This window comes from Desmodus rotundus, chromosome 10 (genome assembly GCF_022682495.2).
Source record: "Desmodus rotundus isolate HL8 chromosome 10, HLdesRot8A.1, whole genome shotgun sequence".
In the NCBI taxonomy this organism is placed as follows: domain Eukaryota; kingdom Metazoa; phylum Chordata; class Mammalia; order Chiroptera; family Phyllostomidae; genus Desmodus; species Desmodus rotundus.
The window spans coordinates 76,651,417-76,907,315 of record NC_071396.1 but is presented as its reverse complement, the minus strand read 5'-3'; the positions used below and the strand labels follow the sequence as shown (position 1 = coordinate 76,907,315).

Sequence of the window (255,899 nt, the reverse complement as noted above, 5' to 3'; positions counted from 1 at the left end):
AATGGATCGATTCCCCATTAACCTTTGGTAATAAAAGACACGATGCTAGTGAGGGCGAGGTCTGCAAATCTTTCCATTTTAGTGCATCTTCCACTTGTGCCATTTCTTTCCTTCCTCAGTGAATATTCATTATGCCTGAGGCACAGGGAGGAAGCAATTTACATAAAAGAATTTAATGGAAGGGAGCAGAACAAATGAAGCCCTGGGAGCCTCACGTTTTTTTTGTGTTGCGACCAGTGTTTGCTCTTATTTTAGATTTCTCTCCACTTTTGTGAGTGTGCAAATGAAAATGCCAAAAGAAGAAAATGACGCCTGAGGCCAGAGGGAGGCTGCCCTGAAGAGTAATTAGTTGCCTATTTTGCCATATTTTTCCGACTATAAGACACACCTAGGTTTTAGAGGGGGAAAATAGGAAAAAAAAATTTGAAGCAAAAAGTGTGGTAAAATATTTAATAACACCCTTTACAGCAGAAATCCTATAGCAAGCCAGGTAAGCTACATTCGGACTATAAGACGCACCCCATTTTCCTCCCAAATTTGGGGAAAATAAATGTATCTTATAGTCCAAAAAATACAGTAAATTTCCCTTTCCTTTGACCTGAGGGCTCTGTGCAGCTCATAATTATTCTGCAGTGTTTTCAGACCAAAGGGATGTTATATCTCGGGTTTGTGGAACAATTCACAGCACAACAATAGTGTGGATAATTAGGACTTAAAATATTCCCCTATCAGCTGACCCTATCTCTCAGCTGTCATCTCTCTCTGCAGTCCCAGCCTCTCCTGGTTCAAGGTCAGAAACAGGTCAGTTTCAGGGGCAGAGAGTTGTTCTTTTAAAATGGCCATGACTGTCCCAAACCTAGTCCCTACTACCCCCCTTCACATACCCTCCAGCTTGTTCTTTCCAGTTCCAGTTCCATAACCCAATGGCCAGCATGGTGCAGGGGAAACACACGTGCTGTGAAGTCAGAGGACCTGGCTTTGAACTTGGGCAGACTGCTTAAGCTTTCTGAGCCTGAGCTTCTTGGTCTGTGGGATGGGGTCAGTGGCACCCAGTCAGGTGTGTTTCGGAAAGAGATGAGGTCACACTGCCACCCCTGACTCTCCCAAGCCTCCCCTGGGGCTGTGGTGGCCTCTCTTGGTGTATGGAGCACAGAGGCCATTTCAGGGAAATGCACCCTCTCCTATACCAGGCACAGCTGGGACTGAAATCCTTGAACAACTTCTACCCAGGTAAAGTGGGCTGGATCCATTTTATTTATTTATATGTATATATATCTTGCCAGGTTGGAAAACCTGCCTGAGATTATAGCACCAATCTGCAATAGGGCCAGGCTTCCAGTTTGCTGGCTGAACCCAAAACTTACGTTCTTTCCTCTATAGCAGGGGCATGGAACCCAAAGGAACCCACTTTAGTAACTGAGAGATGAGTGAGAACTCAACAACAAACAAGCATAAACAGCAACAACAATGAAATGAAAACGTTCCAGCTGACACTGGAGAAGATTCGTGAAGGGCTTTCGGCCTCCAGGCCCTTCAGTGTAGATGGATCTTCATGGTGAGTGGTCCACCCGACCCATCTGCTCCTGGGACTTGTTGGATCCTGTTATTGTGGCACCCACTGCAACTGTGATCTGTGGTCCCTCAGAAAAGACCAACCTCTTGTCGCAAAAACGAGTGATCAGGACATCAGACAGGGCAGCATCCAGCGTGCACCTTGTCTGCTGTGCATCGTACTCCTGATGCACTCAGGATGCAGCCAGCCAAGTTGTGGCTTAATGAGGCCGGCAGAGTGCCTCCCATCACCACGTGTGGGAAGGCAGTTTCAGTGATGAGAAGCCTGTCGGCTTGCTCAGCCTCCTTGCTGCTCAGCTGCTGCCACCTCCTCCTCCTCCACTGCCTCCATCCCATATTCAACCTCAGTTGCTCCAGCTCTCAGGGTCACACCATAGGGACAGCTCCCATAAGCTATCTGGTCATAGGCTCTCAATGTCCCTGAGGTAAAAGCAGAGCTTTTGATGTGCAACAGCTTTTAGCAGTTGGGCAAATGCTTTGCAGAAAATGCCTGCAGCAGGCAGCAAGGCATAGTTAAGACCAGAGGAAGATAGTCTGAGCTTGCTTCCTCATCCCTGAACCAGAGTAAGGGTCAGCCTGTGGCAGGACGAGAGGAGACACAAAATGGTGCTGTAAATGGTAACACACTAGACAATGAGACCCTAGGAGTTGTTTTTGCAAAAGGTTCAACCACATCCTGTGTGAGACAACCAGTAGCAGAGGTGATTGAACAAGGTCAAAAGCAGCTGATGTTATTCAGAGGGCTGCAGGTTCCTGGACTGCTTCCCTCATCTGAGGCAAGGAGACAATTTAGTGGCCCTCGGCCTCCCATGATTGAAACATAACTGGGAAGGGCACATTTGGCACATGCACTCTCCTTGTCACGTACCTCCTCTTTCTGTTTTCCCACCACCCTTATCGGGAACACTCACTCTGCATGGCCAGTCGGTAACTCTGTATGGTGTGTGGGTGTGTAGCTTTTAGGGCCCACTACCAACTACATGGAAGCAAGCAAATGCTGCCTTGTTCCTGGTGCCCTTTCCTGCTCTCGTTCCCTGCGAGTGCCATGAGCAGCACCCACATTTCAATCAGGCTGAAGTACCTTCCACCCCACAGGTAAGAGAGACTCAGGACCATGCTGGTCAGATGTGATCGTCTGAGTCCAGGGATCAATGTGTCTACCTACGGCCTGTGGCCCATCCACTCCTCCCTGTCTACCTAAAACAATGTTAGAGTTCTTCAACCTCAAGACTTCACAGACATTCCAAAGGTTTTGTTGAAAAGGACACTTTAAAATGGAAGCTATGCATGTGTACTGTAATTGAAGAAACATGTATAAAACAAAGTCAAAAGAGTTTCAGTGGCCATCTCTTATACATTTCCAGCAGCTCCTCACCAAGGGACTGGAGAGGGCTTGTCCCTGACCAGGGCTAAGATCAGGGCTTCTCCATCCCAGCTGCACATTTGAATTACCTGGGCTGCTTCAAACAGGACCAGTGCCTGACTCTGCGCAAGGTCAGAGCTCTGGGGGTGAGGGATGGATATCTGAACTGCAAAGAACTGCCCAGATGCTTCCAGATGACACAGGCTGAGAACCACTGGCTGAGACAAACCAACCAGGCTTTAAATTAAAAAGGGTAAATGACTTAAGTCTTGGCACCTGCAACATGAAAAATGAAAATAGAAGGAAAAAAAAAAGAATCCACAAGCTTTAGTCTTTATCTCTTCACCCATCTAAGTGTTAATCATGTGATTCATTGCTACTGGAAACCGACCTGGTTGTGAAATGATGACCACAGTAGTTAACATCCACCACCTCCTATAAACACACACATACACAAAGAAAAAACATTTTTTCCTTGTGATGAGAACATAGGATCTACTCTCAGCAACTCTAAAAAATCATTTCATAACATATATAAGTCAAATCATTAGGCTGTATACCTTAAACTTATAAAGTGCTGTATATCAATTATAACCCAATAAATTGGGGGAAAAGGTCATTAAAAAACCTACCAAAAATATATCCGCTTGCAGGGTAAATGGAATCAGTCAGGCTCCCTCACCCAGATGTCTGGGCAACTAGGATAAGCAGTATTCCCATAACCTTGAGTGGGCCCGAATGCGCAGAAGCACTCTGTGCTATACAATATCTTGGCACTTGGCACTCGGCACTTGGCTTTGTCTGCATTTAGTATATAAGGGATTTAGGGGATTCCTGCTGGGGGCACATGGCTTGCAGTGTGCATGGATCGCCCACCTGAGAATAAAGGCATGTCAGGCATCCCAATGACTCCATGTATATTCTTTCATCTGCCTGAATCCAGAGTGGACCTGCCAGGCCTCGACAGGCTGCAACACACCCATAATTCACCCCAAGCTCTCCTCAGTAACCATTGTACATGTACTCGGCAAGCTGACCCTCACCCTGACCACAATGCTCACTGACAAATTCCTTGCTCTCCTCAAGCCTCCTCCTCTGGACAACCTGGTCTTAATTCACTGGGGAAATGGAGGCTCTCTTAAGTTTCCCACCCAACAGTGTTCTCTCTCTTCCCCTATCCTCACCTCTCTCTTCCAGGCTTAGGGGAAGAGGGCTCCTTCTCTTTTCAAGGCAAATCCCTTCAAGAGTCTCTGAGTTCATTCCCTGCCCCAGTACCTCTTCAGTGACATTGATTACCCTCCCTCTGCCCTTCATCTTTAACCTTTCCCTGTAAACCAACTCTTTCCCAGTATACAAAACACTCCATTTTACCTCTTAAATCAAAACAAAACAAAGCAATCCACCTCAACTGCATAGCCTCCAAGTTCTTTTTCCTTTTCATCATAATCAAGTTTTTGAAAGAGCAATTTCCATAAACTGCTGACACTTTCTCACTCCCATTCAACCCTCTTCAGTCTACTGTGAACCAACTTCTGGCCCTATCAAGCCCCTGACATTTCCCTCACCTGAGATACCAACTCCCTCTTGCTTGCTGACTCCAATGCCTCACAGCAGCGAGCAGGGATTACCATGCCCCCAGCACCATCTCTTCACTAGCACCTGCCTGCTTGTGGCCTTGCTCTCTGCACGTGCTGCCTGAGATTCTCACCAGTTCTCCTAAGCCATTCTTGCCCCCTTCTCTGTGCCTTTGCACGTTTACTGTAGTTAAGGAAACATGTACAAAATGAAGTCTGCCTGTAATGCTTGTTCCCACATTCTTCATTTCTGAATTACATACAACTTAGCTCGGGTGCCTCCCCAATCTTTTGTGATGGGTAGAGTTATTTCCTAATTGAGATACAAGCCAAAAACTGGCTTCCACCATTGGACATCACTATGGTGACACTTCCTGTGTAACACTACATGTCCCCAGCCACAGCAGCTCAGGGGCTTTGTCCTGCTCAGCATTCTACTGTAAGGCTGCATTAGACCCTTACTTAAATGTAGATTCTCTAGCCCTGGCTGGTGTGGCTCAGTTGGTTGCAGCATTGTCCCATAGACCAAAAGGTCATGGATTCGATTCCCAGTCAGGGCACATACCTAAGTCTAAAGATTCCATCCCAGGTCAGGGAGAGTGTGGGAGGCAACTGATCAATGTTGCTCTCTCACAATGATGTTTCTCTCTTGCTCTCGCTCTCTCCCTACCACCTCCTCCTCTCTGCCTCCTCTTCCTCTCCACTCCTACTCCTGCCTCCATTCCTTTCTCTAAAAGCAATGAAAAAAATTCCTCAGCAAGGATATAAATAAATAAATAAATGCAGATTATAAGAAAGAACTGGTTTGGATGCTAGTAATAGGATCATTTTCTAAGCAAACCTACCTAAAATGAAATGAAATGTGAAGTCCTATTTAATGCAAGTACTTATTCTATCATATTATATTCCCCACATTTGCCTAATTTTGAGAATCATCTGGTATATTAATTAAAAATACAGATTTCATGCCCTGGCTGGTGTGGCTTGGTGGATCGAGTGCTGGTCTGCAACCAAAGGATCACTGATTCAATTCTCACTCAGGGCATATGCCTGGGTTGCAGGCCAGGTCCCCAGTAGAGGGCATGTGAGAGGCAACCACACATTGATGTTTCTCTTCTTCTCTTTCTCCCTTCCTTCTCTTCCCTCTCTAAAGTTAAATACATAAAATCTTAAAACAAAACAAAACAGATCCCTGGATTCCTCTGCTACCTACGAAATCAGAATCTCTAGGGCAGAGGCTCATCCTGACTCATGTGTTTTAGAATCTCATTATCTCCTGGAAGGGAGGAAGCCAATTACTTGCCAATTACCCATTGAAAGCACAACACTGTACTGGCTGAACTGGAGAAACTAGGATGTTTGAGCAACTTCTGAGATCAAGGCAAAACTAAAGGCTTGTTAAACCTTCTTCTCATGAGTGAGGTCTTGGCTGGTCCCCTTCATTTCGCCCTGGATTGGATTGCTTCAAATGCACTATCATTTTGCACAAGGCATGTGGGGGAGGAGGGAGGTGGGTTTTGTGGGTCCAGGTAACATTTTTCCATTTTAGTGCTGCACAGAGTTGCAACTGTGACCCATGTTTCAGGGCATCTGCTTGAGTGGGTCATTAGTCCTCAAAAAGAGGTTAAGTACAGTTGGAAAACTGTCTCTAGTTTATTGGATGTTTATGATGTGACCTTGAATATACCCCTCATTGCTTCATTATCAGGCGGGGCCCTATCTTGATGAAAAGCAGGATTTTAAATAGGTAGTTTCTCTCGTCCTTACCCAGTCATGTGGGCCTCCGGCAGCAGGGGTGGAATATGTATTGCAGGTTGTTATGTACTAAATATTTGTGTGTCCCCCAAAATCCATATATGGAAGCTCCAACCTCCGACATGACCTACTTGGAAAGGGAGACTTTATGAAAGAAATAAAGATTAAACGAGGTCACAAGAGTCGAATTCTAATCTGATAGGATCAATATTCTTGTAAGACGAGACACCAAACAGCTCTCTCTCTCTCTCTTCCTCCTGCTCCCCTGCCCCCCCACACACTGAGACCATGGGAGGACACAGCCACATGGCAGTTGTCTGCCAGACAGAAAGATCTCTCACCACAAACTGAATTGGTCAGAACCTTGGTCTTGGACTTGTAGCTTCCAGCATTGTGAGAAAATACACATCAGCCACCTTATCTGCGGTGTCTGTTATGAAAACTCTGACTAAGACAGAGATTGAAGCAGGAAACACTTGTCCGAGTTGGGGGACAAGAAATGGAGCTGGCGTCAAGCTGGCAGCCTGTTTGTAGGGAGGTCTGGACACAATGAGGTCCCATTAGAGCACCGCCCTTATCCTGGTCAGTGTTTTCTTGGAGGCACCCAAGCCCCAAGCTGTCTCTATTCCGGATATGCAGCCAGGTTTCCAACTCAGTGCATTTCATTTCCAATTTATAAGAACACTATGTGTTTATTCATGATACATAAATAATACACAATACACATAGCAAAACATGGCTATGTGAACACCCTTATGGTTAAATTGTTGAGCATATCTTATTAACTAATTAGGACAGATTCCTAGAAGAATGTGCATTTAAAAATGTTATCTGTTGCCAAGTTGCTACATTCTTCCCCCCGGAAAGATAGCAATATGCAACCCTATTACCTATTTATGTATTTAATTATTTAAACCTTTGTCAGTACTGTTGACAAAACCAATATATTTCATATGTTACATTTAATTTTAACTAGATTGAGGATAGTTATATGCTTGGGGGGAAGATTATTTTGCAAATTATTCTGTTCTTTGGCCAATTTACTCTTGGGATATTTATATTTTTTATTACTCTGTAAGAACTTTTAATTTGTATGAATATTAAAGTTTTCTCAGTTATATGTTACAAATATTTCCCCAGTGTTTTTATTTTAATTAAGTTCAGTGCATTTCTTGCCATACAGAAGAAATGTAATATTCTTATGTGATCACATCTGTCAATATTTTCTTTATAGTTTTTTTATTTGGTGTCCTATTTAGAAAACTACTCCTCAACCTAAGAGTAGTAAATACTTCTAACATTTTCTTGGAGCACTTTTATAGTTTTATTTCATTTGAATCTTTAATGAATCTGGAATTAATTTCTGTGGAAGATGTAAAGATCTATTTTATCTAATTTTTCCAATGGTTAGCCCGTTACCCACCTTCAAGGGGATGTATTATTACCTTGGATAAAACTGGGGATGGTTTCAGTCTGCCCCCTCCCAGATAACAAGGCAAAAGAGGAGCATCACTGGAGAAGCAAGGAAAGGAGAAAGCTAATTCCAAAACATGGAAGATAAAGTTCTTAGAAGTGAGCCACTGCTTGTTCCCAAGGGCTTCAACTCCTCTGTCCCCCAGTATGGCTAGGAAGGGATGTAGCTGTCTTCATAGGGCAACTTGGTAAGAGTTCCTACCAAGCAGTGAAAACACTGGACTGAAGAGACTAGATTTCCAGTAATGACTTTGACACTCAGGAGCTGCATGATGCTTAGAATTTAGATAATTTTTCTTTTCTTTTTCACTCATTGATTGAGAATATATGTTTACTTTATATCTGTAAAGTGCTATTCAGATATAAGGTATCATGAGTGAACATTTTTATCCAGAAGATAGTCCCATTAGTAAACAGGTCAAAATTTACATCGCAACCTGATTATTTAATTCTAGTAAAAAAATGCACCCCATGGACCAGAGAATTTCTTGACATGGGTGGGCACACTGGGCATGAAGATAACATTTATTGTGTTTGTGACAAGCAAGACTAGTTGTATCACAAATATGGTACTGTCAAACCTAGGACAAAATTTCTCTTGATTCCTCAGAGGGTACCTAAGTTTGGGGTCACCTGGAGCAGACCCTGATCAAGGACTTGAGTGCAGGTAGTGTATTTGGGAGGTGAAGAAAAAGGGGGAGGAATGGGTAGAGTGAGACACGAAAGAAAAGGCAGCCAAAGAACCGAGCTTTTGGAGCCAGCGCCCACTGTGGGTGACCAGAAAGTCATCCTGCTGGAGAAACTCAGGGGACCAGTGCAGAATGTGTGCTTTCCACGGGCCTGAGAGCAAAGTGCCAATTCCCGAGAGTCTGGCTGCTGCACAAGGGAGCACAGCTGACTTCAGCAGTGTGAGGCCTCAAAGAAATGCCAGGGCTGGCCCTTTGGAAGTCAGGACCGTGAGCCCTGAAGTGCTGAGGGGTGAAGGGAGAGGAGCAGGCACCTTGCTGTGTCTACTGCAAAGATTTTTTTCTTCATTTGAAATATATATATTACTTGTGTACATAGCAACGGTGTGCCACCTAAGGACAAATTTACTTTCTCCACTGTTTCCTTAGAATGGCAGATCAGGAAAAGTGATAAACACAGTCACAAAGTAGAATAGAAAATTGTAGTAGATCCTTAGCTTTCATACATTTGGACATTTGAATTCCTGTCCTACAAGTAACTAAAATCATAAGGATATCCAACTTCTTACACTTCTCCATGCTTTATAGTGTTGTTAATAGTAATAGCAACAATGATACCAACAATGACATAACATCTATATATCCATCACCTCACTTAACGTTGAGAGAAGGCTTGAGAAGTAAGGGACACAGTTTTTTGTTCCTCAAACTTCTAGAATATTCTAAACCACAAGAAAGAAAGCTTGTATGCTTGAAACTCACCTGAAATTATGGGCCCACAGGAGCAAGCAGTGTCTCAGATTCAAGTGACTTCAAAGAGCAAAGGTTTTTCTGGAAGGGGAGAGGCTTTCCTGAGGATCTTTCCTCTTTGTCTTGGAAATGGGAATAGATGGATTATGGGAAACAGTGGAGCAGGAGACAAACCCCTCTGGGATCTGGGTTTGTCAGGAGCTGTCACAGCAGCAGCTGGATTTTGGATTTAGGCAGTGATCCAGGAAGAGAAGTCCCATGAGGCACGTCAGCCCCTGGCAGAGGCCTCCCCCTAACCAAGGACATTGCAAAAGCATGACATTGACAATCTTATTCTCTGTTGACAGCACTACAGTTGAATGATAGACATGCTCAGGTCACCTATTTTCCAGAACACAGACTTCTTACAGAAAGAGTATTTCCTGTAGGAATAGTAATTACCCCCTGAGAGATGCCTTTTGAACAGACAACATGCCAACCTACATCACTGGACACCCAGCTCCATTATAACTTTCCAGGAATGCACGCTGCTTAGTATGAAATGACTGGTTGCTGATTAATTTGCAAAAGCTTTTTGAGCTAGGAATGGTTTAAGCAGTAAGTGTGTGTGCTGTTCTCCGTGTGCATTCGTGAAGACTGAAGTGCTGCAGAAAGTTCCCGTTCTTTACCCTCTGAAACTCCTAATTCTCATTTATTCTCCTTTGACAATGACTCTATGTAGAGTAGAGTAAACCACACATTCAAAATTTATGGGGATTAAAACCTTTGACAATTTGGAAAGTACATTTCACATTCTGGGGTCACAGAAGTCTTTATGAGCAATGGAGAAGATACCATTTTCAGTAAAGAGTATTCATCATCTCAGGACCCTGCCCCCTATTCTGGGAGAATAATTACCCCCCCCCAGCATAATTAGCAGGGATATTCCAATCTTATCTCTGCTTTCCACATTCAGGCATGCAGACCTCATGCTAGAATTTCTACACTGAGGAATTAAGTTATATTGTTTTGCGAATTAAAAAAAACTGGAAATATGACACATCAATCACCTACTACCAATACTATTACCACTATCACTGATGTTAAAAAAAAGAGTTCTTTTCTATTTCTCTATTGGGGAGGCAGCATGCTGCGAGGGACGGAGGATACAGCTTTTACCCATTTAAACCACAAAAGACCCCAAACAGCCAAAGAAATCTTTAAAAAGAACAAACTATGAGTTATCATACTCCCTGGCATCAAACTATACTACAAAGCTACAATAATAAAAACAGTATGTCACTGGCATTAAAAACAGATATATAGATCAATGGAATAGAATAGAAAGCCCAGAAACAAGTCTCATGTATATGGCCTATTAATATATGACAAAGGAGGCAAGGGAATACAATGGGGTAAAGACAGTCTCTTCAATAATCAGTATTACAAAAAGAATGAAACTGGACCACTTTATTACATCATATACAGAAATAAACTCAAAATGAACTAAAGAGTTAAATGTTACACCTGAAACCATAAAACTCCTAGAGAAAACATAGGCAGCAAACTCTTTACTATAGCTCTTGGTAGTATCTTTTTTGATATATCTCTTTGACCAAGAGAAACAAGATAAAATAAACAAATGGGACTACCTTAAACTAAAGAGATTTTGCACAATGAAGCAAACTATCAACAAAATAAAAAGACGACCTACCAAATAGAGAAGATATTTGCTAGTGATACATACAATAAGGGGTTAATATCCAAAGTTGACAAGGAACTCAAACAACTTAACACCAAAACCCAAGTAATCTAATTTAAAAGTGGGCAGAGGACCTGAACAGACACTTCTCCAAAGAGGACATACAGATGACCAATAGACACATGCAAAGATGCAAATTAAAACCCCAGTTGAAATCTCACCTCACACCTGTCAGAATGCCTATCTTGAATAAATCAACAAGTAACAAGCGCTGGTGAAAACATGGAGAAAAGGGAATCCTCTTGCGCTATTGATGGGAATGCAGATTGGTGCAGCCACTGTGGAAAGCAGTATGAAGATTCCTCCAAACATTAAAAACATACCCGCGATATGAGTCAGCAACTCCACTTCCAAGTATTTATCCAAAGAAAACAAAAACACTAATTTGAAAAGTTACATTCACCCCTATGTTCATTGAAGCATTTCTAGTAATAGCCAAGATCTGGAAGCAATCTAAGTGCCTATCAGTAGGAAATGGATAGAGAAGATGTGGTAAAAACACACACAAGATGAATAAAAGAGAAAGAAATCTTGATTTGTGACAAAATAGATGGACCTAGAGGGTTATTATGCTAAGTGCATAAAGCAGAGGAAGACCAACACTAATTTCACTTACATGTACGATCTAAAAAAGTGAAAAAACAAAACAAAACAAAACCATAGAGAACAAGCGAATGGTTGCCAAACAGCAGGGGGTGGGGAAGATGGGAATTTAAAATAAATCGAGAGATAAATAGATAAATAAATAAATAATCAAACTGCACTATAGTGCACACACACACAAAATAAACCCTGGAAATTTGACCTGAGCGAATCCTTATGAAAGCTTCAATCACAAAGAAGGCAAACCTACAGCGGGGAGAAGGTTGAGGCCGCTGGCCGGGGCTATGGCTGAGGTTCGGCGCCTGCTCCGGGAGCACAGTACACCCTGAGAGGGGGGCCTTGCTCCCTTCTGAAAGCACGTCCCAGGCCTAGCATTGGTTTGGAGCTCTCAAAGGGTGACATGTTTTGCAAACCTAGCTGTGTCTGTGGCTCAGCGCTGGTCCTTAAGACGAACGATAAAACTGCCCACTCTCTAGAGGCGGTTTTGGGAAGCGCCCATCAGAGCCCATCAGCTGACCGCGCACTTCCAGGTGACGTGATTCTGGCCGAGGCGAGCCTGGAGCAATGTGGAGCGCTGTGAGCTGGCCTGCTCCAACAGGTGCAACCTGTCTTGAAGACCACAGGCAGACTTTGGTGAGTTTACCTGTAGGGCATCGGTGGCTACAGCCAGTTTAAAAAGACATAAATGTAAGTGAATATAACCTACTAGGGAACAATTTGGTAATGGCTAACTACAAATATAAAAATGTTATATCCTTTGGCCTAGTAGTTTTACTTCTAAGAATCTTTCCTAAGAAAACAAAAAAGTTTACATTCTATGACATTCATTTTAGGAGGTTGGTTAAACACATTATGGTAAATTCATTTGATGTATTACTCACACTCAAAGACCTAAGAAATAGGCACCATATGGTTTTTAAAAAACATAAAATATATACAGTATAATTGTGCTTTTGTAAGAAAACACAAAGAATAATAGACATATAATTAAATACAAACAGATTTCTGAGTGATGAGATTTGGGGTGATTTTATGCTTTTTTACATATTCCAATTTTTCTATAATTTACACGTACACCATTTATATTCAATAAGATAATGTTATTTTAAAATTGTTCCACTCATACCCTGGCTCTAAATCACCATTCCTAAGAAATCTAGCCTTTCTGGAGCTAGCATGGGAGACTAGAAGAGAGGAGTAAAGGTGGCTGAGGTGGGCGGGGGGAGTTGGGTTGGGGGTTTTGCAGGCAGCACTGTGTGGAGAATGGGAGCAGAAAGGAGCTGAGTCAAAGTTCTTGGTGGGGAGGTGAGGCTACTTCCTGTCTGGGAGAAAGGGAATGCCAGCACGTACTGCCCAGGGCCACTGCCCTCTGCCATGGGGTTATTGGTGAGTGTGGCAAAAACTCAACAACCCTGAAAATTGAGGAATGAGGTCAGGAGGTGCCCAGAGAGAGGCTAAAGTAGCCTAGGAAGGCACACAATTGCCTCCTGTCACTTGGCACCCCTGGAGAGACCACTGCCCAGGGAGAGGGGCTGAAAGTTTTCTCACAACCCAGGCCCCACTCCTCTGGACCAAAATGAAGCCAACTGTGGACATGTCGTGGCCTGGTCAGTCAGCCACCGGTGAGCTCGAAGCCTCTCCTTAGACCGTTACCCCAAGGTCAGCATGGAAGATAACAGTGATGATATTTGTATGGCACTTGACAGTCTACAAATCATTTCCATGACAGTTCAGTAGAGAAGCTGTGAACATTCCTTTCAGAGAACACACACTTGCAATCGAGAAGAACCATGGCGAGGGCTTTCCCTTTCCCCAAATAATTCCATCTGTGACACCCTCTTCTGCCTTCTGGTGGCTGGGATTATGTTTAGAAGAGGCAGACAGACAGCTGTTTCTCAAGCTACTACAAAATGATGGAAAACCATGGATTAGTGAAGAATTATTTGCCCCTTTACAGTGAATCTAGAAAGTGCTGATGAATAATCAGCACTAACAAATAACTTTGTAGATTCAGTTAAGTCAACACCAGGAAGCCAGAAGAGAGAATCACCTGTTTAGCGTAGACCTGCCAGAGACAGGTGAAATGGATGCTCCTCATGTAGACTTAGTGTCTGAGCGGTAATCATCTGGTCAAGTTTTCACTTGAAAATCAATGTTTTCTGAAAATTCGTGACTCAAGGTCATACATGGCCCAGCATAGCATCTCTGAGGTCCACCGGCCAGCCTCTGTTGAATAGCCCCTGTGATGGGGACCTGCTACCTCTCCAGGAGGACACTCGTGTTTGCACAGACATGTGAGTTAGAAAGCACGCCCACAAGACTGCGGTGTGAGCATCATAAAAGAGCATTGAGTTGAAGGAAAGGTGGCTCAGTTTCAGAGATGGTGGGCGTAGAGCTGTAAGAACACCACATAGGATGACGATATCCAAATTTCAGAATTATTTGTCATTTTCCTCCTGATGAACAAACACTGTGTAGAAGATACAGACTGTGAAGTACTTGCATAGTCTTCTTTATTAGGGAGAGTAGTGGTGGGTAATAATATTAGCCTACAACATGGTTCATTATTTTCTAGATAAAACTGGAAGTGATTCATCCTTTCCAGTGACTATTGTTAGCTTGCCATACAAAGCTTTAATTACAGTACGTGTATCCATCTCAGCTTCCCTATTAGATAGTTTTTGCTCTTAGGGGATGGGTCATCATAAGCTGGAGTTGACTGAGAGCAGATTGTACCTGGGAAGTCAAGTGGATTATAGGTTTATTAAATCGGTTTGTCATTTACTATTTTGTGAATATTACATGTCTCCCAAATTGGACTGCATATCCCTTCAGGGCAGGAATTACTTCTTATACCCGACTATAGACTCAACACTAGGACCCACAGTACCTACCGATATATGCTCAATAGCTATTTGTAGAAAACTGTGTTGCAGGTGGCACATGCACATTGAATAGGTGCTGAAGAATTGTTATGATTATCGATGACCATGAAGTCACTGACTTTATGTTAATAAAACATCATAAATTAAAGAGTACACTGCATTAATTTAACCTCATACATTATAACCCCAGAATAGATATAAAATTATTGTATTTTTAAAGTGCTTTAAAAGATATTTATTTTTAACAAGTGGAAAATAATGTTCTTTAAAAGACATTTCATTTTTAGTGAAAAATGATATAACCAAAAGCATATAACAATTTGTTCATTGTCAAGAAATGGGATTTTTATATAAAACACATATGTTGCTCTGAATACCAAAATGATGGTTATGTGTGGTCGAAGTTCAAAATTGGATTTGCTATTAAACCCACCCGCACCATGTCTTAAGTCAAGAATGACCTTGAGCAGGGAGAGGGAGGTGCGTCGGCAATCTGTGCTTTTAAAGGTGAAAGCAATTTCCTCACTGTGTTACTGGTTTGAGTCAGTGGTCGGGACAGCCATTCAGACTCACAGTCCCCTGGACTTCCACAGTTTCAGTGACAGGGATGGGAATGTGGTTGACTTGAATATTCTTCAGGCAGCCAAAAAATGACTCCCAGACAGGGAGCTTAAGGGTCTTCAAATCGGCTGAAAGAGGAAAATGAGAGGCATTCAATGAATAATTCATGCTATCAAATGAATGCACCCAATTTCAAAAATAGTCAGGTTAGAGCTAAAGGGACCCAGGGTCTCAGCCGACCCAGTCATTTCTTCCATTTAAGCAGGTACCCAACACCCCACCCACTGTGATAAATCAGCACAAGGCAACTGTTCAAATTCTTCAAAGAAGGAGATTCCACAGCCCAAATCAATAGATAATAACTCTGAATGCAAGTGCTTTTTATGGGTCATGGAAGACCTGTAAAATTAATGACCAAACTATTTGGAGGGACATAAAACAATGAAGAATGACAAGACTCTTTTCAGGCAAAATTCCAGTCTTAAACCTGTCTCCATCTCAACCTGCCTGACTTCCCCATCCTGGCCCCACAAAGCTTAATAATTCACCAGGAAAACTTAATGCCTGGAGAGGAGAGGCCAGTTCCTCTGCCCCCTTCCTGATTCTTTGCTGATACCGGGCTTCTTGGTTAAGGCAGCCTCTTACGAGAGGCTTGTAAATTACAGGCGTGGGACAGGAGGAAGCAGCAGCAATGTGGCCTGGGCTGCCATGAAATGTGCCCATTGCTGCAGCTGGGTGTCCCCAGCTGCTGCAGCAAAGACCCTCACCATTTCCCCCTGCACAGTCAACAGCTGCTCTCCCGATGACCCGCGGGCTGGAGTATCGCATTTGTCGGGTTAAAAGGGAAATGTTAAGAGCCGACATGGGACAACATGGTGTGGAAGTCATGACGAGATTACCTGGGACACCTCCGATGTATAGTGGCTCCTGAGTGTCGGCAGGTGGGAAGGGGAGCTGTCCGGCTGTGTAGCTATTGTCTGCATCCAGCTCCAGGTGCAGGATGTGTTGCTTTATGGTGACTGCAGGGGAAGCAAGCTGGTCAGGTGGTACCTGAGGAGAGCCCTGCCCACTGTGCAATGCCTACACTAGCGTGCACCCGCTGGCTTCTTTGAACTCATTCCTGTCGGATCTGTGGGAGCACTGTTCTTAGAAAGTCAGTCAACCCAGACATACATTCAGTTAATTTCTCCACACCAGGTGGTGTTTAGGGGCTTCCACATTTATTACAGAATTTAATCCTTAAACTTTGTGAGAGAGGTATTATCACTCCTATTTCCCACATAAGAGACTGACTCTCAGGTATTGAGGAGCTTGACAAGACAGCTTGGTCATAAGTTGCATGGTCTCCTGGTCTCCTGTCCAGGGTCTCCTGTCGCCAGAGGCCATGCTTATGTCACGTGATCTCAGCTTCTTCACAAGAGGACACTGACTTCCAGAAACTAACTCCAAAGACAGTCACTTTTGTGCCTCTAAGTAATTCCATCCATGTTAATAATCTTCACTAATAGCAATGCTGTTAGCTTTCAAATTGGGCAAGAAAAGGCTAGTTTTTTACAAAGATATTTTAGCCAGCATAAGTTAATATATCGCCAAACTTGTGTCCACAAATTATTTGTAAAATAGCAGATTCATAAAACAGCAGAGAGCAGGCCCAGACAAAGGCTGTGCCTGCTCTCTGTCCACTGGTTTGTCTAAATTGTTTGCATTCATATTAAATGGGTATTTAAAAGGAAAACCCAACATTGAACTTTAACAACAGTAACAGCAAATACTTACTGAGCACTCACTACATATTGGACACTGCTAAGCACTTTACTTGCATTATCCCATTCCGTTTTCACAACCCTGGGAAGTATATGTTCTTTTTATCTCCATTGTACGATGAGGAAAGGGACTATGAAGAGCGATTAAGTAATAGCTTGCCCAAGGTCACACAGGAAGGGGCTGGGATTGAGATTTGACCTCTGTTCTTTTTGACTTCAGAGCCAAAACCTAAATCACAGTGTAATACTACCTTAAAAACAAACACAGCTTATCAGTTTTGTGCGCTCAAAAACCAAAAATGTCAGTATGTCATGGAGAACTGGAGGCAGCACCCGGGAATTACATAAACATGGTGGGGGTGAGAAGGGACAGACATGTCCTCTTGCAGTGAAAAAGGAGGCCTTTTTTCACTACGCTATCTCAGTCTCTCTATGCAGTTACTTCCTTACCTTGCTTTACTATTTTTTCAAAGCACTTGCCATGCTATGGACCCTGAGAAGAAAGAGTCATTTGATGTGAAGCCTAAGAAGGAATTTATTTGCTGACATGGACTCTTCACGGTCAACCAAGGGCCCAAAGTCTATGACTAATAAGAGTCTAGAGGCCATTTGCTGACAGGGGCTCCTCACATACTCCACATACTGAGAAGACCCTCAGACTGAATTCTCAGCTTCCTGCGCAAGCAGAGGGGTCCAACCTCTTGGCTTCTCTGGGCCACACTGGAAGAAGAGCTGTCTTGGGCCACACATTAAGTACATTGTGACACGTAATCACACATAAAAAATCTCATAATGTTTTAAGTAAATTTACGATTTTGTGTAGGGCCACATTCATAGCCATCCTGGGCCACAGGTTGGCCACCCTATTATGTCCTGATTGTTTACGTTGTTTGAGTCAACAATGGCAGGCTTCATCTTTTGACTGATGGACTAAGATCTGCCCCATCCAATCAGATCTATACAAATTGTATCCTCATTTGCATCTTGACCAATCAGAACCGCACAATTTAGAAACATCATTTGAAAAAAACTGGGGACTTTCATTATAGAAGATCACTTCCCCTTTGTCTCAATGAAACACAGTTTAGGTTGCTACCTGAATTTGTGTCTCCTGGGCTGCAGGTCCTTTTGCTCAATAAATGCTTTTTTACTCTTTATGATACTCTAAAATTACTTTTGGTTTATAGTTTTAATTTGGCGAGCTGACCTCGGTCAGACACTAATGGATTCATGAACGCAGGCTGCATTTGGGACATTCAAGTCAGATGAAAAGGGAGATTGTGTCAGTGTGTGAACAAGAGGCTACTGGACATCATACCTGCCACCGAGTGCCACTGTCCATCGCACAGAGACTGCTTTGGTGTGACCGATGTCAAGATGCCGCCTGCCTCACTGTCCACGGAGGCAATGACCTGCAACACACATGCATTTTCCAATTTCCTTCAGAAAGACAGGTGGAGCCAAGTTCCTCTGACCTCTTGCCTCCCCACCCCTTCCACCCTGACAGCCCAAGAGCACTTCAGATACAAGTTCCCCTCGCCCACCCCAACTGATTACATGGGGTCCAAGACTTTGCAAGAATCTCTCTGCTGCATCCCTCAAAGCAAGCGAGCATCAAATTTAGAATTCTGCCTGAAGTTGCTGCCAAAGGCAATAAGCTACTCAGACGTTGCTGATTAGTGTGGAAGATCTCCTGAGCCATTATATGTGACAGTGGCTTGGTTTAGAAGGACATTTAAAATTTGGAAGGCAAAAACGCTGGCTGAGGCCCACATACTGCTGTTAGGGCCAGTCCATTAAAATAATGCCATGAATGCATAACTTATAGAAGGGTTCAAATCCAAGGAATCCCACAAACTAACTGATTGGATTTGTACTGGTCACGTGTCAGGCACTCAGCGTGTTACTGTGTAAAATCCCATTCTTGGGGCCAGGATTCTCCAAGCACCAAATTAGGGTGAAAGAAATGAGAGGACTAACATAAGTGTTGACAAGTAATTTATATTTAATGTGCATGTAGCTAGACAGTGCAGCCTATTCTCAGGGAATTTTCTAGCTAAACAATGTGACTTCTGTTATAGAGGTCATCAGGTCCTGATTTCAACTTCTGTGATTATTTCCCATCCAGAAGTTCTCATTGGAGACTGTCCCCAAACCCTCCCCTGAAAAGGCAGCCTTCTCTCAACCGCTGCCAAGCAGATAGCTGCTTACTTCGCCGGCCTCCCAGAGGCCTGCTCAGACTTAAAGGCTGCAACTTAAGAAAAAAAAAAGTGTTCTTCTAGGAGTATGGATGATTTTATTTTCTTCTGGGTGTTTTCCCCTCACATTTAATAAAATGTGGAAGGATGCAGGTGGAAGAAAATGGCACATTATCGACCTTTGCCTTGAGGCTTTAATTAAGAGAGGCTTCCTAGAAAAATTTGATTTTAAAGAGATTTTTGTGAAGAGAAGAGCAATATAACTGGGTTATGAAAATAAGATATTGACGAAGCCTGTGAGCAATGGGAAGGATGGAGCCACAGAAACAGACACTGGAGAAGGAACCATGAACAGCAAAGGAAGCTGGTGGAGACCTGGCAGCCAGCGTGGCTGCAGGACCAGGGAGCCTGGTAAGCTGTGCAGAGGACAGGGGGAATATGAAACTGATTCAGTGGACAGGGTGGGGGCACACATGTGACATGGTGTAGACAGCTGGTGGGAAAAGGTGTGCCATGAATTCTGGCACTGCTCTTAGGAATAGAAGTAGAGATGGGACAAGGGCGAGGGGCAGAAGAGAAAAATGACCATTTATGGAGTATATGACAGCTTCTACTCTCTTGACAGAAGCCCTAAGATACAAGCATTATTATCTACACTCTAAAGATAAAGAAATTGAGTCTGAAAGAGGTAAAGTAACTTCCCTAAGGTCATACAGCTAAGTGGTGCTGCTGGAATTCAGCCCAGCTTGTTTGAGTGTTCCTACTTTTAAAGATGAAGAACAGAAAATATGACATGGTCACATTACTTGCTAAAGGGAAGGGGAGAGTCAGCCCTAAAGTCGGGTCTCTTAAAGACAAGATTGGATTCACTCTCTATCATTGCTTCACCTAGTATGGTCTCCAGAAGTGGAAGCTGCTTCTAATGTAAATTCACATGCCCTTCCACGTCATCAGACAGCTACTCACCTTTCCTGCCTCCATGTAAACACACAGGTGCCTCCCGGGTTGACTGCCGATGTGTATTAGGATTCCAGTGAGACTTCTTGGACAAATGCTGAAAAGGAGCTTAAATTCTGGCCCCAACAACACAGAGTTAGCTTCAAAAGAAAAAAAATAATAATGAACAGTTAAAACATCGTATGTCAAGAAAAAGGATGGAGTTTTTCAGACTCAAAGACATGACCTCTTCCAAACTGCTCCTTACCTAGCTTGATGTGACCCTCTTCTTGGGAGAAATAAATGCCTTTCTCCAAAGAGCCAATCAAACAGGGAGACACCCCAAAGCTTTCAGAAGGGGTGTCTAGTGGTTTTGAATCCAACTGAAAGTTCCTCAGGCATCCCACAAAGCTCTTTTGGGGAAGGCTCTGCAACCAAGCAGAAGAGAGAGCAAAGTTCATTTCCACAACTTTCAGATGCCAAGGTTAAGGGCAAGGGCAGTTGTCTGCTAAAGGCAGAAGGCTGGGGATTCATTCTCTCTGTTGCAAAGGGTCATATAGGCTTGACTTCCATTTGGCTCCTTGCCCACAGTACCAGGAACAACCTGGATACCGGACGTTTCAGTGGGTTGGCAAAGTTTGAAGGTGGTGTGTGTGCAGAGAGCAGGCCTGGTGGAGGTTGTTTGCGAGTGCCGGAGCAAGAACGGGAGGGTGACCAGACTCTGGTCCACACAGACAGAGCTGCAACAGGGGGAGTTCCACCTTGCACTTCACAGATCTCACCATCTCTTTGCAGGTACAAACCACTTCTTAGGGTTTCATGAGCTCATGTGATTGCTTAATGCAGGGCAGCTGACTGAAGAAAGAGGTGAAAACATTCCTAAGACAGTAAAGTGTAAAAAGGTTCCCTAAACCATTGGGCTCCTTGAATGCATTAGAGTTAAAATGAGACAAGTGTGCAGCATCGGTAGGCTTGTGTGAAGCCCCATGCCTGCCTAACAGGCAGGTGGGCCTGAAACAGCAACTCTCCCTGGGGCCTAGGGATGCACTTCTGGGTCCTGGGTCCCCTGAAATCATACACCAGATATCCTCTGCATGTGTGTTTGCCTGGGGAGAGGGGCTGTAGCTTTCATGAAATTCTAAAAAATGTTGAAGCATCACTGAATTAAATCCCTGCACTCCCTTCTAGAATCAACACCTTTAGAACCCTGGAATCCTACATGATAGATGCAAGACATGATCATTTTAAGAGAATAAGGTGACATTAGAGAGGCATGTGGTGTCAGTGTCAACAATAAAGTACTGATTGGGCTTCCCGTGAAATTTTTAGTCTCTTCAGATTTTCCATCGTATACAATACTAACGAGCCTGTAGCTGAGACCCGGCTCCGACTCTCCAGGACAGGCCACAGCCTCACACTGAACTCGCAGGGGTGTCCAACCTTTTGGCATCTCTGGGCCACACTGGAAGAAGAAGAGTTGTCTTGGGCTATACATTAAATACATTGTGACATGTAATCACACAAAATCTCAATGTTTTAAGTAAATTTAGGATTTGTGTTGGGCCACAGGTCAGACACCCCTGCATGTCGGAAGGCTGGCTGCAGGTTTGGTGTTCGGCAGCACACACGGTCGGGTTGGATGTGGCCTGCCCTTTCGCAGGATTTGGAGGAGGGTGACCCAATGATGATCTTTCAGGTTGAAGGAAGGCTGCAGAAAGAACCTAGGCTTGTAAGAATGTTGTAAACAGGGTTCTACAGATTGTCCCAGATATTAGGATGCCAAGTGTGAGGTATCCAGGTCAAAAGAATACCCAAATTGTGCCCCTGAATAGCCACCCTATCCTGTGATTTCTGAGAGGGAAATGGGTACAGAGGTTTCAGAAAAACAAATAGTAACACTGAATATCCTCCTTAGCAATTAATATGTTGTACATATATATTATATAATCTATTATGTTATATATTATTTATGATATAAATATTATTATATATAATAAATAAAACCAATACTTTATGAGTTGCTGGGGCTTTGACCCAAACCCTAGTACAAAACTCAAGGGGGCCAGGCTGAGCCCTTGTGGGAACTTCCTGGCTAGGCAAGGGCATCCTGAACGCACAGAATCCACACTGGCGGAAAGGACCTTCTTTAATTATGCCCATTCCCAGGCCCAGATTTGCATCTTGGCCCTTCCTCCACCACTGCAAGCAAACATCACACCAGAATGGGCCACCACCCATGAGGAGAGGGGCAAGAGAGGCTGAGCGTCTGGCTGTGCATTTAGGTGGAGGGCAGTTCCTAGGCCTGAGCTGCAGACAGAACCATCTTAGTTAACTCTGTGAGAGAAAAAAGCAAATCTGAGACAGTGGAGAGTGGGTACAGCTGCCCCAAGCAAACTAGGTGCAATCTGTGCTCTGGCAGCGTGGGAAGGGAGAGAGCACTGCAGAGCTCAACCCTAGATCCGTGGCCCCATCAGCGCCATTGAACTTGACAGATTCAGGGACATACCCCTCCTTCTTGGGAAATAGATGGGCTTGTGACTTTCCCTTAGCCCAAAGTTCCCCCAAGTTTTGTTCTTGATATAATTTTATTTTAGGCACCAAATAACATTAAAGCACATATTCAGGGCAGGGAACAAATTTCTGTTTGTGCTAATGCATTTTAAACACCTCCTGATCGCTTGTCTAGCTCCTTCTTCTGTACATTAAGGGAGTGGAGGCAAGACTGTCTAGCCAGACTTTTTAAATACTTTTATTTTCACATGTTCATTTCGGTGGTTACCTACTATTTACGGTTAAGAATATTGGGTTTCCATTTAGGAGAGATAAAAGAAGATCCTTTAAAAGCAAATTTAAATTAAGCAGTGAGTTGACTGAGAGCAAACTATTAAATGAGTGTCTCACTGGATACAGCAAAGATGGTGAAGGTGGCACAGCCTGCTAAAGTTGGAAAAATATCATCTTAACCAAAAATCCCCATCTACAACCTAAAACGTACGTTTTTGTATTCCCTAGAGGAGAAGCTAAGAGAGTCACATTTCTAACGCCACAGAGAAGCCCTGGGCTCACTCCTTCAGGGCCTGCCCGTGCCTTAAGCTGCACCATGAAAATGAAAGGCTGGAAATGGGGAAGGTGTACCTCTCTGTGGGCTTATGGACATTAATTAGATTATTTAAAAATCACTTAGAGTATTTTGATACTCTTGAATACCTTGTATAATTATAATGATTTATCTATGGCTCCGAAGCATAACTCCTTACCTTTGGCTTCCCTGACGGAGACGATCCCAGGGAAACCGGTGTCTGGAGGCTGAAGGTGGGAATTCCAGGCCAACTTGCCTCCCAGGCCCTCAGACCATCTACAACCAAGCGCCACTTCTCTCCATCTTGCCCAAAGGCCACCTGCAGAGTGAAGAAAGTAAGTTAATCACATTTTTGCCTTTGACAATTGCTGCTGGCATGGGAAATTTTTTAAAAATATTTTTCTGTCCCTCCAAGTAGCCTTTAAAAATCAGAGATTTTTCTCCCTGGAGTTGTTGTCATCATCATCATCGTAATTTTGTAATATTGTATTAGATATTAAACAAGGAAGCTAAACACATGAGAAAAAAAAAAAAACAAAAAAACCCAAGGTTGCTCAAAAGTGAACTAATAAAGATATAGTTAATCCAAAAACTTACAGAAAATATAAACAATTGAAGAACTGAAGGAACATAAATATACATACACCCATGCAACAAAGGGGAGTAGCTTGTGCGGACCTAGGAGCAGGGAAGGGAGTCACGTGCTTCCTTGAGCAGGGCTCCTGGAGGAAGGGGCCAGTGGCTACTTCTCTGTCAACAAGAGGAGCAAGTGTTGTCAACTCTTTGTTAAAAGTCAGGATATCTGGGCTCCACGGTGGACCTCATGGCTATGAGACCCTTCACTAATGGCTCCCCAGTTTATACAGTCAGCTGTGACCTCTGGCCTATACTTTCTCCTGACATGTGGGCTCACATGTCTGACAGGCAGCTCAGCTCTAGGATGTTCACACTGGAACTCCTCCTTTTCCGTAGCTCTACACTGCTCCTTCCCCGGCCATGTTCACATCCTCCCCATATTTTTCATCTCAGCAAAAGTTCCATTATTGACCCGATTGCTGTTTCTAATCAATCTCAGGACTCAATATTGCCTCTTCTTTCTCTCACACTCTACATGCAATCTACATGGATGGTCCATTTCTCTCGACCTCCACCTCAGTCTCTCGAAACAAAGGCACTAGCATCCATCTGGTCTACCTATTTCTACTTTTACCCTCTTTTAGTCTCTTCAGCTAAAGAGAGTTTTGAAAATATAAATCTGTTCATGCAATGCTCCATGTTTTTGGTTTTAGACTCTTCAAAAGCTTCAGAGACACTCAGAATAAAATTCAAAATCCTTACCTTGGTCTTCAAAGCTTAAATTATCTGGGCCCTGCCTTGCTTTTGAATCCCATTTCTTACCCTTTCTTGTCCATTTGCTCAGCTAACTCCAGCCTCAGGGCTTTTGCACCTACTGTTCCCTCTGCCTGAAACACCCTTCCATAACTTCATGTGATTGTCATCTCCTGGAGGAGGCCTTTTTTCACTACGCTATCTCAGTCTCTCCATTCAGTCACTTCCTTACCTTGCTTTACTATTTTCTCAAAGCACTTGCCCATACCTGACATTATAGGGGGCAGCAGGATTGTTTATTATGCTCCAGGTGGCAGCTCATTAAATACTTGTTAACTAAGTGAGCACAACCTGTAAAATGACTTAAGTTTTCTGAGTTCTAGTTTCCTTATGAGAAAAAAAATACAGGTCCCTTCTTGCCTTAAACTGTATTTCTTTAAATCTGGGATGTCTGAAGGCAAGATCTAGGATGCTAGAGATGTGGCTTGTTTTTTCTTTAATCCTTGTCCAAGGATACATTTATTGACTTAAGGGTTTGAGAGAGGAGGAGAGAGGTGGGGTAGAGACAGAGAGAGAGAGAGAGAACGCTGTCTGTCGTTCAAAACCTGACCGGCGGCCACACCTGCAACCTAGGTATGTGCCCTGACCAGGAATCGCCCTGATCACAGGGTCAGAAAGGCCCTGACCACAGCCTTTTTGCACATGGGACAATGCTCCAACCAACGGAGACACCCGACCAGTGTGAGATGTGGGTCTTTTTACTTGTGCTATGGGGAAGGCTCACAGAGAAGACTGGAGACCTGGAAATTGTTCTGAAGGAGAGAAATGGTCCAGGAAGCTGGGGTGGGAGTCGGCAAGGGGAGTGAGACACTCCAGGGAGGCACGGAGGGGACTGAAGAAGCAGTGAGGACAGCCACTTGGCGTTCACGATGGCTTCCCGGCACCGCGTGTGCAGCAGTCTCCAGTGCTGAGGTTCCGGCGCAGCCCCGGGCTTACCGTGTGCCACTTCCCGTCGTTGCACTTCATTTTGCTTTTGAGCCTCAGCTTTTTCCCGTCTGTCCCCAAAGCAAGGACCAGACGTCCCTTTGAGAGATAAAGAGCCAGAAAGGAGTTCTTGGTGCCTGTGTAAAACACAAGCCCTCTGGAGGATGTTGTCTGCACGTCCACAGCAAACTGTGGCCTGTGGGGAAAAAGACAGCAACAGGCAAAGAAGGAAAAGAGAGGTTTTTAGTGCTTTTTTCCAAATCTTCGAAACTGGGAGAGAGGATGAGGAGCAAACGTCCCAACCTCCATTATTTAAATAAATAAACGGAGGCATGTGCTGATTAAATGACCCATCCCTCTGGAGCCTTTTTAAATGCTAACCTGAGGAGATGTTTATTGATTTTACAGAGGGGACAAGAGAGAAAGGAAGGGAGAGAGGGAGACACTGATGTGAGAGCCACGTTGATCGGTTGCCTCCCATTCGTGCCTCCACTGGGGGTGGAACCCGAAACCTATGTGTATGTGCCCCGACTGGCAACTGAACCCACAACCTTCTGGTGTAGGGGATGATGCCCCAGCTGAGCCACCTGGCTAGGGCTCTGGGAACTTTTAAAAATCATTTATTGGCTGTTAAAAGTGGTGTTGTATAAGTTCCTCACTGAGTTGGGGAATATTGTGGAAGTTCTACACCAAACTTAGCTAGTGGGGTAAGCCCCAGCACATGGCAAGGAGGAAGATGGCTTACTTAAAAAAAAAAAATCAACATTAAAAAAATGACAGTAGCGCTGGACAGGTGGCTCAGGTGGTTGGAGTGGCATCCTGTGCACCAAAAGGCTGTGGGTTTATTCCTGGTCAGCCACATCCCAGGCTGCAGGTTTGATCCCTGGTCAAGGCATGCGTGGGAGGCAACGGACTGATGTTTCCTTTTCTCTTTCCTTCCCCCCCCCTCTAAGATCAATAAACATATCCTCTGGTGAGGTTTAACAATGTTATGCTAAAGTAGGCATAACATAAAACATACCATCTTAACCATTTTAAAGCTTTCAGTTCAAAGTGCTAAGTCGCTCATACTGTTGTACAGCCTGTCTCCAGAACTCCTTTCATCTTGCAAAACTGAAATGCTGTACCCATCAGACAACAGCTCTGAATTTCCTCCTCCCCTGGCGACCACCATTCCATATTCTGTCCCTGGACTTCACCACTCTGGGTACCCTGTGCAGGTGAAACCATGCAGTTTGTCTTTTTGTGACCAGCTTATTTCACGGAGCAGCTCCCCCTCACATACCCTTCAAACCCTGTGAGCATGCATGCTGCTTTGCATGCACACAAGGAGAAGGTGTAAGGAGGAGTTGGGGGATAATTTGATAACAAGGATTCAATTTAAGCATCAGGTAAGCACTTTCTTTCTGTAAGACACACTTAACACTGAGGCACAGGAGTGCAGATCCGCCTTCACCCACCCACCTTTGTCTCTCAGGCCTTAATACTCCACCTCTGATAAAACAGGAATTAAGCAAGCATCATGCAGTAAAAGCAGAGAATCAAAGTTAATATCTGTTTGCATGATGGTTACATATCATATATACATCTGGCTAAATAAGCTTTACTTTCTATGAAAACTCACATTCATTCATCTATCCATCCATCCATTCATTTAACAAATATTTAATGAGTGCGTAGTATGTATAAGGCGCTGTGATGGAGACTGAGAATGCAGTAATGGACATCTCACTCCTTGAGTTGTTTATGGCACACAGGGGCACTGCAACAGGTACCCAAAGTGCAGTAGGAAGGCGTGGTGGGAGACACAGGTGTTAACAGGCTGCCATCACCCATCCCTTGTGGTTCATGTCTAAGGGCATACCTGTCAGAGGGCAGGACCTGGGTCTACCCCACTGACAGCTGCATCCCCAGTGCCTAGTAGTCAGTTGCTTAAGAATTCGTTACTGAATTGAATTAAATAGTATGTGGAAAATTTGGAAGCGGAATAAGGAAGTGGAAGAAAGAAAATCACACTAACTTCTCTTTGCTTTTTAATCCTGTGAGGCTGAGCAAACAATGAGATGCACTTTAATTCTTCAATTAGCAAGTTTCCTTAAGGGTAATGTTCTTCAACGTTTTTTTAAAAACCTGTATTTGTTAAATTAAACCAACCAGATGGCGATGCTGCTCAGTATTTCTTGTGGTGTATCTGCATTAGCGTGGAGGTTTGGGAAACGAGGGTTAGCCAGTTTAAGGGAGGACAGAACTTGCTACAGAACTTCAGTACTTTACATGTGTGGGCGTGGTTAGTAGACTTGACATTTGCTCTCCAGGATTATTTCTTAAGGCAACTTTCTTTCAGAGAAGACTGAGTAACATCCCAAAAAAGTGGCGGTAGGAAGCCTGACTTTCTCAGAGCCACACTGCAGTCTGAGACCCTTCCCACCCACCCCTTCCCTCCCCTCTCCTCTCGCAGGTGGCAGGCCCCTATCTCAGCTAAAGCCTTCCCTTGCCAGCTCCTGCCTCCTGCCCCCTCCCCCTTTATCTCCCGCAGGAACAGTAACTCTCCTGCACATCTAACCCCATCCTGACATCTCCAGCCTGGAGGAACTGGCATATGGCCTGAGCTCACACAGCCAGCAAGGGGCTGAGCAGGGACTGAAAGACAGGTCTTTTGGACCCCTGAGAAATTCCTCTCCTATAGATAAGTCATAAAGGAATCTTTGGCACAATTTTATTTAGGCCTCCTTCAGATCACATGAAAATGACAAACCTTGTTTTTCTACTTTTCTTCTGACATAATTAATGTCTCTGCTCATTCCTTCTTCCCCCAAAGAGATGCAACTTGTTAGCACAAAAAGTCCAAATGTATCCTATAAAAATGATCTAGCTGGCACAGAGTCTACCGAAAAGAATGATTTTCCTCTGATTATGGAATGCAGGGGAAGAAAGGTGATTTGTCATGGAAATAAATAGCAGCTTTGGAAAGAATTATCAGCCTTATTTTTAGAACACTGTCAATTCTAAACTGAGCTGAGCTGACTGTTCCAGCCTCTGAGCCTCGCATGTCACGTGTGCCTTCCCGCTGCGGGGCAGGACCCCCCTCGGGCAGTCTCTCTTCGTGTCCCGTGCAGGCCAGCACCTCTTTTCATGGAAGTGGCAGTGCAACTATCATCAATGACAGGTGCATGGTTTCATGCCAGCTAGCCTGACCTGGAGTAAAATTACAGAGTCAGATTCTGAGTTGGTGTAGGGGCAGGAAAATTAAATATTACCTTGGTTTTAGCAACTCTGGGGGAAGCATGAATATCAAGTGGCTGGTGGGGCTGTCCCCAAACCTGAGGGCTCCATGACTGGCGTGGGTCCTGGGAGGTGATGGGCAAGACTGAGCATTCTGCCACATCTGCACGCTCCTTGGGGAGGCCACTGGTGTGTCCTGCATTGGCTGTGTGGGAAAGAAGTGCAAAATTAGAGCCTCTAATCGTCAAGGGGAAGAATAACAAATGGTTATCTTGCTAAGTGCTTAGCAGTTTTTACCTTGGATCCTAAGAGAGGAATTCAATACAGATGAACTCATCCTTGGGAAGGATGGGCATCATTCCCATCCTACAGAAGTCTGCTCTCTTTCCTGACAGTGCTGCACCTGGAACCAGCCATATCCAGAGCCCCTCTCCACCTTGGGGTTTCATTGGAACCACAGTGTCCCCTGAGAGCCAGCACTTGGTTGGCAGCACCAAGGCCTAAACAGCCAGCCGGTGGGATGTGGAGCTGCCAACCTGCCACCTCCCCTGGGCCATTCACTCAGGCTTTAGCAGGGGGGTAGTGAGAGGATCAGGAGAGCAGGGGTGGGGCCTGCATCAAACTTGACCCATGCACAGAAGTCTGAGCTCAACAATGCTTTGGACTTATGAATGGGATTGAGTTTTAATGCAGAAAACAACCATAATAAGTATCAGATGTGACTAGAAAAACTGTCAGAAGAAACCAAGACTTGCCAGCCCTCCCCTGCTTTTCTCCACTGCAAAGCCCAGATTTCAATGATCTGTCCATGCCTTTCCCAGGCAGATCAGTGCTGCTGGTGCTGGGCATTGCCACGTAAGGATATGTCACCCTCAGCAGCGCAGGACAGAGCCCAGTCCTGACATACCACGCCTCAAGCCCCTCCTGTGTCCATTAATGTGACATGGTGGCCCCCTTACTGGTTAAACTGTTTTGCAGTGGGTTTTCTGGAGCTAGCAGCTGAAGGCTTCCCAACAGATTCAGATTCCTTCAAGACCAGGTTTTCCTCCCCAACCCAATTCCTAGATAAGATGCTCAGAATGCAAATGAGTTACTTAAAACATTCTATGCTTGCACATTGCTGAGTGGAAACGTTCGATCACTAGAAAGTTAAGTGAATTGCTTGAAACCAGAGCCAGTTCTGGACCCGACTGCAGCTGAGGATCTGAAGCTCTGTATCAGAAGCACTCCTTTTAATGGCTTCATGTTAATTACAGAAAAATGTCAAAATTAGATCAGGCCACCCAAGATTCGTCTGATTTGGTTCAAGTGTGATTCTAAGCTTACCGCCCCCCCCTCCCCCCGCAGTCTCTTTTCTCCACCAAATTCGCCCTGTTCACCAAGCTTCCCAAGCCTGCAGACGCCACATGGGAAGAGTATGTGAAGGTGAAAAGCACATGCTTTGAGATTCCACAGCCCTAAGCTTCAATTCTGAATCTACTACTCACTGACGGGACAAGTCTTTTTTAACCTCTCTGAGACTCAACTTCCTGACCTGGAAAGTTGGCATTGTATTCTGCTCCCAGAGGGGTATGCTGAGGACTGGAAGAGCTGGTATGAAGATTTGTGACGATCAGAGAGAACGCACACAAAACGTCTTTTACCTGCGAGCTCCACCCACACCCCACCTCCCCACTTTGGACTTCTGCTCCTGTAGCAACAACACGCACTTGTCTGAATTAAACCCATACTCCAGACCCAGTTCATGCATCACCTCCTCCGAAAAGACCTCCCTAATCTCTGCAGCAGGAAAATTTCTGCTGTACCACGTTGCATGTTTTGTCCCTTTCACTTAGGTTATTAGTGTGAATAATAATAATAATAATAATAATAATAATAAACAATAGCTAATATTTATTTCATGCTTATCACATGCCAGGCACTTTTTTACATGTTCTATGTTTCTTACCTCATTTAATCCTCACAGCACCATGAGATAGTACTATTATATGTCCTCATTTATGTTGCAGGAAATAGACCCAGAGGGAGGTTAAATCATTCAAGGTCATATACCTAGTATGTGATAACACCTGACACAAACCCAGGGCAACTGACCCAAAGTCATAGGACACAAAGCTCTGTTGCCTTCTCTCTGTTGCCGTGCCCGGCAAGGCAGAATTAATGTCTTATTCCAGCTAATCTGGGGGCTTGCACAAAACGGGGAAATTTAAGTGTAGTGTATTTACTGGACTCTCCCCCATCAAGAAGGAGACACCATGCAAGGCCCACTCGGAGACACCTGACAGTCTCCTGCCAGCTTTCTCTACCCGAATGTCCTGCAGGCACCTGCCACTAAATATGCCACAAACTCTGCTCATTCTCTTTCCCTCCAAATACTTGTCCTGTCCTCTTTCCACGATGGCATCTCCATCCACCCAGTACCCACACCAGACTAGATGCCTCAGAATTGCATTAACTCCTGCCTCTCCCTTGCCACCCACATTCAATTATCCTGTCATGTATATTTTATCTTTTAAATAGCTTTGAATCCATTTCCATCTCTCTGTCTCCATCACCACTGTACTAATTTAGTCTCTCAGTAATTTTCAGCCTCACAGTAAAAAAAAAGGAATATATGACTTCATTCCCGACGGGGCAGGTCTAAAGATATTCTTTCCATAACTGTGAAATGATAACCCTTTGGGATTTATGAAGTATATTCCTTCTTAATAGCATAAAACATTTCTTATTATGTACTATCTATTAAACTCCCCCAAATCATTGTACAGCAGGGAAATATTGGCAGACAAGCAGTGTGCGGTTGACGTTAAGTGAAAAGCATGCTGAACAGAAGCAGATTGCTTTTACGAGCACGCGGGTTCTGGAGTCAGGCTGCCTGGGTTGGAATTCCAGCTCCACCCTCCATCTGCGGGAGCTCAGGCACATTGCTTGCCCTTCTAAACCACAACATCCTTTTCTGTGAGATGTGGCTGGTAATAGTACTTCTCTCACAAGGTTACTTGTGGATTTAGTGAGAAAATCCTCTTAAAGAGCTTAGGGCAATGCCTGGCACTTCGAGGTGCTCAATGTTATCCATTAATCATGTTAATTGTAACCTCAGACACAGGGAGGTCACACAATTGACCTCAGGCAGAACAAGGAAGTCTTTAAGTCCTAACCCTGTGTTCAATTCCTTATGATGCTTCTGCTGCTCCAAACAAGGAATTTTGTTTCCTTTCAGCCCAGTTTAGCACTGCACATTAGTATCACCGGGGGGAACTTGACTAACTTCAGCCATCTGGACCCACTTCAAGGGCACTTGACTTAATTGAGTGGGATGCAACCTGAGTGTTGGGATTTTAAAAGCTCTTCACATGTTCTCATGTGCAGTTAAGGCCAAGCCACACTGGTCTAAGCAAGGCCTGGGTGCACTGCACATCTGTCACAGAGGCAGGACAGAGAGGTATCTGTGGGGAGCAAGAAGGGGCATGGGCCCTGAATTCTAGAGACAATTACTGTACCTGCTGGAAGTGTCAAAAGAGCAAGACATCAGCTATAGAAATTTGGGAGCCGAAGTCAAGGCTCAGTCGGTTCTGTATCTGCAAAAATTGCCAAATTGTCATCGATACAAAATACAAGCTAAAAAGAAAACTGCCTTGACCTTTTGGCATAATCTGACTCTGGATAACTCATTGATCCCACTTCCTGGAAGCACTGAGCACCTTGGGGTCAGGTCATCCACACTCCTCCTGCCCCTCCCCCAAGCTCTCCCATGAGATGGTGAGAAGCAAAACCCATGGCACTTACCTGGTTGATATTGAAAATCTTGGCTCTGTTAAACCTTGTAGAACCTTGAAGCAACATTAGAAAAGGTGGTTTGTTTAAGCTGCAGCCTCCCAGAGACACATCTTTCTGGAAAGATTTAGTGGCCAAATCTAGGACTTCGGGACTCTGTGATAACCTGGAATGAGGGCAGAAAAAAAAGCCACTGCCAAACTTGGTCACATCAAGGAAGACATGCTGGCAGGGAGAGATTGCTCCGAAAACCCACGTTCTTACTGCCAGGGTTTCCGGGTAGCCTTTCATTTGACTGTCCCTTATACCTAGGGGCGCCACCAGGCTCCCCACAGAGGATGAGGATACGCTCTGCCCACCTCTGTACTCCCTAAAACACCCAGCACTGCGCCCTGCCAGCAGGAGGGCCGGAGAAACCTCTCTTTTCCCTTTTCCTTTGCCTTTCTTTCTGAATGGCCAGGACAGCGGCAAAGCCGGAATACTGCAGTTCTTTCTTTGGAACAGGTGTCATGTAGAAACATGACAACGAAATATGCCAAGAGGAGAAATGCAGGCACCGGATGATCTACAGGAGCTATTTTCAACCTTTTTCCTCTCGCGGCACACATACACTAGTCACTGAAATTCTGTGGCACACCAAAAAATGTCCAACAAAAAATAGGTATCATTTTAATTCATTCACACTGTACGGCTATTGTAGTGTTGGCTGTTGTCACTTTCTGTTTGTTTGTTTGACAGTCTGAAGGAAAAGAGGCCAGTGGCCCTGACTAAGTAGTCAGGTATTGCGTGTTTTACATATTCTTGCGGCCCACCAGTGTGCCGCACAGGTTGAAAGTTGCTGATCTAGAGTGATGGTGAACATAAGGGAACCTCCGAAGTGAGTTTATTAAAGGGTCTTTCTTGCTGCATTTGAATAGGGAAGTATTACAGATAAGTCTGTTTTTCTCATGATTGCTGTCTGAGCCTTGATGGACAATACAAGCTCCCAAGCTCCCAAGCTGCCTGAGGTTCATGACCAGTCCTGGGCTCTCCCTCTGTTCTGGAGAGGGTTTTGCCTCTTATCTAAAAATAACCATTTTGCATCACGAGGGCAGAACATTAAAATGTTTGCATGCCAGCCTCCGGCTCTACTCTCTCTGGAATGTCAACGCAGCAGTTTGCTTGCCTAGCATTGCACTAATCAGAACTGGGAGAAGTGATTAAATCTAACTGTGAATCTTGATTAAAACCAAGTAATATTTCAGTGTGGATCTTTTTCAGAAACAATCTGAAACTTAATTTTATTTAGACCTTTTCCAAGGTTATGAGCCAAAGCTGCTCCTACAAAGGAAGGCTGCGCCCACGTGTTCTTTTTTTCTTTTTCTTTTTTGGTTGTTGTTGGTTTGTGTTGAATGTGTGTGTTATGCCAGCGAAGTCATTCTTTGGGTGTGGTAATCCGACCCCACAACAACCAATGACGCCATCTACGTCAGCAGGCTGTTCTTATCCTAGGAGAGACAGGCTCGCACCTCAGGAAAAAAACGTTGCTGATACAGCCCTCAAAATTACTCCCGCCCAGACGCAGGGACTTCTGGGAACTTGAAGAGCCTTGTAGCCTCTGGTTACTTTTCAGAAGCTGGTCGTCAATGAGAAGCCGGAGTCTGAAAGAGGAGGAAAGCAAAACAAGGGTGAGCAGTGCTGGGGAAAACAAAGGTTGTCTCCTGCGACCGGTCAGCTTACTGTCTTCAGTGCAGACTCAGTGTTTTTACAAATAATAACTGAGTAAAGAGCATTTACAGTCTTTCATGTATTTCTCTTTGCACACATTTTTATGAAAATGTCCTACACATTCAGAAAGTGCATACATTGTAAGTGTCCAGCTCAGTGAGTTTTGCAATGTGAACACAGCAACATCACCAGCACCCAGATGGAGGACTAACCAGCACCCCGGGGACCATGTTATCACAGGGAGCTGTGAGCTTCCAGTCTCATTATTCCCTCTTATTCTCCCATTTGGAATTTACCACAATTTATTTATCCATCCAATGTTGATTAATTTTTAATGAGGAAACTGATATAGAACCAGGAAGAAGGCCCAGACTTACTCATAAAATAGTGTCAGTCTCAAGGGCAAATATTTCACAAAAAAAGATACTAGAAAATGCCATTAAACTAATCAGAGTAAAATTCTTAGAGCTCTGGCAGACTTGCCGTTCCACTCACCCAGAGTTGTCGCTGATGACGGACACGTAGTGCAGTAAGCCGTCCCTGTAGGTCTGCGGAGATTTAAAAATCGGGCCGCTGCTGTCCCTGGTGCTGAGTTCAATGTGCCCGTCTTCCAGGGTGACGTGGAGGCTGCTTGTCTGAAATTGTTACAGGGTATACCCATCAGTGCAATTCATTTGCATTTAAGGATTATGAATGTATCAATACTGAATTGACAATCAAACCTATGTATAAAACAGAGTGTTTTGACCCAAATATTTTGACTTTGGTATTTTGATCTAAAGGTTGTTTTTAAATATTTTAATTCCATAGTCATGAATATAAAAATCTTATGCAAATTATTTCAACACTGATGAATTTGTCAAAAGCATTTTATGGACCTACATTCATAAAGCAATTTAATTTCTCTATTAATTAGATAAAACAGTTAAACCATTTCTAAATTTTTCTATTTTCACCCTCATTTTGCTTAAGTTATTTTCATTAGATCAATTCTTTCCTGAACCAACTTTAGAATGAAGACTTCACCCATCATTTTTTTCATATGTGATTGTAACAATGATCTCTTATATTCAGGAATTATGAATTTTTAATTTTTTGGTCATAATTTCTAGGAAGCTCAATTTTCCTATGTCAAACTTTGCAAATCTAAATTCTGGCAAGATAATTTGATTCTTTCTGTCAATTCTTAATTTAAAAAATAATCATGGGTGCTTTTAGCAATTGTCACTTTAATTTCGTTGATGTTTCCTCTACTGAGTACAATTTTTGCAGTTTTCAGCAAGATGTAATTCCTCAGTGAGGTTTTCATCTAAAACAGTTTTTACAGTGATGGCTGTAGCCACGTCAGTCTCATTTTATGTTGATTTTTTTTCAGTTGGCAATGTTCACCATGAATGCTGACTGACACGTATCTCTTAGCTAGCCCACTATGAAGTTGGGGGCCATGTTCCTAGGATATTTTCAGGATTCCTGCATAGCCCAGGATTCATCTCATCTTTTAGTAAGTCAATTAAATCTGCCATCTGCTTATGATCATTTTGTATATTATGTACCCAGTGTCCCTACCCTTGGCAGAAGAAACAAGTGTTCCATGTCAAAAGAGTAGATCAGAACATCCTGTCCCGACGGAAGAGCCATTCCCACAATCTAACTGTGTGCATGTGCTTTCCGAGCGCTGGTTTGTGAAGAAAGATCTCTGAAGGCTAATGAGCAAAGATGTCAAGAGAGGAAAGGCTTTCTTTTCTTATCGTGTTTGTGTACATTAAATCCTCACCTGAGAACATGTTTATTGATTTGAGAGAGACAGACAGACAGACAGACATAGATGTGGGAGAGAAACATTGATCAGTTGCCTCCCACATGCTTCCTGACCTGGAATCAAACCTGCAGCCTAGGTGTGTGCCCTGACAAGAGATCGAACCCGAAACCTTTTGGTGTGTGGGTCGATGCTCCAACTAACTGAATCACCTGGCCAGGGCAGGAAAGGCTTTCTAATATGACATATCCACAGAGTCAGCTACCGTCCCTCCCTTTCCACAAATACTAGATGTCTGTTGTGCTGGAAATCCTGAAGAAACTAATCCAAGAATGGCACACATATGCTATTTCTACTCTCTTTTTAAACCCCACTTGTCCCACAAGGGGATTTCTAAGTATCAGTTGACTTCTACACCTACGTAACTGCACTAGTTAAATCCTCTTAAATTGTACAGGCTACTTCTTTGCTGAAGGGAATTTCTGTGGCTCTGCTGTACATGAGCAAAGAACAAGGTACCTTCTTTTCTCCCATTTCTCAGTTGTAAATATTGTCCAACTAGCTGCTGCTGCAAAAAAAAAATGAGAGCTATCTTCTGTGATATCAAAAAAGAATAACGGGGATACGTTCTGATTTTTTTCATTGGACCTAAAACTTTAAGCTACATTATTATTTATAACAGTTATAATTTACCTCGACTCAAAAAATAAATCTAAAAAGAATGAAAATATGCCCAAGAATACACACAAATTCAATTCTGTGAACTATAATGTACTTTCTAAGCCTGATTTCCTTTAGGACCTAACCTGGGATGTGTATTTCAACTTCCAATTTAATGTTCAAAATCTCTCTATTGTAAAGGTGGCGAACCCAAGGCCTATGGGCTGAATCTGGCTCTCCACCTTATTTTATCCTGCCCAGCACCTTGTTTCTACCCGGTGGCAGCTCTGAGCTCTCACTTAACTGTTAAGGAGTAGTTACAGGTATACAGTCCTAAAATTACATTCGGCCCTTTGAAGGCAACATGAGGCTGACGTGGCCCCCGGTGAAAATGAGTTCGACACCCCTGCTCTGTCGTTTCTGACATCCAACTTTGAGTCCAGTTTAAATCTTGTACAGTATTCATGCCACGTTTCATACCCCTGCCAGATGACTTAATAATGTGCCGCTGGGTTGAAAGGTCTGAAACCCAAAGGAGGCCTGGAACTGGCTGGGCAATGGAGAGTCCAAATCGGTGAAACTCAATTGTCCTCCCCTGGAGAACGAGGCAGACCGCACGAGCTGAAACGCAAACACAGTAAATCACTAGCACTGCAATCATTTCGTGGCCGAAACCCCAACCTTATCCTATGTCTTTTCACCACAACTGATTAATGTGGTTTATGATGTCTCCGGAAGAAACTGATTTTGCTTTTCTGAATGATAATTATCAATCATCCGTAGGTTTTTATGTGTATAGTTGATATTCCTTCTTTCTTACAAATTTCACATGCAGACCTAGAGAGGTTTTGCAAGCGTGTGGGGAGTGTATAAGAGCCAGCTGTCAGTAACACTTCTGTGCCGCCAGAAAAGAGTCCAAAGTCGGTGTGTTGAACGAATACCAAAAATGGGTTGGTTGGGGAGCACTCCCTTGTAAAGCTTTGAACTCTTCACATACCTTCCAGTCTTCTGAGCACTTCTTTGTTACTCCCACAGTATCGTTCAACCTGACCACGCCGGTGGTTTTCTTCAGATTTTTCATGCAGCCTCGGAAAGCAGGTGTAGAAATGTTAAACCTGATTTGGGGCACACAAAAAGGAACGGGATGTACCCGACCAGGCTCACCTGAGAACTGGAGCTGACACACTGCACTTTGCTACTTCTCACCCGTAAACAAGTGTGTGTGTTAGGGTCACCTGTTATCGTGGGATTTCTATAATGTTGCTTATTTTGTGATGCTGGGAAAATCTACTGCCTTTCTGTATGATTCCGCATTCTCAGCTTTAAAACAAACACTATAGTGTTAACAGAAGAATGGCCAGTGTCCGCAAAAGGTATAGAGACAGAGAAGATACACAATATCTTGAATTGCTCCCTACCCCACCCACCCATGCCAGCAGTCATGGTAATACATGGTGAATAGAAAGCATAGTAATAAATCAACATACTATAAATATTAATAAGTATATATTAATAACTTAATAACTAAGTAATTTATCAGAGTCAGGAATGCTCTAGAAAATTTTTGCTCTTTTTTTCTGTCCTCCTTTGAGTTAGCCACTTTTGAATTAGTCTTTTTTTCTGTCCATTTCTAAGCTAAATGTAGAAGAAACAAACTGTTACTTTTTGGTTCTAGACAATTAGGAAAAATGTGGCTTGATATTTAACCAATGCCAGGCCGGGACAGAGGGAGCACTGTCTGGCCTCCTGTGCTGTTTCCGCCACCTCCTAAGGGTTATTGTGAGGGTTAAACACGCCAGTGCTCAGGAAGTGCCCGCAACCGTGTGTGGACGTGGTCACGGATACTCAGGAGGTGCTTCTCAGAGGCAACATAGGCCTGCTCTGGAGCTGTGGGCTCTGGAGCCAGACTGCCTAGGTTCAAGTCCTGTCTCTGCTGCTGGAGGAGGCGACCTAATGTCTCTGTGCCTCTATTTTCTCATGTATGCAATGGGACAGTTAATCTGTTTCCTGGGGCTGTCAGGAGTTTAAATGAGTTAATATGGGTAACAACACACTCAAATGGCACTCGGTATGGAGCAGGGACTCAAACTATGATGGCAGACTCAGTAACGATTCCTATAGCACAACGATTATAAGGAAAACCAGCTCTAAAGCAGCTCTTCCCGTGTGGCCGCCTTGGCACTGCCCTTTTGTTTTGACTTCTGCCTCTCTGTGAAGGTGAAGTCCCTTAAAACATTGACACGCATGAACCAACTGGAGTCCAGGCAAATATTTGCGTTTCTTAAACAAATGATGTACTCAGAAGAACACAAAGCTGATTTCATTATAAATCCCTAAGGCAGCTCACTTTTCTAAATGGAAAGGTGTCTGCATTCATTTTTATTCAATTCATTATAAGCAGTTTAGCTACATGCAACGTGCATAAAATTAAACTTTATTAAAGGAAAAGGAAGAAATGAATCCTCACTGGAATTGCAGCATGAGCTTAATTATTGTATAAAGATGGCTTTTCCCTCAGAAGAGGAGGAAAGTTCATATGGGTTGCTGGAGCTTGTCTATTTATACAAACATTTAGATCCACCCTCTCTTCCATCTCAGCATGCTTTAGGCACATCAGCATCTCCTGAGGCCCTTCTTTCCAGACAGTACAGGCTGAAGGAAGAAGACGGTGGCAGGAAAGAAGAGGGGGAGAAAGGGCACTGACAGACATGAACGCCTGTTTTATGCACAGGAGTGTCATGCCGTCCTCACAACAACCTTCTGAGGGAGCCACTGTCTGATCTCACACTTCCTGAGCACTTACCATGTGCCCGGCAGTGTGCTCACCACTCTGAACCCCACAACCGCCCCAAGGAGAGGCAGCTACTGTGTCCACGCTACACGCGCAGCAGGAGGCTAAGGGAGGCTGAGTAACCTGCCTGAACTCAGGAGTGGGAAAGTGGCAGCACTGGGACCTGACTGGTCAGCGGGACACACAGGGAGTGTCACCTGAAGCCCTAGAGCCTTACACACACACAGCCTGTGCACCCACAGCACTCGGAATGATCATGGCTCTTTCCTGCAGAAAATTTATCTACATCAGAGATGATGAGATGATAAGACTTATTTCCACTATTCTTTGGGACGACCTTGCTACTCGGGGTCTTTGAGGGTGTGGAGCTCCACATTTACTCCAGGATGCAGGGACTGCACACACTCGCTACAGGAATGGGGCTGTAGAGGGGTATAGGCTGTGGTATTCACGGGCTGGTACTTGGGGCTGTGTATGCATACCATGGACCACTCAATTCATAAAGGCTTAGCCAGGTGCCAGCCTGCTGGAGGCACATTTCAGAGGGCAGTAAGAGCAAAATGTAACCCTAAACCCAGTGCTCGGTACTTAGTAAAATGTCCAAGACATCCTTGACTGATTTTACTTTTCAAGTTATTTTCATTTTAATGTTTTATTATTATATTCAATAATGTTTTATTATTATACTCAATGTGTCTCCTCAGGAAAAGTTCCTTATTGGTTTGAGACTCTCTGGCACGATCAGAGATGGTTTTCCCTTCTCGTGGGAAACAAGTGGGATTAACAGATTCTAGGTCCTGACTAGAATCCTATACGTGGCATTGCAAGAGCTGGGTGCTAGTCCCGGAAGGCACTCTACAGTGGGAGGAGAAAACAGAGCACCCACAAATCTCTTGGTCAAAGCTGCTGCTTTATTTAGAGATTTCTCTAGCTTGCTTTTCTCCATATTAGATGTAAGCACTTGCTGCTGTCTGTAAGAGCCTTCCGTGTATGCCAGGGGTCGGACAAACTCCTCTATGCCCACCCTGGCCCCAGAGGCCTGTGCCACAGGGGCCTCGGGACTCTCTGGACCATCAGGCGGGACCAGAAAGTGTCGAATATTGCCTAGCATTTTATTTGTGAGGGAGTCAAAGGCCAGTGAGATCTTCTGACTGGTCTCTATGTCCTGCACTTTCCATGTTCTTATGATGTGAATTTAAAAACTCGAAGTATAAACTTGCCCAGAAAAAGGAAGCTGTCCCTTGCTGGAAGACTCTGAGGTTGCTACGAAAAGTGTGTATGTACATCTGATGCATATGCATGCCTGTATCCATTTATGTGTTGCTTTAATGGGTAGAGATGACAAGGGAAAGAAGGGCTGAGTGCTGACTTAACCCAAGGTCAGGCAGCTCTTTGATGGCTGAGCCCAAACTAGAACCATTTCTTTGGATTTTCACCCAATACCCTTTCCTGGTCAACTTTGCTTGCCTGGCCCCTACATCGCTGTCTGGGGGCCTTCTGCCCACAGACTAGTGCAAACCACTGACCAGTGTATGCCCTCGGAGAATTCCTCACTGCCCTGGGTGAGCCCACCTGCCCCACGACCTCAGTACCCGAGCTTGATTCATGCCCTCGTCTTCCTGGACTTCTCTTCAGAGGCCTAGACTTATGTCCAACCCCGTCTTGGCTTCTCCACCTGCTAGCTCAGGACAAACTCCTCACCCTGCTCCTCCATTCCTGCTCTCCATCTGCCCAGGTGCTAGGTCACAAACCACATGCAGTTCTTGAGCACTTTTCTCCTTTACTCCCCAAAGTGAAGCAACCATTCAGTACTTCCCACTCACTGTCCTAAATATATTGGAAATCCACTCCTATTTCCTTACCTGCACTGCCATTTCCCTGGCCAGGCCACCCTCTTCTCTCACCACTGTTAATGCACCATCTTCCAACCGCTCCACCTGCCTCTGCCCTTGCCCCTCTTCATCCAATCTCTGCCTCAAACCAGACTGAGCTACTGAGAACCCAGATTTGATCATGTCCTTTCTCTGCTGAAATCCCCCCGATGGCTTCTTACTATGACTTTAAAGATCCTCAGTGGTCTGACCCCTGCTTCCCACACCAGCCCCGTGAGGCAGCCCTGGCCTGCTTCACAGTGTCCTCCAGCTCTCTGAAAGCTCACACTTTCTCTAGTGTGTGGCTCTTTGCATATGCTGACTGCTAGCGTCTTTCAGGTCTACCCAGAAGCCAATTTCCTGGGGCCCCCAGCTGGATTAGATTCCCTTCCGGGGTCCCCCAGCACCCCGAACTTCCCCTCCTGTGGCATTGGTCACATCCTACTATCTCCTTTCACCACGGTTGTGGCTCTGCCCTGGTCATCACTGTCTTTCCAGCACCCACCACACTGCCTGACATTACTAGATATTCAATGAGTGATGAACAAATAAATTAGAACCCAGACATACAAATAGTGCTACCTTAAGTTTCTCTATCTTATTACATTTAATTGAATAAAATCAAGATTATTGACCATTCCTAACTAGCTATTCACAGTTCAATTGCTATTTAATATTGATGATATTAAATATTAACATCACCTTTTGGCTTTTAATTTCTTCATCTGTAAAATTGAGAGGTTACATACCATGATCTACAAGGCTTCTTACAGTTCAAACAATCTAAGCAGTGAGAATCTCACTCCAAACTCTACTAAAGTGCTAACATTTCTCACCGCATTTTTGTCTTTGGGGATGACCCTGACAACTGAAACAAAGATGAGTGCCTCCTTGCTAAGGACAGACAGACGCTCAAATGCATAAGGACTGTAGAAGAAAAAATACCTTTGGGTAACACCTTATAATTCATATCTAGTACTCCTTCCAACTGATTGACAAATTAGAAGAAAAAGTTAACTAGCCTCAGATCTCATTTAAGTAATTACAATCGAACATTGTGGGACTCCCTTAGCTTAGTTCTAACCCGCCCAGGGTATCTTCCTTCCATGCACTATCATCAACCCTCTCAAATCCTTTTGGAAAGATATAAACAAAATGTAAAAATTTTTTAAGTACATTCTCAAAGTGTTTTTTTCTCACTCAGATTAAGGTTTACTTCTTTTCAAATGGATTTAATTCATTCATGTGCTCATTAATCTGAGAAACAGGTTTGCACGTACTCTACGCTTGATAACATACAAAGGGGCAGGTGGTGTAGGTGAGTCTTACATTCTAGAAATACTTCCCAAAGGCAGCAACCCCAGCTTCCGGTGCCCAGTACTGCTTCTCAGGCATGGGATTGCCCATGCTCTTTTACACTACCTTTTAAAAAAAAAAAATCCTCACCTGAGGATATGTTTTTTATTGATCAGAGAGAGACAGAGAGACACTGATGTGAGAGAGAAACATTGATTGGTTGCCTCCTATATGTGCCCCGACCAGGGAGCAAACCTGCAACCTAGGTAAGTGCCCTGACTGGGAATCAAACCTGTAACCTTTTGGTTGGTGCACACAATGATGCTCCAACCAACCGAGCCGCCCGGTCAGGGCATCTCTCACACTACCTGTAAGGACCCAGGGCCACAGCCTCCATGCTAACTGGCAACATTATCAACACCATCTATATTCCTGTGGCTTCTCTCCTCCCAAGAATGACAGTGGGGGTGGCACCCTCACCCCCCATCTAGTATTTGTAAACTGCTTTACTCTGTTGCCTAACACTGTTAACACTGAAACTTTCTGTGTTTATTATCACTGGAATTTTCAAAAGGCAAACTAATCAGTAGTGATCCGAACCACTAAGAGAGGCAATCTGCTTCCTTAAAAATATATATACAACATCTTACCTTTCCCTGATGGAAAGTGGAATTCCTCCTAGATAATATGTGTTGAAATCAAATATTTCCCCTTCAATTTTAATGTTTTTAGAATTCACATTTATCCGCATACTTCTCTGGGTTTTTCCAATTCTGATCTGAATCTGAAATACACAAGAGGCGAGTCAGCGAGCAATGGGAAATAAAGGGATCCTGTTCACAGGGCTTCCGAGTGGTTGCGTTTTCATATTCCTTCCTTCCTTTGTATGCATGTCATAGCACTTCTGCATTATAAACATGTAATATTAAAATATTTTAATAGAAAAATTTGCATTTGAAATTGTGTTTTATATATGCCATATACATATTTCATGACTAAATGTTTCAAATTTTAAAAGGACGTGTCCCTCAGTTAAGAACTGTAAGTTCATCTGGTAATAGAAAAGTGTTTTGGGCACTGACTTGATTTTAAAGGACTAAGGATATGCACCAATTTAAGTAAACAGACTTAGAGGGTGTACCGAATGATCATTCCCATCGTTTATGATGTCTCCAACTCCTTTTTCTTCTGGTGGCTCTGAATTCAGTTTGTATTGCACCACGAGACGGCCTTCTTCTATGTTTAGAGAGATGAAGCGATCCTAGAGCGTGGGAAACAATGTAGATTACCAGGAGACTCAACAGAGGAAGAGCTGATGCTGGCGCTCGGCTACTCTCAGGTTACAGACTGCTGTCAGCTCCAGCTGCCTCCTTAACGAAAAGGGACAACAGTGTGCAATGTCCGACTGCCGGGATGGGTACGATGGTTAGGCATTATGAGTCGTGGCAAGCATCATATACAGTGATTGGCACACAGGAAGGATGCAATAAATGTTAGCTACTATGGTTTTGTTTCATAGGGATCTAGAACCAGCATGTGCAAATGGAAACCAAAAAGATACAGATCATTAATATCATGTGAAAACGTGACTACCTCTTGGGAAAATGTATGTTTTACTCCAACGCCAGGAATTTTCCATCTGTTTCCTGACTTATTATTATGTCTCAGTTTCATTTGCTGGCTCACTCCCTTCTGACCTTCAATTTAAGTGTTGGGGGTTCTTTGGGGATCCCACACAGGACCTCTTCCCTTCCACCACTATCTCTGTCTCACAATCACGGACACTCCTTTGTCCAATCATTTGGACAATCAGGAAGTCCAAATGTTTTTCCCTAGCTTAGCCCGGTCTTTGCAGCGCCAGGTCTTACATCTGATTACCTTACTGTTATTGCTGGCATGACTCACAGATGCTCAAAGTCAGAAATACTCTAACACAACTTATGATCTACATGCCTCCCACCTGCCGCCAAGCCTGTGTCTCTCTGCCCTTCATGCTGTTCTCTCTCCTTTCTCTCACTACTAATCACTTGTTGAACCGGGCACAAACCCACTAGAAGTCATTCTTGATTCTTTCCTCTCTCTCTCCCATCCAATCAAATCTTGTCAATTCCACCATTTCTTAACTTTCTCTCCATCTTGTGCCACCTAGTCCCACAGCAATAACACACTGCCCCCCACATTCACTCTGTCCCCTCTCCCATCCATTTTCCGCTCTGCCACCAGAGAGGTCTTTGAAAATGCCTGTGTGAGCATGTTACTCTCCTTTGCTCTCAGGATAAACCCCTAACTCCCCATCAGATGCTCTGAGGCTGTGACCACCCCTTCAGTTCCATTTCTCTGTGGTCCCTCTGGCTCTTTGTGTCCCAGCCACACAGGCCACCGTTCCATCCCTGATGCTCCCTGCCCTTCCCATGCCTGAGTTTCCTTCTTGCCCCTCCCCCCACATGGATCACCCTTCTGCCCTCTCCCATTTACATACTGTCTTATACTTGTACTCCAGCTCTCAGATAAAGCATCCTTTGTTCAAGAAGTCTTTTCTGTTACACATCCTCATTTCATCTCAAACTTTCCCTCTATATGGCTCATCACTATTATGATGATGTTAGTTAACCAATTAACGAGCATAAATTTGTTTAATATTTGTCTTCCCATCTAGCACACAAGGTCCTTGGGGGCAGGAATCATGTCTGTCTCGGCCGTTTTGCATCCTCATCATGGTGTAAAACACGCGCTTGAACCACCGTCTCCCGTAGGGCTTGAAGGTTTGCTTTTATACCACTCCTTGTTGGTCAGAATGCCTCTCTGTGAAGTCTACTGCCAGAGTCCTCATCTAAAAGAGAAACCAGTCCTTCGCTGGGTCCTACACCTTGCCCTTGGAAGCCAGTTAGGGTTCATCACCCTCATAAATAACAGAATAACGTGAACTCACTGGAATGGGCCAGCCTACGTGACAGCTGCACTCTAGATCATCTTCTCTTATTTGGCTGCCGATGACATTTTATAAGTTTTTTTCTCATCTAAGTAGTAGTTCTGGCTCTTAGTCTCAAATAGCTTCAAAATGTAGTACAAAGACCTTGTTTTGGAAAACAGCTGCCTTGTCCGGAAGATGCTGTGCGACTTGTTAGCTCTGCATTCAGGCAGGTCAGGACCTCCCCAAACCATCAGAACTGGTTTAGCCTCAGAATCTCCTGGAAGGTCCAGACCAACCCCAGAGAGAAGTGTTGACCAGGTCTATGCCCCTACCCTTCGGGTAGAAGGGTCTGGTAAAATCCCAAGTGCCTTGGGAATTCCACATTCTTAGACAGGAGATCCCCATTTCTCCAGAAATGCTACCTGATGAAGCACCTACAGAAGGGCTATTTACAGGAGCAGACAATGCCCAGCCCATCACTTGCCATTACCAGCAGATGGCGCTAATGATCATTAGAGAGCATCACTTTGGACTTTTCTAAACTAGGAGATTAAAGAATGGCCTCTAAGAATCTCAGCCGCTTTATAATAGAGAAGCTTTCATGTCTTGGATAGTCAAGGGTCAGGTTGATAAAGACAATTCCGCATAGCCTGAGAAGAGTTGGACCAAGGTGCAAACAGCCGCAGGTCACACAGTCTAGCTCCCAGAGACTCCAGGAAGTCTTCGCGCGTTTTTATGCAGGGTAAGTACATTATTAATCAAGTAGTATTTTTCAAAGAATGAAATGGACATTGAGAGTTGAACAGTAAAGGGGGTGATTTCTGCTGTATTTTGGGGGCATGTTCTCAAATTCCTTATTATACATTCCCACAGCCAAAGAAAGTAGAATTGGGCCAAGGGGAAGGATGTGGGTAACATTTGCACATTGTCTTTCAGATCTAGTCGGTTGTTTGTAATAACCAGTTAACCCCAAATTCACCAACTGAATGGACATAATTGCTAATATTTAGATGTTTGTATAGATTACCTGGTTTTCTGCAAAGAACAGCAAACCTCTATCCACAGTGGTCTGAATCGTCTGTACAAAGGTTGGGAAGGGGGCATTTGGTACAGTTGGAACTCGAGCATAGCCTGTTCCTTCAAAGTAATTTTTGTCTGATTCTTCCTTTCTCCTGTCAACACCAATCACTGTAAGTTAGAACACAGCAGCAAAGGACTACCACACAACTGTGTTTACTAATGCAAGATGCTGCTATCTGAAAGGTGGAGCAAAGCACATGCGATCTACTTGTCATTTCTTAAAGAGACAACAGTAACTTTTGAGTCCCTTTTGAAAATATCAACTTAGGAAGATGCAGCCCAGCATCTGAAGAGCTTAAAATATAAAAAAATTATTAACTTGACATATAATTTTATTCTGAGTAATAAATACACAGTCTGTTTCATAATAGAATATTCTAAATCTTTTAACTACAAGGAAATTGAGGAGCTCAAGTCAGCAATTTTCATTAGATCCAGGTGTCAGAGTACCCAGAAAGTCCTGGTGTACTTTGTGGACCACTATTTTTTAAATTTACAGTAGATATATACTTTTGTGCCTAAATCAGGTACCATCCTACACTGAGCATTTTGTAGTGGGAGGCACCAAAACTTTAAGAAAGATTAGCTTTTTCTTTAAATTGAGGAAACTATCAATCTAACACACAAATTAAGAAAATGTTACCATTATTAGATTTTAAGGCTGGACTAGCACTGGTGCAGGTAAGCGGAATTTAAGAACTACTAGCTCAAATCAACCAGTGATATCAACAGCATGTCAATGGCCATCCTTTATTATATATTATAACTGCAAGTTATAAAAATCACTTTATAGAGACACAGTTTCTAGGTTTTATTTACCTTCTACAAGGCTCCACTTCAGTTGTATTGAGATTGAAAGTCTTTCTGAAGTTGTACAAGCTCAGAACATTTTCATTGAGGTCATCTAATTCAATACAACCTCTGTACAGAGGGAATCTAATTCTTGCAGGAGGCTGAAAAAAATGAAACAAAAAATCTACTAGATGAACAAAGGATAATGATCAGGTTGACCAAGAAATTGTATGAATCTGTCACTTTAACCAGAAAAGATAGCAATAGATGGTTAAGAATGTGGACCCTGGAACCAAATACCCGGGCTTTACTGTTGGCTAGCTGTAAGATCTTGGGCAAGTTATTCAACCTCTTCGTCACAGTTTCCTCATCTGTGAAGTGGGGATGATAATTAATGATGCTTTTTAAGTTAATATACTTAGCATATATCACTGAGCAAGGTAGTACTCAAGGTTTAGGTATTATCTCCAAATAAGTTTTGAGAATACATAGTCAGACTTCCAGTCAAGATGGCGGTGTAGGCAGACATAACCCACCTCTTTGCACAATCACACCAAAATTACAACTAAAATATAGAACAACCATCATTAAGAACCATTGGATATCAAGTTAAATGGAAGTGTGAAAACTACAGATTATAGAACCATATCCATCCAGAGTTGTAGGAGGGCACACACACAGCACAGGCTGGTCCCACATCCATGTGTGGTAAATAAAAATTTGGGAGGGATATCTCAGGAGTGAAGAGTCCTAGTTCCCCACCAGGCCCCCCAGCACAGGGTTCCAGTGCCAGGAAGATAAGTCCCCACAACTTCTGGATGTAAAAAAAAAAGTGGGGATTGAGTTGGTGGAAGGAACTGCTGGAGCCCCAAGCAGTTCCTCTTAAAGAACCCACCCACATGGACTCACCTACTCAGACTCCCTTCCTCTGAGCTCCAGCACCAGGGTAGCAGCTTGAAAGGCACAAGTGGCATATTGGGAGAAACTGAAGTGTCTGCATCAAGGCCAGCAGAGGCCATTGTCTCTTTTCTAAACACTCCCCCAACAGATCCGGCAAGCTGGTGCCATATCTGGGACTCCATCAATCTGGCTAATACTATTTGACCCGAATTGGAGATCCCCAGAGACTGTCCCACCCAATTTATAGGCCCACCCAAGCTGCTTTTCCATATGAATGGTTGGTCTTGGCTCAAGCTTCATAACTTCCTAAATCCTATCAAACAAGCAAAGCTGGCCTCAGTGAGCCCCAGGCATGGAGCTAGCAGCAGCCAGCCTAGATTCACAGCTTCATTTTGCCTGGAAGTCTCCCAGCCCAGCAGCCATCCTGATTGCTTTATAGCTCAGACAGGGTGACCCTGGCAAAACACAGGTAGGAGCTGACCTGGTCCAGTGCCTCCCAGGAAACCCCAGGGCCAGTATACCCAGTGGATAGCTACAGACCATGTAAGAGAACCACCAACCTGCCCCTGTACAGCTGATCCTCCAAGGAGTGTGGAGGTTGGTGATAAGTGGTCACAGCCAATACGTGCAGCTGACTGACCTGGGTAAATCCCTCCCATGATCTGCAAACAGCAACAAAGCTCAACTACAAGAGGAGGGTGTTCTCAGTCCACATGAAGGGTGCATCTCAAGTACCCAGCTTGGGTGAAATGGAAGGCTGTGCCACTGGACCCTACAGGACACCTACAACATTAAGCCACACTACTAAGACATGGAGTCAAAGCAACTCTACCTAATACATAGAAACAAACACAGGGAGGCTGCCAAAATGAGAGACAAAGAAACATGACCTAAATGAAAGAACAGATCAAAACTCCAGAAAAAGAGCTAAACAAAATGGAGATGAGCAATCTATCAGATGCAGAGCTCAAAACACTGTTTATAAGGATGCTCAAGGAACTTAGTGAGAACCTTAGCATAAAAAAGATCCAGTCAGAAATAAAGGTTACACTAATTGAAATAAAGAACAATTTACAGGGAAACAAGAGTATAATTGATGAAGCTGAGAATGAAATCAATGATATATGGAACATAAAGGAGCAAAAAACAAAACAAAAAAGGAACAACCAATCAGAACAACAAGAAGAAAAAAGAATCCCAAAAAATGAGGATAGTATAAGCAGCCTCTGGGACAACCTCAAGAGGTCCAACATTCACATCATAGGGAGCCAGAAGGAGAAGAGAAAGAGCAAGAAATTGGAACTCTATTTGAAAAAATAATGAAAGAAAGCTTCCCTAATTTGGTGAAGGAACTAGATGTGCAATATGTGTACCAAAGGTTAAAGATAAAGAGAGAATCTTAAAAGCAGCAAGAGAAATGAAGTTAGTTACCTACAGGGGAGCTCCCATAAGACTGTCAGATGATTTCTCAAAAGAAACTTTGCAGGCTAGAAGGGATTGACAAGAAATATTCAAAGTCATGAAAAGCAGTGACCTACAGACAAGGTTACTCTAACCAGCAAAAGTATCAGTTAGAATTGAAGGGCAGATAAAGACAAGAAAAAACTAAAGGAATTCATCATCACCAAACCATTATTACATGAAATGTTAAAGGGACTTAAGAAAAAGAAGATTAAAACAACAATAAAATGGCAAAAAATACAATTCTATCAACAATTGAATCTAAAAAACAAACTAAGCAAACAAGAAGAACAGAGACAGAATCACGGATACAGAGAGCATTTTGATGGTTGCTAGATGGGAGAGGGATGTGGGGGAATGGGTGGAGAGGTGAGGGAATTAAGAAGTGCAAATAGGTAGTTACAGAATAGCCATGAAGATGTAAAGTACAGTATAGGAAATGGAGTAGCTTAAGAACTTATACACATGAACCATAGACATGAACAATGGTGGAGGGATTGCCTGAGGGAGTGGGGAGGCGCTGGGTAGAGGAAGACCAAAGGGGGAAAAATTAGGACAACTGTAATAGCCTAATCAATAAAATATAATTTAAAATACATAAAATAAAATTACATGTAAAAGTGAAAAAGAAAGAATATATAGTCAAATCCATCTTTTATATGTGATAAGTAGACAACAGAGGTCATCACACCATGTTAAAATTCAGACACTTTCACTCAGTGAAATAACACTTGCACTTACGGTAAAGTCAGGTGGGTAACCTCCAACATAAAATACAACGTCTTCGGGATCCAGATTGAGGAGTGTGTTGCTACTTCCACTGTCCATGTCATGGAGTCGAGGTGTTTCCGGTTTATTGGACGTGGCTTGTGTGGTGTAATTAAGTATTGCAAACTGATAAATTCTGTTTAAAAACAGGTAACAAAGTTATATAAAAATGTATGCAAAAATGAAAAAATCAAAGCCAACGTTCTAAAAATGGGGTCCAGCAACGTGTCCAACTGAAGTTCAGTGAGTGTAAGTCAGATTAACAAAGAGGGGTAATCTATCAGGCTTGTACCTCTGAAATTTCACCCGGTCCATAACCGCCTCCTGAGTTTCACTCTTGGTCAAGATCTGGTCCACTTGCAGTTCAGCCTCCCGTTCCCCCAGGTTGTAGACACACTTGAGCTGGCCGTCTTCAACTGCCATGCCGACGTAGTCCCTAGAGGCCTGCAGGCAAAAGTCTACCTCAGAACGCTGATACACATGCTCTCTCAACTCCCCATCGAGGGGAGCACGTTTCAAATAACTAGTGGGTTTTATACAACAAGCCTTGGGCAGGAAGGATAAATGAGGTATATCCTTGTATAGAATAATACAGACAGAACACTTCACATTAAATAAAGTTTGAGATGTCATTGCTCATGGTGTAGTGAGCTCATTTATTCTGCAAATGTTTGCCAAGTGCTTGCTGCAAAGATGAACCAGATATGGACTCGGGCCTCCATTGGGTTTTAGGCTGATAAGAGAGAGAAGCCATGTTTGCTTTCCCCGCATGATACCACAGTCCCTGAACACGGAATGCTTGCCTCTCTTCTAACACCTACCCCCCAAGTCATCACAGCTACATATGTATCTTTCTCCCCTTAGAACAAGAGCACTTTAAGGTGGATACAAATTTTTAAAAATTATAGTAAAATATACCATTTTAACTAGTTTTAAGTGTACACTAAGTACACTCAAGAAACACATTTTTGTTAATAATAAAGACAGGGTGTGGCACCTAGTAGGTATATGGTATAAATTTGTTGAAGGAATAAGTAATGTGCATTTTGTCATAGTACAAAGCAAAAGGTCATACCATAAGAAGGCTACAAATAAAGCCCCAACACTTGGAAGCAGAAAGAATGATTAATAATTGCATTGATTTTAGGAATCTTTAAATATGGCATCCACCAGGGACAGCCAAGCATTTCCTAATTGAGAGAATTTTCAAGAAGTGTGTTTCAGATACTTCTCCAAAAATTGTATCCTAACCCAATCTGTAATTAGCTTATCCTCGGAAAATTAGGATGAAGATGTATGTGTATTTTGAGTGGAGGGATTAAATGCTAAAACAAACTCTTTCAAAATTCCTGTACGAGTAGTGGTTTGTAGAATTTAGAATTGTCGAGATTGGGCAACTGGATTTCTGAATAATTGGGTAGGAGAGGCTCCCTCTGCTCTGGTGCTCATCCACAGATGGCCGCCACCCCACACTTGAGGAAGAGCTGGGGCTGGACCTTCTAAGCAAGAGAAGAGGGTCACAATTCTGTGAGGAAGAACTACCAGTTTCCATGAAGCCTTGATATGGCTGCCCCCGCGTGTGGGGAGAGAGGCTGATCTTTAACCCCAGGCGCGGGTGTGCTCATGGGTACACACATGTTGCCCAGGTGTTGGGCCCATCTGGTGAGGCCTCTCGACCTGCCAGCAGATAACCATCTGTGATTGCTGGAAGTCTCCTTGTGGCTCCATCAGGGGTGGTGACATTTGTTGACATGTTGGCGGGATCACCTCCTGCTAGGCCAATGGCAGCGACACAGTGGTCTCACGCATCTCAAAAACTATATTCTGTTTTAAAACAAGAGAAATGTCCAAGCAATACTCACATCTTTATTTCCAAGGTACATCACAAACATATTTTCAGTCCTTCCATTTTCTCCCGACTCAGGTCTTTGGAGAAACAAAGAAAGAGATGTGTAGCCTTTCAAATCTTCCAAGTCACTGGGCAGCCGGACTTCGACGCCAGATTTACCATTGAATCGCATGGGGATAGCGACCTGTGAGTGACAAGAGCTATGGTGTTAACTATTCTACCTCGAGGAGAGTGGGTGTGTTCACAGTGGTAGCTGGCGACTTTGCAGCTACTCCTCCGAAGTGCCCACCAGCCTTTCCCAAGCTGTCACGATCAGAAACAGAGGCATGTGGGTGTCTCCTGGGCCTGGACTAAAAACTCACGGAACTGTTTCAGGAGCTGGTAAGCAAGCACTCATTTCCTTCCTGTTTGTCAGCCAGGGGTCTTTGAGAAGTTATTTAATTCTCTGTGCCAGAAATATAATCATTGTTATACTCATAATTCCAGCCCTGGAAGGTTTTTGTGCAGATGAGTTAACACATATGGAAGCACTTAGTGTGAAGTCTGGCATATAGTAAATATATAATACATCAAGGAAAACATTTTTAATCTTCCCCTGAGAATATGTTTATTAATTCTAGGGAGAGAGGGAAAGAGGAAGAGAGAGAGACATCAGTGTGAGAGAGAAATATTGACTGGTTGCCTCCCATACACAGTCCAACCAGGGATCAAACCCTCAACCTTTTGGTGCACGACACAGCACTCCAACCAACTGAGACACCTGGCCAGACAAGAAAAAATGTAAAGGAACTTGTAAAGGCACTGTTTTCTATGAACATATTACATGTGATGGTGGCGGTTATTACAGGCACTCAGCCCTGCAAATGAGTGTATCAAGGCCCTCTAAAATAGTGCTTCCTAAACTCTTTGGGGAGGACCCTTATTTTTGTCTAATCCACCTGGACCAAGTCTTTTAAAAAGATATATTAAAAATTAAATTAATATAAGAATGAAATAAAGAAGGCATTTATTCCACTGATCCCATGTTTGGATGTTGAAGCAATTCAAAATTATTAAAAGTTTTGACACATCTCATTGTATACTTGTGTGTAACAGCCTGGTAACAAAAGCTCTCTGACTAGAGCTGGTGTGTGGACCAGCCTTGGTAGCTCTGCATCAAAACACAGAAAAAAAAAATATTCTCAAACAACCTGAAGAATGACACTCCTGGAATAATACCTACAACGACTCTACGTTTGACCTATGAAGCAATGAAACATTCATGGAGGACCTTGTGTGTGCAAGGCACTCTGCGGTGCTGGTGGGGGTGCTTACCGATGGGTGCGCTAGACTCTCTACAGTGTTCGTGACTGAGCTCCCCTCACCCACGTGTCAGGCTCATTTTCAGCTTGTCTCTTCTTCCCACTCCCGAGCATACCCAGCCACATCCTGGGTACCACCTGGCACGCCCTTGTGTTTTTTTGTCACCTGGAAAACTCCTACTCATTAAAAATTAGTTTTAATTAAGCAAATATTTCAAGAATACAAGAAAGAATAGAGAGGACACCTGTATATGCATTACCACCCTAAGAAACTGAACATTACTGATATAATTGAAGCCCCTTGGTATCCCACCTTGTCCCTGTTCCCCTCTCCCTTCTCAGAGGTCACCACTACCTTCAATTTGGATCCCCAGCCAGAGTCCCATGCATGTTTGAATATTGTTACTAAATGTGCATTTATCTATACACTGTAACGAGTTTTATTTTTCATGTTTTAAATATTGTTATAAAAATGGTATGATCCAGCTGTACATGTCATTCTACAACGTGCTTTCTTTGCCTCACTCTGTTTTCAGATTTGTCTGTGTTGATACACCCATCTCTAGAGCACTCACAGTATTGTATGGTCTTTCATTGTGTAAATTTATCATAATTTTATCCATCTCCTGTTAATGGACATTTGGATTTTTCCAATTATGTTTTTGTTATTTAAGTTGTGTTGCATTGAATATTCTTATGTGTGTCCTTTTGTACTATTCTGAGCCTCTCCAGGTAGAAATGGTTATTTCTAAAACCTGCACAACACACCTGTATCCATCCTCTTAGAGTAGTCTGTCACCAGCTGTAGCTTGAGGCAGCTGGGGAGCAACCTGAGTCCAGGACTACAGCTTAATAATAATCTCTGTGTCCTCGGCACCCAGGAGAGTGCCATGCAAGCCAGGTGTTCAAAAACAATTGCTTATTATTTTTTTTCTCCACTTACATGGTACTTTTAGCCAGGAACTGTTTTATATTAACTTACTTAATCCTAACACTCTCATGAGGTCTGTACTATCATTTACTCTGCTTACAGATTAAGCAACTGAGGCACAGTGAGAGGAAGTGGCTCGCACCAGGTCTCGCAGCTCATACGTGACAGAACTAAGATCAGACCGAAGGGGTCCTGGCTTGGCCTGACCAAAGCACGTAACAGCAGAGAAGATGCACGATCCTTCCTGGCTGGGCTCACCAGATCCTGACCACTCTGCTACTACGCACTTCAGATTTTGTTGGATAGATTAGTGAATGAGCATAGGAGAGCAAAAGCTAGAAACACATTATTTTTCACTTGGTTTTCATAAAGCATGCACGGGTATGAAGAGGGCAGTGTCTTCCTAACTGTGCCTTGTACTCCTTGTTTTCCTGCTAAAGGTTTTATACTGACAGCACTTCTCTTTCCTACAGAAAATGGGCAGGATTTCAGGCTCCCAAGAAGTAACACGGAGCCTACAATCAACGACAGTGCCTCCCGGGCAGAGATATTCTGACTTGGTTCTCTAACCCTCTATCTCCAAATGTCTCACAGCAGGGGTGGCTAAAAATGCAGGAGATCTCATTAATATCATGTTAGGACAAAACAAATTGTGGGAGAGATGTATCAGAAATTCAAGTAAATTATGTCAGGTTAAAATGAGAAAGACTGATGGATCAGTGCTAGAATGATGGAAAATTGCCGTACACTGCCCTTCCTGGTAGGAACTATTCCTCCCTCCTCGATAAAGGTGGATTCTACAACTGCCAAGTTACAGTGAGAGAGTAGGTCCTGTGCAGTATCACATCAGCACACTCTGATCACAGAACCCTTACTTATACTTGTTTTCCAGCTGGAGCCCGGAGGAAAACCCTTCTTCCTGCCTGCACAGACTCGGTGGGAAGGAAACTGCCTCAGGCCCCCGACACACCAGATCATTTCGGGGATGAAGAGGATGTGTACTTTTGAAGGATGACAGGAGGAAGTCAACTTTCACACTTTGAGCAACCAAAGAATTAGGGCAAGAAAGACAGTGGATTCTTGAGAAAATAAATGCCTTTCTTTTCTCGATGAATGTGGTAAGTTATCAAAGAAGGAGCGGGCAGCCTGGCAATGCGGGCACACCTACCTTATTCGCAGCGTCTCTGGCCTGCTGAATCAGCTCTCGGATGCGGTCCACGTTGTCGGAGATGTTGCCCAGGGGCAACAGCTGTTGGTTGATACTTTCAATCTTGCTCAAAAGATCAGGCAGCTTGTTGGTTAATTTCTTTACTATTGGTGAGATTCCAAAACAGAAATTTATCATTACAAGCTGAGAAAGGTTACATACAGATGCTCTCATTGACAATACTTGTCAAGTAGTATGTTTGGGTCCCAAATGTTGAGCAGGATGACTTGGAATCAGGTAACAGCTTTTCCAAACATGTCAGGGATTTTATTCTGCAATCTAGAAATCAAATCATCTTTCTTGACCACTACAGCAAAAATATGTCTTTGTTTTCTAATCCTTAATTATCGATCATAATTTAATGCCTCATGATTCAAGGACCTATACCTCCACTTTATAAAATGGAAAATCAGCAGCAATGTTAATGGATCCTAGCTGGTCCTTCTAACTAATAGAATATCCATACTCCTTGAATGTTATATGACGCTGTTTTCTGATGGTTTAATTTCTAAGGTCATACTTTATCAGGGAAGAATTTAAACTGGCCAAAGCGCATAACAATGGAAAAAACAGATCATCTTTCCTGGCCAAGAATGCCTGCTACCTGAGTTGTCCGCATCAGTGAGAGCCTTGTTGAAGTCTTCACTCTGTGTCCTCCCATAGGTCTCCTTAATTCTTTCCACATCCGTCTGAATGGGGTTGAGCCCATCCAGAATCTCATCTGTGATGTCGTTGGCATTTCTGACCATGCTCTTTGCACTATCGATCATACCATTGATATCATCTAATGCACACACAAATAGGGAGGTGTTAAGTACCTAAACTGTTCAACAAAAGAAGCCAAGTACAGGTGTAGGAGATGCTGACCTCTCTCTATCCCACGAAGATCATCGCGGATGGTAGTGATATTGGTGTCTATCACCCCTTTCTGAACTGTCATAATTTTCAGAGTTTGTTGTAGCTTGTTCAGAGCCGGACTGATTTCTAAAACAAAAGTAAAGCATTAGGAGGCAATTACTCTACGAATTTTGACCCTGCATTGGTATTAGTGGCCCTCAAGTAGCTAGTGACTGCACAGCATTGAGCAGACCTGCATTTAAGGGAACCTCCCACAGATGCCCACTGCTTGTGTCTACACCCACAGCTCCAGGGACCTCTGGTTACAGAGGTCAGGAGCACAGCTTCCTTGGAATACACATGCCGAAAGGGAAAAGGTTAATAACAAAGGAGAGGGCTTAACTTCCACTCTGTTCAGGACAGAAGTCTCCACTTAGTAAAGGAAAGGGATGTGTTTGTTTTGTTCAATGCTGTGTCCTCATCGAAGTGCCGTGTCTGGCACCAGTCAGGGCTTGATATAAGTACCTATTTATTGAATGAATGAATGACTGTACGAATGAATGAACCACTGTGAATGAGTGAACTAATGAATGAATAATACAGAAAGGATGCTTCTTCAGTCTCAGAGTGTAAGAAAGGAGGGTTGTTGCCAGAGCCTTATCCAAGCAAACACACACACAAGTAGGCACTGTTCATTTGCGTTCATTTCCAAACATTTCGGGAAATTCAGTGAAAGGAGCAGAGCGCACAGACACTCCTAGTTGGTAATATGGGCACTATGGGATCATGGAATATGGCCAGTGAACACTTTAAGACCAAACTGATAACAGAAGGCTTAAATTATGACTCCAGGCCTGGTTTAAATAACAGTATAGACAAAACCCATATGATCTCTCTTGTACATAAAATCTAAAAACAACAAAACTCATAGATACAGAGAATGGATCGATGGTTGTCAGAGGTGGGGGTAGAATAAATGGATGAAGGAGGTCAAAAGGCAAAAAAAAAAAAAAAAAAAATAGAGCCGGTAGAAAACAAAAGAAAAAAGTAACAAAGTAGTTAGCATCCTAAGCCTATTTAAAACACTGATTCTCGCTTATTAGCTCAAATTTTATAGACAGCAGATACAAGAAAATTTTAATTGTTGATGTTTGTTAGGCAAATGATACATGCTAATATGTATTTTCTGTATTTTACTTAAATTTTATAGATAAAAGGAAGGGAGCGAGAGAGAGAGAGAGAGAGAGAGAGAGAGGGAGGGAGGGAAGAAGGGAGGGAGGAAGGAAGGAAGGAAGGAAGGAAGGAAGGAAGGAAGGAAGTCATTTAGTTACTAGTAGAAGGCATCTAATCACTCTGAAAGGACTATGAAGCTGAGTGAAGACTGCTCTGCTGTGAACAACCATGAGGGACCAGAGAAAATTAAGAGACAACATTTTCCGAACACAGGAATTTGGTGAGAATGAGACAGCTTCTTTAAAAAAAAATTAAATATGTGGAAAATTTTCAATGATAAAATTTATGATTAAAAAAATTCTCATGCTTCTCGGTGGTAATGGTTTTTGGCACTTTTAGTTGCTAAGATTTCAGGGCTTCAGAAATAGTGAATCAGTTATATTAATGGCCTGAAAAGAATGATCTTGACTTTAAATAAGAAGTCAGAACTTCACAGACCTCTATGCTATGTGGTTTCCCAATGCCACGGTCACAAGTAGATTAAATTAAACAGCCCCTTGAAAACCAGGCCAAAACAGACTTATTGCCCTCAAGATTTATTTGTATTCATGTGGTTCCAGTTAACTCAGTATATGTTAGAATATTGGGTAGAAACATCAAATCTATGAAATAAACCATGGATTTACAAATCTGCATCAATGCTGAGATTCGGGAAGAGGTTTTGTTTTTTTTAGGGCTGCCTCTCCTGGTCCTACAGGTTGTTTTCAAGCCCCTGGGTATATAATCTGATTACCAGCCCCTCCCCACCTCCCCCCATACCTTGTTGTAGCTTCTTCTGTGTTATCTTGGCTTCCTTTAACAGTTTGTCACTGTCAGAACTCAGGGTTTTAGCTTTTCTTGGAAGATCTTCCTTTATCACTGTCTGGAAGCAAGGCATTTATCAGTCTTAAACATGTGGTATATCTTAGGAAACATGGAGTAAGATTTTATATCCTACCCCAAAGCCCCTTATCTATAATCTTTAAAGAATGAGGTTTGAAGGTGAGGAAGAGGTTTAAAGAGACTGTTCCTTAAGAAACAGACTTGGGGAAGTGGAGCCATCTCTAGTGACAAACTGATGAATCATATGACATTTGTCTCATTTCCTCACTGTCCCATGTGCCACACCCTTTGCAATAACTGAAGACAGTTGCTTTTAGGTTTTTAGTCTTTGGAAGATAAAAGTCTTCAACCTTCCAATAAGGCCTTTCCCCTAGTTCTTTGATATTTGATATTTTGTTCTTTGTTTTTAAATACAGGAATATTATATGGTACATATAACACCCCATAGGACTCCACCAACATGCCTAAGTGTGGGACAAAGAACAGGAAAGAACTGGTTATCAAATTGTGCACAGACGTCTTGCTCTCCTTTAGTAAATGTTAATACTTAATCACAGCCTGAAAGTATCCCTGATAAGAAATAGGTTGTAATATTTGTCTTGGTTCAAAATTGATAATTAGTGTAATTTCTATCTGGTTGTACAGAGTTTTAAAAATTATGCTTTATATCAGTCATGTAAATAGAGAAATGAGCCAAATTTGGAGCAAGTTCAAGTCTATTCCATATAACAAGTTCTGATTTAAAGTAATGCTTTTTGTTTTATTATTAATTTTGGCCCCTCAACACGCAAAGAAAGTAAAAAAGCGAGTCGTCTCCAGAGCACATCTTGAGAAGGCTCAGGTGCGGGTGCCCACCTGGAGGGCAGATTCAGATGCACTGGTGGCCTTGTCAGCAGCATCCTCTGCCGCTTTGATGGCGTTCAGGATGTTGTCATAGGCGGTGGCCGCATCCACAGCACGGCGCACCAGGTCATCCCCACTGGTGTTCCTCTTGATCCTGGAAGACATAGGGGTTAAGCGGTCCAGCAGCCCACCCCTGCCTGTCGCTGAGGCCCCAGATTCATTTGTCAAGAGAGACCTGAGGCTGTAGGGCCTGCAGCTTTGCCCCAAGGATGCAACTGGAAATCAGTCCCCTGTTGCAGGTGGGGTTTCAGACCTGGGACCTGGGCTTGCCCTCCACCCTATTCTGGCCTGCCCATGCGACAGGCTTTCACACGAGGCCCCAGCAAGGCGCAGTTAAGCCTCCAGGGCCCACACTCACTCCTCCAGCTGCTTTGCCAGCTCCTGTAAGGATTGCGCATGCTCCTCTGCCGCCGCCACCAGCGGTGCTTTCTCGGCGGATTCGGAGAGTTCTGTCACTTTGTCACTTAGTTCACGTCTTACTTCATGTACAGTGGCAGCTAATATTTTATATTCCTATTTTTCCAAGTAAACAGAGACGGTGTCAGTTTAAGCAAAGTACGTGTGTGCCATTTTCTTCAACTGTCATAAATGACATGTTTCCAGGAAGCAGCAAGAAGAAATTTGTTTTCTAAGCTCCTTTACTGCAGCAATTAATCTTTGATTACTTCAGACAGTGGTGCCAATAGCATTCTCCCAAGTTTAAGCAGCATTTGAACATTTTCCTCATGGTGGGCGCCCCCTTTGGTACATTTTGTAAGAGCAGGCTGTTATCATTAGTGTAAAGTGGTACTAAATCAAAGCACTAGTTTCTTATTTAGAAATAGCGGCCATAGAAGATATTTTCAAAATGCCCATTGGGTTAAGAAACATTGTCAATCTTTTATCAGTCCTAAGTGTTTTCTGCTAATAAAGGTATGCTTGATATTTTAAAAACAGCATTTCAATTTTTTAAATTATGAAAGTACCATTTTCTCATTGCAAGCAAACCAGGTAATACAAACTGGCACAAAGAAGACAAATCATTCAAACCCTCATCCACGGGACCCACTATGGGCATTTTGGTATTTTTCTTCCAACTAAAAGACATACATTGGAACACAAAAATAGGTCAGCCCGTCTCAGTTTCCTCGCAATATAACATAAGTGTTTTTTGATTTTCTAGAGAACAAGTTTTGTCTCTACCTCCTGGCTTTTCTCCATCAGCTGCAGCAAAACATTGGTTTGCAGTAAGGAAGAGTCTGCAGTGGCTAGAGACTTGGTGAAACCACTCTGCAGGGAATTCATTTCTTTAACTTGTCTCTGGAGAGAAGAAAAAGAACATCTGCTTGAGCTACGGAATGTGTTATCAGCAGGCACAGGCATATTTATTGGACAACAGCATATCAGTAATTTCAGAGTCAGAATGTTTTCTTGAACGTAAAGATCCCGCAGGCAACTACAAAGTGAGGGGAAATCAGTTCCCTTTGCAGTGCAGGGGGCGGGGGGGCTGTCATAGTCTCTGCAGACTACGTGCCAGTGAAATGATAGTTACCGTGGTTGAAAAAGGTTTCTACACTGGGGTCATCCTGGACATCGAGGAGGCTATATAATTGAGCTCTGATTTGTGGAGAAGAATGATGGATTTTTAACTACATAAACCAGCACCAACCAGCAGCACATCCATATGCCAGTCCCCTTGAGGACGTACGTAGGTGAATTTCAACAACAGAGCACATAGGACCTGGGAATGCCAGGCCAGGAGGCTGTCAAAGTTCAGAGACCCAGAAAATTGGATCCTGCTCCCTCAGCTTGACATAATCAGGACTTCAACTGAGGTGTTACTATCGAAAGAGACTTTGGGAATAAAGCATATTGCCATCTGCTAAGACATTATTTATTCTCTTTTACCAAGTTTGTTTTGGGAGTCAGTCCTATGTTATTCCTCTTAGATCTTACTGTCATTTCATAACCTCTCACACTTTTGTTATTGGTTTACCATACAATGTTCCTCACTGAAAAACATGTACCATAGAATCTTGAGCTCTAAATTCTGTCACTGCAGCTTTTGCATGAGGCCTATATTTAATTTGCTTCCTAAAAAGCAGGCAATGGCTTAAAATGTCCTTTGCTTGTGATTATGATAATGATATTTATACATCTGACACAAAAGGTTATTTAAAATATTATATACTTTGGATTAATAACAATATTAGTTTAATTTCTCATCTACTTGGTAATATTATTCCATTAGTATTCTATCAGCCAGGGGAGGGTAGCAATTTGCTTTGCTTTCTCTGTGGTTTAAGCTCAGAATCTTTTCTGGCAACTGAAGAGTAGGAATGACTTTGGTTTTGCATTTAATGTCTCATTCTTATTTGATTAGAGGGTTCACCATACAGAGGGGTGCATACAGACTAGATGTACAGACAGGTCCTTGACTCTGCCACTTAATCAACAAGAGAGGTCCATCTCTTTCATCCTCGTCATCAATGAAAGTGTGCAAACGCCAAATATGAATTCACCTTGAGGGATTCCAAAGTCCTTTCATTGTTTTGGTTGAGGCCAGTGGCCTTCTTTGCCTGGGCAGTTGCGTCCTGTAGTGTAGTGCGAAGGCCAGTGAGTTTGGCTTCGTAGTCATTTAAAGCATCCTGTATGCTCTTAGCAAGTCCATTGTTCTCCATCTGGTGGGTCTCCAGCCAGCTCCTGATCCGATTCAGCACTGTAACACATCACTTTATGTTTTCCACTTAAGAGATGAGCACATTGCAGCTAAGTTATGAAGACTACAGAAGGAGAATTGGGTTTCTAATCATTTCATGGTTTTCCTTGACTTTGCAAGGGAGTAAGAAAGGAAACTAACATTTATGTGCGCCTGCTCTGTGCACTACACCTATTGCCTTGTTTAACTTTTATGATAACCACATGAAAACAGTAGTTGTTCTCATGTTTCACATTAGGAAATAGAGGCTCTGAGAAATCAGTTGGCCACCTAAGACTGCATGACTAGTCAGCCTAGGGGTTTGAACTAGATCTGCAGACGGTACAGCACATGCTCTCCTGCTACTATTTCTGTCTTGTTGCAGGTAAAAGCCAATGCTAATTTTAAATGTAAATGATACAAATGCTAAAAGAAAACTGCTGTTATCTGTAGCAGTTATCAACCATTGATAACATTATTTTACTAGAAAATAATGAATAATACTTGAAAATATGGACCAAATCCACATTTCTCAGCTTTGAGCTAATTTGTCACTTTCCCTAATTAAAATTTTAGATATATTCAGTTAATTGCTACTACATAAACTTTTGTTTTTGTAATAATGATGTTAAGATCCATTTATAATTTAAACCCCAATGGTGGTGAGGTGACCATTCAAAAATGATATCATGAGAAAGTTGGAACTGAAAGAAGAACAAAAACGCAAAATGCAGTAAAATTGGAAGAAGAGGTTATCAGGACCTAATATTTTAGTAGAAGAATCTTTCTCTCTTTATCTTTTTTTTTTTTTTGCATGATGTTAAGATGTTACATTCTACAACCTCTTAGTAATGTGGTTGGCTATGTGTTGTCACCACACGATGCTCTTACAGTAATATATCCTGAAATGAGGACAGTCGCCACCCGCACCTGGGGACTCAATATTGTACTTTCCAACCAATTAGCATGGACTGGGTGCAAGCGTTTGGGAACATCCTTACAGAGCTGAGCTTCTCTCTTTTCAGCTTCTGCTTCTCTCAGGTGCTTCCCGAAGTTGCGGTTCCGCAGTTCCCTGAGCATGTGCTCCGCCTCAGCCAACTTCCTGGGAAGATCACCAGAAGGCAAGTTGTTCCCTCCTCCATCTGTCCCAGAGATCTGCCTTAGGAGAACTGGAAAACAAGGAGTAGTTTATTAACCTGGGGATTCTGGACTCCAGCAGACTACTTAAGAAAAAGGCATATGTTTTTATGGGAGGGTTCACATTAGTTTTTTAGTATCATTGCAGGATCTTCAAAATATTGAACCCTTAAAGGAAAATTCTTTTGGTGTGCAAAAATGGCTGTGCAATATAAAAAAATGAATTGGGTTGAGTAACTCTTCTTACTGTGCACATTTCGGATGACATTTTTAATCTTTGCGTCCAGCTCTTTTGCGCTTTGGGTGGTCCGATCAATGTTGTCATACAATGTTTGTGCTTTTCTTGAATTCATTTGAACCTGTATAAAAAAAATAAATGGATTAGCAACAAACTAAGTTAATGGTGGGGGGAAATCAACAATATTTTGAAAGGAAAAAAAGTTAATGTTATTGACCTAACACATTACCTTTTCTTGCAAAGCGTCAAATTCACGATTCAAATTACTCAGTTCTTCTTCTAGGCCAACCACTTTAGAGCCCTGGCTTGAAATGGCAGAACGGTAGTTGAGCAGTTGATTCTGAAAGGCAAATACAAAGTTCATCTCACTTTACAGTAGAAATTTGGGGTAAGTTCTATCAACTTGATAAACCTGGTGATGATATGAAATGATTCATTTAGCAAGACCAATGCAGGTCCACAGGGAAAAACCATTGTTCTTTGAAATAGGCTTCATGAAGAATCTACTTCCTGACTGAAATTGTGATATGGCTCTATAATAAAAGTAGCAAAAGTTAAAACTGTGAAAAGACAAGAGATACTTTACTTGAATGAATGACCTAACCTTATAGAAATGAGAGTAATACCCCTTACCTGATGTATTACTTTCCAGATTCTATAATAAATTCAGTTGTTTTAAGTTATATGTAACCTTATAAACTAAAAGCAGTGCCTATGGCTACTTTATTGAAAGAACAATTAAATTTTAAAAATGGTAGAGCAGCAGGGGAACTCAGAGCTCATTTAACTGAACATCCTCGTATTACAAGTGGCGAAGCAGAAGCCCAAAGCGGTTGGGTGACTTGTTCATGCCATGGCTGTGCGGCTGATCAGCATTGCTTCAGACCAGCCCTTGTCCTTTTTGGGGTACTAAGCTGCCTCATTTGAGAAGGTGACATTGCTGTGCATATCTAGAATAATCATTATTTTCAATTTTTTGGAAAAAATTTGTTAATACCTTAAAATTTTTCATAAGAAAACACAATGTCATTACCCGTCTTTGCCACTGTTGGGTAAAAGAACACAGGTTTTGCAGCTCAGGTACAAACCCTAGGTTCACTCACTGAGCCTTAGCTCCCTCATCAGGATATCGGAGATTATATTAAGCTGCTGGGTTATTTACGGTAATAAGTGAGCTGATATGTAATAAAACATCATGCATACATAAGTGATAAAAGTGTTAGTTCTCCTCTCCCACTTAGTTTTACTGAATTTTCTCCAGGCTTTTGTGATATAGCAAGGAAAAAGTCCTATTTTAATTTTACCCTGGAAAAATGGAAGCACATCATTTTGTCTAATGTTAGTAGAATACCTGGTTAAAAGGTACAGTGGGTAAAGCGTGGTCTCCAGAATTTGATCTTGGATGGAATTCTCGAACAACCACATATTAGCTGTGTAATTTTAGGCAAGTTACGTAGCTTTTCCATGCCTGTTAAAGAAATACCACCATTTCCCTACAGGATGTTGTGAGAGTTAAGTAAAGCTTTAAGCACGGAGCGTGGCACATAGGATGGGTACTGAAGCTGCACTGGCTTCCTTTTTTCTCAGAGTATGAAGGCCTTTTCCCCTTCCCTCTGTATTAAGCGTGTGAACCGTGGACTAAAATGATCCTGATGGCAGCATTACTTTTTCTATGCATAGTCAGCTATAGTCACTAAGGGATTTAGAATATGCTCTTACTTCAAAAGCCCTTATTAAACTTACCCTACCCCTCTTACACTACTCTAGCTTACTAAATTCTTGTACTTCAATGAGTATATATTTTTTCATTTCCATGATTTTTTATTGGATCTTTTTATATCTACCCCTTCTTGTTTGGCTTCTGGTTTTAAATTTCTCGAGCCTTCTGTTGGTTGTTGTTCTTCAAAGTCATTTCAGATTGTCCCGTGATTTTCATTTTCTCTAAAGGGAACTTATTGCTTGACTGCTGCTTCTGTTAGATGTCCTTCTCATTGATATGTGTCTGTTTCAAATATCCGTAACTCACTGGTATTTGTTTGCGAGCTCATTCCAAGTGGGAGCTCTCCTCCTCTGCAATCTTACGGTTACCACCACTCCCACCCCAGAGCTCCCAGTCCTAGACCTCGGTCTCATTTGGGCAGCTTAGAACTTGCACGTTGTGGTGTTGAGGATGTCACGCTCCAGTACAGACCCTAGTGGGAGAATCTTGCCCAGGTCTCAGATGTAAATTTGTAGCTTTCTAGGTTCTCTTGTAGCCATTGTCCAACCATGAGCATTGGAAAGTTTCAGGGTTTTCTTTTTTTTTTTTTTTTTTTCAGCCTTAATTCATGTGAGGGGAGCCTGACTCTTGCCCTAGGGGGCACTTTAGACCATATTACTTCTCAGGACACCCTCTCCACTGCCTTCTTTACAAGTGAACATATAACATTCTCCCAGATGGACCATATTCTGAGCTATGAAACAAATCACAACACATTTAAAAGAACCAGAATAATATGAAATATGTTCTCTGATGACAACAGCATTAAATTAGAAATCAGTAACGGGAAGTTACCTGGAAAATACTCAATTTGGAAATTAAACAACACACTTCCAAGTAACTCAGGGATCAAAGACATGTCACAAAAAATAGCAAATCTTTCGAATTGAATGAAAATAAAAACACAACACTTTAAAATGTGTGGGATGCCACTAAAGTGGTGCTTGGGGGAAATATTTAGCACTAAATGCTTATAAATAAAATCAAGAAAGGTTTTGAATCTATAAAATAAGCTTTCCTCTTAAGAGACTAGAAAACACAGCAATTTAAGCCCAAAGTAAACAGAAGGCAGAAAAAAATACAGATGAAAACAGAAATCAGTGAAATTGAAAACAGAAAACAACAGAGAAAATCAATGAAATAAAAAAATAACATGAACAAACCTCTAGCCAGAATAATAAAGAAAAAAAAGAGGCAAACACAAATTACCAGTATATGTAATGAATGCAAGGGCATCACTACAAATTTTGCAGATATTAAATGGATAATAAGGGAAAATTATGGACAATTTTATGTCCATGCATTTGGTAACTCAGATGAAATGAAAAATTATTTGAAAGACACAAATTAATAAATATCACTCAAGAAGAAATTGATAATCCAAATAGTCCCACACTTATTTTTAAAAACTGAATTTACAGTTTAAAAAAAAAATAACTTCCAGCAAAGAAAATCCCAGGCCCACATGGCTGCATTGGAAAATTCATCAAACATCTAAAGAAGAATTAATAGAAATCTTAGACAAATCTGTACTTGAGTCTTCTGAATGCAAGATACTGAGCTAATAGGTCTATGAGAAAAATTAGCCCAGGAACATTCAGTAAGGTGTATTCACGTAGAAGTGTTATTCTTGTGTGTTCACTAGTACTTCTCATAGGTAAGAATGTATTATTCTAAGTGAAATAAGTCAGAAAGAGAAAGACAAATACTGTAGGCTTTCACTTACATGTGGAATCTAAAAAACAAAACAAATGAACAAATAAAACAAGACAGAAAACAGACTCATGGATACAGAGAACAAACCGGTGTTTGCCAGAGGGTGTGGGGGAGGGGGAGGTAGACAGAAAGGTGAAGGGGATTAAAGGGTCCAAACTTTCAGTTATAAAATATGAAGTCACAGGGAAGTAATAAACAACATAGAGAAAGTAATAATACTGTAATAACTTTGGGTGGTGACAGAAGGTAACTAGACTTATCATGGTGATCACTTCATATATTGTTGCTTATTTTATATGTGAGAAAGCTAATACTAAACGCAGATGAATATTGAATCACTGTGTTATACATTTGAAATGAATATAATATTGTAGGTCAATTATACCTCAATTTAAAAGAACCTAACCTTCATTTAGATCAGAAGAAGGAGGAAAGCCACCCCTCCCAGCAGCCTTAAATGGAGTCGACCCCTCCTTTCCTGCTGGAGGAATAGTCATTTACGCAGCATCTGTTCAACAGTTATCTAATCTGGGCCAGCTCCCTCTGGACCCACAGACTACTTACTCTCAGGTCCTTGGTCTGGGTCTCCAAGTGCCCCATCTGTTCTAGAGTGTCCGCACTGACACTCAGGCCCTGCAGCTGAGACTTGACTTGGCGGAGCTCGTTGCCCATGGTGGCCAGGTCATTCAAGAGTGTCATAACACAGCTGTCACAATCTGTAGGGGCCACAATCAAAGGCAAGTGTTCTGCAGGCTGGAGCCACAGGAATGCAAATGGAGCACAAGGGCTACACAGCCCAGTGAATATGCACGTGGACCACCACAGGCAAACACCACAATCCTAGACTTCTCAGGGAGGGGTGTGCACTCTGAAAAAGGGAGATCTCTGGACAGGATGCATTTTAAAAAGAAGTGGTGGGGTGGGGGAAATGGGCGACGGTGGTCAAAGGTACAAATGTCCAGTTATAATCTAAAGGAGTCCTAGACACATAATGCTCAGCATGGTGAGTACAGGTAACCATACTGTACTATATATTTGAAAGTTGCTGAGAGAATAGATCTTAAAAGTTCTCATGACAAGAAAATAAATTCCCAACTATGTGAGATGATGGATGTTAACTAAACTTATTGTGGTAATAATTAATTATTTTGCAATATGTATATCAAATAATTTTCTTATACATTTTAAACTAATACAATATTATGTGTTAATTATATCTCAATAAAACTGGAATAAAAGAAGAAATGGTAAGTCTAGAAAAACTGTTGCTTATTTTATATGTCAGAAAGCCAATACTAAATAGCTTTTAGTTACTTATTGCTATTTACCAGGCATTGTGACAAGAGATTTACAAGAATTTTCCCAACAATGCTAATGAAGTGGATACAGTTATTATGTCCATTTTGCAAATGATGAAACTCAGGCTGGGAGGAGTGAGGTCACTTGCCCAAGGTCATATGACCCTTAGTTGATAGAGGCTGGGTTTGACCTTAAATAGTTATCCTCCTACCTCCTCTCACGTTACTTTCCCAGGCTGATCACTGCATGTTCCAGCATGGGGCTCACGTACCTTGAGCAACACCACACAACGTGGAAAGGAAAGGTGTTTTCTTTACTCACCGTCACACTCTTCTCCCGGGCCGCTATCTTTGGGTTCTTGGTTAATGCAGTCTGACATGAGGAATAACCAAAGAAGACAGTGTAACTAAGCTTATTCATCAACTGCTTTTTGACTTGGCTTTCAGAAAAGCCAGTTTTGCAAGATTTGAGTCACCAAACTATCCATCATCAGTGGCTCTTGCCTTTCTCATCTCCCAGCAGTATTGCTGCAGGAGAAGAGAAACCTCCCTGATTATAGACTCAGTTTCTTCTCTATAAAGGGTCATACTATTCTGATAAAATTAAAACTCCTAAGCATTAGAGTTGAGCCTTTCTTCATCTGACAGCCTTGTGTATGACTCTTGACATCTCTTCCAATACCATTCAAGAACATTCAATAAACATTCATTGAGCACTTCTGAACATCCCCTGTGTACCAGGGCCCAGTGGTAGGTACAGGAAATCTAAAGATACCACAACAGAAATCCCTGCTGTGCTGTGCTGTGCTTTAACGGTCCCATGGGGGAGGCAGACGAGTTACACAATGGTGGAACATGCTGTGAGAGAGATATGCACACAGTATTAGTGGACCCGCACTGGCAACTGCTATAAACAGAAGCCAAACTCAAGGTTCTCCACCAGAGTCAGGAAAGCCTCCCAGGCATCCTTGCACACCGTTTACCCCCTTCCACTTCTCTTCCGCCCACACAGTGCATTCTTACACTGAGACAGCCTCTTGCTTCACTCTGTGAAGTCATCGAACTTCACCACAAGAAAATCCTAAGGCGGAAAAGTTCCCATGATACAAAGACATGATACAAGGAGGCTTTCATGTTTGTTCTTCTCAGCAGCAGGCAACATTCCACACTTTGTGTGTGTGTGTGTGTGTGTGTTTTACACATTCACTTTTAATTGTAAAAATTAATATAAATTTACCATGGAAAACTTGGGAAAATCAGACAAATAAGGTAAAAACATCACCCCTGATCCTACCACTAAAACACAATCAATGTCTCCTTTATATATATTTGTACACATTTTCATCTATTGTGTATAGTCATAAGTTTCTCTTACTCATTTTTTAAAAATCATTTACTCATTCTTTCCTGGATATACAATTATGTCACTTTTATCTCCCCAATTAGATCATAAATGCGTTATAGCCAGGAAAGGAGTTTGATTTCCTTTGCAACCTCCCATAGCACCTGGAACAGTCTTGGCGGGGCTTAAGTGCATGATTGATTTATCAGTGCAATTTTTTCAACAAGTTTGCGTTTTGGTCATCAAGGAATCTATGTATTATTCATTGAAAACAAAAGAAATAATGAAAAAGAAAAGGAAAAATCTCACAGGAACAAATGAGTCTCATATGTGAGCATTTTCTCCCATCTTTGGAACAATACTTACCACCTTAACTTCACAGTACTTATTTTTATTATTAGAGGAGGGGAAAACAGGGTTGCAAAGACATTGACCTCATGAGTAAGCTGTGTTGTAATGTTGAAGCGTCTCCTTGAATCCCTCCAATGACAGCAGAACTCAGCCCCTTTTCAAACAGTGCTTTTTATCTTTAAGCATTTGGCACTTCTTCATCATTTAAAATAGATCTCCCTCTACCTTCCACTCTTTGGTATAGGTTCTACCCCTGATGCCACATAGAATCCAACCGACCCTTCTCCCACCCACCAGCCTTTCAAATATGTACTTTCCAAGTCTTCTCTTCACTGTCCTGGTTTATCAACCGTCCTCCAAGTAACATGGTTCTCAGTTACTTCGTGCTCTCATCCTGATTCTGAACAAACTGTAGCTTATGTATCATCTTCTAAAGATACAAGCTTCACGTGAGGACTTACAGGAGCAGCCTGCCAGGGACTGGCAAGCACCTGGTTTACACACTAGAATTCAGTGAAGGTAGTATGAGCTATCTCGGGAGCCACATTATTCTCCCGAGCCATATCGAACTTCCGCTAAATAAAAGCTTAGTCTTTTTACACCTCCTACGACTAAGCCATGTCTCACTCATGACAGACTTAAAGGTTGACTTTTTTCCCACTCAACAATAGGACCTTATGCTTATCCCTAACATAATGTTGTCTGGTTAGAATCGGCCCATTATTCTAGGCTGCTGAGGCCCTTTTGAATACTGAATGTGTCATTGGAGCATTTGCTCTCTCTGAGCTTTGTGTCATCTGATACTCTGTTTCCACTCAGATCAACAGTCTTGAGTTGATAATGAAGATGGAGCCAGGGTGAAGCCCCGAGGCACGAAAGTAGACACCTCATTCTAGACTGATAATCCATCCATTTACTCTGCATTCCTTTGGGAACTGTCACTTGACCAAATCTCATTCATACATCCAGGGTTCTGTTTACAAGTATAGGATGAGAGACTTTAAGGGTTTGGCATTACACTATATCAATGGCATTTGCTGAGAAATCACATTAATGTTCAAGGAAGAGGTAACCTTCCTTTCTCTTCCAAGCTGTTCCTAATGAATCCATACTATTCCCAGCAATTACCTTTTCCTTGATATGTAAAATCCACCTCGATTATACCGCCCACATCCTAGACATGTATCGCCATTAGAGAAAGAGCACGTTGACTTCAGATATGCACACAGCGCTGCTGTGACAGTAACCTTGTGAAAGAGAGGTCTCAGCAACACCATCAAAATAGGGTCTGATGTGCTTTTGGCTATAATTCGTTGAGTTTTAAAAAATAATGTACTTAAGTAAGTTTTTAAAACAATTTATTTGAAGTAAGTTATTCACCAAAGCTGAAAATGCTACCTGAGCGTTCCACAGTTTATCAAAATAAGGGGGCAGTTTGTTAGCTGAAATTGGGTATTTTGCTTCCTGAAAATGTTTACTTGGGTTCTTCACTTGCTACTTCATACTAGTCTGATAAATGCAGATTAACAGAGCTATGAGTTGGTCTTACCTCCAGTCAGGGGGTCACAACTGCTCAAGTGGCCATTGCTATTACAATTGCATGGCTGGCAGCTTCCTCCAAATTTCTGGGGATTCCCAAAATATCCTGGGGCACACCTACATGAAAGAGAGAAAAGATCTGAAGCAACAAAGTACATAGAAGAAAACATAGGTATTAAATTTATGGACCTTGGTACTAGAGAGTGTTTCGTGAGTTTGACCCCAAAAAGCAAAGAAAGTATAAAGGCAAAATAAATGAATGGGACTATTAAACTAAAAAACTTCTGCACAGCAAAAGAAACAGGCAACAAAACAAAAAGGCAAGCAACTGAATGGGAGTTGATATTTGCAAGCCACAGTTCTGACAAGGGGTCAATATCCAAAATATATAAAAACCTTATACAACTCAACACCAAAGAAACAATCCAATTAAAAATTGGCAGATCACTTCTTGGCCTTTTGGCTAAGATCAAGTGTAGTGTCTGTTCTTACCAGTTTAAAAAATGGGCAGAAAACTTGAATAGACACTTCTACCAAGAAGACATACAAACGGCCAACAGATACATGAAAAGATGCTCAGCATCACTAGCTATTAGGGAATTGCAAATTAAAGCTACAATGAGATACCACCTCACACCTGTTAGAATGGCTATTATCAACAAGACAGGTAAGAACAAGTGTTGGAGAGGTTGCGGAGAAGAGGGAACCCTCGTTCACTGCCATGGGAATGTAGACTGGTACAGCCACTATGGAGAAGAGTAGGGCAGTTAGTTCCTCAAAAAATTAAGAGTAGAGTTACCATATGACCCAGAAATCCCTCTTCTGGGTATCTACCCAAAAAACTCAAAAACATTTATTCGCAAAGATACACGCATCCTTATATTCACTGCCACGTCATTTACAGTGGCCAAGAGGTGGAGACAACCGAAGTGTCCTTTGCTAGATGACTGGATGAAGAAGCTGTGGTGCGTATTATGGACAATGGAATACTACTCAGCCGTAAGGAAAGATGAAATACTGCCATTGCGACCACATGCATGATTCTTGAGAATATTATGCCAGGCGAAATAAGCCAGAAAAAGCCAAGTACCATGTGATTTCACAAATATGCGGATATGAAACCGAAACTCATAGACCACAGATAGACAACCTCGTGGTGGTGACCAGAGGGAGGGGGTGGGAAGGCAGTAAAAGGTAAAGGGGGCCAAATATACAGTGACGCAAATGATCTGACTTTGGGTGGTGGGCACACAGTGCAAAGTGCAGATCACGTGTCACAGAAGAGCACACTTAAAACCTATATCCCCTTATACACCAATGTCACCCAGATACATTTAATAAGATAAAATTTAAAATATAAAGTGATTATAGATAGGTAAAAATGCCAGTTTAATTTTTAAATGTCCCCGCTGAATGAGTCTAAATAATTCATTTCATCACAGCCACCCCTGAGTACATGTCATTTTAACATTCTATATGACAGGTGGGAAGCACATGGAAAGCCTCTCTCCTGCACACAGGAGTGCTGTGCTGTCTCGGGGAAAAGCATTTGCATAAATGAGCTATGACAGGAAACAGCCGCTTTTGCCATGGAACCCCAGTTTGCCATGGAACCCCAGTTTGCCGTGGAACCCCAGTTTGCCATGGAACCCCAGTTTGCCATGGAATCCCCGAGAGGTAGTCTATAGTTATTCCAACATGGCAGACGTTTTCTCCAAGATGAACGAGGAAAACAATTCATAACAATTGTTTCCAAGGATAACAACCGAGCTTTCAGGCAAAAGTTAGATTTTTAGAAAACTGGAATTGACTAGCTCAGTTTGATTCTTTCTAATTCTTAATTTTTTTCTGACAAAACAAGTAGTGATACTGATGAATATGACTTTTAAATTATATAATAAAATATGTAGGTATTTGGAAGATCCATATGACTCATTGAATCGATATTTTCAAATCATCAATGCCTGATGTTATAGGCATGTGTACAAGATCCATTCAAAGTGAAAGACAAGCAATAGGTTTTAATGTAATAGATTCCACATGGCAAATAACCTTTGAGAAAACACAGCTTGTCAAGTTTGGGTATAGTATCAAAGGAAAATACCCACAATCATCTGAAAAAGCTCTAAACCTTCTTTCTCTCATTTTCAACTATATTCCAGTGTGATGCAGGATTTTCTTCATTTATATTGATCAAAGCATAACCTCAACAGAATGAATGCTGTGCCTGTGCCCTGTTGCATCAGCCTCAACAGCTGGCCAGACTCCCCAGCTCCTAGCTCACCCGGTTCTCCCCCAGGACCTCTCACTCCTGTTTGCTGTAAAGGCTCCCTATGTCCCTTATACAGCACTTTTCATTGACTACTTGATTGTCCAGTAACACTTGGCTCTAAGTACTGTTATTACTGCCACTAGCCTGAGGCACAGGTAACTCCCATTAACCTGGCTGCTAAGTGGCAGCACAGAGACTCAAACTCAAGTTGGGCAGCTCCAGAATCCAGGCTCCCACCTACTATGTTTCACTACTTCTGTGCTGGAACATTCTCCAGTTGAGGGACATGCTCTATCTTCAATGCAGAGCTGGTTCTTTGATTTGAGGTTAAAACATATTTTCCAAACCAGCTAAAAAGACCTCTTTCCTCTCCATTAATTCCTTTAAACTAAGATTTATCCTTCTAATCTTGCCACTAATCAAACTATGGGCTAAATATGTTCCTTCCCTACCTCCAAAAAAATACTGAAAAGAGGAGACACAGTCAAAGAACTCATTGTGTATTCCACCCAATTTTCTCAACCTTTAGCTCCCTTTTTGGGATATGATAACCCTATCAGAGGAAGATAGGGTAGATTTTCAAGAATGAATGTGTCTCAGTACAGAAATACTTATGGCTTGTGTGAGAGCGTGATCGTGGGATGCAGGCGAGCTTGCTTCCTTCCTCCTTGACACCCAGGAGGACAGGCTCCTCAGTTAGCCCTATAGCCAAATGGCAGATCAACAAAACGCACACAGGAGCCAGTGGTGTGATCAACATGGCAATCGGGGTGGCTGAGGGAGCCATGTGCCCCAGAGCAGGCCGTGAGCTGGGAAGCCTTTCCTACCTTCTCCCCCTGACTGGCTGCTCCCTCCCCTGCCCAGCCAGCTGCTGTGTATTTTCCTACTTTTACATCATGCTGCCCTTGTCATTATCAATGCACAGTAAATGGTTATTGTGGGACTGATGTCTGTCTGGTACAGTCCCAGACATCAATAAGTGTTCAACAAATGAAAGATTTTGACACTAAAGTGGCATTTACTTGTGAAAATATTTTTAAAAATTTCAAAGAAACAATAGCTTGCTTTCTTGAGACATCAAATGTAACAAACATAAGCCAAGAGAAGACTTGTTAATTAAGAAATTCTCTTTTCAAATCAGCTGCCTGCCAGATGGGTGTCTCATCCAGCCTATTGTTGTTTTCTGCTTCATTGTTTGTGAAGAACCATAAGGAAGACTGAATTAGGATGTCTCTCCCAGGTGGGGGGTCCCACAGCTTTTAAATCACGGAGCCTGGAGGATCTTCCCAGGCCCCATTGTCAACCCCACCCACCCTTTAAAAAATTTATTGGGGTGACATTGGTTAATACAACTATATAGGTTTTAAGTGTACAATTCTATGATACGTCATCTGTATACTGCATTGTGTGCCCGCCCCCAAAGTCATTCTTCTGTCATCATCAAAAGAGATCACCCACCAAACAACACGGCAACCAACCAAATGAAAGATGTTTGCAAACAACAGCTCAGACAAGGGGTTAACATCCAAAATATACAAAGAACTCATACAACTCAATGCCAAAAAAACAAACAGTGCAATTAAAAAAATGGGCAGAGGACCCGAACAGACACTTCTCCCAAGAAGACATACAAGTGACTAACACATGTGTGAAAAGATGCTCAACTTCACCAGCTGTTAGGGAAATGCAAATCAAACCTACAATGAGACACCACTTCACACCTGTTAGAACAGCTATTATCAAAAAGACAGGTAATAACAAGTGCTGGAGAGGTTGCAGAGAAAAAGAAGCCCTCATTCACCCCACTCTTTGCTGTCTAGTATAGCTGTCCGTCCATCCCTCAACCTTCAGGGATGGTTGGATGTCTCTCCTACTGCAGCCTGATTTTGCCCAGTTATGTTCTCTCTCCCTATTTTATCAGCCCGTGTGCATGTTGGTCTACCACTAGACTATAAAAACCCTTGAGGGCAGGGTGTCTCTAGTGCTTAGCACAGCACTGAGCATATACTGAGATCTCCATATACTTTTCATCAAAGAGAAGAATGAATAATAGATGTGAGGCAAGTGTGGGCAATGTTTGCTGAAATGGAAAAACGGAATTACTGCTTTTTACTATAGGAGAGTTCCAGACACTTGGCAGACAGTTCCAAGAAGGCACCTCCCCTTCCGCCATGACACGTATCCTCCTCCGGGCCCTTTCTTGCGTCACTCCCCCCGCCTGAGCTGCTTTCCACCTCTGCCTTGCAGCTTCACTGGGTCCAGTCACCCCTTTAACCTACTTCAGGTCCACCTTGTCCATAAAATGTTTTAGATAACTCCAGTCTAGACGGGCACTGTCTTACTATAAATTTTCTGGGTTTTCTTGAAATTTGGTAAAACTCTTCTAAAGTTTATCCAGAAAAATAACATGTCAGAATGAACAAATAAAATATTTTAAGTAAAGATTACAGGGAGAGTCTTGCTCAATCAAATATTCTTTCAAAGGCATTTTATACTTTCAGAAATGATGCAGAAGTGATAATGGCACGAGAACCAGATAAAATGGACAGAAACCAACTCGAGTTTATATGGAAATTTTGTATACAGACATTGAGCTTCAGTGAGTTTAACTAAAGGTACTTGGCAAAAGGAGCGAGTATGAGAGTGTGAGAGTGAAGGAAGCCAGCTGCAGTGTCTGCCCCATTCACTCAGCGAGCGCACAGTCTGCAGTGAGCATGGCATGCGGGGTGGGGAGCTGCTCCTTCCCCAGCGGGTCTATTTCCTTGTGCTTCTCCCACAGTGGACATCTCCCAGTACTGAGCGGTCTGGGCTGTAACCAAGTGCTATGTGTACTTCATGCAGCGTGGTGCCTGGATTATTCAGAGACAGGATACTGGGATAGTCAGGGTTATTTGCCTTACATGTTGACCCTAAATCTACCTACCACGTGACATGCAATACCACCAAAAACTAGGTTCCAAATTTTCACCACCATAAAGATTTAAAGGTAAGAAATAAAACCATAAAAGTACCAACAGAGACTATGCATGAACACATCACCTCTCTGTGAGACACTAGTAGCTGAAACCCTAAAGGATAACAGAGTAGATAGAGATCTAGTAAAATATAACTGCTGCATGTCTAGAATGGACAAAAACAAAATAAAAAATATACGGACTGAGAAGAGTGTTTGCAACTTAAAGTATTAAGGATTAATTTTCTCTAAAAGATGTAGAAGCCAATAAAAAATTTAAAAAATAAACATTGCACTGGGAAAAAATGGGTAAAAGACCTGGATAGCAGTTCAAAATATAAGATTTACAAATTGTTGATAAGCACATAAAAAAATACAATTTGATTATTAAACAAAGAAATGGAAATTAAAATGACAACAAATGTTTTCCTATTAAATTGGCAAGTATTAAAAAACTGACCATTTTTAGTATTCGCTGGGGGCAGGCAGTTGTTCTTTCGCTGCCAGTAGGAATGTGAGCAGATGTGACTTTTCTGGAGGGCAATTTTGCAAAATGTGTCAAAAGCCTGCAGAATTTACTAGCCTTTGAGCCAAGGGATCTACTTCTATAATTATGTCTTGAGGATTTATATACACAAAAATTTAGCTAAAGGAATCTACTCCGGGTTCTGCTTTGAACAGAAAACAGTAAAACGATCTCAACAATCACTAGTAGCAGGTATGGACCACTTCAGTGGGACTCTCGGTACTGACACAGTATCGTCAGTGACTACTTACTGATATGGAAAGATGTTACCAACGTATTACTAGGTGAGAGAACCAGTCAAACAGAGAGCAAAATAGAAACCTACTTCTGTTTTTGAGGAAAAGTCTGTGCACACAGAAATGATCTGTAAAACCTACGACAAGCGTTCAGCAGTGTTTCCTGCAGGTAAAACGGCTGTGACAAGCAAGCAGGCGTGCAGCAGGCGGTGCAGGGGTGTGGCGAGCCTCGTGGGTTCTTTGCTCACCTATGTTACATCATTCTCATAATAAATATGTATTGATTTCAAGGTAAATTTATTTTAAGTTTAAAAACATGTTGCCCATATGATTCGTTTGCGTTACTGTTACTTTTCCAAATGAGTGCGTGCTATCTTCCCAGCTAGCTTGTAAGTACCTTCCACAGCCTTCACAATACCTGGCAGTGTGCTATGCGTGGAAGCTAATCATGAAACATTGTGTGGGGATATCGAAGTGTGTGTATAGGGCTGTGGATGTGTATGTAGGAGTATGTAGTTTTTGTGTGTGTACAGGCAAGTAGGAATATGTGTGGGGTAGGGGTATGTGTATGTAGGGGCAGGAGTGTGCAGGGATAAATTTATGGAGGTAGGGGTATGTAGGGCTATGTATGAGGAGGAAGATGTTGGAATACAGAGGGAAAGGGGCATATAGGAATATGAAGGGAAAGGAGTATGTAGGGGTGTGCATGGGGGTTGGCGTATATGTTGGGGAGTATATAGGGCTATGAGATATTGGTCCTTATTCTCAAATTTCTGAAACATACAGAACAGGAAAGAGAAGGAAGTTAATGATTTATTAAGTGAGCAGTCTTGGTTTTCTCCCAAGAGACATTTTTTCAGCCTCGGTGAAACCAACAGCCCCACCCTTAGCTCTGAGCCACCACAGGGCAGAGCCCCCTCCACAGCCTGGGTGCCTGCAGACGCCTGCAGAGCCCACCCCCACCTGTACGATGGGGGCGGGGAGGAGGGAGGAGCAGCACCCACCTTTCACACTGGGCTCCTGTGTATCCAGGCTTACAGGAGCACTGCACACTTCTCCCCGTCACAACACAGCCGGTGGCAAAACTTGAAGGAAGACAGAACAAAGCCCCAGTGAAAATATGAATCAATAGGCATTATGGTCCCCCTCCCCCCCACAAAGAACTGACTTGTGTTAAATGAAAATAAAAACCGAGGGTCTGGCTACTTTCCTTGTAAAGAAAATTTTGCCCATTGAGACTTGTAAAGGCAATGATGAACTATGTCAGCTAACATTGGGCAAATTTTGTTGAATAAGGACTGAAGGCATTTATTTCGTTTTATTTTTGGCCTGAAGAAATACATTCCTTCCCATAAGACGGAGCAGAGCAACTCACTCTGGAAGAGACGATTACAACAGGGTTTTTCCAGGAATCACAGGGAATAAAACAAGTCTGGGCAGAACAAAAGAACAGAGAGTTCTGATTCTTTAAGAAATTTTTCTCCTTGTTTATTCTAGTTCTTTTAAACTGGGCACATTGCCTTCTGGGAAGAAGAGGTGGTGGAGACGCCAGGCCCTCAGAGCCAGGGGCCTGTGGCACAGAGCGTGGCTGCCACCTACGTATTGCTGTGGGCACAATCGTTAGGGATTTCTACATTTTTAAAAATCAAGGTGTGGAACTTCGATTCTCTTTCTCTTAGTTCTCAACTGGTATACATTGGAGAATCTTTTTTAAAAAAAATTCAGTGAAGATATCATGAAAAAGCCCTGTTGCCTTGTGAAACATTTCACTGATGTAAATCTGAGGGGAAATAATTCCATTTATCATTTGCTAGTAAAAAAAATTCTTATTTGGGAAGGCTTCTCTTGGCCTATGAGGTGAACACAGAGTTACAGCTTTAAAGGACAGTTAGAAATTTGCCGGCAGTTATTAATATTGCTAGAAGGAGAATTAGATACAAATGGGGCTTTATTCATAAATCTGAGGAATTGTGTGTCACTTCAACTGGGGGGAACCCTGGACGCTGACCCTGATCATAACCATACACTTTGCCACCGAAGATGAAAAGCTCTCAAGCACCTGGTGGAAACCTCGCTGCTTTCTGGTCTGCCTCACTTCTGTGCAAACAAGCCTGGGCTGGTGTCAAGGGATAGATCCCTTTACAAATAAAGCTGCAAGACTGGGCAGGTTTAAGGAGTATCAAATCCACAGACAGCAATGCAGGGTGAACACTTCAAAGATGCATCTCCAGAAAAGCCACATTTGGGCAAGTGACTTGTGGTAATTTTAAGATGTGGCCAATTTCTCTGCTACTTGGCTGATATCAATCAACCTTGTGGTCCACACCTGTTCCAGAGCCTGTGTGCTACTGATACTTTATCAGTATCTTCCTGATTTTCTTGCTTCTCTTAGTTACTTATTCTATTTTGCTTGGACCCAAGTGAACATGCCATGATGAGCAAGAACATGACAAGGTGCCAAGCACAAACAGAATATGGGTTACTTGGGGAAAAATGGCAGCTTGCTGTCTGCATAACCTGTCCTGCTGTATTGGAATCTGAGTGGCAACTCAGATCACACCACTCTGTGGCTCAGGACTGCCCCGTGGCTTCTACCACACTGCGGGTGAAATCCAAATGTCTTATTCCCGCATGCAAGGTCCTACAGGATCCGAACCCTGCCCGGCCAGCCTCATCTCCTGGCCCTCTCTCCCACATCACACTCCAGCCACTCCTGCCTTTTTACTGTCCACAAATACATCTCCACAGGGGCTTTGTTTTTTCCTTGCCTGGGACCCACATTGCTAAGACATTGTCATGGTTTACCCCATCTCATCATTCATTGGCCCCGGCTCAACGACTTCAGAAAGCCCTCCTACCACCCTCTCTAAGGAATCGACTCACTCACTATCAATTGCATAACCCTTTAATCAACTGTATAGCTTATTTCTATCTGAAAGCACACTTCTTATTTATTTGTGCACATATTTATTGAGTGTGACAACTCCCGCCTTCCATATTCTCCAGATAGAGCTTCATGAGCTCAGAGTCTTTGCCGTTCTTCTTTACTGTGGCTGCCCCAGCATCTAGAGAGGGCTAAGTCCTAGCCCTGTAATGGGTGTTCAATAAATGTTTAGTCATTGAACGAATGGCAAAGGAAAGAGAAAAAGGAAAAACCCAGAAGCATACAACTTGGAAGACTATTTTTGTCTTGTACTTTTTGTTTGTTCTTTTTTTATATTACTGCTTTATTGAGATAAAATTCCCAGAGCACACAATTTACCCATTGAAAGTGTACAATTCAATGGCTTTTAGTATAGTCACAGAATTGTACAACCATTACCACAGTCAATTTTAGAACATTTTCATCTCCCCCAAGAGAAATCCATATCCCATACCCTTTAGCATTCACTTCCCATTTTCCCTACACCCCTACCCCAGTCCTAGGCAACCACCAACCTACTTCCTGTCTCTATAGATGATTTTCGAGCTTCCACAGTACCTGTTTGAATGAGGACATGGGCAGACACTACAGGATCCCTGGATGGCATTCCCATAGTAACCCTCTTTGCAGCGCTCACAGTGGTCCCCCGCAGTGTTATGCTGGCAATTCTTGGGACATATAAATAGTACAATTAATAGCAACCAACTGAACATTTATTACAATTGAGATCATTGTCCTCTTAATTAGTCACACACTTGTAACTCAAGTCCTCTGACTTGTATGGTGATAGCAGTTTTGCTAACCATATATTTTCCTGTGCATCCAATTATTGTTGGTACAAAAAAGGGTGTAAATGTCCTTCCACCAAAAACTTGGTGTTTAATGTAGGGAGGTGTGATGAAGTGGAGAAAGAAGTCAGGCTGGGGAAAACAGTACGTGTGCACACCCCAAGTGGGAGCGGCGCTGCTCCAAATAGCAGAGACTGTCCTTCAGTCATCAGAGTCCTCGGTTTGTTCAGCTTCAGCAGGTGTGTCTTCCACAAACCTTTGAGTAACTGAGAACTACACAATCCACTCAGATGTCAAAAGGGCTTTTCTGGATATAAAGTTGTGCTATACGCACAAGGGATGAGTAATTATATCAGAAGATAGGCGGGCCTTTAAAGGAGGACACTGCCCACCTGTAAACATTGGACCATCACCAGAAAGCTCACCCCTGTCCTGAATCCGCCCCTCCTTCCCCAAACGTCACTGCTGAGTGGGGTTTGCCCACTGGCATGCACACTGCGAACAGGTCCACACTGCAGTGTGTCCGATCCACAGAGGAGCCTCTCGGGAGTGTCAGGTGAGGTGGCCCTGACTCTCTCAGACAGCATCCATCTTTTGAACTAATTCGTTTCTGCCCACATTAGTTTCCTTTCTTTTATAACTCCAAATGACAATTTTAAAGAGGACATGCCTGAATAGGCATATTTGAGTCCTGTGACTATTTAGTTCTGAGCTGAAAACACTAGAGAAGCAAGAACAGAGAGAAACGAGAAGTGCAGTGAGGTCATCTGTATTCTACTAAAAGCACTGGATGCCAGGAGAGGATCATGGAAAGGGACCCAACCTGTGTTGTTTGATGAAGTCCCATGAGCATATCTCATCCTCAGATGAGAGCATCTACCCTAGAATTTGTCTGTATCAGTCCTACAAATCTGAGGCAGCTGCCTGTCAGAAACCCTGTGTTTCACTGTGAATAAATGAATGAGTGGGTGAATGAATGAATGCACACCCACCTCCATAACACATGCTGTCCTAGCTCCGTTTGACACCAAAGATCTACTGGGCATGTATTCTATGCTCAGCTGTGCTAGAAGCAGGGATGTAAAAATGGGTTGGCACCTGACTCGGGCAGCTAGGACCCCATGAATAGACATATTCGATGCAATGTGAAAAGCATGATGACAAAGGTGTGCCAGCATCCCATAAGTGCAAGAGGAGCCTTAGGAAAGGGCTTCTGGAGGCGATATTGCCTCCTGCATGGAGAATAGAAGGAGAGGAATTAGCCGGGTGGAAAAGTGAGGGCAGGGCCTTCCAGGTACAAGGATCCTCGGTATTGCAGGAGCATAGCAGCATGTGCGGCAACATGAGGCAACTGGTGCTTGGGGGCGGGTGCAGCGCAAGGGGAGTGGATGCACCTGGAGAGGCAGCATCTGCTGCGAGTTTCACATAAATTAGTCTGTGGGAAGGAGAGAAGATGGGCTCAAATGGCAGGGAATAAAAAGAAGAAAAATAGAAGGAAGATGAGAAGAGAAAGGGGGAGAGATATGGGAACAGACAGGAAGATGAGGGGTGACTGAGTAGTAGAAGGCAAGGGGAATGGGAGACAGGAGAAACTGGGTGGGGGGAGAGAAAGTGGGCAAGGAGAAGAGGGAGAGGCAGGGCCACGGTGGGGGGGCATCACCATCTTCCCAAGTCCCTTTGGCCAGTGGCACCAAAAGGCCATATCACCTCCTGCTTCTGCCTCTCAACTGGACAAATAGTGCTTTCTGGCAAGGCGTTGGTCTACTTTCTTTTCAAACTTCAAAGTTTATTCTTGAAAAGACATGGAGACTTGGAAATGTGTGAAGGTCCCAGATTTTGGAAATTGATTTTGGGTCTTGAGAGGCAAAGGTCACTGTGCGGAGGAATCAGCCTATTTGGTCGCGAAAGGTGCTTGGCTTCCCCATCGCTGTTCTGTGAGAATGAGGGGGCGTCCTCAGCCCCCATGCAACCACCACATTTGGGAGCAGCGTCAGCACACAGTGCTGCCGGCCAGCAGTTCAGTGAGTGCAGACACGGGCTCTGTGCCTCCGTGTGTGTGCATGTGTGTGAGCGTGTGTGCATGCACGCAGTCTCCTCTAGACAGCAAGCCCCATGAGAGTGGGAATTATGTCTGATGGTTTTAACTTTGCCACTTAGCTCAGCCCCTCCCACAAGAGCAAACGCTTAGTAAGGGTTTCCTGAATGAACAGTTTCTAGGGGCCACGTGGGCAGTAGGGACAAGTAAAGACAGAGCTACAAAGAAAGGGAATAGGAAAGAAAATCCTGTTTGGTTAGATAGCCTGTGAAGGATAACTCTTACTAGTGATCCTTCCACTAGGTGAAGGGACTACGGAGAACACTCCCTTTGTTCTTCGGCAGCCTTTAAAAGTAGATTCAACATCTAGCAAGGGTTCAGTGACAAGATAAATATCTATATCTCATTAAAGCATCTACCTTGTCCCACACAACACACATTATCAAACATAAAGTATTATCAAAGGATATATGTGAGCTGAAAAACATTATTTTTCAATGTCTTTAATTTTTTTTGAACTCATAAGGTCAAAATCCTACAAAATATTCTATCTAGCTCTTCACAATTTCCTGTCTCAGCCTGTCCCATCTTGCAGAGGAAGCAGTTCCCTGGGACATGTTGACTTGGCCTAAGACAGTCTAGGAACCAAATTACTGAAACACTCTAGTTGCGTTACACAATGCGAAGGAAATCCACACCAGAAGAATGTGTTTCAAACAGCGCAACCTAAGTGGGGGGCTCTGAGTCTTGTGGGTACCCACACTGTCTCTTTTCCTTGGAACTGCCCATCCTCTAACTGGGGAGACCCTGGTTCCAGGGAGAGGGATTCTGATGAGAAAGAAGTCAGCAGAATAAAAAATACATATTCTGCTTTGGGACACAAAGGAACAGTTTCCTGAGAATCTAATTTTCTATGGGAGAATTTTCTAAAATTTTCCAAAAGGAGATTGTTTTCCAGTGGATAAGCCATGGACAGCAGGGACTCTGCTTGCCTGTCTTCCTGCATAAACCTACTTTGTCTTCTCAGCCATGGAGGGCGTGTGCTTGATGGGGTGTGCATGTTAAGCCTTTCTTAGCATCTCCTTCTACCCTGGTTGCTTTCTTGAGCTACTGCTCATCTGACAGCCACAAAACTCCCCTCCAACAACCTCCTGCCACCCCACCAGAACTGGGGCCCATAGTAACGACACTTATTTATTATATGCTGGCAAGAGTTAAGTCCCAGTATCTACCCATTGATATCATTGAATGAAGCAGAGATTTAGAAGCTAAGGTGTAAATGAATTGCTCAGACAGGTGTTGTCCTCTGATGACCCATGTTAAAATGGAGGAAAAGTAAAGTGTGAAATAATTCAGCCTGATAACACTTTGCCTCCTGCATTTATTGGGTTGGCTAAAAAGTTCATTTAGTGTTTTCTGTAAAATGACTCGAGTAGGGTTCAGTTGTCTTTAACTTCATTTGAAACAATGTTGTTAGGTTGTATTGTGACAGCTGTCATATCAGTGTTCATTTTTAAAAAGCTTATCAAAATTGGTGAATTTTTATGTAGCCATTTTAATATTGAAGATGGAAGAAAACACGTATTTTGACATATTATGCTTTATTATTTCAAGAAAGGTAAAAGTGCAACTGAAAGGCAAAAAAAAGTTAGTGCAGTATAGGAGAAGGTGCCGTGACTGATCGAATTTGTCAAAAGTGGTTTGTAAAGTTTCATTCTGGAGAGATCTTGCTGGATGATGTTCCCCAGTTGGGTAGACCAGTTGAAGTTGGTAGCTATCAAATTGAGCCATTAATTAAAAATGATCAATGTTATACCACATGGGAGATAGCTGAAATACTCAAAATATCCAACTCAATAAAGTTTGTGAAAATGAAAAATGTGTCCTTTACTTTATGGAAAAAACTAAACGAACTTTTTGGTCAACCCAGTACATAGCCACCTCTACTTAGGGTTTGGTAGGAGGTGTGACATTTGATGTTTCAGGGCCTACCAGCATGGGAAACTAGAAGACAGAGATTGCCTGCGGGTAGCATTACCATAACAGTTTACTCACAATACATGTTCCAGAGCCATCCTGGCATCGGTTGGAATGTCCGTTGCAATTGCAGGGAACACACCGTCCAGTATACGCGCCTTTGTTATCCCGATAGTATCCAGGGCTACAACCCTATTTTTCAAACAAAGTGTTTCGTCAAAACAAAGAAAGAAAATTATCTAAAGCATGTGACAATTCTGATTGTCAAGCATTCGCTTCTTAAATCTTCTTTCCTTCAGTCTGCGTGTGAATTTCTACTTTCCAGCACTATCCAGGTCCCCGTGATTTTTTCTGCCAGTTCTGTTTCGCTCGTGTGTGTGCGTGCACACCTAAGTGGGAGACGTGAGGTAAGGAAACCAGAGGAAGGGGGAATTTGGAGGGTGGGTGTGGACACGGCTCTCACACCAGTTGTTTTCCAGGGTGAGTGGACGGGGGCAGTGGTGAAAGAGCAAAGGGGATCAAGACCACAGTCTTAGTGGGAAGGACCTCTAAGCAAATCCTTCATGTTCAAGTTCTCTTCGGTAGCCATTCCTTTTCTGAGTAGGGGTTTGTGCAGGCGGGTGAGGCACTATGGGAGGAGGGTGGTACAGGGAGTCTCCACTGGGATCTACACAATCATGGCAGGCGTGTGGAATCTCTTCCCCTCCACTCAGCAGCCTAGGGGTGAAACAGGGAAACCAGGGGAGAGGAGCGTGCCTGCCTTCACATACAGAACTTTGCAGGGATATTGGGTTCTGACTGAGCACACAAAGACCCAGCTGCAGGAACTCCCCCTGTGGTCGTCTCCTGTTCAAAATCGCTTTGATTATTTCTATCTCCAGTATATTGTCACTTTCTACTGTAACACAAGTTATCATTTTTATATGGATGAAAAGAATTATACTTTTTTGATGAACTGATATACTTTCTTTTTTTTTTTGAACTGATATACTTTCAAAAAGCATTCTAGTTAAAAATGCCCCCAACAGAACAAAAGCAATTATTCCTACACTAGCCACTAAAAATTATTTACATTTCTGTCTTTAAACAGAATCACAGACATTTTCATTATTTCGGTAGAGGGAATCAGTGTGCTGGTTAAAATCAAATGTTGCCCCTAGTTTCTTTCACTGATCTCCTATTTGCCCTATCTTTAAAGCATCGGGAAAAATTAATGTTTCGAGACAAAGGATCTTTTCTCTAATCCTCTTTAAATAGCACGTATGCATGTAAGACTCTGAAACGACAGCCCGGGGAAATCTTGAAATGAACTGTTCATCCTGATTCATCTATGGTCACCAAGGTCTCTTGCGGTCAAGTGGGGAGAGGAAGAAACCAACGGGATAGGGCTGGAGGAGGAAGCCTCCCGCACTCCCCAGAGTGGAATATTCCGATTGCTGCCAGGAGCTTCTTCCAAAATTACCAGTGACTACAAATTGTACATAATAACAAGACTATAATATCCAATATACTTTTCTTTCCGCTATTAGAAACTATGTTTAGGCGAAAGAACACATTGCAAAAAATGAGATTACTTTATGTGTTATATGAATAGGCTTGTCTAAAGGAGAATCAAAGTATGAAAGGAATGCTCTTTAGTTGAAAGCACAACTGAGAGAAACGTTTTAACGAAATTCAGCCAATGATGGTATGATCATTTCTGCAAACAAACAATCGCTGCTAATAAGAGGCAAGTACCCTATAATTATCACATATATCACATTACATATATAATAATCGTATTTGGTAAAGAACAAATTATCTAAATAAATAAGTATGTCAGATTCATTTGTGACAACAGACCCAAGTAAGTAAAAGCCTTAATTAAACATGCTTTGGGGGAAGGACAGCCTATCCTGATTAAAGTAAATCATCCATCCTGAGTTGCTTTTGATTTGAATCAGAAGTACTCTGCAGGCGTTGTGTGTCATGTGACTCTCCGATGAAACATTCGTCAGTTACTGAAATATAATCATTTTCCCACCTCTCTAAAGCACACAAACTCCCCATTTTACATGAAGTTAAGTTCAAGTATTCAGACCGTATTAAAGACTCACTGTATTAAATAACAGTGAATGTATCCTAATATATTATTTCAGTAAAGGGGTTTTGCAGCTAATCATTTTTTCAGGATAACTTTGCCAATAAATTTTTATAGTACAAATGATAAAATTATGTCTCTATCAGGTTTCCAAGGCTATTCCAGCAGCCAGACATATGACCTGTCTCTCTGTGAGCATATGTGTAAAATCCAGGAAGTTTAAATCAGAGAGAGAACAGAGTGCGTACGTGTTTAATGCCTGGCAAATTGAAGCCCATCTGGTAGGTCTTTTACAGACTGGATCTCATCGGTTTTTTAACACATGGATTTCACTGATCTTAATGTCTTACTTTATGGATAATTTTTCTTCCAAGCAGAATTTGAAAGCCTATAGACATTGCACTCTTTTGCCTTGAGGCTTGGGTTACTCTCAAAAGGGCACAAAGTTTCATAGCATATTAACATCCCACAAGTATTCAAACTCTATGCACGTCTCGGCACTTCCAGGTGGGCTGATGTTTATAGGGTTTGTGGTTAAGAACTCAGGAGAGCAATCTGTTAGGCACTGCAATAAACACTGCCAGTCAGGGGGAGGGGGAGAACGTCAGTCCCTCCTCCAGCCCACCCACGATTCATTCATCACCTTAACTTAAAATGTCACAAAGCTGGGAACCCTTCCCCATCCCAAACCAAAATTTAAAAGCGACATTACCTGGCTGGGTTTAAACTCCACATAACTTGATTGCAGATTACTTTGACCGGGAGGCTGAAGAAAGGTTACCCTTTGCTGCTGTGAATTGTATCCCAGACACTGCCCCAGGGCTGCCCCAAAGATCCACAGCCACCCCGCACTTCGGGCTGACCACCTCACTGCTGGGGGCATCCTGGTCTCTGGGTGTCCTGCCGGCTTCACTCAAACCTCTGCCTCTTCCTCTTATACCAGCTCTTCCTGCTCAGTGCCCAGGCCCGCCTGACTCAGGTAAGGCAGGCTGTCTGCGGCAGGAGGCCCCACCTGTAAACTTCACCCATGAGTCAGCCTGTGAGAGATCACACACAACAGTTCCACAGGGAAGCGCACCGCTCTGTAATCCCTGTGAGGTGGGGCAGGCATCCCCTTCCTCCCACCTCGCCCCACAGACGGCCGGCACTGGCCGATTACAGAAGCTGTAAATCACAGGCTGAGTCATGGGCAAAGAACATGCCCTGGGCAGGAGGGTGAAAATCCAGAGGTTCCACTCCTTCCCTTGGGCTATGTGTTTTATTTAAGCAGGCTAGAAAAGACATAGAAGGCAGGCAGAATACTGTAGGCACCTGGGGGCTAAATGTTACAAGACAGGAGTTCCCAGAAAACACTGCAAGTAAGATATTTGTAGATTAAAAAAAAAACAATGAAACTTATGCGCAGATCACCTTGGGGTTTTATGCTATCAGGGGGTCAGGAGAGCGGATGAAGGATGTCTATGGAATACACAGAATGACAATTATTTCCTCATTATTATACTAACCATTGTGATTTTTCCCCTCTCTTTAGGAAGAGAACAGATTTACAGCCTGAGATATGAAACTGTTTCATTTCATGACACATTTGAATCACTTGGGGACAAGCCAGTTCGACTGGGTCTCAAGTGGGAACCTTTTGTGAGCTAGGAAACTAGACTTTGATTTCTCATCAAGGAATTAGGATATACCATGGGCTACACCTCTGTTTGGGGGCGGAGAGTGGTGGGAGGGAGGCCCTGGATTAGAGAAAGGCATGAAAACCCTGGGTCAGCTACTGGGAAAGCAGTAGCTCAAATACTGGGGTGCCAACTGGCAGGTTCCTTTCAACTTCTGGGAAAGTCCTCAATTTTACAACCCCCAGATCTGTTGGCTTCCTGTGCCTTTCTCTGGATTCTGAGACGTTGTGATTTCTTTTCATATTTAATGCCCGAAGGCATCCCAGGTAGAGGGAAGCTACAGCCCAGCAGAAACTTGAGCGATGGGTACAGTGTCGCAGACGATGCGGGATGCCGGACAGCAGGCAGGAGTCCCCTGGGCGAGGTTTGTGGAGTAGGAGAATTTCCTACCTGACATGAGTCACCAGCGTAGTCCGGGGGGCAGGCACACGTCTCCACACGGTGCGCCCTGCGTCCACTCCCCGTGTCTGAGGCCTCCTCCAGCCCCACCCCGCTCAGGGTGAGGCGCTGCGTCTCGGTGAAGTAGAGGCCCCGCAGGCGCAGGTCCTCCAGTCTAGACAGCAACGTCATCAGCTCTTCCCGAGCCACCGGGGCACCGCTGCTGGCGTGTCTGAAGTTTCCCTGCACGGGAAAACAGAGAGCAAGTCTCCCTTGGGCCAGCTCACTTCCAGGGGTTTCGAAGAGACAGACACCCAGGATGAGTCCAAGAAACGACATTTAAAATCCATAACAGAAAATAACATAACATAAGGTAAGTATAAGCTAGTGGATTTACTTTCAGAAGTCCAGATGACCTGGGTTATTCCCAAGACAAGAGTACAATGGAAAGGGGAAAAAAATAAAGGTAGGAAATAAGAAACAATAAAATGAAATCTTTCAGTGTGACGCTTATTCTGAAATGCACTTTTGTTTGCACAAGCACACAGTGAGTGAGAAAGAAATAGGAGCGAAAGGCCTATGGAAACCAATTGAGTCACGCAGCTGACACCATTAAATGTACATTATTGTGATGAAAGTACAACCTTTAATTGAACACACATTCATATTATTTTATTTTTATTCTGGTAAAAACATAACATAAAAATGATCGCTGTAACCATTTTTAATCGTGTGCTACACAATGCGGTTAACTATATGCGCATTGTTTTAAAGGAGATCCCCAGAACTCCATCATCTTGCAAGCCTGCAACTCTACACCTATTAAGAAGCAACTCCCACCACCTCCCTCCCCTACCCCTGCCACCCCAGACCCCGGCCGCCGCCACGGTACCTTCTGTTTTGTGAATCTGAGTGCTTGAAATACCTCTTCTAAGTGAAATCATGCAGCATTTTGTTGTTGTGACTGGCTTATGTCACTTCGTGTACTGTCCCCAAGTTTCATTCATGTTCTAGCCTGTGACAGGAATTTCTTCCTTTTTAAGGTGCAATAATATTCCAATCTGTATGCCGCATGCTCTTTCTCCATTCATCTGTCATAGACATTTCCGTTTTTGCCTCTTGGCTAATATGAGTAAGCATTGTAATAAACGTGAGAATGCAAATGTCTCTTCAAAATCTTGTTTTCAATTCTTTTGCATATAGACCCAGAAATGAGACTGCTGGGTCATATGGTCATTCTATTGTTTAATTTTTTTGAGGAAACTCAAAATTGTTTTCCACAGAAACTGCCATGTTATAGGTTTACCAACAGTGCACATTTTCCAATTTCTCCCCATCCTTGTTAATCTTTACTGCTTTATGCTTTTTTAATGAAAAAACTTTATAGTAGCCATACTCATGAGTGTGAGGTAGTGTCTTGTGGATTTGATTTGCATCTCTCCAATGATTCGGTGAGGCCAAGCATCTTTTCACATAAAAGCCTGTACTTTTAAACTTCAGATTCTCTTGCCTTCTCTGAAGAGTTTCCATATCTCTTTAATGGGCATAGTAATAATACCTGATCTCTTAGGACTATCATGAGGATTAAAGTCAATTAATGATATAATATATACAAAGTATTCAGCACAGTGCCTAGCATATAGTTGATATTTAATAAATGTTAATTATTATTAACACACAAATATAATACTTATATAATTTTAATTTGTATTTTAACAGCTTGAGGCATATTTTATATATAATACCATTGCCTCATTTTAAGTGTACAACTTTTGGTAAACTTCCAGAAGCATGAAATCATTACAATGTAATTTCAGAACACTTTTATGCCCGCAAGAGAATCCCATGGCATTTGTAGTTACTACCCATTCCCACCTGAGGCAACTACTAAGCTACATTCTGTCCGTACAGACTTGCCCATGCTGAACAATTCACACAAATACCAACTTCACTTCAGTCGTTGGCTTCCATTTGCTTCACTTCTCCCCTGCTCCCTTGTGCTGTTGTCATACCACTCACATTTTTATACGCTGTATGCTCACCAATACAGATTTATAATTATTTCTTTCTACAGACGTCGTTTAAATCAGATGGGAGAGTGCAAACAGCAGATACACTTATACTGCCTTTTGTACATACCTACGGAGTTACCTTCACCCGCGCTCTGTTTCGTATGTGGATTTTAGCTATGGTCTAGGGTCCTTTCATTTCAGGCTAAAGGATTCCCTTTAGTACTTCTGGCAAGGAGGGTTGGCTACTTGATGAATTCTCTCAGTTTTGTTTATAATAGGATGTCCTTATTTCTCCTTTATTTTTGAAGGGCATTTGCTGGATACATAGTTCTTTGTTGACAGCGTGTTTCTTTCTGCACTTCAAAATGTCATCCCACTGTCTCCTGACTTCTGTGGGTTCTGGTGAATAGTCAGCTGTGACTTTTATTGAGGGTCCTTGCATGTGATACGGTGCTTCTCTCACGCTGCTTTCAAGATTCTCTGTCTTTGTCTTTCGCATCTTTACTACAATGTTTCTGTATGTGGATTTCTTGCATTTATCACACTTGGAGTTTGTTGAGGTTGGATGTGTAGATTAATGATTTTCATCAAATTTGGGAAATTTTCAGCCATTATTTCTTCAAATATTTTTTCCCCTTTCCCTCTCTCCTCCCCTCTGGCATTCCCATTATGTACAGGTGGGTACCTTTGTTCTGAATATCTCTGAGAATCTGTTTGTTTTACCTCATCCCTTTTTCTTTCTGTTACTCAGATGGATGATCTCAATTGCTTCTTCAAGTTTTCTGATTCTCTCTTTTGCCTGATCAAACCTGTTGCTGAGCCCTTGTCTTAGTCAGCTCTGGCTGCCAAAACAGAATACCATAGACAAGGTGGCTTAATCAACAGAAATTTATTTTCTCAGAGTTCTGAAGGCTAGAAATCCCACACCAGCCAATTTGGTTCCTGGTAAGAACTCTCTTCCTGGCTTGGAGATGGTCACCTTCTGACCGTGTCCTTACGTGGCAGAGAGGCAAAGTGAGAATCCTGATGTCTTCTCTTACAAGGACACACTATAGGACATAATCCTATTGTACCAGGGCTTCACCCTGATGACCTCACTTAACTTTAATTACGTCCTTACTCAAACACAGCCACCCTGGGGCACCAAGCCTTCCACATTTGAATTACTTCAGGCAGGGCAGGGGGTGGGGGTACACAGTCCAGTCCACATCAGCCCTTATAATAAATTCTTCATTTCAGTTATTATATTTTTCAACTCTAGAATTTCTATTTGATTTTTTAATATAATTTCTATTTTGTAAATTGATACTATTTGGTGAGACGTTGCTCTCATATATTCCTTAGTTCTTTAGACATGGAGTCCTTTATTTTGGGGGGCTTGCTTAGAGATAGTGCTGATTGGTTGCTTCCCCCCCCCACTCCAGTACATAAACCACATTTTCTTACTTCTTTACGTTTCATAACTTTTTTGTTGAAAATTGGACATTTAAAATAATAAAATTTGGCAGCTCTGGAAATCACGCCCCACCTTTGCAGGATTCGTTGCTCTTAATGTTTGTGTGTTTATTCAATGACTCTCCTAAACTAATTCCATGAAGTCTGTAGTCTGTCCTGTGTGGCCATTCGAGTTAGCTTAGTAATCAGCTAATGATTGAAAATAAAGTTTTACAAATGCCTGGAAATAAAAAGTCTCCTAAACTTTGCCAAAGGACTCTGTGGGCATGTTGGGGGACCTGTGATAGCCAGGCAGCTGACAGCTCCGCTTTAGCCATCACTTCCTGCTTGCACATAGCCTCAAGGTCAGCCCCAGGTGATGAGGGTGTAGGCCTTCTGAGGTCTTTTCCTGAGAATGCATACAGCCCCGAGTGTGTGAATCCTTCTGTATTTCCAGGATTCTGTTGGATCTTTTCAAAGCCTATGAATATCATATTCCCCAAGTTTTTACTTTAAGCTTTGTGATTAGCCTATTTTTTACTCCAGCTATTATCCACCATCCCAGGCAGCCATGAAGTGAAACAATTGCCTCTAAATGTTTCCAACACTCCCTGGAAGAGGAATTTCATGTCCGGAGAGTTCTGAGTCAGGTCAGACAAAGGCAGCCTTGGAAGTGGGATCACCCAGAAACCGCCCAGACAGGTCAAATCATGACAATTCTCTGGGAATGAGGCTTTGCAAAGCTCTAATCCCAGGCTACTGGCTTTTACCTTGATGAGGAACTATTGATTTTCAAGGTTACTGTGAAGCTGTGGAGGGTGGGGAGATGGAAAGAGAGCAGGTTGAATACCAGCCACAAAGCTTATTGTTCTTTCCAAGATTCATCCTTTTTTTTCTTGAATAAATGCTTTCCAGATTGTTGCAAGCCTTTGGTTAATTTCCAGAGTTCTGAAATAGTTGACTCTGACCATTTAGGCCAGTTTTCTCCTCACTTTTATGGAGGAAAGAATTTTAGGTTCTTACTCCACCGTTTTTGCGGGTGTGACCTCTCTCCTATAAGTGAATTGCACAGTGTGTGATCTTTCGTGTCTTGCTTCTTTCACTCAGTATCATGTTTTTGAGCTTCATCATGTTGTGGTAGGTATCAATACTTTGTTTCATTTATTGCCAAATAGTTTTCCATTGTATGGTGGATCTGTACAGAAATGTTCAATTATGTCTGCAAGCCCTGACTGGTGTGGCTAGTGGGTTGGGTGTTGTTCCACAGGCTGAAAGGTCACTGGTTCAATTCCAGTCAGGACACACGCCTGGGTTTCGGGCCAGGTCCCCAGTTGGGTCTGTGCAAGAGGCAACTGATTGATATTTCTCTTGCACATCAATGTTTTTCTACTTTTATTTCTCCCTCCCTTCTCCTCTCTCCAAAAATAAATAAAATCTTTTAAAAAATATCTGCAAGTTCAAGATACTTGAAAAAGTAACACCTTGAAGTCTGCAAGTTCAAGGAACTTGAAAACGAATCACCTTGAAGCATTGAAAATATTTAGAAATACACATGGAACACTAACTTAAAAGAACAGTTGTGACCAAGTAGGTGTAATATAATATTTTGTGATTCAATGAGCTTTCCATTGTTTACCCATATTACTCATTTCTTTGATGTCAGATGTATTTGTGGCTTTCTGTCCATTCATGCTGGGCAGTTGTTGGACACTCAGCAGGCCCCAGGCACTGAGGGGCACTGAGGGGCACTGAGGGAGAGAGTGGGTGACAGTTGTCCCACTCAGACACTCACGGGGTGTGTCAGATAAGGATACTTAACCGTAAAACAGGAGAGGTGACCCTCAGTGCCACAAAACTAGTACAACAAAGCCCTGTGAGTTTGAAATGCTGTATATTTTATATAATTTATATTTTGAATTTATGTACAGAAATTATATGTATATTAATGGGATTAATATGATTACTATTTTAAATTCATAAAGCAAGTTAAAGAGCATGATTGTTTGAAAGGAATAAGTTGTAGAACAAAGAGGCTCATCTGTACGTCCTTCCTTCCTTTCTGTACGCACCTCCGTCACCTGCACCCGGCCGTGGTGCAGCCGGTCTGGCCGGGGGTCACTCAGCTCCTTGTGGATGATGGACATGCGCTGACCCTGTTTAACGAAAACCACGAATGCTTTGATGCTTGGCTGGGTGTTTTGAAGTTCACAGTTGAGCTAAGAACAAATTCCCATGACTCTGCATTACATTCTATACAATTCTTGGGGAATAAACTGACTGGCAAGATGATTAGTGACATGGAACCAGAGTACTACTACCTGACACAGTGCATTTCACAAGTAGGAAACCCCCAAATTCTCCTGACTGAAAGTGGCTGAAGAGATGGGAAAAAATTTCTAAACAATGCCTTGTAGTCAATACATGAGGTGCTGTCTCCATTACTGCCAACAGGAGCCGACAGTGGTAGCAAGAAAGTGCTTTGGTGGGTGGGTGGGACGGAGAGGAGGTTAGCAGGGCCCCCGGTGCAGCCTGCAGGGCCAGGGAGCTACAGGGCTGGCCCCTGGAGCGGGGGGTTGGCCCCACAGCCCTCACCCTCCAGGACCCAGCCTCGCTCACTCAGCCTCTGCACCGCCCTCCCTATTACAGAGGCTCTGGAGTGTCTCCTAACAGGGCACAATGGGGAAGCCAGCACCCACCATCAGCACCCCCACCCCAAACACACACACACACACACACACACACACGCACAAGCCCCAGCGTTTCTGGTATAGTACCAAACCTGAAAGAGCCAGTGGTGCAGAAAGAAGAGCATTATCTGTAATCACAAATCATCTACAACCCTAACCTAAGAAACATGATCCAATAGGCTCTTAATTACAGCAGTTTGGAACAAGCAGCAGAGTAAGTTTCATGAGCCTAATTTTTTTCTATGTTTGAAGGGGAAATTTTGATCATCACCTTCTATGCATTCTAACAGTTTGCATAATAAGCTCTTTGGCAGTAAAATATAGGTATGCCAATGGCCTGAACTTGAAATACTCTGCAAAAAAAAATAATAAAAGAAAAGAAAAGAAAGAAAGAAAGAAACTGAAATACAGCACTATCATGACAGTATTTTTCCTGCGGGGCTACTTTTCCTTTGACTGTAACTCGAAAATGGTTGGTGCTTCACTTCCAAGGTGTTTTATAAATATTCCTTTGAGCTTTTAAAACAATAGTCCAGTAAATTTGGTTGCCAGTATATTCGGCTCACACCATGGCAGTGTCTGGACATGAAAGCCCACGGGAGTGCGAGGCCCTGGCCTGCGCTGAGATGCGTGAGACTCGCTGGCCCCGCTGCACTGGGAACGGCACGGAGACCCTTCAGGAAGCTGGGACTGCGCTGCATTAATCAGAGCACACAAACCAAAAGCAGAGTCAAGGTCAGGCTATGGCACCCCAGCTGTACATTGGGGGCAACTCAGTGCAGGATGTGACACTGCCCCTTCCCTCAGGGCTTTTCTAGACTGAAGTTCTGGATTATGGGTCTGGCAGATAGTGTGTGATGTCACTTTTCTTCTCAAAAACCCCCCGTGTGGCTTCCCTCTGTCCACATCACACCAAATTACTTCTTGCAGCATTGAACACCCTCCTTCCTCCCCTGCCAGGCTTGCCTTCGATGACCCAGCCCACAATGATAACACAGCCAGGTTGGACTGCCTACCCGTTAAGCACTGCCCCCCTGCCTCAGTTCACCTCATTCTCAGCCACAGGAAGGGTGTTTCTCCTCTCACGCCCATGCTTAAAGGCCTGGCTCAAAGCTAACCTTTTCCATGAAGGCTTCTGAGGGTCTCTTACCTACATGAGTCTCCACTCGGACCCCAGATCCCACACAGCCTTGTTTGGACTTTGCCTCAAATGCTTACTGTTCAGTGGATTGTAGCTTTTCACATATTTCTTTTCTTATTTCCCCTTTTGATGACAGTCTTTTTGAGGACAGGAGACACCTGTCCTTTATGAGCCTAGAAACATGGTTTTGTAAACAGGAAGGGCTTAAAAACATTTCTGAAGCTAAATTAAAAGATAGAAACATAAAAAAGCTCATTTAAAAGTTCATTTAACATGAACTTATGAGAAGCAAGGGTGAGATACTAAGTACGTTGGGAGGGGACAAAAGAGAAACCATTTGGGCCAGGGATGGGCATGGGCAGAGGGCCCTCAGGAGGCACCATATGTTCTAAACTTCTATTTTAGTTTCTACACAATATCAGAAATGACCTAACCTAAACATTTCATAGGCCCCTTATCGAGCTGTCCTAAAATCGAATCAGCACCAACTGCAACGGTCACTTCCCGTTACATGTTCTGATACCTACGGTGAGCTGCACATCCGGCCGCTTTTCCAGAAGAACCATGTCACCAGGGAGGCCGAAGGACTTGGTTTGGTAGGTGAGGTAGCCCCCATACGAGGAAACCTAAAATTGAGATGATATGAACATTAGCACAGACATGAAGAGAGACTACGGCAGCGCTGGCCCATACAGGAAGTTCACAAGTACACAGACCTGGAAAGATGCACCGTCAACCTGTCAACAGTGGTCATCTTTAGTGGAATTGAAGGTGGTATTTTAATGTTCTACATTATGCTATTTTATATCCATTAAAATGTTTAACATGAACATGATTGAGTTTTACAAACAAAAAACAGTTCTGTTATAAGGAAAAGTAATCGACACAGAGAAACAAATAAGATCGTTTTATTCCAGAGGACTACTAAACCCAAGTGTTTATTTAGTCCACAGCGATTCTAAGAAATCTAGGCCATTGGTTTCTTATTTAACAGAGAATTGGTTAATATCTATCAGCTGCAAAATGAAGCTCTAAAAATAAATTTTCCAAGAAAACCTCCCCTGAGAGCAGACGGTAACTATCCCCTAAGTGACTAGGTGTTCTCCTGAGCACGTAGCCGTGCCCATTACTCCGTCAGGGGCATGGGCCTTCTCTCCAGGCATGAGTAGCATGATGGTGGTGGAGACCTGGAGGTGAGTGGTCACGGTTTTCTGATAGCACCTTCATCTCTGGTCCTGATACCTCCCACCCTTAAAGGAAAAACCAGCCAAGAAGGAAGGAGTGACTAAGGGAGGGAAATCAGAGGCAATAATGCATCAGAGCAGGCAGGACAAAATACCCCTACAGGAGAATGCAAATAACACACAGCAGGGAATGAGCAGCGTTCTGGGCTCCTAATCCACTGAGGTTTTTCCCTGGAATCTATGCCTCGACAAAGCTTTACAGTTACAGTCTTAGAGTCTGGAAGAATTCTAAGGTAACATGTTGAATCATCTTACTGAATAGAGTTGACCTTCCAACAGCGTGGAGATTAGGGTGCTAACACCCCTTCCTGCACAGTTGAAAATCTGTGTATAACTTTTATCTCTCCAAAACCTTAACCACTGATAGCCTACTGTGCACCAGAAGCCTCAATGACAACATCGATTTTGGAGTGATAACACATATTTTGTATGTTATGTGTATTATATATTATATTCTTATAATAAGGTAAGCTAGAGAAAAAGAAATTAAGAAAAAAGTTATTATGAACATCATAAAGAAGAGAACATACATTTATAGTATGGTATGTATTTATTGATAATATAAGTGTATGTCATCTGTTTACCAGATGAAAAAAAATCCACATATAAATGGATCCCCACGGTTCAAATCCATGTTGTTCAAGGGTCAACTATATTGCCTTCTTGATGGCTAGGGTAGTTCTAAAAAATATGTCCCCATATTCTCTGATGTCTTTATTTTTTATGAGGTGGAACTTAATTCCCTCCTCTTGAGTGTGGGTGGACTTAGTAACTGGCTTCTATGAACAGGATATGGCAGAAGTGAGGATAATGTCATTTCTGAAATTAGGTTATAACAAGACTATGGCTTCTGTTTTGAGTCCCTCTGTCTGTCTGTCTGTCTGTCTCTCTATCAATTGTTTTAGAGGAAGCCAGCTGTCGGGTCATGGGGCCCTCAGGTAACCTATGGAGAGAAGCTTAATGTGATGAACTGAGGGCTCCAATTTACAGCCAACAGGGAACAGAGACCTTCGGACAACCATGTGAGTGAGCTTGGCAGTGGGTCCTCCCATCCCAGATGACCACAGCCCTAGCTGACATCTTGACGGCATCCTCACGAGAGACTTGGAGTCATCCGCTCCTGGGTTCCTGATCCACAGGAACTACACAAGAACATAACTGTTCGTTGTTTTAAGATTCAACGTTGTGGGGTAATTTAGTACATAGTAATAAATAACCAGTACACGGGCCCACCATGTGGAGGTGAAGAGGAATATTATGTGAGAGAGAAGTGGGGTTATGCGAGAGAAGCAATGGCCCCCACACTCAAAGGTCAAAACCCGTAGTCCGGCAACCAGAAGACAGAATTAGAGACCTCAGGCTGGCAGAGCCCTAATATTTAGTCATTCGGAAGGTGAGTATGGCATCACCTGGGCTGGCCGTATGAAATCCATCCCTTCTCAACAGCGCTGCCCTATGCCACCAGGTGTGAGTGCCACCCGATGCTGTTTCTACAGGTAGACCACACTTCTGTCCTCATGAATGAGTGCAGCTGGCCGGGCTCTGGAACAACGATTTCTGCAGCAAAGGAAGAGCAACTAGTGTGCGAGCTCCCCAAGGAGTGTCTAACTAACCGCACGTGATTCTGCTAATGAAAGCCGAACTGCCACAGAATCTTGTGCTTCTTTAAATAAGCTCCTGAGTCACCTTTCAGCTTTTGTTTTCCTGACAAGGAGCCTTTCTTCCTCTTTAAAATAAAGAATGCTCGGCATTGGCATTTAAAAACATACATGTCCCATTTTCAACAGATATTATCTAAATGGTTATTTCCTTTGGCATTAAGTAAAAAACCAAGAAAAACGTGCATGACTTCCTTTGCTAAGGAGCTATTGCATGTAGGGTCCATGAGTTTCTTCTGGTCTCAGCCCCTCCCAGTGAGGGGCAGCATCTCTGCTGCAGTTGTAGTTAACCTAATTTCTTCAGGTTTAGTAACCCGAACTTCCTGATGCTTTCTTCCAGACACCCGCTGAATGATGCTCATGCCCATGCAGTGCTGGAGGGGGCCCACAAGGGCATGGAAGAACAGCAGGACATCGTTACCTTGTCCCCCAGGTAGGAAGGAGGGGCGACCCAGGTTGCACTGTGAACTGTTGAGGGCAGCTCCTGGAGGTCAGCAACCACGCTGCTGCTGCCAGGGTTGAAGGAGACAGGGATGTCTGTTCCATCTGCTGTTTCTAGGCGCCAGCCCATCATATCCACAAACTGGAACACAAAAGCAAGGGATGGAAATGTGCACCAGTGACTTCTTTGGTGATGGCTGGATTATGCAGAATAGAAAGAGCCATGGGGCAGCCACCTTGCTTCAAAGGCTTCCTCCTAGCTTGCCCTTGGAATTCTCGGAGGGCGGAGACCCTGTGGGCATGGGATTTATCTTTGTATCCCAGCACACACCCCGGTTCTTGACTTCTAGCAGCTGTCCAATAAATGTTCTAATAATACAGAATTAAGTACATGAATAATAGCTAATCCAGTGAGCACATTTTAATGGTGAGCTCCTTACATATAAAATGTGATATGGAATACAGTGGTCTGCTCTCATTATTTTGCTCTAAGTGGAGCATCATAATTAAGTATTTCACTGAATACAAAGGAAGCCTGGAGTTAAATTATGAGAGGAAGGAAAAGAAGGAACTGACAAGGCATAGATTAGGAATAATGCTTCCGGGTTCCCCTGGGGGATAAAGAGAGGAGACTGCAGAGTGGATTTACAAACTAATTTTTTTTTCCAATTACAAGCCCACGCTAGTCTTAGGAGGCAGGCAATAAAATATGTAAAATCATCTTTGTTTGAATACTTGTTGGACATAAGCCATTACTCACACAAAGAAAGCATTAGACTACTGCTTCATGGAATAATGAAAGCAACAACAGTTTCAGCTTCATGGAATTAATTTAAAAAGCGGCCAAAGAAAAGATGTGGTAAAATACACAAGGAGGAAAGTAAAACAGGAAGAAGATAAGCAGATAAGAAGAAACAAGGGGAACAAACAACAAAGTCCATTTATTTAACGAGTGTTTATTGAGCATCTACTGTGCTCCAGATGCTGCTGTAGACGCTGGGAATGAATCAGGAGCTCACATTCTAGTGATGGAGGAAGGCCGATAATAAACAAATTTCAGAACTAAATGTATAATATGGCAGGGAGTGCTAAATGTTATTGAGTATGCTACATAAGAAGGGCAAGTGCACAGAGAGTGACCAGGGTGAGCTATTTTGTAGGGGAGGGAAGGAAGGGCCCTGTGAACATGAGACACTCGAGCAGAGAGAGACCTGGCAACCTGAGGGACGGAGCGTGAGGACCTGTGTGGAAAGAACGCTGAAGGCTGAGGAACAGCGAGGGCCACGCTTAAACTTTTAACAAAGTCATATACAAAAACTTCCATGACCCTTCATGCTTCATGCCAGTTCATTCCTTCCTCATTTGGAGGTACTAAATAAAAACAGAAAGACTCTCACTCCTTGCATACCTTAGCTCTTCTTTTATGTGTACTGTGACAGTGATTATTTATTCCAAAGCAAAAGCAGCTGGTACAACCCTTGGGATTTGCTGGGTCCAAGTAGAACGAGCCTTCTCGACACACATTACATTCTGCGCCTTCCACATTCTCCTATTGAAAAACATGAAGCAAAAGATCATTCCTTCTAAAGTTTCCCTGATTGCAATTAGCTACTTGCACAAATGTAACACCAATACAAGATGTTAGGATATGAATGCTAACAAACATTAAGACACATAATTGTTAAGCTTTTACAAAAATATCCTATTTATTTATTTTTAGAGACAGGGAAAGGGATGGAGCAAGAGAAACATTGACCAGTGGTCTCTCGCACACTCGCAGCAGGGGAGCTGGCCTGCCACCCAGGCATGTGCCCTGACCAGGAATCAAACCAGTGACCTTTCAGTTCACAGGCCAATGCTAAGTCCACTGAGCCACACCAGCCATGGCATAACTGTTAAGCTTTTATACCACATTAATAGTATAAACTTTTATACCACACACAAACAGACAACTTCTTAAGTTTTATAAGATTCCCCTTGGTATCTTGAAGGTAGGGAATCAGCACCAGAAGGATTCACAATATGGCAGATCCATGCATCCCACTTACTGCCACCTCAAAACATCTGCCAGGACTCAGGAGCTCTCCCACCACCTGGCAAAACCCCTGGTAGCACAGATGGGCCAGGAACAGGCCTCTAGAGAACCTTTGAATGTCTTGAAAGTGTAGAGAGAAGTTTGTGTTGGTTTTTCTGGAGAGGGTCTGTACCTGTCATCAGATTCTTAAGGAGGGCTGCAGCCTCTCGAAAGGATGAGAGGGTTGAGAGGAGCCTTCCCTTCTAACTTTTTCCATCAAAAGACAGTGACTATAAAATGCTACACACATTGTGAAAATCTATTATGGGTCAGTCACATTTCTCACATATTCTTATGTGTTGACTCCACATGAGAACTTCCACCCTGATCAGTGGCTGATGTCCTTGGCATTGGATGTTCATTCTTACCTTGCAGAGGCAAGCCCCAGTCTCCGGGTCACAGACTCCTGGCTTTGTCCCATCTCCGTTGCAGTGGCAGGGAATGCACTCCGGGAAGTGGTAAAACCCGGACATACATCTGTCACACTGCCGCCCTGTGATTCTGGGCTTGCACCTACACCCAAAGCAAAGGAAGCAAAAGTTCTCGTCACCTTCTACAGACAGTTCTAGAGTCTACTTCCACTGCAGCAGACCAGTTGCTGTACAAAACCAGCTAAATGGACACAGTGTCTGCCCATGGGGTGCTTACAGTCAGAGGCAGAGTGGAAGGAGCAGATAAAAGACTTAAACAAAGCAGGTCATGTGACTATGTTCTTGATGATGAAGGAGGTCAAAAAGCACAAACCTCTTGTTATAAAATAATTAAGTCATGGGGACTTAATGTACAGGATGGTGATATAGTTAATAATACTGTATTGTATATTTGCAGGGAGTAAAACTTAAAAATTCTCATAAAAAATCTGTAACTGTGTGCGGTGACGAGGGCTTGCTAGACTTACTGTGGTGACCATTTCACAACACGTACAAGTATCAAATCATCATGTTATACTCCTGAAAGGAATACAATGTTGTGTGTCAGCACACCTCAATTCCCATTGAGATGGGACACAGGAGAGACAGTCGGGGCTGGAGAAAGGTTTTTGTGCGAAGAGAGACGTCACTGATGTGGCGCTGTGCCTGCACACAGGGTGGCACTCACCACACCGCGTTGTCATTATTGGTTAATATAGATTCTCCGACCAGGCTGTGACCCGGGACAAGTGCTATTAGTAGGCGTGCGTACCTTCTGCACAGGGCACGGCATCTGAACTCGAGTAGGTACTAGATACAGTCTGAGCAATAAAACACTTATTTCTGCAGAATTTAAGGGAAAAAGTATATAATAATTCACCAGGAACTGAAGGAAATGTTTCCTCGTGGTTTAAAGACACATGCAAGAAGATAAAAATCATAAATATATATGCATTTACCAGCATTGTCTCAAGTTTTGTAGACTACTAATAGTTCTATGTATTCATGACAAAATTATAAGGAAAATCCAGTGTGATTTTGTGTTAATACATTCCTCTTTGACTAAAGGGACGGAGAGAGAGAGAGAAAGAGTGGGGGGAGAGGGGGGGAGAGAGGGAGGGACTACAAACTACAAAGCAGGAAAAGGTAGGTACTAGGTGACCATCAATATCACTCAAACAGGAAGTGGGAAAAGGACTTAGCGGGGTGGCAGCAGGTGGCGGAGAGCCAGGGAAAGGAAGGGGGATGATATATATCTGCCAGAAGTTGACGTCTGACTGACTTTAGGAAAAGAGGTTCGTTCTAAGATATACTGGGAGCTCAGGCTTTGGGGACTGGGAGGAGGCTGTCACCAATAAGCAGAGATTTTTTAAACATCCAAAGAGACAAATGGCTTAAAAGGCAAGACAATGGCATGGGTTTCAGATGCAGGGTCAGAGTTGTAGGATATTGGAGTTGTAGAGCCCTTAAAGGTCATCTCATCTAACATTTCATTATACGTATGGGGGACAGGAGCTCAAAGACTCAGAGGACTTGTCCAAGGCCACCCGAATAAAGCCAGTAAGAGAATCCAGGTAGACTTGATCTGCAGTGAAGGTAGGATACGACAGGGCTCAAGGATCGGGACTGGAGCGCTGCCTGTGGGGATCGGCTGGAGTGGGGGTGGCTGATGCCAGAAGACTAAAGGGCTGGGGGCTCAAGGGGACGAAGTGGTAGAGGGAGGAAGGCAAACTATCAGCTAACACTTGCTGGTGCTCGTGTGTGTCGAGTACTGTTTAAGGGTTTCTGCAGAGGATATTTAATCCTGCAAAGAACTTCAAGAAGGACGTGCCTCCACTCTCTCTCTTTCACAGATGAATAAAGAAGGCACAGAGGGCAGTAACATGATGCCGTCACCCAGACAGTGAGTGGCAGTGGCAGGCACAACCTTGTGCAAGCACACCACACACATCCGCTCTGTCTGGGGCAGGAGGGGGTCGAGCCAGTGAAATAGCCAGAGGAGACTCATTCAGAGAGATGAGAGAAAGATACTGCTATTACCGAAGATGAAAGGTGACAAAGGGAATGAGGTGAGAGCTTGACACTGTGTCCTGGGGCAGCATCCCCATCCACCCTGCTTGCCATGGTGTCCCAGTGCCTGCACGCTGCCCGGAATTTACCATTCCTGTTATTCCACGGGGTGAATCCAAGGATTTGCTTCTCTAAGTTGTTAGAGCTCGTGGATTTACACCTAGCCAAGTGTACGACCTTTTCTGGCATTTTGTTTCTCCACCTAACACAAACATTTAGTAAATCTGTGTGGACAACAGAGGTCACCCAGAAAGGCTTTTCCTATCACCACTGCGCTTCTGAAAAGGCTCATCTGTGCACACAGCTTCATCAAACATCCAGGTGAACGGCCATCTCCTTTAATCAGTCTTACAATAGCTTGAAAGTGGTTGACATCATGATAGTTTTTAAAGGCAGTGATTACCAGTTTCCCTGTGTCTGCTACTGATTGGCAAAATCTGAGAATACTCTAGTTCTTTGATTTGTTCAAAATATCTGATGGCTTACCTCATCTTCCATTATTATTTTTTAGTTGATTTGAGAGAGAGAGAGAATCATTGATACATTGTTCCACTTATTGATGTATTATTGGTTGATTCTTATATGTGTCCTGACCAGGGGTTGAACCTGCAACCTTGGCGTATCAGGGTGATGCTCTAACTAACTGAGCTACCTGGCCAGGGCCCCTCCTCTTCCATTATTAAAAGCCTATGTACATGTACTTCTTTTCTTTGCTATTATATCTGATTAAATTATTATGTTGCGATAAAAAATGAAATTTTGATTAATATAAGTATCTTTAAGACTTCAAACTAGATAGAGTTGGTGAAAATAATAGATTTTTTGCATTTAATACAGTACAATTTTGCAATATTTTCTGTGATACAATCATAGATTGAAGAAGAAATATAATCAGAATTTTAAATTTAGGTGGGATGTTAGAGACAATTTTACCAAACTTCACTCCATAGATTAGGAAACTGAGGCCCAGGAAGGCAAAGCGGCTTGCCCGGGTCTCCTGACTAGTTCACGATAAGGGCGAATCGAGAACTCAGTTTAGGGCTCCAACTTTACTTACTCCCAATTGTCTCTAAAATTGCAACAACAGTTTTCATTAAGTAGAGATGGAGTACCGCAGATTGCTGCAATTATTTTTGTAATTCATTTCAAAGTAGATTACCATTTATAACAGATTGATTTTCTTTCAGTATGTTTAACACCTATAGTCAAATAAACTTTGAAAATTCTAATTATTAAGCTTTGTGATGTCTGATCATTTGTACAACTGCAAGGCAGTCTGCTGTATAACTAAAAAGCAAGTGTTTTGTTGTTTTTGCGAACTCCGGGTATCTTTGATTATTTCTTTTATATAAATTTTAGATTCTTCTCTTCTAGACACACTCTTCATTTTCCTTAGGAACTTTTCTGGGTGAAAAAAGCATTCTTTCCTCTAATATCTTCTAAAGAAATAATGCTTTCAGGCAATCAAAAGCTTTTTCAGCATGAACACTGGAATTATTATGAGCCATTTGTACAACTATAGTCATGTAGCAAACTGAAAGTTTTTCTTACATTATCTGCCGAGGGCCCTTTTCAAAACAAATCCACTTTGATCATGAATGGATAGGTCATCCCATTAGGGTATTAAGCAACCATGTCTTGGTTTAAGTCTGATGCAGGTCGATGAGGTTCCATTCCTGTGATGGTCTCTCAGGCTTAGGCAAAACTGTATGATAGGTCTCGGTCCTGACTTAGGAATTTTTCAGACTACTAATTGTCAATGGTTAATGAAGTTTTGTTAAATGCTTCTTAGAATTTTTAGCTCAAATACCATGATAAATCTCTCCATCATAGATGGTTCCTTAACTGATTTTACAATTTGTAATGCATTCTTGGTCGTTCTTTCCTGTGGCAGCAGCATTGAGAAGCTATGTACGAGGCTCTGTTCCCAGCGATGTATTCTACTGCACCAGCTACTTCTTTTAAAATTCTCCCACTAGGTCTCAGACAGTGAATTCCACTGCTTCTCTTCCTGCTGAAAAACTGCTTCGCCATCTCCTTCCTGGTTCCTTTGTCTCCTAGGATTAAACAACGGTACTCCCTCCAGGACTCACACCTGGCTTTTCCTCCTGTGTGTCTGCACCTTCTCCTTGGGGTCATCATTCACTTCAACCTATGCACTTGGTTTCTAACCCTCCATCCCAGCCCCAACTCTTCACTTGGGTGTTCAGCTTTCAAAAGAAAAACTCAAGGAGTCATTATAGGAAAACAAATCTTGGATGTAACTCCTTGCATTCATTTTGAGGCTTAGTACGTTTTTATTCTCATTATATATGGGAGCACTATAATGTGTTTAGTATTTAGGGCTCTAAGTATTGTAATGCAGCTGTGATTGGGGCCACTGCAGAATCCTGGGCTCCCCACTGGGCCAGGACTTCCATTTCCCAATAACCCTTCCATGCACTCTTGTTGATCTTCCTCTCCTGCTCTTCCATCTTCTTCTTTCTTTCTTTTTTTTTTTTGCAAGGTTATGCATTGCTTAGTCTGCTGTTCAAATGGAATCTTGTCCTTTCAGCCTTTCATATACCCAGATTCCTGCTATAACACCCTTGAGTAAGTAAAGGATTTTAACATCCCTCTACCACTCCCCTGCTTACCCTGCTTATTTGTCAGACTTTTCTTTCTTCTGAAGGATTTGTACAAATCTATTTTGCATAAAGACATTGAATTATTTCCTTTGATTTGTTCTTCAAATATATTAATGTGAAAACCATTATTCCTAATTCAATCTGCTTCCTTTTTATAATACCTGGATTTCCTTTTCTAAAGGCATTTTTAACTCTACAGTTTTCTCCGGTCTGGTGGGTGTCCTAGGGAGGTTTGAGGGGTGTGTGTGTGTGTGTGTGTGTGTGTGTGTGTGCACGCGCTCGTTGGACAGGGAAACTGCAGAAGAATTTCAATAGCAACAGACGGGCTTGGTTGAGTGCCTTCCGGCTGTTGTCTAACGCTCTCTCCCATGTGCCCCTTTTCGAACCCAAGATGGCAGGTCATGTCAATGCTGCTCTCTTAGCTTCATGGAGAGGAACATTCAATTCTTCTTTTCTGTGTGGATGTTTCCATCGAGAGCCACACATTTTACTCACAAATACTCTGGAGCTCTGGTGTCAAATGTTTGTGGCTGACTATAACTTTCCTGCCAATAAAAGGGTTTTGTTTTTCAAGAAAGGGACATGGAAGGGATGAGAACATAAAAAGAGAGAGGTCAACAGTAAGGGAGTGATGGAAAATAATTGTGAAAGATTTGTTATTTGAGGGGAGAAGGCCCTTGTAGATGTAGAAAAGATGAAGAGCATAGTGACAGTGTTGGCCGGGAGAGAAAAAATGACAGCCATCGGTGAAAGAGTGGAAGGAAAAAAGAGGTGATGGGAGCCAAGACAGCTTTGTGAAATGAAGAGTAGAGGAGATGCTGAGAGAAACACCAAATAGCCCAGCTGAAACGAGGCAGCATGGCCAAGGAAAGGACCAAAGTTACACGGTTCTGCCAGTTTTTCAGCTACTCTTTGGACCAAGGATTGAAACAGAGGGACGGAGGCAATTTTCCCTGAAGAAGCAAATCTAGATCAATAATGAAGTCAGAGGATTATACACAACTTCTTCTCTCTGTTTTCTGTAAAGTTAGTCAGCTCATGATTGGCATGTATCAGTCCTTTGATCTTCCCACGTAGCCATCTTCTCCAGCCACAAGATGCAAGCGACCCCTGGGCACAGGGCATCCTTTTGTTCTGTAGCTCTCCCACGGGTCCTGGGAAGCTGTGCTTCCACACCAGGTGCCATTCTCCTCAGTCATCAGTAACTTACTGGAAATAAGTTAGACATCTCCACTGGCCCATAGGTGCGTTCAGGTACACACTGCAGAGCCTTCAGTAATGAACTAAGTGCCTATCTTCCTTCCAGAGAACAGCTTAAGCACTTAAGGGAACAAAACTTAGTACATGTTAATAGGTTGTACTCTAGATATCGCCTCAAAATTCTTTGTGCAAGTCACATTCAGCTTATGCTCATAGTTTGAGAAGGATAAGCAAGTGAGTTGACTCAGGAAGGACTCACACCTGTGGATTTAAAGAGTCGGAATGTTTCATGACTCAAGTTTTCACTCAGCTTCCTTCCTGGTAGTAAAAGGAGTCGTTACGCACTGGGCAACAATTAAGGTGTGGTTAAGGGCCCTTCCTCAGGAAAAGTGAACTTTACTGCGATAGGGAGTTGAATTTTGTCCCCCCAAAGATATGTTCACATTCCAACCCCTACTACCTGAAAATGTGGCTTTATTGGAATTGGAAATAGGGTCTTTTCAGATACAATCAAGTTAAGAGGAGGTCATACTGGAATAAGGTGGACCCTAATCCAATATGACTGGTGGCCTTATAAGAAAAGAAGAGAGAAGAATGCCATGTGGCGACAGAGGCAGAGATCGGACTGATGCTCCTACAGGGCAGGGAAATCCAAGGGTTGCTGGCAACACCAGAGGGTGAGAGCAAGGCATGGGGCAGGCTGTCTCCTAGAGCCTTGAGAAAAAGTATGACACAGTCAACACCTTGATTTTGGACTTTGAGCATTCAGAACTGTGGGAGAAGAGATTTCTGTTGTTTTAAGCCACGCAGCTGGGGGTAATTTTTTACAGGAGCCACAGAAAACACTACAGCTGCCCTCAAGCCCCATCAGCAGAAGCCCCTCCTGGCTCTCACACCTCAATCACAGGGACACTGACCCCGAACCATCCACGTGCCTGGGTGCATGTGGGGGCAGGGGGGCAAGTATAGGGTGGGCAGTGAACCATATACTTTCTCCTACCTACTGCCCTACTGGCCCAGATTTTAGAAGCTCTGGCTCAATTTTCCTGCTCCGTAACCCACCATGTAATTCCTTCCAGCCTCTTCCTCTGGGAGACTGGATCCTATTCTTCACCCCCTATTGCTAGTCTCCAGTCCTGCTATCAGGCTGATCCCCTGGAATCATGTGACACTGGCTTCTAGTTTTCAGTGCAGAGCCCGACCCGCACCTGTCTGAGCCAGTGTCTGCCATTTGTCTCTTAGCAGTTGTGCTTTGGACTTATCAAAGTTCCTGGGGGCAGCCCCATCCTTAGGCAGGCTCTCCAGCATGTACCTGCCCACCCTGTCTCCCTCCCCTCTCCCAAACAACCTCCACTGAACCCCCACACTGGCTAAGACAGGTGTAGGTCAGGCTCTGCACTGAAAACTAGAAGCCTACGTCACATAATTCCAGGGGATCAGCCTGATCTCAGCAGCACTGGAGAGTACTGATAGAGGGTGAAGAATAGGATCAGGTCTCCCAGAAGAAGAGGCTGGAAAGAATTACGTAGTGGGTTATGCAGCAGAGAAACTGAGCCAGAGCTTCTGAAGTCCAGCTCAATAAAGCAGTAGCAGGAGAAGCACTATGGTTCGCCACCCCTTCCAGCTGGCCTGGCTGAGTACGGGAGGCAGGCCTGAGGATGTCAGACTTTGTCATGCACTGTCCTTCAAGAAGACTTGCAGCTAACCCTAGAATGCAGGTTTGGAGCCCATCCCTGGGTACAAATGCATAGGGGCCAACCACAAGGTGACACAGTAGAAGAAACTGATAACTTTATGCAGACATTTTGACACACACGATGAGAATGATACTGGAGTGAATAGGCAAGGCAGTTTGTGGCCTCAGGCGACTGGCCCTCTGCTCACTCAGGCTCTGCTGGGTTACCTGAGGGGACAAGTTACTCCACACATGTAGCCCATTCTGAGTGGGAAGAACATGGACAGCCCTCGAACCCGTGAGAAGTGGGAAGTAATGGCTGGTGTGTGGGCAGATGGCACATCCCTTCCCATAACAGGACCAACAGGTCCATCCACCTGAGCTCACCTGCACTGCCCTTGGTCCCGGTCACACTCCAGGGAGCCAGCCCCAGCAGCAGTGCCCCTCCTGGAGCAGTTGCAGCCTTCGCAGCCAGCCAGGGGGTGGAAGCTGAAGGAGTGTGCATCACACACCTCACACTGGGGCCTGACCGTGCGGGGAGGGCAGAGGCATTTCCCTGTCGTCTCTTCACAAAGGCGCCGGCCACAGTTGCACGCTGGCCAGGGGATAAAGGGATGCAGTGTAAGAGTTAGATGCTGTCTGACGGATCGCTGGGCTGTACCAACTGCCAGGGCTTCTAGAAGCTTCCAAGGGGTCTGGGAGGGGTCTTACTTTTCCTGTGTTAGGGCACTACTGATCATGGTTGATATAAAAGGCCTTTTTTAGGGCCAAGAGCAACCACATCAAATGCTGCTGGTGGGTACAGGGTATGACGCAGTGTGTGAATGCCGTACTAGCTCCAAGGCTGCTACTCAGAGGAACCCACCGAGCTGCCTGTACGTGCCACTCTAATGGGAGGCCTCTCGTCCATCGGAGGGTTCTGCTCCTCACAGGCTCCCTGACGTGTCTCCACATCACCCCAGTGCACTGAGCCCAGGGTCAGGGCTCGACTCAGCAGCAGAACCACCTTAGGGAAGGGCTGGTCTCCACGTGGGGACTCTGTCTACACCACACCTGGCCCCCTCATAGCTGCCACATGGCCTGAGCTGACCCTACATCTCAGGCAGCAGGACGGTTCTTAGATAAAGGCCCACAGGCTCCTTGTTCAGTGAGGAGTATGAGCTCTGACCCTGCCTTTCCTCCCATCTCAACTTTGGTGGGGTTGCAAAATCTGAAAAGGCTTCCCCTAGGAAGGAGATTGAGCTGTCCATTATTTTGATGCCTAAGCCTACTTACACTCACCTGCTTTGCCAAGTGCATGGGTCACATCCCCTGGGAAACACAAATATTTACCTTGCTCCTCAGAGTGTGGTCCATGGACCAGCAGCTTTGGCATAATGAGTAGAGATTAGATACTCTGACCCTCAGGCCACAGTCCAGGCCTCCTGATTCAGAAATTGCATTTCTACAGGATCCCCAGGTGAGTCTCCAGCCCAGTGAAATTTGAGAGCCCTCCAGCCCTGCCCCAGATGAGCATCCTCCACCTGGGACCAGAGGCTACCTCGGATGGCCTGAAGGTGCACTTACGCTTGCAGTGCGGGAATCCGTAGTAGCCAGTTTGACAGTGGGTACACCGTTGACCAATGACGCCGGGCCGGCACGGGCACTGCCCGCCCTCTGGGCTGCAGTGATGGCCAAGGGCCCCTGTGGGGTGGCACTCACAGGGCAGAGCGCCCTTGTGGTAAAGGGCCACCAGGGACCTGGCAGAGTTCTTACAGAATCCTGAGGCTGTCTGGGGGCTGTGGAGGCAAAAACAACCCATGGTGCTATCCCAGGAGGTAGGCTCAGGAACAGTTCCCACCTTCCCCTTCCCACCTACTCCACCAAACAGGGTCTTTAGGGAGGGACTGTGACTCTGGAGTCTGGGGAAACTGAAAGAACACCCCATCCCTGCACTCACAGCCAGTGGCAGCTCCCTCCCCCTCACCCATCCACTCCAGAACACCTCACGAGACCGGTGGTGGGGCCTTGGGTGGCTAGAATAAGAGGGTAAAAATTTACCTGTAGAATGAGTTGTATGATATGAGAATTATATCTCAATAAAGCAGTTACAAAAAAATTACACCTAAATGTGTAATGATACACTAATAACAATAATGAGGAAGAACCAGTGAATTGCCAACATTTATTGAGTGTTGCATGCTAGAAGTTTTCCTACATCTCACTTTACCTCGCAACCACCAGTCAAGCCTAAGACCCATTTCACAGACAAGGCAACTGAGGCTACTAGAGGTTAAGCAACATTCCCAAGGCCACAGAACTATAGAGTGGCTGAGCAGGCATTCAAATCCATAGCTGTTTGACTTCAGGGCCTTTGCTCCTAATATTTACTCTACCGGTGGCTTCTGCCTACCAGGCTGCCTGGAGCACCTGGCTTCCTCAGGAAACCCACAGTGGGTCGCGTGTGTCTGCAGAAGAGGACAGGAGCTGATACTCAGGGCTGCACTTGGCTCTTGGCATTCAAGGACTCAGGAGAGAGGATGGGGAGGTCCGCCTTTCTGTGACACCCCTCACTTAGCCAGATGGCAAAGCAGAGTAGGAATCAGGGCTGGTTTGGCTCCCAGTGGAGGTACCCTGTGTGGTATCTTTTAGGAATCTGAGTTGGACAGCAGGAAGCAGCAAAGAGGAAGAGAAACCCCTGAGCAGCCCGCAAATCCATTTGGAGTGTGAGCCTCTGTTGAGACCACAGTTGAAGGTGGGGATCTTGCCCAGAAGTGCGGGACAAGGTCTGTCGTTGGACAATGTGTGCAGAGAAGAGCACCCCCTTCCCCCGGCCCGGGACTCCCTGCCACTCCATCAGGCAGAGAGAGGAAGAAGACAGACCCAAGCGCCAGCAGCTCCCTCAGCCGTGCTCTGGCAGGGAATGCGGGAGAACCTCATGTATTCCGGGGCCTTTCCACAAAGTAACACTTACTCAATATAAAAACTATTCCCTCCACAGTTGGTGATAAACTCCAATGACTTGTCCACTGAGTTTTTGTGAAGTATCTGGTAGTCGTAATTCTCTGCAGGCACCAGTAGCACACGGACCTAAAGGGAACAGTGACTATGTCTTTGGATTTCCAACCACAGGGTGCACCTGCCATTATTCTTTATGCTCTCTGTACTGAGATTAATGTTCTCTATTGCTAGGCACAAGACCAAATTAAACAGGATTCATGAAAAAAAGAATCACAAGAACACTCCTACACTAGCATTAAAGGCTTAGTCTGTGATCCTGCATAGGAAATGGTCACGTGCAAGGCAGAGCCCTTGGAGAACCTGCTCAGAGAGCAGCAGCCTGAGATGCTGGGCAGGGATGGGAGAGCTGGGGGTTAAGCAGGGACCTGTCGGGATGCCTAGGACTCCATGGGATCCATGCCGGGGATGCCCCTGGATCTACAGGGCGTGCTGTTCTGCATTTTTAAAGGTGAGCAAACCAAAATGGCAGGACCCATGGCAAAACTCATACCATGGTTTGCCGCTGAAGAATATATCATATCAGGCACTGTATCGTGAATTATTATTGTAGCCCCAGTTTTTTGAAGTCCTGCCTGGTTCTCTGAGCCTATATAAATGAGGCTGTGTTAATAACAAATGCTGTAAGAAATTCCAAATGTCTTTGTCAACTGTTCATTTATGCACAACTTACAGAGAGACTATTGGTTCTATGTTATTCATTCAATAGACGTTTGCCAACAAGCATGTGCCAGGTGGTGCTCTAGGCACAGAGGAGACAAAATAAAGTAAGTCAGCCCCTTGTCCTTAGGAAGATGTCATTCTCAAAGAGAGAAGGAGGCAAGAGCAAGGACTAGAGGGCCACAGAGCAGGGCCTGGGCAATGCTGCCTGGCTCTGTGGAAGGCTTTATGTGCATTGCATGACTGTGATTCCATCAACCAAGGTTATAAACAAGGTAGGGGCACCTAGGCCTGGGCAGGTAACAGACTAAGCTTGAGGGACTTGTGAGATCTCTGATGATAGAGACATGCAGTAGATGGTCCCGTGTTGGGTCTGGAGCCCAGGCAAAATCGGAGATGAATTCACAGATATGGGTGTCACTGTCACAGAGGACAGGATAGAATCAGCAGGCACAGAGGATGTTACTCGAAGAGAAATGATAGAACAAGGAGCTCAGGGGTCCACCCGAGGGATGGCAACCTATAGGGGCAACAGGAAAGAGAAATCACAGAAGAAGCAAGTGGGGGGAAAAACAAGAGAGCATAGCTATGGAAGCCACAAAAAGAGAGTTTGAAGAACAAAGGAGTCAAATGCTTCAGAGAGAGACTGGTCAGAGGAGGAGTGAGGGGGAGCTGATAGAGCATGAGGCACTTGCTCACCAGAGCTTCTTGCAGGGGAGTATTTCTTCCTATTTACTTCTCTATTATTCCAGTTTCGTGTGATTTTAATTGTCACACACTTTTTTTTTGGTAAAAGATAACTGTCAAATTTAAACATTTTTCTGTAAATGCGACTTCAGTTCCTGGGAGGAATTATTGTCATGAGCCAAACAGACATGCAGAATGGCTGACCAAGGCAGTCATGCGACGAGCAAGCTGAGGGACAAGCGGAGCTCACCAATACTAAGGACTTTCCTTCTGGAACCTGCACAGTCACAACCACCTCAGGCTCCGGGATGTCAAACTCAACCTGGTCTTCAGCAATCACTTGGTCCTGGCAGCCAAGCACATGGGGGCAAAAAGAGGCACGGAAGACACCTGGGCAGAAAGAGGAGGTCCTGTCACACCACTGCAAGGCCTAGTCACACAGGCCATCATAGTGTCACTCCCCTGAAGCTCACCTGGCCGCAGCTGCCCTCTGTCCACAGACACCTGTGCAGGAAACGTCGGGTGCGCTGGTTGATAAAAATGGATGATGATGGCATATCGGCCCCGGCGCGGCACGAGTCCTCTCAGGGTCACTTGGTTCTAGGAGAAAAAGGGAGGGAAAAAATCCTCAAGCTGCAGAGCTATGAATAATTAGATTCACAGGATATTTTGAGGTTAAAAACCAAAAAAACGAGGTATTACAAATGAAGTAAAAACCTTCACTTGAATGTTTACAACAGCTTTATTTGTAATCACAAACACAGGAAACAGCCCAAATGTTCCTCAGTTGCAGAACAGATAAACCAACTGTGGTTCAACCGTAATGGCTGGAGAGAGTGGAATTGGTACGGTCACTCTGGGACACTGGCAGTTTTACCAAAGTTGAACATATAGCTGAGTAATTGCGGTCCTAAACACCTACCCAAGAGACACCTACCCATGTTTGTCAAAAGGCTGCTCAGGAATGTTCACAGGATTCAAGGACTAGTTGTAACCATGTAATAAAGAGTCAGACTCCACTTGGCGTGTTTGACCACTGACGGTTGGCAAGACCATCATCACCTTCTTGCCTTTTGCCCCACACCTGGATGAGCCAATCAGAAAGCCCAGGTGCTCATCCCTTGACACAGGCAGGAAGTTCAAACCACACAAATTCTAGCCCATTGGAGAGGGAGCCCTCACCCTAAACTCCTCTCCCCTCCCCTCACACCCACCCAATCACACTGAGATCTGGAGTCATACCCTTCCACTTGTTCAGGATTGAGCGTGAGCCCGCTCCCCCCAGAAAGTCTATGTGAGCAAGAAGTCTTTTCAGATTGTCAAAAACAACAACAACAACCCTACAAAAATAACAACAACAGAAGCTTATCCTCATCTTTCAGAGGAGAACTGGGACTCACGGAGGGCAAGTGACTTACTGAAGGCCACTCATGAACTTGGTAACAAAACCAGGACTAGAACTCTATTGTCTTGATTTCAATGAATTTTCCTCTACTATTTTCAGTTTCCTTTCCCACATGAGATCTTACCAAATTTTCTCTCTTAGATCTGTTAATTTCCTAAGTGATTCAATGAAAATGGACACAAACCATTTCTAGTGTTATGAGTATATAATATCATCAAAACAAACGTCTTGTGACTTCGTAGTTTACAGTGAAAAAAAAATGCATTCCCTTACTATATCTCATCTTCATGCTCTAGATGATTACTTAATAAATACTGATTGAGAATTTTCTTCCTGCAAGGCACTGTGCTTGTGCAGCTGGTGATACAAAAAAAATTTGTTAGCCACGGCAGCTATTCTAAAAGTGCTTACACTCCAACTTGGGAAGATAATAAACTCAACAATGTTAAATAGCAATAGCCCATGAAAATATGAGGTATCACAAGATGGGCCATGAGAAACTGCCAATGCTCTAGACACAGATGTAGGAGGGACAGAGAGCATCAGGAAGGTGTGGTCATAGATAGGATTAACCAGAGGCCTGCACACCTGCAATCCTCCATCTGAATTCACTGGGAAGATAGTTGAAACACAGGTTCCTGGGCCCCTCCTTCAGAGTTTCTGATTCAGTGGTTCTGAGGCGGGGCTTGCGAATCTGCATTTCTAACAGATTCCCAGGTGATGCAGAGGCTGCAAGTTCAGGACCACACTTTGAGAACCGCTGGTTTACAAACAACACATTTGGGGGAGTGTCCTACCTGAGGTGCCTTCACGGTGACACCAGTAACAGCATCAGTAGAAGGTGAAGGATCCTGGGGCAGGAGAGGGGGAGATCCATTGCGTGGGACCTCTAAAATTAATGCTGCTGGAGGAGTTTGGGGGGACAGAGAGATGCAAGCAGCCCTGAAAAATAGAATATTTTTAAACCTTATTTTAAAAGTAACCTAAAAAGGGAGACCTGCCCATTTGTGAAGATGTAGATATTAAGCATTAGACTGTGAGGTTCAGAAGGATCCAGTCTTGGGGCAGCCAGGAGACTGGCCATCTTTATATTGGCCAGTGTATTCCAGTGGCTTCTCAAAGCGACTTCTAAAACAGAAAGAAAAAACCTTAATTTTGAGGGAAGGTAAACTATACAGAAACTTACTGGAACTTTCCTTTCCAGAAACAAAATTAATTGTTAACTGAGATCAATGCAAAGAAACATTATTATTCATACCTCTAAACATCACTGTTGACATAAAACGGTGTAAAAACAAAAGAACAAATACAGGCCATTTCTTTAGGCACATCCAGATTCCATCGGCTTGGTAGTCCGCAGTTCTAGCCATGTGCACACATTTTGACTGTGTTTATAAGTTATTTTTGAACCTACATCATGACAACTCTACCAAAACCTCAATAAGTGTTGATTAGCTAATTCTCATAACACAGTTTGAGGTGGGTCATTATTTCATGGCTTTTTAAATGAAGAGCCTCAGACACAGGATTCAAGAATCAGCACAAAGTGAGCTCAAAATAGAACACAGAGTCACTGTGTCTACAGGAGCTAGGAGTAACCATTTCCCCCAGGTGCTACTGTGGCAATAATAGCCCCTGAAATTAGGGGATTCTGGAAAGACTTCTGGGGTAAATGATTTGCCTGTTTGTTTTTTAAAATTCATCACCAGCCTTTAGCACCTTGACCTATGATCATTTCTGAGGTCAAGTATAGAGTTGAAGATTTACAAGCATTATAGTATCACTCAGAGCACAAATAAGGGACCGAGGAAAAAAAGACATATTACCTTTGATTAACAAATGGCCCGTAACTGGCAATGCATTTTACTTGAGGTTTCAAATATTCAGCTGAGAATTCTTCAATGGGTATGATACAAATTTGATGCTGTCAAGCAAATGCAATGCAAAAAGGTAAATTGCAGTTATCAGCAAAACCAGTGGTATGGTGAAACACATGCTTTAAAAAAGCCATTAAGTAAAAAAGTCATCCAGAGAGACTATAACTGCTATTTTAAAGTAGTAAAAACTGCATGATGCTATTCCCTACGGCACCGTCATGTGCAACAAACCCTTTTTACTGTTATTCAAGGCCAGTTACTAAAGTGCTCTTGGAATAATTATGTAAGTAAACAAAATCATATGAAAGTTCAAAAACAAGTCTTTGTCAGTGACTTTTGGTGTCTTTTTCTTTCCTGCCCTGAGCTGATTTTGGCTTTCTAGACCCCTCGGCAGAGAGGGGGCGGGGTGGTGGGAGCCGGGGAGCCTGCTGTTCATAGTGAGCCTGCTTTTTGCTCCTGCTGCAAATTATCCTTCTTAATAGGAGATGACTCACATCTCAGGGACATTTGGGTTTTGTTGAAGGGACTGTCTCCAGAGTGAGTTTTTGAGTCATACAAGAAACTCAGTTCTTAATGTACTAATATATTGCATTTTAAATCAAGACTGAATTACCAGCTTAACCATAAGTCTATTCAGAGCAAGAACAAACATTTTTATTGAGCATCAACTATAAGTCAGACACTGGGACTGGGGGGATCCTGCAAGACCAAGAAAGATAACATCCCTGCCCTCGTGGACCTTACAATTCTACCAGCCTTGACTCTGAAGGATACTTGACTATTTCAAAAGGAACAAACTTATACTTCAAAGGTGAAGATTCAGGTCTGTTATAACTTCCAAAGATGAAAAAGTTAAGATTCAATTGGATGGTTATGTTTAAAAAGAGATTTGTAATTTAAAAAATATCATCTTAAATTATTATATACCTTAGAGAGTAATTTTAAAAAATTGAATTCCGGATACTTTTTAGAGAAACCTTGAAGGTTTTATTACTGTCAAGCATAAGTATTTAAAACACATTCGAACAAGCTGCCTGGCATTTCCCAGGGTGTGACGCGTGCTTGATATTAGCAGTAACAGGAAGTTGCTTCATACTTAGATAATCTTATGCTCCCTGAGATATTTACTGTAAATCTGACCACCCCTTCCTAGCCCAGGTCTCGCTGTTTCTGCCATAATTCTCAGCGTTTAAGTTGTGCTCCTGAAAGGGTGGCCATGAGGCATACTTAATCTGCGAAACTTGGCATTTTTAGTCTTAATGGTATATATCAAATTAACTGAATAATGCTTGTTTTGAAATACAGTAACAATAGTCTGGGAAAAATACCAGATGATTATAACCTTTAAAATTCTGAAGGAATTTGCCAACAAGTTAATAGTTGTAATAAATAGTAAAATGAGAAAGAATATGAAGAGTAACAAATGCCTTTCTCTACACCAGCAACGATAATAAACTAGGTAATATAATGACAAAAGTTATTTCATTCATAATAGTAACAGGGAATAAAAATTAATGAAGTAGGATTTTGTGAGATGTGCTCAGATTTGAAGATTAAACTTTATTGGGTGTTATAAAAATGACTCAAACAGAGAAGAAGCAAGATAGATTTCTAGGGGGGAAGAATAAACATCATTGAACTGGCAATTCTTCACAGGGTTAATTTTATAAGAATAATAAAAACTCAGCCAAAGTTTTAATGAGCTTTTTAAAAACATAGATAGCAACCGAATGTTTCTCAAATCCAGTGGGCATGCATACCAGAAGGAACTGGGCCACACGCGCTTTGAGCCGAATGTCTGCGTCGGCCAACAGCTCGTGAATGGCGATGCGGCTCCTGCCGTCAGTCACCACGCTCCGGCAGAGGACACTGCAAGAGGAAGCAGTTTTGTTAGCCTGACTCCACTCGTCTCCCTCACTTCGTGTCTTCCTGGGGGGTGGCTGACTGCTCTCCAGTTTCTCCTGTTATACCCAGTGGGCAACGGTGAATTTTCCTGCATGATGAGTTTGATTGGACGCGGTTCACGATCAGCATGGGAAAAGAACCTCCCACAGTGGCCCCAGCTGCACCTCTGGGGGCCAAACGCTTTGCTTCCCTTTTCCACTGGCTTAATGGAATACGGATTCAATACTTTGTTTAGCCATTGGAAGAAAGAGCCTCGGGGTCAGTTATGTCTGATTTTTAAGACACAATCTTCTTGAAAATTTACCAATATCCTTGGTACTGTTGGCAATTAAAGTTGCCCTTTGGCCTAGCAACCACCATCTCATGCCACATCAGTGTGTGTGGCTTGCCTTACACGACGTAGTGAGATACCCAGAGTTTGCCTCTGGAAGCCTATTCTCCTCCTCCTCCTCCTTCCTTCCTCATTTCTACAAGCGGTGCACCTTCCCTCCATCCCATTAGGTCACATGCAGAGTTTAGGAACATTTAAAAGATCCCAGTATTGAACCAAGAATATATTGTAGTGGTAAAACCCATACAGGAAGTATTTCTTGAGCGATATTTCTAATTTCATACTCTATAGCATCTTTTCTGTCCATAAATATAATTTGCAATGAGTGACATACTAAAGCAAAATTACCATCTCTGGGAAATACAGGGTGGGGAAAAGTAGGTTTACAGTTGTTTGTATGGAAAATAATACAATAATTAAATACTAATACAAAAATAAACTCTGTGTTTTATGTACTCACAACTGTAAAAGTACTTTTGCCCACCTTGTATTTGAAATAATTTATGCAATGACTTTTGGGGTGAGGATTAAAATGAGGCAGCGTGAACACAGTTTGTGGCACAGATCAGAAACTCAGTAAACAGTCATTTTCTTCTCCTTTTTGTTCATGTGCGCAGACGTATGAGTATTGTCTACTAAAATGCATTCCGTTTGGATTCGAGCATAATCCTGGGAGTTAAATGTGTTAAGTGATTCACTTAGATTTAGATTATCTTTATCCTCTGTTAAATTCTTACTAGGACTAGACTAACAGTAATAACTGAATTGATTTAATCATTAAGTATCACCTCTCTCATGGAAGGCAGATTGGATTTATCACAGGACTATGTTGAAAGATGGTATTCCCCCCCCCCCGGAGCCACTCCTTTTCTGCTGGAATATTGTGTGTGTGTGTATTTTAACAACATAGAGCTCACTTGAGAAATGCTGGTGATAAAGGTTCAGACCTCAGCAGGAGATGTTGCAATGTTAAAAGGGCCTGTCATTTGAAATGGGTTGTTATGGGTCAAATATTTTCCAATTTCATATTTTTGGACTCCAGGACGTGTGGCCTGTTCATTTGCACTAGTCCGCATGACAGGCAAAGCCGAGAAAAAGGAAATATTTTAGACGAGTGAGTGAATACCATGGGGCCTTCCTGGGACTGGTTAAATAACATACAAGTGATTCCTGGTCTAATACAATATTGTCTTGGGACGCATATCATGGAGACTGGTAGTGGAGAACTTTGGTGTTGTCCTGTCCACAGCCAAAATGACCTGCCAGGTATCCTGCAGTTCTTCCCCCAGTGTGTTGTTCAGAGGTCAGGAAACAAGGCTTATGAAATCCTGGAAGGGTATCCTTTCTTCCTTTGGTTTTGAAACCAAACCTCTGCTTGGCATAGATATCCTCAGCCTCTTCTGAAATAATTCAGACAGTTACCAGGGTCTGTAGGAACGCTTCCTCGTGTTCTCTTAGCCATCTCTACTTCGTATCTCAAGGAGTAGGGATCAGGCCACGTGACCTGGGAGGAGAGCCGATCTAGGGGCTGGATTTAGACAGACAGAGTGTGAAGAAGCCTCCCCTCAGGCCCTGTGGCCAACAGTCACCAGAATTCATGCAGAGAGGTGACCCACCCATCTGGGAGTGTACATTCCAGTGGCTGCTGATGTCACCTATAGACGAAACTAGTATTTTTAAATAATGAAAGAAGACTCAAGGGAACATTTTTTGCCCATCTGGTGTTCCAATTAAAAATCCAAATATGATTGTATTCTTTGTTTTTTAAATCATTACCTCAGAGAAAGGGGTAGATTAGATTTTTAAAAAAGATTTTTAAAAGAAGAAAGCCATCATGGTTTCTTTTTCAGGGTTGCTGAGAGTGTGATGTTAATTCAATAACCATTTCATCAAGCCTCATAAAAGTTTCCATTCTAAGCTACTAAAAGTAACTATTCCCATGAGTTCTTTCATTTGCAAAACAGGGAAAATATCCAACTACTTCAGGTCATCTCGGGTTTGACAATAAGCAAGATGAAAGTAGAGACAACAAAATGTGCAAGGCCTTGGCCATGAACTGGGTGGGCTCATTGCCATTCTCCGCCTGTGGCCTTGGTCTTCCAGCGCCCAAATGGCAAGCAGAACATCCAATTAATTTCACATGGAAACGTCCTTTGCACCAATTCTTTAATTAAAGCATTCTCCGAACACTTGCCTATATTTTGAAATATTATGCCAAGAAAACAATAATAAGTCCTTGTCAGAGCTCTTGGAAAAGATGAACATCAGAATGAAATGTTGAAATCCTTTGTCAAATTACTTGTCACCTGACAATCATCAAACATTAATGATCTCCAGTTCTGAAGGGCATGCTGGGGAGGCAGGCAGACAGAGAGTAAGACTTCCCTGTGCCACACACCCATGTACTCTGTGCAGCATTTGATCTGAGAACGCTGAGTTCATGGCACCACTCAGGGGTGTCAGAGAATAAAATACGACGGTTGTGCTGCTTCACGTGAATCTGAGCCAACGTAGTAAGTAGAACACACAACTTTTCAAGAAAACTCAACATTTTCAAGACACGGCCTACCAAGAAGCCTCCCCCACCCACACTGGGGGATGGTGTTAGATCACTCCACTAGGCACCTGCTTCTTTACAAGATCAGCCTCAGAAAGAAAACAACTTTTCAATCCAGATAAAAACCCAAGTTTCTAAAGCTGAGCTCCCGACTGTCGGGTTACAGAGGAGAACCCCGGGCAGGGCTGATTACCTGTACTTGCAGCTGTAGATGTTCACCTGGCTGGCCAGGACAGACCCAGGGCTCTCCACGTGCACGTCAGCCACGGAGAGCTGCTCCGCTTCCGTAAAATACTCGACCACAACCACGTAGTGGCCGACCTGCGGGACCCGCAGCTGCAGGTGCAGTTCCACCTGTGAGAGAGCACGGCGGACAGACGTGAGTTGTGCTGGATGCATTTCCATAGGCAATGGTGAAAACAGGGCTGAGGAGACACCTGGAAATAGTTTTCTATGTCATCATTGTAAGGCAGGTGATCCTACAGGTAGGGATGCCAGATAAAATACAGGATGCTCCATTAAACGTGAAATTCAGATAAACAACACATAATTATTTATTATCTTCGATTCAAATTTAATGGGGCATCTAGTATTTTTATTTTATAAATATGGCAAATCTACATTTAGGAGCTTCTACTCTTTCTACTCATATATTTGCCTTGTTTCTCAAGGTAAAAGATGCTCCACAACTTGAAGTAAAAAGAAATTCCCAGTGGGAGATAAGAGGAATGGAAGTATGCCTTGAGGCTCGCTAACTGTTCTTTAATTTAAAAAGAAACTTTTAATTATACAGATGCAAATAATATAAAGTAACACAAAGTCTACTCCTGGGATAATGACAAACAATAGCTTGGTTTTCATACTCCCAAACTATTTCCTATGTCCGGAAATGCACGTGTATGTACTTAAAAAAAAAGAAAAAGAAAAACTATTATTATAATAGGTGACGATGGATGCTTTTGCACCATCGTGGCAGAGCTGAGTGGTTGCGACAGAGACAGTAGGGCCCACAAAGCCAAAGTACTTGCTGTCTAGCCCTTTACAGGACAAGCCTGCCTGTCCCTGATATCACCTATTGACTAAGAACTTGGAATCTGGAATCGTTCTGCCTCTGGCTGAGTGACCTAGAGCTGGGTGCCTCAGAGTTCTCCCGAGTAAAAATGAGGACAATAGCACCCACCTCTTAAAACCACTGTGAGGATTAAATGAATTCATACCTGAAGAGTGTTTAGAACTGTACTTGGCATGTCGTAAACACTATATAAACAGCAATGGTCATAACTGTGATTATTGCTTTTTGCCATGACTTGCTTTATTCCCTCAACAGTATTTCATGTGTCTATAGTAGTACATACAGACAGACTTCACTTTCCTAACGGCTGCCTATCATTCCATAATGGGAATGTAAAATAATTTGCATAACTAATCCCCTATTCATGGACACTCAGGTTGTCTCTAATTTTCCCTAGAACACAGATAATGTGATATGATCACCCATATATATGTACACATATACATATACATATACATATATATCTCTCATTATGCTAGTACATCCGTAAGATTCCTAGAAACAGAACTTGTGGGTCAAACATAAGTGCATATTTAAGGCTTGAGCCAACATTAGCACTACATTCCTTAGCAGCTTAACCCACTTCAGCTCATAAGCTCAGGCCCAGCCAAGTGTTGCCACATTTAATTAAAACCCTCCAGCCCCTTGCCTTCAGGAAATTCACACTTTCTCTTCTTTCTGCATAGCTTTGAACCACACCACCGCCATTTGCCACAGCGATTTTTCCATCGCTTAAATAACAGAAAGACTTCCCTTGGGGGAAAGTGTGGATTATCCACGCCACTTTCCCACGTTACAGAGTGAAGTACGATGCTGCCATTCATCCGTGTGGAGAGGTCAGTCCAAGCATTTCTCTCCTGGGCATCTCCAAACAAGGGCTTGTCTGTCTTTACCCCACACACAGGCCAATGACGTAGTGAGTTTTCTCCCAGAAGTCATTATTGGCTGCCAGTTCTATCATAGCACTATTATAAATTCCTATTACTTTTTCCACTCTGAATCCTATGGGTATGATTTTTGGAAGACTTGTTGGAAGGATTTTGAATATATTTGATGGTAAAAGTGGGTTTTGAGAAACTCAGAGAAAAGACATAAAAGATAGCAAAGAGAAACTTTACTGTTTGTTGGTTATTATCAGTTATTTATTTTTTTAAAAAGGGAACTTAAAGAAAACCAGTGTCAACCTGGAGGAATTGTTCCAATTTTATGGCACGGAACTGCCCTTCCCTAGTTACCGGCGTTTCAGGATAAAGACATAAAAGGTGGGCGTATCCAATATGCTGCGTCCGCAAAGATAACTAGCCTGTCTGATGTCACAGGGAGGATTCAAAATGACTTGGACGACTTATGCTTGTTACACACTTGTTCTGTGCCAGCCTACCACAAGGTGATGGGTGTCCAGTGGGAAACAAGACAGACTGGGTATCTGCCCTCAGACAGACTTTAATCAAATAATTATATAACTAGATAAATACGATGTTATATTACACATATGAGAAATGCTTGGAAGAGGTGCTAAGAGGGGTGCAGGAGCTAGTCAGAGAGATGAGGAGAGAGGGGAGACTCCCTAAGGAAACAGTAACTTAGCTGAGTGCTGGAGGACAAGGCCACGTGCGGAGAGAAGACAGAGGGGATGACCCGCAGCAGGGGGCTACCCTCCAGTGTGCCGTGCCGTGGGGCAGCTTATATTGTCAGTACGAGGGAGTGGAGGCAGGCCACAGAGGGAGGCTTGATAAAGTGGGGAGGCAGAACGGCAGCCTTATAGGCCATTAAATTTTTTTGTCCCTATCCTAAGAGCAATAAGATATTATTGGAATGCATGTGTGAGGGTCAGTGATGACTCGATATTTCTATCAAAACGAGCATGCTGCCCATAGTGTGGAGAATGGATTGGTGGGTGCAATGGGCAAGAACTAATGTGGGTGAGCTAACCAGGAGGCTTCTGCCCAGATCCTTATATGAGATGATGGTGTGTTGAGTAAGAAAGACAAATGAAGACAAGTGGAGATATTCAAGAAAAGTCCGTCTTAGAATTTTCTGGTTAAACATGATGAATCAAACATACATATTTATTAATCTTTCCTCTCAGAGCTCCACAAAAGTAAGAGTCAATTTTTTAAAATCATAAACCCATAAGGAGAAAGGGAATAGGAGAGAGGAAAGCAACAGACCAGAGAAGTCAACAAAAAATTTTGGAAGCCAGAAAGTAAATGATGTTAACTAAGTATGTCAGAAAAAGCTGAAACCTAAGAGTCTCTGTGTGGGGGAACAGGGCTGGAAGAAAATATCAAAGAAATCTCCCCAAGTGTAAAAGAAGATTAAGAAATTGGAAAGGTGGATTAAAGATGAAGAAATAAATTATCAAAGAAATAACTCAAGAAAATTTCCCAGAATGAGGGAGGGAAGTTTCCAGGCTAACAGGGTCTGCTGAGAGCCCAGCACCCTGACCTACACACCACCTATATCGCAGCACATCCTCATGAAACTTCAGAAAACAAGGAATAGATGACCCCAAAAGCTTAAAAAAATAGCAGGTGGCATCCATGGAATTGGGAATCAGAATGTAGTATCTCAACAGCAACATTTGCAACTAGAAGTCAGTGGGGAAATGGCATTGAATTTTGGAGAGAAATGATTTTTAATCTAGAATTTTATGTCTAACCAAAGCAAAAAATCAAGATTGAGAGTAGAACAGAGAAGTAGTACTTTCAGGTATGTGAGGTCTCCAAAAAAGTGTACCTCCTACATGCACTTTCTCAGGAAACCACTGGAGGATATCTACCAAAATGAGAAAGCACATTTAGAGAGAGAGCAAGCTCCGAGGTTCAGGAGAAAGAGGATCCAACACAATGAGATGAAAAGAGTGTCTGGGATGGTGGTGTGGTGGTGAGAACCTCCAGGGAATGGCTGGGCCTTGCTACATCCGGAGACTCCAACCTGAGTAAAGAAGAGCAATGAAGGACTCCAGGAGAGGTGTCTCCTAGGAGAATCGGAGGAGAGAAAAAGGGAAGGAAGGGAAGGAAGGGAAGGAAGGAAAGGAAGGAGGAAGGAAGGGAGGATATGTGATGTATTTGAATTGAGATGAAATGGATGCTCTATCTGAAGGTCTGGCGGGAGGGTGAAAGTACAATTTCTAGACAACAACAGAAAGTTGGACAGGAGTTTACAATGGGTAGCTAAGCATTTAAAGTTGTGTCAAGTACAAAAAGAAACCAGGATTACTGATTGACTTTAGACTTTATTGGAAAAATTTATACTGTATTTTGCCATGTATAATGTGTACTTTTTTGCCAAAACTTTTAGGGAAAAATAAGGACATACATTATATATAAATATAATAATTATATACATACATAGTATATACATAGTATATGTACATGATACATGCATACTAATGTATAATAATGGATATGATAATCCTGTGTATAATGCGCTCAGAAATGTGGGTGTGCATTATACACGGCAAAATATGGTACTTAAAGAAGAAATGTCACAATTAACCACCAAAAGATCAGAAAACAATGTAGACCTACCACAATCAGGGAGACAGAGTAAAATGTATCACTCAAACAAATAAAAAAAAGTTTTTCTAAAAAAGAGGGTAAGTAAAAAGCTAGTAAACAGAATAAAGAAGATGGCAAAAATAAGTCCAAGTACGTCAGCAGTCACCACAAATATACATGGATTAAAGCCACATTGTAAAACAGAAATGATCAGATTAAATTATAAAAAATCTAGTTATATATTTCAAGAGTCAGAGGTGTACAACAGGTGTGGTCTGATTGAAAAGATGAACTATCCAGTTCTCTTTGTCAGAGAGAATGAAGAAGGGAGGCGCGGGTGGCAGTGAACGCCAGAACTAGGAGGTCACAGCGAAATCGTACCAGAGCAGCCTTCCTGCTGAGCGTGTGAGACAAAGGGCTGTCCACAGGGAAAGGAGGCCACTCGTAGCAGGCGAGGTGAACAGACAGTCACACGGAGAGAAGGGCAGGCCTCTGTCAGAAGCAGGGAGCTCTGCCCCTCACAGGTTTCTGGGAGACCTGAAGCCATTCGGTGCCTGACCTTGGAGTCCTCCCAGTCCTCTCTGTCTCTTAGAAAACCAGCAAATATAAGGGAAGAGCGATCTCACCCAGTCTTGTTGGCTGTGGCCTCTTCCCCCACGCTCTGGGGCTGATCATGTGTTATTCCTGCCTCCCCACTCCCTACTCTCTTTGTCTTTTTGTAAACAGAAAATGGAAATTAAAACGTTGTTTCACAAACATACACACAAAAGAAAACCAACAAAAAACCCCAGAACCCTTCCCATGAACTAGATTTGGTGGGTTGCTTTTCTTTTGAACCCAGAGTCCTGACAAGAAGACATTAATAGCAATATGGCTAACAGTTCCTGAGCAGTCACTGTGTGCTGGGCACCCCAACAAGAGCCCCTCGGAGATGACCTGATTTAATAGTACCTATAAGGTAGCTACTACTCTTATCTGCATTTTGTATGATAGTAAATTCAGGCCCAGGGAGGTTTCACAACTAGTTACTGGTGTCTCAACCACCCAAACGAAGGGAGAATGACTCTACATTGTTCCAGGTGGCTTATCATGGCCAAAAGTTAGACATTATAATGAACCAGATTTTGGCTTAATATGAAAAAGGACTTTGTAATAATTGTGGTTTATTTAAAAATGACATAGGATACCTCTAGGAAAGCTGAGTTCTCCATCTATGTAAGTATTTCAACAGAGCTAAATGAATAGCTCACACAGATAATGTAAAAAGGATTCCTTTACAGGTAGGGGAATCAGATGATTTCTAAGACCTTTTCGAACACCATCGGTCTCTGAATTTTAGCACAATGATTCATTACAGTGTATCCAATAGAACTTTCTGTGATGGCAAAAATATTCTATAATCTGTCTGTCCAATAGGGTGGCCACTACATACATGATTACTGAGCACTTGAAATGTGACCAATGCAACTAAGGCATTAAATGTTTAGCTTTGTTTAAATTTCATTGATTCGAATGTATATAGCCACACAGGGCTAGTGACCACTGTATTAGACAGCACAAGTCTGTAAGCATTTGGATCAAACCGTAAAAAGGACTGTTAAATAAAACTGGACAGCTCAGGGCTTAGTTTTATGCGTCATACAAATACCATATCTCAGTGCTGTGGCTCTGGGCTAAGTCAGAGGCAAGGACACTTCCTCATGAATCATCAGCATCACTTCCTGGGGGTAAGTCCTTCTCAACTGTACCTCCTGCTGCCGGGGAAACACACACACACTTATGAATGCATGCACACATATATGTATGTATGTAGATATATGTGTGGGTGTATACTCACAGCATGGGTAGGGAAGGATACAGTGGACTAGTTTAATATGAGAATAGAGTGGAAGATCATTTCATTATTTCTTTGTGCATATCTATATTGCTTTACTTTTACAAGTATTAACTATTTTTGTAAAATAAAAATTCTAATGACATAAAATAAAATGAGGACGGAACTTAAGAATATCCTTAAAATCCTACAACTGCTACCTTGAAAGTGTTAGGAATGCAGTTTTCAAAACGGTACACATCTAAATGTTCAGGGAGAATTAACATCACATATAGTTTCATTCCACAGATTTAACCCCCAAATGGACGTTTTCGGAAGGCGCAGAGCAGGGAATGCGGTGGAAAGCAAGGAATGAAAGTACAATGAAGGTCTGGTGCGGGGACTTCACTTTGAGGCGTTGCACTGCGTTGTGTGTTCTTACTGTTACTGTTGATAAACAGTTCTTCTAACTCAAACCCGGAGTTAGCGTAGTCTTAAGTTGTTGTGAGGCTCCTGAAATAAGAGTGATGCCAAGACCTGCGGTAACCTGTCCTCCCAGCCATGAGGGAGGTGCCTTGGGCCGCAGCAGTTCCGGGTTCTGAGCTCAGGGAATTCAGCTGTTACAAATTGCTAGCCTAAGGGGTTGGACAGTCGGAGAGCACTGTGTCCTTTTAGGGAAAGCCGTAGTTTCTGGAGGCCTTTTAGAGAGATCTTGCCCTGAATCAGGTAGGACAGGATGCCTCACTAAAAGTCCAGGGCACCAAAAGGGAAGGATTCTGTGGTCACCCATGTTGCTGCCATGTTTAGAAAGTGCTCCAAGACACATTACAATGGCTCGGTGTGATATACCACCCAGCCCCAGCCCGAATCAGAGAACTCCGTACATCTTTAACTAATACGTCTGAGAAATCCTTCCAGGTCCCCCTGAGTTTGAGAAGCAATCGAAGCCGAGGATTTTCAGCAGACACAGATGAGGAGGTAGCAATCGCTTTGACAGTAAACAAAAGGCTGCCCACCTCTCTCCCACTGAGGTCCACCATGACCGGGTGTGCGGGGGTGGGCTGCCTCACTGCCAAGGGTCTCGGCTCCCCGTCAAGCAGGAAGTGTCTGGCCTCACAAGCCAGGGCACAGGGGAATCGGGTCACTGGCAAATGCTGGTAAAGCAAGCAACTTCAACAACAACAAAACACAACAGTTACAACTGAGAACAAAACATAGAGCTTCAAAGTGCATCCCCAATGACCCTTATCCAGTCTGCTCATTCGTCATTCTTCCAACAGACTCTTACTGGGTGCCCGCTACAGGGATTGGGAGCAAGTTTCCACCCACACGAGGGATGGAAGAAGCAAAGCTCCTCCCCTCGCCGGAAGCATGGCCTTGAGGATATTACTTGGGCATGCATCAGCGTTTCCACATGCTAGAGGGTGCGAGTCACTCTCAAGCACCAGCCGCTGTGTGCAAAGTGCTTTGTGATTCTTGGTGAGAGATGGTTGACTGCTACAGAGAAAAAAAAAAATCACAATCAAATAATTATCCAAGCATCCTGCTGCAGTTGTGACCATAAGACCTATGGCAAACCCTCGCACCAAAGTCTCCCGAGTCAGAGGATCCCCATGATACACTCGCTGCCCATACTCACTTCTCGTGGGGAGGTCCCGCATGGGCACACGGCTCTCTGACAGGCAGCTGCAGCGCAGAGGCCTCATAGTAGTCTCTGGGAAGCAGCACCAGGTAGTCCTAGCAAATAAAAGCCCAAAGGACAATTACTCACTTTGATGGTAGCCCTATTTTAGAAATAAAATAGCCAAACATACTAGCTAATTTAACACCTAGGTGAAGCCCACCAGTTAAACTCTCCACATCAGCTGCTTGTTTGGCTCCAGACTCAGCAGAACACCCATAGTCACTCACACAGGCACTGTGAGCATGGGAGATGAGTGCCTCAGGGTGAACCTGCTAATTTTCAAATCTCAGGGGAAATTTTACTGTCTCTTCTGGAGTGTTTTTCATTCAAAAATAAACAAAGGTGATCACTGTCCACTGATAAGACGTTCCTTTGAAATACTGGTGCCTTCATCACCACAGAACAGTGAGTGGCATTTTCCGTACTACGGCTTTGTATTCCCACACCAGAGCAGTGCTCGCCGGGCTTGCTGGGAAAGGTGGTGTTGTGTGATCCTGGTGAATCATAGACTAAAACTGGCCTACTGCCTGTCATAGGATATGAGAGGAAGAACATGTTCCACTGAGTGTGCCAAGCAAAGCCCACAACATAAATTCAGCTAGCAGCTCTTCAGGACAGAGAGCAGCCAGGTTTCTGAGTGGCGGATGGTTTGACAGCTTTGCAGCAATCCTGACATCATTGCCAATTTGCAGAGGGCAGGAGGGAGGGAACCTGCACAACTGTGGAGAGACTCATACATAGGACATGAAACTTTTTCTCTCTTCAGAGCCCTTAATTTGTCTAGAATGGAGAAGAGGAGAAATGTATGGGAAGGAGAAAACAGCAGATGGTGATTCAGGGGGCTCAGTGGTCCAGCTCAGTGGTCTTACTACCTGAATGGGTTTTATTTTAATAATTGCTATTGTTCTATTAGTAAGTTTCCTTAGGTGGGAGCATATCTCCTCTTCATTTTATAGTTCTATAGATCCTAGAACAGTGAAAGTTGATAATAGGCACTCGATAAAATATTTTTAGAGAAAATAGGGTCATAATATGGAAGGATACATATGAATTACTGCATAATTGCACTGATTAAATGTCATGAAAATCTTCCATGCCTAGGCATTAACTTTTATGGTGATTTTCATCTTTCCATTAGTCCAACTTTATGTACCCATTATTGGCCTCAATGAGTTTCCTCTTCCTCATTTCCAGCATCTGTGAAATGCTCTTAAACTTTTTTAAAGCAACAAAGCTTTCTACCAAGAAGATGCAAAACAGACAGGGCAGAAGGGACAGTGAAACCTCCACGTTACCTGTGTGGGAACCTGGATTTGGAAAGCACCCACAAGGATAAGCAGGACCCCTCTGCTATGGAAAAGCAACTGGGGCCAGCTTGCAGTTAAGGGGCTTGCCTGAGCTTTGTGAACATTGCCAATCAAAGGGGGTTGCACCAAAAGGAAAAGTTTTACGCTTTCCCCTTTTAGTGCATGAAACCAAGTATTGCCAAAGTATTTATTTTGAAAAGACCCTACTGTAGTGAAAGCAGGCATCAAAGAGCAGTATCTCAGCAGTTTTCCTCCCTTCGGCTCCACGTGGCTCTCTGTCTATTCTATCAACGTTCAAGGACACAGGCCTTCACTTGATGCAGACTTCCTTGACCATGGCAATCTGCTTGGTGAGACTCTTGCCTGCACTTAAGGTAGAAGGCAGGAAGGACGGCACGGAGAAGCACGGCCTCCTCCAGTTTTTTTCTTCTCTTTCCACCAGCAAGAAGTTCACTGATTTTAGGATCTTTTTTCCTCTGGCTTCTTCTGATTTGTTCTGCACAATTCTCAGAGAGGCTGATTTTTTTAGATGCCCTTCTGATTCATGATGAAAAATCCCAAAGAAACTTTTGAAAGGCTGGGACATATGCTCATTAAGGTTTTGCATTTATTTTGATACTTCAAGTCATTTTGAGGTATAATTTTGTATGTTTTCTGTCTGTGAGAAGCTGGCTGAAAGACTACAGAATTCTAAGTTGGTTCCTATGTTATGATGTCATATGAGGGCAAATGTCACCATAGATTCCTGTGTCTAAAAGGGAACCAGCTATAGATTTTGATATCTAATAGGTTCTGTGGTTCACTGCGGAAGGGCCCATCTTGGGGGGAGGGGAGAATCTCCACTTCGAACTATCACTTACCAGGAGGACTCCCTCTGCCTTAATACAAGCAACCCAGGTCCCTGGTTCAAGAGAAAATGAATCTGCAAAACCGTGTCCAGGGATGGTGACAAAGGCTGGATCCTTACTTGGCGGGAAGATAATCTCTTTGCTTTGAGCAACACCTATCAGAAATAAAAAGGATTGTTTAGGGCGTTTTTCTATTAGTCGGTGTTATGATTTTAGATAATCAGTTTTGAACATTCAGTTTACATCTGAAAGGTACAGAATAGTTTACTGATCATAAGTACAGATCTTATTTTTTAACTGTATCAATGCATATGCACAAAGTAGACTGGAAAGGTCGATAAGATGTTAGCAGGGGCTATGTATGCTGGGATTGTAAGCCACTTTTTAACTTGTTAAATGATTAAGTATACTACTACAAACAAACTACTTAGAAAAGTTCTCGGCCCATTTTTTAATTGTCAAAAGAAATATAACTACAATTCACAAGGAAAAATAAAACAGATAAACACAATAAACAACATCACAAGCAGTCAAGTGAATGAAAATGAAAATAGGGACAACATATAACTTTTGCCTGTCAAGGAAGAGAGTTCTTCAGTGGTGACAGGCCACAGCGAGCACGCAGCCAGCGGTGTGGCAACAGTCCGGTAGAAGGGGAAGTGCTGCCACTATTCTTGAAACCATTTTAACAATTTCAAAGCTCTTAAAAACTTTCTTACCAATCTGCCCAATGATTCCACTTCTGAAATCTATCCTGTGGAAGTGTTTTAAAAAGTAGATAGAAACTTATGGGTGAAGATTGTCATCACAGCATGACAGTAAATAGAAAAAGAAGTGGAAACATGCTCAGTATCTAACAGTGGAGGGAAGAAAGTAACAAGGTATAACTGTAAGGTGAGATAATACGGGGCCACTCAGTGATGTGGGGGAAGTTTATGAAGCAGGATAAAAAGCTGGAGATCAAGTATGATTTCAACTAAGTTTAAAAAACAGGCAGTAGGGGAAAAAAACCTGGTAGGAAATGTACCAAATATCACAGATGGTTTCCTTGATGGCGGGCAGGGGGGAGGTGACAAGGATGGTATTTGCTTCTGTAGTCTCTAAGTATTCAATATATTACATTTGATATTAAATTATTTTTCCTTTTTGTTTATATGTAATTAAAATTTTTAATTTCTATTGGAGAACATGCTTTTATTTTGAAATTTAAAAAAAGGATCCAAAATGTTTCCTTCTGCATTAAACAAATAAAGGACCAGCTCTGGCCGAGCAGCTCATTTGGTTAGAGCGTCATCCAGATACACCAAGGTTGTGGGTTCAATCCCCAGTCAGGGCACACACAAGAATCAACCAATGAATGCATAGATAAGTGAAACAACAAATCAATGTTTCTCTTTGTCTCTCTTTCTCTCTCTTCCTTCCTCTCTCTCTAAAAATCAATAAACTAAAAACAAAAAACAAATAAACCTTCTGTAGAAGGTTCAGAAACAAACAAAACTGTTGCATCTGAGTCCAATGAGACTTTTTCTTCAGGAGAAATGCTTATTCCAAGCCCTTGTATTCACTCTCCTGTTCTACAAACAGGTCCACTATGTATCAGGCCTGGAACTAGGTTCTAGAAATGACGCAGTGAACACAGCTAGCATTGCCTTTGCATCTCCACAGGGGGACAGGGGAGGCGAAGAGCTGCAGACCAGAAACGGGAGAATACGGTACAGTGTGGACAGTGGTATCTGGGAGAAGGGACAGGCTGCCATAGGAATGCATACCTGGGGCTCCTGACTCAGACATGAGGGCTCAGGAATGGTGTTCCAGGAGAAAACAAACCAAAATATATTCCAGCTGTCCAAGTTAACAGAGGGCCAATTGCTGATGCAACTGTCATGTCAGAAACAGTGGGGTCTATGAAAAAGAGGCTTGGATCTGAAGACCGAGACTTATCTACTAAGTCCAGCCGTGTGCTTAGGCAATTTACCCTCCACACCTCTCAGCCCTGTGTCCTCTTCAGCCCTCTTCAGTTCACAAGCCCTTAATCAGTGGGGAAACGGTAGTCAAATCCTCTGTAAATGATAGAGCAAGCCTGCTAGGTCCCCCTGTTGGTTACTAGTGAATCAACCTCTAGCCTCAGGAGCTTGGCTGACACAATTTGGAAGCATCATTTCTTCTCTCAACGCTGCATCTGCTGTGGATGCTAAACACAGATACTTAGACTTCTATTCTGAATTAGATTTCCATTGGCCCATTTGGTGTCTGTTTGGCCCATTCTGCTTCCTGGAATCTTTTTCCAGGATGGGCAGAAGCCCTAGCCCCTCTCAGAACCAACTGCCAGGCCTCCTCTCGGACCGTGGTGAGACCGGCCCTCAGACTGCACTTCCCCTCAGCCCTCGGCATCCTCGGCCCTGAATGAGGTCAGCGTGCTCCTCTCTGGAGCTCTCATGGGCTTCATCTTAAAATTCCCATCCTCACCCATTTCTCCTTGAACCAACCTCAGTGTGCCTGAAATAATGGGAGAATCCAGGCCAGGACGCCAAGGTCTCACAAACGACACCACAAAGGTGACACCCACTTTACCACAAATGAGTTATAAATGAGCTTTGCACAGTGGCGACATCTAATCCATGGAGTCCAGCCAAGGTTATTATACTGATTTTAAAATAATGATAAATTTCAGAGCAAAATGTGAACAAGCAGAACGTTTAGGAATTGAAAAGGTAGCACAGGACAGGGCACCTAGAGCACTCTTCTAGTCAGACCACGGGCCAGGCGAAACGTTTGCTCGGGAGGTGACTTTGAGAAAACTGGAGAAAATGTCTCACCAGTTAATTATTTCTTAATGAAAAAGAGGCCTGAAAATCTACCTACCTGTCTTAGCCCAGGATGGGTAAATAGTTAGGTGGCCAGCTACCGCTTCAGTCCCAGGGTTAACATATCTCAGAATAACACGAAACAAAGAGAGACTTGACTTCCCCACATTCATCGTGATCCTTACTTCATTCTGAAAAATACCAAAAGCCATAAAGTACAGAAAAGACAACCTGTTAAAAGAAATGCTAGCCAAACAGTGCCTTCATTCAAGTTTCACCACTGGGCTTACCGTGTACACACAGACGAATACACACACATCCATACCCACTCAACAAGCACCGGGTAACCAACTCTGTGGAAGATGGAACCAAGCAGGCCTAACAGTAAATTTAAATCCCTTACAATTACAATTGCAGTGAAAATGCACTCCCTCAGCAACTGAGATCCTCTTTTGACCTTTTTGGAATCGGGCAGACAGAGCAGAATATAGATGGACTAGCTAGATGGAAAGCCACCACCAGCGGCTGGGAGGAAGAAAAAGGTGGAAGAGAAAGAAAGGGACATGTACAACTTAACACCACCACCTCCGCGGAGAGACCACTCCAGGCTACACTTCACATACAAAAATTCTAAGTGGTCACAGAAATCGTTGGCTAAGGAAAGGATATAGACCCCAAACACATTAGTGAGGAAATCTGAATGCACCTAAAACATGCTTACTAAGTCACCTGAAATTTATCTCAATCCCCATCCGAGAAGAATAGGGGCTTCTTAGACTGGTGTGTGGGGGGCAGCCTGTCGCCCACCAGCCCTGGTGCTTCCACAAAGGTCGGCAAGAGCTGCTGAGCCCATAATGTTGAAGGAAAGAGTAGACTATTTTAAGTCTGAAGCACAGACTACATGTTCAAATCCAGCTGTGGTCCAAGGAAAGGTCACGAAACTTGGAAATTTCCAAGTTGGTGGTTCTTTTGGTTTCTCCTCTGGCTCCTTTGGTTAAAATGCAGGGGATGCTGTTGAACAAGATATCGGTGACATGAAAGACAGAATGGGTAGCATCCCTTGTCCTGGGAGCCAGAGCTGCAGCCAACCCACACTGAGGACCTCTAACTGGCTCTCTCAATTTGACTAATTTCATCTTTAAATAGTAGTTCCAAGTAAGAAAATAAAAATGCAGAAATGAATTAGGAACAGTGTAAAGTTAGTGGTGATTTGAGGAACACCACCAAGGTCCTCTGACTAAAATTACTTAGAGAATTCATCGTTAGAAAGTCACTCTTTCGTGCTAACCCACTCACTACTCTTTCGAACTCTAGACACCTGTGAGAAGGTGCTGTACATACTAGGTTCTCAGTCACTCGCATCCTGTTATGGCTCGGTGGAATCCACTGCTTTTTTCCTGAATGGTGATGTTAGAGCAGGGAACTGAAGAACCTGAATTGCTGTATCTGGGACGGAGCAAACAGTGAGGGGTCTTAGGATCCTCGGGACTGCTGGGAAAGGCATCTGGACGGGGAGTTCTGACCAGGCAAGGGCAGTGTTAGAATCAGTGGGGCTGATGGTCCCAGTTTCTCTAAGGGCAAGTGAGAAATAGCAAGTACGGCCGTGGGTCTGCAAGGACATTGGGTTGCCGTGGTCATTAGTTTGCCTCTTTTATTCTGAATTTCTCCACTGAGAAACAGCTTAAGAGACCAGCCTCAAAGAGACATTCTGAGAACAAAAATACTTCATGACTATATGGGCATTTTTCATGATAAATATTAAGTTCTAAAAGTAAAGTGTAAACTCCTTAATTACTCCAATACGAAGCCAAGAGAGATGCATACAGCAGAGAAGAACAAAGGAAAGGAGAAATGTATGAAGGAAAAATTAAGTAACACTGACTAAAACTCCTCATTTATCTTAGTTTCTATTTATATGTAGTAATTCAGTTTTAAAAAGTAAAAATAAAAATTATTGGCCAAAAATTAGCAACAGAAGCTTTATTGGAATTATTTAAGTCAACTTATTTTTATTTTCCACAAATGGTTTAAAGAAAAAAATGTCTCTTGTGCTAAAATATAGCCTAATCTCATTTGGGAAATTTCTGTAAAAAGAATCCAGAGATAAGCACAATTTTTTTAATCCCCTCATTTTCCTATTTGGTAACCAAATTAAAGTCACAAGAAACTGTGAAATTGATATATATGTTTATCGGTTAGAATCCACCCTTACCCCAAACCCCAATTATAGTTTTTTTTTTCCAGGAGAAAAATAATCCTGGAATCAGTGTGGGGACAGACACCCTTTGGGAGACCCACTGGGAGCGCCGTGGGTACAGGCGCGGGCTGCCCGGCCACGAGCTCTTTCCTCCTGTCCACCAACCTGCAGGGAGGTCATCTGGGCGTATCCCCTCCAGCTAAACTCTGGAAACTCCAGGGGATCGTAGCCAAATCGAAGCTCTCTTCCGTTAGGTATAGTGCCCTCTTCAACCTCATACTTCATATGATGCAAATCCGGAAAATAGTGGTTGTCTTCAGGTCTTTCATAAACAAAAAGTAAACATGGGTACAGCAAGTTGGGTCCGTTGATAACCTGAATATCCTTCTATCCCAAAAGCTACTGCTAAAAGAACTCCCACCAAACTGACAGAGTGCATGACATAAGGAAAATGATAGAGGCCCACAGCTTTTCCTCTAAACTATTGCTTTCACTTATGTGAACGTTCACATAAAGCACAGGCAACACCTATTCATTCCAAGCAGTAAAATGAGGTAGCACAACACCTGGTGGTAGCATCCTTCAAAACATTCTCAACTCGGCATCTCTCAATCGCCAACAACTTAGCAAAGTCAAAATAGCTTATTTACTCTACATTCATTCATTCACTTACATAGTCATGTTCCCTCACTACACAAACATTACTGTCTATGTGTCAGGAAGTGTTGCTAAGCACTACAGATACAATAGTGAACACGCCATAAAATATTTTATATGCTAAGTTCACAGATTAGATTCGCTTATATTTACATATGATCTTGATCACTGGAATGACTTTACTATGCTTTGTTTTCTCTTAAATTATATGCCTATAAATGGATTCTTTTCAAGAGTTCAATAATGGCAATCACAGAGAAGGATCAAAAATACTCCAACACTTGTGTGACATTTTTAAATTCAAACTAATTACTTGAAGTTCTTCGAAATGACACATTTTGACAATTCAGTCACAAGCTGATAACAGTGAGTGGATTTAAAGCCAGAAAGATCACTTAGTAAAAGGAAGTAAAAGGGCATGCTCCTATATTAGAAGTAGAATTAGGAATGCTTACAATTTTTCTGGAGGTAATTTACAAAGATCCTTAAAAACGTTCATACCCCTTGACTCAGTAATTCTACATCAAGGAATATATTCTAAAGAGTGATTTCATATGTATACTGTCAAAGAATTAACATAAAAGAATATTTATAATAGTGGAAACTTGGAAACAGTGTAAATGTGTTTTGTACAAATATGTAAAATAATGATGAAATACTTAAAGAAATTATGAAATATTATGTAACCATTAATGTTTTTGAAGACTAGTTATAATGGAAAATGTTCATCATATCACATGAATTAATACAAATTATGTAAAAAATATAATACTATTTTTTATTCATAGAAACTATAAAAATATACAAAGATACTAAAAGAGGTTATCTCTGGGTGGTGGAATGGAGATTGTTCCTTGACTGTTTACTTTTAGGTCCTTGCAAAAATTTTACAATGAACATACAGGGTGGGGCACAAGTAGGTTTACAGTTGTTTGTATGAAAATAACATAATAATTAATAAATAATAATACAAGAATAAACTATGTTCCGCGTACTCACAACTGTAAACCTACTTTTGCCCCATCATGTATGTTACATTTACTATTACAAAGTTATTTCAAAAAATGAATGTAAATGCTTCCTAAACTTGTAAGAAAAACTAAAAATGCTCAGATAATATAAACTTTGGAGAGGCACTTAGGACAAAAGGATACAAGATTCACCAACCTAGAGGAAAGGTGGTATGGTATCCATGTTGCTGGTTTGTTATCCTTTTATTTCAGATATCATTCATCACTGAATCAAAGGGCATGTTCTAAATTTTATATATATGTATAAGCTGTAATGTAAAACATCAATATGTTTGCCTCAAGGTGAGCAGTTTAACTCCCATTCACTTGCATTATTTGACCCGGAAATTAGCCAATCACCTACACAGCGGGAAGGAGAAAAGGCTAAAGCTGGTTCAGCAGGAGACAAGCTCGCTTTATCAACACAAGGCTGGAAAGAGGTAAAGCATGGGTGGAAAATGTTTCTGACCTATTTACAAAGCTCCCCTGGACCATCGTGAGCCTGGCGAGTCTGCAGGAAAACAAACCTGCAGATGTATCCTCCTTCACATACCTTTTATTATGCGACCCAGCAGTGAGTGCCACTTAGAAAAGTAAGTACAGCAGAGGGAATGCAGTCAATACTATTGCAATAACTATGTCGGGGGAGCTCTGTAATGGAGATGCCTCTCTAACCACTATGCTGTACACCTGAAACCAATACAAAGTCATATAGAATGTAAACTGTAATTGGAAAAAAATAAAAATAAAAGAAAGGCCTGAAGAAAGCACAGCTGGGCTGCTCTGACTTTTAGAATTCAAATGTTGGAAATAAGGAAGAAAAGGAGAGGCGCCACACTAAATACACACAGTTTATCTTAACTGCCCAAAAGATTTATTATGTGTTGATAATGCAGAAATATTGAAGGTGCTTGAGATTTTGAAGTCATTAGATTTCATGGCATTTCCAGGGTATGAATAAAAGTCAGAATATTAAAAGTCAGTTTTTTCCCCACAGAGGGAAAATTACGAAGGGACATGGTTTCAAATATATACATAAATTGCTGCTGTAGTTGCTGTAGTCCTTCTGGGGGCTCAGTCTCCACTCCGCTCCCCTCCTCTGTCAGTTCGTTTTAACTGGCTTCTGTGTGAGAGGAGGGACTTTTCCCACTTCTGAGGGGTTCTTACCCCTCACCCTGCCATGTGCAACGCCTGGCCTCTCCAGGCCCGCCCTCATGGGTCCCAAGGGAGAAGCAGGACCTGACTGTCCTTGGTCCAGGCCCCGCCCCCCCCCCCCCCCCCCCCCCGGTCTGCTGGGCTCCTCCATGCTCTGACTTCTACATGGAGGTTCAGCCATGGGGGCCCACTGTGTGTGTCCGGCTCTAGTCACTCCCACCTGACTTTCCGTACCTGTGGGAACTTCCTAGTGAAGCTGCTCCATGAGCGACAAAGGGGAGGTTTTTATGGGCAACCTTACTCCCTGTTTTAATTAGACTCATTGAAGTCCATTTAAAGTGTCCACTCATGAAGTGCCCACATTTCAAATGACAGTACAGGGTCCCCTGCCCTTGGTCCTCAGGACCGTGTCCCCCCTCCCGAGCACTGTCAGCACAGACAGGACTCTGGGAAAGTCTGCCACAAGGTCAGTGCAGGGAGAAACCTCCCGAGGACTCACCGCTGGCACGCCGTCCCCACGATGTGTTCTCGGCACTGGCATACTCCGGAGGGCCTGCTGCACATGGGGGAGACTGCTCCACCAATGTCACACTGACACCCTGAAAGTCAGGAGATGGCACGGTGACCCATCAAAGCGTCTCCCGGTTGGATGCTTTCCCCGCCCCCAGGGGGAGTGGGAATCGGTAAGCCCAGGGCCGCCGGGCCTTCTTTCCCCTGCCTGTGTTGTATCTGTCGGGTGTTGGAAATACGTTTGAACCTCCCAGACTGAGACGGCAGGACTCCCAAAAAGTCCACCAGCAAGTTGGCGGTGACTTGTAGCCCAGCTCCAACACGGCTGTCCCAGGCAAGGGACAATAGCCCAGGAGCTAAAAATGATTTAGCAACACGGCGTTGTTACAAACAATGTGTGCTAACGAGAGGCTTGAGGTAGACATGAGCAGCTTTATGGAGAACTGCTCCCACAGTTTTATTGATAAAAACAATATAATCTCTAAAAATCTGGTGTAAGCTAACTTGATAATGCAAAATATAGCTTTAAAATGACTAAGACTTGATGTTATTTACAATGACTCCCCCATCCCAGTTGTTTTTTCTCACTAATTAAACCCGCAGTGTCCTGGCAGAAGAGAAGTGGAAGCAACCTCGTTTGCAACCACTAATCACATCAACTGAAGGTCTGGCCCAATTCCCTGGACGACACGTTTGGATCCAGTCCCGTCAGAAAGTCCGCACAAAGACAGCAGTTTCAAGGTGGAGGTCACCCTGGCAGTCTTTGTCCATCATCACTTTTGCTTCACTCAGGACCCACCAATATGTTTACCTTGACACCCAAAGTAATTGCTCTTGTCCAGGGCAAAATATCCATCTTCGCATGTGTCACAGGAATCACCACCAACGTGAGGCTTGCAGTGACAGTCACCATCTCGCTGCGGAATGATGAGCCAGATGACAAAATTGGATTAAGGTTACAGAATTCGCTAAGCTTCAAAATTAAAACTGGCTCATTGTGCAACATGAAGCAAGGTAGTCAGCATCTAAAAACGTCTGAAAAGATTACCGCACACAGTATAATTACAGAGGCACTAATGTAATACCCTCCCACAGAAACTCCACAATCAGTTGCTACTGGTATCATGTGAACAAGCGGCTCACATTACCTGCCCGCACTCTCCAATTCCGCTCACTGTTCCCGCCACATGGCACTGGCATTCTGTGAAGATAAGAGAGCATCCCTGGACCACAGTCACACAAGGACTGTTCCCCAGCACTGGGAACACGCCCCAGCAGCAACGCTACACTTGCAGTCACTTCCTAGCATGCTTCAGCAGAAGTCAGTTTGCACGGATGCAGAACAGCCAAGAGCAATACTAGCACCTATGAGGAGTAATGGCTGGTTTATGGCCACAATCACACAAACGTGCAACATCATGGGATTCTTAAATGATTCAATGTCAAGGTCATTACTGATACATTTACATATACTCTATTGAAAATATACTCTATTTAAGGATATTCACTCCCTCAGCTGCCTTCAGCTTGATGTTTTTTATTCCTATCCTGGCTTCAGTCTAAGCATAAGATGAAAATAAAATTAAATTAGAAAGAGTGGATTATAAAAACAAGCCAGTAAAAATCATTTATCAAGTAGCTGCCTTCCCGAAGACCACAATGCATATGAAAACAGGATATAAATCTCTTGCTGAGATGTTGAAAATGACAGAAGTTCTGCCAAAAGGGGGAGAAAAACATCAAAATATTTATACAAAATTTCAGACAAACTGAACTGATTAAACAAACAGCTCTCTTGTGGGTTTAGTCACTGAAGTAGAGAAAATTACGAGGAACTTCAGCATAGTAAATTATTATGTATAAGAAACTTTACCTGAACATCCAGTGGGGTTCTCTTTGGCCAGATTCCAATATAATGGCTTACAGATATTGCAGGTAGGACTTTCGACATGAAGCTTGCACTGACAATACCCCTTTAAAAGAAAATCAAACCAGGATCTGACCTCTCAGAATCAAGATATGTTTTCAAACATGTGTTCTGAACAAAGCTTGTCAGAGAAATGTATTCTGACGATGAAAAGTTAATTAAGTATATTCAAGGGGAAAAAAGTACTGGGTTGATTTCAACAGTCCACTTAATTGCTTTTGTTTTATTACTCATTTATTGGTTACACACATAATCCATATTTCTGGTTAAGCCAAAATTGGAAAGTACATAAAAAATTAAAAATCACTGTGATTTGTAACACTGTTATTGTTGATTTTGTTACAGCCTGGACCCACAGGAAAATACCTGAAAATAGTTAACATGGGAGGATCAGTAGAAAAGTATGTTTATCTGAAAGTCATGTAATGCACAGGAGAGCCACGCCTCCTCGAAACATCACAGGACTCAGAGAGGATGCAGAACCTCTCTCCCCCTGGGCCCCAGGGTCTGGCGGCCCAGCATCCCCAGGCCTGGGGGCTAAAAAGACAGATAATTTCTAAAGTGCTTAGCAAACGAATCTTGGAGTAATATCAAATAAATTACAATTACTGTGTACACAGACAGCTTTATTTAATGTGAAATGAGCCTTGGTTTTCTTAATTTTAATGATGTCTTTCAGGCTAATGTGTGGGGCTCCAGGATGGCAACACCCTCGGAATAACCAACAATAACAGTTAAAACCTAGGACTCCAGCATTCAAACTTTAAATCAACCATATTCTTTTGTTTTTGAAAAAAATCACAGTATCACGTATGCATTTTGAAAATGAGCAATGACCTCTTTAAGCAATTTGGCCTCAGGCCTTACTTTCATGTACTTTTAATTTCAGGAAGCTCCCAAATGTGTTAGTCTTTCAAAAGTATCGGAAGAATAATTAGAATTGCAACCTTTTAATAATTCTCTACTTACCAAATTGGAATCAAGGGTACCAGCTAGGTCACAGGAGCTGCTGGGGCCTGTAATCCAGAAATGTGTTAAACACCTGGGGCTTTAACATTTATTTGTTTGTCTCTTTGTCTTGATGTTTCCAGTTTTAAAAGTTTTACTTGTTTTTAAATTTTAAACAATTTTTTAAATTAATCCTCATTTGAGGTTATGTTTATTGATTTCAGAGAGAGAGGAAGGGAGAGAGAGAAACATCGATCAGTTGACTCCTGCACATACCTCAACCTGGGATCGAACCTGCAACCTAGGTAAGTTCCCTGACCGGGATCAAACCTGCAGACTTTGGGTGTGTGGGATGATACACCAACCACCTGAGTCACCCAGCCAGGCAGGTGTTACTTGTTTTTAAAAATAGTGCATTTACATTTATATTTTTTGACATATGGGTGACATTGCATGTAATTCAGAAAAAGGCTCCCCAAATAACCTTTATGGTCTTAATTCCCAAATCACCCCCTTTACCACTGAACAACTCTAATCCCTTCCCACTACTAAAAGTTCATTTTTTAAATTTTACTTTTAAGTACAGTTTACATTCAATATTATTTGGTATTGATTTCAGGTGTGCAGCATAGTGGTTAGATAGTCATACGCTTTACAAAACGCCCCCCAACATTCCCAGCACCCACCTAGCACCAAACATAGTTATTATAACATAATTGACTCCATTCCCTGTGCTGCGCTTCACATCCCATGACTATTTTATAACCACAGATCTGCACTTCTCAGTCCCTTTACCTTTTTCACCCAGTACCTTCCACCCTGGCTACCATCAGTCTGTCCTCTGTATCTATGAATCTGTTTCTATTTTGTTTGTTCGTTTATGTTGTTCTTTACATTCCACATGTACGTAAAATCGTATGGTATTTGTCTTTCTCTGACTGACTTGGTTCACTTATCATAATACCCTCTAGGGCCATCCATGGTGTTGCAAGTGATCAGATTGCCTTATTTTTTATGGTCAAGTAATATTCCATTGTACATGTACCACAACTTCTTTATGCATTTTTCTACTGATGGTACTTGCTTTCCTTCCTATCTTGGCTATTGTAAATAATGCTGCAATGAACCTAGGGTGCAAAAGACCCTGAATACCTACACCAATCTTGATAAAGTAGAACAAGGCTGAAGGTATCATGCTATATAACATCAAACTATTCTACAAGTCTATACTTATCAAAACAACATGGTACCGGCCTATGAACAGATATATAGGTCAATGAAACAGAATAGAGCCCAGATATAAAACTATGACTATATTATCAATTAATACTTGATAAAGGAGGCCAGAACATACAAAGTGATAAAGACAGTCTGTTCAATAAATACTGTTGGGAAAATTGGGCCAATAAATGCAAAAAATAAAACTAGCCCACCTTCTTATACCATATACAAGAATAAACTCAAAATGAACTAAGACTTAAGTGCAAGGCTTGAAACCATAAAACTCCTGAGAGAAAACATAAGCAGTACAATCTTTGACACTTCTTGTAACAATATATTTTTCTATCTCCTTAGACAAGGGAAACAGAAGAAAAAATAAATAAATGGGATTACATCAAACTAAAAAGTTTTTGCATAGCAAAGGAAACCATCAACAAAATGAAAAGACAACCTACTTAATGGGAAAAGATATTCACCAGTAATACATCTGGTAAAGGTTAGTATCCAAAATTTATAAAAGTTCATTTCTAACTGGTGACATAGGAGGAGACTGAGGGAGAAAAAATTATAGAATTTTGAGCATCTTTAAGATTGTCCAGAAGAGGGCAATATTGTACTGAGACTTTTTAACTGGCCAATTAAAAAGTTCCAGAATCTGTTCAGTACATTTTTTAGTTAACCACAACCTAAATCTCTAAGCAGCACACAATCCCCTCCTTCCTCACCTGTACCACAAATATTTCTAAAAATAGTTTGTCTTGCTGCTTTAGTCAGTATAATATTACAAGCCCAATATAATCTCTCTCCAGTCAATTGGGATCTTGCAAACTCTCCATTAAACAGTATCAGAAGGCCTGGCTGCTGTGGCTCAGTGGATCGAGTGCCAGCCTGTGAACCAAATAATCAATTTCTCTCTCTTTCCTTTTCTTTTCTCCTCACTTTCTTCTGTAATAGTCAACACAACCTCCCCACTCTGTAGTTTTCCAGCTTTGGTTCCTCCCCCATCTGACCAATGTTACCACCCAGCCCTGAAGAAAAAGTCCCAGCTGCCCAGCCCTACTGCCCACTGCCACACACTTCCCAGAGCACCCCTTCCACTCCCGGCCCAGACAGCCTTGCCCGCTGGGGACCTGCAGGCCTCCTCAAAGGCAAGCAGCGCCCTATGACTGCTGGCTACAATTTCCACCAGCAAAAAAACCCAGTCTCTTGAGGATTCTGGTGAGTGAGGTTCTGGAGATTCCAGTTTGAGGTGTGGCCCTGTCTTCAGATGTCTCTGAATGCAGAGCTCCAAGCACTACCAGGAGCCAGAAGGGGCCTGAGAAAACGACATCCTCTTGATAGGAAGTCTAATTCAGCCTTTCACAAACACCTCTTTTCAGCAGAGAAAGGGTTCTCTGAGAGCCACAGTCAGGAGCTTCTTACTCCTGGAGGCTGCCCGCACCTGGCACACAGTCAGATTGCACCTCATGTCTGTAGAGCACCTTACGTCCGTGACCTGGGCCACAGAACATGCAGACTCTCAATCTCTCATCAGTTGAGGGGGGAATACCGACAACTCATGGCCATGTTTCCTCCTTGGCTCACTCTTTCTAAACCAAATAGACTCTGGTTCACCCCAGCCCCCTGCTCCTCACACCTGTGCTGACGTGTGATGACAGAGTTCCCCAGGAGGCCAGTAGTGGGCAAGGAGAGAGGGGCAGAAGCCCAGCAAAGGTCCTGCTCAGCCTGCCCACAAGAGGACCTGTTGGGGCACCCTCAGGGTATTACGAAGCAGCCAACATCAGTGCCACAGCTTGGACCCGAGGAGAGGCTAGGATGCCTTGGGAAAGGGGGAAGGGGATCCTGGGCTTTGCTAAAAGAGGTCATCTTCACCACACAGAGAATTTGCATGCGAATCAAGAAACACAAGTTTATAACCCATGGGAATGTTTTAAAATTTAGGAATCAATCATGTTTTAATTACCTAGAGAATGCATATCTGAAAATGCACATGCATGTTCAATAACCAGGCAGATTAGCGTCAGGTGTAGATGTGACCGGTGCTGGGTCTGCGGGATCTGCATGCTGCTCTGTGAGGCTGGCTGCACACACTTCAGAGAGGACCCCCGCCCACCCCCCGCAATACTTGGATGTCTTCCCTACCTTGGCAGTGGGGGAAATCATAGGCTCCTGAGAGACACCTGTCACACTGCCGTCCTGTGATCCCCGGCTTGCATTCGCACTGTCCAGTCACTGGGTTGCAGGGCGTCCGGTAGGAGCCAAGGGCTGAACACTGGCAGGCTGGATGAAAAGACCTCCGTCAGACATAGGGTGGTGGGGCATGGACCTGGATGAGAACGGGGTGGGTCTGGAAAGACCCAAATGCAAGCTCCAGCTTCACCACTTAGTAGACCTGGAGCCTGAAACAATCTGGCCAAATGCCCAAAGCCTCAGTTTCCTCTTCCTTAAATGGGCCTGGTCCTCGTGTCCACCTGACAGCATTAAATAAGATCATACCTGAAAGAGCTGGGACAATGTCTGTCTCACAGTGAGCACGCAGTAGTGCTCATGAGTTTTGTTTTTGCTGTTGTCAGTTTCATATTCAGCAAGATTGGCTGGTTGTGGACGAGAGTTGGGAAGTGCCTCTTGCATGTAGTAACCAGTGCTCGTCAGAGAAGGAAGAAGGGAACAACTGATGGGGGTATGACTCACTGGAGGGGACACATTAATTCCACACCCCACCAGGGATCAAGTGTAAACCATTCCAATCCAGATCAGCCTCCAACTGTCCCCCCCTTTTTCCCTGTCCACCTCTCTCCACTCCTGATTTCTCAAGGTCCAGTGTAGTTGAATAATCACGGGAAAAGTTACACAGGCAAGGTTGGGAATGGGTGGGAAAGGCATCCCAGTTTCCTCTCTCCCACCTCAAGTAGGGGAATGAAACATATGTGGATGGAGAGAACAGACTCTGACCGTTCCGCTCTTCGCTCCCTTTCCCCTGGGTCGGGTACCAGCCTGTGCAGCTAAGCTCCCACAGGGCTGCAGGGACTCAGCATCACGCCCATGCGCACTGCAGGGACTCTGCTCCTGCAGAGGGGAGAGCACAGGAGATGGCCCACTGGCTTCCTGAGCTGGACAGTTTCCCATCTCAAGAACAGGAAGGAACTGAGAGATTGTCTTGTTGATTTCCACTGTTACATAATGAAGTTCAGAAATTAAGTGACATTTCCAAAGTCACAAATTAGTCTGTAGCAACGGGTTTCAGTCTCTGGGGCAGACACATCTGGATTCAAGTACCAGCTCTGCCACTTAGCTGTGCAATCATGGGCAAGCGGCTCAGCCCCTCTAAGCTGTGGTTTCCTCTTCTGTAAACTGGAGCTGATGACAGTACCATGTCCTGAGGTCATTAGAGAATCACCAGTTTCAAGGCTTGAAAAGCACTGAGCATGGAGCTTGGCATAAAGGAAGTGCTCAGTAAGCGTTCACTCTCGTTACCATTGTTACTGTGATCACCTAGGGCCCAGTGCTCGTCAGAGAAGGAAGAAGGGAACAACCAACCGATGGGGGTGCTCCGGGAGCTGCTCCGTGCATGGCCCCAGGCTGCGTTAATGGGATCAGTGGGTTAGTATTCCTGACTTCCAAATTCACATTCAGGGCATGCAGTCAAAACAACCACAAAAAACCGCAACCTTGTTTGCAAGGTTTCAAAGATTCCACACCTGTTGAGTCTTGGGAAAGAAAAGAAAGATTCATGAGGTAAACTGTACATTCCGGTGATTTATTTGCAAGTGTCTTCAGGAAGTGTCCAGCCCCAAGGCAGTGTTCCTCCAGACTGCCTTGGGACTCAAGTGGCAACTTCACCTCTCCCCTGGATCAGCATGCAGCCAGCTGGTCTGCTTGCAGAGTTTGGACTTCCAGCTCCCACAATCACGTGAGCCAATTCCTTAAAATAACTCTGTATGTATGTACTCAGAGGCACACACACTCACCCACATCCTGTTGGTTTGGTTTTTTCTGGAGAAGCCTGACTAATACAGGCTCACTCTGCTGTTTCTACCCTAAAAGAAAGTGAGTGCAGAGAACAAAGCACTCATCGGGCAGCATGGAGCTATAGGAACCCGAGCACCATGATGGCAGCTGTGGCTGGAATAATGTGGTTCCACCTACACAGACCCCTAGGGCCTCAGGAGTTGTCAGGGAGCCTCAGGAGACGCAGTTACACTCCAGAGCTGGAAACAAAGACCCAGCCTTAAACTCAGGTTCATTGCTCTACACGGTGAATTGCCCAATCTGGCATCACCCTCCTCATTCCAACCCAGCTATCAGTGAAAGCTGCCAAACCCCAAACCCAAACCCCAATGTTGGCAGCCCTTTTCTCACTCTTGGAAATACTATCAGGCTTTACAAATATTTTAATTCTGATCTTTGTTTTGGTACAGGCCTTTGGAAGTTTCTGGAGTATTTTACTTCTCATCTACTCATTGTTTCTGATTTAAGATATTTTTATTCCCAAAAAGTATTTGAAAATAATGATTAAAAGGTCCACGGGGTCAGGTAGCTTGTCTGCTCTGTTCCCCAATGTCTTCCAGCATCAAGCACAGTCCTGTTCCCTCATACATGCCAAATAGATATTTGTTAAATGAAAGAATAAGCAACAGTTGAAATCCTTCTACCAGTCCAGCCCATATAGGTTCTTTGTAGGTGTTCTCTCATTGAATCTTGCAATGCTGCTAGGAAACAAGTATTGCTATGATAACATCATTCTCTTCTCCATCCATCAGTAAGTGAACTACAAGGCAAACAGAGCTCCTTATTGTTTCAGGGATGCTCTTATTGCCCATGATTTTGGAGTGTGTCCTTCTGTTGGAAAAGCAGGCAGGCACATTCTTCAGTCAAAGCCACAAAGCCAATAGTCAGTTCCATGATACTTAGCACCATCTACCTCTCTGGATAATGGACTTAGCGTAGATTCAATCTACAGAAAATCCTAAGGCTTCTTCCAAACAACCACCACCTCAATGTTCTCCTAGATAAAAGCTGAGTTACAAAGTGAAGTGCCAGTTCAAGGCAAAATTGCACAGAATTTGCTTCAGATATCTCCCATGCCCAGCTCTCCAGGACCTATGTGCTTCCTCATAAAGGCTGGGAGGGCTCTCCCGGGAGCTTCCCCAGCCAGGAGCCCTCCCAACAACTCCATATGCCATCCACTGGTGCATTTGGCTTCTTCTCTTGGCTATTGGTCTGATTCATGAGAATATGCTCACAGATAGATTCATCTTGGACTGGCAACATATTTATAGGAGTTTTCTAAGACCTATCACCACAACCCAAAGACCACAGCAAACTCCAACAGGGACAGTTCCGGGCCCTAGGCCAGGGTTGGTGTGGTTGGTGTTTGGGGGCAGCTGCATTTTACCCTCCTTCTGTTTCCAGTCATGGAGGACCCATTGTTCCCACCCTCCGAGCCTCTGTTCTAGCCAATTATACCAGTGGAGGTGTGAGGGAAGAAGGGGAGAAGAGGGAGAGAAAAGTAAAGAAAAAGGAGAGGAAGGCAGGAATGAGGGGTGAGGAGAAGGAAGAGGCAGGGTGGCATGGGAAGGGGAGAGGGAAGCGTCAGCCCCCCGAATGACAAAGTTATCCTAGAGTCACAGTTGTGTTCCGTGTCTGACAATAAAGAGCTGAACCAGACATCAACATAATTATAAATTACAGATACATGTAGACGGCTCTCCAATGTGGCCTCGTATTTCACACCTATAAGAAAGTACAGAGCACGGGAGTGAGTCAAAATTAAAATGGCAGAATATGGCCTTGTGCGAAGAGAAGTCTGGGATAAATTAAGTTCACGCAAAACACGAATGCAGGGCTGCAGCTGGCACGAACAACTTAGAGAGGTTTTACAATTCCTTTTCTAGATTTTTAAAAATCTTTAAAGCAATACAGAGCAAAGCCGTAAGAAAAAAAAATATATATATATATATATATTTTTTGCTAGAATATACTGAACCATCTGATGTAGCATTTGGGGTCATATTGATTTGACTCTAAAATTCAATAGCGATCAGCTTCATCTAAAAAAGATCGTAACTAAAATGTTGGATCAGACCTTGATGCTAGGTCAAGGTCAGATTTCAGTGAGTGTGAGCTTCAGCCACTAGCATCAAAGCCACCCCCCAAGGAACAATTTTAAATGAACACAAAAGCTGCTAGAAAAAGGCGAGAGCAAGAGAAGTGAGGCCATCACAGACAGAATGTTGGAGCATCCCAAACTCTTCTGGAACCTGATAGTTCAAATCTGAAACAACAAACTCTGTGGTTATTCCTCCGACCACACCAGGCATATGGCAGACTGTGTGTTTCTTGTAAAACTCAGAAAACAGCTCTAAGGCAGTGGGGGGCTTCTCCAAGGCTGGATGTGCTCAGTGATGTCCGCAAACACTAGGCGTGAGGTGAACTGCTTGCCTACTCAAGTTCCAAAGCCTGAACAATGCTTTCTCCCTCCCTCATCCACACTTTGGGAGGAGCTTAGGAACAGGTGGAAAACAAAAGGGAGAGTGAAAGTATGGCGCACAACGTACCTGCACTCTCTCTGCCCCCCTTAGTGAGCCTTCCCCTCCACTTGAATGGAACCCAGCAGAGGCTGACCCCACACATTCACCCCAGGAGCCTGAGAGTGCCGGCTGCCCCTCCTCTAGCCCCTCTTGCAGTGGCTGTCAGCATAGCTTCTCCTTCTCGCGCTTCCTTGCTCCCTTGTCCACCTTCCAGCCAGAGAGGTCAGATGGCTTTGGGAAACCTTTGGAAGCAGAGGTCTAAACTAACTCTAACCAAAAATATAAATGACATGATAAAGTCCTATTGTTTAAAAATCCGGACCCCAATCACTTAGCACTGGGGACAGTGCATGATCTTCATGCACAGCAACTGATTAAAGAGCTTCTCAGGCCAGGGGTCATCTTCTTAGGAAGAAAAACGCTACACTTAAATCTCAGCGGCTTTTCTCATCTCTCATAGGAGTGGTCACTTTGGGGAACTAAATTTTTCCCGAATGCCGAGGATTTCACTGACACACAGCTTTGCCACTGCTTTTCGGTTGTGACACCCTAAGTTTGCCATGGGGGAACCACTCTCCCCCTCACTCCATCCACGCTGTTCAGACAGTGTTGGCTCCACTCTCAAGTTTGCGGATGTGGGGAGACTCAGGCTCGGCTGTCAGACACTGGATTCCAGGCCCCGAGGTTTGGCTCAGGAGCATGTGATCCAATCACAGCCAGAACTGCCCTGGAGGAACGCATGCTCTTCTCCCCTAGACTCAAACCTAGAAGAAGGACTGTATCAGTCTGCTGAAGTAGCCGTAACGAAATACTACAGACTGGGTGGTTTCAACAACAGGCGTCTATTTTCTCACAGTTGGAGAGGGGTTCGGAAGCCCACGATAAGATACTGGCCAGTTCAGTTCCTGGTGAGAACTCTCTTCCTGGCTTTCTTCTGTGTCCTCACACAGGACTGAGAGAGCAATAGAGGGGTAGGAGGGGGAGGGAGGGAGCACAAAAGCTACTTGGAAGGATAATAATTTCTTCCTTACTCCAAGTGCATTCACATTGGGGATCAGGACTTTTAACTGATGAATCTCAAGGAGGCACCATTCAGTCCATAGCCATGTATGCCTAAGAACTGTTGGCTACTTTCCTACCACCACCTGAGGCCTAAGAATAAAGCCAATGTATATGATAGCAGAATTAACAGTGGAGAAAAACAGACTGGCCACTCTCTTTTGAGCTTCTGGATCAATCTGTTCCTGAAACCAAATAGGCCTGGACTGTTCCATTACAACCAATAAGTTATTTTTGCCTTAAACCAGTTTAGGTCGTTTTCTGTCCCACAAAACTATAGATCTTAACTGACTCTTTAACCACCAAAATGTTCTCTTTTAAAAAGTACTCTTACCAAATAGTACTCTTACTAAAGTATACTGTATACCTACCTTCCTGCCTTCTGAAACAGGTATTTAGACGTAATTTAACTAGTTCCAGAGCCATCATTACACGGCCCATTTACGTATTCTAATAGTGACTCCCTTCACTATTAGTACCTTCTTGAGTTGGGCGGATTATTTGCCCTTCATTAAGGGGCCTCAGACTGCTACGCTCCTTAGCTTTCACATCCGCTTTCCTATTTCCCCCTCACAGTTAGTGTCTTGCCGTAATAACCCTCCCTCCTTTCTAATTTTATGTTGCTAATTCTCCATGGGTTTGGTTTGGAAAACAAATAACCAAACTTAGTACAATTTTCTTTTTGTAAAGGGAACAGTCCGAGAGAGGGCCTATGGGTTCCTTCAGTAATAAAATGCACATCTTTTCAGTGTGCTTTTCGACTTTACGGGAGCAGGAGGGATCGGGGGATCTTACTGTTTGGTTCTCACTTTTGCTTGAGACACAGGAGCCAGACACCCAAAGTCCAGCTCGGTGGAACGGTAGCACTCTGCGGCTTAAAGAATTATAGCACACATTTACAAGCAGGGCTTGGGGTTAATTACAGAAATCTGTGCTTAAACAAGCAGAGCGTTAAACATGGTCGCAGTTCCTAGAAACAAATCAGAATCGTGGCATCCTTTTAAGGAAACTATGGTAAATGAAGCCACATGGAGATGCAATTGGGTGTTTTACAATTAGCGTATTGAACAAACTCCTGCTATAATCTAAATGTTATGGCCCTTTTCAACCTTATTCAGTGTGGGTGACTGTTCCCCTGCACCTGATGAAACCTCTAGTAAATTCTAGGGCTTTTCAGCACACTCTTGGGTAAGAGAGCAAACCAAACTCAGTACAAGGTCAAATCTCCCCTCCCCCAGCCCAGACCTGATTCAAGACACAAGCCCCCAGTGGGAAGAGGTGGTGGTGGTGGTGGCGGTGGTGGTGGTGAGGGAGTGGGCATTCTTTCTACGCTGTCAGCTTCGACCTCACATTGTCCCAGAGTGGGGATGGGGTGGGGTGGGGAGCCCTCGAAGAAGAGAGAAGGGAAAGGACTGTTTTCTTGGGCCAGCCCTGAGGACATTGGAAGCTGAGTCTCCTTCCACGGGTGCTCTCTAGGGCCTCTTGGTGACTCCCTGCTGGGCACCACTCTCCTGCCAGCCCCTGCCCCCACTGACAGGTGCCTCTCTATTCCTGTTGCCCGTGACTTTCCTCAGCTCAGTTTCTCAGCCCTGGGTAACATATTAACCAGGTCTTCTATTTTCTATATTCTGATGCTTTGATATCTCAGGGGCCTTGCTGACTCTGGAGAGGCTGCCCCTCCCCGGGTTACCCAGTTCCTGGAGTGCCCATAGAGTGCACATTCCAAATGCAAACCAACCAGTTCAGAGCCCACTTTCTTATTCTATTGGCTCCCACACTGGGGCCACTAACCCACTGCCCCTGATCACCCAGAGCCAAGTGCCAGACAACTAGGCACAACCCCTGTGCCCCAGAACCCTCTAAATTATTCAGCTAGCCAGTCCTAAGCCTGCTCACGCTGCCTCACCCATTCCTTCCTGCAGAAGCCACAACCCAGGCTCCTGCCCACAGTCCCTCTCTCTCCCGGGGCCCCCAGGACCTGCTCCCTCCTCTCAGAAACTGGCAGTTTTCTCCTGATCCGTAGAGCCTTGCTGAACCTCAAATTTTCTATCAATACACTATGTTTTGAAAAGATTTTATTTATTTATTTTTAGAGAGAGGGGTGGGGAGAGAGAAAAAGAGGGAGAGAAACATCAATTGGTTGCACACGCCCCAACTGGGGACCTGCTGGCAGCCTAGGCATGTGCCCTGACCTGGAATGTCAGTTTTATTGGGCAAGGTCTCCTGGTGCCTCTAGGGAGACAGCATCCAAGACACCCCACCCAGCCTCTCCCACAGCGGGCCATGGAAACGCCCATGCCCTAGGCCGTTCTCAGCACTGCCATACCCTCCCTGATGGGGCACCAGATGAGAGCCACCAGCTCTCAGCCTTTGGGTTTTCTAAGCCAAAGCCTGGCCCCAGGCACCTTTGTCCTGCTTGAAGCGTGAAACCCATGAAAGGTTTGAGGTGCAGGGTAAGTGCCCACTCTCCTCTTGGGAAGCGTTTGGAGGACAGTGTTCCCTAGAGGGTCCACCCGCCCAGCATCTCCCTCCTCCATTCTCTAACCTTTTCCCATTCCTCGAGTGTGGAAGTCCAGAGTGTCAAGAAACAGGTCTCTGGGTATTTCCTTTGCTCTTAGAATTTTGTATCTATCATAGTTTAGGGCTAATTCTTCAATTTAAACATTTTAAAAAGGAGTGACATGGTAGTTTTAAAAACATTTCCTTTGTATTTGTTTTAAATGTAAGAAAGGTTTTCTTTGACATTCATATCAAGAAGCTGAGAGGATTCTCATTTGAAAGAGTGACCCCAATGAGAAGGCAAATAATTGGGAGATTTGCAAACTCCCAATTATCTTGTTAGTTCTGCCTCTCCTCCCCGCAAAGGACCCCAAACTGAATTTACGTATAGAGTTCAAACGTTTTAAAAAGGTAACCAGCTGCCGCTTCCATTTCTAGGTATCTTGTCACTAAGGTGAGACTGGGTCCCCACGCCCTTCAGTCAGGGGTGTAGAGACAATGAAACAGTGGCTGGTATACTCTCCCTCCTTCTTGCTGGGTTGAAGGCAGCAGAGTAAAGACAAGATTGCGGCCTGAAGATAAAACAAGGAATGCATCTCAAACTAGTTCCCCATCCTGCTCTAGAGATCACGTGTGAAAGATAAAACAGTGGTTTCTTACCTCTTGAACAGGTTTGAGAAGGAATTATCCTGTGTACCTGGCATAGGACTATCTTCAGGCACACTCAGGTTTATCAGATTGTTGCTGGAATTTACTGATCAACAGTTTCCAGGGCAAAGAGAGATACTAAATGCACCCAAATGCTCCCTGGCTTCAGGCTGTAACTGTTTGAAAGTCTGAAGCCACAAGGCCAAGGAGTAGAATAAAATAAAAGTGACAAACTTCTCAGAACCACAGACAAAATCCTCTAAGATCATTTAACACAGTAGCTTTCAAACTCTTTTTAGCCACACCCACACTGAGAAATACATTTTACACTGCAACTCAATAAGCCCACATGCACACACACAGAGGTGCAGGGAAAGAAAGAGAGAGAGAGAGAGAAATAAATCTTTATAGCTATTTATAAAACACCATGAATAAGAACTTCACTAAACATCTCTTTCCATTACGACTTGTGTTGCACCCGAATAGTTTCTAGTCTGTTCTATTTCACTTTAATGCTGGTCTACACCCACTAATTCATTTCTCCGTCAATAATGGGCAGTGACCCGCAGTTTGTAAAACTCAGTGTGGAGGCAAGCGCTCGCGCTTTCTGATGTGCTGAGGGAGTCTGGGGAAGAGAACATAATTCTTCAGTAAACCAGGCTGGGGGTCAAGGAACACGAGTGCTGCTCCTCACCCAGCAACGATTAAGCTTCCACTTTTTCTCTTGGGTCTCAGCACAGTTGCTGTGAAATAAGTAATTTCAATTACTTTTAACTCTAAAATTCTAAAGCATGTTGTTTAATCACTGTTGTGAGAGACGCCAGGAGAGATGGGGTCAAACTTACAGAGAGATGGGCGGATGTGTCTGCAGAGGAAACACCCTGCTTTAATGTGCTGTGCTTTTCCCCTTGTCTGCAGTATCTGTTTTTTAAACAGGTTTGTTGATATAATTCTTATACTATATAACTCATTCATTTAAAATGTACGACTCAGCGTGTTTTTAAAATATATGTTCACAGGATTGTGCAACCATCAGCACATCATCTAATCTTAAAAACACTTTTGTCCCCCCCAGAGAAATCCCACGTCCACTAGCAGTCGCTCCCCAGGCTCCCTTCTCTGTCACCCCACCCCCACCGCAGCCTGAAGCAACTGCTAATCTACTCCGTGAATTTGCCTATTTTTGACATTTCATATAATTGAAACCACACAATAAATGGTCTTTTTGTGACTGGTTTATTTCACTTAGTATAATGTTTTCTTTTTTAAAGAATATACTTTATTGATTATGCTATTACAGTTGTCCCATTTTCCCCCTTTATTCCCCTCTGCCCTGCACACTCCCTCCCACTTACATTCCCCCTGACCCTTGGTTCATGTCCATGGGTTGTACATATAAGTTCTTTGGTTTCTCCATTTCCTATACTATTCTTAACCTCCCCCTGTCTATTTTCTACCTACCATTTATACTTCTTATTCCCTGTGCTGTTTCCCCTACTTCCCTCCCAACCCCTCCCTACTGATAACCCTCCATGTGATCTCCATTTCTATGATTCTGCTCCTGTTCTAGTTGTTTGCTTAGTCGTTTTTGTTTTTGTTTTTTCAGGTTCGGTTGTTGATAATTGTGAGTTTGCTGTCATTGTACTGTTCATAGTTTTGATCTTCTTCTTTTTCTTAGATAAGTCCCTTTAACATTTCATATAATAAGGGCTTGGTGATGATGAACTCCTTTAACTTGACCTTATCTGGGAAGCACTTTATCTGCCCTTTCATTCTAAGTGATAGCTTTGCTGGATAGAGTAATCTTGGATGTAGGTCCTTGCCTTTCATGACTTGGAATACTTCTTTCCAGCCCCTTATTGCCTGCAAGGTTTCTTTTGAGAAATCATCTGACAGACTCATGGGCACTCCTTTGTAGGTAACTCTCTCCTTTCCTCTTGCTGCTTTTAAGATTCTCTCCTTATCTTTAATCTTTTGTAATGTAATTATGATGTGCCTCAGTGTGTGCTTCCTCGGGTCCCACTTCTTTGGGACTCTCTGAGCTTCCTGGACTTCCTGGAAGTCTATTTCCTTTGTCAGATTAAAAAAGTTCTCCATTATTTTTTCAAGTGAGTTTTCAATTTCTTCCTCTTCCACTTCTCCTTCTGGCACCCCTATGACTTGGATGTTGGAATGTTTAAAGTTGTCCTGGAGGTTCCTAAGCCTCTCCTCATTTTTTTGAATTATTGTTTCTTCATCCTGTTCTGGTTGAATGTTTATTTCTTCCTTCTTCTCCAAATCGTTTATCTGAGTCCCACTTTCCTCCCCTTCACTGTTGGTTCCCTTTATTTCACTTTTCATAGCCTTCACTTCTTCCTCTATTTTGCAGCCATACTCAACCAATTCTGTGAGCATCCTGATTACCAGTGTTTTGAACTGTGCATCTGATAGGTTGACTATTTCTTTGTCACTTAGTTGTATTTTTTCTGGAACTTCAATCTGTTCTTTCATTTGGACCTTTTTTTTTTTTTGTCTCAGCACTCCTGTTACATAGTAAGGGGCAGAGCCTTAGGTGTTCACTAGGGCAGGGCAACCCAAATTGCTGCTTTGCAGCGCTATATGTGGGAGAGGGGTCTGAGGAGGCCCACTCATCTCTCTGCCAGCTTCCAGTCCCCTCTGCCACTACCACAGGCAAATTGGGCTCTTCTGGTTCTGATTCCTGGGTGGGTGGGTCTCTCCAACAAACTCTCCTGCGAGGAGCGGAGTTCTCCCACTGCCTTAATCCCCACAGGTTTTTTTCAGTCGAAGGTTCTGAGGCTCTATTTCCCTGAGCTGGAACCCTGGGTTGCATGGTCTGTCTCGCTCCCCAGTTGTTCCTCCCAGTCTATCTGCATGCGAATGTGGGACTGCCTGCCCCAGTCCTCCCTCTGCTGCCTTGCCAGAAGTCCTCTCTGCCCAAGCTGTCCGTCTCTGCCCCTCCTACCAGTCTGGATGAGTGTTTCTTCTTTAACTCCTTGATTGTCAGACTTCCATACAGTTCAATTTTCTGTCAATTCTGGTTGTTTTTTGTTTTTAAATTTGCTATTATCCTTCTTCTTAAATTTGCTGTTGTGTGAGGAGGCACAGTGTGTCTACCTACACCTCCATCTTGGCTGGAAGTCAATTCTGAAGTCAAGGAACAAGAAGAAAAGACACCCCTTTTCTGTCCTTACCCTCCCACCTGTTAGGTGACCAAATCTCTGTTCAGCAACTGCCGAGAGTTTCTGTGGCCCCAGAGAGGCAAAGGCTGAGAAGTGGGGCAGAGGACAGAGGTCCATGGACAGGGTGTGCCAAGGGGCCAGGAGGAAAAAGAGGGGCTTGGGGTGTGGCATGCACACATCTATGCAAACCAAGAGATAACTGGGATTGGGGCTACAGGCTCTTAAAATGACGTAGAGGGTAAAATGGGGCAGAAGAAGGAGGGTTAAGGAATAATAGCTGCCATACAAGTGAGGATCCCCAACTCTAGGAACTTTACATTTCAGTGGGTCTGTAACTTGCACAACACATTACAGGGCATGCACTATTATTTGGAAACTGAAGAACCAAGGGATTAAGTTAGTTGCCCAAGTTGATAGCCAGTGCAAACCTTGCTCTTGGACACTTTGTCCTCCAGCTTTGGGGAAGCTTTTTCCTGCTCCCGTCTCACACAGACAGTTCCTTATTGTGGCTGATTGTGCTGACCTTGTGGATGCTCAACAGCAATGCTAACCTCCTGTGTTCAGAGGCCGGGAAACTAGAATTAGTTTCTAGTTTCCAGGGACTTTCCAGGGTCTCCTGGAGTTGGATTCTGGATGACTGGATGCCAACTGGGTTTTGTAATTAAGAAGTACTTGAATAAGATTAGAATTGTAGGAAAGTAAGGCAGAGGCTGCCTTCTTGGGCTTGTCGAGTATTTCTGCAGCTGTGCCTGTCTGGCTTCCTGGGCAGATGGGTTAGCACCTGATTGTTTATAGCAAGTACCTGTCTGTGTATTATACCTGCAGAGGTGTTAAGTTCCTGCCCTGAGCCCTGATTGATAATCTTTTCTTCCTCCTTCCCTTTCCAACATCAACCACTGGGGCAAGAACAGTGGCAGGCAGTGAGAGGGAGGCAAAGGAGAAGGACTTTGGCAAATTGACTCATACATTTGCGCATTCACCCACCATTTACAGCACACCTATTACACTCTACAGACTGGTCCAGATGCCTCCTACTCCCGTCCTCTGTCCCCTTCAGCCACTCTTACCAGGACTGGTATCAGGACACACAATGGTGGGGAGGGAGGAGTTTGTGAATTTGTGTATGCTATTCTCCTTCCCTGGAATGCCCTGTCTCCTCCCCTTCTTTACCTATCAGGTTCTAAAGTACTGCTCAGATACCACCTTCTCTCCAGAGCCAGGATTTGCATGCACACAGGCAGCTGATGCCAAAGCCCACGTGTTTGACAATGAGAGAGGAGGTAGGGGCAGGCCAAATAATGAAAAACAGGAGAGAGGTGACATGATCCAAGGGGCAGGACAGTCCCATATAATGCACATATCTAAACAAGGGCTTATTTATTAAACTTCCGGCCACACAGCTGTGCCAGAAACAGCCTCTGCATCTCCTTAGGAGGAAATTTCTCTTTGGGGACTGATGATCACCATGCTGCATTGCCCACTTACCTTGGCAAATAGGGAATGAGTAGAAACCCGAGCGACAGGCATCACACTGAGGGCCCTCAACCCCAGGGCGGCACAAGCATCTTCCATGGTCATCACATATTTCAGGGAGAACTCCTTCCAAGTTACAATCACACCCTGTGAAGGAGAAGAGACTTTTAGGGGGTCTCCCCAGTCCCTTGTCAGTTTCTCCCTTCCCCCAGGTTTCCATCATGAAAACACAGATTATGGTATGTCAATGGCTTATAGACATCCTTAACCCTGAAGACTACATCTTAAAGGGAAATAAAACAAATATTCAGGAAAAGTCAGAGATGCCACTAAGAGACATCCAGGGTGAGCATTAGTTTGCAAAACATCTCTTGAACAGTCTTAACATCTACTCTTATGAAAACATTTCCCCTTACCCCAAATCTGAGCTTTATAGAGCAAAACTTCAATTTAATAGATTCTCATCTAATGACACTCTTCTCGTTAAATTTTTATTTATTGATTTTCAGAAAGAGAGAGAAATATCCATTTGTTGTTCTGCTTATTCATGCATTCATTGGTTGATTCTTGTATGTGCCCTGACCGGGGATCGAACCCACAACCTTTATCGAGATGATGCTCTAACCAACTGAGCTACCTGGCCAGGGCCTAATGACAATCTTGAATTAAACATATTTCTACCTCCCATTTTTTAGAAAATAAACAAACGTAAATTCAGCTCAGTCACGTGCCATACGTGGCTTGTGGGGGATTCACCCAGATTGTGTCCCTTAACCCTCCAGGCATGAGCCTGTCCAGCAAGTCAGGACACTTTCAAGCCCACAAACAAGTGCTTTCCCACCTCAAGACCTTCCTCTGCCTGGAATGCCTTTCCCTGGTTCTTTCTCAGTTCAAAGTCAACCCCAACCAATCTGTACAAGCAGGCTCCCTGCTTTCTCTCCTATTCTCTCCCTTAGCTCTTTGTCTTTCGTAACACTTTAATTACTGAGATCACTATGGGCCTCATGACTTGCTTTGACCAGCGGAATGAAGTGAACATGCTGGTGTAGGATTTCTGAGCCCGGTCAAAACGGTCTTTGTGATTTCCATTCCACCCTCTGGGATCCCTGAGACAGCCATGTGAAGGACCCAGTCTAGCCTCCTCGAGGAGAAAGGCCATGTGGGAGAGATGCCCAGCTGTCCCCAGCAGACCCGCCAGCAAGTCCAGCAGAAAGACTACCCAGCTAGCCCCACATTGTGAGAAGTAACTCTTATCATTTTGAGCCACTAAGTTTTGGGGTGACCTGTTCCACAGCGATAGGTAAGTGAAACACCTCTAGGACTGAACACTTAGTGAGGGGTCACCTCAGGGCTGCCGGTGCCATCATACAATATTTCTCAATAAATAAATATTTCTCAAAAAGACAGACTCTTGCTTGACTTCTTTATAAATGGATAAAAAAACATGAAGTCAAGCAAGAGCTCTGTAAGATAGGTAAGCATTTTATAGCTGAGAAAAAAAGATGCTCAGAAAGGTTAAGTAACTTTCTCAAGGTCACACAGCCAGAAAAGCAGGGTCACGATTTGAACACAGGTGTTTCAGACTCTCAAGCCCATGCTAAAATTACAAGATGATAACTGATTTTAAAAGCTACATTCTAGGTGTGTCCTAGATTAGTTTACATATTCAAACCAGTCTCACATTTAAACCATCTACATTTCTATCAAAAGCTTTAGCATCTAATCTGCAACTAATCTTCCTTATGGTCCCATAAGGAAGATCCTGAAATACTCAAAGATTTGACTGGGTTCAATCACCCTCGTTATCAAGGAAGGGAGGTCTCATGCATTTTGAAAAGATTTTCTAAAAAGATTAAAATAATAGGTCATTTAAAAAGTTTAGTCAAATCCCACTCTTTCTGCGTTGCCCTAAACCCTTAACCTTTCAGATAAAAGATTAATTAGAAAGCTGTGGAATTATTTTCTATAAAAAAAATAATTAAGAAAAAGGATCAGGGTAACCAGAACACCTTTACAGTCTTTGCAAAACCTCTGCCTTGTTCATACTTCAATCGGGCAGTGACCTAATCTGACCAAAAGAGCACTGGCCATGTGCAAGGGCCCATCCATCACAAGAGAAGCCTTGGCACCCAGGCTGACGTGAGCAGCGCCCTGACCGCTTGCCATACTGCCATCCAAGGTCCCAAAGCCCTAGCCCTGTCGGTACAGACGCTGCAGAGAAAGGGAAAGTGTTACTGTCACATGCAGTCCTGGCACTAACCAGGCATTAAAATTCAGTAAGAAACTTGAACTTCACGTTGTCACTGAAGTCCAAGGAATCCTGACTTACAATCATTTGTAAATGGAAAGAAAACATCTGGTACCTATGCATTTAAAATATTCTGCTTCTAAAATTCCACTTTTCAACAATCCCTCTTCCTTATCTAGAGAGCAGCCCCACACAGTGCCAGAGCCAGAACCTCTGCGGTCTGTCACCTTCCCCTTACCACCAAGTCACAGTGATTACCCCTCAGGAAAGTCCCTGGAATGCTGCTCTCCTTCCAGACCCTTCCCTCAGACCTGGACTATTTGCCAGCCTCCTCACAAGGCTGGCTGGCTCCTGTCTTGCCCCTTCCCATTCACTGTCCATCCTGGTGTCAAGAGTGACCTTTCTTCTCATATCATTTTCCCAGTTAAAATCCTCAAAGGTGACCCAATGTCTTCAGGACACAATCCAAAGTCTTTGACGTGTATGACACAATAGACCCTTCAAAACCTTCCAGACTGCTGGCAGCCCAAGTGGCACCTTTGTGCAAACTAGAACAGGTGTCCCTTCCTCAAGGCGCTTTCCTGGCACTTGTGGTTGAATTGTCATAAATGTACACGTCCACAATGCCCTCAGTGGACGCGGTGCCCCCTCAGATGAGGTGCAGGCGTGTACTGTAACCTGCACATCTGCGCCTGGGGCCCACTCTGATCGTTTCCTAATCCTCTCCTCTCCCTACCCCTTGATTCGCTTCTTCCCCTTCCCCATGATTCAGTCCCAGTGACCCACCTTCCACCTCCTCTCCTGTTCCCATGCCTTCTCTCAGCTGCCCCTCTCCCTGGCTCAGATGCCTCCTCCTCCTGCTCTAGGGAAGCCCTTCCAGAACCTCTACATTCCTTCCTTCCTTCCTTCCCTCCTTCCTTCCTTTCCTTTTCCCCTCCCTCCCTCCCTTTCTTCCTTCCTTTTGTCCTTCCATCATGCCTGCTGTAAGGGACTGTAAGGATGTCACTCTTGTATGTTCCCACGGCTTCATGTTCTCGCCTGGTCGTGGTATTAACTTCTGCTGCCATAACTATTACCTGTGAGTCTCCTGCAGGACTGGAGCTTCCAGGGTGCAGGGACTGTGCAGCAGGCAGGACTGTGCCTTGTCAGTACCAAGTCAGTGCCTAGTACAGAACAGGCACTTCATAAAAGTTTAGTGAATGAAGAACATGCTAAATATTCAAGACTAGAATTCTTTTCAGTAAACACCATTCCTTGAATTCTATGTTATTGGCACCTACACAGAGCTTCAAAACTGAGATACCAGAATTTGTGTGCCCCTCTCTAAGCCTTACCTGGCAGGTCTCCACGTCAACAGTGACTGCCCCACCCCGCCAGGCAGATAAAGTGCCCACCCCGGGGAGGAACAAAGCCAGGAAAGCATCCCCAGTGGCCATCTCCCCAGCCTCGGAGTTGTCATCCTTAGTCCCAACCACACTGACTTCAAAACTTCGGCAACTGTGAGTAGCTCCAAACAAAATGATTGGGGGGATCAAACCCTTTTCATGATATTTGTCGAAAAACCTCCTGGACATTCTTCAGGCCAAATGGGCCGCTTTAGAGAATCATCCTTAGATCGTATGTCTCCTAAAGTAAGCACCTGGAGTCTGTCTGCAGTTCTTGATTGTGCTTTTCGCGGCTCTTCACTTGAACTTGGAGGAATGAAATGTGCGTGCCCCTGTAGGCTGGCGTCCCTCTAGAGTGTATGTTTTGCATATGCTGTCAGGTTCAAAAGGAGCCCTGAAAGATGTGTCTTGATACATTGTGATATGATACACTGGCTTCCTAAACATAAATCTTAAGTGGGTATAACTAATCACTTGGACCCGGAAAGTCCTAATAATATTCGGAGTCATGAAATACAGTGAAAAACCCACAAACAGTCTGATCCGTAATATTGTTCTGTTCTTCTGCTTCAAAGCATCAGTGTCTGAAATTGGTCGTATGGATTTTCTAGAGTAGCGGTTGCCCACCATTGCCTAGGTATGGGACCCCAAGCCCAGAGATTCTGATATAATCCCAGGATCTGAAAACTGTGGTCTGAATGCCAAATCCACCCCTGTTTTAGTAAATAAAGTTTTATTGGAACACAGCCAACCAAGTTCATTCATTTACATATTATCTGTAGTTGCTTGTACAACAGCAAAGTTGAGTATTGCAACTTTGTCCACAAAGCTGAAAATATTTACTGCCAGAACCTTTACAGGAAAGTTTTCCAACCCCTAAATGGGAATGTTTACCAACTAGAGGAGTGGTTCTTAACCAGAGACATATACCAGCATCATCTGCAAAACTTGCTGAAAATATAATCCTGGGCTTCAGCCGTGGAAATCCAGATTTAGATCTGGGTGATGCACAGGAGTTTATATCTTGTAAAAGCAAGGGTTTCTAAAGCACAGCCCTGTTTAAGAACCACTGAATTAGAAGACATGAATGCACCCATGGACCTAAAGGAATTAAAATTCTCAGGTGGAAGGGCGCTCGGCATTATCCAGTACTGTGCATCTTCTGGCTGCTGCGATGTGTGTGCTTCCAGTGTTCCCTGCCAGGAGTTAGGCCCCGAACTGGGTGTTTTTAAAATGCATTAGTAAAAGACCAAATTGAAATGAGTATCTGTATGTTCAAACCCCCAAATAAATCTAACTGCGCTAATTAAACTTCTTTTCCTCGAGGCTGTGTTCTAAGGCTTCTCCAATATTTTGTAACAGACGTCTGAACTTCTCTTCAAGTTCAATTAAGTTTCTTTTCCTGAAGTCACTACCAGTCTACTTGGGGAGAAAAAAAAGAACTGGACAACAAAGGGATTACTGTAAGCAGACAGTAAGTGGGAGATCTGACACAGTCTTGTGGCAGACGACCAGAGACCTGTGTTGTAATCAAAGCTCAAAAGCCGAGTTCCGTCTCGTCAATTAATGAACACTTAATGAAGCACTTGCTTATGCCCCACTCTGGGCAGGACACTGTGGTAGGTCCTGTGAGGATGAGAAACCAAGTCAAGCAGAGCTGCTGTCCCCAGGCAACCAAGGGTCTGACAAAAACTTAAGACAATACGTACCCCACATAATAACACAAGGCGCTGTGGTTTGATCGGGCACAGGTAGAGTAGAAGTAGGAAACAGCACAGGAAGGTAAACCAGGTCGCTTTACACCTGATCTCCCGTGAGCCCTGTGTACCGCCCCCCAATCCTATGACATTCTCCAGTCCAATTCAGTCCCCCACCGTTCAGGATGACTTTTTCATTCCTTCTCTCTCCTCAACTCCAAGTCCTCCTCCCCATCCTCACTTTCTGCCTCTGACCTTGATTCTTGTTGCACAGAGAAAAAGGAGCAGCCAGAAGAGAGTGCCCACAAGCCCCCGTGACCTCATCCGCCTGCCTCTCCTCTAGCCTGTGCACATCGCCTTCTCTTCTACAGCCTTTCGGGCTTCAGTAAACAGCAACATCTTCCTTGTTTGCCCCGCCCAGCGTCCTGTCGTTCTCTCGTATCCCACTTCTGGTCCAGCAATCCCCTGGCACGTCCCGTTGGCTCTATCTCCAGATTAAATGCACAATTTGTCCACTTCTTGTCACCCCCCTGAGACCTCCTGGGCCTGAGCCACCATCATCTCTGCCTCATGGATTATCTCAGTAGCTTCCCCTGACGTCTCCCTGCTCATCCTCTCCCCCTGTGAGTGGTGTCCAACACAGTAGCCACGAAGGTCCTTATGCAATGTCACTTCTCAGTGCAAACCTCTCCATGGCTCCCGTCTCCTGCAGAGGAGAAGGTTAAGCCTCTGCAGTGGCTGACAAGGGCCTACCATCTGGTCCCTGGAGCTGCCCCCTTACCCATCTCCTCTTTGCTCACTCAGCCTTCATACATCTGGTCTCCCTTTTGTTCAGTGAACACCCCCAGTGTGTCCTGGACCCAGTGGCTTTCTTTGCACTTGCTCTCTCCTGTGTCTGGACAATTCCTCCCAGACACCTGCAGAGCTCACCCCCACCCACTCAGGATCCTGATTATTATCTTTTCATTGAGGCCTTCTGTATTTCAATTGACAAACCTCACATTCCCTAACCTATATGCTTCATTTTTTCCACAACACGCATGACCAAGGCTGCCTCTAGCTCATACTCTGAGCTACCATATTGGTGCAGAACCTGAACTCCTCTACCAAGGAGATCTCTCCAGAGGCCATCTTCTTGTCTGGTCACAAGTGCCCCTTCTCTGCCCACCTAGACCCCGGACACACCCGAAGGAGCAGCACATGTGCTGTCACACACCGGTCATTGCCTGCACACCAGAGAGGGAGCATCTGGACACCCTGGGGGACGAGAAGCGATGTCAGTGGGTGACTCAGATGGTCACGGGCTGTGTGCATGCATTGTTGGTGTGGGTGTGCCCTTCTGAGTGTGTGCATCCTTGTGTGTGCTGTTGTGGGGTTTAGGCAGGAAACTTCCCACAGCTCCAGAATCTAACCTAAAGGCCTACAATATTCCCATATGGGCTAATTTATACCTGCAATGTGAATGACTCTCCCATAAAAGTAGTGACCTTGTATAGGACACAGCCCCAAGTATCATAATCCAGCATATTAGAGATTTTATTTGTTTAGTGGTTTGTATACTGTATGTTATTGTATGAGTTCCCCAACTGGAATATAAGCTCTAAGAGAGCTGGGAATGCTAACCCCCCACAGCCAGAATGTCATTGTGCATATAATCTGCGATCGTAAAATACTTGCAGAATGGGAAATTTGGTAGGGGTGGCACCTCTGCCACTCTCTGCCCAGGGGAGTTTTCAGGCTGCAGGAGGACCTCAGCCTTCCTGCAGGCCAAGCTGGGCCACAGAGTTAATGCCCCAGAGGCAGCCCTCCACCAGTGAGAGGTAATTGAAATTATTCCTTCAGTCCAGAAAACACTGAGTAAATTCTATGTGCAGAGGGATGGGACTCCAGGTGCTACAGTAGGACCTTGCCTGCTAATGTGTCTGTATAACAGCTTCTTTTACTCCCTGACTCACTCCCTTATTCAGGGTCCCCCAACTCTGGACCATGCACCACTACGGGTCTGTGGCCTGTTAGAAACTGGGCCACACAGCAGCAGCTGAGCTTGAATGTAATGCGCTCAAATCATCCAGAAACCATCCCCCACCCCTGATCTGTGGACAAATTGTCTTTCGTGAAACCAGTCCCTGGTGACAAAAAGGTTGGGCACTTCTGCTTACTGGTATTTCCTGGGATGGCCTCCAAACACGCTGCTGGCTGTCCTTTCTCAGGGCTTCTTTATGGGGAACCCAAAGAAGACAGTGAGCACTGACTGCGACTGAAGGTGTTGAGCCAGCTGCGGGTTGGTAGCCCAAGCTCTGCTTCATTTTCTTAATCAGTGGTGCCTTGCGAAAGACAGACTGGTACAGAAAACGATGGGGGGAAGTGTGAGGGGCTCAAATAGGAGACACTTCAAGACAGCTTGCCATTCTTCCTGAACTTGGACATGGCAGTGTGCGCAGGAAGTAGAATAGGAAATAGGAAACTAGGGGGCATAATGTCCTTATTGAAATTCAGTAAAAAGAGAGGTTACTTACCTCTTATATCTCCAGCTATTGGACCTTCTGGACTTGGAGTAGAAATAGGAAAAATGGGAATTCCTAGAAAAATAGTTTATTAAAAAATTCAGAGGATTAAGGAGACAGTAAAATAAAATATTAAATTGAACTAATTAGGAAAAGCCCTCTCTAATTTAGTGAAAAGTAGCTTGTGGAGACTAACTTAAAGAAAGACAATATTGCTACATTTAAAATGCATCTAGTAATTGAAACCAGACTGGTCAGACATTCTTATTTGCATATTAACAAACAGAAATAGATATTTTGCGCTCACAATAGCCAACTCCCAGGTTAAGCAGGATGGCTTGACTTCTTTAACAACTTTATTGGTTTTTAGTGTAAAGTTGAGACTAGCTTTTTAAAAGCATTTTCTTTCAAGATTCCCCCCACCCCCAAATTTTGTTTACACCATAACATTACTTCAGGTTTCATTTTTCCACTAAAAAGGCAAATACAGTTTCTGTTCAACCTCTATCCAACAATTGCAGATTCTAAGTTGATTAAGTCCTGATTTGGTGTTGCTGTGTTCTGGCTTAAAACTGGTTCCTTTAAACATCAGATGATCATATAATTTATTCTTCATGCCAGGACACTTGGCAGTGAAAGTGGTGCTAGTTTAATAATTACCCTGGGACAGTTGTGAGCTGGACCCATAGCCACCGAGTCATAGGCGACCTGCCCCCTCACCCCCACAGCTCAATGTGCTCTTCCTGTGAGTGCAGGCTCATGAGTGCCAGAGCCTGGGGATGGGTGAGAGCTCCTGCAACCCTGGGGCCCTTGTCCTAACACCAGACTGCAGTTGCTATCTTGTGGCCGAATGACCAGACCGTGGCTCTAACCACAATTTGCATAGTCGATTTCATAGATGCTCCTGCTTCGTGTTCTACGGTATTTGTAACAGATGCATATTTTTCTCTCCAAGATGCTGAGATGTTCAATGAGCAAGTGGTGTACATGGGTGAGGTGGGGGCCTGTGATAACATGGCCTACTGTACCTTGGGAAAGAGGAAACACATCCTCCTGGTCACCCAAAACATGACATGCACTATATGTATGCAAATGAACATCTAGCAGCCATGACATCAATTCCAGGTTCGTGAAGGAAAATCACAGACGTGGATTACTGAGGTGAAATTGCCAACACTTGACCCTTTGGACCCAATGAGATGGCAATGTCTATGGTACAACCTAACACTTTGGGCATAAAGAAGACTACAAAAAATACTTGTACAATTTTGTGTTCCAAACTTTTAAAAATGCTTTCATGTAAATACAACCTACCTGGCCCCATTTGTACCTCTCCACCACCTGCCATGTCCTCGGCTATAAATGCACAAAGCCCAACCATGCGCCAAGAAGGGGGGTCTTTACTTTTGCAGTGGTACTTACTCACGCAAAAAGGGAAATTATAGTACCCCACAGCACACTTCTCACAGTTGTCTCCGTGGAAATTTGGCTTGCAGGTACAGCGGCCTGAGCCCTGCTCACAGTCATCCGCATGTTCAGGGTTACAGCTGCAGGCTTAGAGAAATTTCAATTTTCAAAGATCAGTCTGCTGCACTTAATAAAGCAAACATGTCCCGATACTTCTCAGGCAATGTTTAATACTTCATCATCAGTCTAGAGTCATTCTTGAGAGGGTACATCCTGTTTTCCACTTCATACATAGTTCCCATTGGCTGAATCCCATGGCCCTCAGAGATGAGCTTTAATGAGCATCCACCTGAGATGTTCTCGAGACTGTAGTTGATTATACTGAGTTCTCCCAGCTCATCAGGAAGAGGGAAAGCCTGCGTCAACTACAATCAGAGGGGCTGGTGGCTGTGTGCTGTAGCAGCTGGCAGGGCTGCTGGGCACAGCCTCTCCTGCCCATGAGCCAACGGTGACGTCCACATCATGGTCATCATCACACAGCTGTGGCGTGAACTTGTGTGGGATGCCTAGACGCGGGTATATAATCTGCAGACAGCAGAGCAAGATTGTGCCCATATTCCAAATGTTAGATTCAAGCGATGGGGCTTACTGAAGGCAGTTGTTACAACCAGCACAATTATTAGGTTTGCATTTCAGAGGGACATCCTTGGGCTATAAGAGGATTGATAAACCCCTCACTTGGGAGCTTCCCTTGACCTGGCAAATCCTTACCTTGGGCAGCAGACATACTGTCATAGCCCAGCTAGGTACATGGCCCATGAGGAACCGGGAGACTGGAGAAGCTGTGAACAGCCAAGGACCCTCCAGCTCCCTTGCCTCAGCCCAGCTTCTCCTGGTGCCCTTTGCTTAATTTGTTTAGGATTTTTGTGTCCTGTGGATTCTTTATGCTAAGCCTCTAATATCTGCCTGAGACCACTTTGATAACAAAAAAACCCTAGAAAAGTGATGGAAAATTGAGGTTCCTAACAAGGTCTGACTGCATTCACAGTGTCTGTCTTCCTTTGCCAATGCCTATTTTCTGTGGGCGCAAGAAAATGATGGACATACTACTTCGCAGGATGATGTGGAAGAGGGAAGGAAAACAGGAACACGCTTAACAACTTAATGTCCTAGAGAGAGACAGAGCAGAGTTCACACACACAATACTTCGGCTTGGATGCCCTCAAATCTTAATGATACGATGAATGAATTTGGGAAACACTGGGCACAGAGGCCAGCTTCAGGACTGGAGTTTTTTCTGACCATGGCAGCCAGAGAACAGTGGAGGCCAGAAAGCAGGAAAGAACCCAATAGGATACACATGCAGAACAAAGTCCATAATCAGACCTCTGACTGATAATCCACAGGAAAGAACCAGCGGCATTTTTCTATACAATGGATCAGCGATAGCATGGTGACTCCAGACAGAAGTAAACTATTTTCTGGATCCACCAGTTAGGGGTTTTGTTACCTGGGCCAAAATTTGTAACTACTCAGACCCTTTGGTTTCCCCGTTTCTAAAAATGAGAATAACAATACAGTGTCCTAAACTTATTGTGAGAACTAAATAAAACATTGTGAAAGTATTTAGGCAGGGCCTTGCATATAGCAAATGCTTGATAAATCGTAGCTATTTAAAATATTGGGACTATTATTAAATCCTTGTAAAATCTTTACTATGTTGATTTGATGTTACTCCTGAAAAATTTTTGAGATTATCAGAGACCACAGACACATGTCACAACAACAGGAAACGGAGGGACTGACATTTGTTGCAGGCCTAGTGTGTGGCAGGCCCAATGCTTAGTGTTTTCCCAGGGGCTTTTGGGGGCATTTCATTTAATCTCAGGGAGTATATTACCATTTCTTTTTTTTTAATTAATTAATTTATTTTTATTCAGTTACAATTGTGTGCATTTTCTCCCCATCCCTCCACCCCAACCCAGCCAGTCCCACCTCCCTCCACCTCTACCCTCCCCCTTGATTTTGTCCTTGTGTCCTTTATAGTAGCTCCTATAGACCCCTCTCCCCACTATCCCCTCCCCACTTCCCTGTGGCTATTGTTACAATGTTCTTAATTTCAATGTCTCTGGTTATATTTTGTTCCCTTTTTTCTTTTGTTGATTATGTTCCAGTTAAAGGTGAGATCAAAGAGTATATTACCATTTCTACTTATATATATGAAATCTGAGGCTTAGAGAGATGATGTAACTGCCTGAGGTCACACAGTAAGGAGTGAACCAAAAATATGAAGAAAGAGGGAAAGACAGGAACTACTAACTGACGGGATCTAGCCTGCTGACCTCCCTGAAGCAGCACACACAGTGTGAGACACAGTAGGTTGGTGTGAAACTTACGGATGCAGCCATGGGGGGCATCGACTGGAACGCCATGAGGGCGATAAAAACCCTTAGCACACTTTTCACAGTTTATACCAGCCGTGTTATGCTAGAGAGAAACAAAAAAATTTAGAGGTATAGTACTGAAGAAGTCTTTATTCTGTGCTATTCATCCAGGGAAATAATTCTGTTGTATACACCTGTAATTTCAGTCACGCACACACACACACACACAGAGTATTGATCTTGACCTTTGGTCTGCAAGACTTACCACAGGATACTGGTTTACATTTTGCTCTGGAATTTTTTTCTCATTGGAAGAGGAAATGAGAGTAAGTACCATGACCTGGAAAGCCCAGGTTTCCGCCCATCACAGAATTTGCTTGATGAAGTACCTGGTCCTTGAGTGAGAAAAAAAGCTCAAGAGGACCACTTTTCATAGCTTTTCCAGAAGCAATGATGGGTAATAAATCACCCTTAGTTTTACCCAAGGAATAAAAGGTCATGTGTGTATTTTTACCATCTCTGCTTTTGGAAGAAATCACATATACTCTTTTTTTGCCATTCTAATTTTATCTGTACTTTAGTCATGAAACCATTTCTTACACATTTCTGTTACATGAATGGAAAATGTAGGCATGAGGCTCATACACAGAGCTCATTTTAAAGTATAATACTAGGCAGCTTTTTATATTTCATGATTACTCCTTATAATTGCCACAAATCAAATTACCCAACATGCACCACCAGTTTCCAAGAACCGTACACCATGGATCCAGCTCAATTCTGCCTCTCGCTCTCTAATTTGGAAAGTTAGGAGGACAGTGTTCTTTCATTAATGAAAGGAAAGGCAATTGGAAGTCAAAAGAACAAATATAACACACTTGGACCCGAAAAGAGTCTGCATAGAATCACAGAGGGGAGAACAAAGATGCTTTCTGTATCCTCTCCCCCTTTTTAGATGATTTTATTAATTACAGATTTTATTTATTACCACTCCTTGTCCTGTGGGTGAAAATCTGAATTCACTTTAACATTGAAGTCTAAAACCACACTGGCCACTTCTCTGACTTAACATTTACATGCATAAACATTTTGGGCAAATAAGAAACAGCTGTAGTCCACCCTTCTTCCCATCAAATGCCAATGAACCTCTCTGCTGCTTGCCACTGTGACTTATAATAGACAGAGAACATCAGGTTAACCTTGGCTCCCCAATTTTTTCCCAGCGGCATAGGAAATGAAAAGTTCTCTGAAGTGGGCAGCCCAGGCTCGCCCCTCTTACACAAAGCTTGGTCAGTGAAGCACCTGCCACAGAGAAGTTACATTTTTAAGACACAAACAACAGCAACAAGTGACCAAAAGAAAACAAAAAATCACCCCGAAGATGGAATAATGCCTGTAGTTTGCCTTCAGATCTCAGGTCATTGTCCAGAACACACACGAAACCCTGAAGGTGACGATGCACCCTTCATCTATGGACACCCAAGGTCATGGTTGGACCGAGATCAGATTGACACCTAAAGACAGTGGCTCCCTAGTTTCTATATGGGAGGCAATGAAGAAGCAATCTCATTGGGAGGGGTGGGTTCTTGAATTTACATTTACATGACATTAAACAAGATGGGAAAACCTCAGCCGCCCAAGTTCATGAGTAGGATGGGCACTAACAGGATCTATGCCAGAGATGAGCCTGCCACCACACTTAACCCCTCCTTTGGCACCTGCTGGAGAAGCTAGGAGTGCTCACCTAGAAACCCAGCCCTGCTCTGATCGTTCTTGGGTCTTAATTCCTCTAAGCAAAACTTTTCCAAGGTGCTTTGCAATCTTCAGGCTAAAACCCATCTCCCTGTCTTCCTCTCAATTCCTTGACCACACCCACAGCACTGTAGCTGACTTCCATTTCTGTGGACCTCAAGCACGTGGGAAGTGTGCTCGTACACTTGTCCACACACTCCTAAAAAGCCCCAGTCTGGTTTTCCTTCCTAAGGCCAGCACGAGCTGGCCTCTGCTACCTCCCTGACTTGTCTACCCCTGCCCATTCCTCTCTGGTGACACAGGGCCCCTTGCTCCCTCTCAGGGCCTTTGCCCTGCACCCTCTCTGCCTGGAGCACTCTCTCCCAGACATGTGCCTTGCTCATTCTCTTGCTTCTTTCAGGTCTTCACTCAAACACCAAATCCCAGGGAACTGGCCACCCTATTTAAAATGTCACATACCCCAAGGCAATACTTAAAACAGTAAACCCAAGAACTTAAATCAAATCAATTCCACATGACAACATGGTCATCTCTGGTAAGTGACTGCCCTGCAGAATAATAATCTGGCTCGCTCTCATGCTGGCTGCCTGACCACTTAAAAGTCTCCAGGCCAAGCCTGCCTGTGATGTTCCCACTGCTTGTTACCAGCCAGAGATGATGGCAGATAATTCATCATTTGTCCATTACTAGCACCACATAGAAAAGGTGGAAGACAGCCAGGCTAACTGGTGCTATTGGCTGAATGTCTGTGACCCCCAACCCCCCAATTCATATACTGAAACCCAATCCCTGATGTGATGGTATTTGAAGATGGGGTGTTTGGGAGGTAATCAGGTCATGAGGGTGGGGCCTCCTGGTAGGACGAGTGCCCTTATGAGAAGAGAGAATTTCTCCTCCGTATGAAGGATACAACTAGAGGGCAGTCATCTGCACACCAAAACGTGGGCCCTCACCGAACACTGGACCTGCCAGCACCTGGATTTGGACTTCCCAGCCTCCAGAACTGTGAGAAATAACTGTTTATTATTTAATCCACCCACACTATGGTATATTTATTCAAGCAGCCTGACCTGACCAAGACAGATGGGTTTCTGGTAGGCAGCTGCTGCGGGATACATGTTCTACCAGCAAATTCAAACTTCATTTTGAAGCATCAGCTTGAGCTCACCCAGCCAACTGGCCCTGCTGTAGCAGCACTCTCCTCCCTCGCTGGTCAAGACTCCCCATGTCCCTGTGCATACGGAGTAAGATAAGGGGACATTTTTTCTGAAAATGAAGAGCCAACTGTCCCAACATCATATATGTAATGTCCAGCTTTCTCTTCCATTAAAAATGCCAACTTTACTGTAAACCAAATTTTAACATCTGCAAGAATATGTTTCTACATCCTCTATTAGTTTATTGAACTATTTACTCCTGCATGGGGTCCATACTCAGTACAGATCCATGGTATGTTTTGATATCCCTAAAGACAAATTTCCTCCATAATTATTCACCTATTCTCACATACTATTTTATCAATAACAATTTGAGAGTCAGTCCGTCAATCTTCATTGAAAATGTGCCATTGGATTGTCAATCTTTTGTTGAGGATTTTAGCATCTATGTTCATCAGAGATACTGGCCTGTAGTTTTCTTTCTTTGTTGTGTCTTTACCTGGTTTTGGAATTAGGATGACACTGGCCTCATGAAAAAAAGAGTTTGGGAGCCTTCCCTCTTCTTGAACTTTTTGGGATAGATTGAGAAGGTTAGGAGTTAGTTCTTTAAATGTTTGGTAAAATTCGCCTGTGAAGCCAGGGCTTTTGTGTGCTGGGAGTTTTTTGATTACTACTTCAATTTCAATAGTTGTTATTGGTCTATTCAGGATTTCTGTCTCTTCTTGATTCAGTTTTGGAAGACTGTATGTTTCCAGAAATTTGTCTGTTTCACCCAGGTTGTCCAATCTCTTAGCATATAGCTGTTCATAGTAATTTCTTACAATCCTTTGTATTTCTGTGGTATCAGTTGTAGCTTCACTTTCATTTCTGATTTTATTTATTTGGGTCCTCTTTTTTTCTTAATGAGTCTGGTTGGAAGTTTGTCAATTCCGTTTACCTTTTCAAAGAACCAACTCCTAAATTCATTGATCTTTTGAATTGATTCTTTAAGTCTCTATGTGATTTAATTCTGCTCTGATCTTGATTATTTCCTTCCCTCTACTCACTCTGGGCTTTGTTTGTTGTTGTTTCTCTAGTTCTTGTAGATGTAGGGTTAGGTTGTTCATTAATAAATCAACAAAAAACAAGTGCTGGCAAGGATGTGGAGAAAAGGGGACCCTAGTGCACTGTTGGTGACAATGCAGACTGGTGCAGCCACTGTGGAAAACAGTATGGACTTTCCTCGAAAAACTAAAAAAGGAACTGCTTTTTGACCCAGCGATTCCACTGCTAGGAATATACTCTAAGAATCCTGAAACAGCAACTCAAAAGAACTTATGCACCCCAATGTTCATAGCAGCACAATTTATAATAGCCTTCTTTTTCCCTGACCAGTGCAGCTGGGAGTTGATTGATTTTGTTGATCTTTACAAAAGGCCAGCTTTTGATTTTGTTAAGTTTCTTTATTGTTTGCATGTTTTCTCTTTTGTTGAATTATGCTCTTATCTTCACCATTTTCTTCCTTCTACTTACTTTGGATTTATTTTGCTCTTCTTTTACTAGCTTCTTAAGGTAGGACTTTGAGTCATTGACTTTAGACTTTGTATTCTAACATAAATATTTAAAGCTGTCAATTTCCCTTTAAGTTGCTTTAGCTGCAACCCACAAATTTTGATGTGTTGTGTTTTTATTATTACTTAATTTAAAATCTTTCTTTATTTCCCTTGAGATTCCTTCTTTGATAAGGATTATTTAGAAGTGTGTTGCTTCAAATGCCAGAGTTTTCCTAGTGATCTATCTCAGTAAACTATTATCATAAAATTGTCTATTTTTGCTTTTAATTTTGTCTAATTTTGCTGTATGCATTTTAAACCTCTGTTATTATGATTGCAATGTTTCCCTGATGAATTGATCCTTTAATTGTGATGAAATACCTCTATTTATGTCTATTAATGCTTTTTTGTACTAAAATCTATTCTATTTGACAATAATATTGCCACTATATCCTTCTACTTTTTATTATTTATTGAAAACATTTCTCCACTCATTTACTTTCAACCTATCTATGTCTATATATTTAAAATGCACCTCTTATATGCAGAATATACTAACTTGACTCTTCCTTTCTTATCCATTCTGATAACTTCTGCTTTCAAATTAGAGTGTTTAGTTCATTAACATTTAATCTATGTATGGATACGATTGGAAATAGGTCTGTCATTTTTTAATTTATTTTCTATTTTCTCCATTTTGTGTGTGTGTGTATGTGTATTTCATCCTTCTGTTCCTTCTTTCCTCCCTTATTTGGATTATTTGTGTATTTTTAAAAACTAAACTACATTTAAATTTACCCATTGGCCTTTTAGCTATGCCTCTTTGCATTATTTTTGTTAGTTAATTGCTTTAAGGATTACAATGTACATCCATAACTTCTCACAGTCTGATTAGGGTTAACATTGTAGCACTGCATGAACAGTGTAGAAACTTCATAGTTTTATATGTCCTTCTTGTTATTTATACTATAGTTTCATATATATATATATATAAAATATCTACACACATTATAAATCCCACAATATAATGTCACAATTTTTAGTTTAAGAATCCCTAAATATTTTTTTAACTTTTAAATTACTTCTTGATATTTACCTAGACATTTATGATCTAATACTCTTCATTTCTTCCTGAGGATCTGATTTTCCATCTGGTATCATAGATCTTTAACTTAAAAAACTTGTTTTAGCATTTCTGGCTTTATTTTATTGATGAAACTTTTTTTTTTGGTTTTCATTCTTGAAGGATATTTTTGCTAAATACAAAATTCTGAGTCTACAATTTTTTTCTTTTAGCACTTTAAAGATATTGCTCCACTATCTTGCAGCCTTCACAGTTTCTAATGAGATGTCCACAAACATCGTTAGGTGGTGTTTTTCTGCCTACTTTCGAGATTTTCACTTTGTCTTTGGTTTTTAGCAGTTTGACTGTTAGGCCCAGAGATGATTTTCTTTGTATTTATCCACCTTTGAGTTCACTAAGTCTCTTAAGTAATAACCAATTACAGAATTTAAGGAATTTCCTGCCATTGTATCTTCTTCCTTTTCTTTTTCCCCTTCATTCTCTCTCCTCTATTCTGGGACTCCACTTACATGTGTTAGACCCATTGCTATAATCTCTGCTCATTTTTTTAAGTCTTTTTCTTTCTCTTTGTCAGACTGGATAATTTCTATTGATCTATCTTCAGATTTGCTGACTCTTCTATTTTCTTCATCTTGCTATTGGACCTATAAAGTGAATTTTTAATTTAATATATTGTATATTTTAGTTCTGGATTTTCATTTGGTTCCTTTCATCATTTTTATTTCTCTGCTGATATTTATTGTCTCTTAATTGTGAACATGTTTTAATTACATGTGTGAGTACAGTTATAACAGCAGCTCTAAAATCCTTAACTGTTAACATCAACATCGGGGTTATCTCAGGATTGATTGATTTTCAGGTCTTTACTGATTTCTCTTCTCATGAGAATAAGTCACGTTTTTTGGTTCTTCAAATGTCAGTAAATTTTGAATTGTATTCTGGACATTATAAATATCGTATTGTAGAGACTCTGGATTCTGTAATATTTCTCTAAAGAATATTTCATTTTGTTTTGAGACAATTGATTTTACTTAAACTGCAAACTCTGACTCTAGAGTGGTAACTCAAATCTCAAATAAATTATTTTAGTCCTAGCTGAAATCCATCCTGTGTATGGATAGATCAGGGGTCAGTCATAAACTTGAAAAGAATTTATACACCGATTTAGGAATTTACTCTCAATTTCTTTTTCCCTGGACTCTCCACTCACTTTCCAAAAGTTGTGATTGTCCCAAGCTCTGCCCTCTTGTTCTCCAAGCCCTATTTCTGAAGAAATTTTAGCTAAACCACATGGCACCAACTTTGACCTGCCTGCTGGCTAAAAGTTTAAAAAAAAAAAAAAAGTAACTCCCCCTAGGCTGATCTCTTTCATCCAGTGGCATCTCTTTTCCAGTATCTTCCTGCTTATGTTTATTCCCCAGTGCCTTCAGATCATTGTTTTGGAAAGGGGGTCTATTTTGTTTTTTATTTTTGTATTTTGTCTATAGTCTGTAGTTGTTTTCAGGGCGGTTTGGGTCCTATTGGAGCTACTAAACTATAACAGAAGCAAAGCTCTCTCCTTGCTCTTTGATTATGAATACAACATAAATGTTAATTATTCTTAAATTTAAAAATGGCTAAATGATATATTTTATGTTCTGTATATGTATATATACATATATATACCTAACTTAAATAAAGACATTTTAAAATTAAATTGGAAAAAAACACAATGAACCTAAACAGAACTTTAATAATTCACATACAAAAGAAAAATGCTTTTGCAGAACCATTATGAAAAAGACTAGATTGATGTTTTTCTGGAACAGCAAAGGACAAAACATAATATCATTGCGAGAAGGAAAAGGAGGAACAATGTATTTTAAAGACACATTGAAGGGGCTTGACCCTTCATCTGCAGAAAACATTCCACCTACATATCTTAGTCCAAAGCCTCTGCAGTTTTAATTTGCATACAAATTACCTGAGGCTCTTATAGTGCACAGCTGTAAAAAGATCCTTGGATCTTTCACTTATACATGAAACTATGTGACCTATATTTTACTTGTATTTTAATTATCTGCAAAGACAGAGGATATAAAGTGTGTAGAGTGAGAGACAGGTGGAGAATGGTGGGCCTCTCTAAGCATGTGTGGCCCTGGTTCAATATACATGGCAGCTCATAAAGAGAGTACCTCTTTAACAAAACATCACTCTAAAAGCACACAAGCCTGAGTGACAATTTGGACCATTTTCATGGACATTATACCCTCTTCAGCCATATTCTCCTCGTGGCTAATTTCCGGTGAACCCAACTGTCCTATATAAAAGATGAAAAATCAGTGTTTGATATTTGGTATCAATGGCAGACATCATTAATTAATCCTGATGTACTTTCTCTGTGACTCTAGATTCAAAATCTGTCTGAACACTGGGTTTAGGGTCAGCACTGAGGTTGGCACTTATTTTTCCTCCAATTTTAGAGCTTTATTCCCCGAGATGGATAGCAGTCAGGATGACAGCCAGGAATTCTCCTCTCTATTTAGGCAAAGACTTAAATGAAGAGCCTAATCAACAGAGTATGGGCAAACATGCATCAGTCCATTTTCCCTTCAATCCCTGAATTACATCCAGCTAACAATTTTGTGTACAAAAGTGGAGAAATGACTTCAGAAAATGCTTTCAATTCCTTATAACCTTCTTGACATCTTTTTTTGGAGTAGGGCTTAATGAATGTCTATTTCCTACTGTGACGCATCTATTTGACTTAAATAGTACCTTACCTGACAATTAATGCATACCCCTCCACCTGCATAGATGCCTTGGGTATTCAAGCTTGCATGCTGCTTCTCAACTTCCGCATCGTAGAAACAGTCGATGGCGTGGCCATGGCAGTTGCATGCTGAAAAGGGCATTCTAAATTAATATTGCTTCATGACTGCAGGACACTCAGTAAACTCCCCCAGAGAATATTACTGCTTAATGAGCTACAATAAAATCCCTTTTGGAGCACCAGGGACACTCTCAGTGGAAAATTTTAGGGACTTTGACATAAAGTTCAATCTATAAATATATGCAATTTGTAGCTTCTTTCTTTGATATTAAGTGGGAGAGGTTTCTCTTTCAACAAAATAAAAGATATGTAATTACAACAAATTAAGTTATCATGCACAAAGAGAACATCACTATCACTACTAATACAACTATTAACAGGAATAATTGAGTTCCTAGTACACTGTAAAAAGTGCTTTACATGCAATTTCTCAATTAGTGCGATAACTCTCTAAGGCAGGTACTATTATTCCCTAAGCCAGCTGTGGAGGCTGGGGCTTAGAGATGTTAAGGGATGTGCCTCCAGGTGCACAGCTCACAAATAAGAGAGGTGGAATCCTGACTTGTCTTTGTTTGACCCCAAAGCCTATTCTCTAAGCCCATATTCTAAGCCTTTCATCTCAGCACTATTTATAATAGCAATAAATTGGAAATAATCTTAATGTTCAATTATAGAGAAATGGCTAAGCAAGTAATAGTATTATTGCTTGACTTTCTGTTCCAAAAAGTCAAGAACTGCTTGAGTTTTGTTTACAATAGAGCACATTCTCTGGAACACAGTGGGAACTCAACAAACACTTTTTGGATACACTTAAATCCACAGGATGACAATATTATGTGCCATCAAAAAGGATGTCAGAGGGTTTTTAATAATATGGGAAAATATCTAAAAATATCAAGTGAAAAATATAGGATATAAAATTGTATAATACCCTATTGAATATTTAAAGTGTGAGAAAACACTAAACTACCTAAAAGATATTAATAGTGGTTCTCCTTGGGTAGAAGAATGATTGGAGATTTTCCTTTCTTAAAATAATTTTTAAGTTTTCTACAAGTAATGTATAATAGTTTCAAAGTTAGAAAATCTAATTTAAAACCCATTTAGGGTTTTCATCATTGCCAAGATGAAAAAGATCTACCATGAGTAGAGTTCTTATTCCCTTTTACACAAAATATCTGTTCATTACATTCTGTCTAGATCAACTTTTCCAAGTCTTTCCAGCAATCTGTATGTTTTAATCAAGTTCCCAAGTAAATCTATTAAGAAAGAAGATTGAGTTAGACTTTCAAGTTATCCTGTTCCTAAAAGGCTGAGCACTTTCTTATTTTCATTTCCTCAGTTGTACCTTGATTTAAAAAGGAAAAAGTTCAAGGCATTTATGTTTACTGCCACAGTTATTTCTTAACAAGTCTGTTTATTCTGACTTTAACTGGTTCAAATGGAATTTAGAAAGTACCTGACAAATAGATCTTAATTCCACATGCTGTTTCTGTAACTTTTAACCATTCAGACAAGTGTGAAAATATTAAAAGGAAGTTAGTTAATACTTTTCATGTGTACAAGAGTATGTCATTCTCTGAAATTCAGTTTCATTAGTTTGAAAAACTAACCAAATTGTTAATGTTGGAGTTCATGTGATAACACTCATTCAATCCAAGTGTCCTAAACCAGGCTCACCCCCTGATTATCACCTTTCCCTCTTTCTAGTCCCATCATCTGGGGGCGAGGAATGGGGATGTTACTGAGAAAGTCATTCTTCACTTGACCATAAAGTGAGACTGGCCATCAGGGGAACATCCCTGGACTGGAGATGCACCCGAGCGCCCCCCCAGGGAGCATCAGCGCCTTCCAACGGCATTAGCATCTGTCAACACGCTCTTGGAGCTCTTCGCCAGAAATGCCTTTTGAGTAACTTTGCTGATCATAGGGATCATCACTTTTATTTCTTAATAGTTACAAAAATATTTGGCCCAAAACTGTAAAGTACAGATTCTTTCTTACCCACCTAGTTCTACAAACCCAGATCCAAACACCTTTTGGTCATTTCAAAAAAAGTAAATCCATCTTGAATCCATATACTAAGGATATTCAGGGGCAAAAAGGACATGGTCTCTAAAACCAGTAACTAAAAGTTATAAAAATGTTTTCAGCAATTGGAATAAATATGTGGCTTCCTAAGAAGAGCAGTTTAAAAGAAATGCTCAGTTGGCTGTCATAGGGCTTGTTTGTTAAAATAACAGTTTCCTTACTTTACATTGCACCCATAATTAAAAGCAGCCTCTCATCTTTTTTCCTTCCTTCTCTGATCCCTTCCATCTGCACCTGCCTCCATCCTACTACAGCACCCCTCCCACCACTCCCCGCTCAATGCTTCCAGCTCTCTGCTTAGCCACCAATCTCACCTTCTCTAGACCTCGGTCCTCAAAATAGTTAGGATTCCGATCCAGTATCACATCCCAATGAATGATAAGGATCTGGCATTTAATGTTGGCTGCATCATATTTTAGACAGGTGAAAAGAGAGGCCAACTTATGTTAAAGTGCTCAGCCCAATCCTTGTGTATAGTGATTGTTCTTCTCATATTTATATCTGAATTTACAGTGGGGCACTTATACCCCTAGTCTGTGAGACATTCATTACAATAGAAAGACCCGTGTCCCTAAGATTGACATTATCCCACTCTCTTCACAAGGAGGGAAAAATACAGCATCTGTCGTCGGGTAGAAATGGGAGGAAACGTTGGGAGGGGCCTCATTTCCCAGTGCCCCTCCCCCAGTGCTCACCTTCACACTCATTGCTCTGCTCCCACGTGGCAGGCTGCCAGCGCCTCTGATTGTACCCAGCACAGCAGCGATCACAGGTCTCCCCACAGGTGTGGTGTTGGCATTCACACCGAAACCTGGGCAAGAGGTGAGGCGATCGAGGTTACTGGAAGGTTTTCATTAAGATCAATTGTTCCTGTATGAAAAACTGACCGTCACCATGGTCACCCATGGTACCACATACAGAGTAGTTATGAGAACAAAGCACTTTGCATAAATTATTTCAAGTCTTCCCTCCCATCCTACTTACTATCTCTGTTTTACAGATGTTGACATTAAGATTCAGAGATATTGAAACACTTGCCGAAGGTCAATCCGTGATAAATGAGAGCCAGATTTCAAACCTGCTTGTCTGACTCCGAATCCCAGCTCTTTCCTCACTGCCATATGATAGCCCAGTAAACCGACACATTAGCAACCAGGGCTGAGTTTACTGAGATGTGCGGAGTGTCACCTCTTCACAACGATCTGGAGTCGCCCTGGGAGAAAGGTCTACTCAGATACCTTGCTCTCAACCTGGGGCCATTCACAGACATTCACTGCGGTCAAGGGATAATTACCAACAAGATCTCGGAGGACCCGTCCCAGAGCCCGAGCTAGCTACAATACACCGTTTCATCCTAGGGACCAAAGCTGAGATTGCTCAACAAGGCACGGGGGTAAAAGTCTTTAAAAACCTACCTTCAAAAATTTATATATCTGCCTTAAAGCTTTTTAAAATTACAGTGAAATTGTTGTAGCTGTGGCATGGGATTAGAACTCCAAGCTCTGAGCTCCCACTCATCTGAGCTTGAAAGAGGATTCACAAGAAGTATAAGAAAAAAGAAAATTGCATCAAATATCTTATTCTTTTTTGGTAAAGCACAGTGCTTTAAGTGTGATCCAGTTAAATGGTATACACATATATGTAAATAAATAAGTGAATTTAATAAATAATATAAAGAGGAATAAAGGGGAAAAAAAGCTCCTGGCTGTGCCTGTGGGGAGTCCCTCAATTCCACAGTGGGGAGGTGGGAAGGCAAATACACGCCGAACAGAAGGTGTCATCCCTCTCCCTGCTCAGCTGCCTGAGAAAGCAAATGGACATCAATTTAACTGCAGCAAAGGACAGCTGGAGTCCAAATGGGATTTTGTGAGAGATGATTTCAGTTCATTGCCAATAACACCTTTGCATAAACTGGACTAAAAGAATTATTTAGGGAGGATAGCTTGAAGAATGTACAGTCCAACTGCTCTTACAGGGAGATGAAAATTGAGCATAGCAAAAAAAAAAAAGCTGGGTACTTGTCTGAATCATATTGGCACACCCAAATAATTACTTGTTCTGAGTTTAGCATAGAAAACTGATCCTTGCACCTACTGTAAGGACTTTCTTAAAGGCACTGACCAGGGAATCCTCTTCCTGATGACCACTCCGCCCCGTCCCCTGGGAAATGTCTTACCTCGTTCTGACGTCAACGGTCATGTTTCTCCTGAGCAACTCGTTACTTTTTAGATTGTGATCACAGCGAAATATGAAACTGAGCAGTTTTCTCTTTTCCATTGGATTTCTAGGGAGCTCAGAATCGATTATGTGATCGATCCCCATTTCCATGCATCAATGTCAGCATGGTATGCACGCTTACTTAAAGCCCCCTTCTGCCAGTTCTTCTTATTTATTTAGTTAGTTAGTTAATTAGTTATTATTGTTGTTCAGTTACAGTTGTCTGCATTTTCTCCCCACCCATCCACCCCACCCCAGCCAAACCCACCTCCCTCCCCACCTCTACCCTCCCCCTTGGTTTTGTCCATGTGTCCTTTACAGTAGTTCCTGAAAACCCCTCTCCCCACTGTCCCTTCCCCCCTCCCCTCTGGCTATTGTTAGATTGTTCTTAACTTCAATGTCTCTGGTTATATTTTGTTTGCTTTTTCTTTTGTTGATTATGTTCCAGTTAAAGGTGAGATCATATGGTATTTGTCCCTCACCGCCTGGCTTATTTCACTTAGCATAATGCTCTCCAGTTCCATCCATGCTGTGGCAAAGGGTAGAAGCTCCTTCTTTCTCTCTGCTGTGTAGAATTCCACTGTGTAAATGTACCATAGTTTTTTGATCCACTCATTTGCTGATGGGCACTTAGGTTGCTTCCAGCACTTGGCTATTGTAAATTGTGCTGCTATGAACATTGGGGTGCACAGGTTCTTTTGGATTGGTGTTTCAGGGTTCTTAGGGTATAATCCCAGCAGCGGAACTGCTGAGTCAAAGGGCAATTCCATTTTTAGTTTTCTAAGGAAATTCCATACTGTTTTCCACAGTTCTGCCAGTTCTTCTTGATTAGCAACTAACTTTTCTGATCGTCCAGCCTTGGCTTCCTTCATTAAGTCACTGAATCCCGTTAAATATAAGATGTTTTTCCTATTCATGGATGTGGAATTTGGCAGCATTTGTGCAAGCCAGCCGGTTGGTTGAAGCAAACCAGCATGTAGGAGGAGGCGAGGCAGTTGTGCTGGTGTCGACAGGTGGCAAATTGAACCTCTCACCGAGGCATGGAGAGATGGCCTCTCTGCTCACAAGCACCAGGTATGCGACTCCTCCGGGTCTGCAGAGTCAACAGGGCTTGGCAGTCCTCCCAAGAGGGGAAACTCAGACCTCTTCTGTTGACTTTACACCCCCGTGTGGAGCCGTTTTGTCTCAGGGTCTGGAACAACAGACCAACCTGTTCGCTTCCCTCTCTCTAACTCTGACCTGACATCTAGTAACCTCCATGGGACTACACAGGAGTGACGGGCTAATCATTAACAAAAAAGTCCTCGCTAGTTAAAGGCGAGTCAGTTGTTGGATTCACACTGCTATCTCAGACAGCACCACCTGATCCCTGAAGGAGGAGTGACAACACCAGGGACTGTTGCTGGTCTGGGATAAGGGCCCCACAAAGCACCCACATAAGCTGGGAGCTGGCACCTCTGCCTGAACACAAAACCAGGCCTGACAATGCACACACCTGAATCTGACCGAAGTGAAATGTGTCTCTGGTAAATGCTACTCATGAGAAAATGTAGACTTTAAATGAAACATTGAGAGAAAAGTATTACTGTACCTAGCATTCCAGTAATTTCCAGTCCTTAAAAGTATCTCTCGTGGTGGTAACACAAATGTGCAATTGCTGAACACTTAATAGTTAAAATCTATGCATCTTATTCTATGTGAAATATACTTCAATTAAAAACAAAACTGGGTACAACCGTGTTCGTAGCCAAAAGGTAACGGTAACCAGGTGAATGGAGAAACAAAACGTGGTCCATACATAGTGAAATATTACTCAGCGTCAAAAATGAAGGAACTGCTGACGCACGCTATAAGGTGGATGGACCTTGAGGACTTTATGCTGAGTGCAATAGCCACTCGTAAAAAGGCATATTCTGTATGATTCCACTTATACAAGGTACCTGGAGTGGTCAAATCATAGAGACAGAGAATAGTACAGTGGTTGTCAGCAGCAGGGGGAGGAGGGAATGGGGAGTCACTTAATAGGTATAGAATTTCATTTTTGCAAGATGTTCTGGAGACTGGCTGTACAACAATGTGAATGCACTTAACATTACTGAACTGTACAGTTAAACATGGCTAAGATTCTAAACTTTATATTATGTGTATTTTACCAAAATAAAAAATGCGGGCAAAGGATTTGAACCTGTATACCCCTGGTCCCACTAGATCCAGGATGACAAACAAGTGTTATTTCTCTTGGCAACACTAATCAATTATTTGTGCCTGCCTGCGGCACTGTCTGGCTGGGGTGAGGGTTGATGGGGGTTGGGGCAGGGAATTAGAGATATTTAATGGGATGCGAACATTCACTGAAACAATTAGACTTATTCATAACAAAACTAACAAATCTGTACAATGTACTCACAGTTTTTCCAGATTGTTTGCATTGCACACTTCAGCATGGCCGTTGCAAGCACACCGCCCACCAATGCTGATGTCCTTTATGCTGTAATAATACTATGCAACAGAAAACACAATGTGTCCATTTTACTGAAAAGCAACAAAAACTTTGTTTTATTAATCTTTAATGAATATCTATACTGGACCTGCTTCTCTTTCATTATGTTATCTTTTTTTAAGATTTTCACGTATTTATCTTTAGAGAGAGGGGTAAGAAGGAAGAAAGAGAGGGAGAGAGACATCAGTCACCCCCAACGGGGAACCCGGCCCGCAATCCAGGCACGCACTCCAGCCTGGGAATCAGATCGGCAGCCTCTTTTGGTTTACAGAACAGCGCCCAACCCACTGAGCCACACTTGAACCTACCTCAACTCCAAGGGAGCCACATTTGGATGTAATTTGTCTTATAAAAATAAATGCATTCCTCAATCAAATTTAATAGCATGATGCTGAATTTGTACCTTTTTAAAAACCAAATGCTTTAAATGCATGGAGGGAAATGGCCTTGGGAAAGAATTATACCCTTTAGCCGTTTGGAAAGAGATTAAGTGCTTCCTAGCTTATTTTTAAAATGTAAATCTGGGTTTTATAAGTTAAACATATTTATTTACCAAAAATAAATTTTTGAATAAGAAATTTTGCCCCTACGATGCACGTGCAGGCTTTGCGAAGGGAAAGAGTGCTTACAAAGGTGATCAGACACAGCGCTCTGAGGCTGGCCATCAGCAATTGCTGCAGCCTTGCTAGCTCAAGGTTAGTAAGGCCAAACACCGAAGTTCAAGCTCCAAAAGGCCAGACAGAGAAAGCTTCAGATCTAGCTGAGGCTCGGCCCCTAAGCCAGGCCACAAATATGGGTGGGCCATTGCATGGACAGGGCACACCTCTGGTGGGTTGCGGGCTACTGTGCTAGTGACCACAGGTGGCACTATGTGCCAGCTCCCTGACTTCTCAGGTGTGGTGGGAGATGCACGGGGTTTGGTGAGTAATTTGGGGGTTTTAGAATAATCTTTCTGTCATGAACATACCTGCCAGTGAGAAAGTCTTTGAATTCACAAGGATAAGAGGGTTTTGTATCTTTTTGCTATTGCTGCTGAGATTAGTCATCTTAAAGTGCCCTATTCACTCAATATTGGGGTTCTGTTCTGATTTCCTCTTTAAAAACTATCGAAGTGTCTAAGCTTCCTGGCAACATCTTACTTAGTCTGAAGGCATTTACAACCTCTCTTGTTAATGTGGATAAATTCAGTATTCAAGGGCTTTCTGTGATACGCTAACACTCAGAGGCTTCTGAGCTGGTCATCGTAGAAGTTTCTCTTTGCATATGTGTTAAGGGCTGCAGCAGCAAAAGAGAAGCACGAGATCAGCTTTCACCCCACAGCACTGCTGTTCCTCCATTCAAAGAAGCAACTTAGATTTGGGGATTTGAGATTATATGTTGTGCACTCCATTAAAAATTACTTAATAGAGAAGACTGCATTCACCTAAGTGAGAAGAAATATAAATACATAAGAGTACAAATCTTTCATCCTCCCAAAAGACAAATTTTAAAAACCGATGGTGAGGTACATTTGTACCAGGGCTACCAAACACTGGGAGAAATGGAAACACAGTCTGGCCACAGTTGACCAGAGAGCCCTGTCCTTCCTTGTAAATTCCATCCTCGGATCCAGGGCAGCTCCCACACACAGCAGCTAAGAGCGCTAACAGTGCAGGAGATACAGAAGACAAGCCACCTACACCCAGGACAACAGGACTGTTTGGGAAATCCTTAAAACTGTAGCAAAACTTACTTTTCTCTCTTCCTTTTCCCGCTCTCTAACATGACTTGCATAAGAAGGCAAACTCTATAAGGTGCATAGGTCACCTTCCATTCACCCTTCCAGGTCCATTCTCCACCTTTCTCCACCCTGCTCTTTGCCCTGAGGCTGAACTTCATGGGCTGAACAAGGGTCTCTTGCTCTCTGGCCTTCTATTGGGTTTCGGTCAATGGGAGGCACTTAGCAGGAAATCAGAGAGCAGGAGAAGAGGGAGCTCAGGGTATTTGTTCTGATGGTCCCCTCTGTGCCCAGGAGACAGGCTACTCTCCTGACACTAAGTGAGAGATGTTCAGGCTGTACATCCAGCACCGTGGGAGTTCCAGTGCTCACCAATATCTATGTCGCCTCTGCTTTGGCTAGACTCCATTACCCAGCCTCCTGCATCTCAGTGGGGCTATGCAATCAGTTCCTGCCCACAGAAGTGACCTGTGTGGCTGGGAACACGTGGGTCTCCTCTGCCCTCTCTCTCTTCCCTCATCTTCTGACCAGTTCAGGGGATCCAGGGAAGACTTGGAGGTCCTACAGGCTGCACATTTAAACTTAAAAAGCCTTGTTCGCTGAATGACTTTGTGGAGCCAATACTACCTGCTGAGCACATTAGAGTGTCACGGGAGCAAAAACTAAACCTGTATTTTGTTGAGCCTCTGAGACTTGGGGACTGTTTGTCATTATATCAGACTAATACGAGGCTGGCTGTCATCCTTTGCCTTTCATCTTCTTTGAATGTAGTCATTTTTCCTCAACAAGCAAACTTCTAATTTATGTCTAGTATTTCAGACAAAAACATGCTGACCTATGTGTCCTATGCTGACACTATTACTTGCTGTAAACATTACTTGAATGAGTTCAACGCAATTAATTTGATAAGCAAAAAAAAAAGTTTAAAAAGCTGCCATCTAGACACCTAAAAACATGACTCACCCTCCGAGTGACAGTTGGGTCTCGCTGTGCTTTGGAGATGAGGTGTCCAAGAAGGGTGTTGGTTCGGAGAAAACGCAAGCGTATGTTCGTTGCCTTGGTGAAATCCCTCAGAGTGTGAGAGAAAGTAAAATTTTTTGCGCCTGGACGACCATTTATCAAGGACACCACAACCTAAAATAACAAACACAAAGAGAGAGAAAAAGTCCTTTCATCAAAATTTAGCAGCAAGTAACTAAAAAGAACTCATACATCCCAAAGCACTAGGTTTCCTTGAGCCATTTGATGTTCGTAGGTGGTGTTGGATCTTGTTTACGTCTAAAAACATTGCTAGTTCATCTTCTCTTCAAATTCTAGCAGTCTGTTCTGAAAGCTGGGTTCTCAGAAGATGTTATCATTTCCTTTTCAAACCCTTTGTTCTATCAGTGTAGTTGAGGGACTGTAATGCTACGAAATGTTGAAAGTATAATGTTAAAATACATAGATATAAGGAAACAACTTTTCATCAAGCTGCATCAAAGAGACAGGCTAAGCTAATCAAAACCTCAAGGATGCTTAAAAAAGAATTTCTGCATTTAAAGTTGATAGTGAAGGAGATAAAATAGCTATACAAAACCAAGGTTTTATTTTAAAGCTGGAGGTAATGAAGTTCAAGTCCCAACCATTCGAGACATGAACCACTCACCACTCTCTGCAAGATACTGGATAGAGCTACTCAAGATCTTTCTGCCTAAAGAGGGGGAGACAGACACCCTTTGAAAAAGCTTATTTGAAATTCACTTCATGCTCATTACGGCCTCATAATTTCCGTGGAATTCTCTGATTTTCCCCACCTCTGTTTTTCCCATTGCCTCTAACAACAGCCTGACCGACTTCACAGGGGCAAAAATACAACCCTAAAGGACAACACTTTATTTTTTCCCAGATGGTGCTCACCCTGTCCAAAGGATCACGGATTAGTGCTGCCACATTCCCTTCATTGCGTTACTCTGCCTGGGATGATGTGTCTGGGAAGCAGTGGGAGGGGCTTCACGTCAATCACCAGCAACCCACTTTCTCAATACTCCACCAGAAAAGAGATGAAGATCTATGGGCCTTGAATCTGGAATCCTGACTTCCAGAGAATTAGAGACCTCAAATAGGATTTCCAACGTTAACTATACCTCAATTAAAAAAAAAAAAGAATTTGCAATCCAACTCATTCTGGGAGTATTCAATATGATTCTTTTCGTCCCAAGTACTGGTCTCCATTGTGACCTACGTCAGATCTCCTTGAAAATGCGAGCTCCACAATTATGAAAAATTTGATACCCATGTTCATTCCTGAGTCTCGTCTCTCATGGCTTCCCAAATTCACCTACCTCCCCATTTTCCAAAGGTATAATCCGGGAAAATTCGGTAGTGCAAAGCACATCATCATCTCGGGTGACAGCTGCATTTGCCGCCTGCCCAAATTGTTCCCAACAGTCTCTTTTAGAATCTAGAAAGGAAGCATTTAATGTTATCAAATAAAATGTTATCACATTGATGTAAATCTCTTAAGAAAGCTTATGTTTCCTTAAGAAAATACATGAATAGGGAAAGAACAGAGAAGCATTGAAGATTTTCAGATAAAAGCTTAGAATGAAGTTTTTAGATCGTGAAAGAAAATACCAAGCCATTTCAAGCCACTTGACTTTCAAAAACAATGTTTGGAGATGTGGTTCTACATCCTCACTGATTAAGCAACTTTACCTTCCAAGGGGCATTCATGGAAAACCCAGTGCCCTTGTAAGCCGAATTCCTGTGCACCTCACGCCGTCACAGGGTTCCTCACACTGCCATCCATCATTAGTGAAGATGACAGGGTCAAGGTAAGTTATATGAAATGCAGGATCCATGAGTGGAAGCTGGATCCTAATTCTGCATAAAGGGAAGGACTGCAGCAATGGCTCAGTTACAGGCGCACTGTTTCTCCCCAAATCATGGCAAGAACTGTTAACACAGGGGCATTTCAACCTCAGGTCTGCATGTGTAGACTTGCAGTTAATGCACACATGTTTGAGAGATAGGGCTGCTCTAAGGGGAACCCAGAAAGTTAGAACGGACCAATCCCTAACTAGTCACATGGAGAGACAAATTTCCTAGTTAAATCCAAAGTCTTATTCTGTTGCAAATAATGAAAATCCCTTATAACACAGTAGGCAAGATTACTTACGAGCAAAATACTGCCAAGGTGAGTAGGTGCTCCCAAAGTCTAGAGATCTTTCCAAGACCCAAAGATCAGGACGAGGAGAATTTGCAAACTTGATTAAAATATAGGCCACATGGAAAAGCTGATAAAGCAAAGGAGATACAATTATTAAAGTCACCTCGTCTGTCTATGACCTTGACTGTCTCTATGTGATGCTGATTCCTAAGTCAGCACATACACCTCTCCCAGGATCCAGATCCCATTCCTTCCTGTCTATTGGGCATCTCTGCCTGGGCTCAGTTTCTCAAGCCGACCATGTCCAAAACCAAAATTATCACTTTTCAAATCTACGCATTAACCTTTGTTACATCTGAATCATTATACCTTTGAACTTCAACTAGCTAACACAGCATTTTGAAGTCTGTACATTCAGAGAGTTCTGATGTCAAGCAGCAGTCAAGTACCCTCCCCCCACCCCAAACCTGTTTATTTAATAATTATGATTTAATCATTACTATGCTCTGGGTGCTATGATAAGCACCTCTCACACATTCTTGCCTTTAGGCCTCACAATAATGAGGATGAGGAAAGTGTGACTTAGAGAGGTTAAGTAACGTGCCCACATCTTGCAGGTGTAAAAATCCTGAAACTATGTGTATCCTACTCACTGACCATGAGCTGTGCCACAGACCTAATAGGTACTTAATATGTGACCTCTCTCACCTTAGGGGAAATGAATTGTCAGAAAGCTCCAAACATCGTTATTTCTAAATATTCAAAGTTTCCATTATAGGGACCCTGGAGGTGGGAAGCTATGTTATGAATAACACATCTTGAGTGTTATTGAATGCGATGGTTTTCCAGAGTTGCACTTTCTGCTATTGAAAATCCAAATAAATAAAATAGCCCCAATAGCTCAGAAGACCACTCTCTGTTTCGCTTCATCATGTGCTGAGATAATGTGTGATTCCTCTGATGCAGTACAGCAAAAATTCCGAATTGAGCAGCAGATGGAGACACCATGGGGGCCAGTCCACTTTTTAGATGAGCCTGCCACCCGGGCCTAATTTAATAAGCCCTTTGGTTCCACCAACTCATCTCCCAGCACCTATCAGAGAGGGCATTCCACTTCAAAATGTTTCCCTCCCCCACTGGCCGGTGTGGCTCAGTTGATTGGAGCATCATCCTGTAAACCAAAGGGTCATGGGTTCGATTCCCAGTCAGGGCACATGCCTAGGTTGCAGGTTTGGTCCCTGGTCAGAGTGTGTTAAGACAGGCAACTGATCAGTGTTTCTCTGTCACATCGATGTTCCTCTCCCTCTCTTCCTCTCTCTCTCAATGAGCATGTCTTTGGGTAAGGATAAAAATAAATAAAATAAAATGAAAAAAAAGTCCCCACCATTTTTGTCTTAGGAACCTGTTTATGTGCCCTGACTACTGGTAGGCTGCATTTCATTTTTTTCTGAGCCCACTGGCGCTGACACTCAGTGTTCTGGGTCATCTCCACTGCTGTGTGACTTGCAGCCAGTTCTTGCCAAGTGCTCCAGCTCCACAGGGCATCTCTGAGACTTGCAAATTCAAAATGTCACTGCGAGTCAGCATGAGTGCTGTCCAAAGTGGGCTTACAGTGGGCTCATGCATGTTAAACCAGCAGTTATGGGTTTATTCTCCTCTGCTTGATAATTTTAAATCATATGCTTTTTAAATGGCTCCTTCTGCTAAACTCCTGTTATCAGTTACTTCTGTTTGCTCTTTGATCATTCATAATATTTCAAAGCACACATGACCCACACTTGAGAGTCACTGATATAAACAAAGGCCCTTTATGAAGCTGGAAATCATGAGATGATGGAGTCACTAGAAGCATAAAAGCAATGGCAGGGTTGTGTATTTTCAGAGAAATAACATCTACACATACACACATGAGCCCACGTTTAAGAGAGTCGCTGAAAGTAAGTTCCAGACATCACATGGCAGCGTGTATCTTCCAAGAATATAGACATTTCTCTTTCATAAACTCAACATTTTGACACTTGATCAATTTTACCATCAATACAAAAATCTTATCTAACTCACTGTCCAGATTCAAATTTTCCTGATTCTCCTAATAACACCTGTTGTACCCTTCCAGTTCAGGATCCAGCCAAGGATTATAGACAGCACTTACTTCTGAAGCCTCCCTTGTCTATTTGAATCAAGAGTAGTCCGTCCGTGGTTTTGTCTTACCTGACATTGACATTTGAATGAGTCCAGGTCTTTCCTATCACAGCATGTTCTGCAACCTGAATTTGTCTGATTATCTTCTCGTGATCTGGTTCAGGGTGAGCATTTTGGCAGGATTACTACCTGTGTGACATGTCCTTCTCATGCCATCATGCCAGGGGCACATGATGCCAGGTTGTCCTCTTATCAGTGATGCTATGTCTGATCGCTTGTCTAAGAAGATGTCCGCCAGATTTCCCCATTATAAAGTCACCTTTTAAATTTTGTCATTAATAAGGAATCCACGGAGAGACACTTTGAAACATTTATTTTTATTAACTAAATTATAAACCTTTCCCACTATCCATGTAAAAATATAAATACAAATTATGAAAAATAAGTCCCAAAATAAGGGACCAAACATTAAATTTCTTTTGTGGCTGATGTCCACTTGAAACATTTATCTAATGAGCTAATTTCTTGAATGCTTTAATTGAGAAGGAAAGATGCAGATTGAGTGAAATTAAACTCCATTTTAGTAACCTTGTTTGAAAACATTTCACAAAATGAAGTACGATCCTCATAAAACAGTCAAGGCCAGTGATGAAAATACACTCAGCTGAAAAAGGACCCTGTTAATCCTGGTCCAAGGAGCACATCTGCCAATAAGCCGGTGAGGGCACTTCTTTCTTGTGGGTTTATCACCATTTACTAGAAAACCCGGCCCCAGCCCCATCAAAAAGCCTGTGTGGGGAGGAAAGTCACTTCGTCCCTCAGTTCCTCTTACTGTTTCCTAGAAACACCTGGTCACCTGCAAGGAGAAAAGGTAGATCACCCCAGAAACTTACAGGAAACATACATTATACCTTCTATAATGTTCTAGTCTCCTCCTCTTGGCCAATATCTTTCTGCCTAAAGATTATTATCATTTCTGACCTGCACTCATAATGGTCCCGTCCTACTTCTGCTTGTCATATCTATTTCCTACCCTGGGCCAACCTTTCTTTCACCCAGGGTAAGAAACTTTACTCCAGACTCTCTTTTTCAGAAGAAACCCACTGCGCTCCTGACAAGACCAGGCCACGACATGTTCCCTCAGTGTTTGGTCTCATAGGCCCTCCTCCAGCCTTTGGAGTAGCACAGATTCCCACTATTTACTCCACATGACAGCCCACCCAGGGTTTCAATACCAACACCACATTCCCGTAGGGTTTTTAAAAAGGGCATTAGGGTTCAGGTCAGCAGGAGTCAGAGGTTTAGGGAAGAACCTGGGAGGGAGAGAATTAGAGTCTCTCATCTCTCGCTTCCTTATTGAAAATAACCACAATATCCTGAGAAATAAAATCCCTAAACCGAAATTGACTCTAAAGATTTGGATCACTCGGACAACTTGGAAAATGACAAGCCACTATTTTTTAGTGGAAAATTTCAATAAAAATAATCAAAAGAGGGGGAAAGGGAAAACATATGCACCTATATTTTGTCACTGATAAATTCCTAACCTGGGAGAAAAAACTGATTGATGTCACTTAGCATGATTTCCACGACCTGTGGATGTGAGTCATTACTCCTTAAGGTGGACCCGAAAGTGCAGAACTTCAGACTGAAATGCATTATTCAAGGAAGCATTTTACCCAGGACTAACATCTTACAAATAGATTTGGTGGTGATTTAAAATAAGCTGAAGCCCACTGGGATTCAAGAACTCTGAGCTCTATTTTATATCAAGTCTTATACTTTATCTTACTCTCTGTAGTTACTCTCACTGTCAGGGAAATTTTTTTTTTTTTTTTTTGGTCTAGAGCCTGATTCTCCTTGTAAAATTCAGTTTTTCACATTCACACTTTTTTGCAAATTTATAAGAATATTAGGTATAACACTTGGTTCACCCACTGAACTAATAAGTAGCCTAAGAATTCGCTGACAAACCATACAGGACAATGGCAATGATATAGTCATGTTCTTCCAAGGCAAAGAGATTTAAGTAACTCAGCTTTAATAACCAGCAACCAAGCTATCTGAGTCCTCCTTCGCTATGTTTTTCTAGACTCAGTAATCACTAAACATAAATTGATTTCTATGGGTGACTTACACCCTGGTAGGCTTCAATGAAATATTTCTCAATGATGATTTGTTCTAAATCAGCTCCCAAATGATGTTATCATCATTTTTCATAAATCATTTCATATCTTCTATAATGTTCCAGTCTCTTCCCCTTTCTACCTAAAGATTATTATCATTTCTGACCTGCACTCATAATGGTCCTGTCCTACTTTTGCTTGTCATATGTGTTCCTTTCTCCCTCTGTTACATCTTCCTTAACTTCAGCATCCATGAGTTTTACCAAGGATGGTACATCAGAGTCTACTGGAGGCTAAAATTATCCTCTCGGCTGTGGGCATAATGAAGCAGCACAATTTACAATAGCCAAATACTGGAAGCAACCGAAGTGCCCATCAGCAAACGAGTGGATCCAAAAACTATGGTATATTTACACAATGGAATTCTACGCAGCAGAGAGAAAGAAGGAGCTTATACCCTTTGCAACAGCATGGATGAAACTGGAGAGCATTATGCTAAGTGAAATAAGCCAGGAAGTGAGGGACAAATACCATATGATCTCACCTTTAACTGGAACATAAGCAATAGAAGGAAAAAGCAAACAAAATATAACCAGAGACATTGAAGTTAAGAACAATGTAACAATAGCAAGGGCGGGGGTGGGGGGTGGGGGCGGGGACAGTGGGTAGAGGGGATTACAGGAACTACTATAAAGGACACATGAACAAATCCAAGGGGGAGGGTGGAGAGGGGGGAGGGAAGTGGGTTCACCTGGGGTGGGGTGAAGGGATGGGGGAAAAGGCATACAACTGTAATTAAATAACAATAAATAAATTAAAAAAAAAAAATTGACTCAGCATATTTTTTATTAGCCAGCATATATTTTGGGGGGAGAGGGGAATGAGCTTTAAGCTGAAGTGTCATTTCAAATCAGTTGGGTCACAGATTATTCTTCTTAGAATTTGCTCTTTGATCAAAAGCTGTCTTTTACTTTCTGAACTAAATCCCTCAGCATGCTAGTTCTCGAAGGGGGTGGTACCACCCTCTGGTGGGTGTTATTGGTTGTCACAATAACAAGACCAACAAGGAGACAGACCGTGTGTTTCAGAGGGGTCACCTGGACCCTGAGAAAGAGCACAGCCAGTTCTGGGTGAGGAGGCTGCTCTCCGGGGGCTTGGCTCTGACTGATATGAGGGACCTGTGCTGTGCAGAGTGAGGCTGGAGAGGGGGAGGTGTTTGCCTGTAGTTGGTGAGACTGCCGAGGATCTGAATGCTATCTCCACTTTAAGGATCTTGCTGGGAACAGAATGGACCTCCACCTTTAAAAGCTGAACATGCCAGCTTTTCTGGCACCTTCAGCAGGTAAGGCAGTGGAGGCACATGACCTGGACTCCGCAAATCACAAATCAGATGTCTCCTGTCCAGATTTTGCATGTAGAGCAAATGATACCAAAAGACAAGGGCACTGAAAAATTCTTTTTAGCAGCAACAAAGACAGCAGCAGCATCTGGCTTCTGGGGACAGTGGCTGATTGCAGCAGAGGTTACTGAGTCCAGAGTCAGACTCAGGGCTGCCTGTGTCATCAGCACCAGCCAGCATTCAGCTGTGGCTGTGTCCTTGCAGAGGAGCTGGGGTTCTCATTGTGCAGCTTTTCTTGCTTCTGCCCACCCTTTTTCTTTTTCACTGGTAAAGCCAGAGCTACCAAAGGGAACTCTCTTGCCTCTCCTTCCCTTCCCAAATTAACAAACACATTTGCACATCCTCTCCTTCTTCACTCTGGTCCAGTGGAACGAGGAGCCTCTTCTGTCAAAAGCCAATGCCTCCCTCTGTGCTCCGGATCCCATTCCCCTCCTGCCTCTGTTGGATCCTTACCATCAGCTTTTAAATGTCTCTTCCAACCTAAAGACAAGCCCTCCTCTAGCTCCACCCTAGCTCCTTCTCCCCATTACAGCCGCACATCCTGGAAGTTTGGCGTGTTGGCTCCTCCCTCCTTACCTCTCACTCACCCTCACATCTCTTCAGCTCAGCTTTGTCTCACCTCACTCCACACTCTGCTTCCCACCACTGACTCCAATGTATTGGGTTGGCCAAGAAGCTCATTTGTTTTTTTCCCATAAGATGGCTCTAGTAACACTTAGTTGTCTTTAACTTCAATCAAAACAATTTTGTTAAATTGATTGTATTGTGGCAGCTGTCATATCAGCATACATTTTTAAAAATCTTATCAAAATTGGTGAATTTTTGTGTAGCCATTTTAATATTGAAGAGGGAAGAAAATATGCAACATTGTTGGCATATCAGGCTTTATTATTTCAACAAAGGTAAAAATGCAACTGAAACTCAAAAAGAAAGATGTGTGCAGTGTGTGGAGAAGGTGCTGGGACTGATCAAACGTGTCAAAGTGGTTGGTGAAGTTTGTGCTGGGGATGTCTCACTGATCGATGCTCCAAGGTCGGTGAACCAGTTGAGAGTGATCAAATTGAAATGTTAATTGAGTACAATCAACATTATACCATGCAGGAGATAGCTGACATACTCAAAACATCCAAATCAATAAAGTTATTGGTAAAACTGAAAAATGTGTCTTTTATTTTATGGAAAAAAACTAATGGACTTTTTGGCCAACCCAATATATCCGTGGCCCAGACTCCCCCCATCAAATTCTGACCCACATTTCCAGATGGTTACTAATCTGCATTTTGCATCCACGTCAATGCAACATGACCCAATGGAAGCCTGACTCCAACCCCCTGGAGCCTGCCAACCCCTATTCAACCTGTAGGTCTCAGCGTAGCCTTCAATCTGGTTAGTTGTATGTATTTTACGCTTCCTGGAACACTGTGCTTTTCCTTTAAACCTCTCATCACAGGAAGAATTAAACATTCATAGCTCGAGTGCACATGGCCTTGGTGATACAGTACATGTGCCTGGTTCTCCCGCCAACTCACGAACTGCAACAGGAATACCTTGGCTACACGTAGCTGGAGGCCAGGGTATGGCCTGCACTTTGCCTGGATGAGGATGATGCTGGTAGTCAGCCAAAACCCTGCGGATTACTTGGCTTAAAACAGGACAACTCATGGTTACCATTGCTGTGATGCAACCGTGAATCCCAGCTGAACTCTGGGATCTAAACATGAGATGACCTCTTGTGTCCCAAAGACTCTGACTTAAATGCTCTGGCTCCCATGAGAACCCCTACCTGGCATCCCTCACAGCAGACAAATGTAGGAAAAAGAGTGATGCTACCGCACAGAGGAGGCCTGCGTGTGAAGGCTCAGAGCGGGACATGCTGAGCGAAGGCAGCTGGGAAGCAGAATGAAGTGGGCCTGATGGGTAATAGGAGGACTGGGTTTTGTGCCCAGCTCAGCAACCGTCAGGAGTCAGGTGACCTTGGGTGAGAGAATTCAACTTTTCTGAGCTTCAGTCCCTGAAATCCACCTCTGAGTAAGACTCTGTTACTTACAAGGGCAGGGATTCGTGCCTGCCCCAGAGCAGTTGGTAGTGCAACATGAGCCAGGGGCAAAATGTTAGAAAAATTTTCTAACATCTACTTCCTAATGAAACATATCAACACAAAACTAAATGCAGAGTCAGACTCTAGTAATCACAAAATATGCATTGCCACTTATTCTGGTCAACTGACTTGGCAAAAATCCCAAGGAACCATTGGAAATGTCCATGAGCACCTTCTCAGACCGGCAGCAGGAGTTCAGGGAGAAGTGATCAGGACGAGCCTTTGAAATGCAAACACCTGTGAGCACAGGCACCCCAGAATGAATTGCAGCCAGTAATTGAGATTTTGTTTTATATTCATTCTTACTGGCTAAGAGATGAAGGTACCTTAACTGCCTGACTTGTAGAAAGAAAGGACTGCTTCCACTTGAATTGCAATTCAGCTAATGGTATTTAGGGAATAATAAATCACCCCAAATTTGGGAAAACTTTCTGAGTTGGGAAATAATCATTTGGATAGCTTGATCTTGCTCCTGCTGGCTGCTCAGGTCCCAGGTTCTGCTTTACGAGGTTTGTCCAGAAAGTATCCAGCCACATAACATGGAAAATAGAGACGTTTATTGAACAAGATACAAGAAACACTGAACATAGGACAATGATGTCTCAGTCCCCTTCAAAGTGGGCACCTTGGGACCTCACACAGTTCTCCCAATTGCCATCAGCTGCTCTGTCATATTTTCCTGAATCTCATCAATGGTCTGAAATCTCTTCCCTTTCAAAGGTAATTTTAGTTTTAGGAAAAACTTTAGGAGAAGGTGATTTTAGTTTTAGGTTCCAAGTCGGGGCTGTAGGGGGACTGAGTCACCTGGGTGATTTGATGTTTCGTAAAAAATCTCTGCACAAGATGCATGAGCAGGCACGTCGTCGTGATGAAGCTGCTAATCACCAGTTGCCCATATCTGAATCATCTGAATGGTTTCCATGCAGGAATGTTCTAGCTTAAGGCAAAATTTGATGCAGATTTGTTGCTCTCCTTGCTCAGTCATTTTGAATGCGACAGCCACACAGTACACATGCTCACTCAATGGCATCTACTGCCCCCACTGACTAGTACAGTGAAGTCGTCATTGTTCATGCATGTGCATTCCAGTCCACTCTCCTTGGATGCCAGGTTACATGGATATCACACACACCATTCTCATTATATTAACAGTGGTTGGACTTTTTCTGGACAGACCTCATATATCCCCATGACCTTGTAGCCTCTGGCAAGACCTTTCCATAAGCCCAGCCCAGGACTGATCCCTTCTTGAAGCTTCTGGTGCAGACGGGAGCACAAAGGCCTGCGCATGGCCACATGGAGTTACATCTCATCATTATAGTTGGGTCAGAATCTAAGTTTCTGTTTAGGGAGCCTTAAAAGGAAATCCTTGTTTTACTTTCCTCCATTTCAGAGAACCAGTGAGGGAAGCTCTGTGCACCTGCCTTTTTGCCCTGCAACTAAGGACCTGAGGACACTCAGAGAGTCCCACACATTAAAACAAAGCCTGAGTCAATAGTGACAGGCTGGTTGCTTTACAATAGCAATCAACACCTAAAAAGCAGTGCTTTCGAACAATACATGTGTTTGTATCTCATCCACACTACAAGCCCACAGAGCGGAGGCTCTGCTCCGTGTCCTCCTCACAAAGCGACACAAACCAGTGGAGCCTGCTCTCTGGACCGTCACTGAGGCAGGAAGGAAATGTGGTGTGTGGTGCACCGAACCAGGCCCCACACCAGGCTTTCCTTCGAAGAGACAGGAAACCCGAGTGAGCTAGGACTGCAGTCGCCTGTGCTTAGAGGGCCCCGTTTCATATCAGTTTGGCCCCTCTCTCCAGCTAGGTCAGAAACTGATGGTGGTAGAAGTTAAAATTTCTGAGGTGTTGGATTTTTTCCCCCATGCTGCCCACACTGTCCATAGAGGACGAACATGGCTGAGAGAAGACAGGCTCAATTCTGGACTCTGGGCTAAGCTAGGGGGCAAAATGACAGTGCAGTGCTCACAAACTTAAGTGTGCATTAGGCGCACTGGGGAGCATGCTAACATGCTGAGATACAATTCAGGAAGTTCAGCTCAGGATGTGGTTCAGAAAACTCTCAGTCCATAGGTCTGCAGTAAGGCCTGGAACCAGGGCCAGCTAAAATGTGCAGGTTGTGCAGAACTTAGAGCAAAATGAAGATACAGGGGCCCTCGTATAAAGGCAGGAAAAAAGTGCCTTTAAATCTAAAATATATTTTTCCCTTTATTCCAGTTCCTCTCTTGACTTATCATGGTATTTTTTGTTTGCTATTTAATGTTGTACTCCTATAGGCAAGGGGATTCTAGCCCTTTGGGAGGGTAAAGAAAGACCCTCACTGGTACCAGGGGACCCCAGCCTGCTACTGGTTGTGTATATGCCAGGATTCCCTCCCAAAAGCTGATGGATTGACATAGCATGGCATGCCATGCCCTGGCCAGGAACAAGGAGGTCTATCTCCCCTTGCCATAGGCCCATTGCCTTAACCCAGAAAGACAGGTGACTCCTGAAGGACCTAAACCTCTGCACTGGGATGTGCTTGGTGCCTGGATGCAGGCTCATCCCTGTCAAGTCACCCACCACTCTTCTACCTTGGGACAGGGTGAAGCTGCCGTGCCCCTTCTCTGCAAGGTGTGCATGCAGCCAACCCTCCCTGCACCTGCTCCCAGACCCCCGCCAAGGGAACAGGGCAGCAGGGTAGAGGAGGGATCGAACTCGGGGAAAGCAGGTGGCTGAGAACCTGTATGGAAAAGGGAATACGCTCCATTGTCCCATTGGACTTGACTCATGAAACACAAATTCAAATGTAAAATTATTAAGAATTCTAAGATGGCATTAAGCTCCAAGCATGGGTCTCCCTTCTGAGCTCAGCAATTAAAAGACTAACTTTGAGAAACACTGACCTAGAGACAGTCTCACCCAGGGGAAGCAGGTCATCGAGAGAGGCCCCAACACTAAGGAGCAGAACAAAAGGTGGAGACTCTGAGGGTCAGCTCTGCTCCAGGCGGGAAGCTACTCTATGTTCTAGAATTTGATATCAGGGTCCCAGTCACAAACTATAAGCTTTCAGATAACTAGTAAAATCAAACAGACAACCAAAACACCAGTATTCTAAGATATAGACAAATGATAGACCAGTAATTTACAACCTTTTTTGTCCCATGGTATACATAAACTAATTACCAAAATTCTGCAGCACACCAAAAAATATATTCTTTGCTGATGTGACAAAAAAGAAAAAAGGCATTATTTGATTCATTTACACTGGACAGCTGTTGTTGTGTTGGCTGTTGTCATTTTTTTATTTTTCCATCTAAGGGAAAAGAGGTCAGTTTCCCTCATTAAATAGTCAGGTATTGCACGTTTTAAAACTTTTTGTGGCACACCGGTTGAAAATCGCTGTGATAGACTGCAAGGGGTCACCAACCATTCCCATTTGCCTGCACTCTCCTGGTTGTACTATTGAAAATCCCGCAAACAGGGGCAAACAGGGGCAATTGGTCTTTTTGTCTTTGAAATACTAATGGAAAGGCCACTTCCTTGTGAAATGTCCTGAAAGCACCCCAAAGAAGAGAAATGCCTCCCTCCATGGTGGTTACACTTATCAGGGTGTACGCTAATCCTTTACTGGTGCATCTGACTCCCACAAAGAATGTGAAATCCCAGGAGACAGGGAGAGGTCTTGTCACAGAAAAGAAGGGTGGAGAGGACCCCGCCGCTAGGGTGTGGTGCAGGGGCCTTGAGCATCAAGACAGCTCAAGAGCAGCCAAGTGCTGCTCACTGGGCTGGAAACCCAGGGTTGCTCTGTGACCTGGGCCGCAGCTTAGTCCGAGGACCTGGGGCTCCATCTGCTGGGCCTAGGGTCCTGAGCCAGAGAAAACGCAGGGCCAAGCAATAGGAAAACTGGGCATGTGGTTACAGTGGCAGGTAGGAGGAGAAAAAGGTGGCACCGGTAAGATATTATCAAGTAGGATTATTATAAAATAATAGTGAGGAGAAGGATGAGGAAAAGGAAAACTAGCATTTTTTGAGGATTTAGTGTGTGACGGGTACTAATGCTTACATGTTTTTGTAGCCTTTACAATAACCCCTGTATATTGGTAATATATTATCTCTACTTCATAGATGCAAAACAGAAGTTTGGAGAGGAAGCAGAACACGTCTATAGTCACACAGCAAGTAGGTAACAAAGCAAGAACCCCAGCCCGCATCTGATTCCGAAGCCTGAGCTCTGATGCCATCAGCGACCCTGCTGTCGGGGACAGACACAGGGCCAGAGAGGGCTGAAGTGGGGAAGTCTGGTCCTTTCCTCAAAGAGTCTTCACTCCATGGGTGGTTCTGCCAGGGCCAGAAGTTACTGTGCAGCCTGATTTTCAGACCCCATGCATGCCATGCTCAAGAAAACCAGAAACAGGAAATATAAAGAGTTACCTGGCTGTGAGGACATTTGGCCCCATCTCCAGCCTGTGTGTTCCTAGCACAGTGTCCGTTATCACTCACAAGGCCAGTAGAGAGGTTCTGTCGGCTCGTCTGGGACCTCATCCTCTTGTATCAGGGTTCTCGCTTCTTCATCACTGCCTGTCCTGCTTCTGGCTCAGCCTTTGCCTTGCTGTTCACCCTTCAGTGAGGCCTGCTGGTGAGCAGGGGGTCCTGCCAGAGTGTGGCCCAGAGGCCAGCAGTTGTGGCATCACTGGGGAGCATCTTAGAAATGCAGAATCTACAGGCACACCTGCCACCTTCTGAGTCAAAGTCATTTGAATAGATAATCCAAATGTATGTAAAAGTTTGAGAAGCACTGGCCCGGCCCATGATATATATGTTTTTTCCCATTAGTGGGTGCATTGTCAGCGCTGCTCTGTCTCCTCCGGAAACTTGGTCTCTAGTGAATTTTAAGTCAATGAATTACCTCTCCCAAGAACATTAGCCCTTTCAAACTTTAGCCTCAGCTAAAGAAATTCCAGGGGCTTTTGAACAGCCTGCTCTACATCCTGAAATTACACTGTGCCAACAGCTGCCAGACCATCTCTGTGGAGAGATTTTCCTGAAATGGAGTAAACGTTTTCTCCATATCATAATTACAGACCAGGCTGGGGGAACAAAATAAGCATCTTCAGGTAGCCAAATTACAGTCTACGTGTACACATCTGTCTTCTATAGGATAATACACAGGGCAAGAAATTTCAGCCTAGAGCATCCTTTATTAAGCCCCAGTTGTTCTCCAAATATGCAGTATCTCTTAACGAGAGCACAAATCACGGCTAGGAAGGGGCCGGTGTGGGTGGGAAGGGGTCCTGAAAGAGTGCCCGGAGGAGACGTTATGAGTCACGACAAGAATGCTTAGGGTGAATCCCCATACGCTTAGAAACACACCCCCTCTCAGCTACCAACCCACATGCTATAATCCTGCTGCCACTGGAAACACTTAGGAGCAAGAGAAAAAATATCTGGGAATGAAATGGTATAATAACTAATGAGCCCTTATAATTAAAAAGATACATTTGCTCTGGGAGGCAGAAATGTATCAAATCAATTTTAAAAAGGGACGGCTGAGTATTGTAAAAGAAAAATTATAACCCAGTGTGCTCTTCAAATGGCTTTAATGCTTGGCCATTGCACTTGATGTTGTTAAGAGCTTCTGGGTGACAACCCACTCAGAACAAAGAAAAATTAAAAACGAAGCCACAGAGAGCTTTCAAAGGCTTGTTTTCTACAGAATCACACTGTACTTCTCAAAATGACTCAGAAATGTCATTTAATGCTATAAAATGAGAAATATTTTATATGAATATACAAATCTTCCCAACTTAGGATAACCATAAAGTAAGGCAAAATGAGTCTTGACAGTTTGTTCTGAGTAGCAACCAAACATATCGTATGACTGGAACAGAAACCGGTTATATTTTACTGCTCCACCAATACATTGCACGGATTCATCCACATCCCCTTTGAGGTGGGAAGGTATTTACAGCCCTAAATCCCAAAGGATGTAAAAAAACCCACCAATATGGAATAACGAAAAGTCAAAGGCAGACAAACAAAAGGTGTAGAAGGAAAATTATCAGTGGGGATGAAACTGAGCCCACGGTGAAGTCCGCACACAGCGTGTACCGCCTGCAGGCTGCGCGCTCTGCACACCTGCGTGGCGGAGCCCTAAAACCGCTTCCAGCAGCCAGGATAAAGCCGGAGACATGACCCCAGTGTCGTTTTGCTTGTTAATGCCCCAAAGAAGCACAAGCATGGCCCTTCGAGGGGACACTGGGGAAGGTGATGGCCAATATCCTGAGACAGGGCGGCCGTTACACCCACGTGGGCCACAGGAGTTTTATTGAGCCCAAGCTGAGGCAGGATGGGAGCAGCGTGAGCCCTATCCCGGCACAGCAGCCACGGCCTGCCCTGCAGCAACACTGCCTGGTGCAGAGGCCCCGCCCACCCCTCGCTTGCCTGTGACCCTGAGTCGGAGGTTATATAATCCTGGGAGGCTCTGTAGCACCTCTGAGCTTCAGGTTCCTCTCCTGTGAAATGGAACCCACCTTGTAAGGTTGTGGTGAAGGTTCAATGAGTTAACACTTGAACGGTACTTACAACAGTTTCTAGAATGGTAAGTATGTTAGCATTAAATTCACATTACAGCTGCCTTAATAACCCTTACGTTTTTTATTCTAAATTATTCACCTTGTGAAGTAAGATATCATTTATCTTATTCCATCTTGTGAAGCAGACCTTGAAGAATTTTCTAAGACTTATCAGCTTATCTACCACAAAGAAGGAACAATATACCTTCTTCCTACCATCTATTTTTCTAAATGTTTAAATTCATACTCTAAATATATATAACCAAAAGTCCAATTTTTTCATTATGTTTCAAGTGATAAATACCTTACTATCTATTGCATATGTATGGCTTTTGGTATGTAAGGGATATATGTAAATTGGGCAGATATAGTTAAGTAACTCTCGGTATCCTCATTCATTCATACATGAAACATGCATTTACTGAATTATTTTTATATACCAGGCATTCTCCTAGGTATTGGGGACATAGAAAGGAACAGAATGCTGTTTTTTATTTCATAATTATAATTCATTTGGTTCCTTCTCTCTCTCTCACACACACATGCGCACATGTATGCTCATAGTATACATACTTTTTAAAATTTTCCACTTAGTCACCTCTTCAATATTTCTTTTTATTCTTTCCCAGATGACAAGTGGGGGGATTTTGGTAAATCTCGATCAGTTGGAAAGCATCCTTTGCAAGCCGGAGTGCTGGCTGTCACTCAGAGCCCCAGCTGGAGACAGATGACTTACTAGAACACAATGGTTGAGGAGACTTTGCTGTAGCAGCTATTTACAAAGGAGTGGCCAGGGGTTAGGGAAGCCTTCTCGTGATGGAGAAGCACCTCAGAGCTAAGAACACCTGAGAGTCTTCCCCACCTGAAGGGCCAGGAGAGGGAACAAATACTGGAGTCAGCCCGAGCTGGAGTTGTTAGAGCAATGTAGCTGCCAGGAACCAAGACCCTTGATAGAACAGAGATACTGAACTCCACAGGGGGAAGAGATGCCCCCGTCTTGCTTTCCTCCCTCCCTCTGAGCTGAGCACCTGTAGGTGCCAAGCTCCGACCTAAGCCCAGGGGCAGGGGTGGGTGGAGTCTCTGGGCCCTGCCCTCGAAAGGTCAGCTGCTGTGGGCAGTAACAGGGCAGAGAGTGGATGAAGAGAGGGAGGGAGACTGTTTGGGCCACAAGGAGGCTTGGGGCTATACTCTTAAATAAGTAACAAACAGAACTTGGCCTGTATAACTAGAGCTGAGCCAGGGAAGAGACTTGAAGTCCCAGAAAGAAGAGGCAGACTTTTCAGGATGGGGCGCAATGGGCATCGATAAGTTTGCATTGATAAGAGAAGTTACAGTGCACCCTCCAGAGCAGCGCTACTCAGTGTGACCTGCGGACGGTTTGCTGCTCATCTGTGATGAAACAAGGACTGACATGGGGTAAGTGTGCAGAAACCGTTGTAACAATTTGAGAGAATAAGTTTAGTGAATCTAACTTTTTTCATGAGGCTTGTGTTTCATATGCCTTTATCCTTTATTTTTCATTTCACTTTTCTAAGATTTTATTTTTATTGTACTTTGCAAAGGTTCTGGTCTGTGACAGATTAGCACAGTTACAGATGGTTTGAGCAGCACTTCTTGAATCTTAATGTACAAGCAGTCCAGGTGGGGAGACTTAAAAGTGCAGGTTCTGATTGTCAATAGGTTCGGGTTGGGGCCCAGACTTTGCACGCCCAACAAGCTCCCAGGGGAGGCCAGTGCAGCTGGTCCAAAGACCACACCCTGAGCTGCAAGAATGAGAGCCGCCCAGGGGGAAAGCTGGCAGGGGACGGGGATGTGAATGCAACCCTGGGTTGGGTGATGGTTTGTGTAGCTTTGGGGAAAGTAGGAGGCCAGCAGCACATGGACTGCAAAAAATGGACAAAGGAAGGAAGGAAAGAGAGCAGTGCCCAGGACTTAGTGGCTAACTGGCAAGAAAAAAGAGAGTTTAAACAAGGCTCTGTGTGAGAGCCATAGCAACCTACTAACGGGGACAAGCCGGGGCAGCCCAGGCAAGGTGTCAGACCCACCTGTCTAAATACCAGGCCTGTTCAGGTCCAGCCCTGCCCAGGCCTGAGCAGTGTTGGGGCCATGCCCTTGCCCTGCAACACAAGAATTTGCAAAACAGCTGTGCCCAGCTGCCTGTCCTCGACTCCCTCCACACTCATGAGACTGGACTCTTGCTTTCCTGAGCTCTGCCTCACCTGGGCCAGGCCCTGCACCCTAATGCTAACTGCCCCCTGCTCTGTCTGCCTGGACCTCTGAAATTCATGCTGCTGTGCCATCTTGGATTGGCAATTCAGATCCTGAAGCAAGAAGAGCACTGCATCTCCTAGGTCCTGGCTCCCTGGCCCTGGCCTTCCCCTTACACCTCAAGGAGCACACCTGGGACATTGCATGCATATACAGGTGTTCTAGGGAGAGTGAGAGTCAGCTGAGCTAGGAGGATTGTCAGAGGCAAGATACAGAATTAAATGTTCCATCCGTTTGTTCTATGATATTGAGAAACTCTAAAGGTAAACAATCTCATCAATCAAGGGGCTTAAAGCCTATGAAAAAGTGTGTCACACACGATGTATTGAATCAGGAACACCTAAGCTGTAGAATGTTTACATCCGTGGTTTGAGAGTCAAAGAGAGGAGTGCAAATAGCACAGGAGCTGGCTCTTGATTTAGAGACAAGGAGCATGACACATCCGTATCCGCAGGCTACACGAGCAAGGTGAAGTTCTTGCAGAAAAGTGACAGGAGCTGCCAGGTGGGATGTGGGAAATAAAACCCAGCCCTCTCGTCCAGGGAGAGATGCAGGAATCCTGGGGAGAGAGGATGCCCACACTGCCTGCATTTGAGGCCCCTCGGGCCAGGGCTGGTGGACCCTGGTGGACCCTGGTGGACCCTGGGCTCCTTCCAGAGCCCTGACACTCCTCCTGGCTCAGCCAACCATGGCTCTGGGAACGGAAGGGGCAACCAGGGACACCCATCCTGAAGGCTGGCAGTGACCACAGAAAAGGTGGTGGTTTGATATGGTTTTAGTTTTTCCCTAAAGGAAGGAATGCAATGGAAAAATGGAAAGTGAAAAAGCAAAAGTGAAGAGAATCATAGAAATGAGAAAAGGGAAAGAAGGGGCGTCGGGAAGAAAAAAAATAGAGTTCGATGATGTAGGAAGTCTCCAGGGTCCCTGGGTGAAAGGAGGGGCAGGGGCTGTGTGGGGCGGAGGTGGGCACCCTGGAATACAGCAGGCAGAGGAGGGGAGCACTGGGTGAGGACTCCTCAAGTCTATATTTAACTCAGACTCTCTTTGGGACCTGTGAAGAATTGACAAAATTTGGTTTTTCCTTATATATGCTTGCCATTAATATACTAGGAGAACAGCCATGATTTAAAGCCAAAATATGCTTAAAATGACAAAAACTTCACAAAGGCAGAAACATAAAATAGTTTTCAAGATAAGCTAAGGAATAAAATAGGTTTTTTTAAAAAAAAAAACCCTGTTTCCATTTACTGGGTATTTTCTGATTCTGTTGGCAATTAAAGATCACTAGCAGGCAGACCTCATTCCAGGATGAAAGAGTCAGAGCCTTTCCCGGGGGCTGGGGGTGGACAGAGGCCACCTGGAAAGCTGTCTGTAAGCTTTGTAATCAGTACCTCATATCCCACCAGAAACAATTGTTCCTTTTGTCCTCTCTGTATTGAATTCTTCTTTTTTCCAAAGGAAAAAAATTTCCCAGTGAACTTTATTGTCTAACTCTGAAAGTAATACATGCTCATTAACAAAAAAGAAATACAGACCTGAGAGCTAACATGGATTGAGTTCATAGAATGTGTGAAGCATAATTCTAAGAGATTTTTCTGTCTTATCTTATTAATTCCTCACAACAACCCTAGGAAGGTGGAACTAGATTCATCCCCAAATTTTGTAGGAAGAAACTAACCCCAAGATATTAATTAGACAGTCCAGTGTCACATGGCTGTAGAGCTGTGGAGCCAGATTTGTACCTAGGTAATAACCCAGAGATGTTGATCTGAGTTACGCTGTAAATGGAATTTTTTTTATTGCTGTTCAGTTACAGTTGTCCTGCCTTTTCCCCATTGCTCGCTCCACCTCAGCCCTCCCCACTCCCACAGTCAGCCCCACCCCACTGTCCATGCCCGTGAGTCCTCTGTTCATGCTCCTTTGCTTGAGCCTTCCCCTTCTCTCCCCCACTTCCCCCTCCCCTCTGGTCACTGTCAGTTTGTTCTTTATTTCCAAGTCTCTGGTTCTATTTTGCTCATTTGTTTGTTTTGTTCACAGAAGAAAGAAAAACCACCAATAATCCCACCATCCAGAGGAAAGCACTCTCAGTATTTTAGCTTCTTTCCTGACTTTTGTCTTTGCTTACACCAAGAAAATGTAATGATATCATACTATATGTACAGTTGACATATAATTTGATTTTTTCTTAACAATTTACACTGACATGTCTTGTGTCAGTAAAGATCCCTCTTTGGCATCGTTCTAGTGGCTGCCAGTTAATCCACTGCATGAATCAGTCCCCTTTTACTGGACATGAAGTTGTGTCCCACGTTATGTTATTTTGAACAATGCTGTAAAAGATAGACTTGCTCAAACGTTTTGAGCAATGATCTCATTGTTTCCTTAGGCTAAATTCTTTGCAGTAGTAATTCTGTGACAAAGACAGATAGTAATGTTTACTAAAATCTTTCATTTCAGAAAAGATAAGGCAGCTTGAGCTCATCGGAACCCTAGACGGGGGCAAAAGTAAGGGTGGGTGTCAGTGATGATTTCTCTAAGTAACAATGTCCAGGTTTGTCTAGTACAGCACAGAAGTCAAAGCACATCCACACACACTGTTCACAAGCGTCTCTAGCCATAGGCAGTGCCGTCCTCCCCAGACTCACAGGTGGGGGCCGGGGCCTGCCAGGCCCGACCCCAGCCTTCCCACGTTCTATGCCTTGACCAACTTCATATAACCAAAGGCTTGCACAGCAACTGGGGCCCTTTCCAAGGAGAGAGTGACTTTCCTTCCTGGCCCATTTTCCACACAATTCATTATCAGTGCCATGGCATGCCCTCTTCCTTCTATCTTGTTGGCTGCATGGCCAACCCTCCGAGAAGGAGGCTCAACCTTTTCTAAAACATACCTAGGGCTCCGATTCTGTCTATTTTTCTCTTGCAAGCATGAGCCATGCTCCTGCGAGTCCTCAGAAACAACCTCGTGTGCGTGTTTGTTGTCAAACTCTATGAAACACACACGGTATGAGCTGATTCCGTGGTTGGGGTGGCGGGGAGCTCCCCACAGTGCCTCTCCCTAGACCACAGTCTTCGCCTTTCCACAGGTTGCCAAACTCTGGCTATCACCCTTGTGCAAGAAAGATCCCTCTGACAACTTTATGGTGGGACATATGTGAATGCCTGTCCTAACAGTGTGACCCAGGGCTACCTGGTAGGACTTATCCAGGAGGTCATGGTGATACCTTTTTATCACTTGGTCATGTTAACTTCTACCTATAGAGATTTTGAAAGAAAATTCTAGAATAAAAGTGTTTCTGCTTCCTAATAAAATTTCTATCCCTGCTTCTGTCTCTTGGAATTATGTTGTCTGCCTACAGCTTGCTGAGTGTTTTGTAAGGAAACATATTTAACTCATTTTGTGTTATGTTTGCTATACTTGTGGTGTTGGTTATATGGAAATTAGCAGATGTAAATGTTAGGGATTTTTAAAAACTAAAGCAGAGCTGTTCATGGTTATAGCAAGACATATAATCCAATGAGATAATATGAAAAAAAAAGCCCTGGAATTTTTCTTTCCATTTCATTCAGTATATGCCGAGGACTTCACATATTCCAGGACTTTTAAGTCCCATGGATACAAAGAAGAATACTATATGCACAGCCCTTGACTTTAAGGAGCTCCCTGTGTACTAAGTGTTCACAACTTAGTGATGCAGACGAAGCGAGGGCCTCAGAGTAAACAGAAATAATATCAGGGTGCAGGGGAGCAGACAGCCAGGGAGGGCTTCCAGCAGGTGATTCCTGAGTTCTCTTGGGAAGGAGATAGCCAGATCGGGCAGGGTGGGAATGTACCCCAAGAGCCATGAACAATAAAACAAGACCTCAGATCATGGAGTATTTAGAGAATTAGAAATAGGCTTCTACTGATGCAGCATAGAGTCTGCAGGAGAAAGTGGCATCTAGAGAAGAGCCTGGTGAAAAGGCGGGAGCTAGACTGTGAAGAGGCACATATGACACGCTAAGAACCTTCAAGTTTATTCTGAAAGTACCATATTTTTGGACTATAAGACGCACCCCCCCAAGTTTGGCAAGTTTGGGGGGTGCGTCTTATAGTCCGAATGTAGCTTACCTGGCTCACTACAGGATTTCTGCTTTAAAGGATGTTATTAAATATTTCACCACATTTTTTGCTTCAAAATTTTTTTTCCTATTTTCCTCCTCTAAAACCTAGGTGAATCTTACGGTCTGAAAAGTATGGTAATGGAGACCCACTAAAGGATGTTAATAACAGGGACAAGGACATGTCCACATTTTTGTTTCATTATGGAAGCAATGAGAAGACCACCAACCTTAATTGTTTCCAATTTTTCTCATCTCACCATTAGTGATTCTGTTCCTCCCAGGCTGACTACAAACCAAGGTTAGCCGAGAGTGGACACTGTGAAGTGAGTTAGAAGACTGGTGAACTAATCGCAGGAAGAGCTGTCAAGGTCCAAACTGGGGTAGCGTGGTATCGATGGAGAGGGGAGGCCAGACTCCAAGATGTGAAGGAGCCAGATATAATGACTAACCAGATAGTAAAGAGGGGTGGGAAGGAAAATGGAGGGATGTGAAAGAGACTCAGCGAGTGGTGTGCTGGTAAACTGGCCCCTGGAAAAAAAGAAGCCCTGATCTGTAATATTTGCCGATTTCTGTGGTGTAAATGTTCCCACCATGGTGGATGTCACTGGATATGGAGCTGGGAGAAGATGCACAGAATCAGCTCTCTCACCTGGCAGGAGCCACCAGCAGCACACCACTGAACAGCCTGCTTTGCCGGTTGGAAAGCTTGCTTCCTCTGCTTGAGTACAGACTACTTTTCCTAGCCTCCTCTGCACTTAGGTAGGGCCATGTGACTGAGCTTTAGCCAACAGAATAAGAACTTTCAAAATAAGGCTATACCACTTCTAGCCTTGCCCATAAAAAATTTCCCACACATAATCTCCCATTTTCTTTTCTCCCTCCCCCTGGCTGGAATGGAGACAGCCCTGAGGTCATCCTAAGGAACCACGTGTTGAAGATAGTGGAGCCAAAATTCAAGGAGTCTAAGTCTTTGAATTATTGTTTGGAGGGAGCTGTCTGGCCAGGATCAGTGGTGTCTGAAATGTTTGCATGAATGAGAATTAAACTTGCATTGCATTTTGCTCCTAGAGTCTGAATTTATTTATAACACATGGAGTAAATGGCAACTCAATTTTATGGCTTGAAGAGTGGGTAGATGATTTTAAAAAAATGCATCAGTTGAAGGGGAAAAGTACTGAAAAAGAGCCAGTATGACCAGAAAATATTGTTTTTAGGTCAGGAACTATTTCTCAGACATTATTTTCTAAAATAGTGTTTAAAGATCTTGGAATTTATTTACTAACATATATTACAAATGCTGTTTGGGATAATGGTTCAGAGAAGCAAACAAATTTGACATCTCAGGGATTTGTCTGTTGCTCTGGATCCACTCAGCTTCCCTGAGTATTTTGTGTATAAAAAGATTATGATAGGAGAACCAAGATGGCGGCGTAGGTAGACACACTGCGCCTCCTCGCACAACCAGAACTGACAGAGAATCGAACAGCAAGGGGGACCAACACCAAGGAAACAGAAAATAATCATTCATCCAGACTGGTAGGAGGGGCGGAGACGGGCACCGGGGTGGAGAGGACTCTCGGGGCTGTGGCGGGACTGAGACTGGCGGAGTGTGGGACAAATGGCGCAGGCAGTCAGAGCACTAGCAGACCCTGCGGCCCCACATTTGCACAGATAAACCGAGAGGGCCGGACTCAGAGTGGAGGAGAACGGGGCAGGCAGAGCAGCGGGTAGCACCCTGCGGCACCACATTCACCCACAGATAAACCGGACGAATGGCAGGGAGCGAAGCAGACCGCGTAACCCAGGGCTCCAACTCAAGGAAATAAAGCCTCAAACCTCTGATTGAAAACGCCCGTGGGGGTTGGGGCGACAGCAGGAGAGACTCCCAGCCTCACAGGAGAGGTCGTTGGAGAGACCCACAGGGGCCTAGAGTGTGCACAGGCCCACTTACTCGGGAACCAGCACCAGAGTGGCCCAGTTTGATTGTGGGTAGCGGAGTGAAAGATTGAAATCCGGAGGAGAGTGAGGCGGGCGCCATTGCTCCCACTCGGCCCCTCCCCCACGTACAGGGTCACAGAGCAGCGACCAGCGTTACCCCGCCCCCGGTGAACACCTAAGGCTCCGCCCCTTAAAGTAACAGACGCGCCAAGACAAACAAACAAAAAATGGCCCAAATGACAGAACACTTCAAAGCTCCAGAAAAAATACAACTAAGCGAGGAAGAGATAGCCAACCTATCGGATGCACAGTTCAAAGCACTGGTTATCAATATGCTCACAGACTTGGTTGAATCTATTCGAAAAACAGATGAAAAAATGAAGCCTATGCTAAGAGAAACAAAGGAAAATGTACAGGGAACCAATAGTGATGAGAAGGAAACTGGAACTCAAATCAATGGTGTGGACCAGAAGGAAGAAAGAAACATCCAACCAGAAAAGAATGAAGAAACAAGAACTTGGAAAAATGAGGAGAGGCTTAGGAACCTCCAGGACGCCTTGAAACGTTCCAACATCCGAATTATAGGGGTGCCAGAAGGAGAAGAGGAAGAACAAAAAATTGAAAACTTATTTGAACAAATAATGAAGGAGAACTTCCCTAATCTGGCAAAGGAAATAGACTTCCGGGAAGTCCAGGAAGCTCAGAGAGTCCCAAAGAAGCTGGACCCAAGGAGGAACACGCCAAGGCACATCATAATTACATTACCCAAGATTAAACGCAAGGACCTACATCCAAGATTACTGTATCCAGCAAAGCTATCACTTAGAATGGAAGGGAAGATAAAGTGCTTCTCAGATAAGGTCAAGTTAAAGAAGCTCATCATCACCAAGCCCTTATTATATGAAATGTTAAAGGGAGTTACCTAAGAAAAAGAAGATCAAAAATATGAACAGTAAAAATGACAGCAAACTCACAGTTATTAACGACCACACCTAAAACAAAAACAAGAGCAAACTAGGCAAACAACTAGAACATGAGGGTTGTCATTAAGGGAGTGGGAGGGGGAGAGGGGGGGAAAGGTACAGAGAATAAGTAGCATAGATGATAGGTGGAAAATAGACAGGGGGAGGGTAAAAATAGTGTAGGAAATGTAGAAGCCAAAGAACTTATAAGTATGACCTATGGACATGAACTATAGGGGGGGAATGTGGGAGGGAGGGGGGTGGGCAGGATGGAGTGGAGTGGGGGGGGAATGGGACAACTGTAATAGCATAATCAATAAATATATTTAAAAAAAAAAAGAAGAAGGCAAAAAAAAAAAAAAAGATTATGATAGTCAGATGGCCAGATTCTTCCTAATGTGCAAGTTCCTTAAAAGGCACCTCAAAGGCCTTTTAAGTTACTATAATAGCCCTGGATGGTGTGGCTCAGGGGATTGAGTGCAGGCCTGAGAACTAAAGGGTCACTGGTTCTGTTCCCAGTCAGGGCGCATGCCTGGGTTGTGGGCCAGGTCCCCAGTAACTATAATAGCATAAGGATAAAGTTGCATCCCCAGTGGCCCAGAAGACTTTATTGGTCCTTATTTTTCTAACCACTCAAGATTTATTTGTTTTCAAAGGTTGAATTTCATATTATATGCTCATTAATAGAATATTTATTAATTACAAATTTGCTTGAATAAGATCTGTATCTTCTAACTGTATGATAGCTGTAACAGACGTAAGTGGTGTTGCAAAGAGACCCAAGTGTCATGACCAGCCCCTCAGTGAATTATAATGAGTCAAGCCTGGTTCACTGCCACCGGAAATCTTGTCTCACAGCAATATGCTTCTGCTGATACAATACCCTGGAGAAATTCAGACTGACCCTGAGTCATCCTTGGGTCATCGTACATTTACTCAGCAACTATTTATTGAGCATCTTCTTTGATACCGAACACTGTGCACGATGTTGGGAGAACATTCATGTACTGAACAAAGGAGACATAGTCCCTGGCTTCCTAAAGCTTGTAGTCTAGAGAATTCCTGAGGAATCTAGAAGACTGGGTCAAATCCAAGAGTCACCCACTTTCTGGATTGAGCTCTATCCGCCCAGGGAGCCAACTGAGTCAGATTCCTAGTGACCTGGTCTGCCAGGCATCCCTAGAACCAATTTAATCCTCAAACCCCAACAGCCCAGAAAGAATCAGACATAGTCTTCCTCCCATCTGAGTCAGAACTGACAAGGGCAGCAAAGAATGTTCTGTATTCATCCACCAGAGTCCCGTAAAGTTGAAGAGGACCAGAAAAGAAAAGATCCCAGAAGGCACCTGAATACTAAATCCACTTGCAGATGCTTGGAGCCTATATTCACACCTGGCCCCTGGGGAGTTCATGATCTATGCTAAGTTGATGAAAAAATAGATTAATAGGAAATTTCTCTGTGCCCTTTTTTTTTTCTTTAAAAGATGTAATACTATTTCCTTTACTCTTAATCTCAGAGCTTAAGAAACATTTTCTGAATTTTAAATTATGTTTTTGTAGTGTTTGATTGTATGAATACCTAGGGGGATTTCAGGGTCTCGGTCTACACTGCCTCTCTTCCCTGTCTTAGTTTGGGTCCTCTCTGAAGCCAACCCTGAGACAAAGACTTGGGGATAGGTAGTATATTTGGGATTTGACCTCAAGAACCATGATTTGGGAGAGAGTGGGGGACACAGAAGAGGGAGAAAAGCCAATGGGTGATGTGTTAATAAGCAGACTCCTACCCGAGCAATTGGGGCTCAGTTCTGGTGGAAACACTCAGAAGTATAAAGAATGCACATCAGAACTGTCCACAGAAAGGCAGGAAAATGGAGAATTTTCCCTCCAACTCATCCTCCTGGGTTGAGGGTTGCCCCTGAGGGCACTATTCCTACACTTCCTGGCTGCTCTCTGCACAGACTAAAAAGACCTCTCATCAGGAAGCAGAGAGTCAGGTGTTGGTCCTTGAGATGGAATGTGATTGGGCAGGGGCACAGGGACTGTCACCAGGGCTGCCTACACAGAGGGGGCCAGGGGGCTGTAGGCAGGCCTTGGTATCACAGCCCTTGCCTCTAACACGGCCCAGAGGACTGTCTCATCTGCTGTCTTGCACTCCAGCCCGGCCCCTTTCCCCACCAATCCTGCAGAACTGGGCTCAATGTTTCCTTTCCTCTTCACACCTCAGCGGAACCGATGAGGCAGGCTTGCTCTGCTGTGCAGCCTTTCATGCCCTGAGCAGGTTCTCCAATTCCTTCCCACCCGAGAGCCAGCCCCTCCCCAACCCCCTGCCACCTTGACTTCAGGGGACAGTGAGAACCCCTGCCACACCCACTCCCACATGTTTTTCCTTACACCTCACCCTGGAGGAGGAAAAGTGGAGATAAACATAGGGAGTCCACAGAGTAAGATTCATTCTGCTTCTGAAGGAAAGCCAGGAGCATGTCTAGAGCCCTATCTCGCACTGGGAGCTCTCCCGAGTCACGGCTTCCCAGGAGTCCAGGAAGAAACAAATGTCCCTATGTTCCAGAAATTCTCCTTTAAAAACTGGACACCTGTATTTTGCTTTAAATGTCAACGTCAACTCATTACACCTGGCCAGACAAAATGAAAGTTTCCTGTTAGACATGTTTTTATTCTATAGCCTGAAACTAATGAGTAAAGTATAACCAAGTGAACTTGAATAGCTTTGGAAAACAGCCTCTAATGAAGAGCAGAAACTTCCTACATTTGCCACCTTGTAAGGGGGAAAGCTGTCCTTCAAGATAAAGTCTTAAAGATAATTTTCTATCTGTCAAACTGTGCTGGCCAAGAAAAATACCAATAAAAAGAACCAACTGGTCCAAAAGGAGACAGAAAAAAGTGATCCTTCACAACGACTTAGCTGTCAAACTGACTACAGCACATCCAAATCGAATTTCCATTCTCAGCAGCTGGAGTAAAGCGATTTGGTAATAACACGTCATGGCATCTATTTCCTTCCCCAGCCATGTACCAGTAGTCACACTTCCCTAATATAAGGCCTTCAGGTCACTATTCAACTGTGAAATCTAACCTCTCAGTGACACTTTCATGGTTAATTCCAGCAAAAAGCAGAAAACAGAAGTCCCACCAACGGGGCACAAAATATGGATCTCATGAGATGAAACACGCTTGTTAAAGCGCGTTTTGCACCAACACAGAGAGGGAAGAAACACTTCGGGCTGATATGATTCGTGTCGCTGTTCCTGTTTTTAGAGCATTTTCTATAGTACTGTATACAGCGTTTTCTAGGGGAACAAAAGTTATAAGTGTTTTCATAATATTTATTAAAGTTCACTTATTTTATTAAATAAAACATTTATTTAGAATCCACTGGCCTAAAGAGATTTAAAAATGAAGCAGTTAACTTGTTTAAACCTCGCAGCAGTCCTAGGAGGTGAGTTTTATATTCATCTCACTTTATAAATGAGGAAACGACAGCAGAGAGCAGTTAGGTCTGTTGCTTAGGGCCACAGAGTGAGCGAGCTCTCCTGGAGGTACAGACCGATCCAAGGCCCACACTCCCACATACCTCACAGAGCAGCCTCCTCCGCCAGGACAGAGGTGGGTGGACAAAAAGTCTCCGCGAAGATGTTTGCCATGGCTAATGTCTGCTGGCAACCAGCAAATTATTAGATTGTTCCTATGTTGTTTTTTATTCAACTGTCTTAACTGGAGATTTTTTAGTACAACAAAGTGTGCTTTTAAAGGTAGTTGTTTTTTTTTTTTTTTTTTAAATAGCTTTAAGGGAAAAAGAGTAAGTCTAGCAGGTACTAGTAAGTTCAGTACACATCATTTTGATGGGTTGAAATTTCCAGGTAACTACAGAAATCCTCAGTTAAATAACAGGTATAATAGGTAAATCCTAGTCATTATAGCAAAATCTCTACTGAATTAATACTGGAGGTGAGCTATTAAAAGAATAAGAATAATTTGTAGTTGAAATTCGGTTTATAAACTCTTTCAAATCATGAGAGATTTACCTGAATTATCTCAGATACAAATTGACAGTGAAAATATTCTCAGGAGAGGTCTAATTTAGCACAACATACAGAATGAAAAGTTAAGAGAGCCCTTCTATCACCAAACTATCCCCAACCAAAATGATGATAACACATTCTTTCAAAGAAATCTTAGTATCATTCAACTTCCAGTCTGTGGGATGCATTTCCCTTTTTCAAGCTTTCAAGCAGTATTTCACATACAAACCGTATTCTGTGCACAGCTGTAGCCAGAAAGAATAGTATAGACGTTAGTATTAGTTCTAGTGTTAGTGCTGATAATACCTAGCAAACTCGCACAACAGCAGCCGTCTTTTCTTCTTGTTCCCGTTACCGTCTGCAGAGCTCGTTGCTGTCTCTCCCACTAAGAGCCAATCGATCTTCTCTTTACCTGACTTTCCAACAACTCTTCCCCCATTTTTTTCTCCCCGTTGCAATAAAACTCTTCAAATTAGATTTCTGTACTACAAGTCTCAATTCCTCTCACATTCTCTTTTAATTTCCCTACAGTCAGGTTTTCAACCCTGTCTCATCAAAGTTGCCAGTGACCTCCACATATTGGCAGACCCAATGGTGAATTATCAGTCATTATTGGTTCTATGTCACTTGACACAATATTTGACATATCTATCTGCTTTCTCTGCTTTTTTCCTTGAAATGCTCTCTTTCCATGAATTCTTTTTTATAGTTATAATGGGATATAATTTACAAAACATACAATTCACCCATCTAAAATGTACAATCCAAAGGTTTTTTAGTATGTTCACAGAGTTGCCCAATCAATTACAAACAATTTCATCTCTCTTTCCCAAAACAAACTATTGCTGATGGTTGTAGCTACCCATTTCCTTCCCAAATCCCCAGCCCTAGGCAACCACTAACCTACCGTTCTGTCTCAATAGATTTGTCTATCCAGACATTGTACATACATGGAATCATAAGATGCGTAGTCTTGTGACTGGCTTCCTTCACATACAATAATGCTTTCAAGGTTCATTCATATTGTAGCATCCAGTAGAAATTCATTCCTTTATATTGTTGACTAACATTCCATTGTATGAATATACCATATTTGATTTATTTAGTCATCAGCTGATGGACATTTGAGTTGTTATGACTAATGCAGCAATCATAAAAATGCTTCAATGAGTAAGTACAAATACTCCTTAAGTAAATGAAATTATGTAAAATCTCAGCCAAGAAATGAAAAAATACTTTAAAAGAACCATGTAGAAATTATAAACTGAAAAATAAAATAACTAAAATTTAAAAATTCACCTGAAGAACTAAATATCAGAACAAATATAAAAAAGACTCAGTGAATTGAAAATAAAATAATATGATTACCTAATCTGAAAAATACAAGAAAATCAATTGAAGAAAAAATTAACAGAGTCCCAGGGACCTGTGGAACTATAATAAAAGATTTAACAATTATATCTTCAGAATCCCACAAGGAGAGAAGAGAGAGGGGCTGAAAGAATATTTAAAGAAATAATGACTGAAATCCTGCCATTGATGACAGCATGGATGAGCTTAGGGGACATTAAGCTAAGAGAAATGAGCCAGATGAAGAAAGACAAATAATGTATAATCTCTCTTTCACGTATGTGGAATCTTTTAAAAAATGGTTGAACTCATACAAACAGATGCAGCAGAATGTAGAATGGTGGTTACCAGGGGCTGGAGGGTAGGGGAAATGGAGACAGAGATGCTAATCAAAGAATACCATCCTTCTGTATAAAATGAGTAAGTTTTGAAGCTCTAATGTTCAGCATAGTGACTATAGTTGGTAGTACTATATCATATACTTGACTTTGCTAAGGGTAGACCTCAGTGTTCTCACCACACACTCACAGAAGAGGTAAACATGTGACATATGTGAGATGATAAATGTGTTAATTAACCTCATTGTGGTAATCATTTCACAAATTATGTATTAAACCATCACATTGTACACTTTAAATACATACACTTTTATTTCTCAATTATACCTCAACACAGGTGGGGAAGGAAGGAGAGAAGAAAGGAAGGAAGGAAGGAAGGAAGGGGACTGCCCAAAGTTGGTGAAAGTTATAAACCTACAGATTCGAGAAGCTGGAAAATCCTAACAGGATGAATCCTAAAGAAATCTGCACCAAATGTCTGTCTGCGGCCCAGACAGTTTTCCAGACTCATATCTCCAAGTGCTTAGTCCACATCTCCACTCGGACGTCCAAATAGTATTTCAATCTTAGCATGTCCAAAATAACCCCCGTAGTCTCCAACACCTTGGTAAACAGCAGTTCCACTTGCTGAGACCAAAAGTCTTGGGAGTCATCCCCGAATCCTACATTCTTTCATACTCCCCATTCAGACCATTAGGAAGTTGTGGCAGCTCCAGCTTCGAAGTATGCCTGGAATCCAAACACCCACTTCCACTGCCGCCAGTGGATTATTGGGACAGTCTCCCAGTGAGCTTCTACACTTGCCCCTCCATAATCCTCAAGAGAACAGCCAGAAAAATCCCTTTTAAATATAAATCCAGTCATATCATTCCTCTGCTTGAAACTCTGGAATGACCCTCATTTCACTTAAAAGCCCAAGTCCTCACATGGTCTATGGGGCCCCATGTGATCTCATCTTGTCTTATCTCCCTGAACTCCTCTGCCACCACCTTCCCCTCCCTCACTTTGCTCCATCGACTCTGGCCTCCATGCTGCTCCTCGTACTTTCCAGACAGCCCCTACCGTAGAGGCTTTTCAGGGCTGATCCCTCTGTCTCAGCAACAGATGACATGAGTAGCTCCTTCACCTGCTTCAAATCCTTCCTCAATAAGCCCTGTCCTGACCATCCTAATTAAAACTGCAAACCATCCTTGCCTCTGGCACTGATGATCTTTTTACCGTGATCTACTTTTTCATTTTTCTAGAACTCTTATCAGGTTCTAACATAGCATATTTACTTATTTATTATGTATATTTTGTTGGCTGTCTCCCAAACTGGAATCTAAATGCCATGAAGGGAGGAATCTTCATCTCTGTTGTTCCCTCATGTATCCCAAATGCCTAGAACAGTGCCCAACACATACAAGGAACTCAGTAAATATCTGTTAAAGGAATAGGGTGGAACAGATGGGAGGCACTCCCTGCCTGGCCTGAAAAGGGAAATAAGAAGGTGCATCAGTTTTCTATTGCTGCTTAACAAATTACCACACACCTGCTGGCTGAAAATAACATCCATCTATTGTCTTGCAGCTCTGTAGGTCAGGAGTCTGGGCGTGGCATGACAAGGTTCTCTGCTCAGGGTCAAGGCTACAATCAAGCCGTCAGCTAGATGACTGGATAGACCCATTTCAAGTTGCCAGATGTTGTTGGCAAGATCCAGCTCCCTGTGGTTGTAGGGATGAGGTCCCTACTTTTTTGCTGACTGTTGGCTGGAGCCACTCTCAGCTTCTAGAAACCAGCTTCTAGGCCCTTGCCAACTCCACAGGCAGTTTACAACATGGCAGTTTTCCCTTTCAAGGTCAGCAGGAAGTCTTCTCATGCTTTGAGTCTCCTCCCTGTAGGTAGGGCTAAGAGCTTTCCTAATTAGAAGAGGTCCCCCAGGATAAACTCCCTTTTGATCAACTGACTTGGGACCTGAAACACACCTGCAAGATCTCTTCATCTTTGTCAAATAATGCCAACTAATCACAGGCAAGACATCTACCCTATTTGCAGTGCAGCCCACACTCCAAGGAGAGGATTATACCGGGCATGTACACTACGGGACAGGCATCCTGGGGTCATCTTGGCCCACCCCAGGAGTAGAGGCCTGAAGTCACTTCCATTGTGAGCCAGCTGGCCAGACGGGGCCAAAAACTAAGGCAGTAAGTGTTCACAGAGTCAGAACTTCCAGGAAAGAGAATGCTATAAAAATATCTTTGCCGTGCCTATGTTCCTAGCAGCATTAATCGCAGCAGCCTGAAGGTAAAAACAACACAAGGGCCCACTGACAGATGAAGGGATAAGCAAAATTCGGCATACACACACAATGGAATATTATTCAGCCTTATCAAAAGAAATTCTGACACATGATACATGCAACATGGATGGACCATGAAGACATTATATGCTTAGTGAAAAAAAAGCCAGTCACAAAATGACAAACACTGCGTGATTCCATTTATCTGAGGCACCTAGAGGACTCAAACTCATAGAGACACGAAGTAGGGTGGCGATGCCCAGGGGCGGGAGGAGAGGGACAGGCGGAGTTAGTGTTTAATGGGTAGAGTGTCAGTTGTGCAAGATGAATAGGATTCTGGACATCAGTTGTACAACAATGTGAGTGTACTCAACACTACCGAAGCATTTACAAATGGTTAAGATGGCGAAGTTTATGTTATACATATTTTACCCCAATTAAGAATAATAATAATAATATCTTGGCCAATGGAACTACTTACAATGACTTTCTAGCTCATTTAATAGACAGACATAAATGTCTGCACTGTTTACAGGCACCATACTGTGTGTTGAGGGATGCAAATATTAATGTAACAGGCTTCACAATGATTAGTGCATTAAAATTGAAGTTTGGGTTTTAAAATAATTATTATTACATCAAAATTGCCACCGAAACAATGGTCCAAATGATTTTCCCTCATTGCAGTTGGAAGTAGAACTTACCTGCCCTAGATCCAAGGTGACGTTGACTTGGTTGTACCGTGTGCCTGAGGAGAGAGGAGGGCTCTGCCACCAGCGTTCAGACCCGTCGATTGCATTGGTGGCTGGGTGTGCTTTCCTGGGGTCCTCAGAGTTGCAGTAGTCGCAGAACTGCCCCTGATTTTAAAAGAAAGAAAGAAAGAAAAAAAGTGCTCTTTTTAACGTTCAAGTAATTTTGTCTTACCAATTTAGTAAAAAAGATACCCCAAACAAATGCTGCATTCTGAAGACAGTAGGAAGGCTTTCCCTTTCATTTGACCTTACACCATATCACCTACTTATACTTCTGTGTGTTGTGTGTCTCAGATACAGATTCTGTTTAGCTTCCATCTTTTACAGCCCTGCGTTTCTTGTTCTGAACTGTAAGAAGATATGGTTGCACTTGGGATGCAAAGATCTTTGCCTTCAGCAAGTTCTTTTTATTGCTTATATGCTACTTGGTGCAAATTCTGTGTCAAGCACTGGGATACAATCCCAATGGAGGTGTTAAGTACAGTAGTCCCCTTTACCTGCAGGGGATACAACCCACGACCTCCAGTGGATGCCTGAAACCACACATAGTACTGAACTCTATCTACTATGTTTTTTCCCATACATACCTATGATAAAGTTTAATTTATGAATTAGGCATTAGTTAACAACATTAACTAATAATAAAATAGAGCAATTGTAACAAAATATTGTAATAAAAATATGTGAATGCGGTCATTTTGTAGTAGGCAGTGAGATACAGGCATGAGCGGAGCAGGAACAATGGTCCAGGTGCAGAGGGTCACCAGGACAGAGACCCCGAGGTGCCTAGCAATGGGCGAAACTATAAGCCCTTGCATGACCACTCCCTTAAGCATTAGCTCCTGGAAGATGACATCTAGGCTTCAGCTGTGTTCCAGCTTCAGGACCAGAGAAGCAGCAGAACCAGATGGAGTAACACCATGGGTAAATTTAGGACCAGCTTGACTAATGACCCCCTGGTGCTGACCACTCAGTGGAGTCCATGAAGGGGCACACCTGGGAAGCTGATGAATATTCTATTGGGATTCTCCCCTAAGGCCTTCAGATAAAATCCCTTGGTCCAGGGACCCTGCCTGGCTCTCTCTATGGAGCACGCCCCCTGCCTCCCCCACCTCACAGCCTTTCCCCTCCCCCTTCTTTCTCCAGGGTTCTCTCTGTCTCTCCCTCTCTGCCCCCTTCCCCCTCCACCTTTCCCCTTTCCCTCTCTCTCCTTTCTCCTTCACTCCTAAGCTCCAAGGGCCTTTCTTTGTGGTACCTTGTTTCCTCAGCCCATTTCTTGATGGCTCACTTCTTCTGTGAGAAGAATAAACTTTCTCTTATAATTTTAGTCTTGGCTCTGAATTCTCCTCTTAGGCAGAACTCAAGAACTGAGGTTGTTGAACTGAGGTTAACACCTGGTGTCATTTTTTCTACCACTAACAACTTTTCCTGGAGATTCCTGGTTGAAGTCTTTGTAACAGGCTCAATGCTTTCTGACACACTACACTGCCGTCAATCATAACATGCTTTGTGTTCATGTCTTCCACAAGTTCAATACCTCTTCCAGCTTAACTAAGGCGTTATCACACACTGTGGCTATAACTTTCGCAGTCTGAAGTGCAACAACAAAACTGGTACAAATTTCTTTTGCCTTCACAGATAGAAGATGGGTTCTTACCATAGATCTCAGCAATCTCACCATACAATTTTTTCTTTCCTTAAGTCAAAAACTTTCACCTTCTCACTTAGAAGAACTTTACAACTTCTCTTCGGCATTTGAATTGCCAGCATCACTACTCTTGCACTTTGGGGAATAATATAGTCTTGGGGACTATTATGAAGTAAAATAAGGGTTACAGGAAAACATACACGGCAGTACCTGGTACCTGAAGCTGTCCATCTGATAACCAAGATGGCGGCTACTAACTACCTAACAGGCGGGAAGTGTCTACAACGTAGAGGCACTGGGCAAAGGGATGATTCACATGCTGGTCAAGATGGCACACAATTTCATCCTGTGACTCAAAATGGCATGGAACTTAAAACTTATGAATTCTTTATTTCTGGAACGTTCCATTTAATATCTTCAGACTATAGTTGACTACAGATAACTGAAACCACAGAAAGCAAAACTGAGGATAAGGGGGAGCTACTGTATACAAGTAACCATAAGGGAAGTGGGGCACTTCAAGAGTATGGACTTCTGGGTCAAAGACAATAGATAGTGCATGGAGTTGGGAAAAGCAGGGTGGAGGAGGTGGATGTTAAGCTTCCTGTGAGGAGAGGACTTTAGGTGGCAGTGAGCAGCAAATGGGGAAGGTGTCCCTGTAGAGGACAGAAGCCAGCTGATCCAGCTTAACAATAGCACATGTAATAACAGGCAAACGGGGGAGACGTGATGGGCTCTGGGTGCCAGAGTGAGAAGTCAGTAGTTAATTCAGTTCGTAAATGGGAATCCATGTCTACCTGGGGTGATTATCTGCTTGGTCTTATCATCACTAACTTCTTACTGAATTACTCTTTTTTGGTAGGCAGAATCACTTGATTCTGTTTTGTTTGTTTACTTGTTTGTGGCAATAAAGAATTTTATAGCCATTACAAACTAAAAAGCTGAACATAGGCCTTTCTAATATATTGAATATATTTTAACTAGGTCAAGGATCATGCTCACCCAATGGTACTCTTCACATACTGAACTACTTTGCTCTCAAATTAAATTACCTTAAGGTATAACCACCACATGGGGGTGGGAAAGAAGTAAACTTATACCTTCAGCCTTCCCTGACGGCATTACAGTTATCCAAGTTAGTGTCAACACTGACTTTTGGGAAGTTCACAGACATGAAAATATATAGTTAAAGATGAATACCTAGTAGTGAACTTTTCCTAAGTAATAAAAATGAACAAAACCATCTGTTTCTCTACACGTGTCATCAGAAAAAGACTTGACAGCAAAGACTATCAGAAATAACTTCTAAAACCAATAACTCCACAGTTAATGGTTATTCTATATTAACTGTGTATAATAGCCAAGGTTAATTGATACTTCATTTTACCATATAAAATAAAAGTTCTAACAAAGATTCCACAAGCTTAAATGAAACAACTACAAGCTGAAGTATAACATATACTTTTTTCTTGAAAAATAAAAAAAAAGAAATTGTATTCTAAAAATACTTATACACTTAAAAACTAATTTAAAAACTAATATTAGGAAGTCTAGCTTTTTAAAGTTACTGTTAAATGGTCAGGGTGAGAGTTTTTATTCAAAAATTTATTAAAATATCCCTTCTCTTTTCTTTCATTTATTTTCTTCCAGAAGTTTCCATGACTTTTCACCCTGCACCTCAAATGTCACATTTACTGCAAATCAACTTATGTGAAGACTCAAAAAAGTTCAGTAGTGCCTTGAAGGAAATTGGAGTGTGGATTTTAAAGTGAAAAAATCAGAAAAATAACTTCTAAAAATGTTACAAACTCTATTCATACTTCCAAATTATTTTTCCTGAGATCTTCATGGAGATTTAAGTATATGTGGAAATGCTGCATGGATGGGTAGACCTGGGGCTGAAGAGCCTTCTCAGGGAGGCCAACACGATGACCATCTCTGAAGGAAGGGCCTTGGCACTGAGAAGCAGGACTTGAAGAGAAAATAACCTATTCCTGCTTTTTTTAAATACAATCACTGATAACAGTGTTCAAAGTAAAATTTTTGGAGCAGAGGAGAAAAGAATTCACGGGCCTTCTCAGAGGGCAGATCATTGGGGCAGTCCTTTCCTTCCTGAGGGTATCACCGAGAGAGGCCACATTCATTTCTCTGTATCCACATCTTCCAATAAACACACAAGCTAACTCGACTGCTCCGTGTGGATGCACAAAAGAAAGGTCTTATGTCTCTGTAAGTCTCAGTCACTTCTGATTCAACTTTCTGTTTTCAACAAGAATTGAAAGCAGAAACTGGGCAAAAAGACAATAAGGAGGATTTTAAAAAAGCTGAACAGAAGACAGAGAGATGGAATTTGAAGTAGAGAAAATAAAGCTGGTATTATTGGTAGGTGATAAAATTATTTACATTAAAACCCCAAATGAAGCTATTGAGAAAAAATTGTAAAACTACTAGGAGAGTGTAGCAAGGTAGCTGAATATCAGCTTAATTTACAGAAGTCATTTCATTTCTGCTCAACAGCAGCAAACAACTAGAAAATATAAATAAAGGAAAAGCATCATTTATAATAGTATCAGAGAACATTAAGTATCTCAAAAGAATTTTAACAAATAAAATTTTAAAATTTATTAGGGAAAATGTAACTAAATAAATGAAGAGATATCATTTTCTTGAACAGAAAGATAATATTGAAAACTCACTAGTTCTTCCCCAAACTGATCTATAAAGTCAACACAATTCCAATAAAAATCTCAATAGAGCTTCTCTTGGAACACAAAAAGATAATTCTAAAATTCACTGAAACAGTAAAGGATCAAGAAAATTCTGAATGTTTTGAAGATGACCAGTGAAGATGACCCTTCAAGGTATTACAGCTTATTATGAAGGTATCATAATTAAGACAGAGCAAGATGAGACAAGCAGACCTATGGGACAGAAGACAGAAGCCAAGAACAGACCCATGCATTTTAGTGTATAATGCCTTAGTATATAACAAAGATGGTCTGTGAGGTCAGTAGGAAAAGGAGGGCTAATCTATTTGAAGTTAATATTTTTGGTTTGTCAAAAAAATTAACTTCAAATAAATTAAGAATTTAAATGTCAGAAATCAAACTTTAAAGTCTCATAATAAAAAATAAAGATAAACTTAGAGTAAGGAAACTTTCTTAAACAAGATTCAGGAAGCATTATATAAAAAAGATAATATTAAATTAAGAATATTAACTATATTAAAATTAAGAATATTGGTTCATCAAAGACACCTTAAACAGTGGAAAGGAAATTACAAACTGAAAGATTTGCACAACACACAAGTGGCAGGGAGTCTCCAGTGATGAGTGCCATCCATTTATTTTCTCTATGTGCCTGCCGCTTCACGCATTAAGAAGTGGAGGCTATTTAGCTTGGAAGCAATTCTTCCCCCTTGAACCCCAATTGACATTATTATTTGCTTTGTTGTAATAGAACTATCACTCTGGGATTTTCAAGTACAAGCCTTAAGACAACTGGCAGATTTGGCTTTCTGCCTCTTGGAAGCCAGACTCTAGGTAAGAAGTCCAACTACCCCCAAACTACCAATCTGTGAAAAAGCCCAAGCTAACCAAACGGGACACATTGTGAGCACTAAGACATATGACGTGTTAGTGAAGCCTTCTTTGACCCTCTAGTCCAGGGGTGTCAAACTCATTGTCACCAGGGGCCACATCAGCCTCGCGGTTGCCTTCAAAGGGCCAAAATAATTTTAGGACTGTATAAATGTAACTACTCCTTAACTGTTAAGGAGTTGAAATTACATTTGGACCTTTGAAGGCAACTGCGAGGCTGATGTGGCCCCTGGTGACAATGAGTTTGATACTCCTGGCTCTAGTCCATCCTACCCAGCAGCTAAATGCAACAGTTACCCCAATTGACACCACATGAAACAGAAGAACCACCCAGCTGAACCCACTCTCAGAATTGTGAGAGAAATATAATAATTTCTCCTTGTTTTAAGTCACTAAATTTTGGGGTGATTTGTTATACAAGAATCAATAAGTAAATAAGGAACATAAAATCAATAAAGAAATCACATCAGAAATATATAGAAATATATACCAAACCCCTACAAATCAATAAGGGAACTATAAACAGTTCAACAGAAAAATGGGCAAAAGTAGGAACAGGCATTTTACAGACGAGGAAATACATGTCAATAAACATTTGAAGAAATGTTCGCAATCACCGTCATCACTGATCAAGGCAGACCACAGTGCTGTATAGGCAGTAGGGTCACTGAGAGTTCAAGGATAGCAAGTATTGGAAAGGATGTGGTAGGAGTAGGAACTGGTGCAGAGACTTTGGAAACTGTTTTGACATTACCTTCAAAAGTCAAAATTTACATTTCCTGTGACCCAGAAATTCTACTCCCAAGTTCATAACCCAAAAAGAAACTCTTGCACAAATTTGATGGCATCATGTCCAAGAACATTCATAGCAGCACTGTTTACAAATGCAAAATTCTGGGAATAACCTAATTTTCCAGCCACCAGAGTGTGAATAAACCAACAGTGGTGTATTCACACAATGAATGAATATATGAACAATAACGAATAAATGAACATACACAGTAACATGAAAACATATGGATGAATCTTACCAATATAACATTAGGGGTTTTTTTTTAAAAAAAGCATGATGTACTCTTTTTATAAGTTAAGAGCACTTACTTTTTGGAAATATCTTTAGGTGTAACAAAAAAAAACTATATAAAAGTAAAGCAAAAGAAAAATTAGTAAAGGATTTGGGATTGACGGTTACCCCAGAGCAATGGGAGGTAGGGAAACCATGTTATTATCAAGGCCCTATTTTGGGTTTTGGTAGCAAGTTCATGAACACTTGTTATACTGTTTTAAATCCATCCATCCACATGCTTGTTAAGGCAGGCCATGCCAGGACCGATGATGAAAGCATGTCATAACTGAGGGTCACGAGCAATCTATTATCCAACTCTGGACCTGAGGTCCAATATTTTTTAAATAACCATAAATAAGAAAAAGTAGGATAAAAAACTGATAGAAATCAGAGATGAGGGGGACAGAGAAAGAACAAAGAAGCTCTTGTGTTCAATTATTCACCCATCGGTGCAACAAACCTGTGATCTACTACACTGCACCAGGGACCATCCCAGACAGAGAGGAGAAGACTGAAAGAAAAACAGGACGAGGGACTCACGCTCTGGATCGTGCTAAGGCTAATATTAGTCTAGTCAGATGGGAAACAGCAAATGGAATAGAAGAAGCTAAAAAGAAACGAGACAGGACCATTCAAATAAACAACTAAAAAGAGTTGCATTCCAAGGATGGAGGGCCCCAGAGGATAAGCCAATGTTTGCTTAGAGGTCCATGGAGTGACCTACACTTTTTCAGAAGGATGAGAAAAAATAGTTTCTCCTAGTTGCTAACATTTTTCATGATTCTCCTGAACTGAAAGCCTCGCATATATAACACTTTGTAGCTGTTTTCACAACATAAACACTGTCTTGTTCTAAGACACGAGAGGTTGACCATAGCACTGCTCCCTAACATAACTTCTCTTTCCTTGTTTGAACATTCCCTCATTTATTCAACCTTTTCAAATGACCCATCATGTGCAGGGCACAGCATTGAATGATGGCGCAAAAACAAATAAATGCACACTAAAGGTGGATCCTACCCCTAAGTGGGAGAGAAGAGAAGTAACTCGAACATCACATGTTACAAAAAGCGCTGGGATCAAGATAGCAGGAGAGTGTTGGAGCCCAGGGGTGGCATGCCACACTTCACTTCCCAACACTCTGAGGTTTATATCAAAGTATTCAAAACATAAAGACAAGTGAAGGCTTAAGGAGGTCAAACCACACAATCAGTATGTGCCGGAACCAGGACCTCTGTGTGGGTCTGGTGGTGTTACTCACGGCCACACTTTCCCCCCTGGCCTGGCTGCTCTGTGGACTAACTCAGAGCCCTGTCTCAGATTCGGATGGAATGTGAGGCTGCACTGGAATAGCAATTATGTCATTTTTCAAACACCTGCCAGTGACCAGATGTGTGGAAAGGGTCCCCAGTCAAGAGAGAACCCTGCCTGACAGAAGCCGAGATGCGTGCCCTTAATCGCAGGCACAAAACAGCTGGCATGGTGAGCATTTCATCACCCTCATCCATCAACAGCCCCATTTCATATCACACGCGTTTGTGCTGCCGCGAACCCTGCTCCTAGCCTTCACCCACCAAGGTTCCTGGGATTACGTGCCAGCTGGAGCCCTGATGCGGAGAACATTCTGGAGCATACCCATGCCAATCCTGGAATTGCTCCTTTGCAAAGACCTTGTTCAGAACATTCTCCCTCTGAGAGGCATAAAAGCACTTCCGGGTGTTTATCAAGATCAAGACTAAGGTTTGTAAATTTCCTGAAGACATACACATCTGCACATAGAGAGGTGAAGGGCAATTACGCAGCACAGGAATGTGCCCAGCTCTGTGGCCCCGCCACAGGTTTCACCCAACAGGGGATGAAGCATCCTGCTTCTGCTGTACTGGGTTCCTAAAAGTAGGGACTTAAAACATCTATATTACAAGGGGTCCAAGGTTGATTTCAAATATTTTTTTAAAGACAGATAAGCAAATGTCTGCAAAATTTATACATGTTACTCAAAAATTATGTCCATTCAGGCCAAATTCCAGAGGTTTTTTTCTTTTAATTCATTTCAAAGAGATGCATTTTGGAAAAGAATGATAGAGGTTCAAATCCTGCCTCTACAAGTTACAGCTTCAAAATGTTAGTTGAATTTTTAGCCTCCCTTGAGCTCTGTTTTCTCTGTTAAAATGGGCAAACATGCCCATTTTGGGTGGTTAAGGTGGTTGGAGTATCACCCCATGCACCAAAAAGCTGTGGGTTTGATCCCAGGTCAGGGCACACACCTAGGCTGAGGGTTCAATCCCTGGCCAGGGCATGTATGGGAGGCAACCGATCGATGTCTCTGTTTCTGTCTCTGCCTCTGTCTCTGTCTGTCTCTCTTCCTCTTTCTCTAAAAACCAATGAAAACATATTCTCGGGTGAAAACTTAAAAAATAGGAATAATAAATGCGCTAACACCACCAATCGTATGTGGTGGTTGGGAGATGTTGTTCATAAGGTGGTCAGAACGCCACCGGAACCCCTTGGGTGTTTGTTTAAATGAGTGCATATTCGGACCCTGCCCTGGACCTACAGAATCAGTATCTGTGATGGAAGCTAGGAATCAAAATCTTTAGAAAGCACCTGGGCAATTCTTCTGCCCACTGCAGCCTGGAGACACAGAGACCACGGTGGCAGGCATGTGCTGAGTGGGCCACGGGTGAAGGTTCTTGCAGCAGCAGCCACGGAAGTAGCTGCATTGATGGCAGTGATAACAAAAGGAAACATCCATGTGCCAGACATGGCACCTTGCTCTTGGCACATGCTGACTGTTAATTTTCATGACATATCTATGAGGGGAATACAATCATGAGATCCTTTTACAGATAGAAAAGAGACGCCAAAGAGCAATGCGTGTTCTCCATCTGCCTGGGCACCATCTACCTGTGAGCCAGCAGGTAAAGCAATGTGCTTTTAAACTTCTGCATCCACAGACAACTGAGAACTGTGGGTTGTTTTTTTTTCTTTCCTATATTGGTATAGTGTTCCCTCTTTCATTCTCCTAGAAATTATTTCACACATTCCCCACGCTCCTCACACCTCCTCTGCCCCCTTTCCTTCTGCTGATAATTTACTGAATTTGCTCATCTTCCCATTCACACACCCACCTTGCCTCCCAGTGCTGTGGAGAAGCTGTCTGTGCTTCAAAGCCCCCACACTGATTCCTATCCCTCCTGCCAAAGGACTTTGCATCTGCAATCACACCCCCTAAACACACACTCTCCTCAATTTATCCATCTATTGGATTATTCCCCTCAAGAGAGAAGCAAAGACGCTTAACACAAACAACTTCCCACTTTCCCCTCACTTGGTCCACTCAACCCACACTCCCCCTCTTGCTGCTCATTCACTCCAAGGATGTTCCTGCCTCTGGGTCTTTGCACCTGCTGTTCCCTCTCCCGGAAACAGGTTTCTCCCAGATTTCAGTCCCTTTTCCAAGAGGTCATTCCTATTAACTCCATTTAAAATAGTACTGCGCTATACCATCTATTTCTATTGTCTTATCCTCTTTTTTCTTCTGAGGAGGAATCACTTATTGTTTGTTTCTTCCTGTCATCTTTATTATTGGCTTATAAGTGCCTGAATAAGTTCCTGAGCCAGGAACTTGTTCACTGCCTAGAAAGGTATCTAACACAAGGTAGGTACTTAATATGTATTCAGTTAGTTAATAAATTAAAATGGCACAAACTATTTTGTTACTCATTTTAAGGAATATGCCGAAAAGTAATAAAGTTAATTAGCATGGGCTGAAGGAATAGTCGTAGATGCGGACTCTGTGTGTATGTGTGTAATTTTACCTTTAATGTCAGAAGCTGAACTCCTGATTTCAAAAAAAGCAAATGGGAAATTGCTAACTGATACCTGTGTCATTGAACTCATTAGGAGGCACACTGCAAATAAATCAAGACTTGCTTTTTCTCCTCTACTGAAAATCGACTAGTTCCATCCCTTGAGGGCCTCCCAGAACCACCTGCCTGCTCTGGCCCAGAGGCACCACTCATGCTTAACTCTGCTGCCTGATCTTCAGATGGAGCCTCCCCAGTTTCAGGCACTCTCTGGTACAACCTCCCTTGCTTATCTTTCCATCACAGACAAATCAGAGAAGAAAATGATGCTCACTCTTCTGGCCACAACATGCTTCTTCATTGTGAGTTCTTGCCATTCCAAAGAGGTTTCCCAGGCAACTATGCCTCCCTCTCCTAATCTACTCCACCCATCACACCTGGCCCCTGTGATCAATGCCTTGTTATTTTGACTTTTTTATAGAAATAGGTTCCCCAACAACCTTTAATTAAAGTTACCATTTATTAAATAGTGTGTTCCATGTGCATATGCTTTACTTCATGTAGTCCTCAGAGTCCTTATAAACTGAAAGGTATTGTACAGATGATAAAACTAAGGCTCAGAGAAGTTAAATAACTCACTCAAGGTCACATCCTTAGAAAGGGATGCTTTCAAAGGGAGCTCCATTGATTCCAAAGCCATGCTCTTAACTATGTTGTATCAACTGGTGCCTTCTTGAAAGAACCCAAGAAGTTCTTTCTGTAAGTTTTTAAAAATCCATATGTATTGGTTTCCATATATTCCTCTTCCTTCTACTTCTCCCTCTATTCTCTTGTTCCTATGTGTTGTGTTGGCATTTTACTGGCAATAAGGAGTCACTTGGTAACTCTACTTGCATATAAGTGGTCTGCCCTAAAACTCAGGTTTACGAGGTTGGCCAGGCCACAATTAGGCCTGGACACTCCATGCCCCAAACCCAAAGCATTTCCTCTTTAAAGCTTTATCCCAAAGCCCAGACTTATGAAACAGGTCTGCCCTGAGAGCTTATTCATTCCAACATAGACTAACAACCTGCTAAGAGCCAGACACTGCTAAGAGCCTGCTAAGAGCTAAGATCCTGACCTGACTTACTCCTCAAACCAAACTTTTCCCTCTCATTTCTTTTTGATATTATTTTAATCTCATTCAGAAATAATTATACTCATTTGCTGTTTTATTTTCCCATTGCCCCAATTTCCTCAACTCCTTTGTTCATCCTTTTGAATTCCCTCACTCCCCTAAATTCTTTTGAGGACCAGAAAGCATCTGAATACCTACAAAAAAATACAATGAAGTATTTATAAATTCTGGAAAGGACACAGAGTTCTCACACAGGGATAACATTCAAAGTAGGAAACAACTAGTGCAGCACGGCTTTCTGAGTTCCTAGGACACACCAAGCATGTCCCAACTTGTCCCTGTTGATCCTTCTGCTCGTGGAACGCATCTGCCCACCCTCCTCACGGGGCTCACTTCCTCTCAACCCTCAGGTTTTTGCACATCGACGCCTCCTTAGACAAGCTTCTCCATCTACTCGACCTAGAGGAGCTTCCCTTCGTTAATTGCTATCATGAAATCCTGTTTGTTCTCTCCAAGACACAGTAACGATCTATAATTACTGCACATGTTCACTAATTGGTTGCCGTCTCCCCATGGCATGTTAGCTCCATGTAGGTGGGGACCTTTCCTGCCTTGTTTGGAACTGTATTCCCAGATCACAATATCCCCCTCCTCTGTGCTTGGCACACAGATGTCAATAAATATTACACACCAATGTGTGTGTGCATGTGTGTCTCCAGGTAGAAGTTATTTCCTTAGAAGATAAGAATCTGCATTACAGATCATCCACAAAAGATATTCCACCAGCTCCTGTCAAGCTTCCAGGTGTTGAGCTGGTGAATGAGGACAATGAGCCAATTGGAAAGTGACATTTCTCTTGCCTTTCTATGGGCCCAGAGGGTGGGGGCAAAGAGAAGGAACAGGAGCAGAAAAGCACTGAGGCAGAGTGGGGGAAAGTTCTTCAGTTGCAGCACCCCCGAAAGAGGTATTAGTGGAGGCCCCCAGCAAATGCCCATATGTGCAGCCTCTGAATAGAGGTTCCCAGGCTGGGAATGCAGATAGGCGCAGGAGCATGGCTGGTCCAGAGGGGACTGAATCCTTGACTGCAGCTCCCTCCAGCAAACTGCCACTCACTCACCGCACTCATTATGCACAAGGCTGGCGTGCAGAGACCTCATCCCCCCTGAGGCCTGACAGTCAGATTCTCCTAACTGCCTATGGTTGGACCTAAGAGATCACACATGCAATTTTGACCTAGAGACAGACTCTTTGCCCACCTCCTTAAAAGTCATTTCAGTGGTGCGGCACATTTGGCAAAGGCCGTCCTTCTCTACAGCCAATCTCAATCCTTTGTGCTGCACTATTACATCACCCTTTTATTTTATGAAGATGGAGAACCCTTGGTTACAAAGATCTCAGTAATAGTTCTGAAGACCCTCGGTTAGTCAAGCAGTCCTGCTGTGATTTGTTTCAGCTACTGTACCATCCTAAGTTACAGTGATGGTTGCTATATGTAAGAGCCAGAGAAAAACATCACCTCCAAACCAAGGCAAGTAAGTGATCAAAGAAAAATGAGGCTGCTCATAACACCAAATGTGTGAGGGGGACAGAGAGTTACTTCAAAGCCAGCATGGTGCTCAGTGAGAGGGAACGAAGATTCCATCAGGGCCTAGCATTTCTATTAGAAAGAATGACTTCAATAGCTGTATTTTTATTTAAAAGTCTATTCAGTTGACCTAAAGGATAATGAAATAAAACAAAAAAAGAAAAATCAACTAGTTTACGGCAACTTTACTAAGATTTTCCCAATGAGGTCTCCCAGCATTTTCTGCTAATTTTTCTGGTTCATTAAAAACATTCAAAACCAATGTCACTTTAAAGATACATTAAATGATTAGCTCTCACAATGACATAGGAAAGCTGCTGGGAAACAGATGAAATGTGTAGGAAAATTGAAAGCCTGAAAGTACTGTGTTCTCATCAAATTGCTATGCAAATGCCATGAAGGGAATCTTTGCCACCAGTGTCTTTTGTGCACCCAAATCCTTAGCAACCTTTAGTTGCTGCAGAGCCAGTCCCAGGACACAAGGATTCAGACTTTTCATTTAACTATCCCACCTTGTCCTCCCCCTGCTACAGCCCCAGAGTCTTCACCAGTGAGGGAATCATCCTACCACTGGGCTCTGTGCAAAAAAGGGATCTGAGGTTCATGGGTACCCATCATCCCCAAACTGCCACCATCCTTACTTTATGCCCCCTTGATATGTCTTCATTTGTAGGGATGACTCGCTGTGGGCGATCCCTAAACAGACGTTCAGCCAAGGGCTCTCTTCATTCTATTTAGGGACTACATTTTGAGTTATCAGATTGCAAAGTCTCAAAAGCAGAGGGCAACTGCCCAGAGAGCCTCATGCAGTGCGCTCTCCTCACTCTGCCACACACAGATAGCGCTCACTCACTGAACGGTCAAGAAATGCTGAAGACTGACTGAGAGATTGCACGTCTGATTGAAAGCTAAAGTTACTGCTGTGGACTGAATGTTTGTGTCTCCCCCACCAAACAAATTCACATGTTGAGACCTAACCATCTAGATGATGGTATTAGGATGAGGGCTCCACTTGCATGAATGGAATTTGTGCCTGTATGAAAGAGGCCCCACAGAGATGCCTCATCCCGCCCACCACATGAGGACATACAAAAAGACTGCAGTCTGAGAGCTGGGTCCCCAGACACTGGATCTGCCCACACCTTGATTTGCTGGCCTCCGGAACTGTGAGAATGAATTTCTGTTGTTTATAAGCTACCTAGTCCACAGTATTTTGTTATGGCAGTCTGAACAGACTAAGATGAGGCTGCAAAAACAAAATACCACCAACTGTGTGGCTTAGAACAGAAATTTATTGTCTCATAGGTCTGGAAGCTATGAGTCTGAGATCAAGCTGTCAGCAGGACCATGCTCCCTTGGAAACCTGTCGAGGAATGATCCTTCCTTGCCTCTTCCAGCTCTGGAGGCCAAGTCCTAGTCATAGGACTTAGCCACTGTATCAGACACCTTCGCTTTGAAATTCAATGCAACCAAAGGCAGATTGATGAAACTCAGGTATTCGTTTCATTGAACGGCACCTCCGTCAAGGTGTTGGTGTGGGAGGGAAATTCTGTGATGGTGCTGCCCTTTGGATGTCTCTTCAAAGAGCACTATGTCTACAGTGTCTGCAACAAGCCGCCACAGGGGAAACAGATGTGAGCAGGAAAGGTGGCCCCACCCTTAGCTCATGATCTAATAAGGATACAGACATGAAAATAAATGGCTCCAAGGGGATAAATGAAATTAGTGAGGTGGTGCAAAACTTGGCTGGAACTCTGGAGGGAGGAGTAGTTAGCATGGCAGAGGCACCCTAGCACAGTGGGTAAGAATGCGAACTCAGCAGTCAGAGCGCCTGGCTTTTCTATATGCTAGCTGTGTGATCTTGAAAAAAAAAATCACTTAACCTCTTCTCCGTGCTTCAGTTTCCTTGTATTTAAAATGAACATGCTCAGGACTTTCAGCCAAGAGGGAGGCATAGGTAGATATGCTTTGCTTCCTCACACAAACAAAAGAAGGGCAACAACAAATTTTAAAACAAAAAACAACCAGAACTGCCAGAAAGTTGAACAGTATGGAAGTCCAACAATGAAGGAGTTAAAGAAGAAACATTCATCCAGACTGGTAGAAGGGGTGGAGACAGGCAGCCAGGAAAGAGGATACAAGGCAAGACAGCAGCTAGTGTATGGGGTGGTCCTACATTTGTGTGTGGATAAAATGGGAGGAACAACAGGGGAGCAAGATAGACCATACAACCCAGGGTTCCAGCATGGGGAACTAAAGCCTCAAAACCTCTGGCTGTAAAACCTGTGGGGGTTGTGGTGGCAGGAGAAACTGCCAGTCTCACAGGAGAGTCAGTTGGAGGGATCCACAGGGTCCTAGAATGTACACAAACCCTCCCACTCAGGAATCAGCACGAGAAAGGTGCAATTCACTTGTAGGTAGTGGGGGAAGTGATTGAAAGCTGGCAGAGAGCCAGGCAAGCATCACTGTTCCCTCTCTGACCCCTCCCGCACACGCAGTGCCACAATGCAGAGAAGTGGGTTCCCCATCCTGGCGAATACCTATGCCTCTACCCCTTACAACATAACAGGTGCACTGAGACAAAGAAATATGGCCCAAATGAAAGTACAGAGCAAAACTCCAGAAAAAGAACTAAGCGACGAGGAGATAGCTAACCTATCAGATGCACAGTTCCAAAACACTGGTAATCAGGATGCTCACAGAAATGGTTGAGTATGGTCACAAAATAGAGGAAGAAGTGAAGGCTATGAAAATTAAATAAAGGAAAATATACAGGGAACCAACAGTGAAAGGAAGGAAACCGGGACTCAAATCAATGGTTTGGACCAGAAGGAAAAATAAACGTTAAACCAGAGTAGAATGCAGAAAAAAGAATTCAAAACAAAAATGAGAAGAGGCTATAAACCTCTGGGACAACTTTAAATGTTCCAACATCTGAATCATAGGGGTGCCAGAAGGAGAAGAGGAAGAGCAAGAAATTGAAAACTTATTTGAAAAAATAATGAAGGAAAACTTCCCCAACCTAGCAAAGGAAATAGACTTCCAGGAAGTCCAGGAAGCTCAAAGAGTCCCAAAGAAATGGGACCCAAGGAAGCACACACCAAGGCACATCATAATTACATTACCCAAGATTAAAGAGAGGGAGCGAATCTTAAAAGCAGCAAGAGGAAAGGAGACAATTTTACCTACAAATGAGTGCCCATAAGACTATCAGCTGATTTCTCAAAAGAAACCTTGCAGGCAAGAAGGGGCTGGAAAGAAGTATTCCAAGTCATGAAAGACAAGGACCTACATCCAAGATTACTCTATCCAGCAAAGCTATCACTTAGAATGGAAGGGCAGATAAAGTGCTTCCCAGATAAGGTCAAGTTAAAGGAGTTCATCATCACCAAGCCCTTATTATATGCAATGTTAAAGGGACTTATCTAAGAAAAAGAAGATGATAAAAAATATAAACAGTGAAATGACAGCAAACTCACAACTATCAACAACTGAACCTAAAAAACAAAACCAAACTAAGCAAACAACCAGAACAGAAACAGAATCACAGAAATAGAGATCACATGGAGGGTTATCAGTGGGGAGGTAAAGGGAGGAGAATGGGGGAAAATGTACAGGGAATAAGAAGCATAAATGGTAGGTACAAAAGAGACAGGGGGAGGTTAAGAATAGTATGGAAATGGAGAAGCCAAAGAACTTATATGTGAAACCCATGGACATGAACTAAAAGGGAGGGAATGCTGAAATAAAGGGGGTTGCAGGGTGGAGGAAGATAAAGGGAGAAAAAATGAGACAACTGTAATAGTATAATCAATAAAATATACTTAAAATAAATAAAATGAACATTCTCAGAGTACCTCTTTCATAAATTGTTAGGAGGATTAAGAAGTCAGTATATGTAAGGTGCTTAAGAACAGTGCCAAACATCAGTGTTGTATGTGTGTGTGTTAAATTAATACCCTGCACTAAGCAGGGGAGCAAGTTCCACGGCTATACGTTATTCTCCCTTTTCACCATTTTGCCTCCCTTATTTGGTATTGCTCCTACACACAGCATATGCAGTATATGGCGCAACTTGAAAGCAATGGAGAATTACTTCTTCTCCCCACTTTTCACAGTTAAGATGTATACAGACAATCTAATTTAAACCCATATTTCTCTCTAGCTAACATTCATTTATTACTCTACATCTGTTTTCTGAGCCTCTAGAATGGGAAAACCACTGAGAGAAAACAATATGCTTATGATATTGAGAAATTGGCAAGACACATGGGACTCAATGAGTTGGCTTTCCCCGGGGCAGGCTCCACCCTGTTGGCATGAGGTATCCAATAAAGCCCTGCTAGCTCATACAAACAGCTCTATTTTGTGAGGCAGAAGAAGGCTCCCTGCCTCTGAGCGGATACGGCCTTGCCCAGGCTGGATTTCAGCCTCCACTTGCCCCTTGGCCAGGAACCCATGGACATAGCACAATCAGAGGCAGTGCCATTGACTGAGATCAGTGAGGTACCATGTAATAAATCCTTTCCTCACCAGGCAAATGATTCCAGAATGTCAAGCAAGAGTTAATATAGGTTTCATGAAAATCTAAATCTCAACCAGAAATAAATTTATGATCTGGAAGAATGTATATTACCACCAAAATTAACCTTAAAAAGTTAATACCTCCCTTCAGAAAATGTTACTTTAGCTGATGAGAAATGTGTCCCTATATAAATAATATCTAAACTAGGTATTAAATAGTATCAAAACAATTTAACATTGCTATTTTATAGAAGGCTATGGAAGTCTTTATGTTTGTGGATTATTTAACCTGCCAAATATGTTCAGTATATAATGTATATTTCATTATTAAAAGAAATTTTACTCAAAAATTTTAGGTAACAATTGTCACAAATCATTTTTGTAGCTTACCACTTTAGAAGCCGTACCTAAGAATTTTTTCGCTCTGTGAAAAAGCACATTCATTGAACACTGCGTGCCAAGAAATGTACTATGTAATTTTTATCTTCCCATTAAACCTGTGAGATAGACATGATTATTAATCCTGTTTTACACATGAGGACACTGAGATTATGCAACTTTCCAAGGTCAGAGACCTGGTAGAGTTACAATTCGAACTCATGTCTACAGAATTGCAGAGCCAGTTTTCCACCTCTGAGTTAGAATGGCTTGGTAATATATTTTCCCTCATAAGAGTTTCCCTAGCCTTTAAAGAAAACTAGGCTATAGATAAATTAGTCATGTACAGAAAGGTTATGTCTGGATTATCCAGCATGGTGCCTGGCATGTAAGGCCCACTTAATAAATGTTTGCGAATAAGTGAATGAGTTAAAAAAATAAATAAAGGCATACAAAATGGAAGAAAATAAGGCACATGTAATGCTGTATGTAGAAAATTCTAAAGAATTTACCAAAAAAAATTATAGCAAGGTCGTAGAATACAAAATCAATATTAAAAAATCAACTGCCTTTCTAATGTAGATGTGTGTGCATAGAGGAATTAGCAGATATGCAAACACTGCCTAGCTCCGTCCACGGAAAGGGTCCATGACAATGACATGCCAGCAACAAAGGAGCACAGCTCATCCCCAGATCTTTGTTATACCACAGTCAATCAAAAATAAATAAATAAATAAACAGAGTTTCTTGGAAAAAATACTTGGTTCCAACGCCAAAGCAAAGCAAATAAAAACGACCCTAGAACATCTTGTGGTACCAGAAAGTAAGGAAGCACTTTAAAAAAAAAAGTGAAAGTATCATCAAAAGAGGCAGAGGAGGGAGCTTCAAGGATCTGTCCCTGCAATGAAGCAAAAATTAATCTGGCAAAAATTGTCAGAATAAAATTTTCAGAACTCTTTAATTATTTTTAAAAACTACCAACAACCTATAATCAATGAACTTGAAGATAAGTCCATTGAAGTTATTCTGCTTGAGGAAGAGAAGAAAAAAAGAATGAAGAAAAATAAACAAAGCCCACAGGACCTGTGGGAGAAAATGAAGTGGACCAACATATAAAATATAAGTCTCAGAAGGAGAGAAGACAGAGAAAGAGAGAAGAGGGTTTTTGAGGAAATAAGGGATGAAACTTTCCAAATTTGATGAAGGACATGAATTTATACATCCAAGAAACTCATCAAATTCCAAGATGGGTAAACTCAAAGAGATCTACACTAAAACACATTATAATCAAACTGTCAAAAGACAAAGAAAATCTTGTAACAGCAAGACAGAAGCAATTCCTTACACACAAGGGGTCCTCAATAAGATTCACAGCCTATGTTTCACTGGAACCATGAAAGCCAGAGGCAGTAAGATGACATGTATGTATGTATGTATGTATGTATGTATGTATTTATTTTAATCCTCACCCACAGACATTTTGTCCATTGCTTTTAGAGAGAGAGGAAGGGAGAGAGAAAGATATTGATACAACAGAGAAGCATCGATTGGTTGCCTCCCATATGTGTCCATACCGGGGATTGGCACCGAGATCAGGGATCCCATGCATCTATACTGGGGGTCACACTCACCCACACCCAGACAGGATTGAACCCACAACCTAGGTTTGTGCCCTGATGGGGAACCAAACCTGCAACCCTTCAGTCACAGGATGACACTCCAACCAAATGAGCCACACTGGCCAGGGCAAAAGATGACTTTAAAGTATTGAAAGAAAAAATATATATCAGTCAAGAATCCTGTAAGTGGTAACAATGAAATCCTAGCCATTTGCAACACTATGAATGCACCCAGAGGGTATAAGTGAAATCAGTCAGTCAGAGACAGACAATACCAAATGATTTCAATTATATGTGGAATCTAAAGAACAAACAAAATTGAAACAGACTCATAGATACAAAGAACAGATTGATGGTTGGCAGAGGGAGGAGTGAGAGGGCACTGGGTGAAAAAGCTGAAGGGATTGAGAAGTACAACTAGGTAGTTACAAAATAGTCACAAAGATGTAAAGTACAGCATAGGAAATATATTCAATAATGTTGTAATAACTACGTATGGTCCGGGTTGGTAATGAAAATATCAGGGGGAATACTTTGTAAAGTATATGATTGTCTAACCATTTTGTTATATGCCTGAAATGAATACAAAATAATACTGAATGTAAACTGTAATGAAAATTTTTTTAAAAAAGAATTCTACAAGTGGTAAAACTATCCTCCAAAAATGAGGGAATAATGAGAACATTCCCAAAGAAACAAAAGCTGAAGAAGTCTGTTGCTGGTAGACCTGACTTATAAGAAATGCTAAGGGCAGTCCTTCAAATTGAACTAAAAGGACACTAGACAGTAACTAAAGCCATACGGAGAAATAAAGAACACCAGCAGGGCTAACCATTGAGAGAAATATAAAAGCCAGCATTACTGTATTTTTCTGCACGATTTAAAAGACAAATGCATAGAACAATAACTACACTACATGTAGGATGTTAATTGTAATCACCAGAGTAACCACTATGAAAATAATTTAAAATATATAGAAAAGGAGATCAAAATGATACATTAGAAGAAAAATTAAGTACAAAGGAAGATAGTACTGGAAGAATTGAGGGACCAAAAAAATATAAGACAGAGAAAAGAAATATCAAAATGACAGAAGTAAGCCCTTCTTTATCAGTAGTCACTTTAAGTGTAAATGGATTAAAGTTAAGTGTATTAAACTTACCAATTAAAAGGCAGATATTGGAAGAATGGATTTTTAAAAATGATCTAAATATATGCTGTCTACAAGAAATTCACTTTAGATCCAAAAACATAAATAAATTGAAGGTGAAAGGGTAAGAAACAGTTTTCCAGGCAAACGGGAACCAAAGGAGAGCTGGGCTGGCTACCCTAGTGTCAGACAAAATAGAGGATCAGAAAGGGTACAGTTCAGACTTTACAGTTGCATTTGTCACAACAGATGAAGATGGACATCACACATTGATAGACCCAATTCGTCAAGAAGATACAGCAATTTAAATACAGCTGCACCAAACAAAGGAGCCTCAGGTATATGGGGAGAAGAATTTGAGAGAACTGAAGACAGAAACAGATCTATAATGATAGTTGGAGATGTCAATACCCTACTTGGAATAATGACAGTTTCTCAAAAACTTACACATAAACTTACTGTATGATCTAGCAGTTTGCCTCGTAGGAATCAACCCAGAAAACTGAAAACGTATGTCCACACAAAGATTTGTTTGGAACTGTTCATAGCTGCGTTGCGTATAATAGCCAAAACCTAGAAACGGCGCAGATTCCACCAACTAGTGAATGCATAAAGAAAACGAGGTAAAGCCATATATGGAATACTATTTTCTACAATAAAAAGAAACTACAAACTCATGCAACATTATGAACTTCAAAATCATTACACTGAGAGAAATCAGACACAAAAGACCATACATGTTGTATTGTTCCATTTATACGAATTTCCAGAAGTGGCAAACCTTTAGAGACAGAAATCAGCCCAGTGAAGATCTACCCAGAGACCGACTGCACAGGCACAAGAGAACTTCTGGGGCCAATGCTAAAGTGAGATTCTAGAGTTAGCTGCACAACTCTGTAAATTTACTGAAAATCATTGAATTTACACTTACAGTAGATGCATGTTTTGGTATTTAAATTATGCCTCAATAAAGCTGTTTAAAATGACTCACAGGCTTTAATCTAGTTTTGGGAAAATAAAAAGATGTGAAGAAAACATGTAGTTTTTCACATTCATATGTGCACTAAAGATGTAAAACACACAGCTATCTTTCTGTAATGGTTTAGGTACCGGCTTTTATAAGTAAGGGATGGAAACTAGTAATGTTTCGTCCTCTCCTTTCCCTAACTGTATATTTCTTTTTCTCAGATTAAATAATCCACACTCAATGTCACAAGTAATTCAGAACATGAAGTATTGGGTTGGCCAAAAAATTCATTTTTTGGTTTTTGTTTTCTGTAAGATGGCTCTAGTAGCACTTACTTGTCTTTAACTTCATTTTGTTAATGAAGGAAACAATTTTGTTAGATTGTATTGTGACAGCTGCCATATCAGCATGCATTTAAAAAAACTTATCAAAATTGGTGAATTTTTGTATAGCCATTTTAATATTGAAGATGGAAGAAAATAAGTGACATTTTCAACACATTATGCTTTATTATTTCAAGAAAGTTAAAAATGCACCCGAAACACACACACAAAAGATTTGGGCAGTGTATGGAGACGGTATTGTGACTGATCGAATGTGTCAAAAGTGGTTTGCGAAGTATCATGCTGGAGATTTCTCACTGGACGATGCTCCACGGTCAGGTAGACCAGATGAAGTCGATAGCAATCAAACCAAGACATTAATGGAGAACAATTAGCATTATACCACACAGGAGATAGCCAATATACTCAAAATATCCAAATCAATAAAGTTATTGGTGAAAATGAAAAATGTGTCTTCTATTTTATGGAAAGAACTAAACAGACTTTTTGGCCAACCCAAGAGAATCTTGCTCGTCAAGGACTGAACATTCCCAGTTCCAACTGTTCACCAGCAACCCTGAAGGGCCTTCGGCTCCAGTAGCCTATACTGGTTGAGGAACAAAGTGCTCAGATGCTGGTATGTGGAATCACATTTTTTCACTGGTGAGTGAATTTGGCTTTTCAAAGGAAAACATTTATGTCTGTCTACTTCAAATGATTTGTATATCAACTTTCATTGTTAATCCTTGACTAATGTCCACAAAAACAGAAGAACTATTAGGAAAATTATTTTTAAAAAACAATCCCTCTCATTCATCCTTAAATTGATGACTATAAGTCACTGGCTTGAAGTCCCAAAATAACTCATCATTAATCATCATTACACATATATCAATTGGACATAGTAAAAGTCTTAGATTTCCCAGTCCTTGCCCAAGATTTTCACATCACTTTCACAAAGGAAAAGGCCCATGTTGAAGTTAACAAATGGTTCTCTTTCATGATAGTTCTATAAACAGAACCTTAGTGAAGCTGAGTTTCCTGTTTATAGCGATTAGTCCAAGTTACACAAGCATGCAAATGAGACTGCTTTGTGGCACGCCCTCCCTCTCTTAGCCATAACTCGTGTGTGTGTGCTTCTCCATCAATATCATTCGGGTTAGATACACATTCCTACACACACAGCAAAGTGTATCAAAAGATGTGTTGAACTGTCAATGTACAAAATCAAGACCGTTAGTTTGGTAGATATGTGCATGTCAGTCCTTGTGAGTATAGTGTTTGTGACAAGCAAAACAAAAGATTGTATTTTAGACACAGCCTTCCACTTCATTACAGCCTTAAACTGTACCTTTGTTCTATCAACCTTTCTTTTATTTTGGTATTTATTTTTTAATATATTTTATTGATTATGCTATTACAGTTGTCCCATTTTTTTTTCTTCCCTTTATTCCCCTCTGCCCTATACACCCCCTCCCACCAGCATTTCCCCACCTTACTTCATGTCCATGGATCAAACATATAAGTCCTTTGGCTTCTCCACTACCCATACTATTCTTAACCTCCCCCTGTCTATCTTATACCTACCATTTTATCCCCTATACCTTTTCCCCCATTCTGCCTCCCTTCCCCTCCCTGTTGATAACCCTCCATGTGATCTCCATTTCTGTGAATCTGTTCCCATTCTAGTTGTTTGCTTAGTTTGTTTTTGTTTTTGTTTTGTTTTTCTTAGGTTCGGTTGTTGACAGTTGTGAGTTTGTTGTCATTTCACTGTTTATATTTTTGATCATCTTCTTTTTCTTAGATAAGTCCCTTTAACATTGCATATAATAAGGGCTTGGTGATGATGAACTCCTTTAACTTGACCTTATCTGGGAAGCACTTTATCTGCCCTTCCATTCTAAGTCATAGCTTTGCTGGATAGAGTAATCTTGGATGTAGGTCCTTGTCTTTCATGACTTGGAATACTTCTTTCCAGCCCCTTCTTGCCTGCAAGGTTTCTCTTGAGAAATCAGCTGATAGTCTTATGGGCACTCATTTGTAGGTAAAATTGTCTCCTTTCCTCTTGCTGCTTTTAAGATTCGATCCCTATCTTTATTTAATCTTGGGTAATGTAATTATGATGTGCCTCAGTGTGTGCTTCCTTGGGTCCCATTTCTTTAGGACTCTCTGAGCTTCCTGGACTTCCTGGAAGTCTATTTCCTTTGCCAGGTTGGGGAAGTTCTCCTTCATTACGTTTTCAAATAAGTTTTCAATTTCTTGCTCTTCCTCTTCTCCTCCTGGCACCCCTATGATTCAGATGTTGGAACATTTAAAGTTGTCCCAGAGGTTTATAAGCCTCTCCTCATTTTTTTTGAATTCTTGTTTCTTCATTCTACTCTGGTTTAACGTTTATTTTTCCCTTCTGGTCCAAACTGTTGATTTGAGTCCCGGTTTCCTTCCCTTCACTGTTGGTTCTCTGTATATTTTCCTTTATTTTACTTCTTATAGCCTTCACTTCTTCCTCTATTTTGCAGACATACTAAACCATTTCTGTGAGCATCCTGATTACCAGTGTTTTTGAACTGTGCATCTGATAGGTTGGCTATCTCTTCGCCGCTTAGTTGTATTTTTTCTGGAGCTTTGATCTGTTCTTTCATTTGGGCCACACATTTTTTGTCTCAGTGTGCCTGTTATATAGTAAGGGGCAGCACCTTAGATGTTCACCAGGGCGGGGCAACCTACTTCTCTGGACTGTGGCACTGTATGTGGAGGAGGGGTCCAAGAGGGAGCAATGCCTCTTGCTCAGCTCTCAGCTGGCTTTTAGTCACTTCCCTTACTACCCACAAGGGAATTGCACCTTTCTGGTGCTGATTCCTGAGTGGGTAGGTTTGTGTGCATTCTAGGACCCTGTGGGTCTCTCCTATGAGGCTGGACCCTCACAGGTTTTTTCAGTCAGAGGTTTTGAGGCTTTATTTCCCCGTGCTGGAACCCTGAGTTGTGTGGTCTGTCTTGCTCCCCAGTTGTTCCTCTTGGTTTACCTGCATGCAAATGTGGGACCGCCCAGTCCTCCAGCCACCACCTTGCTGACAGTCCTCTCCAGCCCATCTGCCCATGTCTGCTCCTCCTACCAGCCTGGATGAATGTTTCTTTTTTAATTACTTGGTTGTCAGACTTCCATACAGTTTGATTTCCTGGCAGTTACGGTTGTTTTTTGTTTTTAAATTTGTTGTTGCCCTTCTTTTGGTCGTGTAAGGAGGCAAAGTAGATCTACCTACACCTCCATGTTGGCCAGAAGTCTTCTATTCTGCCATTCTTTCATTCAATATTTTCTGAGCACCTATATTGGTCCAGGCTTTATGCTAAGCACTGGAGATAGAGATGTAAACTAAACAGACAGGATCCCTGAAGGAGAGAGCTCTCAAATGACAAAAACTTAATTCTGAGCAGTAACAGGTATATATATTATTTCATGAATATTAAGTCCAGGAAAACCACGGAGAATATTTTTCACACAACAAACAATATTCAGACATTTAAAACACCCTGCCTGTTGACACATGCTACCTTTTAAGTATCAGCATTGTTACTGAGTACAGACCATAAACTAAGCTTTTATTGTAAGATGTGATTTTATTCATCTTTTATATTTTTTGCAAAATCTTTCTGACCTGAAATTCTCAAGCCTGACTGGCCCAAAGACTTGTTTTTAGGAAGATCAAAGAAATAGAATTATTTTAGTTAACTCTTCTTCATTTCCCATCTTGAGCAGACTCAAGACTACCATCACTCAGGCATAACCAATTGAATAATCATAATCTCTCTTCCCTTCTCCCACCCATCACCCATCACCCCTCACTTCTCTGAAAGGCAGGTCTGTATAAGTAGCTGCCCAAACTGGGTTATCACAATGTCTAATAGTCTGGCCTCTGGAGCTTGGCTTCCCCTTCTGGTCTCTGACACACTTCTCATCACATGAGAACCTCTCACACCAACAGTCAGTGCCTCTTCCCAAGCCCTCATCTCTGAAAGCAACAAGCACTATTCAGCAGAGCTCTTGTTCACCTCTCATTTTCAGGGAAGCACAAAACTTAATTCCTGGTGGCATTTTTTTTCTATGAGCTACACCCTGACCTAGAAACAGTCACTTCCTACTCTGTCTAGGACTTTGAACCCAGTTTGAGTGACCTATTCTGGAAATTCAATCAAGAACAGGAAACATGACTTTTCTGGACCTCTGAAAACAATAGTATCAAACTATGAACACAATAAAAATACCAGTTGGGGGAAAAGAGATGGCCCATTCCTAGGCAGATCTGGAGGAAAGGAGTTGGTTGAAATTTTCTTCAGTTTCTTCCTTCTCCTTGCCTCTACTCTCCCCATAATTAGAACAGTTCTCTCCAAAGTGTGGAATGCCAGGTAATTCAGTGGGCGCAAGAAGTAAATATTGAGTTCTCTTTACACTTATCTTACTCAAAAATAAGAAATTTAATCTTACTAATATTTAACATACAGATTGCTTAGGGATCATCACTCAGTCCACGAGTCAGCTGATCACAAGTCACCAATGGTCCTGAAAGTCTGTCCAAGGGAAGAGGAGGGGTTCCACCAGGCTATCACGTGACTATGATGCTCGAAGCTGACATGTGCCCAGTTACGTATACATGGGGATTCTATTCTTCTGCATAGAATGGTTACGATCTTGTACTGAAATGGGGAGTGACCGAGAAGGTCTTCTGACTACACAGGTTCACTGGTTATCTCATGGTAAATTACTTAAAGACCTTTTAAATTTAAGGATGATGCTTGTTTCACAAAATCCTAAATCTGCTGACTTTTTCTGGGATGACAAATGGCTTCCAGTAATATACTACGTGATGAATACTTACAAAACAATAGAGGCACTTGCTCTGTTCTGTCAAAAATCAAAGTTGTTTCAACAATGCATAAAAAAGTAAATACTGTTCTTAAAGAGTGTATGCTTTGGAAAGAGCAGTTTTGAAAAATATATGTTTGGAAATGTTTCCTATTTTATTGCTAAAAGTATGGAAGTATTACTCTAAAAGTTCTCATAGTTGCACATTTTTAAAACATGGAAACAGAATTTTATAACACATTCTAATATTTTCCAAAAGAGGATTTGCAGTGTGTTTTGAATCTATTGTTTGAAACATTAAAATACAACACCGTCCTACCAGGAAGTACTGAATGCCACTTGAAAAGCAAACATTTACTGGCCAAGTTTCCACTTTAAAAGATTTTAGAATAATTGAAGGATGGAGCAGAAATACGAGTACCATGATTTAGTGACCTCAGACGGCATGAGGCCTGTGCATTCAGTCACACAGGGTCCCACTCTCGGAATATCCCCTCACTGAGTTTAAGGCTGTGCTATTGCCATCTTGAAATTCTTAGTTTTTGAACAAAAGGTTTCACATTTTCGCTTTGCGCTGGACTTCATAAACTATGTAGTTGGTTGTGCAGCTCAATCAATGCAATTCTTCCATTTGAATCTACATATATTTTTAGATATCTTTTCAGCTGTGACATCACTAAATTCAAGTATTAATATAAAACAACTTTGAATTGTTTCATAAGTGCTAAACTAAACATGTCAAAAATAATTACAAACATTATTTGTTTTGTATATTTGTATATTTATAGTTATACAAAACCACAGATAATATATTCAGAGAAAGCGAAATTATTTTGGTTTTTTAATAAATAAAATGAAAAGAACTTTCATCGTTATTTTCCTTTTAACTTTCTATATCTGCGTGTTTACGGTTCACACAATTCATTAATAAAGGAACACATGCCTGTAATTTATAAATAAACAAACACGCATCGGCACCATGCTCAACAACTTGTCATTCATGCAAGTGCATAGTCAAAAGAGCTTCTAAAACTCTCAGGATAATCTTTCACTTTTGGAGCCAAACTCCAAAATTACTCCCTCTTCCGGCAACACTTTCCTATTTCTCAGCAACAATTCCCAGCAGCTGAAGAGAGCAATTACGGCTTAGTGTAAAGCGCCTGTAGGAGCCAGGACTGGGTTCAAATTCAGTGCCCTGCTTTGTGACACAGGCGCGTTTCTTCACCTGCTCACCGGATCCAGTTCCCAGCGCTGTCGTTAGGACCTTGTGTAAGACCTGCACACCGTCATTCGCATGCTCATTCATTAAGCACCACCAACTCCATCATCTACACCTGGCGTTAGCGGCGAGTGCCTCATTGGACTCCGAGCGCCCAATCTATTTCACGTCTTATTTGGTCCAATGATTCTGGGTGGTGGCACTTCAGGCAGGGGGGTGGAGTGCATCTTTTCAGTGACATCGGAGTGATATGATACTACTGATAAAACCTAAAAGTTCTCTCCTAAAATACACCACTGCTAACTACCAACTGCTACCAACTTCTCGGAATAAAGTAGGGGAGATGAAGTGCCGCGAAGGAGGGACGCCCGAGAAGGCCGGGGGAACTCAAGCTGAGCCTGGCCGGTAGCTCCCCGGCTGACACATGGAGTCCGACCTGGACAGCAGTTCCCCGCATCCCCCGAGCGCAGCTTCGGGCTTTCTCCTCGGCTCGCCCACACCTGGCCTCCGCCTCCATTCACCTGGCGCGCTGTACCCATCGCCGCCTCGGGTTGGCACGGGCGCTGCTCCCGAAGGCTCACTCGCCGGACACCGCGCGCACCGCCCGGGGCCGCCAGCGCACGCGGGAGTAGAGGGAGCCCTTCCCGGTCGCGCGGTTCACTAGCGCGAGCGGTGAAAGGGCCCCCCGATTCCTTTGCCCCTTGTGGCTGACCCGCGCGGGGACGGAGCCCGTCCACGGTTCCCCGCCGCCCCTCGCCCTCTCCCCGGACTTCACCTGGATAGTGTGGCCTCTGCCTGGGGCGGTGGGCCCCCCTACCAACTTGCAGTAGAGTTCGGGCCGGGGCCGCGCGCCTCCAGGCTCCGGCTCCCCGCAGGTGGCGGTGGCCCAAATCCTCGCCGCCTCCGCCAGGTTGAAGTAGGGCGGGTGCAGGCTGACCGCGGCTGCGGCCGGGAGTCCCCGGGAGGCCGCACACACCGCGGGCAGCAGGAGCAGCAGCTGCGGGGCTGGCCGCGGTACCCAGCCGCGAGCCCGCGCGGCCGCAGCCATCCCGCTGCGCACCGCCCTCCCTCTCGGCTGCCCGCGGAGGGGCTGCGCGGGGGAAGGGCCGTGCGGGCCAGGCAGCACAGTCCTCCCTCGACCCGCGAGCGCAGCGCTGGAGCCCGCGGCGTGGGGCAGCCTGTCTCCAGCGGGATCTGCGGCGGCGGGAGCGGGCACCGCCGGATCAGGAACCGACTGCGCCCAGCCTCGGGCCAGCAGACGGCGTCTCTGCGAGCGCTCTGAGCGCTGCAAACTTCTCGGGCGGGGAGGGCGAAAGGCGTTCCCGGGCTCCCACCCTGTTGGCTCAAGCCGGGCTCCCGGACAGCCCCAGCTTCTCACGGCCAAAACGAAATCAGGTATTTCTCCTGTCTAGATACTCACGGTCTCAGGCCAGCAAGAAAGGCCAGCTCCGAACCTCTGACAAGGGAGAAGGAGGCTTGCGGAGAGTTTGAATGAGACAACAGAGAAAGGGCCACTGCCCGCAGAACTTAAAGACGTTGTGATTTCCCAGACAAGCCTCCACTGCCCGAAGACAAGTGCTGTCAATTCCTAAATGCGGTGCACCTGCGGCACTGCAGCCATACGCCGAGCCTGGGGGCAAAGGAGCTCACAGGGAATTGTGAGTGGCTGAGCGAACACATTTAAGAGACAGCAATAGTGGAAGTGGTAGTTCGCCAAACTGGAGAGGCGCTCTGGAGGAAATCCTTGAGATGCCCAATCTGCTAAATTTTACGGATAAACTGGGAGATGTTGAGTGAAATACTCAGCTGTCAAGGTGACCTCAGGGTACAGGATACCCCAATAGGAGCTGAGGCGTGGTCTCCAATGCAGAAACACCTCACCGAAACAGAGCCCACATAGTCAGGCCTTCTCCGGGCTGCCGTCGCTGTTAGCTCTCTGGGCAGAAGTGCCCCAGAGGGAATAGGACTGGAGGTTTGAAGCATGGAACAAAACACCAAAAGGGGAAGCCATAAAGACTGGTATGTTGACGGCCTAAGAGATGAAAGTGTGTAAATCAAAAAGCACCTTAACTAAACAAAAATGGAAAATAGATGACAGAGGAGGTAACTTATAGCATTAAAAGACATAGGATTAATGACTTTAATATATAAACTGCTTTTACAAAAACAATTAGGGACAGCTGACCACTCATGGCTAAGAAACCTAACACAATTCACAGAAAATAAGTTTTAAGACAATACTCACAGGAAAAAATATTTGACCTTTCTGGAAATCGAAACGCAAGCAAAGCACCAATGAGACTCATCCTTCGCCTTTCAAACTACCAAATAGGTCTTCAAATAAAAACTAAAGTTGAAGAGAAGTCAGTGAATCAAGTCTCACAGCCTTGGTAGAAGTGAAACCTGGTAAGCTTTCGGGGAGGCAATTTTGCAGGGTCTACTAAATGACTGAGGTGCACATCTGTTTCGCCCTGACAATTCCACTTCGGAGATTTATGTATCATACAGGAAATAATTCAGGGGGGTTGCAAAGATAATGGCAAGTAGTTGTCAGAGCTATTTATAACTTTGTTAAGTTTAAAAGAATCTAAATGTCCAATAATAAAGAGGTAATTAAATGTAAATTGTGGTATATTGACATAGAGGAATATTATGAAGTCATTAAAGTGATCTTATAGAAGTATATACTTCTATAGAAGTATATAGAAAGGATATACTTCTATACCATCATGTAAGTATACATAGAAATTACATGCTTCCATAAGATGTTCACAATATTTTAACATAAAGAGGATATAAAATCATATATGTACAAAAATTAATTGCATTTCTAAAAACTAGCAATAAATAATCCAAAAAGTGAAATTAAGAGTAATTCCATTTACAACAGAATAAAAAAACCCCAAAATTCTTAGGAATAAACTTAACGGAACCAAGATGGCGGCGTAGGTAGACACACTGCGCCTCCTCGCACAACCAGAACTGACAGAGAATCGAACAGCAAGGGGGACCGACACCAAGGAAACAGAAAATAATCATTCATCCAGACTGGTAGGAGGGGCGGAGACGGGCACCGGGGTGGAGAGGACTCGTGTGGCTGTGGCGGGACTGAGACTGGCGGAGTGTGGGACAAATGGCGCAGGCAGTCCGAGCACTAGCAGACCCTGCGGCCCCACATTTGCACAGATAAACCCAGAGGGCCGGACTCAGAGTGGCGGAGAGCGGGGCAGGCAGAGTGGCGGGTAGCACCCTGCGGCACCACATTCGCCCCCAGATAAACCTGATGAACGGCGGGCAGCGAAGCAGACCGCTGCGCAACCCAGGGCTCCAGCTCGGGGAAATAAAGCCTCAAACCTCTGATTGAAAGCACCCCTGGGGGTTGGGGCGGCAGCAGGAGAGACTCCCAGCCTCACAGGAGAGGTTGTTGGAGAGACCCACAGGGGCCTAGAGTGTGCACAGGCCCACTTACTCGGGAACCAGCACCAGAGGGGCCCAGTTTGATTGTGGGTATCGGAGTGGAAGATTGAAATCCGGAGGAGAGTGAGGCGGGCGCCCATGCTCCCACTTGGCCCCTCCCCCACGTACAGCGTCACAGCGCAGCCACCAGCATTACCCCACCCTGGGGAACACCTAAGGCTCCGCCCCTTAAAGTAACAGGCGCGCCAAGACAAACAAACAAAAATGGCCC

The 255,899-nt window shown here is 43.0% G+C and overlaps 1 protein-coding gene and 1 pseudogene across 2 annotated transcripts; one reads left to right on the top strand and one right to left on the bottom strand.

Moving 5' to 3' along the window:
- Nucleotides 1–13,321: 13,321 nt before the first annotated feature.
- LAMA3 (laminin subunit alpha 3) lies at nucleotides 13,322–253,418 on the bottom strand. 2 transcript variants are annotated; one of them, XM_053912463.2, is made up of 75 exons: nucleotides 252,987–253,418; nucleotides 224,308–224,460; nucleotides 192,006–192,123; nucleotides 191,170–191,288; nucleotides 189,812–189,982; nucleotides 187,039–187,130; nucleotides 183,110–183,225; nucleotides 180,274–180,392; nucleotides 171,999–172,089; nucleotides 169,618–169,749; nucleotides 168,208–168,270; nucleotides 160,374–160,508; nucleotides 147,116–147,253; nucleotides 143,774–143,820; nucleotides 142,751–142,850; nucleotides 142,026–142,078; nucleotides 141,689–141,794; nucleotides 140,867–140,966; nucleotides 137,711–137,867; nucleotides 135,407–135,539; nucleotides 132,557–132,699; nucleotides 130,345–130,442; nucleotides 129,722–129,875; nucleotides 122,511–122,671; nucleotides 119,285–119,393; nucleotides 117,474–117,571; nucleotides 116,445–116,589; nucleotides 114,716–114,842; nucleotides 114,493–114,632; nucleotides 112,852–112,967; nucleotides 111,465–111,676; nucleotides 110,286–110,493; nucleotides 102,285–102,429; nucleotides 101,251–101,391; nucleotides 99,823–99,984; nucleotides 97,027–97,125; nucleotides 94,741–94,824; nucleotides 89,238–89,468; nucleotides 85,170–85,283; nucleotides 80,850–80,959; nucleotides 78,373–78,453; nucleotides 71,392–71,498; nucleotides 68,472–68,522; nucleotides 67,416–67,567; nucleotides 63,606–63,716; nucleotides 63,386–63,497; nucleotides 63,003–63,170; nucleotides 61,826–62,022; nucleotides 60,507–60,623; nucleotides 59,683–59,837; nucleotides 59,277–59,418; nucleotides 58,359–58,461; nucleotides 56,397–56,513; nucleotides 56,134–56,313; nucleotides 55,491–55,633; nucleotides 52,104–52,274; nucleotides 50,534–50,685; nucleotides 50,215–50,377; nucleotides 47,140–47,273; nucleotides 46,268–46,412; nucleotides 43,471–43,590; nucleotides 42,980–43,113; nucleotides 37,369–37,486; nucleotides 36,852–36,992; nucleotides 34,451–34,590; nucleotides 33,757–33,888; nucleotides 32,261–32,414; nucleotides 28,510–28,679; nucleotides 25,265–25,448; nucleotides 23,118–23,258; nucleotides 20,129–20,288; nucleotides 19,891–20,021; nucleotides 18,045–18,138; nucleotides 15,863–15,982; nucleotides 13,322–15,091 (listed from the first exon to the last, which is right to left on the bottom strand). In XM_053912463.2, exons 1-75 carry the CDS (start codon nucleotides 253,257–253,259, stop codon nucleotides 14,946–14,948), a joined length of 9,999 nt encoding a protein of 3,332 aa, XP_053768438.1. In that variant the 5' UTR covers nucleotides 253,260–253,418; the 3' UTR covers nucleotides 13,322–14,945. The 2 variants fall into 2 exon arrangements, with proteins under 2 accessions (XP_053768438.1, XP_024436004.2); XM_024580236.3 differs by lacking the exons at nucleotides 89,238–89,468; nucleotides 94,741–94,824; nucleotides 97,027–97,125; ... (33 more) ...; nucleotides 224,308–224,460; nucleotides 252,987–253,418 and adding an exon at nucleotides 87,884–88,228.
- On the top strand, nucleotides 71,825–71,914 carry LOC112323057 (U2 spliceosomal RNA; annotated as a pseudogene).
- Nucleotides 253,419–255,899: the final 2,481 nt, after the last annotated feature.

Excerpts from the sequence above, each read along its gene's own strand:
- LAMA3 (XM_053912463.2), bottom strand. The coding sequence starts at position 253,259 with ATGGCTGCGGCCGCGCGGGCTCGCGGCTGGGTACCGCGGCCAGCCCCG. Across the intron at positions 116,590-117,473 it reads GGGCCATTTGTTAATCAAAG|GGCTGCTTGCATCTCTCTGT; the intron begins GTAATATGTCTT and ends TCTATTTTTCAG. Across the intron at positions 112,968-114,492 it reads AAGGAAAGTCCTTAGTATTG|GTCCGTGTGCTACTGGTGCC; the intron begins GTGAGCTCCGCT and ends TGTTCCCTTTAG.